The sequence below is a fragment of the Onychostruthus taczanowskii genome, unplaced genomic scaffold (assembly GCF_017590055.1).
Source record: "Onychostruthus taczanowskii isolate IOZ18803 unplaced genomic scaffold, ASM1759005v1 scaffold30, whole genome shotgun sequence".
In the NCBI taxonomy this organism is placed as follows: Eukaryota; Metazoa; Chordata; class Aves; order Passeriformes; family Passeridae; genus Onychostruthus; species Onychostruthus taczanowskii.
Genome location: NW_024500350.1, coordinates 1876686 through 2151245, shown reverse-complemented (window position 1 = coordinate 2151245; position 274560 = coordinate 1876686). Strand labels below are relative to the sequence as shown.

The following is a 274560-nucleotide window of genomic DNA, read 5'->3' as shown; positions in this document are numbered from 1 at the left end:
GGAGGGTTTGCAGCAAGGCTGGAAGGTGAAGTGTGGGTGGGAAAGTGTCTTGGCACCCCAGCATACAAGCACGGGAAAGGAGAGGAATGGAGGGATGGAGGGGAAGCAGAGCACAGCCAGGCAACTGGGACCCCTCCACCAGTGCCATCCTGCTGCACAGCCTCAAACTCCAGGGACCTGGTGACAGGAAGGCAGCTGATGGGACATTTCCCTGTATTCCCCATCCCCATTCCATCCATGTGCTCCTTTTGACCAATTCCCCAGGTTTTCCCTACATTGCTTCAGCCCCTTCTCTCCCCATCGGTGCCCAGGCTACCCATCCTTTTCCACACAGATGTTCTGGAGCTCAGCAGAGGCTGGGCCTAGCTGCTCCCAATCCCACAGCCCTCCCAGACTGGCCCGTTCAGCTTTGGCCAGGGGGCTGCAGAGCTGGGCTGGGAAAGGGCTGCAGGGTTAACCCAGCTACAGCACTGGGATGGTGTGGCCAGATCCTTCCCAGCCACATCATCACCCCGCTGGGTTTGCACTGGGGCAGGGGCACTCTCAGGCCTGACCCGCAACCCCCCATTCCCCACCAGGAGCACACTCATATCCCAGGAGAATGAACCCAGCACAGGGACCCAGCACAGGGACCCAGCGCTGAAATACAAGAGACCCTGAAGGGGTTATTTATTTCCAGGGAAAAACCAGCTTGGTGCACCCCAAGGGTTAACTCCTGCCGCGGATTCCCCCCGCCTGGCCCTGCTCCCCAGCACGACCCCTTGTGAGGGGTCCCGCCAGGCTCCCCGCCCCGGCCCGCCGCGCTCCCCGGCGCCTGCCCGGACAGGACGAGGCTCCGCAGCGCAGGGCCGGGCCTGAGCGAGGCCTCGAGGGAGCCGGCGAGCTTCTGTGCGGCGTCTGGCTGCCAAGCGGCAGCGGCAAGCACCTCCGGAACGCTCCGGCAAATTGCTTACAAATGTCGGGCCGGCCGCCGGCCGTGGCGAAAGAAGCGCGGCCGCCCAGCACCAGACGGGACCGGGTCCCTCAACCCTGGCACAGCCTGGCTCCGGCCCTTGGCCTCTGGATCCCCACTGAGGCACAGCCCCGCACGGCACATTCCCAAGCAGCCCCCTTCGCCTGTGCCTCAGTTTCCCCGCGGGATGCACTCCTATGGCGGGGATGGCAGTCTGGGCTGGGCTCCTCGTGGGGTGCGGGGGGCACCAGGGGAGCGGCCGGCCGGGGCGGGCACCTCACCCGCCGCGCTGGCAGCCGGCCCGGCACAAACCCGTATTTACCCCCCTGAGGCACTCGCCTGGCGCCGGCTGTGCCGGCTGAGTGGAGCCAGGCAAGCCCTCGCCCGGCCCAGCACCCCTGTGCCAGCGGACCGGGCACCCTGAGTCACCCGCTGCCCTCCAACGGAGAGCTCGTTGCTGCGGGGACACCCGTGAGCTTCATCCCGAGCTCTTGGAGACCGACACAATTCCTCCGAAGCACTCCTTGGGAAGCAGTGCCACGTGCTCGCCTGGGTTTGGCTGGGGAAGGAAATGCCCGAATATCCTGTGGAGTCCTGCCCTTTGGAGGCTCCTGCCCTGGCTCTCACACGGGAGTCAGGCTCCAGAAGGCAGGTTTCTGTGCTGTGAACCCCTGCCGGTTTTGTTCACCCAGGGCAGCCAGAGCAGAGCTCCACCGCTTGCAAGGCTTTGTTGCTGACCATGACAACACACAAATCTGTAACTGGAGATCCACCTTCTTGCCAGAAAAACAACCCTTTCTGCTGGTCCTGCGTCACAGACTCTCATCCCATCCTCTCGTCCTGGGAAATCACATCTCCACACTGCTGGCTGCAAGTACCCCTGTGCTATGAGGCTCTCTGTGCTGCAGGGATGAGCATCCCAGTGTCATGAACATCCCTGTATTGCCAGCCACAGCATCAGCCCTGAGTGTCCCTGTACCATGAGCATCCCTGAACATCCAGTCCTGAGCACCCCTACACTGCTTGCTACAAGTACCCTCCATGCAGGAAAGCCCTGCAAGAGCACTGCAGGAACACCATTCTGCTTCCCTGGGCAGTGGGAGAGGGACAGTGTGCTTTGAACACCAAATACATGCACATACCCTCTTGGGAAAATGAAATCCAGCTGGGGACTGTCACCAGGTAAGCCAATAAACCAGCTGGAGGAGCTAATCAGCTGCTATCCTGCAGAGCAGCAGCCATCTCCAGTGGCAGTGGCAGCCTCTGGAGCTGGAGGTGGCAGGAGGTGGCAGCTTCACCCAACCTGCCCTGTGATGGCCCGGGGTGGCCCTGCCTCAGCATATGATGGGTTCATGCCAGGGCTCAGGACAGACTCACCATCTTGGCCAAAACCAAGACCCAAAGAGGTGATGTCCATCCCTCTTCCGCAGGAATCACCCTTCCCTGTCACCTCTCTGTCCACAGGCATGTCTGCTGTGGTCACCCACAGCCGGCTCCTCCCGGCGCAGCCTCCCAGCAGACCGGCTGCTTCAGCAGCAGTTTCCCAATACATTCAGAAGATTCACCCACCTCGATAGGGAAGGAGCTCAGCCACAGAGATGTTAAGAAACTCAACCAAAGCTGCCCAGCCAGCTCAGAACAGAGGCTGGGCGAGAGCCAAGGGCTCCTGACCCCAGCTCTCTGCTACAACCACCAGCTGCACCCCAAACACTGAGCCCAGTGCTGTGCCCAGCTCCCCAGACAGGGGCTCCCCTAATTCCCCCATGGTGATGGTTAGTGAATTTGGCTGCTAAGATGCTGCTGCCTGGGAAACCTGGCTGAGCACCCATCCCTGTGCCCAAATGCCATGGCTGTCCAAATGCCTCAGGTGTCCAAAGGCCAGGAATGCCTTCCTGCCCACAAAGAGCCTGTGCCAGGTTTGAGGCTCTGCAGCATCACTGAGGATGGGCTCCCCACCAACGCTGACAAACAGGCCCCTCGCCAAGCCAGGCACTATGGGGTTGGTGTGACTGGGGCAAAGCCACTGCGTTAACTGGCAGGGATGTGGAGGCTGCAATCAAGGAGGTGGAATCCCATCAGCAGAGGGCAAATGGCAGTGATACGAGAGCAGCTGGGAGCCCCTTACTGTCCCTACACCAACATCTGGCAACTCCTCAAGAGTAATTGGCATTTTCACCCCTTGAGAAACCTACCAAGCCCTGGACCAGACCAGGGCCCTGCCTGCTCTGACACTGCACAGACTGCAGGATGGCTGTCACACCAAGCCCTACTCCTGATTTCAGCAGCCTGGAATAACCCTAGCAAGTGCAATAACCTTCCAGGAGCTGAGCTCAGGGCAGCTTCTCACAACATCCTGAGGCTGGACACAGCATCCCTGTGCTAGGTGCACCTAATGCTCATTTCTAACCTCAACACAAGTCACTATTTACCCCTGGCTGAAGCCCCAAATCTTAGGGCTTACAGCCACGCAGAGCCCAAGCTGTTCCTGTCACCAACTTGTCTCTGCTGATGACATGTCTGAGTCTCCTCTGGCAGCTTGGCTCCTTCCTTCCTTGAGCAGTACTGTCCTGCAACACGTTCAGATACGATGGTGAATGACGGTGAAGGCGGGTGATGGCAAAGGCAGGGGAGTTTGAGAGGTTGAGGGATCTGCCTTCCATCCTGGGCTGGGCTGGAGGTCCACCACAGGCAAAGAGGGATAGGACAACAGGACCATGGAATCAACTGGGAGCCTTTTTCCTTCTTTAGAGAAGGCTGGGAATATGTTTTCCAGGGTAAATCAGACTTTTAAGGTTTTTTAAGAGGCTGGCAGCAGGTGAGACATTGGGCAGCATCCCCACACAGCACAGACATTGATTACTCACTCCCAGCCCAGCTACTCCAGGACCCCCATCCAAAGCCCCAATTCCCCCTTGCTGCTTCCCCTCACAAGCAAAGCAGGAAAAAACAGGCAGTTTGTTCAAAGTGAAGCCTCCCAGAACAATGAAAGGAAAAGCAGAATCGGAAACCCTGTCTCCATCCACACAGCTGGGAAGAAGGTGCAGCTCTCAGCTCCCGACCCCAAGGTTTGATGGCCACAGGGGACAGAGGGGACAAACGCCAAGCAGGGAAAAGAGCATCACAGGAATCCTTTGGGGCTGGATTGAACCCTTGCAAAAGCCAAACACATGCTCCTGCTCTGAGTTTCAGAAGGATTTCAGATGGGGTGAGATGGATGGTGCTTGCTTCTCTTCTCCACAGTAATTTGTGAGTTTATAGTGGCTGCCTACCCCGAAGTGATGCAGCCCAGCCCAGCTCCCCTGGCCAGGAGAAGTGGTAACACCCCTTCAACAGAGTGCTGAAATTGCATCCCCCAGCCCCAGCCAGGATGGAAACAGCTGGGAAAGGCTTCGGGTGGGGAAGCCAGGCAGCTCCTTCGGAGATACAAGGGCTCCTTTCCCAGCTGGCCGGGGAAACGCGTTACCGGGAGGTGAAGTCACCGTCCCTGCTGGGACCTGGCTATTCCGCTCTCCAGGATATGAACTCAGAGGAGCTGTATTTGCCCAGGGAAGAGGTGGAGCCTTTTCCATTTCCCCCATCCTTCCGAAAGGACAGGACGCCTCCTGAGCGGGAAGAGATGGGCCGATAGCGGTGGGGGCCAACGGCCAAGTGCCAGCACTGCCTGAACCTGCAGCGGGCACGCCGTGGGGCCAACAGCTATCCCAGGCTAAGGGACATGGGGACCAGCAGAGCATCAGCTCCAGCATCAACAATGCACTTTAGCTCATGTCCAGCTGGTTCCCTGGAAGTCAAGGAAGGGCTATCTCAGATACCCTGGCTGCACCTACAGACACTCTGAGTGTTGTCATAATGCCTTACCCAGTAAATGGTGCATTAACATAATCTGTGGTGGATGTGCTACAGATTGACATGGGCAGAAATAACACAAAAAGGACTTAGAGAGATTAAGAGAACAAACCCAGGCAGATTCAACCTGGGAAAAATGCAGATTGCAGCATCTGGGGAGAAATAATCCAACCGGCAGCAGGTCAATGGGAGGAAGAGGGGAAGCAGGATGTGGGGGGACGGTGAGAGGAGCAGTGTGAGCGTGGGCACAGAGGGACCTGCTGGTCAGGAAAGCAACCTCGGCAGCCTGCGAGGGGGGATGCTGCTTCCCAGGGTACCATCTCCCACTATGTATTCTGTTGCTTCCTGGGGTACCATTGCCCATCACATACCCAGGGCTGTGAACATGAGAGAGGCTCACAGGGAACATGAGAGATGAATGACAGGAGCCAGCAGTGAAGGACTGGCCTTGCATGGGAAGATTAGGGCAGGTCAGTAAGTCTGGATTAGCTGAGCAACACTTAATTAGGGAGGGCGAGCAGGGACGCAGCAACCCAGCAACCCACCTACACCTGGAGGGGTTTGACGCTCCAGAGCAGCACGTACCTATTTATTTTATGGTTCTAACAATGAGCCCCAGATAAAAATTAGAGCAGCCAACAGTGGCCAGCAAAACCCTGTGGGCTCAAGGGAGCGAAACAGGGATCCAGCCCTTACATAGCTTGGAGGTTGCAGCAACCATGCAGCTTCCAGGGGAAGCAGGGCAAGGCTGAGGCTGGAGGACTGGGCTGCCACAGCCCTATGGCACCATGTTGCCATCAGTGCCAGCCCCGTGCCCGCACATGGCAGCTTGGCACCCAGGAGCTGCTCCAGCCGGTGGAGCCAGTACTCAAAGCACACAGCGATGCGGAGGCTGGAAATCCTGTGACATCCTCCTCCTTTGGCCCCAGGGAAGCTGCCGTGCACCTGGAGCAGGCGCTGCCAGGGCGGACGGAGCGGCTGTCCCCACCCTGGCTGCGCTAATCTGGGCAAGGCACACACAGGATGGGAGGGGAGGCAGCGGGAGGTGAAGCTGTTCGCTCGAGGTCACCCAGAAGGTCGATGGTTCAAGTGCCGCCACTCCTTCCCAAGGCTGCGACACGGCTGGGAACTGAATTTTACCCAAAACTCCCCCCTCTCGCCAGCAGCCCGTGGGCAATCAGCTGTCGGCAGCCCGGGACTAACCTCCGACGGCTGCTGGCGGCCAGTTTGCAGTCACACGGTTAAAAATACCTTGCGGATGCCTTTCCTCAACTCTGACCCCGCGAGCCGGTGCTGCCGCCAGCCCCGCTCAGGGGCGTGCCGGAGGGGTCCTCTGGGACAGTCACAGCCTGGGCTGTGCAGGGACATGGCAGCTGCCGCCTGGGGACTGGGTTTTCCTGAGAACCAAGGATTTCCACTTCTGGGGCGCTGCTGACTATATTCTCTATTGCCAAACTGAAATAAGGGGCTCAGCTTCCTAAAGCTTCCTTCCAGCAAGTGATGCCTGCACTGTCCAGCTCCCTCTGAACTGCAGCCTGGATTTCAGCAGCTTCAGCAAAATGTCTCCTTCCCTCCAGGACAGAGCAAAAATGTGGCCTCTGGTTCCTGCAGTCTTAAGGGATGCTGGTTGAGTGACTGCTCCTGCAGATTCCATGGTGCTGCAGCCGTTTGTGGCATCTGCATTGGGAAAGAGCATAAGGATCTCACTCAGCAGTGGCCACTCAGCTCCCAAGCCATGATGGATGGGAGGGATCCCTCTCCAAATCCCTTCTGCAGTGATGGTGAGGGCACACAGGGCACCTTGCTGTTCCCATTCCCCGTGCAAAGGTCACCTGCCAAAACTCATGAGAACTGACTGGCTGCTCCGTGCTGCTGGCAAGTGGGAATGAGAGAGGAATGGGTCCATCACTAGCAGGCACAGGCCAAGCTCTCTCCAGTCTCAGACAAGCAACCTGAGAGAGATGGTCCTGTTGCCACTCTCTCCCTTCCCTCTCAAGGCAGGGAAAAGTGTTGTCCTTTCAACAGCATCCCGTGGCATGATGTTGTCCATGCCCAGAGTGAGAGCTTCTTTGCCAGATGGATCAGACCCTCCGACTGCCCGCCTGCATTTCTGGCTGGACCATTCCAAAGTGGGAGATATCATTGCCAAAATCTTGCCCACTGCCTTAGCTGGATTGGGGTATTTTCATGCAGCTGTGGCAGTGAAGGATTTGCCTGGGATCCTGGTCTACAACGGGGTTCCATATGCAGTGGACAGGAGAGGGACATGACAGCTACATGACCAAGCTGTCGTGCACCACCCTGCATGTCCCCACATGGAAGCAGCAATCACTTAGCAGTTAGGGACAGTCTGTGTCCTGGGGAGAGGCATCACCCTGTTCTGGAAGCAGGAACCTGCCCCAGGACCCCACACCCACCCTCCCATCCCTTTGGGGCCCTTGGTGACTGCTGAGTTATTCTGGGCACACTGCGTTCCTGACCCCCTCCCCTCATCCCAGCTGCTCCAGGGCCGGCAGGGAGGGCAGCGGGTTCCTCCCATTGCCCAGCCCGGACGCCAGAGCCGGGCAGCAGCTGCTTGGGGACCAGCTGGGGACAAAGGCAACACGGAGCAGCCCCATCCCCCCATATGCCTTGGAAGGGACAAGGGCTGAGTTAGTTACAGCAAGGTCAAAGGCATCACAATACAACTCCAATAGAAAAGAAGGAGCTGGATCTGAGGAATCACAATACAACTTAAACAGAAAAGGAGCTGGATCTGAAGACCACGGGCTGAGCTCTGGTCAGCTGCTCCCCATAAAGGGATCAGGAAAGGGTTTGGGGGCAGTACATCAACACCTCCCACCCCCCAAAGAACAGGCCCACCTCAGCACCAGAGGTAAACAGAGGCAGAGGCAACATCCTTGGCTCCTTGTCAGACCAATGTTGTGCCCAGCTTCCCACAGGGACTCCACTGCCCACAGGGACCCCTCTGCCAGATCAGCCCCCTCCACCCCAGCCCTGCCTGGGTGCTCCCCACGCCCCATCCCGATGGAGCAGTGGTGGGACACAAGCCAAGGCCTGCCTGCTCCCTGGACCCCTGCCGGGAACCCGATCTGTTTACGCCTTCCTAGCACGGCGGGTGCGTGTCGGGAACGGCCCCGGCAAGCCCGACTTGGCGGCGCAGGCAGGACGTGGGAGCAAGCCCTGAAACCCCACCTGCTGCCCCGCAGCATCCTGGAGCGGGTGTGGGGAGAAAGTGGAGGAGCACAGGGAAAAATGGGACCCTCCTGCCTCCATCTGCTCCTTTTTGTAGGAAAAGGCACCACTTCTTGCTCTGTACTACCCCTCCTGTGGCATCCAATGCCCCCTATGCCATGAGATCATGGCGGGTTGCTCCATCTCCAGACTTGGCAGGGAACAGCTTTCTGAGCAGTGGCAATCCTGGGAAAGCACTGGGAGAGCCAACTAGCCCTGGAAGCCTCGTCCCTTCCTGGAAAACGAGGTACTGTTTTTGCAAACATAGCCAGCAACATGTGTGGGCACAGGGGGCTGATGGCCACACGCTGGTCCCTGTTCCAGGGTCTGGGCTGTACCCAGCTGGCTCAGAGAAGAGGCACCCACCTGCACTGCTCCTGGGAGTAGATGTTCATCCAGGACTGCTCATCTGGTGTGAATTCAGTCTCGCAAAGCTACAGGCATTTGGAGCAGGCTGCAGTGGGACAGAGTCATGACTTTAGGGACTCAGAGCTGGACACCTGCTCATCCACACCAGGTTTGGGTTGAAAGGAACAGAGAAGCAGCTCCAGGATATCCATGTGCTGCTAAATATAACTAGTGGGACAAATGCTCCAAGACAGGGAGTTGCCTGCATCTTAACACTGTTGAGCAGGAAACTGAGGGCTCTCCCAATGCTTAAGTAGCTCTTGAGGTTTGGAGACACAGAGCAGGGTCAGAGGCAGCACCTCATTCTGTGCAGGAACCTCCTTCCCTCTAAGGAGTGTCTCGCTTCTTTTTAAGCCAGCAGGATTAGCAGGTACTGATTCAGGGAAGCCAGGAGGGCTCATGAAGCCCTTCCCATCTGTGTCAGCCCCACAAAACCAAACCAGAGCTGCTTCAGACCAATCAGAGCAGCCTGGGTTGCAGCCCAAAGCAATCCCTGGACCATGGCTGTGCTGGACGCCACACTGCTGGCCAGACTGACCGTGTCCCCATGTTTCCTGTGTAGGCAATGATTAGCCATCAGGAAGGACTCTGGCCCCCTTTGGAGGCCACTGAGGCCAGTGGTTCACACGTGGCCTTGCCATGTTAGGCACATCCCAGATCCCTGAGGGGCTGCACAGGCTGTGAGTTGGGTGTCCTGCCCAGGGAGACAGAACAGCCATGGAAGGGGAAGACTGGTGGGGCTCCCAATCCCCAGTCTCCATACTGCTATTTGCATCCAGTTCACCTCCAGCTGGAAATCCCCTTCAGGCTTATCCACGCCTGTCCTGGCAAAGAAACAAGGCAATGCCCCACAAGGGGCTGCTGGAGGGGAAGAGTGAGGCAGGCAGCCCCTGGGATAGATGTTCTGTGGGTGCAAGAGGAACCTGCAGAGTGGGTGACAGAGCCTGAGCCAACCTCGCTGCTGGGGACACCTCAGTGACAGGCACCAGATGTCCTCGCCGTGCTCACCAACTCCCTTCCAAGCAGACAGGGCCTTACACAACCAGCCGTGCCCAGCATTACGAAATCCCAGGAGTTTTCACCCCTCCCAGCACAGCCGCCCACCTCAGGTGGCCGAGCCAGACCCAGCTCCTGGGATGGCACCAGGGAGGACGGGGCAGGGGGTCTGGGCATGGCATCAGTGCTGGGGGCTGTGCTCCCTGCACAGCCTTGGCTGGGGCCCGCGGGGAGCGGCGCTGGCAGGGCTTGGCGGAAGCACAGCCGGACGTGTTGCACCAGGCCTGGGACGCTGCGGGAGCCGCATACCTGCCTCACGCAGGTTCCCCCTGCTCCCTTATCTCGCCATCGCAGCCCTGCTCGCTTGCAGCTCCGGCCTTTCTCCCTGGGGTTGCAAACGGCTCGGCGTGGCTGTACACCTATCCTGGGCAGCATCCCGCAGGAGCGAGGGATGGGCCAGAGTATCCAGCCCTTCCTTCCCTGGGAGGGTAGAAATCATACCAACAGAGCCATTTCCAAGCAGTTTGGGCATCTCCAGACAGGTCTGTGACTCACCATGACACCTCGGCAAAGCTTGGGTGATATTACAGCCCCAAGGTTCAAACAGATCCCTCCCTCTCCATCCCAGGCATGATTTTTTAGGGAAAGCCAGGATGGGATTTAGGGGGAGCCAGAATGCTTGCAGCTCCTCCCCACCCTCTAACTTACCAGAGCAGCCGGAAAAAAAAAAAAAGGTGGTTTATTGTTATTTAGTTTCTTGCCCCTTTCATACTCCTTTGCCGGAGTTTTTGCCAGCGGCAGGCCCCGGGTCTGGCGGGGATCCAGGACAGCCGAGGCGCTTTTAAAAACAAAGCAGGGCGCGTGCATGCACACATACACGCACGGCATCCAACCCCGCTTTTAACTCTTGCCGGAGCAATGCTGGTGGAAGCATCCATTTCCAGCAGGAAACCATCTTACACGCAGTCCATCACCACTGAGATCCAACAATTCACCTCCCATCTTCCCAGAAAAACCTCTTTGCGGCACTGGGATCCTGACAGAGAGGTGGCAGAAAGTGATGCTGGTCATTTTCATGGTCCACCAGCTCCCTCCTGGACCCAGCCAAGCCAGAGGATGGAATGCTGGTGCTGGCAGTGTCCTTGCCACGTCCCCTTCTCTGCAGCCCTGGGGAGCACTGTCCTGGTTACCGCGCCCGTGTGCTGCTGGCAGCCGGGCACACGGTGTCCCAGGGCTCGGGGCTGCCCTCCCTGTCTGCCTTCGAGCTGTTATCATTGTGTGTTTCTGGGTCAGACAGCCAAAACGGCCTCTGCAGCCCTTGGAAAGAGGCAGCTGAGCCCCCTGGTCTGGTCTGAGTCACCAGGAAATGCCCAAGGGATGGAAATTCCCCTCCTGTCCCAAACCTCAGCCTCCTGCCTGTGACACTGGGGATGGCTGCCTGCCTGGCTCCATCCATGGCCCTAAGGGACCTCCACATTTCCAGGAGATCCCCTATTCCCTGGCATATCCCAGTGCTGTCTGGCCATCTCCAAAGGATGGCAGAATGGCCTGGAGCAGGCTCAAAAGTCTCCACATTCATCCCCTTCCCCATAAAGGTTAGCCTGGTTTTCCCCTCACTCTTTTGCAGAGACAAGAAAAAGTCAGCTGCAGTGGCCCAGGCTGACAGCAGGAACCACAGGCTGCCCTGCCAGTGGGTGTCCAAAGGCTGAGGACAGAAACACAGACCTGGGACAGGGGGAGATGGGGAGCTGTGAACACAGGGAAATGGGAGGCAGAGGGGCAGGGGCTGGGTCAGACGATGCCCAGCACAGGCTCCTCCATCCCCCTGTGTGATAACGTTTGCTCATGCCTTATCTCCTGCACTGGCACAGCGACTCTTTCCCTGGCTCCGGGCGCTCCAGTGGCAGCCGGGCCCCTTTCCAAACACAACACCCGTTGGAGCCCAGCTTTGAAAACCAACTGTCCCTTCACTCCTTCCGCTGCCTGTGTGGGGCTTTTGCTTCCCAGCTAGAGAGGTGGGAACACCAGGATGTGGATGGAAAAACCCACCCAGCAAACATCAGGCTAGCAGAGGAGATCCTCCCCTTCCAGGGAGGTCGGGAGCCACAGGAGGAAGAAGAAAGGATTGTCCCCACCTTGCCATGGAGCTGCAGCCCCACCACCATCCAGCCCCATGGCTGCTGCACTCTCCAGAGCCTCTGAAGGCTCTTTTCTCCCGCTCCCACCACCCACCCACCGCAGGCTGGTTCAGGAGCAGGTGTGGGCATGCTGTGGGGTGGTGGGGTCCCCGGCACAAGGCCACCGCCAGCCCGGCTCCCCAGGCACGGTGCCTCGCCCCGCTCCTGGCTCAGTCCCGGAGGAAGAGGGAGTTTTGCCCGTTTCGGCAGAGTTTCTCAGCGTCTCTCCGCAGGCGTGCCCACAGCCTTTCCAAGTCAGAGCGCGGCTGCGGAGCCGGTCCAGCCCGTCAGACCTACAGCATGCGGGGAGAGGAGGGGAGGACACAGCCAAGGACGCTTTGGGAACTCATCCTCACAACCTGGGCTTCAGGGGATGTGGCCAGAGCCACACTTGTGCTCGGTGGCAGGGCTGGGTCCAGCCGCCTGCACTGCCCAGGGCAGAAGTGGAGCAGGAAAGGTGCCCAGGCACCCCTGCACCACTGCCACCAGGGAAAGCCATCGGGTGTAACAGAGCCTGACACGATAAGGATCCTGCCCAAGGCCAGTCTGAGCTTTGCCTCCTGCCAGACCAGGAATAGCACCTGGAGTACCCGAGGGTTTGGAACAAGCCTCGCTCAGTAGCAGCAGCGAAGAAGAGGAGAGAGGATAGTCCTCCTCTGTAAGGGGGGATGGCACACTGGGCTTGCTGCCTGGCACAAAGGCACATCCAACACCATTACAAAATAACTCCTAGATTGCAAAAAAGGAGCAACTTCTTCCCCAAACAACTACAGACCTGCTGCTGTTGAGAGAAGCAGGAATCCCAGCAGGTCATAAAAGGAGGGCAGATGTTTCTGCAGAGGACTGGGACACAGAGCGCCGGTGGCAAAGGCTAACAAATCACAGGAGAGATATTAAACCTCATGCTTTGAGGCTTAAGCTGATACAGCTACTAGGGATTAGGAGGAAATTCAAGGGGGAGAGGAGTGAGTTATCCCACATCTGCCTGCTACAGTCTCACAGCACGCGGAGCAACATTGCCTTTCTCCTGCCAAACTGGATGGTGGCAGCAGCATCTGAGGGCTGGCACAGCTCTTGAGAAAACCTTAACATGCTTTGTGCTGCTGGGGCGCAGTGGTGAGAGGTTCCAACACAGGCGTGGAGATAAAGCCAAGACCCCTCTGCAAGCTTTGCTAGCATTTAACGACTTGCTAGATCATGGCCCAAACACAGCCATGTCCCATGAGCCCAACCCATTCCTTAATACCTAAAGTCTGGAAAGCACCAACATGGCTGGTGAAATGGGGCAAGTGGCTGACTGAATCTCCTCAAGGCAGCAGCTGAACCCAGGCAGGGCTTTGCTCCCTGTCCTTGAGAGCTTCACACCAGTTTGCTCAGCTGCTGCCCTTTCTTTGTACTTTGCATACGTTTAAACAAAAACCTTCACCACTCCCATGAGGAAGGCAAACAGTGAGCCCAGCTTCCATTGCCTTTCACAGCTCCTCAAGCCCCCCACTATCACAGGGGCTCTCCCTCTCCCAGCATCACCCTGGCATCCCCCCCATCCCCTGTCCCTGGATCCTGCATTCAGGGATGGGGACACCCAAACTTTGCCGGGCACCGTCCAGCTCCAGAAGCTGTTGCCCCAGAGATCCCTGGCCAGAGGGGCTCTGCCTCTCATGTCCTCTGGGAGCCCCAACTCCTCTGTGCTGGCCCTGGCCGGGCCAACTGGTGCATTGTTGGCGAGGGCAGCAGCCCAGGGACGTGATTGATCGAGGGGGAGAGAGGCCAAAGCTGTGATGGGTCGTTTAACAATTTCAATTAAACTCTGCAATGCTCCCGAGGCAGAGGGGAGGGGAGAGGGAGAAGGAAAATAAAAAGTGGGATGTTTCCATTGCCAGGGAACCTCAGCAAAGCACGGCTGGCCCGGCAGGAGCAGCTTGGCTCTCCCAAACCAGAACCCCCTCCCTGGCTGCAGGAGTGACCACGGTGTCGCGCCGACGTCCCCTTCCCACAGGCAGGACAACTGCCCTTGCCTGCCCTTTCCCTCCTGGCTCCTGCCCCCAAAAAAATCTTGTCCCTGCCTGCCCCACCACCTTGGAATGAGAGGTGCTGTGACCCACTTGTGCGGCGGCGCTTGCGCGGGGAGGAGGCTGCGCACGGAGAATATTAAACGTGTCCCTGAAGTTCCCGCTGCCGGGACTGGCGCTTGGATTTTGCTTACGTGCGGTGACTTTTTTAGGCACAGGAAGCCCCAGAGGGCTGATCACAGCGATCGAGCTCCCAATCCACTGAGACAGCAGAAGGACTCTTAGAGGGATTTAAAAAAATATATAATAAAAAATAAAAATCAGCATCTCAGCCTGTCATATGGAAAAGGCACTTTAATGAGGAGCAAAGGCAGCAAATGCTTGGTTCACATGGCATCGGTGAGAAGAGGGCGAGGGAACCATAAGGGATGGGGAGCAGTGGTGCCCTCCGTGCTAGGGATGAGCCTCCAGGACCAGGCAAGCCCCACAGCAGGTCAAGCACAGGAGCCCCATGAAGACTTGCAGCAGTGGTCTTAGAGGGGTCAGGGTTTTTGGCCCCTCCTTATAAAGGAATAAAAGGAAAATAAGCCGAGGGAGCTGCTGATGCCGCTGCAGCGGGGGAGTTAAACACACATGTTCACGTGGGTGCCCCACGGCTGCAGGGAGGGGAAGACTCCAGAGAGAAAACAGACAGGATTGAACTGTGAGAGTTACTGGAGAGTGCAGGAGAAAACAAGTGTGACTTCACCCCTCTGGGTGAGCAGGAGGAGGAGAGCCATGAGCACCCCAGCCTGCACACACTGCCCAGCCATGGCACACCAGCTTAGGGCATGGGGCTGCATCAGCCACCAAAACACTCATGTCCTGACGTTATTTATTGCCTTGGGGGTGTCCTTCAACCCATCCACATGGACAGATTGCTCTTGTTCAGCTCAGGGACCCTGTACAGGCACAGACCCTGAGCAGCAGAGGCAATAACACCCAGTACCTTCATCCAGGGAAGGAGCACCAGATCCCCCTGCTCTGGAGAGGAGGTGGCTTCTGAAAGCCCAGCAGTTGAGATTTGCAAACTTCTGGCCCAGTCAAAGCTTTCCAGTAGATGACCCAGAGGAGCTGATCCCCTCCTCACGTTTATAATCCTCAGCCTAACTCGGGTTTCTCCACGCCAGTCTCTCCGCTCTGAGCTGCTCCTAAGAAGCCTTAAAGCTTCTCCTGCCGGAGTTTCCTCTCTCCCTCCTCCAGACAGCTTATTCCCCTTCAGCTTTCCCACCCACCCCCATGAGACCCCCCATGATGAGCCACCTTGGCAGAGGTATCCACACTCCCACAGCCTGCGCAGCCAGGGTGCACCTTCCCCCAGCCAGACATGGCATCCAGAGCCCTTTTATTTACTTTTCCCAGTTTCCTTCTCTTGGTCTGTCAGGAGAAACAACCAGGAGCTCAGCTCCATACACGGACTCCGTGGCACTGGCCATGATCTCACCCACCTTTCCACCCTCCCCATCTCCTCCAGACACCATGCAGCGTCTGCAGCACCCCGGTGCCCTTGGGGACCTCCCCGAGCCCTCTGTTCACTTCAAGCTCTGCTTGCTGCTGACCTTTCTGAGAGCACAAGCAAGAAAACAGCCCTGCGGAAGGGTTAAACATTACCAGACTGAAATTCAAGGCTTGACGATTGGTTCCAGTCGACTGGCTGGGACGATAATTTTTCACAAGATAAACACGGCTGGGAGTGAGCAGCAACCGCTAAAGACCCTTTGTAGCAGCGTCCCCCCCAAAGTGGTTCACTTCCCCCCACCACGGCTGCTTCCCTTCATCCATCCCTGCTCAGTGGCCCACACTCCAGGGCCCCTGGCCCCGAGCCCAAGGGGAACCCCAGCTCAGCTGTAGGATTGCTTACAGCCCAGTCATTCATCCGCACGGGCTGTGCTTGCACTCCCGCCTCCAGCCGCAGCATAACTCATGCGCCGGGGGTCAGAGCCAGCACTTGCACCCCGGCTTGGCCAGCACTGAGACTCGCACCCCGGGACTGGCAGGAGTGCCAAGCCACGGGGAGGGAGCCCACTCTCTGCCCAGGTACTCACTGCTCTTGGACGCCTTGATCTTGGCCACCAGTTTCTGCACGCCAGGTACGTCCCCGTTCTTCACGGCCTGGATCAGCTCCTGCTCACGCCCCATCGCAGGCAGGTGAGAGCAGTGGCAATGTAGAAACCCTCAGATCCCAGAGGTTTATAAAGCCATGGGAATAAGCCCCTAATTCCTCAAAACACACTTTGATGAGAGGGGAAATCCAGGAAGAAAGACACTTTACAATCCCACAGGGCATAAAAACCAGAAGGAAGAAGTCTTTCTGTTAAGGGTAGAAGTCCCTTTGTGCATCAGGAGGAGCAGGACCCAGATGGGGTTTGGTTGGAGAACATACAATCAGTTAAAACAAAAATTACTTCAGTGCTCGGGGACAGGCTCCCAGCAGCACCAGAGCTCTGTGAGACAAAGCCAAGCAGCAAGGGGCAGGATGTCCAGCGCAGGCAGCATTGGGATGCCCTCAGCCTCTCACAGCATTCCTGGAGCCAGAGGTGGTGTGCTTTGCTCCCTTCAGCAGGCTCTGCTGCGTTGACGAGTCCCTAATTCATCCCAAAGGGATTACGGGCTCGTTGCCATCTGGAAGTTATAGATCCTCCCTCTCTGGTGCTCATTAGCCCCTTCGTTTCGGCATTCCTCTCGGTGACGGCACTGTAGGCACGCTGGGGAGCCCCGTGCACGGCCGAGCCCCGGCACGGCAGCCCGGGACCTGCGGAGGGAAGAGCAGAGTCAGCCCCCAAAGGCCATTTACCTCCCGGCTCCGTCGCGACAGCTTTTGTATCCGTGCTGAAGAACGAATACTTTGACTATATTTAGCCCTGGAGGGACTTGGCTCATCCTTATGTTAAATGGAGAGGGAAGAACCTGTGAAGGAAACCTCCCGAGGATGCTGCCCCCGGAGCAGGACAGGGCACAGCTCCTTCCCTGCCCTCCCGGGGCCAGACACACCACGTCCTCCCAAAGGGCAGCACTCAGGGCTTGGGGCACACGACGTCTCCCCCTCTCCTTTCCCGGTGGCAGCACACAAGGAATGGAGCTGGGAAGGTTTAGCCAAAGCTCTCTGCAGCCCACGGGAGTGGGTCAGCCTGCCTCACACTCTTCTCGTCCTGTGCAAGGATAAACCCTCACTCTCCCAACCTCCAGGGATGCTCAGTGCCCTGCGACCCGAGACACTACTTCACAGTTCAGGAGCTCTCTCTGGCCCCAGTGAGGAGCTGGGTGTAATTCAGCAAGACAACTGTGCTCACAACAGGATCAAGGCCATATCCTGGCCAGCCAGGGTACCTGGAGAGGGCATGGGGTCCTGCAGAAGCACTACACATGTCCCAGCCTGTGCTCCCACACTGCACCCGGGCTGCCCAAACTGTGTGGCAAGAAAATCCCTCCTAGTTCAGGGCCGTGCATCTGGCAAGCTGCTCCGACACCAGGGAGGAGCGTGCGTGCAGGAGAGCAGGGAGCACACACCGTGCCAGCTGCAAGGCTATTGCCAGATCACCCCACAACTTCCCTTCTGCCCATCCAGAAGGCATCAGAACCAGCTGATGGCTCAGTGGAGTCTCCCTTCCTAGAGTGCTCGCCCTCCACGGTTTATGTAACAGCGGGTGTTGCTTCCTCCGAGCAATCGAGGTCACTGTTCGGAGCATGGAAATCACAGGCGAGACAAGGCAACAATGACAGGTCCTGTCGGGGTGGGGGCAAAACCAGAAGGAGAATCCCATGGCATAGCACTGCTCAGCCGGGAGCTGCAGCTCCCCATAAACCTCATGGCTTCCCCGCGTTCCTGCGCTCCCCAGGGTGCAGCAGCACAGGGCAGATGAAAATATGATCCTCAGGTACTGGCTTAGCTTCTGGGACAAGGGGGAGTGTGATTCCCACACCAGGCTGGGGGGCTCTCCCCCCACCCACAGCTCATTTAGCTGATGAATCCCTCAGCACCGAAGCTGCCCATCGGGGTCAGCTGTCACCTCCCCTCGTCCTGGGGCACCTGCACAACCTTATCTACCTTACAACAAAGTTTCAGCCACTTGACTCAGACTAACCTCTCGTTGCAAACAAATCCCCTCCCGAAACCTCCTGTGTCGCACCGTCTCCAGAACTATTTCGTTTAACCCTCTGCACTGCATCCAACTCTGCGCTGCCCCTCAAGGGCGCTCTCAAGAAGCGAACGTGAGGCGGTGAGACGACTTTATATTTGAAAAGTCTGCCCGCTCTCTCGGAAAACGGCCCCGGTGCTGCTGCCTCGGCTCCCGGAACACGCGGGGCTCAGCGGGCAACTCGGAGGGACCGAGAGCTCCGAAAGCCGACCTGCACCTCCTCAGCCTCCCCGGAGAGGAGCAGCGAAGGTAAAATTCCAGAAACGCTCAAAGCTGGAAAAGCAACAGCAAAACATCCCTCCCACACGAGCAGAGCTGAGCCTCCAGCCCAGGAATCCACCTGGAGAACCAAAGTATCCCAAACATTCCCGCAGCCAACGGCAACGCCGGGGGAAAAAAAGGAGGGAGAAGAGGGGGGGAAAAAACCCCAAACAAACCCAAACCAGTTACGTAAGTGGCGGAGGAAAGATGCAAAGGAGCTGCAAGCACCCAGCCGGGTCCCGAGGGGCGGTGGGGGCAGCTCGGCTCCCCCGGGAGGCTCCAGCCCCGCTGCGGGCGCGCCCGGGCCCCCCTCGCCGCCCGCCCGGCCGCGCCTCCGCCTCCCGCGCCCCGAGACCCCCGGGCGGGGCGGCTCCTTCCTCCGGGCGCGCTCGGGGGGATTTTTGCCCCCCACCGAGGCGAGTTGTTCCGCGGCTCCTGGGGCGAGTTGCTCCGCCGGCCCCACTCACCTGGCGGCGTTCCCAGCCCGCCGCACCGGGGCGAACCGAACCGCGCCGGAGCGAACCGACGGCACCGGACCGGACCCGCCCGCGCCGTGCGGAGCCGCTCCGGACCGCGGCGCACCGAGCAGTGCCGAGCCCGGCCCGGCCCGGCCGCAACTTCTCGAGGCGCGCGGAGCGGGAGCGGGGCCGGTACCGGAGCGCAGCCGCGGGTCCCGGCGAGCAGGCGGCGCGGCACTCGGCAAAGTCCCGCTCGGGCCGGCCCCGTCCCGGCAGGAAATCCCTCCCCGGCCCGGCCTGATTGGAAAAGCCCGGCGGGTTGTGCGGCGGGGCCGGGCCGGGGCGGCTGTCACTCACCGTGATGCGGCGTGCAGCGGGGCAGGGGCCGGGCCGCCCATCCCGCCGCACCGGCACCGCTCCGCCCCCGGTCGGGGCTGCCCCGGGCTCCCGGGCATCGGCTCGCTTGGAAGGGGGTCCGGCTGGACGCACAGCGCGGTCCGGTACCGGCGATGAGGAGCGGGACCGGCGTGGTACGCGACCGACCCGATGCTCCGGGACCGGCGGGGTTCGGGACCGGACTGGTGGGAGGTTCCCCATTCTCCATCCAGGACCGAGCCAGTGGATCGGGGCCGGCTCCCTTGGGAATCCTCCATCCTCCTCAATCCAGCTCCGAGCCGGTGGTCTGGGACGGCATCGTACGGGACCGACCTGGTGCTTGATCCGGGCTTGGTCCGGTGCTACAGGACGGGCCTCGGGGCGAGGCCCCCCCATCACCGATCCAGGAGCAGCACGGTGCTCTGGGAACCAGCCCTGCCTCCCTTTCAGCCCCCCAGCCCTTTGCCCACTCCGCCCCCAGCCCCTTTGGCAGAGGGGCTGCATAATGCCACTGATAGCACCCATGGGACCAAAATCCAGCAATCCCCAGCTGTCCAAGCCCCAAATTAATCCTACTCTCACAAAGCACTAAAACCACCAAAAATCACCCAATTCTGCCAATCTTCATCAGAAGCAGCAGAGACAAGTGCTCCTTCGAGCACAGTTATTTTAAACCAAGAGATTGCCTAATAAAGCTGGACAGTTTTTGTTGCATGATACTGCTGGATTATCATCAACTAATCAGATTAAAAACACACGGAGGCTTTGGTTTTATTCACTAAACCGCCAGCCCATGGCTCCCTGGGGGAGTTGCAAAGATCCCACACCTCTTCAAACCAGGCCCCCGAGACATTTCACTAAATGATGGTTTCATGAGCAGCCCCAGTGAGGGGGATCCTTGGCAAGGAGGAGGGACTGATGTCTCCAGACACACCCTGTCTTTTCAACTCGGGAATAAAGAGATTATTATGCACATCTAATTATAAATGTCAACATTTTATGGCTGCTGTGCTGAAGCATGAAGCTCTAAGTAGCCCTGCTAGAAAGGGCTGTGAAGTGAAAGGTCTTGTTATTCCTCCTCTGAGTTTTTCCAGAGCTTGTAAAGCGCAGTGACATTTATAATAATCCCCTGAATTTATGTGGCACCTTTGGTCCTTCTAAGGATCTTAATTGAGCTTTGCAGCTCCCTGAGCACAGACTAAATCCACTTTGCAAAAGAGGAGCCCAGGTCCTGTTTGGTACAAAATGTGTGTCCCATTTCAGGCAGGGGAAGGACTTTTTCACCCCAACGACGTCCAGCACATGCTGTTACACCACAGTAAGGGCACAGCACCCTGACATCCCCAGCCTAAGGTTGTGCTGCTGCAGCCACACTCGAGTGGCTAAAGCTGGGTAATTCAAACTTTAATCTCTGGTGTCACACCAGCCTTTTGAATGGAGGGTGCCACTGGAGGGGTTAACTAGAAATCAACAATTTCTAGTGCAACCTTCAAACAATTAACCACATATTGCCAGTCCTGACATTGCACCAAAGCCCAGCACCTTCCCTCTATGCAGGGAGTGGAGCTGAGAGGAGCAAGCAGCAGCCCCCATTTCCCCCCTGAATCCCAATTTTCCAGCCACTCTTGAAGGTTGAACAGCTAGTTGGTGACACCAGCACAAAGAGCTGCCAGTGGCTTCAGCCGTGTCCGCCTTGCAGAGCTGACAGACCCCCCCCCCCCCCCCCCCATGACATTTATTCCCCTGTGCCTGCAGAGCAGGTGCTGACAGCATCGACTGAGTTTTCACTGCAGAGAAAGTCCTTTAACAATTCCCCCCCTTCTATGCACTGCTACGAGATGTTTTAGAGTCTAGGGGGTTTCAAGATGCAGGCACAGTTGTGTGGGCAGCTCTGCCCTCAGCCTCTGCAGAAAGGTGCCCAAGGCAGCACTGACTTGTGTTCCCCACTTTGGCTGAGGGGCCCGGGGGCTCCAGCAGGGTCGGGCTGCTCAGTTCTGCGGGGCCCCGGATCCTGCTTGCAGCTCCTCAGGTCGATGTTGCCATCTAGAGGTCCCTGCTACGGCGATCGTCTCCTTGTAAAGTATTGGCAAGGAGGTTGTTGGTTTTTGTTGTTTTTTTTTTTTTTTTTTTTAAAGGAGGTTGTTGGTTTTTGTTGTTGTTGTTTTTTTTTTTTTTTTAAATTCAATGCAACAATTCAGAGCAGTTTTATTAAGTTAGCCCATGTCTTGGGTGGCTGCAGCTCATCCTGGCTTGTCTCACAGCTCCTGCACCTGTGCAAACCCCTGCTTTCTACTCTGACATTATTTTGGGATGGGGTAAAACACTCAAAGCTATGCATTTGCTGCCCGGCATGGAAGCAGCCACACTGGCAGAAGCAACACACACAGTGGTATCCACAGAAGCTTCATGGCCAGTGCTGGCTCCAAGTGAGGCTGTGACAGACATGGCTCCAAATTTTGGAGTGCAAGACTCCCAGTCCCAAATCTCACCCATGAAAACCAAACTTGGAAGTTCATGGCCATTTCATCCTCACTGAGGGGGAAGGAAGGCCCATACCAGACATCCAAAACATTTAAAGTATGTTATGAACCAGCTGGATGGATGAACGAGCTGGATGGAAATTCACTTCCCCCCTTTCAGCAGTGGCTCAGGCTTCTCTTTCAGTGCTAGTTTTTTAAAGTGTGCCCATCTTGACCCCAGGCCTTGCTGCAATCCCAGGGCTGCATCTCAGACAAGGGAGCAATGGCAGTTTGATGCCCACGGCAAGGGTCGATTCCCTGGATGGGTGTGCAGACACCACTGTCCAAACACTCCCAGTTCAGGGTCAGCACAGGGCTGGTGTCTGGCACCTGCACAAGGGCAGCACCACCACGGCAGAGGCTGTGTTGGACCACAGGATCTGTGCTGCAGGGAGGAGAGTGCAGGCTGAGGATGAAGCAGGGCGAGGAAGGGCCTCTCCTGCACCGAATCAGGCCACGCCAGAAAGCAGGTTATTGCCCAGATTTAAAGCCACCCACAGGAGCCCTTCCTGCAGCTCCTGACATTTATTCACACATCACCTGGCTCCCTGAGCATTGAGGGGTGATGGGTGCCCCACTGCTGGGCTTTGCTCATGTCCTTAAGCATCCCAGCAAGTTTCAGTCTCATTCCTAATCCTCTGAAGTCACATCCTGTCCCCATGGAGCCTTTTCTGTAGCGGAATCCATCTCCTCCCACATTATATCCAGGCCAGGCATTTCCCACCCTGCTCAGCACTCCACCTTGTAGGCACCAGTGTCGAGGGCAAAGTGAGAGCAGGACGGAGGATCTGGACACAAAGGTGCTTACGTGGGTATTTACTCCATTGCTTCTTACACACCCTCCTGGCAATAGCTACTGCTGGAAGCAGTCCAAGGAGATGAATTAGGGAGCTTGATCAAGAGAGAGATGCACTGCCCACAAGGAGGAGGAAGAGGATCACAGCTCCCTCCCAGAGACCAGGCTCTGGCAGACAAAGATTTGGGCTGGTTTGGCCCCAGACATCCCCTGCCACACCACAGCACAGCTGCTGCCTGCAGCTGGCCACTGCCACCAGGAGGGCTTCAATGCCAGGACACATCCCAGACCCAAGCCAGAACTCTGGCACAGCTCCATGAACTCATGCCCTGTGAAGCTGAACATCAGCCTTGGTGTGAAATGCAGCAGTGACTGCCCTTAGCAGAGCTGGTGGGACCTGCTGGTGGCAAAGAGCTACAGAAACCCACCAGAGCCAGCTCCCAGACAGGTAGTGGGGCTTGGTGGTTTAGGAAGCTCTGCTCTGGTAGTATCGTTTGCAACAAATAGTTTCCCCCCACAGAAGTAATCAGGTAAGCAGCCCCTTGCTGCATCATTCCGGGCTGGCAGTCCAGCTCTGAGCTCCCTCAAAAAGCAACTCCAGAGCCCTGGCTGGAACACGTGCAAATCACAGCCCGCACCGGCCCCTGCCCTGGCACAGCAAACCCAAATCCTTCCCCTGAATCCCTGTGGGAACTTGGGCAGGTGCTGGCATGGGGCTCCTTCCCACGTGCCAGTTCCTGGCTCCCTCCGGACTCACCCCTCCAGGTCCACGTGAGCTGCTGTTCACACTGTCCTCCTCACTCTGCCTTCCTCTTCTTCGTCCCCCTCCAGCCTCCCTGTGCTGACAGTCACTTCTTTCTGGTCTTGTGCTTTTCTTTTCCCTCCGTCTCCCTTGCTCAGTCCCTCACTCAGGAAATTAAAGATAATCCTCCCTTTTTTTCTGCAGCCGGATTCCCTGTTTAACATTCGCTGCATGTGCTTGCACTGATTCAAAATGGGATTAGACTTTCTGTTGCTTTGATGTCATTTGGGCTTTGCACTTAAGGCAGAAGGGGGGAAAGAAAATGTCTGTTAACAAACCTCTTGGATTCCACCCCACCCACTTGCATCCATCCTGGAAATTAAGGTCAGGCACATTTACCTGCAGAAACTGAGCCCCCATCTAGGATTGATGTGGGGGGAATAAACCAACTCACAACTGCAGCACCACGCTTCTCTGCATGTGGACCTTATTCTCTGGAAACACCCAAAATATCACTCTGGCTCCGTTATCATCCAGCTGCGTGGAGGCTGAATGGCTCCCATGAGGAGGGAGGTGTCATTAATCATCAGAAAACCACAACTCGTTGGCTGTCAGTGGATATTGCAACCTCCAGCTGCTGTGCAGCAGGGAGCGCGTGGGCCACCGGCATCGCTCCAGCAGACCGGGGCTCAGGGCTGCCCGACGGGAATACCCCGAGCTGCTCATTCCTAAGGGGGAAGCAGGTGCTGGAAATCCACATCCTGGGGCATGACATTTGTGCAGTGGCACAGTCCATAACTTTCCAGGGCATTTCCCTCTGCTTCCTCAGGCTTGAACTTCTCCACCTTTGGAAGACAAGGATTTGGGGTTGTTCTTACTGCTGGTCCTTCCAACAGCAGTACGAAGCAGATGAAGAACTTTTTTCTCTTGTTGCCTGAAAACATTTTGCTTTGCTTCCAAGACACCACTCCTCAAATCTGTGATGTCCAAAGTGGCACAGTTCACAGCTGGAACAGGATCTCACACCAGAAAAGAGCTTTTCACAAGGGATTCTGCAGAGCCATGGCCAGGGCTGGGATGTGACAGTGGATCCTAATCCTGCTTATCCAGGACAGTCCATGGTCTCCAGAGACTCATAGATAGCTTCTGCTGCCTGATGCTCCTTTCTCCATTCCCACCAGAGCTTCTCTTCACAGGCGGTCTCCAGAGACCCACTGATGGCTTCTGCTGCCTGATGCTCCTTCTCCATTCCCACCAGAGCTTCTCTTCACAGGCAGATGTGTCTCCTCTGGGTAACAGGCAGATCTGGGGGCTGCATAACTGGAGATGTTCCAATGTCCCTGAAACCATCCCAGGACCTTCTGCACATTGTTTAGAAGAGCAGCTCCATGGATGAGCACAATCCAGCCATGACCAGAACCCACCTCACAGCCCTGAGCCCCTGGGGAGGCACAGCCAACACCAGCAGAGCAGAAGTGGGGACACACCTGGGCAATCCTGGGGCTCTGGCAGCTGTAATCCCTGTCACCCACACCACATGGCTGTGCCGCAGCCCTGACTGGCACTGCCACCACGTTGGGCTTCCTTCAGGACTGCCCAGGGACTCAGGACGTGCCTCTGCCAACAGCACAGCGTCTAATCCATTTTGCCTGGTGAACACACTCACAGACTTGATTAATGTCTGCAATGAGCTCCATCCATCATCAGGGAGTAAAGGAGATTAACTCTGCAGCATGCCTGCCTCGCGTTGATCCCATTCTCCAGGCCTCCTGATTAACGGCGAGGCCGCCTTATCTGCCAGGTCAGGAAACACGAGGATCCGGGTTGCCTGTGGATGGAGGGAAGCTGTGGAGCTCGGGAGCAGACGGGGCAGTGCTGGCTGCACCTCTGCTCCCCACGCTGCCAGCTCTGCTCTCCATTCCTACTGATCCCCCCGTTCCCCCTGCTCCCAGGGCAGTGCTGGCACAGCCACAGCACGCTGTCATCGGGGCCATGCTGCTGCACCTCTGCTCCCCACGCTGTCAGCTCTGCTCTCCATTCCTACTGATCCCCCCGTTCCCCCTGCTCCCTCTCTTCCTTCCTCCTGGTCCTTCCCAGCCATGCTGACAGGAAGGAGAGCAGCAATTGGAGCGCTGATGCATCCATGCAGGAATGCATGGAAACCAAAGTCCGGGGCTCCATTTTCCCTGGATGGGTCAGCAGGGAAGACGTCATTCCCCATCCATAGAGGGAATTCGGATAAGTTGATTTGGAGGCCTGGAATAACCCAGGCAAATCCCCTCCTGGGGGTGGGGGTGAGGCTGGAGTTGACCTGGGCTGTGGAGAGCGGCCGTTCGCCGAGCCCTTCCCGGGAGGACACGCGTGTTCAGAGGATGCAGGGAATTAGCGGTGCCATCTGGATGGGCTCCAGCTCCCGCCCCTGGCTCGCTGCTGATGCTTCATTAACAGCTTCCTTCTTTCAGCTCTGTCTCCTCGGCTTTTGCTGCGATCAGCTGGGCTGGAGTTTGGTTGTCTTGGGTTTTTTCCAAGTGGAAATTATTTCTCATTTCTTTTAACAATCAGGACAGAGAGAAAGAGACAGGAGAGGAAGGAATTTCTAGGAGATGAAAGGGCAGGATTAAGGACACGGCTTTCACTTTGTTATCCCTCTAGTGTGGCTAAGAAATTCCTTTCAGAAGAAGGCTTTAATTAACTATGATTTCTGATGGGAATAAATCCTGGACCTAGAGATAGGTCTGGCTTCTTGGGTCTGCTGACAACCCCAGCTGCAACCTCAGCAGCCCAGATTCGTACACACACACATAGTCTTACACAAAACATAGCACATTTAAAATGACTTTGCAAAGGCACTGACTGTCACCCCATTCTGGAAAATAAGGATCAGAGGAAAAAACCCCAGGCATTAGCAGGCCACTGTGCACGATGCCAGTGGAAAGATGATCTGAGTGCACTGAACCATGGGGCTATGGTGGCTCAAGATGTGGGAAGGGGCCTTTTGCACAGAGTAATAACCCAGGGCAGGAGGCAATAGAAATATCTCTGTTGCCTTCTGGACCAGCAGCCCTTCTCAAACAGCAGGAAAAATCAGGGGGAGAGGAGAGAAAGACACCCAGTGGCAAACTGGGACATTTAGAAAGCATTGCAATGATGTATTTGCATCTTCCACTGCCGCAAAACCTCCAGGAACTGAGTCAATCAAAAATAACATTTGGGGCTGATTTTAATCCAGATGAACTCTCTCCAAATATTTTAAGGCAACCAGCAAAATGGCCAACTTCTGCTTGTTTAACCCTTCTCCTGGAAGCTGCAGTGATTCTGAAAGAAAGCACCATTGGAGAAAGCATCTTTTCTGTGAGCTTGACCTGCAGAACTGGATGTGGTACCAGGCCTGTTCATCCCCAGCATCACCCTGGTCACCTCCCTGTGCCCTAACTCTGTCCTGACTCACTCAGTGGTTCTGCAGCTCAACCTTCTCTGCAGATCTGGACATGAAAGATGAAGAATTCCTACAGGTTTCCAGAGGAAGCCTCGCCCCCAGTTTGCACAACAACAGTAACTCCTGCCAGGGAAACATCTCAGCAAGTCCCTCTGTGAACCACATTTACCTTTTTCTGAGCCACGTTAAACAGGGAGCTCACACTCAATGCACATCTCGCTCCTCTCCCATCTTTCCAACTAATGAACTCCCAGCTGATAACAAATGCTGGCTGTTGCTGCTGGAGCATCTGCCTCTGCCCTGTGTTTAACAGCCCAAGAGGCAAAGCACTTTACTGATTATTGTTTTCGTAAGTGAGCATCATTTTATTTTTTCATTATCATTTTAAAAGGTTCCCACCTCTTCCACTGCCCTGAGCTACTGCCTCCAACCCCAGCAGATGCCTCTGTGCCCTGTGGTGGCACAGGGCCCATATGGTTGGTTTTCCTGGGGGGAAGTGGAGAGGAAAGGAACATCTGGCTGCTCCAGCAACCCAGCTGCTGAGGTGAGCAGAGCTTTTCCTGCAGGGGCCTGCAGGTTTGTGTCAGGAGGGTTTCCCATCCCATGCTACCACTGCTAACAGCCCCCTTGACGCAAGGCTTTGGTCTCACTTGGGATTTAATGCCTTATTAATTTTACAGATTTTGTGCTTGTTCACATCTTCTGCAAACTAAAAATTTCCTCTGACGTGCTGTATCAAATGTTTTACTGGACTTCAGGTAGATTTAAAAAATCAACTGTTACTGCTTTCTTCACCCCCACCACCCCTTCTGAGGACTAGGCAGCAGGATTGCAGTCTCTGGTTATAAAACACCACTTTTTTTTATTAGCCCCCACCACCACCCCTAGTTTGAGGCAGTAGGATTGCAGTCTCTGGTTATAAAACACCACTTTTTTTATTAGCTCTGTCATAAATCCTTACACTTGGATTTGCAATTTCATGTGACAGCTCTTTCCAGACTTTGAATGGAGTTTATCTCATTTCCCTGACTTGAACCTCTCAAGATTTTCCCTTTTGCTTCATCTTGGATCTGTAATTTCCATTTCCATTTCCAAGCTTAACAACATCCTAATTCTCATTGAAAAGAAGGATGGCATAGCGCTCATTTTGGGTTGGGCAGACACCAATTCTTGATCATCAACCCTCCACATCAATTCTCCTGTTCTGTCTCCTCTTGAGCTCCATGAACAGTTATCCACAAGCCACAGATCCAAGCCAAAACTTTCTTCCCCTCAGTTCAGACTCAGGAGGAATTCAGGTTACAGCTGCCTTCTCCTTGTGCTAATGCCTGTTCTTATAAAAGGGAATCAGTGACTAACAACAAATACATACCCCGAGGCAGGATTTGTCTCCCTGAGGGCTCCTGGCTGCTCCTGTCCAACATCAAGATGTGCTGGCAGCTTCTTATCTCCGACAAGGACACCGGGATCTGCCCATTTCACCAAGCACACATCCACATCCCTGACCTCAGCACATCGGCTGACCCAGCCCGACAGCCTCTCACAGGGCAAGTCCTGCTTAGCCCCTTGTTATTTTTGGCTGTGCCTTTGTCTCTGGGATCCTCTAACCTTTAGCAATGAAAACAAAACCACAGAAGGTGCTGCCCTGGCCTTTGGCTCGCTGGGAGCAGTGGGATGGGCAAAGGCTGAGGGCTTAAACCTCAAATTAGCAGTGTGGGACTGGAATGAGCCAGGCAGCTTGGACCTGTCATTTCAAGGGCAGGTGCCAGTAGGGAGAGAGGCGGTCATCATCTGGTTTCAGATAAATGCTCACTTTGTGTTAATTAATTAGAAATCCAGCACAGGTAACAGAAGAGCTTAGATGACCATTTAGCTGAAGAATTCCTGTAAAGCCACATGTAGCTATTGAGCAGCTGAGAAAGGGAATTCACCTGCTGCTTTCATTAGAGATCTCATGTCTAAGGGAAAGCAGAACCTGGGAGTTGGGAAATCAGGAGTTTGCTCATGGCTCAGCCTCCTTGTTCGTTAATAGCAGCTCAGGGCAGAACTGCATCACACACTAGCACTGACCTGAATCAAGTCAGGCACCAATGCAACATCAGCTCCTTTCCAACCTGCCAGACCATACATACTGCTGTGCACATCTGGATCAATGACAGCAGCATGTGAGTCACCACCAAGTTGCCTTCACAAACCTACCCCTCAAAAAGTTTGAGTTTTCTGTGTTTAGTTTTTTAATCAGATCATTACATTCAGTACACATCCCTCTGTGACATACAAAAGTTGTGCTGAGATAGACATTGTAGGAGGATGGATAAGATGCTGCCTAAACCAGGGCTGTTGTAGAGAGAATTGCTGTCAATTTTTGACCTCAAGCTCAGCCTGTGGCTTTAGGGAGATTGTTTAAGTTTGCTATCACTTCTTATCTACAGGGAAGGAAAATGTTATGTGGCAAAGACCCACTTTCCAGAATCAAAGGAGATAAAATGGAACAGCAGTTGGAAACTGCTTTACCAATCTTGCCTGGAAAGAAGGGAGACTGATGTGCAGCTATCAGACAAAGACAGCACTCAGCCAGCACGGAGGGTTGATGCACCATGTCTAACACATCCTGAATGAGATCATCCCTATCCCTAAGGCCACTACAAGAAAAAAACTTCACCACTAGGCTACTTGATCAATATAATCACAGTCAAAGAGCTAAGCAATAAAAATGCAGAGGCCCATTCAGTAAGTCTGGAGTCGTGAGTAAGGAGAGCAGTGAGTTCAAGGGGAGGATTTGCAACTTGGCTCTTAGCGAAGGCTTCTCTCTCCAGAGTGCAAATCAGAGCAGCAGCCAGGTGCTAAATAAATATTTAGCAAATGAGAAAGTCTCCCATTTAATGAGAAATTATTTGGTGAAACCAGCTGGGGAAATGGTTTCAGTAGCACGGTAACAGAAGCCGGCGCTGCTCTCTGCCCCACGGGATGCTGCGGTTCCACTCGTGTTGCGTAAGTCAGGATCTCCAGCTGGGACAGGCACAGGAAATATAACTCATTACTGAAATGCAAGAGCCTTTCAGGGTTAAACCGCTGTTAGACCAGCCAGATTCATTCCCTAGTTGCAGAATTTGCCTAGCAGCAGCTTTGGATGATTACTATCTTTCTTCATAACAGCGACGTTGCAGACAGGATGGTCTAAGTGTAGTGGTGATGCCAAGTTTGTAGGAAGAAGTAATTTTTCTTTCTTTTATGTTCAAGGGCTGAGCTCCATTTCCTCACTTTTATCTACATCATTAGGCTGTCGAGATGGCAGTTCCCTGTCTAAATGTTAATTACTATATCTCTCTCTTAAGAGGTGTTTTCAAGGGGTTAGTGCCTCAATCTTCCTTGTAATTACATGCAGTGGTTAGCACAACTCATCGGCTATATCCCAAGGTCCCCTGAGAGCTCATCCCTGCTGCAGTTTCCAGTAGATGAGCACTCACAGAACCAGTCCTTCAGAGAGCTGCTGTCTCCAAGTGTTCAGGCAGATAATGAGCCGATTGCTGTGCCTGCTGCTGCTGCCGACGGCGAGCTCTGTGCACAGGCAGGCTGCGCATCACCCGTTGCTGCAGTTCCAATTCCTCCCTTCTCTCTACCCCTCCAAACTCGGCAAAACTCTGCACAACCAGGGGCAAGAACTTCCAGATTATTGACAAAGCAAAAAAGGGAAAAGCAAACGTTGTCAAAGCCTGAATATAAAAGCCCAGTAATGAAACAGGGACACAGAAATGGTGGTGAGGCAGATCTCAGATGCTGAGCGTGGCTTTGTCATGTCAGGGACAGAGCTGCTGTGGGTTTTTATGCCTCTACAGCTGAGAAGAAGGAATTACAGTTTCCTCATGTGTGAGGCTTTTCTAAATGAATAGCAATAGCTGAGACTGCAAAATAAAACTAAAGTTGTGCTTTGGAACAACTGCTATATTTAAATGTCAGATTCTTTCTTTGAAAGCTATAAGATACCACATTCCTCTCCAGGGAAAGTGAGTAGGAGTCTGTCTTTGCAGGGAAAATGTTTGCAATAGCAACTCCCTACCAGTTTCCTATGCAAACACTCCTAATCCATACTTCAAGCCTGCATAAAATTAAATTATCTGAAGGCACTCTGCAGAGGACAGCACCCTGTTCACGACACTCCAACACCCACACACAAACCACTGCTTGCTTTGCAGCAGTAACCCCATAGAGATGAACACTATCATTTATCCAAGATGTGAAGGAAACAGTTTTTAAAGAAATATTAACTGAGAAACATCACTTTTCAACAAGTTGTGTATGTTCAAAACTTAGATACCACAGATACCTGCCGTGGAAAAAAACTCACAGGCAAATCACTGACTGAGGCAACTCCAGAGACTCAAAAAAAACTTACAGCAGAGCAGACAAATTGGCCTCAGCCTGTCTCTGATTTCTAAGAGCTTCAATGCCAGGGCAAAATGTGCACCAGATTTGTCTGCTGCTGGTCCACTAGAGGACAACCTAATAATGATGAACTCCTTTGGGTTACACAAAAATGGCCCATACTGAAACTGCTGCTGCCAAATCTGGCTGGGGGGCCATGCTGTGATTGTTGGTCTGTGTGTGCTGGGCCTCTCTTTTACAGGTACAGATTGATTCCTACAGAATTATGAAGTTCCAAAAAATGTCTTCTGCAGTTGATGCCAGCCTTTACAACTACAGAAAGAAAGATACAGAAGCAGGGGAGATTTCCAGACAGACATATGTCATTTTTATAAAGCAAACCATATCCACTGCACTGTGCTCTGCCACAGAGAAAACCCTGCCTGTTGCTGCTGGATTTCTCACAGGCTTCTGACATGATATCATGGGTTTTTTTCAGTCCAGGAAGTGCTCCGAGGTACAGAACGATCTGTTTGCCTTGGTAACGAGTGATTTATCAAACCGTAATGGAGGAATCCATCTCATGTATAAACAGCGGCCAGGAGCACAAGACAATCATCAGCTCAAAGCCACAGAAAAGCACAGGATACAGCTCTGGCAAGGTAAAGAAAAGGAATAAAACAGCTTCTCAAAACCCAAGGGAGTCCTTGCCTAGTATTTTTAAAGCAAATAGAAGACAAATAAAATCTGAGCTAGCAACAGAGCTAATTTCTTGAGCTAGGAAGCAAATGAGCTGTGGCAAGCAGCAGAACAGCAGAAAACAGCAGAGAATTAATTACAAGCGAAGTATCTCAGGTTAGAATTGGAGTTAGAGGCGGCGGAGGGTGAAAGCAACAGTTTTCAGTGGGTAATTTGCTTCCTTAACATCCTTCAGCCCCACTGGGGCTGTGCCTATGACTCGGGGATGAAAACTTCGTGTGTCTGTAAAGAGAAAAATACACACCGAAGGCAGACCAGAGCTACTTAAAAGAAGAAGAAAAAAAAAAATTGACAGTCCTGACGCCGGCGAGCGCAGACTGGCTGTGACCAGGAGGGCACAGATGCCAGCCATCCCTGGGGTGTGATGAGAAGGGGTGTGATGAGAAGGGGCACTGCCCAGCCCCCGTGTCCGCACTCGCCTTCCCTCCCACCGGCGGCGCCGAGGGATGCTCGCCCCCGGCGCGTCTGCCCGAGTCAGCTGCTCCTTGATGTCAGAACCCGCCCGGGCTCGGCGGGCGGCAGCGGAACCGAGCGCAGCCGAGCCTCAGCCGCTGCCGGCCGGCTCTGGGAGGGCTCCTTCCTCCTCCTCTTCTCCCGCCGGGAGGGCGCGGGGGAGCGGCGCGTCCCTCCGCGGAGCCGCCGGGGGAACTTGCCCAACTTTCCCCGCCCCGCTCCGGCGCTCGCTGCCATGGCCCCCGGCAACTCCTCCCGCAACTTCTCGGTGCCGGAGGCTCGGAACGGCTCAGGTGAGCGCGGACGGCGGCTCGGAGGGGCTGGGGGTGACGGGGGCTGGGGTGGGACCCCCCGCGCCCCGCCCGGGCCGTGCCGCCTTCAGCACCCGCGGGCGGACAGCGCCGGGGGCACGGGCGGGGAGCCGGGGCTGCGGGACCCCGGCCCCGCTCCGGAACGCCGCACCGCTCGGGGCCAGCCGCTACCTGTTGGCTGCCGGGCAGCAAACTCCAGCAGCCCGCAGGTCCTGGCTGCTGGGAAGGGAGGAACCAGGCTAGACAGGGAGGGAGGCATGGAAAAGATGAGACAGCGCTGGAGAGGGATGTAGAGAGCCTTGCTGGTTTTCTCCATACGACCCTGTTTTCAAATCAATAGTTTAGGGTAATGCAATAGAGTTCTCAATGATTCAAGCTGATGAAGCTCTTCAACAGAAGGTGGTTTATATGTGGTTTTTGACTCTTTCTGCACCAGCACAATTCTTTAGAAACCAAAAGTGTGGTTTTCTGAAAGTGTGGTTTTCTGAAAGTGTGGTTTTCTGAAAGTGTGGTTTCCTTCCAAAAAGCAGTGAAGACGAAGTCTCTTACACATCAGGGTATGGCTTAGAACGACAAGTACCTTAGAGAAAAAAAATTAGCCCAGTCCTCATTCAGTTCACATAGTGCAGCCCCTTTGGGACTTTAAGAAAAAAATATCAGGGCAGCCACAGACCTACAAACAAGGACAAATCAATGCCTGAAGTAGCTACTTAAATACAAAATGTGTTCACTTGGATATGCACAAAAGCAGTACTGAAAATTCAGATTCAATGATGTCTCAAGATGAAAGAGTCTTTAGAAAAGACAGAACTTTTGAGTATTTGATATATGTGCTCTTCTGACTCCAGCCTATAAAACACATGAACTTCAGCTTCAAATTAGTGCAGCTAATAATTCATGCAAGTCCTGCTGGTACAGACAGCATCAGCAGGACGGGTGCTACAGCACTGCACAGCCCACCTCTCACACAAAGCCTTTGGGCCTGCACACATCCTGCTTTGAGGCTGGTGAGCTCATTCCAAATGTTATGGAATTGCCATGAGCACTGTATCGATTGTGCAGCAGGAAAGGGACATTTTGTCCCCATTTCCAGCTAACCATGTGGCATTTATGTTTCGCTCCAAGAATCCTTTCCAACCACACTCATAGAGTTTGTGGTTAAAAGAAAGGAAATCAGAATTCATAACAGTTCTATGCAGAACTGCAGGACCAGAATCATCATCTTCCAGTTTCTAGTCCTCCATCTTCCAGCATTAAGGAGGCTTGAGATATCTTTGGATGCTCAAGGGTCTCAGATTTCAAGAGGGTGCTGATGGCTGTAGGTTATCTACTAAAAATCTCATAGCAGGGTACATTTCCTTGCATTAATGGGCCACCAGGAGGAACAGGGACCACTTAAACCCCCCACAAATGGTCTGGACAAGGCTTTTTTTGTCTTATCAGCCAAGCCTGGCTTCCACCTTCAGGCCCCTGCTAGTTCTCCTGTGCCTCACTGGCTGCTTTCCAACACCTGCAGAGAGGCTTCCCAATAAAATGGTGCAGGAACTGCTTTATTGGGTTCTGGCATTGGCCTTGTTCATGCCTAAGCTCGCTGCTACCTAATGCCAAAAGGACTGAGCCAGTGGCAGCTCATCATGGCCACTTCTAAGAGCACTGATTTATGGCACACACATTTCCAGCCACAGGCCAGCAGTGTAGCCCCAGTTATCTTGCTAATTCCGTCAAACTTCTCTGTCACACCAAAGTAAATGTGGGGAAGTTTGTACTCAAGAATTCCAGAGGTCAAAGTCAGCAAATACCACTTCAGCAAACAGACACCACTTTGGCAAAGACTACACCTGAAGTATCTGTTTTTCCACTTAATCTAATTGTCAAGATTTCCCTAGGTTCTTTTGGAGGAGGCTTCCCCACTTCTGCTGCTAGGGAGATGGAACAGCTCAGTGACTGAAAACATTTCCAATTAGCAGCACATTGAATCATCTGCAATTCAATGAAAGGCAGCCTAGGCTGAGGGGCTGTCACGCACAGTCCTTGTAACATAAATAACTCACACAAAACCATTTCCTAGAAAAAAAACCCACCAGGTCTCATAGGAAAGGAATAATGAGATGAAAGGAGATTTTCCTCAGCTAAGAAAGGCTGTTTTAGACTTCAGCACACAGGAATCCTGCAGAACAGAGAACACCACCAGCATTGCCTTCGACACCACCTCCTGTGCCCAAGAGCTTGTGGCTTCAAAATGTGATTTTACACCCAAGTGAGGGACAAGGCCAATGATTATGTTTGGGGGTCCCACCCCAAAGAGCAACAGTCAAGCATTGGTGTGGATAAGCTAAGTGTTATCAGGCAAGAATTTTGCCTTGGAAATCCACCCACATCCAGAACTCAAAGACAGCTTTAAGCTGTTTTTCTCCTAGACAATCCCTGTTGAAGGGCTCCTCTGAAACATACTCCCAATCCTTGTCTGGCTACATACTTAGATTTCTTTGTAGGAAAGACACTAGAGAAAGGGAGAGAGGCAGGGAAGCAAGATGGAAAGAAGAATGTTCTCTGACCTAACCTTGGTAGGAGAACAGGGACACAGCCAGGGTACAGTCCCAGATCTCACAATACAGATAAGCATGAGGTGTCTGCCTGCATGGCCAATGAACTCTGTGTCTCATACCATACAACAGATAAACTGAAGCATTCTGACAGTAGCTTGAGCATTGACTTTATCCAGATTTTGGCACCCACAGAAAGACTTTACTTCTCCAGTGTGGGAAGCACAAGCTGCCTCATCCACTCCCCTCAAAAACAGCTAAAGCCATTTCACTCCGTGGAATAAAAGTTACTCTCAACACTGTCAGGTGCTGGTGAATGCAGAGGCATGCCAGCCAGAGGTCAGTCCCTCAAAAAAGGGCTGGGGAGTTGCAGAGCAGGACAGAAGAACATCGGGAGAGCTGAGGAAAGATGCCTGCACATAGCCAGGTTTGGACATGCTGCACGTACTGAGAGGCAGAGAAGGAAGTGCCAAATCCCCAGCTTAGCCTCTCCAAGTGCTGGAAAGGGTATTAAAAATCATTCCAATCTATGTTTTTGATGGGGATGGGTCCATTTGCAGGACAGGGCAAGCACACTGAATTGTAAAGAGGTTGTCTCTGGGTTGCACTCACTGCTTTGGTTTGTTTTGGCAGTAGCAGAGAAGCCAGCACCACACACCAATGTGATCATGCCCAGTCTCTTCAGCATCATCTGCTTCCTGGGCATCATGGGGAACCTCATTGTGATCTTCACTATCGTCAAGAAGAAGAAGCTGAGGTGCAAGCAGACCGTGCCTGATATTTTCATCTTCAACCTCTCCATTGTGGACCTCCTCTTCCTCCTGGGCATGCCCTTCCTCATCCACCAGCTCTTAGGCAACGGCTCGTGGTACTTTGGAGCTCCCCTGTGCACCATCATCACCGCCCTGGACACAAACAGCCAGATCACCAGCACCAACATCCTCACGGTGATGACACTGGACCGCTACCTGGCCACCGTCTACCCCCTCAAGTCCACCTACGTTCGGACGCCGTGCGTTGCGGCTCTCGTCATCTGCCTGGTGTGGCTCCTGTCCTTCCTGACCATCATTCCCGTGTGGATGTACGCAGGCCTCATGCCCCTGGAGGACGGGACTGTGCGCTGTGCTCTCCTGCTCCCCAACCCAGAGACCGACATCTACTGGTTCACCCTCTACCAGTTCATGCTGGCCTTTGCTGTGCCCTTGGTCATCATCTGCGTGGTCTATTTCAAGATCCTCCAGCACATGGCCACCACCGTGGTCCCGCTGCCCCAGAGGAGTCTCCGGGTGCGTACGAAGAAGGTCACCCGAATGGCAGTCGCCATCTGTTCCGCCTTTTTTATTTGCTGGGCTCCCTTCTACATCCTCCAGCTTGTTCACCTGGGCATCGACACCCCATCCATGGCCTTCTTTTACGCCTACGACTTTGCCATTAGCTTGGGCTACGCCAACAGCTGCCTCAACCCCTTCCTCTACATCGCCCTCAGCGAGACCTTCAAGCGCCAGTTCCTGGTGGCCATTCGCCCCACCAAAGAGCCCTGTCGCAACAGCAGCTCTGCCAACAACAACAGCATGACAGAGGCCAGCGTGTGCCTGAAGCTGGCGTCAGAATCCACCCAGCAGACTCAGTTTCAGGAGGACTTTTCCCCACGCTCGCTGCCGGTGACTGTGGCTGTTCACTAGGGCACTCTGAAGGGAGGGCAGAAGAAAGCCTCTGGATCTGGGATTTGATGGAGGAGCAGCAGCTTCAGGCAAGTCTAGGAGATGCCTATGGACTACAAACTTCCACCTCCAAAATGCAGGTGCCTATCTTTTCCATTACTCTGTTCCTGCACTGTTCCCAGCCTGTGAGATTCTGTGTGCTGCCGTTTTTCACCCTGCACAGGAGGACTCCGCCACCACTGGGCCCCCAAAGAGGATGAATGGAAAAGAGAGGAAAGGACAGAAAGGATTTCTGGGGGGAATATTCACCCTACAAGAGTAAAACCTCTAACAACACTGCCCAATGATTCCTCATCTCTTGGCCCAACCAGGGTTCCTAAGCAGCTTGTCAACATAGAGCTTCTTCATTCAAACTTGAACCTTTGAACCACAATGTCTTTTTTTTTTTTTTTTTTTTTTTTTAAGTAATCTGCGGACTTTGCTGGCTGTGCCGATATTCTAGAAGCACACAGCAGAGAGATCTTGGGGACAGAAGTCTCACGCAACCCTGTTGCTTGGCTTTTCAGTCCAGCCCCATCTGCCTCCAGTGGGCTTTATTGTTTGGCAACCAAAACACTTCAAGAACTGGCTCATTTTGATGCTAATCCCAAATATTTCAAGCAAAATAAGACACATAATAATCACACTGCTTCAAGGGACTCCAAAGAATTCTCAAAACTGCTGCTGCTAACACCAGCTTTGTGGTTTTTCATGCCAATGAGCAGATTTTCACAGTGCTAGTTCTTCATGCTGCTCCTGTGCCTCACAGTCTGCACGGCCATTGGGGAACCCCCGGCAGAGGGTTTTAAGGAGGACTAAAAATCACAATCTGTGGAGCGAGAAGCTGTGAAAAAGCAGCTCAGGGGAAGCAGAGTTGCTTATGCAGCTTCCTCAAAAATAACAAATGCTTTACACTAAGTTAAAAGAGGGAAAATTAAATGTCTGTGTGTTGCATATGCAGCTTTAACAGTCGGAGGTTAGGAAGTAACTCTGCTCATTATAAAGTAGAGAAAAGACAGCAGAGATCAGCTCAAAGCAGGGATTACACCGACAGCCTGTGCTGGGCTCCACAGGGACCACGCAGGCATTGTTCACCACTTTGTCAGACATGGAGGGACGGGTTACTGTAGATGGATTTAATTTAAAGAATTAAAAAGATCAAACAGTCCAAAGGAATTTGTTATACCACACTTAGGGTTTCACGCCACCAGCCACCCACGATATGCTGAGAACAGAATTTCACCCTTACTCAGCTCCAAAGCAAAACTGGTCACCTGCACAGGGTGTCCTAAGCCACACACACACTCTCACAGGTGTAAGTGCATTCAAGTACACACATCACACTTGTAAGTGCATTCAAGTACAGTCAATATTTCAGGCTACACCCTGCAGAGAGCACACAGCCATTCGCTCACCTCTGGCGATCAAAGCAGTCAGGTGTGCAGCACCAGCACCTCTGACACCATCAGATGCAGCACGTTGCCTTCTGAGTCATTGGACAAACCTCAGGACAGGGTCTCTCTGTATTTTCTTCCAGGCTCTGTCAAAACCAGCACATCAGACTGTGACTGAGATGATCTTGTGGATTTTTCGCCTGCGTTTCCCCAGCCAACAAAGCCAGACACCTGCAGAACTTTCAAGCTTTATGGCTCAAAAGTCTTTGCTCCGTTTTAACTGCCAGGAATTTTCACCTGCTGTTTTTCACGGAGCTGCTTTGCTCTTTGGTCAGTACTCTCCCTGAAGGGCTCGGATGGAGCGAAGGTCGAGGAGGATGTGTGCTGTGCCAGCCAGACTTGCCCTCGGGACAAGGGAAGCTATTGTGTTACCTTTCTCCCAAGAGGCAGGGAAGGGAAGAACTGGCACACTTTTCTGGGAAAGGAGGTGGTAATGACTGGGTGGGTGTTTCTTCCTCTAGTGCCAGCCATAAGGAAAGTATGAGAGGTGAAAACAGCCTGAGATATCAGGGCTCTGGCAGAGAGCAGTACATTGAAGATATTATCTTGCTTACACAGTAAAGGTGTTTATGGTCGAACGAGTCTGTTCCCATCTGAAGTGAGTCGATCTGAACGGCATGGCCAAGCCATGAGCTAAAAACCACAGGGGCAAGTGGGCTAACCAAGAAGGGAGGCCACCCCAGCACCGACTGGTGCAGCACTCAGGAGGGGTTTGTGGGGCAGACCTTTCCCAGATCTCATCACACTGAAGTCAACACACCAGTCCAACCAACACTGACCACAACACAGGCACCTTCCCAGCTTGAAGTCCTGTAGATCTCATCTGTGTGAGGTGGAAAGCTGTACTGGAGAGACTGGTCCCAACACCACGGAGAAAGCTTCCAGTCAGCCAGTGTCCCAGGAGAAGCATGTGCCCCTTCCCACTACCCTGCAAAGGCTCATGGTTTCGTTCACTCATGTTTCTCCTGCCTGTCCTGAAGGGGTTTCCTAGTCCAAATGCTAAAATACTGACTGTGGGGTCCTTCCCTTCCCATGTACATCCATAAAAGTGTGACAAATACTCCCTGAGAGGACAAGGATATGGACACCTGTGTATGTATGGAGAGGCTAGGAAGAAAGGCACAGATAGGAAGCAAAGTAGCAAAGAACACAGCCAGCATATAACTTTTGTCAGCTTCCCAAAATCACCCCAAAGCACAGGGCAAGGTGAACAAAAGCCTGTCCTTAGGAGCAAACCTGATGATCAAATGCCTTCAGAGGTGTCACTCTACCTGGACAATAAGGCAAGGCCTTCCAGGAGCTACACACTCTGTGCACCTTGGTGTAACCTCCTCCAAACATCCTATCCCTTTCCCAACTTTTTCAGAGCTGGCTTTATTCACTCAGAGAGTCCATTGACATTCTGGTTTGTGTTCAGCTTTACCCCTTTGTCCCTCTGCTCTTTGTATTTATTATGTGATCTCCTGTCTCAGTGCCTTGGTTACCAAGGGCAGAGCCTGAATAAAGGGAATTGCAAAGTAGGGAAGGGCCCAGCTACTCGTGCAAGGATGGAGAGGCCGGAGTGCTGCGAGGGCTGCCCGAGAGGCACCGTGAGAAGGGCAGAGATAAGGCAGCTCATTTCCCAGCAGTGCTGCTTCCCATACACAGCGATAGATACACATTTCTATCCTGGGAGAAATCAAAGGGAAATCCAGCTGAAAAAACAGGGGAAAAACACCCTCAAAACCAAAGGGTGGTAGAAAAACTATTCAATCTGGTTTTTCAGATCAACAGCCTGCTATGCTTGAGGAGACAAATTTCCTCTGCTCATTTTGCCAGCACTTCTCCCATGTGTTTGTGAGCTGCCTTGTCAGACAGCAGGGCGACAGATGGGTTCACTCTCCAGCCCCTCCTCTTCCCCTCATTGTCCTCAGAGGTGCAAGTGAAGCCACATGTCACAGCTCTGCTCTTGATAAACTCTCACAAAAGGGCAGATGGTCCAGTTACTTTTACTCCTACTTTCCCTCCTAGTGACAAACCCATCCTTGGCTGCTTGTGGCAGGATTCAGTCCCCAGCTCACCCTTCTCTGTTACCTCTACTCCACTCTCCACCTCCTTGTGTCCCCACAGGCAGTAAAACAAAGTCCTGCCTTCCCCCAGTCACAGCTCTGCCAAGCCATCCCTGGAGCTGAGCTCCCCGGGGCACAGCTGGTGACATCCTGGACACCCCTCTCCACCTGAAGTCTGTGCACAGCCAAACCTGCCCAGGAGAAAACTGCCGTGATGGAGCACACGGATGGAGGCTGCAGGGTGGGGAGAAGGGAAAGGTGGGGTGACTCACTGGCCCCTGGGACACAGCCAGAGCCTGACTAATCCTGTTTCTCAGCCCTCCTGGGCTGCTAATTGAATGCATTTCATTCAGCAGACTCACCGGTGGGAGAGGAGCCACGTGGCAGGTACAGATACGTACCCAGCCCTAAACTCACTTCTCCTAAATCCTCCTGCCAGATGCAGGGACCACACAACAATGCCCTGCCCTGCTCACCCCCTGTTAGCAAAGCAGCACAGCCAAACCCCCACAGCCTTTCCACTGGCTCCATCCCTGCTGTGAGGATGGGGAGAGGCAGCAAAAACGAAACACAGCCACAGGGGAGAAGTAAAGGGGGAAGGATGTCTCATCTTCAGCCCCATTCTCCCAGTGACAGGCTCCTCCAGTCTCCAGAATCTGCATTGAACAGGGAACTCACTGAACTGGGGGAAAAACTTTGCTAAGAGATGTGGACCACAACTGCAGAAGGGCATGGGAGAGAGAGGATACCAGCTCGGAGCTTTTATCCCTATCCACATCCTCTTTGGGAAACAGCTCCTGTGATCTTATAGGACACAATAATCGTTCCTGTCACATCTTTCTACCAGGAGGGCTGCCTTGCTATGGAAAGCACCACTCCTGCTGTCCCAGTCTGGCTCAGGGACAGCAGCAGCACTGGTTCCTCCCAAAGGGTAGAGCTGGGCTCCAACAACTGCAGAGCCACCCGTGAGAAGCGGCCTCAGCGTGGCCGTGCACGGAGCAGTGCTTCCAGAGGCACTTCAGGAGTGCTGAGGACAAACACACCAGAGAAGCCCTCAGGGTGTCACCTCAGGACCTCTCACCATCCCTAGACACTGCTGGAGTCAGGTCCATGCTCCCTGGGTCCCTGCTCTGCTCCTCCAAAGCCAAGTCACTGCGTCAGCCTCGCCCTGCCCACGCACTGCAGCTGAGCAGCACAAGCACCACCGAGGGCTCAAGGCCTCGTCCTGCAGGTCCACACAGGGTCAGTCCTTTGGAAATGAGAGCCAGGTTCTGCCCAAAACACCAGGGGTGAATTGGCACCACAGCACTGAGGGGGTTTTTAGCACCCCAGGGAGCAGATCCCACTCCAGGCACCAACTGTTCATCATCCAGCACGGCATTGCAATGGGATCTGGATCCACAGAAATGCATTTGGGGCAATGATTTTCCCAAGCTTTAGTTAAACCAAAACTGGAGTGTGTCCCTGTTTAAGCTTTAAACCTCTTTTCTTCCACTTGGAATTGAGTTAACAAATGAGTCAGCCCTTCCCTCCAACCTGTGCTCTTGTGTCCCCTGCAGGTCTCCACTCACAGAGTAGGCAGCCTGAGAGTCAGTGGCATCAATTTAATTATTCTGTGTTTAGTTACTACTCGGTTGCCTTTGCTAAGTCTGGAGGAGCTCTTACAATTATCTTCCTACAAATGCTCAGAAACACTGGTCTGCCATTCCCTGCCCCACCAGACCCTTCAGGGCAGAGAGCAGAGCTCTCCTTAGGCAGCCACAGCAAGGAAGGCTCCTGCCTCATCCAGGAGCAGGATGTCTCACACCCACATCCTACTCCAGCCTCCAATCCTCTACCCCCTTCTCCCATGGGGCTTGAACACAGAAAGGCAAATTCTAACATTTTCATGCACATTTTGGCACAGAGGACTCAATAGGGATAAGCAGAGGGATGGAAACAGTGGGTGAAGTTATCATTGATGAGAGTTTCTAAAAGTTCTTATTGACTTACTCCTTTAGGAACTTTGCTCTTGGAGGTGCACCTTCTCCAGCAGCCAGGTCCCTCCCACCATGATATTGAAAGAGATTGTGAAAGGAGCAGACTGTTCACATCAGGGCTCCCTGTCCTCCTTCCTCTCAGCTTGTGAATTAAGACTAAATTTCAATTTGCACTAAACCTTTTGGGGACTTAACTCCCGCCCACTTTTGTTCTCCTTAAAGGTCAACTGGTTACAACCACCTAGATTCCAGCTAGGATTTCATCTTAGACCTTCAAGTGCTCTGGACTTGTACATTTGTTATGTTATCAACACAGAAACTATTTGAGAAGAAAAAAGAAAAGAGTAAAATGTCACCTCTGAGAGTTAGAACAAGCCCTTTGCTTTCATTCAGATCCAGATATTTTTCCTCAGCCAACTGCTGCCACTGAAGAAAGCACATGAACATTTGCTCTCAGGCTGTGCCAGCCACAGCCCCCAGTCAGTACTGGGGGGCTCAGGTCTAAGAACAAACACTGGCAGCTCAATGAGAAAGGGCTCATTTGCTGTAATTAATATTCAGCCTTTCTGCAGCATGGGAAACATCGATTGTTCCGTGAGAAATAAATCATGTGTCTTTCTTGGGAGGATTTTAATGAACTGCACCCCCTCCCCCCCCTTTTCCTGACACTTTCAGACTCAGAGTAAAAGGAAAAAAAAAGAAAAACAACATGCCAGCATCTCCCCATCAACCATGTAGTGGCCCAATCAGGCTAATTAAGATGTCTCCTGTGTGCTGAGGGAGGCTTTACCCAGCAAATCCAGCCCCACTGTTCATTATATTGCCACAGCACAGCTAATTACTCCTGGCTTTAGTGGGGAGAGGAGCAGACCAGCTTTGTGTGCAGCTGGGAAAAGGGCTGTGCTGGATACAGTCAGGTTCTGCCTTTCTCTCTGGCCCTACCAGCTCTCCTGGAGCTCTGAAGGCTACAGGATGGAAGAAGAGGCTGAGCTGGGCAGTTGTCTCTCATAAGAAGAACATCATAAAGACCTAAACACGCCTTTATTTTGTCTCCAGACTCACCCTGACACCTTCAACAACAGTTAACCAGGGAACCTGCCTGGAACATGCTCTGGGACCAAAGCAGCCAAACCTCCCAAGGGGTGTGGGTACCAAAGGATGGCACCCTACACAAGGGCACCCAGCAGGCACTGCCAGCACTGCCCAGCTCCCAGGGGCACAGGCAGCCTCAGATCCCTCGGCCACAGGGAAATCCAGAGCCTCCTCTCACTCACCACTGCTTCCCCTGAGATTAATGATTTGGGATTAGAGAAAAGCCAAGACAAACAAGGTCTGAGTCATGCCAAAAGCTTCTTCTGGCTGCCTAAGACTCAGGGCTCTGATTTCACTACCAAAATGAGCTGCTAAGAAGGCAAGATGACGTGTTGCTGTCCTCTAGTTCCCGAGTCTAAAAATTTCAGATGTTTTACAAGTATTTATGACCCAAACCTCAGATGAAGGCTGGAGACAGGAGAATAAGGAGGATCATTTTATCCTTGGAAAGTGTGGGCTGTTGTCTCAGATAAAATCTTCAGTACTGCTGAGAAAAGCAACTGCTTATCCTGACTGTCCTTAAGTAGAGGAAAGGAAAACAGGAGAGAGCAGTGGGTGGCTCAAGGAAAGACAAAGCCACCAGTGACAGACCAAAGCTGCTGAGGAGCTGCAGCACCAGGGGCCAGGCAGAGCAGCTGAGCCTTGGTGTGTTAAACACAGCACAACCTCCATTCCTCTAATCTCCCCAAATCACCTCATGGTCCTAATCCTTTAAAATGTGCTTATTTAAAAGCCTCAAAGATCTCAGATACATCCCTTGGGCTGGGGGAGATGGCCCAGCAGTGAGTGTTGCTTCAGATGAGTACAAGACAGGGTGACTTACAGCTAATGTACAGAATTGCTCACAGAAAACAGATTCCAGGAGCCAGGAAGGAGCTGGGATACCTAGATCTGCCAGCTGTGTTCTCCAGGAGTGTTTAATCCCTTCTTTAAAGAGGAATGGGATAACTTTGGAGGATGGAAGATGGATCAAGTTCTAAATTCCATAGTTTCTTTAATCTACTCCTTCCTCGCCTTGATGATGAGCTAGAAATGGGCTGTGTTACTCAAACTGGGTTTGACTTGGAAATCCTGCACAGGAGGAATCTGGGATAGCACTGACAGCAATGAGGTGGCTCCTGGCTGTGTCATCTGGAAAAGGCTGGACAGTTTTTACCAAGTAACAGGGAGTGAGATACCTTTAAACAAGATCCATGGCCAAGGGTGATGATACAGGCAGTGGGAAGGAAAAGACAGGGAAGAGCTAAGGACTTGGCAAAGAGAGGAGTCAGCACTGTTTGTGCCACCTGGGGAGTGGAAATAGTCAAGAGAAGTGAGCAGCACCCCTGGGAGGATTGTTCTAAGCTCCAGAAGGAGCAATGGGGACTGGACATTCAGAGAGCAAGACATTCAGCACTGAGGGAAGGGTAGCCAAAGGGAAACAATCTCCTTGTTCTTTATGAAAGAAAGAATTTGTGGGGTTTCTTCTTTTTAAATATACCATCTCCAGAAGTTAGCTCCTGCTGCTTTCTCTTAGGGAATAAAATTAAAAAACCCTCACAGTCAATTCCAAGCTCTTCAAACACACTCTGAGAATAGAATTATTGAGCTGTTTAAAACCAGAAGCAAGTTTTACCAAAATCTATTGCACTCTGTTTGCCTTGTTAGTGGCTCTGCAGGACAGTTGATTTTGGCTGTTTACAATTTTTCAGTCCAACTGGCACAGGGGTTTCAGCACCTGTCCAGGCTCCCCCACCAGGCATTCCCTGGCCATGCTGCTGCCAAAACACCCCACACAGCAAAGCAAACCCAACAAAGCACAACATGTCAGCAAGGGGATGCTGGCAACACAACCATCTAGCATAGGAATGGAACATCCTTCCTGGGCCTGTAAGAGTTTCTGGTCTGCACATTTTCATTTCCTCCCTGACAGACAAAAACACTTTAACTGGTCAGAGTGAAGCTGGTGCTTAGAGCATCCCTGCTGAGGTACTGCAGAAGTTGGGTGCTTGAACTGAATGAACACTTCATGCTGTGTCCTGGGTTTAGGAAAGGCCCCTGCCCTCATACACCTCTACCTAAAAGCAGTTGCCAGCCTTTTTTGGGCTGCACTTGAAAGGGACATCTGCATCCCCTGAGCATCCCCTGAGGGCTGGCACACACCTGAACCTGAAAGGGACATCTGCATCCCCTGAGGGCTGGCACACACCTGGCTGTGACTCCAGCTTCCCACAGGTTTGTTTCCATAAGCATCTTTCAGGGTCAAGCAGGGACACTGTTTCACCAAAGTTGCCTTTTCTTCTGGGGATTTATTATTGATGTTTCTATGGTTCCCATCTTTTCCCATTTGCACTGCAGTGTGCAAATTGAGGGAACTTTCCAATTGCAAACCTGTATCATGAAGGAACTCTATATATAAAAACACACTTTGTTTTTATTTATTACATTTGTGTGGAGGGACAAATTCTCATTGTGCTACACAGTCCTCAAATCATCAGCACTTAAAACACACCAGTCAATAAACCTTTTCTAATTTAAAAGATGAGTGAATTTCTGCTGAACAAATTACTTGTACAGCTTTTTTTTTTTTCCTTATTGCAACATTATTTTTAAAAAAATCAACTCCCACATTTGATTTCCTGTGAAGCCAGAAACAGATTTCAGCCTGCTGAGTGAATTTCTGCTGAACAAATTACCTGTACAGCTTTTTTTTTTCCTTATTGCAACATTATTTTTAAAAAAATCAACTCCCACATTTGATTTCCTGTGAAGTCAGAAACAGATTTCAGCCTGTTGTGGTGTACACTAACAGATCCAGAATGGAGCAAATCAATACCTTTTGAATGGATTTGCCTGCAGCTGTGCTCACACCTTTATTTACTTCCTCCACAATTCTGGGTTTATTTACTTTGCTTGGATAAGCTGAAGCCTGGCCTTATTCTTCTAGGTGTGTATGTAAGAACTGTCCCTGCTGTTCATGCACGGTTGAGTCAATACAAGAGAAGGATTAAACATGATGTTTTATTATGGGCACAACTGTGCACACACACGCTGGCATGGAGCATTTAACAAACCTGAAATGCATGTGAAACTCCTCTAAATGAGTGATTATTCAGATAGTCACATAGAGGGTGTCCACACAGGGGAGGCAGATCTGAATAGCTACAGCACAATTACAACCCTACCATTACTCTGGATAATTTCCTAGCAGACACGCCAGACTCCCCCAGCACACAACACAGCCTCAGAGCCAGAGATCCATAAGCCAATTTACATGGAAAATTAGGAGGTGTCAGAAGAGGCAGAACTAGACAGGTCTCAAGGATATTAATTCCTGCTGCCTTAGCCTTGAGCTTTCAACATATCATTAATTAGAGATCGTTGATGTTATGCTGTCATTGATGCTGTGAAAAGAGGGAATACTCCACTCATGCTAGGCTTGTGCTGGGTGAAGATAAAACCAGCTCCAGAAGCAGCCTGCACGTGCAGGACAGAGCACTTCCAGCCCAGGCACAGTGAGACTCTCAGTCCCACAGGGAACAGGGATCAATCCCAGCTCCCAGGGCACCCCAGTCCCCCATGCAGAAGAAAGAGATGACAAAGGACACCACGATACTTCCACAAAGAGCTGCTCATTTCAAAGCTTAGCCAGAGCCACCCTCTTCCTATTTTTACTTCCTCTCAGGTTCCCTGAGCAAGGCTGTTGGCACTCAGGGCTGGGATAACTTTGCTCTGGAGCACACCACCCTCCCTCCCTCCCAGCACTGCCAATCACTTTGATGCAGAGTGGTGTAAAGCACACCCAGCACCACCCCAGTCTAGTTCACTGTCTTCAAATTTATGATACATCTGCAAGCAATTTGCTCTGGGACAATGAAGTCCCAATTAATTTGCAGCTGGGTGCAGTTACACCAATAACAAAGTGGGTAAGGGATGCAAACTAGTGGTGCCTGCACAGAGCATATTAACCATCCTTTTAGGCAGAGCAGCAGGCAGCAAGGAGCCCATGACTGCACCAGTGAGTCATTACAGAAGAGAATAGATCTCCCTTTGGATGCTGTTATCAGTTGTTATCTCTTCCCAGAAGCTGGGGTTTCACACAAAGCCAGGGCAGCAAACACAGCTGTGAGGTGCTGGGGTTTGGTCACGCTGCCTCCCACACCTCCAGCCCACAGCTGAAGTGTTCCCCAGCCTGGATCCCCTGCCAGTGACACCCTCTGTGCATCCACACAGCTCTTCCTCCCTGACTGGGAGGCAGCTCAGCTCCACAAGAAGGGCTGAGCAAGCTCATCTCAGTGCCAAGTGCCCCCACCCTGCCCAAGAAGCAGCCCCTGCACATTTGCTGCTTTAATACAGACTCCTGGGGTTTGTTTTTTCCCTCCTCTCCTCTTCCTGAACAGCAAAGGCTGGCAGCCCAGAGGATCATTATACCTTATTGGTGTGTCAGACACAATTCCCATCCTGCATCCCTTTTCTGGCTTTTGGGCATGATTACAGCATTAATACATGACTTGTTCCAGTTAATGCCTGCAGTGTTGCAGACCCCAAGGATTCAGCAGCATCAGCCTTGACACCAGATATAACCCAAGAGCACAGGCAGTATCCTTCCTCCTCCACAGCTCTCCTCAGCCTTTCAGGGGCTACAAGGACAAACATCAGCAGGTTCCCAGCTCTCCAAATCCCTGGACGGTGCCTGTGGGGTCTCTTCCACCCACTCACCACCCTACAACCACCAGTCATTCTGGGTTCTTTTCCTTGACTCTTGGTCAAGGTGTGATGGGATTTTAACCCTCTGGCAATTAGCTCTGCCATAACAGGTTCAGCATTGGTGGGGTATGTGCTGGGCATGACAAATCTCTCCCCTGGATCTCATATAATTTCCTCCACCTCGAGAGGGAAGCTGCCTCTGAAGAACAAGGCAGGAGCAGCTAAAAATCAAACCAGACAGCTAGACCAGGACTAGAACCACATGGCCAGGCACGCTGCTGCTGGAGGCAGTGCTGCTCGAGTGCCTTCACACTGAATTCACACCCACCTTGTTAATAAGACCTTTTGAGACAGGCCATGAAATTGCATTAAATTAAATACCAAGACAGACTATCACAGCAGAGGCTCTTCCTCCCAGGAGCCTGAATGCATTTGAACTCAAAATTAAGAGGACAGGTGAGGGGAAATGTTGTATTTTCCCATTAGCATTTTACCACTTCTCAGAAGAAACAGCAAGAAACAGCTCCAGAAACTAATTTCTCTCGTGAGTTAAAGTGGGGGAAGAGAAGCAGCCTGGCAGTGCTGCTGCAGACAGTGGAGGAAGGAGATGGCCTCAGCAGCTATTTCCACCTTCCAGCCAAAATAAAGACCCTGCCCAGCTGTAGCTCCTCAGCCAATTTTAACCTTGCAAGGCAACAAGCTCTGATCTCTCTGTAGAAACCCCAAGCACCAGCCTGCCAAACCAGCTGTCCCTGCAGCAAGGCACTTCATCCTCCCAAGTCTCTACTTCAACCTGCATCTTTTTCAAGAGACTTAAATGCACAATTAAAGCTCAGCCTTTCATGTTCTTTATCCTTAAAGAGCTGCAAAACTGGAAAGTCCTTCACAGCTGAACAGGACCGGGTCATCCTGCATTAAAGATTGGGCAACAGAGCTGCATTTGTGTAGTGGTTAAAGCTAAACATTAATTAGCACATGCTGAACCCAACCCAGGCCAGTCCCTAGTTTGCTGAGCAGCCGCACAAGAAGGATATTGGATACACCTCAGCAGCCCCTGCTGAGACCTCTGTGGAAGGACACCCAAATGATTGAAAATTTCAAGTTCAGTTCAGCCCTCTGCCCCTGCTTGCCCCTGCTCCAGGTGGGGGGGACATTTCCCCACAGCCAGGAGCCCCGTGGCTCAGGTGTGAGCCAGCAGCCACCCACCCTTGCCCACGGACCAGCGCTGATGCTCGGTCACTCGGGCAGCCTGCTGCCCCTGCAGCCCACAGCTCCTCCCTCCACCCCTGGCTCACAGGGACAGGGGTGTTTTTAGTGCAGCTGGTGTTTTCTAAACAAGAAATGGCACTTTCCCCCGATGTGCTGACCAGGGCTGCAGAGCAGGGGGCTGTTGCCTTAAGCAGGGGTGAGAGATGCAGAGTCCAAAGGGATGAATTAGGCAGAGCAGTGAGGCTTGGAGGAGCTTTAGCCTCCAGCTGGCAGAGCAATGCACAACTCCAGGGATGCCTTTTTCTGCTGGGGCCAGCCCAGGCCCATTGCTGCAGCCTCCAGAGGGGACCCTGCTCTGGCTGCTCACAACAGCTCACTTCAGCATGCAGATCGAGCTGGACACTCTCACTTCTGCCTATGGAGAACTCCAGTGGCAAAAAGCAAACCCAGGAAGTTTTGACTAAGGAAAAAGCCAGCAGTGCTCTTTGCAGCAGCTGTGCAGGCAGGCAGTGGCTCATGACCCCTTGGGGGTCACAGTGGCTCTGTCACCGTGGAGTGGTGACTCTCCAGCACGTCACTGACAGCGAGGTGGGACAGGCTTCTGGAGGTCTTCCCTCTCTGGCACTGTGATAGACAAATTGTTCCCAGGCTGGCAGGCAAAATTATCCACTTTTCCAAGCACACTGGAGGATGAAGGCAGTGACAGACTGCCAGCACTGGGTAACAGGATCCCTTATCCTATTAGGCAAGCTACATCCTAGGGAAGTAACAGCACTGTTTCACTTGGACTGGATGAGGGTAAAATCCAAAGCAAAGACTCCTGAGCTCACTTTGCAAGATTTAATTCACTATATTGCCCTCCAGAAACTGATACTAACTAAACCCTGTCAGTCACACAGTAAACAATTCCAGCTTTGTAGGTGGATCAAGAGCAGTTTTGTGAGCACATGACATGTGAGATGGAGTATGTTTTAGTTATTTTTGCTAAGTGCAAGATATCATTTGGCTTCCAGGCCAAAAGCATTTTTATTTCAAAAGGCAGATAAGCAGTGTCCAGAGTTCATTACTCTCACAAGCTCTTCTTTCAGGAAATGTAGCCTATTCAATATGGAAAAGAAATTCCTTGTATGAGACAGGGAGAAGCCATTCAAGGATCTGCTCACTTTAAACTGAGGCACTTAGAAGGCAGAAACCACTTCCAGAGCACCTCAACATCTCTGTAAATTGGGAAACTTACATTTTAAGGATACTTAATGGTCTGCAGGAGCTAAATAGCTTGTTCACATCCAACCTGAGCAGACTTATTCCATTCCACTTCTGCAACAGAATCATTCCACTTTCTGTGAGGAAATAAAAAAAATCAGCCTCCACTCACACACAACAAAGCAAGTTCCCCAAACCTTATGCCAGGAGCCTGACTCAGGGTCCCTTTCCCCCAGGGAGCCATGTCCCCACACAGAGCAGGAGCTTTGGGCTCACAGTCATCCTTGCTCAGGTCACAGCAGCTCAGCTGCTCAGGAAAACCCTGTTGAGCCACAGATACACACTGGGCCTGTGATGGGGAGCTGGGCAGGCTGAGCTCCAGGGCCTCTTTTGCTTGGAATTAAGTCTGCTCTTCCAGCAAAGTTACAGGCAAAGCTTGTGACTTGCACAAGGACAAGTGGAAGAGAAGGGATCAGATTGAATGAGGCAGCAGATAGAGAGATGCCACTGCCACCTTCTCCTCCCAAGAATCCAAGGAGCCTCTCCCATGCCTCTAGGAGGGGAGCAGCTTCTTGGGTTTGGATCCTGGCCCCTCCAGAGCTGTCAGAGCTCCCACAGAGTCAGGAAAAGAGTCATTGTCCTGGCAGGCAGATTTGCAATAACATGGACCCACAGCTCAGCAGCTCCCCTGAGCACAGGCTGGAACAAACATCACTGGCAGGAGCCACACAATACCTTGCCAACCTTCAAAAAAACCCAAACTAATCAGCAAATCTCTCTGCTTTAATCATGTGCACCAGAGGCCAGAGCAGCACAGAGGTGTCTCATTAAAAGTGACCCATCTGCCCTGGAAAATACATCTCATCCCCTTCAGCACGGGAGGCACAGGGACAGAGATGCAAAAGGAGGAGGGATGGGGTCCCTGCTTTGTCCCTGCCCAGCACTGAGGCTTCCACTCCATTACAGGAGACCTCAGCCTCATCTGCACACAGGCAAACCTCAAAGAGAACAAAGCACTTAAATGGACCAGATTTTATTTCCAAAGAGAAGATGAATTCCTATTTGTTTTCAGGATTGCAATTTTCTCCCCACGCTGCAGAGGATGTGAACAAATGAGCAGGGAATGAAAAGGATTAATGAGTGGATGGGTGGGAGCTGGCTCCCAGCTGCAGGGAGAAGGGGGGCACACACACACTGGGACTGCCAGGGGCAGAGAACCAGTGTGGCCAGTGCTCAGCGGCACAGACAGCCCTGGGACCCCCTGCTCAAATGTGGACAGATTAACAATCATCTCTGAAAGGATTCACTTAAGGGAAAATCAAGCAAAAGGAAAGGCAGGAAGGGTTTAAAGCCTAGATCAATCACAGATGTCATTGGAAGGGCTGTTTTTACAGAAACACAACTTCCAGCTGCTGACACCACTCAGTTCCCAGCAGCTTTTGTCCTCTTTAAATGACGGACCCACCCACATGACAGTAGTTTCCTCCCCCACTCTTAAAAGATTCAGAAAACCAAAAAGGCATTTGGTGTTCACTGAGGAATTGAGACCAAGCATTGCTCATTTGAGACCTATTGACTCTCCCAGCTGGATCAGAGAGATGCAGCCCTCTGGAAACTGCAAAACAAGGAAAAATTAAATCTTCTTTTTCCCATATTCTCAAGCTATTTTAAGTCAAGTCCAGCATCAGGGGATTAGAGGCAAAGTTTGGGATTATGATTAGGTGCATGAGCTGCCCTGCCTCACATGGCAAGTTGGTTTCTGGTGCTGATGGCTCCCAGTAATTGAATGAACTCACCCTTTGCTCTCAGTGCTCCAAGATTAATTTTTGCTTTGGCTTCCCAGTGTTTGGGGATGATGTGACACAGGAAAGCCACATTAAAGCCACCATAGTTTGTTTTGGTGGGAGAAGTGACACTGCCTTCTAAATCCAAAGACCTGGCATTTACCCATGGTGCTACTATAATGTATGGCTTAATTTAAAGGCAAGCTCAATTTGCAGATTAATTACTATAGCCTGTGACTGGTTCAGCTTGTAATAAATCACCTAGGTGAGAAATTGCACAGCAATTAACTGATTGTACATAGAGCATGTAAATGTTGGTAAAGAGGTGTCACCTAATGGAGACTGATGCTGGGGAACTGCAGGCTGCAGCCAGCAGAAGAAAGTCACAGTGCAAAGCAGGTCAGGGGAGTGGGTGGCAAACAAAACCAGAGGCCAAAACACTTAAAAACATTCAAATCAGCCTTTGGGAACAACATGCTAAACCAACACAAGAGTTTCAGGGAGCAGCAAATGATGGCGGGAGCTGCTGGGGTTTCTTGCAGGTAGTGCTGGGACAGCAGATCTGGGGGATGGGGCAGTGGCCAGGACAGCCCCAGCCCCTGGGTGAGGATCAGCATGGACAGAGCTCAGGGTGACCGACCTTCCAACCACAGGCAGGCTGCAGCAGATGAAGCTCTCTGGCTGCCACAAGCCTGGATTTCAGAAGCATCACTTCTCACCCCATCCTGCCAAGTATTCCCTTCTGGCAGCCCTTGCCTTGCAGCCTGCTTGGGATGCAGCAGACCTCACTGACCTGCTGATCCCAGGCCTGGGGCAGGGTGAGGGCCCCTGGGACCTTGGGGCACACGAGCAGTGATTCCCCAGCTGTGTCCCACCCCTGGCCAGGGAGCAGCTGGGCTCTCTCAGGAGCACTGACACACAGTGCCCCTCCACCCTCCCCAGGGAAGCTCTGAACCAGCCTCCTGCCACCACAGTGGCTCCTTTCTGACAGAGGCAGAGCAGTAACAGGTGAGTTTCTGACTTCAGTGTAATTCTCACAAACCCACGGAGAAACTCCCCTTGGCTTTTGGAAGCTTCACTGCCCAGCAGTGCCAGGCTTTGGTTCTGTTTGGGAACCTCCCTTCAGGGGAACCAGATTTTCAGCTTTAGTAATTAAAGTCCAAAGCTGTGGGGCACCCAAGGCTAGAAATGGTTTAGAATAGCAAGCCCAAGTGTGTTATCTTTCCTGAGACAGGACAAATGGGAAACAAGGCAAGTTTAGAAGTTCTCTCTTCACTGTAGAAGGGCTCAGGCCTTGGAGAGCAGTTTGTCATCCTTGGGGTCACCCGTGGGATGTCCCCCTCCACAGCACCACCAATCCCACCCCAGGACACTTCCTTGGAGCCCCAGGACTCCCTGTGAGCACAGCAGCAGCACTGCTGGGACAGGCAGTCCAAGAGGCAGAGCTCCTCACCTCCTTGGGCATGATCCCAAAATGGGCTGGGGAAAGGCGGCACCATCCTGCAGAGCTGGAGGAAGCTGAGAGACAGCAGAGCACCTCAGCCCATCACTGTTAACAGCTCTCACAGGCCCCCAGGTGAGATCAAATTTGCCAAAGGATCTGGGATTTATTACCATGCAAACACTGTTGGATGGAATCTGAACACTTACAGCACCATGAGCACTCATCCAGAGCTCGAGTTAAGACAAGTGGCCAAACCAGGCTGCAGTCTGCACCCAGGGCCAGGACCTTGATCAGAGCCAGCAGATGTGGATCCTTCCCCAATTCACAGCCCCCTCCTTCACTGCCAGCTGCCCCAGAGTTGCTCAGCAACATGAGGGCTGGCACTGCCAATTTATCCAGAGTGAGCCTTCGGGCTCCCAGGAGGAGATGCTCTTACCTGACACTGTGTTCCCTGTGCTCTCAGCCATGGAGAGCTGCCAGGGAAAACCAGCAGCCTCTGGCACCCTAATGTAAGGGAGGGATCCCCCACAGGACTGCACCCCTGCCTGCATGGGATGCACCAAGAAAAAGCAGCACAGTTGCCTGGCACAGGTGCCTGCAGCCCCCATGCACACATCCCATCCTGTCACCATGATATTTCATGAAAAATCCTTTGCTAGGATTTTTCCCTCCTGAGGAGCTGAGGGCTCAGGAAAGAAATGTAATCAATAACTATCTGCTGCTGTGGAATGCAACAGGTGCATCTGTGATTGGTGCATCTTGGTTGTTTCTAATTAAGAGCCAATCACAGATGCAGCTGCATCGGACTCTGAGAGTCACAAGATTTTGTTATGCATTTCTATTCTTGTTCTTTCAAGCCTTCTGATGATCTTTTTCTCTCTATTCTTTTGGTATAGTTTTAATGTAGTATTTTAATATAATATATATATTGATATAATAAACCAGCCTTGTGAAAATGGAGTCAAGCCTTGCATCTCCACACACGGGGAGTTCACAACACCATCCCAGCAAACAGGGCCCTGGCAGCAAGCCTCACTTTTCTGAAGTTGCAGTAGGGTTAGGTCCATCACTCTCCACTGTTTCCCAGTAAATTCTTGTCCTGAGGCAGATCCCAGAGGCAGAGGAAGCACAGAGCTGCAGCTGCCTTTGACAACACGTTCAGAGGCACATCAGGATCACCAGGATCCTTCTCCAGGATGAAAACAGGCCAACATTAAAGTCCTGCAGCCATTGCAGCCCACAACTGCAGGGTTTCCATCACATTCTTCCCCTTTAACTCCCAAATGCAGCTTTTTGGCAGCAGGTCTCTGATGGACTGGACACTCCTGGAAAAGGATTTGCTGTGTACATGGTCTCTCCTCCAGAGAATCAGGATTTGTCCAAAACCTCACAGCTGCCCCTGACAGCAGCCAGTGGTCACAACCCAAAGGGCCCTCTCCCAGCAAACCAGCAAGAGCCCCAAATGTAGCTCTGCCTACAAAAACCAAAAAGGAAGTTTGGGAAGCTCAAATTCATATTTATGCTTCTTGATTATCTGCATTATCAGGAATTTAGCAATGCAGGTGGGGTGGGGGACACAGAGATAAACTGTTCCTCCAGCCCCAGAAAGCCCCACAACCCACACCTGGAAGGACTGAAGGCAGAATGAACTTTTTTCATTCTTCACTGAGAAAGAAAACTTTCCTGAGGAATGAAAAGATGACAAAATCTCCTTTGCTGTGGCAGAGCTTCCAGGGAAACGGGGCCAATTACAAAACCTGCTTGGGATTTAGCAGGCAGCTGCTGGGAAACGTGTTGGTTTGTCTGGAGGAAGAGAAATTAGGTTGGAGAATTATTAGCAATGAAAGAGAGGAGCTTTCCAAGCTCCACACCCGAAGTCAATGTGAGTGTCTGTGGCACTTAATCCTTATCAACATCAGGTTGCACAGCTGGATCTACAGGCCCATCACCCTGGGGACCACAGAAACTGCCCAGGGTTCCAGCCAGGCTCTCCATCCTGCTGTGGGGAGTTTCAGCCTCACCTCGCCACACTGGAGCCTTTGGCTCTTCCCCCTGTGAGGTTTCTTGCTCTTTAACACCACCTGCAGTGGGTGGGTATGTTCAGATTTTCAGTTTTACACAAGTAGGATGAAGACAGTCACCCATGTTGGGCAGAGGAGCAGATCTGCAGCAGGACCCAGCAACACTCAAAGCTGAGCACATGGTGAGGTCCCAGAGCTGCAATCCTGCTCCTGGGCCTCCAACATCTCTTGGAGACCTCTCCACTCTCCCCCAGGAATTATTTACCCTTTGGGCTGACACATCCAGTTTATGGACCTGGTTGCTTTGCTACCAGATGGCCTGCTCCCCACAAAAACCAATTGCATCTTTGGTGTCCCTAAGCAGCAGGGGCACCTCTGGAAGGGTCTGGGCCTTCATTAGTCTCCAGACAATTTTCCATGCACCACAGAAGGGAGAGGTTTCATTAATTACAAGGTGAGCCATTCCCCAAGCAAGGCAGCAGCTAACAAAGGAAATTACTCACTGGCCTCCCAACAGTTACAACTTAATTAAACCAGGATCCTTCCTCAAAGGCACCATCAGATTTCTGGAGCCTTCCTAGAGCTGAAAGAGGAACCAAGCAGCCTTCAGCCCCAGGGCTGCAATTGCAGGTGGAATTTCCAATGCCAGAGAGAGGCACTCTATTTTCTTGCAAATGGATCTCATCAAGAGCAATATTTCCCTGGAGGTTTTCCATCCCAGAGTGGTGCTGCACCGTCCCATTTCTCTCCTATGCACAGGGCTCAGAGCTGGTGTCTCTCCAGCAGCGGGGCAGGCACAGGGTGAGCAGCATGGTAGGTGGACTCTTCCACACTCCTGTATCCTCTTTGGAATCCCTGGTACCTCCTTGCAGCAGGAGAGCTGCTTGACCCACAAAACTTTCATCTCCAGTCCATAAAGAAAAGACAAAAACTTATATTACCAGGTGTTCTCAGCCTGGTGCTCCATTTCTCTCTACACCAGTAGGCAGATCCACCAGCAGCTTTTCCATCTGCAGATATATAATTTAAATGGAATTATACCAGCAGCAGGGATCACGCTGTTCCTGCTCTATAGCCATGCTTTGGAAACGGGTGCAGATTTATTTAATATCAAATTCTGACTTTTCTCAGATCTGTCAGCACAGCTCCCTTGGCTTCAGCATAGCTGAGGTGCTGGGTGCAACTGACAGCAAGATCCAGCACACAGCAGCCTGGAGTTATTAACAGTGCATGAATAATCTGGATACAATGCCCCTCTAATGCCAACAGCAGTACTAAAAGTGCAAAAACAGAGCCAGCAGAAGCAATTTCTCTGGTCTCATATGGGCACAGGCTGCTTTCCACCCACCACCTCCAGCAAGCTCAGGAGCACCAGGTCTGCCTCTGGCCCACTGAACAGGCTCTGGACGCCAGTTTGTGGATGCTGAGACCAAGGCAGGACCTTCATCCCACTTACCTGCACAGCTGCTTCGTCACAGCCAGTACAAAGGTGTTGGCCAGATGTCCAAAACCCCAGAACTTGGATCCTGCAGCCTCACAGTGCTGAAAACAGAGCCCACTGCCCTCATTCCATGGTGGGAAACACCTCCCTTCCCACCTGGCAGCTCCCATGGCTGTCTTTCCCAGCCAAGTGAGGTGCTTGGTTTAGTCAATATGCAAGACAAATCTGGCCAATTCTTGCCATCCCACCAGGAGACAGAATTCCCCCTTTGGGGTGGAAGTCATTAGCAGATTGCACAGTATTTCTAGCTGCAATTGGTCTGATTTTATCCTGCAGACAAGCTCTCATTGTGCCTTTTTTTTGTAGGATTGAAGTGCTCTTTGTTATCTGGCAAAGTACTTAAGTGTAATTAAGTCACCCAGTCCTTCATTTGATAAGCACTAAGCCGACCGAGTTCTTGCATTCCTTCCCTCCACATGCCTTCCAAGCTTTCAGTATCCTTTTAAAAACCCCAGATACCAAAGTTGTAGCAGCCACTTTAGCATTTCTGGCCCAAAGAGGGGAACGGATCACCTCCCTGCCCTTGCCTCCCACCCTGACACCAACCCTCCTTCCCAACCAGCAGGAAAGGCAGGGAGGCTTTTCCCAATCCTCCCCCCCCGGAGGCTCCTGCCTTTCACCCATCGATAGCAGAGCTGCACTCTGGCACTATCAGCCAGGGCAGGGATCCTGTTACAGCTCTGCACACTGATAACAGAAGGGTTTCTGTATCCAGCCTTACCTCTGGATGTGGAGGTGTAGCCAGGGGGTTTAACCTTGCCTGTTCCCAGCCCAAATCCTGCTGGGCTGGTGGGATCATTGCTCACACACACTGCAGATCAATTCCAGCTAAACTCCATCCTCATGCTGTCCCCTGCATGCAGGGCAGCTTGTTGCCAGCTATTTCAGCATAAATTCCATCTCCTTTCAGGAGTCTACCAAGGAAAAATAAAAAAAAAAAGTCTCTCCAGTTGCATTAGGATAAAGTTATACCTGGCTCAAGTTGACACTGTGCAGCCATTTCTGCTGGAACAGCTTCTTGATTAAATCTACCCATCCCTACAGCTCCTGACAGCTCCCAGCAACGCCTGAAAAAGGAAAATGAGGCTTTCAGGAGAAAGGAGCGTGGCTGTTCACTTCAGTGGCTTCACCCTCACTTTTCCAAATTGTTCAGAGGACTACATACAAAGACTGCATCCCAGCCTGTCCCACAAGCTCAGCCTGAACACACCTTTTAAAACCTCATAGATGGACACTGAGAGATTCCTGACACCAGTTCTCTGTGCTCCCAGCTGAAATAACTAAAGCATTAATTTGGCTTCACACCAATGAGAGCTGCTCTGGAACCACATGTGAAGCACAGCTCAGGTGTGCAGGGGTTTGCAAGGAGAGGCACAGCCCTTGCACCCAAGTGCTCTTGCGAAGCTCAGTGCCCCCAGGGTGACCAACAGCAGCACTGTCAGGACATAAACTACTCCCCAAAACAGCCAGGAGCTCTACCAACCTCTCTGAGGCAAGCACAGGCAGTAGGGCCCAGCATAGATGCAGGTTTTCAAATTAGTTCAATTTTTAGCAACAAATTTATGGGAGAAGAGGGGGAAAGCAGCTTGGTTATTGGGAAAGATTTATGGGGCAGTCCCTGCACATGTGGCAGGAGCTGCCACACGCGATATTTATCCAAATATTTATCCAAATGTCCCAGGGCTTCTGCACACACAGACTGGACTCCATACCTCCCCCAAGTGCTCCATCGAACACATCAGCTCCCAGTGTGGTTTCAGAGGACTTAAAAAAAATACCTTTGCTGTGTCAGGTGAAAATTACTCTATCCTTCAGCATAAAGCCTTGTTGAAAAGCAAAAAGCAGACAACTGCCTTTACAATCTGCACCCAGACCCACACGTGACTGGCAGAAAGATAACAGCCCTCAGGCACTGAGTGCTTTTCAATTTACACAGTTCTTCCAGAGCAGAAATGCACCACTCCTGCAAACCTGCCTTTTTACTCCAGATGGAATCCAATCACACAAAATACCATGTAGACATCTGAGAGAAAATTCTCTTGTTATAAGTTTAAAGCAAAAGGGAGTTACAGCCACAAAATGGTCTTGGTGTAGGCTCTGGAAGTCGTGTACAGCTTCAAATGCAAGAAGCAGCACTTGGCTGGGAAGTGTCCAGTCAAGGCCAGCTCTGTGCAGGGGTCAGAGTCTTTAACATCTATTTAATGGCCCCAAAGACAGGGCACTCTGCAGGATCCCACAGCCAGTGGGACACTTGGGATCAAAGACCATCACATCAACCCCACCAGGCTCCCAGCTTGACTCCTGAAGCCACACACCCAGGAGGGAGGGAGACCACCAAAGAGGATATTAAGGGGGTTGCAAGTGTCACAGAGTGGCAAACCTTCTCCCAGCATTGGAGAGCTGCTGCGGAGTCAAAGCTGGTGGAGAAAGAGCAGAAGGATCAGACAAAAGACTGGAGTCAGCAATCATCACATGAAGCCTCCTTGCACCTTCCTCCTCAGACCAGGGCATGCCAGCTCACCCAACAAGTGTTGCCATGGGCCAGCTTTAAGCAGCAGCCCCGTTTTCAAAGAGCACAAAGCATAACCACAACCAGCCTTACTTCCCACCCCTCAGTGCCTGCTTCACACCATCCAATAACTCTTCTGGCAGAGAAGAGAATCCCTTCTCACTCCATCCAATAACTCTGCTGGCAGTTTGCTTTCCGTAAGAAAAGGAAGTAAGCAACATCCTCTTTAGCCTTGTGTACCAAGAACGAATCAACCTGCTCTAGTGCTGCAACTGAAGCTGTCTCAACCTGTCACAGAGCTGTAGATGGCACTCGGTGTTCACAAGGCTGGTTTGTGTGTTGGAGCTGTTAAAACACCATCATTATTCTAAAGTCTTGCTGTAGCACTTGAATTAAACTCAAGAGCTCAGAGAGGTGCACACCAGCATTACAAATAAACTAAGCAGAGACCTTTGAAACGCAGACAAAGAAGAAGAGTTCAGTGGTCCTGGGACTGCTGGTGCAGACACTGAACAGCTCCCCACCCCTTCTGAGCACACCATCACCTGCTGCTCCACATCTCCTTCTGCTTATGGACTCAGCCATGCAAGCAGCACGGCAGGAATTGTTCATTCCATTTGGTGAATTGTTCATTTGGTGAATTGTTCATTCCATTTGGTTTAAAGCCTGGCTGCACAGAACAGGTAAGGAATAGCCTGAAGCTTCACAAGCTAATGAGACACTGCAGAGCAGATCCTTAATCTCCCAATTCCTTGCCTTAAACAATATATCCTCCCTCTCAGTCTCCAGCACAAGCCAAAGGCACCCTGGGTGTCCTGACTCAGTCACTTGTCTCCCACCTGAAGGCATTTTCCTGCCAGGCATCTCCTTTCATGGAATACTCAGCACGAAGCAGCAGGATTTTGAATGCTTCTCCAGACCAAAGCCAGGGAAGACATTTCCAACTACCTGGTGAGCACAAACACATTGCAGAAGTTATGAAACTCGAGCAAGGAGCATAATCTGTAGCCTCAAACTCTGCACAGTGAGGCTCCTTTGCCCCAGGCAGGCACTCCAGTGTCAGTCTGTCCAGCTGAACCATGAGCAGGGTGCCAAGGCAAATTGGGGAAATAAGGAAAGCTTTAGCCATTCTCTCCAGACAGAAATAACTCAGCATTTCTCCCAACCCAGCCCAGCCCATCACTGAGGCAAGAAAGGCTCCTGACCATTTCAATTTTGCTGCACTCGGTCCATTGTTTCCTTGGTTTTCACATACAATTAGCAAAGTGCAGTTTCCAGCAAGTGATTGCAAATAAATCCTTAGGTGCCTAACAGACAGCAGCTCCAGAAAGTCACACAGTGGCATTTGAAAGCCCAGATTCTGATCAGTACTGGGGTTTCCAGTAGCTGATTGTGTACCACAGCTTTGCATAACAACACTAACTCTGTTTTCCTGCTCCCAAGCAGAGCCCCAAGTATTGTCCTGCAGTATGGAGAGTCAAGAAACAAAGGCAGTTTCTACCACAGATTTAGAAGACAGGGTGAAATTTAAGCTCTTTCCATTTCTCAGCCATCAGGAGGCAGTGGTAGCTGTCAGCAAACCAGAGCACATAGTGGTTATGGAGAGGTATTAACTGCTTAATCCCCAAAGTCCTGTTCTCAAAGACATGTTTGTTTGGTTTTTTCCTTAAAAATCTCCTATCTTCCAAGCCCAGTCCTGATGAGTGACAAGAGAGGTTTAGCCCAGAAACCCTCCTCAGTAACCTCCTGTTTGGACAAAAGTCTCTTTCCATTGCCCTGCCCAAACTCCCAGCTGTGACATGCTATGGGAATGATTACAGGCATCCTAAAGCAATAAGGAATTTGCCAAAAGACTCCCAGGTGAGGCTAGAAAACAGATCCCACACCTCCCAGACAAGCTGTAACACCTGACACCATTACCTGCTCTGCATCCAAACCCAAATACTTCAGTGTATGCTCAAGGTCTGCCAGATCCTGCTGGAACAGACTGCCAAACCAGCCCTTCTCATGGTCTACTGTAAGAAGTTAAAGTTGTCTAAATGATGCCCTGGAAGCTCAGAGTTGAGATGTTTTCACTAGAACATAATTAAGTATAATAAAAATCAGACAACTGATTGCTGAACTACAGCTAATCCATGATTACAGCTTTGTTGGGCAGTCATGATGTGGGCTTAGCTCACAGCAACTGTGAGAACACCACAGGTATTGCAAGACACAAGAATTGAAGCACTCAACAGTTTTAGGAGCTTCATAGAATGGTTTGGGCTGGGAGGGACCTTAAAGCTCATCCCTTTCCACACTCCTGCTTTCAGCAGGGACACTTTCCACTAGACCAGGCTGCTCAAAGCCCCATCCAACTTGGTTTTCAACATCTGTAACATTCTTTTCTGTCCCAAGTCACACAAAGCATCTGCACACAAATCCTCCCGGTGTCAAAACAAACTCTGTGGGTTGCAATGAAGGCAAAAGGATGGGCAATGTTATCCATCTCAGACACTGTTTTCCAAGTGTTACCATTTGTAAAGTCTGAGGCACAGCTGGTTTTTGCAGAATTACTAAAATATTTCCAAACACCCTGCCAGGAACTGCAGGAGTTGTTAACACAGGGATTAAAGCAGGTAGCTGTACCTGGCAGAGCTGCTCTGCTCCAGCACAGAGCATGCAATTCCCACCTGGCTGTGCTACATGAAACTAGAAAAACAATCCTAAGGCCAAACCTTCTCCTGCTTTTTCAAAAAACACTGAGTCTATTTACATCAAGTTCATCCAGGAGTTAACCACAACGAACTTGTGAGTACAGGGACTGCACAAACACGACTTCAGCACAACAGAAAAGGACTGGAAGGACTCAAACCCATCCTCACACACCACAGCTCTGCTCCCCCCTGGAGAAGGGTCAGAAGCAGGAGGGAGAACCAGGGACAGGCTGTTCCATTCAGAAAAGGCAGCCAGCTCCCACTTTTCTTAGACTTTATTAACATTTTTCCCAATCAGAAAAAAAAACCCACCACAGCAAAGTGGGCAAATGCACCACACTCACCTGCTCCAAGAGCCCACATGCACTGCTCTGGTTTATTCAGTGTGGTGTCTCTCCAGGCAAATCAAGCCCTTTGTCACTTGGGATGATGGCAGTGCCCCACAGGGGAGTCAGGTGCAGCTCTGGTCCCCACCATCATCTTCCTCCATGGCTTCCCCTGCCAGCCAGCCAGCGAGGGCTGGATCCTACTCTGCTCCCTGGTGCCACACACCCACAGTCTTCCTGTGAGACCTCACAGTGCCACATCCATCATTATCTGAGCTCCCAGGACCCCCCGAGCAAACCATTCACTCACAGGGCCAGGTTTCACCACTGCCCAGCTCAGTGACCCTTAGTTCAGCTCCTTTCCACGACCAGAACCCAGGACAGTCATGCTCTACTCAAAATACATTCAGGTTCCACCCTGAACAAAGGCAAAAAGACCCCAAATTTAAGGAAAAAAAAAACATTAAAAACCCCACCACAAGCAGCACAGTTATAATTTCAAGCAGCTGGACAAAAACCTAATACTAAAAATCTTAGCTCAAACCCGGAATATATAAAGGGGAAAAAGAGAGCCACCTCACCCTGCATTTGTGAGTGGAGAATAGGAAGTGCAGCCCCCAGGACCACCCACACCCAGCTGGTGACACTCAGAATTAGGGCTGATAAGAGGATTCAGCTGGGGAGAACACGAGACCCATCCCACCAAGGCTCTGCTGGTGCCCCTGAGAGGAACAGGACGTCTCCCCCCACCACATGACAGCCAAAATCCCAGTATTGAAAAGAAACATGAATTGAGATTAGTCTTGACATTTCTGGGTCTTGTAATCACAGTGGGTGACAAAAGCAAATTCTGGATCAGAGCTTTTTCCCTGAGCAATTTAAACATGGTTATTTTAAGAAGACTGAGCTAAACAAAGGGGTGACAGCCCAAAAGTTGAAAGCCACAGGATGTGGGGTCCTGGGATTATCTGATAGCCAGGCAGTCCAAGCAGTCTCCAAACTACATGTGCTTTTTGGAATTCAGGGTGAAAAAGCACTGCCCAGCCTTCTGCCCCTGGCCCCATCTGTGGGTTCTTGTCCCCGTGGAGAGGCACTGCTGGCCAAAATCACCTGACCCCCTCACAAGGTGAAGGCTCAGTTCAGGAGGAGGAAATAATGAGGCAGGAAGCAAAAATTAAATCATTTCAGTGGAAAATGGAAGGGAATGGTTTTCACATTAATCTCCCTTTGCTGGCATCTCGTCAAAGGGCTTTTATTGGGAAACCACAGCCGGACCCAGGGACTCTGGCGGGGAGAAAAGCTGCGTTTTTCCTCCTTGAGCCTCAGTGCCTCCTGTGAGATATCCCACAGCAACAGGAGACGGGTTTGAGGCGAAACCTGAACTTTTGGTGCGTTTCCCCGTCAGAGCTGTCCGTGCCTTCCCTGGCAGCCATGCTGGCATGGGTGTGAGGCCTCACTGCACGGGTGTGAGGCCTCACTGCATGGCTGCACTCTCCAGGCAGCCAAAGCCACCAGACACTGCTGCAGCCTGAGCCAGGAGAAGCAGTGACACCACCGAAGGGACAATCCCCCTGCCCCGGTGGGCAGGACACAGCTTCTTCCCACCTGGCCTGGCTGGTCCCACAAGGTTCTGACAGCCCCAGGGCAGGGCACTGACATCACAGTCAGTGATGCTGGGGAAATGTGCTGAAGAGTTCATTTACCGAGCTGATAAGATTTTTAAGAATTTGTGAGAATTATTTATATTATAATTACGAAGAATTTATTATTTCAGAAAGTATTTTCCTTTGGGGAAATGTATTTAAGAAAGGGCAAAATGCAGTGAGGAGAGAGAGGGAAAACATGATAGAAGGTCCTGTGAGCAGCGTGGTTGGGGGAAAGGGGAGGGACAGGTGGTCCAGGTGCTGCACTGCTCCTCAGAGCCTTGGACAGAGCAGATATCCAAGCCTGGGACTAATATTAATTAGGAATTTTTACTTAAACCCAGCCTGTCTACCCGTATCATTTACGGGTGCATGATCTTCCTGCCCTTTACTCCAGCCCATGATTCGTTTCACCTCCCTTCTTGCAGAGGGGGTTAATGGGGGGCACCTTAGCACGGCGGACCTGGGCCAGATCCCGGGGCAAAACCCGGTGCCCGGCCCCCGGTGCTCCGTGCCCTGCCCGGTGCCCGGCCCCGGCTGCTCCGTCCCTTCCCCGCCCCGTCCCCGATGCCCGGTGCCCGCCGTTGTGCAGTCCTCCAAGCCGCCAGGAGTCGCGTTGACGCAGCCCGCCCCTCTTGGCGGCGCTCGTGCCCGGCGGCGGAAGGACGCTGGTCCGGCACGTGCCCATGGAGGCCGGCGGGTCCCGCAGCCTCAGGTGGGGGGAAAGCGGGGAGGCACCGGGGGAACCCGCGGTGAGGGGGGCGAGGAGGTGCCGTTGGGAACCTCAGGCTCCCGAGCTACGGGAAACCGCGGGAGCCTGCGCTGTTGGGGACCCGGGAGGCACCGGCGGAACCCGCTGTACCCGGGAAAAGGAAGCACAGGCGGGAGCCACCGATGATGGGGCCGGAGAGGTACCGGGTGACCCGCGGTACGGGGCCTGGGGAAATACCGCGGGAACCCCCGGTACGGGGATCCGGAGGGGCTGCCGAAGCACGGGACGACCGGGGAGGCCCCGGGGGCACTGCAGTCCGGGGCTGCCCGCGGTCCCGGGGGCTGCCCGCGGTCCGGGGTCCCGGGGCTGGGCGGCTGCATGGGGCTGTCGGCCGCTCTCCCGTCCCTCACCACCCCGCTGTGGGCCGCTCTCTCCGTCCCTCACCACCCCGCTGTCGGCCGCTCTCCCGTCCGTCACCACCCCGCTGTCGGCCGCTCTCCGTCCCTCACCACCCCGCTGTCGGCCGCTCTCCCGTCCCTCACCACCCCGCTGTCGCCCGCAGCACGGCGGAGCAGCCGGAGGGTCGGCAGGCCCCGCGGAGCCCCGGCGGGCAGAAGGATTTCCTCCCCGACGGCTCGGCCCGGCAGGCCGAGAGGCTGCGGCGCTGCTGCGAGGAGCAGTGGCGGCTGCTCTGCGAGGAGCTCCCGGAGCGGCCGTAAGTCCATCCCTGGGAGCAATGGCTTTCCCCGGGCAAGGGCTGGTGCCGGCGGGCAGAGCGCAGCTCGGGGGTTACGGGTGAGATCGAGCTGGTGGCAGCAGGAGCTGTTGGTCAGCGCAGTAAGCCCCGCACAGTTCGCTTGCACTCGGTGCCCGTGCTGGAGCAGCGGCAGTGTGACAGCCTGGCTGTCCCTGAAGGAGCACAGGGACATGCTGGCACACCTGTGTCTTCAGAGAGTCCCTCACAGGGCTTTTGGTTTTTACAGGTGCGTGTATTATCCTGTAGCATTTGCAGGTAGCAGCCACTGCCTTCTTGGGCATGATCCAAGTTACAGAATGTCTTGTTGATGCTCCTGTGTGGCCTTGTGCAGACTTGGCCAGGTGTCAATGTCCCTGATTTATCAGTTTTAGTGGTTTCAATAGTGCTGCCAGACTTTGGTGCTTATCACTTGGGAGGCATTCACACCCACCTCTCAACACACACCTTCTCTGCTTGGCCTGCAGCTATTAATTTTTCCCTGTGAGTCCCCGTGGGTGGGGTACAATGATTTGAGGATGTCTTGGCAGCAGCTGAGTTCTGTATGATACAGAATCACTGAATGGTTTGCGTTGGAAGGAACCTTAAAGATCACCCCACTGGACTCCCTGCAGTAGGCAAGGACACCTTCCACTAGACCAGGGTGCTCAGAGCCCCATCCAACCTGGCTGTGGATGCTTACAGGAATGTGGCAGCCACAGCTTCTCTGGGCAACCTGTGTTAGTTCCTCAATATGCACTTATCCTGGCTTAGGCCATGCATCTCCAGCAAGCTGCTGTAGCCTGTGGATGTGTCTCTGTGGTGCTGACTGAAGGCATTTTTAACTGGTTGGTGTTGATAAAGGGGTGCTGCTAGATTCAGGGGATGATGGCTTTCTAATACCTTTTGTAAATGCCACCTGGAAACTTCTTGCCCTTTGACACCTTCCTGAGCTTGTTTTGTGTTGCTGCACCAGGAGCTGATTGTAGGCCATGCCAGCAGTAACAAACGAATCTTTATTCTTCTCAGGGGGCACCTGGTGAAGGCTGAGTGGAAACCAGAACAGGGCATCGTGGAGCTGAAGTCCCCTGCGGTGAGTGCTACAGTGTGCTCTGTGCCATCATCTCCTGCTGCCTCACAGATTCCTTAATTTGCTTCTTGAAATGGAAGGGAGCCTGACTGTCAGCAGGGAACAGCCAGAACCAATCAGGGATTTGTGCTCCTGTTCCAGGGAAAGTTCTGGCACACCATGGGGTTCTCAGAACGAGGCAAACAATGTCTGCTGCCTGAGGAAGCTCTGTACCTGCTGGAGTGTGTAAGTAGGAGGAGGGCACTGGGTCCTCACTGATTGGAGGAGCTGTAACAACTGATAAACAGCTGGTTCTCAAGGAATTGTCTCTTTTAGTGTGTTGCTGGTGGACCTGTTTGTTGCCAGGCTGTAGGTTCATTCCATGCACTCTCAAAGCAGCCTCTGTCACTGACACAGTGTGTTAGTTGGATCTGTGGCCAGTTCATTCAGCTTAAGCAGAGATCTTTGGGGTTGCTGCTTGGGATTTCTTCCCAGTATATATGTCAGAAAGAAATTTAAATATGGCAAACAGAGTAGTGAGACCACATTGTGTTCAGTGGTCCTCTGCTTGCAGAAATGCTTCTTAGGGCTCGACTGGATTTCTTTGCTGTAGAGAGGGGTTTTTTTTCATCTCTCCACCAAAACCTGCTATCAGTAGAATTGGTGCATTGATCTAAAGGGAACTTTTACCCCTCAGCAAAACAGATTGTGAGTGTCTGGTGCCATCTCTTAATCCTGGCAGCAAAGGTGAGGCTTTTTCTCCCCTGGCATTCTGAGAAATAGTTTGTAAACAAATTGATGGCAATAAAATGATTTAGTCAGATGCTGAGTACAAAATCCCCCCAAAAGCACAAAAGACCAGTGAAATGCCTTCAGCCTATGTCATGGAAAAGGTGTAGTTCCTAGGGCTTTATTTTCTTTATGAGGAAACACCATTTAAAAAGGAGGGAAAAGAGGTGTAGCTTAAAACAGCCTCCTGGAGGTCATTTTTTATTCCCAGGGGAAGTTACCTGTGGGATCTCTGGGTCTGTAAAGGAAATAAATGCTTCTGAGGAGGCACCAATTGATGCCACCTGAAGCTGCTGTTCATTCCTCTGCTCCAGTTCTCAGTTATGCTGGTCATAAGTTGTGCTGTATCCTGAATTGCTCAGATCATCAAAGTTAATTTATCTCTCCAAGCAGTGGTTATTTTATCAGCTGAGCATTTTGCTTCCAGCTGCATCTTCTGAAGAGATGCAGGAGCTGAGAGCTGTGGGGTGGGAACTTCTTACCTGGCTGATCAAACCAGGGTATGGGGGAGCTGGGTATGGGAAAGGGACTGTAAGTAGTCCAGGTGGCACAGGGGGAGAGATGGATATCCTGTCAGGGAGGGTGCTGGGACCAGCTGTGAGGACCAGTGGGAAAGGACAGGGTGTGAGCTTGCATAGATTTGTTCCTGTGACTCACACCAAGCTTCTGCCCTGCAGGGCTCTGTCCAGCTCTTTTACAGGGATGTGCCCCTGTCAATCCAGGAAGCCTACGAGACCCTGTTGTGCCAGGAGGCAATGAGCCTGTCACATTACCAGGTGTGTTGGGACCTCCAGCTGTTGGAGGAGGATGAAGGCAGAAAGCCCAGCCACACAAGCTCTTCCAGTGGCTGGAAGGAGGGTAGGATGACTGGGGAGGGAAGTCATCCTCAGCTGTTCCCCCTCACCTTCTTCCAGATGTTCAGTTCCTGTTTCCCCACCTTTGCTTTGGGTCCTAACCCTGCCTGGCATTTGCTCCTCTGCCAGTGCCACGCTGTGTTCACTGTCCTGGTTTAGGGCAATTTTGGGAGAAAAACCTAGAGGTTTCCTCTAGAAAGCAAATTCAAGCAGCCCGTCCCCAGCTGGTTTGGGAAAAGATTTCCTTGAAGAAAAGTTGAAAAAACTATTTGTTTAACAGGCAAAGCATTCACCAGCACATTTGTGGGTCCCCTCCATGGGGGAGTAGCTGGGCTCACTCAGTCTCTCATCATTCCCTCTGGCACTGGAAATGCTGCGGCCCAGGCCTGGCCCGGTGGGCCACACGTGTGAGCTGACGGTGCTCTTCTGGGTGTTCAGGCCAGAGCAGGTTTAAACAGGTCCAAAGAAAAAAAAAAACACAGTCCAGGGAACTTCTCTGCCTCAGCTAGCTAAAAACTAACTAAAAGCAAAGGAGAGCTCTCTCCTGCTGTCTGTCCATCTGCAGACAACACAGTCCAGGAGCAGGAATGTGGAGGAGTGAGTGCAGTTTCTGAAACAAACTGCACACTTCTTTCCCCACCTTCGCTCTCAGAACCAATCTTAAAGGTGCAAAACTTATTTCTGGGCTAAACAGATGAATGGGGATATGAGCATCATAAAGTCACCCCAGGATATCACTCAGTCATAGTGGAACTGAAGTAAATAGTTTGTGTTTAGAGCTGTCATTCAACCTTCTTGCTTTCCTTTGCTCTAAGGTGTTCAGCCACTTGAAGCAGCTGGGTTATATTGTACTGAGATTCGACTCCAGGTAACCAACTTTTCCTTCCCGTGCTGCTTTCTCCTTCTTGAAGACCCTGAGACTCCCTGTACCCACTACCTGGCCCCAGGGAATGGGACCAGAGAAGAGGACTTTGGCCCTGCATTCCATGGGAGGATTAAAGGCTAAAAGTGGCATTCTGCCCTTCCTTGCTCCTGCCTCCTGAGGAGTTGATTTGGAACATGAAATGGGGCATGAACTGAGGGCCATCCTGGTCCCACTTGGGCATTTTCTGTGTCTTTGGTTGCTGTATCCTGGGGGCTGAGCAGAAGGTAGTTCCTCTACATCACCCTGCTCTCAGCCTCTGTGTTGGTCTCTCCTTCCAGCACTGTCCCGTCTCCCTATGAGAGGCAGTTGAACTTGGAAAGCTGCTGCAAGAGCTCTGGGAAACACCATCGTAAGAGGAGGAGAAGTTCCAGCCCCTGGTAAGGATGTGGTCCAAAACCTTCTCCCATCCTCTTCAGGCCACCCTGGCTCAGGAGCTGCTGCTTTGCTGCAGTGTCCCCAGGCCCTCCTGCTGGAAGTGACCTTGTATGGCACCTTGCTCTTGGCTGTTCCCAGGCAATGCAGCACTTTTCCTGAATGCTTTGCAGTGTTCCCTTTTGTCACATGTGTGTGTCATGCCAGGGCTAAGAGGGGCAAATTGCCCCCAAGTCCTCTACCTGTGGTGCTGAGATGTCAAAACAGAAGGGTGGAGAGGTCGGTGCAAAAGGAACATGTGTCATGTGCCTCCTCCTACTCTTTTTTAGCAGGAGCACAGCTACCACAGCGCACATCTTGCATTTATCCACCTCCTCAGTCCAGCTTACCCACCAAGACTCGACAGTAGAGAGCAGAGTTGTGTCCTAGGGCTTGCACATGTCTGAAACATCACCACAACCTGATAATGAGCAATTCTTCTCATAATTCTGACAGTTCCCAGGAGGTGGCGTCAGCCTTTCAGAAAAGGGGAGGATCAGGCTGGAGAGTCTCTGTTGACAGTAAATCAGTGCCCAAGGAGTTGTGGAATTGTAGGAGATCAAACTGCTGGTCCAAGAACTGCCCCATCTTCTCTGGAATCAGGGTCTGAATCTCGCACCAATAAGAGGTGCTGGCAGGCAGGTTTCTGCCTGGCCTGTGCTGCTTTGGCTGAAGTCCATAGTGTTTGCATGGAGGTGTTTGGGTCAGTGTCTGGGGTGTGGACCTGGCATGGCAGGTTGGGAACATTGTCTATACAAATCAAGGCTGAGATTCTCTTGGGTGTTGAAGTCAAACCTTGTGCAGGTTTGACTTCTCAGAAGTTTAATCTGCCTTTGGCATTCACCGTTTAGTTTTCCCTGCCTTTTTCTTTTCTCATTTGTCTCACAAAGAAGTTGTTGTGAAGGGTTTGCAGACCTGTCTGGGGATTCCTGCCACCTTTGCTGTCCTTCCTGCAGGTTCAGGCTTGGCAGACTGCATTCTTCCTGTTAGCAGGGAGCAGGCAGAATTTAAAGGAAAGTAAGCTCTACCACATGCTCTCCCTGAATTTTTTACTGTTCTTTTTTCTTTAGGTTGCATGAGAAGAAACACAGAGTGTATGAGGATCTTCCAGAAGCTGAAGGGACCTCTAGCAAAGATGGAGATGACTATGGAGACTCCATTCCAGTGAATGAAAAGCCCTTGTCAGTACAGCCAAAGGAACCAGATGCTGGCAGTGCAGAGGGGGAGTCAGTGCCAGTTCCTCTTGATACAGGACAAAAGGACTCTCTGAACTTCTCCAGCAGTCAGGCTGGAGACCACAAGGAGAGCAGCACTGGCACCAATGCATCCCGCTGGGATTTTACCACCATCACCTTTCCTAACGTGGCCTCAGACCAGCCATGCACACATCTGCCCTCCCCTGACAGCAGGCTCCTGCCAGAGAACGTGCCAGGCAGGGAGGTGGATGCAGCTTCCTGGTGCACACAGATCAACCAGAAACAGGAGAAGCTGTCGCGGAAGGAGAGGAAGCAGCGGGAGAGGGAGAGCAGGTACAAGAGCAGTGTCAATGCCGACCAGGAGGTGAGGTGCTGCTCCAACTGGCAGGAGTACAAAGCCCTCTTGGAGCAGAGGAGACAGCAGAGGGTTTGGAAGCGACCGTCACACCTCTGGGACCAAGCTGTCACACCGCTGCTGCGGCCAGAAGAAGTGACCTCGCCAGGTAGTGGCTCTGGGAGCTTGACAGGGACCAGTCTCCCCCCCAGCTCTGAGAAAGAGTGTCTGATATGCAGTAGCAAAAGGGGTGACATGGAGAAGCTGAACATCAGTTTTGGGGACAGTACTTTGAGCAGGAGAATCTTTGTATAGCCCACTCAAGTGCCAGGATAAACAGGGCCTTGGGAGGGCTTCTAATCCATTCCCCATGTCCTGCTGTATTGCAGTCCTTCCTGCTGGGCTGTTAGGCATGTGCAGTCAGGGCCAGCAAGATGCAAAGCAACTGCAGAGTGTCTGGGCTGTGTGCTGGGAGGAGATGAGGAAGTTGAGGTCTTTGAAGTAGCCAGTGGTGACTGTGGAGCTGCCAGCCATTGTCAGAGGAGGAAGGCTCGTGGGTGGTGTGGAGTGCTTGGAGTGCCCTGGGAGGGAAATTGCTGGTCTGATCCTTTCCCGTTCCTTCTCCCTCCAGCTGCGCTCCTCCAGCAGATCAGTGTGCTGCAGCCCTCCCACATCCTGGATGGAGCCTCCTGGTTAGTATCCAGCCAGTCAGCTTGGAGCTGTTGGGGAGTGGGAGTGTCTTGTGACTGTCCCTGCTTGTGAGGTCTGTGAGGTGCTCCCAGCAGCAGTTTGGGAGCTACCACACATCCAGGGTGCCTTGAGAACCCAGTGCTCCATGACCCCTAGCATCTCTAGTGAGGGGGTGGCATTTCCATGAAGTAGCAGGTTCTGCAGCAACAGAGCCAGGGCTTTCCAGGCCAATGAAAACAGCAGGGTTCCTCTCTTAGCTTGCCCTTCCCTCTCTGCACCCCAGCCAGAGGTTTGATTGGGTTTCACCTGTGCCTCATCCCTGGAATGTGCTGCCATGCCTGCTTCAGTGGTTATGAAACCTTGGCTTTGGGACTTTGGGTGCTGCTCCTGCCTCAGAGTCTGCGTGGTGCTTGTGAGCAGTTCCTGCAGTGCTTTGGTCCTGTCTTTGTTAGTGCTGCTTCTTGTGAGGGCGTGGGGTAGTTGTGAGCCAGGATCTTGCTCTGGTCTGACCACAGGAAAGCTCTGGAAAGTAATTAGTACAGTTGCAGGGTCAGTCCTTTGAGGAGTGAAGCCTTTCAAGGGACTCAGACTAGTCAAAACTAGACCCAAACTAAAGGGAATTTTTGCTCCCTCTTTTCTCTGCTGTACCCCTACCCTGCAGTGTTCTGATCCCATACCTGTGTGGGTGTGTTCCCCTGCAGGCTGCAGGAGGACCCAGAGGCCATGAAGATAGACTTCAACGTGTATCAAGCTGACGCTGTGTCCAAGTTTAAGAAGACAAACCCTGGGAAGCCCCATGTCAGGATGTGTGTTCGGAGGTACCTTCGAGTCTTGTGCTGTTTGTGAAACTTTGCAGTTGTTGTGGAAACGAAGTCGTAATGATCTGTAAATGGCCCAGCATCTTGTGAGCTTTACAGATCATCAGAGTGTCTCCCTTAGAGGGTGGTCCTGCCCAGGAAGGTTTTTTCTTTCAGTTCCTCATCCTTTGTTGGAGGCTGTGGCCGACAGTTCCCCAGCTTCCCCCTGCCCTTGCATTCAACCCACACTATTTGGTCATCTGCTCATGTCTGACTATCACTGGGAGTCAGGAGAAAGAAGCCACAACTTTTATGCAATGCTTGTGGAATTCAGGTAGAACCCAATGCTACAGGAGCTGAATCCTCAGTCAGTGCAGATCACTGTGGATTTCTGCAGAGATTAACCTCCCCAGAAGGGGAGGGTTCAGTATTTTTGTCAAGTGTAATGTTAAAATCACTAAGAACAGAGGGTAGGTGTCCCCTTTCTTGCGGATCCAGAATCTGAAACTCTGTAGCTAGGTACAAAGTTCAGTTTCTGCCTTTTCTCATTTTGCTTTACTAAAACTGTCCCTCTGCTCTCTGCAGCTGTAGTAGACAGAGCAAGGAAGGTGGTAATGCAGTTTTACCAAGGTATGTCATGAGTCAGTAGGATGACCCTTGTTGCCTAAATATTTTCATTGATGAGCAAAAAGACTGCAGAATTAAAAGGAGGGAAAAGCAGGTCAGATGTTGATCCCAGCAACCTAAAGATCTTCCCAGCACAAAGGTATTAAGATTGCAGTGGATTGACCATTTGCCAATATCTCTGTGAGCTGCATCTAACGGGCACAGCGTGGAGCAGTCTGCAGTTACCCTTGTTTTTGGCAAAGGATTCAACAGCTCCCAGTTCCAGGCATGCTGGGTGCTCACTCTCAGGGCTGGCAGCCTCCTGGTGGACTGCAGTGGGTGGGGAGAATCACTACCAGCATCTCGGGCCAAAGGGAGCTGTTGTGATGGCTGGCCAGGACAGATTTGCCTCTGTGTTCCTCTTGCTTGGAGAACAAACAGGATGTTTTTTTCTCTTTGTAGCTTTGATGAGCAGATCCCCTCCCTGCGGGCTTTGAAGCAGGTGACGTATCTGAGTGGGGACGTCCCGCTGGTCTTTGCCCTGGTGGAGCATGGAGAAATCACCTTCTATTCACTGAAGGAGTTCAAGCTGCCCGTTGATGTTAATCAGTGAAGTTGCTGTCACTTGCAGAAATGGGATGGGATAAAGGGAAGAGCTTTACTCAGGAGTTGTTTTCCTGATTAATGAAATGTTACAGAAAACAGCCTGTGATAATTGGAACTTTGGGAAGTTGGCCACTTTATTGGATGTTACAGATTTCACCCACCCAGATGGCTCAGGCATAATATGTAATTTACAGCACACAAGTCTGTTGGCTTAGCTGGGCTTTTCTGGGCTGCAGTACACACTGCTTTGTTCTTGAAGCCACTGGCTCTCCAGCTTTCTCACCTCATGGACCACCAGCCTGCCTTTCCTGAGTCATCTTTGGCTGACTGTGGACCGTTAGAAGACACTTTGCTGGTGATCCTTTTGTCACATGTAAAGAACCACTATGCTACACCAATGGAATGGCTGGAGTGTCACTGAGGTCAATCAGGGACAGAATAAGCTGATCAGTGCTGGTGGCCTGAGCCTCTGTCATTCATCTGTGCCAGCAACCATCAGATCAGATTCTGGTCTGAAAAGGGCACAGCCATAAACTCAGTCACCTGGAGGAAAGTTTCCAGACACTCGAGAGCAAGAAACTGTGCCTTGAACACAATTTCATCAGGCAGAGACCGCAGAAAGCCCCAGAGCATTGCAGATGGCAGCTTGGCCTCCTGCAGCAGCTGTGCTGAGATGCATTTTGGCCACACGGTGTTAAGCCATGCTAAAATTTGACCACCACTATCAGCACACTGCATCTGGCATCTCATCAGGGCTGAGCTACAGCCCCTTTCTTTCAGCCCAACATCCTCTTTCCTGGCTGTGGATCTTTGTTATTTCTCTTGCACGTGGGAGGTCCCTGAGTAAAGAAAAAAGCTACGGATTCCACATGAGCTTTCCAATCTGCTCTCCACCAGGATATCTAGGTACTAAATTTGCTTTAGCCTCTATGCCAGAAGTCCCAGGTGCCAGAAGGTCTGCTCAGTGGGTGGAAGTGAGCTAAGCATGGCTGTGTTTGATATCAAAAGTTTTCAGAACTGTAACAGCAACTGGTTTAGATGTGTTTTATTTTGTATTTTTTAAAAATTTCTTTTGGAGATGTGGAGAAGGCTAAGCAATTAAAAAAATCCTTTTCCAAGCATGCAGGCTCCTTGGTGTGTTTCTTAATTCCCCTAGAAATGTTAAGTTGTACAGAGGGAGACTGTGGAGGCTACTGGGACCGGAGCAGCAGCAGCAGCTGGTGAATGCCTGCTCAAGGTCATGCAGCCCTGTGGCTGCGTAGCCCTGGTAACCCTGCTCCTACGCCGGCTGTGCTTGCTGCCTGTTCCCGGGGAGGGCAGCGTGACTCAGAGCCTGGAGCTGTCCCTACATCCGCGTGCAGTTCCTGGCGGCACACGACACCTCTTCCTCGTTCATCTTCCTCCTGCGTGGTCGGGTATCGTAGCCCAGGGTGCCGGGGCCGGCTCCTGTTTCACACACGCGCCCCAGTTATCCCATGCTGGAAGTCGGCGGGGCTCTCCTGAGGTGAGGGGTCTGGCGGCTCCTCCCACGCTCCCTCCCCTTCCTCTTCCTCCTTCCAGCACGGCTTTGGCTCTGATAGTTTTCGCTAAAGCCGGGGTTGGCAGCCCCAGCTGCCCTCAGCGTTCTCCCAGACTGTTTTACAGATTAAGGCAGTGGGAAGGGAGTTTCTAAGAACAGGCACAGCCAGGAGAACTCCGGCCTGGCCCGCAAGGCTCGTGTTTGTCCTGGAATTGGGTCAAACTCACTCCTGTTGATTTCAATCAGTCTCACCTCTTTATGCCAAGGTGGAATTGTATCGATGAACTCTACGAGAGCCACCCAGTGAGTTTCACTGGGGCAGAGACTCCCTGATTCAGCACAAGACAATTACAATTTAATAACCACTGCAGGGAGGATTGAGAAACTGTGGCTGCCTTGCTCAGCACTGTAACATCTGATGGTGCCTTTACCCACCCCAGAACAGGAGCGTGATCCAGACTGATACCACTGCTCCATTTTGGCCTGTGATGCAGATCGGCTGAGCATTGCAAGAAGATGAGAGAACCGAATATTTAATTGAAAAACATCACTTTTGGAAACGTGGGTGAAATACTGTTAGTGGACCCTTGTCAGAGCTAATTTCAAGCTTTTGCGTGGGTGCAGAGTGGGCAGACCTTCACCTGCCGTTGCCCTTTACATCTTCCTTGTCCATCTGCTGTTCCCTGCAGCAGGACACGGGGTGGCTGTACGGTGGGACTTTGTATTCCTCTCCCCAGCGAAGGCTTCGACTTTTTGCAAAGTCTGCCTATTTTCACAAGCAAGGCTGTTAAAGTTGCGAGCTCCCTCGCGGGGCTGGAGCCGGGAGGAAGGGCCCTGAACTCCGGCCCCGGCTTTCCCCGCCGCCCTTTCCTGGGCCGCCTTTCCCGGCCTTTTCCCGGTGCCGGGCGCCCGCGCTCCCCGAGCCGTGCGGTGCCGCTCCCTGATTGGCTACAGCGAGCGCGCTGCTGAATTATTCATGAGTGCGCTGGCCGAAAGGGAGGCGGAGCAGCCACCAGACCTCATTTGCATGCGGGGCCACGCCCGCACATGATATTTGGATACCATGGCCCCGCCCATGGGGTGGTCCCGCCCCAGGCCCCGCCCCGCCGCGCCCCGCCTGGAGGTGCCCGCGGAGCGAGGCCGCCGCCGCCGCGCAGCTGAGGGGGAGTGCGCGGCGGGGCCGGCAGGTGCTCGCCGGTGCCCTCGCCCCCGAAGGGGTTCACTTCGCCGGTGCCCGGGCTCCGCGCTGCCTGAGCCGGCCGTGTCGTGGCTGCTCACACCTGAAGCCCCGGCGCACCCGGGGACTCCGGCGGTGTCTCCCCGTGGAACTTGCAGCCGCGGCGCTGAGGGCTCTTGGGGTTTTGTTTGCTGTTGTGTCCGCTGCCGGGCTCGCTGCGCTGCGCCTGTCCCGGCCGGAGCGCGCAGCCCCGCGGGTACCGCATCCCGGGATTCCCCGGGGGAGGTGGCGGCACTGGCCGCTCCGGGACTTCCTGCCGGGCCCTCCAGCGGGTCCGGGCCGGGGCCGCTCCCGGGGCGCGGAGCCCCCGCGGGGGCTGCGGGAAGCGCTCCTGCCGGAGATGCCCCTGCCCGCAGCCCGGCCCGCCACTCTCCAGTGCTGCGCTGGCTCCAAGCAGCGGGTCTTGGAGAAGACAAGAACAGGAACTGCAGTGACTTTGACTCACTTGGGATATTCTGTTAGCATTTTCTCTCTCTCTCTCTCTCTCTCTTTTTCTTTTTTTTTTTTTCCTATGCTTGGCACAAATGCATCTTGTCACTATTAGTGGTTTTTCTTTCCCCTCCCCAAAGTTGTGAGAACTTGCTGAATGAAGGAGCGTGTTACTTCCAGCAGGCAGCAAACAGGTGTAATAAACCGGTGAAGGAAGTTGTTCAGCCTTTGTCTGAGGTCGCCCTTCGTGTGGCATGGGAACAGGCTCTTGCTGGTATCTCCCCTCCTGGAGTTGAGGCTTAACTTTGGTGTTGGAGAAAGCTTTGCCTGTTTGCGTTTACTTTTGTTGATGGTGTAGAGCAGTTGAATCGGGCTCCTGGGTCTGTGTTTCTCCAGCCAGTGGCACAAAGCCGTGTGTTGGTGTGGGGATAGTGACAGGACAGGGGGACAACTCCACTGAGGTGGTGGAAGTAAAAGTTGTCCATTGTCATGTCTTACTTGATGGTGAATGCTGCTCTTTGTAGTCATCTGAGAGCATTTCAGTCAACTGGAATATCTGGCTTTACCAAGTCCCAGCTGAAGCTGTGTGCCCAGAGCAGCTGCCTGGTGATCTTAGCTTTGAATCGGGAAGCTGGTGCTTCTGGGCAAGTGGAATGCAAAGTGCTGGTACGTCCCAAGGCTCCTCCATGCATCCTGGCACGTTCCTTGTAGGGATAGGCTGGCCCGTGGAGATGAGGATGATCCCTGCTGGTAGTGAGCAGTCCCTAATCCTGCTCAGTGCTGCTTGTAACCTGTCAAGGGGCTCTATACACTTCGTGGTATTGGAGAGGGAGAAGAATTCTCAAACATCTTCATAGGATTGTGCTGAGGAATGTCTTTTATTTGGTTTTGAACAAATTGTATCTGCTATAACAGCTGACCGAAGAGAAGTACTGGAGGAGTTAAACCAGTTGAGAGCCCTTTATCTTCCAGTGGCCTTCTGGTATGGTAACATAATTATTCCTGGGAATTGCTTATGGAAGAGGTGTGTCTTTTCTTGGCTGACACAGAAGCTTGAGAAATGTCAAAGAGCAAGGGAGGTTTTAAACGTATGTCTTGCAGTTCATACTTGGCAATAAGAGTATGTGATACTCCCAGTACATTCATCTTTCTTTAAAATACCAAAGGAGGCACTGGTTTGGTTTCTATGCAGAAATTGTGTGAAACTCCAATTCTTATATAAACACTTCTCATAGCTGGATCTCTTTGTGTTGCTTTATGAAGCAAATGCTTTAGTGATTTGTTCCATCAACCCACTGTTTGTAAAGTGCTGCTCCAAAGTTACAAGCCACTTTTCTGTTTGATTCACACTCCTTAGCAAAGCCTACAAAAGGTTTTGCATCATGGGCAATAATGTTGTTCAATGCAAAGACTTTGTTCTGCTGTAGCATTTTGAAACTTTGTGTTGCCATGCCCCCATGACAAGGAGAACACAATAGGAGTCCTAATGACACACAAGGTTTGCACAATTCCCAAATTCATTGCAGGTGGGCGGTTCCTGGTAAATCCAAGTACAAGGCTGTTGGCAGTACATGAACTTGCCTGAGTTGTGTGATTAGTTCTCAATTATTTTCAAAGTGTTCCTGGATAATCGATGTCTGATACTTTATTTAATATTGTTTGTGTTTTGGGAGGGCAGCCACCTGCACATAGTGTTGCCACGGTCTGTTCAGTTGTTCATTTCACTGTCTGCCTCTCCAGGTTCACTGGAATAAATTCTTTTAAGAGAATCTTTTGGTTTTCCTCTCTGACTGCTGTATGGAGGTACACCTGAACGCTGCTGTTTATGAAACTGCAAGTGGTGGGGGGGTAGCACTGGCTCAGCAGTTGTGTAAGGGAGATCTCTGCGTGGTCTCATTAAACTGAGATTAATGTTAGAGCCTCTTCCTTCTCCTGGGAAAAGAAGGTGGTGTCTTACACATCTCTGTGTACTGCCACTGCTCCTTCCCTTGCTTTAGCTGTTCTGCTTGGCTTGTGCTCTCTTCTTCAGTATCTGCCTTGACAGTGTGTCACGGCCAAGCAGGGTGGTAGAGATGAACAGTTAAAGAATAGCTCAGGCTTGTTTCATTGATTTCAAGCTAAAATTGTTCTTAAATTTCTCCTTTCACAGTGAGTCACGGCACCTGTAATCGATTAATGTGATAAAAAATGTGTTTAAGTGATACTTTGCTCAGTTCTGTTGGTGTGAGATCACTGGTGCTAAGGAAGCCTTTTTTAAGGGAGCTTTTTGCTGTGCAGCTGACCCAGCCTCTGTTGTCTTGCTGCTGTGTTGGTAACAGCAGCAAGGCAAACTCCTGGGTGCAGGAGAGAGCCTGGTTCAGACAAGGCCATGGGAGTGACGGTTTGTTACAGCAGCACCAACTGCCTGGAGTTCAAACAAAGCTGCTCGATAAGGCCTTTTTTATTTTAGCAGGGTTGATAAAGTGTTATCAGCTGCATAGGTAGATGTTCTCCCTTTAAGGACCTGTAAGCAGGAAGGAGTGCTGAGGAAGGAATGAGAAGGAAACCTAAATCAAGGCAGGATTTAAGAGTTCTTGAGATACTTGCTGGCATTTTGAAAAGAAAGCTCTTGGACTGTATCCCATTGAAAACCTGTTCAAGCTGAGTAAAGATTGCCAAGGAAGCATACAGATGGTACCTTGCAACTCTGCTACGTGAGCAAAATAAACTCATTATGGGTATGTTTTTGTTGTGGGGTTCACTCGAGTCTGCATCCACACTTAATACTGTCTACGTAATAAAAACTTCTGACCTGGGCTTCCTCTTCTTGCAAGACTGGATTAACTTGTGTGATTGGGACTTACAACATTTTGGCTGGAAATTCCACTCTCATGAGAGGACATAAGGAAAAATTGCAACAAATTTCTGCACATGATAATTCCCTGCCAGCCTGTGCCAAGCTGATGGAGAAAATGATGGAGAGTGTCTCAGCAAGCTGTGCACAGGCATCAAGATGCATTGCTGTGTGCACAAGCAAGGAAGCCAAAGGAAAACGTGGAGCTCTGGATTGGTGACACTCAGCAGTGAGGAACAATTAATGCTGCTCCTGGGAAGGAGCATTTGTGTTTCTGTTGAATATGGGTTCACATGCCAGGTCTCACGGCATCTGAAATTAATAGAGCTGAGCAAGGAGGACAGAGTGAAATCTGGTTGTGATGTTAAACTGCTCCTTAGCGTCTGATTGGAAACAGGATTGCCTTGCCTCTCATGCTTTCATTGCCTTTCCATAGCGAGGAGATTTTACTTTGTGTCTGGATCTAATCCAATGAGGTGAAAAAGGGGACTTTACTGTGTTTAGCTGAGCATTCAGGTAAGGAAGGAAGGAGCAGTTTGATGTTCAGGGCACTCTGAGCTCTGCTGTCAGGTGTCCATGTCTTGAGTACCAGCAAAACTTGGGTTGGCTCAGCCTTGGGCTATTGTTGCCTCTAAACAGCTGCCCTCAGTGCATCTTAAAAGAAGAGAATGTTGCACATAGTTTCTGGTAAAAGACTTGTCTTTGAAAGCCTAAAGAATTGTTTCCCTGGAAAATAAGAACATTAGATACATGCAGACCTGGCATAGCTTCAGAGGCTACTGGAGAATTCCTCTCTGGCTACTGGTAGCCACAACTGTTACCAGATGGTTGTAAATGCTGACTGGCAGACAACTGCAGAGCACATGGGGCTGGAGTTTTATGTAAGACTCCAAAGGTGTGTGGGAGAGAAACTAAACTGCTAAAATGTAAATGTGCATCTGGAAGATAAGATTATACAGATTGTGGAATCTATTTCTAGAATTGGAAGAGATACTTGCTTATTGTACTAAAACCAAAATTCTTCTCTTTGATAAGATTCTTGTAAACTTGAGATAATAACTCTTGGACAACCTGTGCTGCAGTGGATGCTATTCCTTCTTTGCCTTTGTTCAAAACTGCTTGTCCTCTCATCCTCTCCCATACTGTGACACTCAAAGGTTCTTTGGTCAGAAAGAAACTCTGGTACCAGTCTATGAGAGGTGACTTTTGTAGTTTGCCTTCTCTCATCCTCTCAGCCCTTTAGGGTGATGGTTCTTCAAGTGAGTTACTGCTCAGTTCAGAACTACTACACTTCTTAGCCTGTTGAACAAGTTGTTGTGGGCTGGAGTGTGAATGTTGGAGCTCTTGCATAAGCAGGCTCAGAGAGCTTCAGGATGCCATTAATATTTTAGGATAAAACATTCTAGCAAGTTTTAAAATGTAAAGTTATGTCTCTCTCAAAACAAGCCCCCTCTTCTTTGCTCCTAACACTGAGTGTGTCTCTGCTGGCACAGCTGAGGTCTTTTGTTCCAAAGTGGGGAGGGTAATTAGTAGAGTTTCTCTGTGGGTTTGCCTCGTTTAACAGGTCCAGGATATTGATTGACAGTGGGAAAGGGTGCGTCCTTGGCACTTTCCTTTCCTTGTCTGGCTCAGGGCAAGTTGTGTGTTATACATGGGCATGGTGTGCTGTCCTTTCATTGCACAGCACCTCGTTACTGCTCTGTAACTTCTGCTAACTTAAAGTGAATGTAGCTTTGTGAAAATATGTCAGGAATATCTCATAAAAGAAGTCTTACAATCTGACACTATTTTTGAAATTTCAGTTGAGGTGGTAAATCATTGCAGAAGAATTTACATTGCAAGTAAACTACACATTTATTCTCTCTCTCTTTTCTGAGGTCCTCATGTGTTTGTTTCTGTGCACATTCTTCACCCCTGCATGTGCTGGTGGCCCACCAACACCGACAGCTGTGGCTGCCCTGCTCAGAGCCGGCTTTTCTGTGGAAGTTTGTGCTGCCAGTGATTCTAGGTGACTGGAATGTCACGTAGGTGACACATTCCAGTCACGTAGATCCTAGTAATTCTAGGGACTTCGTGACTCAGGTGATTGATCCTCCTGTGATCCTCTGGTCCTCTGAACCAGGGCTGCGTTGCAGGCCTTTGGTGAGCTCAGGCCAGTGCTGCACAGGTGGCTGGAGATGTTGGAGTGTGAGCAGGAAAGGTAAAAGGGCAGTAGTGCAACAAAGAGGTACAAGTTCAAGCTCAGGGAGTTTCTAAAGGGAGCTCTCAAAATATGCCTGTGGAGCATCCTGTTTATCACACCATTTCCTTCTTTTGGACTTTCACAGCTGGTGCAAGGCCTTGCTTGGAACTGTTTGAAAAACAGCTCAAGCTCTTCAGGAATGGCTGCTTTAGGTCATTATCCAAAGGCCATTGTTGCTGTCAGGAGCACAGAGGCAGCCACTCTGTTTCCAGCTGTGCTATTCCTATCTCTACAGGTGTGAAAGCTTGTCCCCTCCGTCACTCATCTCCAGCTCCACTGTTTGAAGGATTCAGGCCCCTCTGTTCACTTGCCAGGTTCTTTGGTCTTCCTGGTCCTTCTCTTTCTCATGCAACGTCGGCCCCCTGCTCCCCACCTTGCTGTAGGTGTGTATGAACATCTTCTGACCATGTATAATATCCATTCTGAGCCGTCATTGCACCTCAGACATTCTGGCCCCCACTGCACATATGTGTCATGTACAAAGTAGCTGGCAAATTGCTCCCTGTCCAGCAAGTTAAAATAAAATAAAATACTGAGTGAAGTGTCTGTAAACTGCAGCCTCTGAGAGGTGGCCAGGGTAGGCAGGAGCACTAAAACCAGAATAAGTTGTCAGGATGTGAATTCAAGCCTTTGCTCTTGAGTTGGCAGGGTTTACTTGTCACTTAGTACCTGTGCAGAGGGGAGATGTGACAGCCTCCTGAGCTGTAGCCGGTAGGAAGCTGGAGCCTGGGATCCCCCGTGTCACTGCTGGCTGGCAGTCAGGTCTGATTTGTCCTGCCTGGATCCTCCTGTCCCTGTGAGAGACCAGGCACTGGGACACTGCTTTGTGCTTCGGCTGCGCAGTGAATTGCAGGTGCGAAATTCCCTTCCCTACCCCCACCTCGAGCAGGGAATTCGGCTTGATATTTTACAAAAGCAAGTTAATAATTAATGCAGCTCCCCTGCAGGCAGCACAGCGCCCTTTCTGCTGCGCCCATGGAGAGACCTGAAAATGGGATTCTTTCTCTCTTTGGCTCAATAGCTGGAGGGTTACCTGGGGTGAAAACTGATGCTAGTCAATAATGCCTGAGCCTGGGAGTTGGCCTTTAGGTTGGGTTTGTCTGAATGTTTATGCAAATTGTGCAGTTTTGCCTTTTCTTTGGATGCGGTCAACTCCAGGGATTGCAAAGTGGCCAAGTGCAAAATCCTTTTTAGAATCCTCTTGTTTTATCTGTACTAGTTTGCTTTATCAATGTGAAAATAAATTGTGAAGTGCTGCACCAGAGAGCTGTGCTAGACTGGTATCAGGTTTTAGTCACTCGATAGTGATGTTGTCTCAGTCTGCTCTGGCTGATTTGTTACCTGCTAAACCAAAACAAATAACCTACTTCTGCCTGCTTTCTGCTCAGGCTGCTTTTGTTTATATGTTCTTTTCTATTTTGTTAGGATTTTTGTTGCCAAGATACTACAGCAAGGAAGATGAGAAGGTTCTTAAGACCCGGACACGATCCAGTGCGAGAGAGGCTCAAGCGCGACCTTTTCCAGTTCAACAAGGTACGGGGCTTTCCTCAGACTTCAAGGCAAATCTGTCCTGAGCCACTGCATCCTCCAAAAGGAGGGAAAAACCACTTGAGTGTGGGTGGAAAAGTTAAATTTAGGGGAGGTGCTGGTTTGTTCTCTTTTTCAGTTCTGCCTTTTTCTCCCCCAGTGTGCCTGAGTAGTTTCCTTTAAGGTCTTGGGCATGTTCTCAATTCTGTCTCCTTTTTTAGGAGGAAGGATATTGTAATGCTGTTGAGTGGCACTTGCTGAAAGAAGAGGTCTTCACAGATCTTTTCTATCTTCTGATTGGTCTGTCACTTGTCCTGCTATGTGCTGGGACTGTTTCGGTTATAGGTAGTCCTTGTTAGGAAAATAAACATTTTTCTAAAGATACACATAAGCCACAGCTTGTGATGCAGCTGAAGCCAGAGTTCTTTGTTCCTGATTATCCTTTGAATTTACAAATGTACCCCTGCTTTTAAATGTGCATTTAAAAGGCTGTGCTAGCACCTAGGCAGCACAATGGCCATTAATAATGAATTTACTCTTATCTTAGTCTGAATCTGTTTCTAGATTTTTTCCTTCCCCCTGTGAAGAAGAAATTGCAATGGCTGTGCTATCTATCCAACACTCTGGGCATTTTTCTTTTGAGCTCTGGCCAGGAGCATGATGCTTTTATCTTTGAAAATGTCTGGTATTAAATCATGGCTAGGCTAATGGATACTTACACTTTCTTTGGGGAGCAGAAATATATTTGTAGGTTTTGTGTTTCCAAGGTTTAAATGGAATTTTGCTGAAAAGTGTAATGGATAAATGAAATCAGCCTAGGAAATAACCTCCTTGATTCATTGTAATTGTACTGTAGATGGATACTTGAAGTGGAACTGTGGATGTTTGAGATAAATGATTTAATGTAATTGGTACTAAGCACACCAATTCCATGCATACCTCCCTGCCACTGGGGAGACAAAGGAACTCAAGAGTGCTTCGGGTCTGTTTTCTGCCTGCTGCCACCAGGAAATCCTAGTGCAGATGCAGTAGAAAAATCAGTGAATGCAGACCAGGTTTGAGTTGTTTGCATCTGGCTAAATGAAATGTCAGCTTGAGAAAAGATGTCCCAGGGATGGGTCCCAGTTGCTTATAAGCATTTAAAATTATATATACCTTGGAAAAACTCTGCTATTTTAGGGATGGCTCTTCCTTGAATATGCCTTTCTCTTAGGAGAATGTTTGGCTAAGGTTTACCTGCTAGAGACACACTAATTTGGATAATGCAAAACAGGGATTGAAAGAGGTAGCTTTTGCAGCAGAGGGAAACTTCCAAATATAGTAGAAGCTGACATTAGGATTTGTGACTCCATTTGATTCAGTCCTGAAGGTAAATATGACATCTTGTTTCTAGGGAGACAACTACTTTGGACACTTCCTAATGTTTACTCTCATTAACAGCTTGGTAATTAAAGGCCTTGTAAAATTCATTTGCACCTTTAAGCCACAGTAACTTGTTCTTTTCTAATAAGAATCAGAAGGGAATGAACATTATACTAGAATCTTTTACACTACTTTTTTCTTGCATAAAAGTGAGGTTTGTTTTTTTTGTTTTTTTTTTTTCCCCAAGACTTGTGTCTCCCATTCCAGTATTTCTAGAGATAATGGGTCATTTGAAAGCTTCTACCCTTTGATCCAATAAACATCTACTCACAGCTGGGTAGACTCAGAAAATCTGGGAAAGTCAGACCTTAATTCTGAGCTGTTGGAGGTTGTGGCTTCAAGGAGCCAAGAATCATAGTGCTTTGTGTGCCAAGGCTGTCCTGGTCTAATGTGCTATTAGAGCAAGCACATTAGTGCTGGTAAGCAGGTTTTTAAACACTTGTTATTTGAGGTCTTTGAAAGACTTCTGGTTAAGAACCTGCTTGGGAAATATTTTGTGGGCCTGTAAAGTTGCTGATCAGAGAAACTGCACGGTGGATTTGCACCTCTTCAGTGTGTGATGCAGGCCATGACTAAAGCAAGGTCTGCACCTTAAAGATGCTGGGGATTCCTGCCCTCATTTTTACTCTGAAGTTGAATATAAATGCATGATGCCTCACAGATTTAGTGTTAGTGTAGTGGAATGTATTTGATGACGCTGACCTAGAATGGACTTCAGTTTAGAAAGTCTGTTGAATTGGTGGTGATGGATTTTTGTTTGTTTGTTTACTCTGTCAGGTAAATAGGCTGTGATCTTCTTACTGCTTCTCTCTTGCATTTCTGTTTTGCCTAAGAGGTGGTCCAGATGGTTTTAAAGGACTGATTGATGACTGGACTAGAGCTTCAAACTGTCTTCAAAGTTGTGTTTGTTTCAAAAAACACCTTCCTAAATTCTGCTAGCCACTTAGCTTTGCATATCTGTTTCTCTGTATGAGTAAGAACTTCCCATACTTGTGTGTACCTGTTGCAAGAATCTGTTTTTAGCTCAGTGGATAGAATGAAGGATAAGGTATGTGGACTTGGCAGTCTACTTCTTTGAGTTTATCCTGCTTTTGGAAGTAGTATTTGGATGCCTTTGGCTCAGTCCAAGCCCTGCAGAGGAAACATGTTCAGGCTGGCATTGTCAGACTAGATGATGGGTAACACACAGGTGAACCAGCCTGTCTTACAGCTGAATGTTACCCAACTGGGAGCATTGCATTTAATTTATGGCTTCATGATTTTTCCCCTGTTTTCAGCCTTCCTGCCCCTTTGCTGATGGGTGTGATGGAGACCTTACCTGAAATCTGAATTAGTGCCTAAGCAAGGTGGAGTTAGCACATACAGACTTCATTGTTTCTTCAAAAGATGAATTAACAAAGGGACAGGGCTTGTATTGCCTGTGGTTGGGTTTGTCTCTGCTCTGTCATAAAACAATCTGAGGGGAGAAGCCGAGACAAGTGAAAGGAGGAAGACAGAGCTGAATTTCATCGGCACAGCTTTAGTGTGGGCTGGGAACAACTGTTCAGTTTGGCCACATTTTTCCTGCAGTAAATACGACTGACACGAAGCATTTTTGTCGGTGCTGCTGACACCAGGCTTGCTTGAGTCTGACAAATCTGTGGAGAAGGAGAAAAAGCTCCTACCTTTCCCCATAGAAACAAAGGCCCTTTTGAGAAGGAGGGCACATTGTGGGCACTGCAGTTTCTTATTTCAGCTCGGCTGAAAGGCTCCATTGTAACCTCTGCTGCCTCCTGCCCCCCTCTGTCCCCCTTGCTGCGTTTACCTGCTGGGCAGGTGAAAGGACTGGCTGATGAAAGCTGCCGAGGGGAGGGAGGGCAGCCCAAAGCTGGCTTGATGTGATTTAACAACTGGGTGCAAATAAGTACACGGAAAAGATCTGGGTAATCAGGACAGTGAATGTGAATGCCTGACCCTGGTGGTGTCAAATGCAGCAAAAGCCACCCTGAAGCCTTTACTGCCCAGCTGTGGAAACAAATGACATAAGAGAGACTTATCTTTGTTGCATCTTAGGGGCATCTTGGTTGAAGATTCAGAGCTACCAGAAACCTTTAGAACGTTTACTGGTCTCCATGAGCAGTTGTGTAGCACACTGTGGTTGTTACTGATACTTCTCTTTTGCAAATTTGTCTGTGGAATGGGGGGTGCTTCACATTTTTGGTTGAATGAAAACCTGGAGGAGAAAAAAATCACCCTCCTTTATTATGACTGAATCATACACACTTGGTTGTGCAGTTCATAGGTCTCATACTTGAAAATTAAAGCTTTTATTGACTTGTCTAATGTGTTTACAAATTAACACATCAAGCCCAGGATATAATTAGGCCAGTATTAAGGCTGGTGTTGACAGCTTCCTAACTGGAAGTACAGTATTGTATAAGTCATGGTTTTCTGAGAGTTGTGGCTAAAGCTTTATCTTTTGGGCTGGATGAAATCTTAGAATAATCACAGTTTCTAATTGATGTGTCACTGAAAATTGCACCTGGTTGTGCTGATAACATGACAGTGCAGTGACTGTGAACAAGTTGAAACTGAAACCATCAGGGGGAGTTACACTGGTGTCTCCCTAACAAGTTCCTCACTTTTGTTTTGGGTGAGAGTGGAATGGTGTTTATTGCCTGTGCTACACCTGATTCATTTAAATGTCTGATTTATTGTTAAGATAACGCTACCTTGGATCTTCTTCCCAGAATTTTGCACCATAGCTTAATACTCCCACAACTTTGACAATTAGGAAGCTTTTCTGTGTTGCCTCAGTAGCTATCACAGTGCAGAGGAATTCCTCTTTGCCTATGCTGTGTTAGGAAACTGCCCTGTTTCAATTCTGAGTCCATTGATAAATTCATAAATTCATAACTTCATAGCCATCTCTAGGAAGTTTTATATATGTAGCTATGTAGAAAATTAGCTGCAACTTCAAGGGTGACAGTAAAAAGATTGACTTCTCAAAGTTTGTTTTTAATAATGCAAACCTAACACTTAAATTACCTTCTTAGAATATAAAGAGCTAAGGCTGGAGATTAAGGTATCAAAAATGAAAGTAAACTCCGTGGTCTTGGAGCTTGTAGTATTAATCTTGGCTTACTACCTATAAAAGGTAAAAAAATTACTATCTACTCTTTTGCCCAGCCTAATGAGTTGGCAGGCAGAAAATTGGGAAATGCTCCAATATTTTCAGTTTCATCTTCTAAAGAGACTCATCTTCCCTTAAGAGAACCTCAGGCTGGGGTACCCAGTATTTAGAGGAGGGAGATCTTTTCTTGCTTAGGAATTGTGATCAAACAGGTAAAACCCAAGCAAACTGGCAGACTCTGGAGTCAGCTGGATCCTCCTGTGCTGTGTCTTTGAGCAGGACATTAAAGTGCTTTGCAGCAGCTGGGGCACCTCGGGCTATGGCCTGACCACGGAAATGAAACCAGCTCCATTTGATTCTCGTGCAGGGGATTAAGTTGGGAAATCACTATGCAGGAAATAAAGTCCAGGTGTTACTTTTAGGCTGAATAAAGCATAAAACTTAAGTGATGTGGTAGCTTTGCTTCAGACATGATGGAAATGAGGATGGGAGTGAGGTTCAGGTGCTGCAGATGGAGAGTTCTCTGCTTTTTATTTTTTTTTTTTCAGTAGTGAGTTCCTATTCTGTAGCTGGCCAGCTTGCCTTAGAAGAAGGTATTTTCCAGAAGTTGGGCCTTTAAAGATCAGTGTTTTCCAGGAAGCATCCCTCTTAATCTTCCTGGTTAATCTGTGGGCACACCAGTCCTCTTTACCTGTGCGTTGGTGCATCCTGGTTTTGCCTAAACCAGGATAAGAGCTGTGCATTAGCACTTCTGAAAACCTCACTGAACTGTTTTCCAAGCAGCTTGGTGGCATCCTGTAAGTATGGCAGGATATTATTCCCTGGTGTGTAAATGCATCAGTGTGGTGTATACAGATGCTCCAAATCTCTCCTGGGCAGTTGTATGTTGTACTTTAGGGAAGCCACCAAGGCCAAGCCACACTCCTCCCTGTGACAGTGACATCTTTTTAGTCCCAAATGGCTTTGGATTACTCTGAGGTGGCCTAGCAGGCTCCTGCTCTCATTAAATTCCAGTGTTCCTCCTGTTCCCTCTGGAAAATGGATATGGATTACATTAGTTTTCCTGGCTGCTCATAGGAAATCTGTTTTGCTTGCTTGATGAGCGCTGATGTTCGCTCATAGCTCTGCATTGCTTTGCACCATTTCTTCATGTCAGTCACCAAAAAGAGGTCAGGAAGGCTGACCTGTGTGGAATTTGGCAGATAAAGCTGGTCTTACAGCGCACAGTATTTGTGTCAGGCTTTGAAATTGTGCTGAGCAGTTGGTTTACAGCAGTGCAGCTGATGTGGAGTGATGGAGTGTGTTGTATTGACAGACTAAGCTGTGCTTATGCAGAGTTATTTATAATCTTAACATCAAGAGCTGCTCAGGCTACTGTTTCCAGAATATTTCTCTTTCATTTCTGTTACACTTCTGGATATCCTGGCTGTGGAGCCAGGGATTCTTGGCACACATTCATCATTAGGCTGTTGTTCAGCAAATCAAAAAGGTTCGAACACCTTTCAGCAGAAAAAGCTGCCATTAAGTGCTGTATCTCAGACTGCCATGCCATGTTGAATTTCTGCCCAACGATGCCCATGAAAGAAGCTGCTGATCATGATGTTTCCTTCTCTTCCCCAGACTGTGGAGCATGGATTTCCCCACCAGCCCAGTGCCCTGGGCTACAGCCCGTTTCTCCGTCTCATGGCCATTGGGACACGATCAGGAGCCATCAAGTTGTATCCTTTGAACACCCTGGGAGAGTTCTCTAACCTCAGCAGAATTACTGCAGCTTTGAAGACACTTCAAAAGTTAGATTAAGTATGAATTTGCAAGCAAGGATTACTGGAACACTGGAACAGTTTGCGAGGGTTTGGAGTGATTTTGGTCTGGTTAGTGTGGGGTTATCTTCCAAGAGCTGAGCTACAGCTCCAACAGAAGCTGAGCTGATGATGATATTAAACAAGACTCTGCTACTCTGCTCTTGCTATGCAGAAGGTCAGACTAGATCTAGCCTAAGTTTAGCAATCCTTCACATTGTAAATTCCAGGGTTGTTTAAATATTTGGGGCAGGGTTCCTTTTTCTTTTTTTTTTTTTTTTCCTAAAGCAATACTATTTCAAAGGTTAAAGCTGAAGTCAGAAATGCTTTCTACTTCCTGAGTTTTTGACCATCCAGGAATTAAAAACCTAAACATTGAAGGTGGTGATTTATTTTTTGTAGCTAATGCCATCCAGTCTGATTTTTGTGTGTGTGAGATGATTCTCATGGCAGAGACCAGTTAGATGAGCTGTAAAACAGGCATGTCACCCAGCCCAGAAAGGAAAAGTTGGTGCTGTCTCTGCCAGCTTAATCATTCACTGCTGGTGTTGTTTGTGCTCAGAGGTTGGACTCCACATGCAGGCAGTAGCCATCTGTCTCCTGGTTACAAATTAGTTAAGCAGGATTGTAATGTCTGGGAAAGCACTGAACATCCCTGAGAAAAAACCGGGTCCAGGCACCTCTTCTGCATATACTGAAGGAAGAAGTGAACTTCCCTGTTCTCCACAGTGAGCTCAGCCTGCAAATTTTACAAGCAAAGTAGATTTGCATTGATTCTTTGCAGTCCAGCTCACCAACAGTAAAACGTGGTTTCAAACTAATCTCTTTTTGTCTTGCTTGCTAGCAAGCTTCTTATCAATTAATTGTAGCTGTGGGTCACCTTAAATACTGTAGATCCTCAACAAACTCATCAGATATGGTGCTCCTGGGGTGGAGTTCATGGGTTTACATGAAGAAAACAACACTGTAATGCAGATTCACTTTATACCTGATCAGGTAAGTGCATTTTCAGTACCTCTGTGACTTAGGTGGATCTCTCCTAAACAGGTGTTGATTTTATTCCGGGGATCTGGGCTCCTATTACCAAGTATATTCAAATAGTGTTTGGTTGGGAATGTTTATCCCAGTGTATTTTGTGCTCTCAGCAGTCCTTGTTGCTGTGGAGATGCTCAGTAAAACTAGAAGAGAAGCTTTAAACTAAAGAGTAGCTTTATTGTTCATAACTGTTACTCATTTATCTCCAGTAACATCCTGGGAATGGTAATAAGGCCATGACAGTTCAGGCAATTTGCTGCAGTAGCAAATATTTCCTTTTCCTTTTGCAGCCCCTATTTTTTTCAGTATGACTGAGTAGTCTTTTCTCTGCACAACAGATAGAACAGGAGCTGCTGCTGAGCTGATTTAATTATTTTCAGGAGCTCAGCACAGCACTGCTAACCTCATCTGCTGTTAAGTTTGTTGCCTTTGTGATTGGGGGTATTGACTGTTGCTCCTGGGGATTGCTGAACAGTTATTGCCACACTCTAAAAATAGGAAAGCAGAATTTTCCAAATGTCTGGTGGCTGTCTAACCACTTTCCCTTGACAGTCCAGACTGGTGTCTTAGTTGCAGACGTTGTTCTCTGATGCCCCCAGTGTAGCACAAGTGGCCTCTTTATGAGAGGGATTTAATTCTTGAGGCGGTTTTGGGTGTCTGTTTGCTTAACTAATGGTATAAACTGAAACTCCCATGGGGAGTGTTGCACCAGGTGTGGCTGCAGCAGGTAAAATGCTTCAATTTGAACATCCAGCCAGCAGGGCTGGGCTCATAAAAGGATTCTGACACAACCCTCAGAATGAGGTTGGACATGAAGAATGTGAGGAGTGTGGTGTAGCAGAGTATATCAGCCCCACCCAAAGCTGGGGTGTGTTCAGCAAACCTGTGCTGAGCCAGGAGGAGGTGAGATACAGCCTGCAGCTGCATGGCTGGGCTTTACAGCACAGGCTGATCTTCTTTGGGAGCCTAAATCCTTGTCATCCCCCTCAGTGATAACCTGTGCCTTTATAACAGGGTTTTTAGCCTCTAGGCTACTTCTTGCCTCCCTCCACCCCCCAAATCCCATTGCTGCAGTGTTTGTCCACTGCCATAAAAAACTGAACCAGCTCCCCAGTCCTGTTTTAGCAGGGAATTATGAACAGCAGCAAATCTACTGCTAAATTTACTGGGTTATATTTAATACTGGCATTCTGAAAAAAGCAAGTTGTGTGATTTTTGCAGTGCCAGCTGGTGACACTGCTGGATGATAACAGCTTGCACCTCTGGAGCCTGAAGCAGCACGGAGGAACGTCCGAGCTGCGGGAGGAGCATCGCTTCACCCTCAAAGGGCCACCTGGGTAAGGCACAGCAGGGGGCTTGGAGCTGCTCTGGGCATAAGCAGCCAGAAAATTCTGCTGTTGTTTAAGCTAGAGCCTGTCCAGTTCTTACAGCCTGTCACTCCTCTGAATCCATTGAAAAGACATCCATGGAAACAAAGCAAGAGCTGGCTAGGGCATGGGAGATCAGCTTTTAAATGTGCTCAACCAGTGCAAAGGGTGACATATTTTAAAATATTGTGCATTCACTGCTGTGAGTACAGGAGCTGTTAAGGTTAGGTAAATCTAACCATGACTTAAGTCAGACTTTGAAATGCTGTTGTGGTTTTAGTTTGACTTCATCTTGCCAGTTTTAGGTGAGCTATTTTTAGGAGCACTTAGAGAGGGTTCTGTAAAAAAGGTGTCTGGTTCTTTCTCCATGCACTTGTCAAAAATTTCTGACATAATTTGTCTTAAAGCTGATTGAAGACGCGAAGAGGAAAATCAAGGAGCGTCAGCTGATGTTTTTTCCTTAAAAAAAAATCATGCCTCCAAAACAAATGACAGTGATAAATGTCCCTGTTACGTTGTGAACTCTCCCAAATTCAGTAACAAGAGTCTCTTTGCATCCCCAGCTCTCCACCAAGTGCCACCCAGGTAACAGCTGTGCTTCCCCATTCCTCACGGGAAGTGCTGTACCTGGGCACAGAGAGTGGCAACATCTTTGTGGTGGAGCTGCCCTCGTTCCGAGTGCTGGAGGACAGGACCATCACCCCCGAGGCCGTGCTGCAGCGGTGAGTGAGTGAGCAAACAAGATGTGGAATCCCATTACCAGACACATCCTTTGTTAAAATGTCACCCCAGATCATGTGCTGGGGCCTCGCTGTTGTGTTAAGCATTGTCCATATCTGCCTGACTCTCATGAAAGTAACTTTTGGTCCTGGTGTGTTGAGTAACAATTTCTGTCCTGGTCCAGCCTGGTGTTGTCACTGTGGAGGACAGAGCATGTTCACTTGGGCTGAATCTGCAAACCTTGTGCCCTAGCCTTTGTGTTTAGTTTTAGAAAAAAAAAAAAATTAGCTGTAATTACCCATTTATTTTTTCAACCACTGGCAGGACATCTGGTGCTGCTTTGTTCAAATGAAGTTCTTATCACTCTGCTGAGTGCTGCTGAAAACTGTCCTACTTCACTTCTACTGACATTTCCATCTTACCATTATTCCTTAAGAGAATAGGGTGGGTGGTTCAAACGGTCTTTACAGTCCTGGGATGCAGTCCTGGAATTCATTGCCTTTCCTTGAAGAAATGGGACTAGGTGCATGTCCATGTGGTAGGCCTGATGTGATGTCTCCCATAAGATATTTCTGCTGCTTGAAGGATTTGTGGGATCAACTGTTTCAACTTTCTTGCTTAATTTCTCATTCTTACACCTTTTATTACAGTCCTTTCAGGTTGTACCTGGAATCAGCTTCTCTTGGTTTTCTCTTCTGCTCCTGCAGGATACCAGAAGATAACTGCAACAGACGATCCTGTGAACTGGTGGAAGCCCTTCGGGAGCATCCTAAGAACCCTGACCAGATCCTAATTGGATACAGCAGGGGCTTGATTGTCCTCTGGGACCTGCAGAATAACCAAGCAACACACCATTTCCTGGGCAGCCAGGTATTGATTCAATCCAGAGTCAGTTCAGTAGGGCAGGAAGGGCTCTCACTGACACTCTGAAGACAAATCAGGTGCAGGGAGACCCTGACAAAGCTGCTTTTTTAGTAAGAACAGGTTGTTTTGGGGAGATAAGAGCTCTCTGGAGAGCAGTCATTTGTATGGCTTTCTTTTCAGCAACTGGAGAACCTCTACTGGCAGAGGGATGGCAGTAAATTCATTAGTTGTCACTACGATGGAAGTTACAGCCAGTGGCCAGTATCCAGTGACAACAGGCAGTCAGAGCCTCTGGAAAACACTGTGCCTTATGGTCAGTAAGTGAGATTTAACTGTTGTGTATTTGTCCAAACCCAAACTAATTCTGAGCTTGTGTAGGATATTCAAGTCACAATTCTCCCTAGTGTTTAATGGCAAAATGCAGAAGTGCCTCTTGAATGGCTTGTAAGCCTCGACTAAGGGATTTCAGCCCAGATTTTCTCTTGGATTTGAAACTTCTTTGCATTGTTGAAATCTGTACTCAACATGGAGAGCAAGTCTTGACAATATTAGTGCCCCTTTTGAAGAAGGGTGTTGGTGATTCAGCTCTTTGTTTTAGCTGGTGTCCTGTTCAGCAGGAGTTGCTTGGATCCTGTGTAATTAATAGTGAGCTGAGTGTATTTTTTGTTGACCTGAGCAGTGATTAAATGAAGCTTCTGATTTTCTGGAAACCATCAAATGGGAATGACCTCACCTTTTGAGTGCAAAGAAGTTTCTGAAGCTCTATCACTTAATATTAGTTTCAGGAATGGCTGTGATTTTAGCAATCCTTTCTATTAAATCAGCTCCTCCAGCAGCACTTCTGCTCCCTGGTAGCCATCAGCAGCATGGCTTAGAGCTGCTTCTGAACCTAAGCTGTGTTTTGCTGTGGAGTTCTGTGGTCAGTATGTCCCAGAAGACTTGTCTGATGTGGCTTGGTCTGGGGAGGTGGTGCTGGCTCCTACTAATTTAGGTGGCTCTCCTTGGGGTGGAGGATAAAGTGACCTGGCTGGAGCAGAATCAGCAACTTCTGATGTAAAGATGCAGTTCTTGAACTGCAGCAAATAACTCTGTTTTCTCAGGTCCTTTTCCTTGCAAGGCCATCTCCAAGATCTACTGGCAGACAACAAAAAATGGGTGAGTTTTTGGTGCATCCCTTCCATCTCAGCTATTGGAAGGGTGCAGTGTGCAATGCCATATGAACCCTTTAGAGTAACATTATAATAACTTGTTGTCAAACTTTCTTTGGCATTTCTTTAAATTTTTTCTTGCTCCTTACTTCAGCACAGACCACTTCAACCCTTTCTTTCTCTTAAGGCTTCCTTACATAATATTCCAAGGAGGAATGCCCCGGGCTAGCTATGGAGACCGGCACAGTATCTCTGTTATCCACGGCAGCCAGCAAACAGCCTTTGACTTTACCTCACGGGTGATAGACTTCTTTATAATCTTCAGTTCAGCTCCTGCTGCAGGTATGTGATGGAAGGGCATTACTGAGGAATTAGGGTAGCTGTGGACGTGTGTGGGAATCTGCCTGGTATAAATAGCATAATGAAATGTGATAAGGAGGTCAGTTGTTTGGGGAGTTTCTGAGACTTCAGCAGAGAATCAAAAAATCATTTCGTTTGGCAAAGACCCTTAAGATTGAGTCTAGCTGTGAAAGACTCCCATTTAAAAGTGAAATGTAAAATACTGCTGTAAATAAAGGGCTGGTTACAAATGCCATACATTCTTCAAAAAAATTAAGCTACTCTGTTAATGAGAAAAGATCTTTTAAGCCTATATCTGTTTAAGCTGGACATTGGACGTAACCAGGTCGTGAAATGAGGAGCTGAATATTGTTGTTTGGAAATAGCACTTCAAAGGAGGCTAATAATTAAAACCAGAATTTACTCCCACTGAGACATTGCTTCTTTTAATTAGTACCTGGATTTGTGTCTGGAGCTTTGGGTAACAAATCAGCAAAGGGTGATGTAGAACCAAGGGTCAGTATATGGAGAACTTAATTTCCTTACTGCTGGTGAACATGAATGTAAACTGAATAGTTCTCATTCCTGGAATTGTGTAGAGCTTGTCAGATTCTTGTTTCTGTTGAAGAGCTTTCTTACTCTTACTTCTGCAGTAACTTTACATTCTTCATTTTCAGGAAACTGTAAAGCTTTTCCCCAAGAACTGTTTGTTTAATGCTAGTGTAGTTCTTGCTTCTGGTTAACCTGGAGTAACTGAGTATAAAATGCTATTTCAAGCTCCAAAAATGTGCAGGATCAGACTAAACTGCAAATTGTTTAGGAGCTTGTAAGTAAATCTTCTGTTACTGGATCTTCTTAGGCTTTCTAGTCTCTGATTTGCCTGCTGGACTGGTTTCCAACCAATTTGTCCTGTGTCCTGCCAGGGAGGGTGGTGACAGCCACAGCTGCACATCCTGGTCTGTTGGTGCCGGTTGATCCCTCCGGCCTGTTCTGGGAAGCAGAGCACGGATCCAGGGGAGGAATGTCTTGGGAAAAGAGGCAGAAAGAAACAGCTTTTGGATTCCCTCTTGCCTCTCTTCTTAGATCTTAACAGGCCCTCTCAGGTCACTGAAAAGAGAGCAGAGAAATAAAAGTGTAACTGAGCAGAAGTGCCTGTATGTGTCTGTTACTGATTTTCCCTGCACAACGCTGCCCTTTCTAAGCATCTTCCAAGTGTGCAGAACCTACAGGTCTAAATCTTCTAGCTCACTGTGCTGATAAACTTGAGCTACTGTTTCATACTTCGAGTTCAATACCTTTTGGTGTTAAGGAAGGAGACCCTTTTACTTTCTATGAAACTGTCAGAGTGGAGATTCTGGATGATGGAACAAAAGCATTAAAGATGAAAGAAATCTGAGTTTTTTAGGTCAGAGTTGGACTGCTTAGAGTTCAGGTTCTGGATATGATTAGAAATCCTTTAGGATGAAATAACTCAACAAACAGGCTTTATATTTCTACTTCCCAGGAATTGAATTATCCAGTTAACACTGCTGCCGGTGGGTTCAGACAGGAGCTGCTACAGGAAACTGAAACTGTTGCACTCAGATGAGGAAGTTTTTTACAATAAAATAAGGTTTCTGTGGTTGACAAACTTCCTTGTGGCTGATTGCCTCAGCTTAGTGGATCTACATAGCTTGCCTTGTTTGCCCTTAAGCAGTCTTCCCTGCAATGACAATACCAGGGTATTAATTGTATACCAAAGCCAATTAATTTAATAAGCACAAAGCTTATGCATTGCAGCATGGTCGTAGCTGGTGACTTTTCACTACCCTGAATATGCTATGGAAACAGTTTTTAAAAAGGTCAGCCCTTCCTGTTACTATTTTCTTTTTAGTTAGGTGGGTGAGTGTGTGGCAATTGTGACAAATTTTACTGTGCCTTAAAATAGATTCTTGCCACAAGAAATGGTGTGTGTTTTTGCAGGGAAAAAAATTGTTCAAACAGAGCACTTTTGGCTAAGGTTGGCAACAATAAACTGCAGGGCTGTTACAGTACAGGGATGATATTATTAGTTTTATAGTGAAGTCCTCTGGGCAACTGCAAATGATGGTACATAGGAAAGCAAAGTAAAAGTGACTACAAAACATTTTTTTCATTATGAAACAGAACTAATTAGTGATGTGTTGTGGCTGGGCCTAGTCAGAGGTGAAACTTGGGGTGCCTCACTAGTGATGCCCAGTACTAATTACTTGAATTTAGTTTTGCTGAGTGAACAGAGTTGGTATGTGCCTTCTTGCAAGTGTATACCAGGTAATCAACCAAGTAAAGGAGGGAAGTAAAAGTACAGTTTAGGAGGGAAGGTTGGGGAAAAGCTGTTAGGTAGTTTGCTAATGGCTCACTGTTCATCAGCCCCAATCCAGCTTTAGATTCACTCAGATTTCTCTAGCTGTGTTAGTTGTCACTGCTGTGAACTGGTCTGTGGTTTTGGTTTTCCCCACCAGTTTGCTGCTGTGGCTGACTCGTCAACCTTGCTGCAATAATGTCCTTGTAGACTAAATTTTTTCCACTCAAGATTTTCCATTATAACTTGAGTTATAATTCTTGTTTGTGTCAGATGTCACCAGAAGTTACATGATCATATTTCCTGTGTAGTTGTTCCTAATACACATAAGAATTATTAGATGATGTACTGTCTTTAAAAATAAAGTCTAGAGGATGTGTCACAACATATGAGAAGAAGAAAAAATGAAAAGACCTGAATTGTAAATACTTGTCAGTTCAAACAGAGAAGCATTCTGCAGAACCCAAGGCATTAGCATGTTTAAGCAGCTTAGCCTGGATGGACTGTGGTCCTAACACAGCACTAAATGGGTCACTGCTGGGATGTATACATGTCTTTCCACCCAGTGCTGTTAATTATCTGCAGGTAAAATCTTTGGAATTCTGGCTGTTACAGTAGTAAGAGTGAACATTGTATTATTCAGTCATTGTTGTTAAAAAATTTTATGCTCTGCAATGGAATCTATTAAAAGTCACTGTCACAGCCCAGGAGTAATGCAAAGAAACCCAAATTTGCAGTAAATCTTGTACATTTTGTAAGTCTTGTAAAATTTGCAGTGTCTTCAGATCCATTCATACTCCCAGTTAACACAGAAGCATTTAAGGCCCAGTTAACACAGAAGCATTTAAGATTTTTTCCAATAAAAAATGTTGATGTGGAGGTGCGTGATTACGGTTTTCAAAGAGCCTTACAGGAAGCTTGTTTGCACTGACCTTGGCTGGTCAGTTTTGTCAGCCTCAATGAATGTTGTTTCTGCAGAGTTTGATGACCCCTCTGCCCTGGTGGTGCTGGCAGAAGAAGAGCTCGTGGTCATAGACTTGAAAAGTGCAGGCTGGCCAGCAGTGCACCCTCCATACCTGGCCTCCCTGCACTGCTCAGCCATCACCTGCTCTCACCACGTCTCCAACATCCCACTGAAGCTCTGGGAGCGGATTATCAGCGCTGGGAGCAAGCAGAACATTCACTACTCCAGTATGGTATGGCAGCTGTGTGTCCCCCCTGTGTCCCCCTGTGTTCCTACGTGTTCAGGCCAGTGTGACTGCCCAGGGTGTGGGTGGTCTGTGTTGCTGATGATCTGCAGAGGGTTCAGCCCCAGCAGACACTGTCCTGCTTCTTAACAGGGTCGAGAGAGGCCTTTTCCCAAAGCAGTACAGTTACACTGGGGAATTAAAATGTGCTATTTTTTAAGCTTTGACAAGCCAGAGGGGAAGTCTGAGTGTTCCCAGCTGGCTGTGGTAACAAAGTTCTCATGTAAAAGCATGAAGCTTGTCCGGGAAATGTGTAGAATGCCTTCTAAAAGGCACAGTTGGTGTCAGAATGGGAACATCTAATCCCAACAAAAGCTGACAGCGTGGACTGTTTCACTGCTACTTGCACTGGAGTTCATGCCCTCCTGCTGACTGTTCTCTGCACACTGTCACTGCCCAGGCAGTCACATTTCTCTTTCTGTATTTGTAGCCGTGGCCGATTGATGGTGGCACCAACATCGCTCCAGATCCTCCGCAGAGGGACTTGCTGCTAACAGGGTAGGTGCTGACCTGGGAACCAGCAGGGAGCCAGTTCCAGTTCCCCTTTTCCAGCTGACTGAGATTTTCCCATGGAGTTAAAAGTCTGCTCATCTTTTGGGGCAGAGACTGCAGCTTTACAGTGCAGCTTCTCAAAGCTGTACTGCTGGCTTTGTAAAGTCAATTTATTTTGCTGCTTCTGAACAAACAGGTCATGATGTCCACAGATAACCCAGAAAGTGGCTGATTTTTAGTTTTGATGTGTTATCCATTGCCCCTACTCCCAAAGTGTGTAGGAGTGCAGGCGCTAATCCAGCCTGCTTCAAAGGCAGCAGTGTTAAAGTGAAGCTTAATCTTCCATGTTTTGAAGCATTTTCCCTCTACCTTACACTCTGAATCTTAAAATAGAGGTTAGCTTGGACTCCTGTCTGCTTTGATCAGCATGAACAGATCTAGCTAAGAGTTGAAAGTAGCTAGCAAGAGGTTGTCTCATTGCATAAAAATGTGCCATTTTCTTTTCAAAGCACTTTTGAGAGTTTCAGTGGTCTGTTCCTCAGATTGCATTCTTGATGGAGCACGTTAGAAGCTTCTACCCTTGTGTTGGAAGACTGTTGCAAATTTTCACCTGGAGAACTGAGATTAAAGCTTGATTTTTTTTAAAGTTTATTTTTTCTCTTCCCTCGCAGTAACAGTATTTTTGCCTGGATGAGTTTTTCCTTCCATATGCTAAGCTTTTTGCCTTTTCCATGTCTTTTTTGGCATAATCTTAAATTAGTGTAATGGTGTCAGATCACCAAGAACACCTGAATTAAAAAAAAACCCAACAACCACCCCAACAACCAAAACCCACAAAAAATACACAAGAAGCCAAAAATCTTCCTCCTTGTGGTTTTTTGTTTTGATTCTTTATTTTCCCCTCTGTTTTACCCTCCATGTGCTGTCCTCCTGTGTGATGTGTGCTCCTGTATCCTCTCCCCCAGGCATGAGGATGGCACAGTGAGGTTTTGGGATGCCTCTGGTGTCTGCTTGCACCTCCTTTATAAGCTGAGCACAGTGAGAGTGTTCCTCACGGATGCTGATCCCAATGACAACATGAACACCCTGGGGGAGGACGAATGGCCTCCCCTCCGCAAGGTAAGAGAGCTGCTGCTGGTAGAAACTTCCTGAAAACCTGGGGAGTTCTGATTCCTGCCCCATTTACAGACCAGCCCCTCTCTGTTCTCTTGCCTAGGTTGGTACCTTTGATCCTTACAGTGATGATCCAAGACTTGGGATCCAGAAGATCTACCTGTGTAAATACAGTGGATACTTGGCTGTAGCTGGTACAGCAGGACAGGTATTGGAATATGAACAGTCAACATAAACTTTGTTTTTTGGGGAGATTTCAGTGTAATCTGGAGATCTGCTAAAATTCAAAGTGCTCATTTCTGTCATGGTAAATTGATCTGTTTTCTGGAAATGATTAATGGAACACTGCTTTGGTGAGGCCCTGCTTTGAGCACTGCATCCAGTGCAGGAAGGACATGGAGATGGTGGAGTGAGTCCAGAGGAGGCCACCAAGTTCATTAGAGGGATAGAGCAGCTCTGCTGCAAGGAAAAGCTGAGAGAATTGGGATTGTTCAGCCTGGAGAAGGGAAGGTTTGGGGTCACTTAATTTCACCCTGGTACCTGAAAGAGCCTACAAGAAACATGGATAGAGACTACTTACAAGGTCCTGGAGTGACAGAACAAGGGGGAGTAGCTTCAAACTGTAGGTTTGGGTTAGATATTAGATGGGAAGAACTTCTTTACTATGAGGGTGGTAAGGCACTGTAGCAGGTTGCCTGGAGAAGTTGTGGATGCCCTGTCCCTGAAAGTGTTTAAGGTCAGGTTGGATGGAGCTTTGACCAGAAAAGGTGTTCCTGTGCATGGCAGGGGCTAGAACTAGGTGATCTTTAAGGTGCCTTCCAACCCAAACCGTTCTGGCATTTTCTACTTTCTCTAGTTGGTTTTAGACATTATCTGCTGTTATTTATCTGTCCTGAGACGTGCTGTAGTTTAGCAGCTGTAGGGAAGGGCTGCAGCTTGGGGATCTGCCTGCACAGCCAAAGCTGCAGCAAAGATTGTTCTCTTCCTTTCAGGTGCTGGTGATGGAGCTGAATGACGAGGATGCAGAACACGTGGTGGACCATGCTGAAGCAGATCTCCTGCAGGACCAAGAGGGCTATCGGTGGAAAGGTCATGAGAAGCTAAAAACTCGAGATGGGCCTGTTCGATTTGAAGCTGGTTTTCAGCCATTTGTCCTTGTCCAATGTCAGCCACCAGCTGTGGTCACCTCTTTGGCCCTGCACTCGGAGTGGAAGCTTGTGGCCTTTGGTACCAGTCATGGGTTTGGGCTTTTTGACCATCAGCAGAAGCGACTGGTCTTTGTCAAGTAAGTGTCATCTTTCCAGGGGGTCTGTGGTAATCCTTATGTTAATGATGACCTGGAATTACTAACAAAGCAAGGTGTGATAAGTGATTTCTCAAGAACTGTCACTGTAGCAAAAAGCTCTGCTTCTTTTTTCTCCACCCTTGAAGATCTTTCAGAATATACAAGCATGTTCCAACATTTGTGTGCATCCTGTTGGACTCTTGAGAGTGATTGCCACCCAGTAGAAAGTGACCATGTGGCTACTGTGTCCCTCTTCCAGGTGCACGCTGCATCCCAGTGACCAGCTGGCCTTAGAAGGTCCCCTGTCTCGGGTGAAATCCTTGAAGAAGTCCCTCCGTCAGTCGTTCCGGCGGATCAGAAGAAGCCGCGTGTCCAGTAGGAAGCGGAGAGGAGGTGGTGGGAATGCCTCAGAGGTGAGGGGTTCACCTTTTTGGGGTCTGTTTGCAGCTTGGAGCCTGCTAAGACTGCCTAGAGCAGGAGGTGGTCTCAGCCCTGCTATCAAATCAATAGCTGTTGGTATGAGGGAAAAATGGCAATTTGTGTTAGATAAAAACAGGCACATTTTTAGAAAAGATCAGTTCAGAGGACAAGTTCACTGGTGTGCCTTTCTATTGCTGCCACGCTCCCTCTCTTCCCTGCTGTGTCTATCCCTGACTGACAGAGTGTCTCCTCACCTGTGAAGGTGCAAGAAGCAAATGCCAAGTTTGACCAGGACGTGTTGCAGGAGATGGAACTGGCTCCAGTCCAGCGCAAGATCGAAGCGCGCTCCGCAGAAGATTCTTTCACTGGCTTTGTGCGAACCCTGTATTTTGCTGATACCTTCCTGAGAGACAGTGAGTAGGAAAAACATCTCTCTCTTCTTCCAAATGGGTTTTTACTGCTTCTGCCAAGGAGTGTATTAGGATTTACTGCCAGGAAAATTCGGCACCTCCTGTGTCCTACTTTGTGCTGTGCTGAAAAACTGGTATAGAACAAGAGCATATGTTGTCATGTAGAATTGCTGTTTAGCCATTCTCTGCTGGCTAATCCGAGGCAAGTGGCCATTCATCTTTGAATCAAGTCTTTATGTATGATTTTCAAACATGCTGTATTGGCATCTGACTTTCTAGTATAAACTTTCCCTTCTCTCATTCCTCTGAAGTTCACCCCTGTCTCCAGCAAAGCCTTTTAATTTTAGTGAAGGTGGTGGCTGGTTGTGCATCAGAGCCCAAACTGATAGCATGCACAAGTTTATTCTGCTCATCTGTGATATAAATGTGTGAAAACTTGACACAGCAATTGTGGTGGCGCATGTGGTGGTACTTTTGCCTTTGCTCAGGTGCAGTGCCTTTTTAAGGGCTGCTGCTGGACGTGTATTGGGACAAGAATGTTAAAAACTTTCAGTCTGTGCCTGGCAGGTCTCCCCTAATATAAAGATATTTAGGGTGCAAACAGAGAGAGCTTTTGTATAGCCAGGGAAAGCTGTTATGTCATGGATGGTGCCTTGCTCATGGGCTTTTTTGTCACTCCAGGCTCCCGGCACTGCCCGTCCCTGTGGGCTGGCACCAATGGAGGGACAGTCTACGCTTTCTGTTTACGTGTTCCTCCAGCTGAGAGGAGGATGGATGAGCCTGTGAGGGCAGAGCAGGGTAAGTGCCTTGTGCAAGCAGGGTTCTGTTGAGTCTGAGCCATGGCTCACAGGGGTTATGGCCAGAAAAAAAGGGTCGCTCAATTAGTGCTGCTTATCAGTGATTGGAGCCAAGTGTGGCAGTGTCTGAGTTAAGCAATGCTCACTGCAGCAGCTGAGCTGGAGCTCCAGCACTGCTTGATGTGCCTCAGCCTCATTTCCTACTCACTTCAGAAATACAGATTTGTGTCAGCTGTCACTGAAGTTTGCCATCAACCCTCGCTGCACATGTCCCTTGTTCTGACAGCTGGGCCTGTTGTCTTTATGTAACAATGGTTTCTGTTCAACACACATCAGTCCAGTCAGAATGCCCTACTGCCCTTCAACTACTAAATATTTTTAGGCAGCATTTCTATAACCACAGTATATAGGTCTCCAGTGCTGAGAGGGTGTGAAGGAGTTTCTAACAATGTTTCTGACTAGACTCCTGTTTGTTTTTCCTCCTTATCTCGCCTGTCTAGCCAAAGAGATTCAGCTGATGCACAGGGCTCCTGTTGTGGGGATACTTGTGTTGGATGGACGCAGCACTCCCCTCCCAGAACCTCTAGAAGTAGCACATGACCTTTCCAAGAGTCCTGATATGCAAGGCAGCCACCAGCTGCTGGTGGTATCTGAAGAGCAATTTAAGGTGAGTGTCACCTATTGAGGGAGGGAGGTGCCTGTGAATTGTGCGTGAAATCTGCTAAAGCACTGGGCACTGCTCAGTGGAGAGAGAACTCTTGGGAGTGCTTGCTCTCCTGTACCTCAAGAACAGCCCTGGCACAGCACTTCTGTTTGGTACAGTCCATAAATCAGGTGTGTGCTGGAAAACTGGTGTTCAGCATAGCACTGCACATGCTGAATATAGAAATTCTCTGCCTATATTACATTATACTCTTTGGACATGGCTGCTTCTGCTTTTGGGTAAGAGCGTTTCTGTTGTTAGTGCAGAAGCAGGAATTTGTAGGTATTTTTGTGAAGTAGCTTAAAAGTTTATTGTTTTGCACGCTAACTCAAACCCTGTTCTATTTCTGTATTAATTTGTAGCCAAATAGGGAAGAATTTTGAAAAAAATGAGGGAGAAGTGTGGTTACAGCCTGAAGGGTAAAACTGATGTCAGAACAGAAAGGTTTTTCACAGTGCCTGTGGCTGATTCATTCTTGTGCCATGAGCAGGGGATTGGCTCTGGTTACACCTGTGTGTATTCCCTGTGGATGGAAACATTATCCAGGGAGGGAGCAGCAGATGTCCTGGGGAGCTGCTGCTGCCTTTGTGCAGGAAGAGGTGTCAGTCTCTCATTTCTGTGACAGGTCTTCACATTGCCCAAGGTCAGCTCCAAACTGAAGCTCAAGCTGACAGCCCTGGAGGGCTGCAGGGTTCGGAAGGTGACAGTTGCCAACTTTGGCAGCTGCAAGACTGACGATTACAGCGAGAACGACCTGGCAGTGCTGACCAACCTGGGAGACATCCAGATCATCTCCCTGCCCTTCCTCAAGCTGCAGATCCGCTACCCCTGCATCCGCAAGGAGGATGTGAGCGGCATTGCATCCTGTGTCTTCACCAAATATGGCCAAGGTGAGGTGGGCTTCTCCCACATCATCCCTCTTGTTGTGTGTTTGAGACAATGGGAAACGGCTCAGTGGTTTTTAGCTGGCTGTGTACACGTGTGAGACTGTTTCAGAAATGTGTTCATTGTATGTTTCTGGGCAGTACCAGCTGCCAACAGGTACCAACACGAGTTGGAAGAAGCAGGAGTGAGTTTGTTCCATTACTGTTAATGAATACAGGAGTGAATAGTGGTTTTTAGCTTGGATGTGCCCCTTAGATAACTTCCACCTGGCCACCCTCCTCTTCTCTGGTGTGGGGTGAATGGCTCTTTAAGCAGCAGGCTCTGGGCAATGACTCCACTGTGCCTCCTGTACTGCCTGTGTCTGAGCACTCACATTGCAAAACTGGGATTCTGTGGCTGCTGAGGAGAGATCACTGCTTTCCAGTTGATTTTTTGCATCTTTCTGTGCTCTTTTCCCCAAGTGTCAGCACAGGACAACAGAATTATGTCTCAGCATAACCTTCAATTGTACAGTCTCTAGGCTGACCAGAGGGGAGCTGGGGTAATATCTTCCTCAATGATCCCTCCTTGCTTAGATAGAAAGAAAAGCAAACCCTTTCTGCCAGACACAGATCATACCTAGATCTGTTCTTTTTTAGGATCACCTTTGGTTCTGGAACTGTTTGCTGAGAATTGCCCTTATAAATTCCCAATCCCCTGTAGGTTTCTATCTGATCTCGCCCTCGGAGTTTGAGAGGTTTTCCCTTTCCACCAAATGGTTGGTGGAGCCCCGGTGCATCGTGGACGTGCCAGAAGTGACAAGCAACAACCACGTGCACAAGTCTGGCACAGAGAATGCTGCAAGGAAATCCAGGTAATGTCTGTAACACTCTTGCACACTGACTGTGTCTGAGTAGGGAGGAAAGAAAACCTCTTTGAAGTTAACATCCATAGAGGGGCTGGCATCAGGAAATGTAACCTTCCCTCTGATAATTTTCCTACTTGGAGAACATTTGGTAGGACAAAGCAGGAAGCTTTGGAACTGGTATTCCTAAGCTGGAGTCACAAATGTAGAGAAAGCCCTGACTTGCTTTGCTTGCTCCCAAGTGCTGAAGCTGAGCTGTTGCTCTGTGAAAGGAAATTCAGTGTTCCTCCTCTCCTCTTGGAACATCAGTGAGTAACAGCAGATCTGGCACTCACAAAGATCCTACAGGAATTTTATTCCAAGAATTTAGAGTGTTTTGTGGTGCCTGCAGACTTCTGCATCACCAGCATGTGGTGAAGCCCTTCCCACACTCAGCAAACCATCTAGTTGATGTGCACTGGAGCCTCTTGTAGCTCTAGCCTCTTGCCAAGAACACACAGTTCTGCACCCCTGTTCTTCAGTAATTGTTTTTTGTCTCCTTTCCTTTTTTAGGGGACCAGGAATGAGTCCAGGTGACTGTGGAGAAGATGGTAAGTGAAAAAAAATAAGTGTACTGAGGGTAGCATGATGTGTGTAAACTTCAAAATGTCTTTCCTCTTGCTACAGTTGATATTTTCTACCTAAGAATGGGAAAAATAAGGAAGTATGTGGGGGAAACATTGTGACCTGCCTGGACTCTATTTTAGTTGATAGCTCTGAAGTAAGTTGCATGTGGAAGATTCCCTTAAAGGATAGAACAGAGTTTTTGCTGGAGGAAAGGTCTGAACTTTTTCAGATCTTCTGTTATCCAAACTAGTATTGCTGAAAGAAACAGTTCAGTGTGTGAGGGAATTTAAGGATTAGATGTGAAGCATTCAGTGAAGTCCAAAAGTACTTAAGGTGGGGAAAAAATCCAGTTCCATTGTGCATTTCTCCAAAACTGCACTTATTTCAGGAAGAGGGGAAAATAGTGTTAGCTAAAACAAGTTTTCTTACTCTTTTTTAGAAAGGAAGTCTGGGAGGCTGATGGAACATGCCTTACTCAATGATGAAAGTGAGTGAGATGAAGTCTTGCTGCTGAGGGGGAAGGTGCCTTTCTGGGTGGGAAAAGAAGAAAGCTGCTGGGAATTTTGTGGATTCCAGTTCCCAGGGATCTGTAATTACTGGTAGAAATGCTGGGTTTTCTTGAATCCCTGGAAATGAGGGGTTGGACAGATAGCCATGCCCTCGGGCAGGGGCTGTTCTGCAGAGCTGCATTCCCTGCTGAGATAAGAGAAGGATCTTTATTTCCAATAGGACTTGTGTAAGATGACAGCTGGAACAGACAGTTCCTTTGGGGCTCTGGTAGGCAGGGATTGGCAACATTTCCTCTGGCAAATGACTGCTTCAGTCCTGTGTGCCAGCCTGCCCAGTAAAAACCTGGTTGAAGAGGCAGTGATGATCTAAGGACTGACCTCTGAGCTGTGGGAGGCAGGTTCTGGAGGCTGTTCAGTGGGGAGGTGGAATGTGGTCAGGCAGCTGCCTGAAAGCAGATTCCCGCTGGTTTGGCTCACTGCTTTAACCCTCTGCTTTCCAGAAGTGCTGAAGGAGATCCAGAGTACTCTGGAGGGGGGCAGAGGGTGAGTGTCAACCAACTTCTCTTCCTGATGGCTGGGGCTGGCAGGGGAGGGCAGCTTGAGGTGACAGCAGGGGGATGCCCACTTGATGGCAGGGATCCTTCTGCCGGAATCTGGTCACATGTGCATCCCACAAGCTACCAAAGGGCAGTAATGAGAGGCAGGTTCTCTTTCACGTGCTGTCCCTTGACATTTTTTATGAATAATGCTTTGTCTCTTTCTCTCCGAAAAGCAGGAGAGATCACATTCCCACATCCCCAAGGAACAGGACTCTGAGTATTCGCATACAGGTTTCTATTTGTGTCAACCCATACTGATCTAAGGGCAGGCCACACGGGCTAAGTTGGTCAAGGATGGGACTCTGGAGTTTTAATCCTGGCTTGACACTGTCCCTTGGATGTGTTCAGTGTCTCTGCTCCCATTCTGTCTGTACAAGAGCTGAGCTACCACCACGGCTGCGGGGCTTTATCTCATCTCCCTAGAGTGGTCAGGGGCTACCAAGTGTAGGCAAAGGACTACTGTCTGCAGGATGCAGGAAGCTTGGTGGGATTGGTAACTGCTGGTGTGGAAGGATCAGTGACTGCCTGACATGCTCTGCTCTGTGCACTTCTCTGGACACTACCTCATCCTGGTCTTCTGTCGGCGTCTGGGAGTGGATGGGATGAGACTGCACTGCAATAAGGAATCTCTTCTTGTGTCATTGCAGGAGCTATGCAGAAAAAAATTCTGCAAGAAGTCCACTAGGACATGGACTAAGTAATGGAGGAGGTAGGTGAGGCTAAAGATACCTGAAGTAGCCAAAGGAAGCAGAAAGTAGAATGATATTTCTTAATAAGCTTCATCTTATTTCAGTGCTTTGTGCAGAACTCTGACCTGAATTTTCAGGGTGGCAGTCTGCTGGCTGAGTGGTGTGTGAGCACTGTTCAGCACCTTATGTGCTACACCAGTGGTAAAGGAAGAGCTAAAAATCCTTTGAAGGCTCCTGACTCTGACCCTTATCACAGAGTGAGCTGGTGAGGTGGCCAGAGCTCCCAGCAGCAATCTCAGTGTATCAGCTCATTAGCTCTGATTAGCTTTCACTGCCTGCCTTTTCAAACGGCTTTTGCACTCTTCCCTCCTCCAGCAGATTGACCAGAACTCACGGAGGACACCATGGCATTGGATCGAGTGCCATAACACTACTGAGTGGGCAAACCGTCCCTGGGGAGAAGGCACCAGTGCTGCCAGCAGCCAGACTGGGGAGCTGCAGCCCAGTGCTGTGCTTCTGCCTCTGCCTCCCTCTAGTGCCTCTTGGAGACCTCTCCTGCTGGAGCCCACCTTGCTTTAGGACAGCGATGGATGCCAGGTCTGATGCACCACAAGCCTCTGAGTACATCTAACATTCAAATGTTTGCACATTTCTCTTTTCTACTGGGCTGGGTTTTAAATTATAAATGTTTTACTGCCTTGGTGCAGGATTTTAATAAACGCACACTGTTACCTCCAACAATTATTTTTTGTACATTTTTTAAAAAAATCTTATGGGTATTTCAGTTTTAACAGAAACATTTAGAAATTTACTTTAAGGAAAAAAAAACCATTAAGTAATATATGCTAGATTCCTGTGACTGCTGTATGTGGTATCTGAATGAGTAATTTTGGGGTTTGTTTGTTATGGTACTGTTAACTGGCTTTATGGATTTGGGTAGAATCTATTTTTGTAGCCATTCAAATCGGAGGAAAACTAATTGAATTTGATTTTTGTTTCAACACTACATTGCTTTTTTTTTTTTTTCCAATAAAACTCTGAATTCCCTTTTGTGATCCTTGTCTCCTCTCATATATATTCTGTCCTTCAACAGCTTCTTTTATATCGCCCATAGATCCTTGGGAGAAGGTGGAGCTGCCTGAGCTGAGGGGGGCAAAGAGCACTCCTGGAGGCAAGCAAGGTGGTGGGTGGGAGGAGCAAAGAGATTGTGTCACCATCCTGCAATCCATACGGGATGGGGATGCCAGGAAAGGGCACTGCTTCAGATTATAGTCCCTGGAAGGTCATTGCTGGTTTGTCCTGAATAAAAATGCATGGCAACACTGAAGGATTGATCTGGCAGTGCTGCTGTGCTGTCTGCCAGTGGATTTGGAATTGAAGCTGGTGAAGCTCTGCAGAGAGCAGTTTGGTCCTCTTTAAAATTTCTTTCCTTTATCCCTCATCTAACAGCACTATTTTTTTACAGCTAAGAAAAAGAACAAAGTATTCTGGAATTTCTCTACTGTAACTTGTTTGTAGCACTGTGATAGCCAGTGAGGAAGAACTAAATCCTCCTGGAATGGAGCTGAGTTGCTGTCCTTGGCACACTTTGGAAACCTCTCCTTGGAAGCCCTTTTGTTTCAGCCTCTCCTTGGGAGCCCTCTTGATCTTCCCAAGCAAGGCTGAGGAATCCTTTCTTCCCTACAGCACTAGGATGGCACATTTTGTTCTGCAGGAAAAAATGCTTGTAGAGTTGCTCTGCTGGTGCTTCAGGCACCCTTCCTTCTGAAATTATTAATGCCTCCTTTGAGACCTAATTTATTGCTAATGAGGTTTTAGAGAGCCTTCTCTTTCAGTTTCCATTTGCAAAGTAGTTTTCACTTCCTTATTTCTGTTTGCTTCATTATTTCCTTGTCTCTTGCTGCAGGACTGAAGCTGGCAGGGAGGTGTCCTGCTGTTTCCACCTCTTGTGCCAAGCATTGATGCTGCAAATTTACAGGAAATTATGGTTTAATCAGCAGCTTCTGAGCTGCTGTGACCCTGTGCATGTGCATCATCCTGGTGCACCCAGCTGCTTCTTTCTGCTCCTCACAGATGGAGTGATTCTAAAGCCTTTTCTGAGTATTTATTTGTTGGCAGGCTTGGGGGAAGAGATGTGACAGTCCTACTCAGAAAGGGCAGAAGCAATTTATTATCTTCTCCCTATTTTCACCCACACAACTTGACAACTCCTGTAGGTCCACTGGAAGAGTGAGAGAGTCACAAAAATGCTACCATTTTTTTGGTAAACCCTAAAGTGCATTTAGATTCAAAATCACAAAAATGCTGCAATTTTTTTGGTAAACCCTAAAGTGCATTTAGATTCAAAACCGACAGCAAAAAAAAAAAAAAAAAAAAGAAAAAAGAAAAAAAGTCTAGGCTTCTTATTTTCTTCAGAGCACAAGCCAGACTACAAATGGGATTGAGTAGTTTAGGATATGTGCTATGGCAGATTTTTTTTTTCTAGCAGAGCTTTGGAACTGAAGGATTCACTGCAATGAGATCCCTGACTTGTGGGCGGAGATCTTAAGAATCCTTTTAGAGCTCGTGTGCCTAAAATACAGGAGAAATTGCAAAGGGACAAAAGAGGGCAAGGCTGGAACTCGTGAATTGTGCTTTCAGTTGTGTTCTGAGTTGAGCAGGAGGGGATGAAAAGGCTTGTGACAGAATTAGGGTGTATTTTTTGTGCTGTCAGAAAATGAGCAGCAAGTAAAATCGGTGATGGGATGAGATGATCATGAGAGGTGGAGCCTTCAATGAATGAATGTAAGCAGCTTTTGAATGTAGTGGGGGGAAAAAAAAATCCCTTTTCATCTCTCCCTTTCAGGAACTGCCTTCTGAGCCTTGTGGTTACTCTCAGCCTGCCCCTCAGCTGACACTAAAAAATAATGGCCTGCTTCTGATCAGAGGATTCAGCTGCTGCCAAACCCTCAAATTTTGTGCCTACCTCGACTTTTCACTTGAACTCCTTGTCTGGGATCTGATAGAAGTTTGCTGGCCCCCTCCAAGAGCTAATGCTTTAATGCTTGGAAGCACTCCGAGGGCTCATTGGCCCTCATTAAGGTTATTGCCAGTCAGGCTTTGGCAGTGCTTCCCCCTTCTCCTGCTTTGTGCAGCCTCACAGGGCTCTGGCACTGGGAAGTGGCCCTTGGCTGCAGGACCAGAGTTGCTGTTAACACTGACTTGAAAAAAATTCTTGCAGCAATGCTGGCACAGTGTTCCCTAACCCCCACAGACCTGCTGCTCTGCAGAGGGGACAGTCTTGGATCACAACTAAAGAACAAATATTCCACATCTGAGTACACATTGGGTCCCTAATATGGGATGTTGTTTTATAGTGGCCTGAGTTTTAGGTCAAATGCTTTCTGGTAACTTGAGCTCTTTTGTAGGGTGGTGTGTTTGCTGCCAAAATTCTCTACTCCTAGAAAAGCTTGGCCTGGAGCCTTTTGCTTTTCAATAGGAATACACACTTTCCTCAGATGTTTAGGAGTTGAATATTTGCAGAATTTGTCTAACAGTTCTATTAGAAGAACATAATGTTGGAAGGAGAAGTACTTTTCATCTTGGTAATGAAGCCTGAGGCCTGTCTGGTTAGTGAGAGAATGAATTTTTTTTACAGTTTGATTGGTCTGTTTCTTAGAATATAGTTTGTGTCTATGGCAGCTCAAAGGATTTCATGCCTAGACTGCGGTCCTGAATTCAGCCTCCAAACCACTGCCTATGTGGCCTCATGGATTGGGATGTCTTTAATAGGAGCAGGAATTGGTTATGGCTGAAAGATGAGACAGACTTTAGTGTGAAATTGCTTCTAAAACCCACCAGTCCTTGCTAAGCCATGTTAAACTTTGTTATCTCTTTCAAGCAAAGCCCAAGGTTGTGTTGCAGCTGTAGCTGATTCCCTGGGGTAAACCAGGTGGAAAAATTCCTTCGATATCTGCCACAAGCCCTTGGACACAGGAAACTCAATGCCTGCACTTACAGCCACAAGCCCCAAGTGCTTGGGTTATTCCTCAACCTCTTTCTCCAGCATGGTGATGATGGGGGTGTCTGGGAAGCTTTCTGGGGTAGATGCAGCTTCCCAGAGGACCTGCAAATCCCCGTGTGAAAAGGCTGCTGCAGCAGTAGGGTGGTCCTTGAGATCATCCTGGTGCTAATTTGTTCCTGCTGTTGCCCAGGTAGAACTGGCCTTTCCCAAGTGTGATTTTCTTGTAATGAAACTGATGTATGACCAAACTCCTCATTTCCATCGTGCCTTTTAGGCGTGTTGGCTGATCCATGGGGATGGAGGGATGAGTGTGCTGGGAACACAACCAAGACAGGAGAGCTGAAAGGCTCCTTGCACTTGTGGCCTGTTTCAGTAGGGAGGAAAACAGATTAAAAGGTACTTTGAGGCTCTTCCCTCTGCTCACCTCTTCCCCCGCTAAATGAGTAGAAACTGATTTCTCCAGCTCTCTGTGACACAGCTCTTGTATGCAGAGCTAAGTTATATTTTAAGAGAGCTTTCTGGCAAGGGAGCCTCTTTAAGATGGATGGTCCTGAGCACATGCTGACAGCATCAGGCAGTCACCCAGGGTTGGAAGGACCTGTATTTCCAAGGGCAGAGCCCAGCCTGTCCCTGACTCTTGCCCTTCAAAAGACAAGGATCTCTTCCTCCTGTTGGCTCCTCTGGCAGATGAGTCTGTGCATTGTGTGCTTATTCCTGCAGACTCTGCATATTGTTCATTTGTTTAAAGCCAATCTCTTCTGCTTATGCTTAAGGCAGGGTCTTCAAGAAATGAAGCTTGGATTCTGCTCACACTCTCCTTCCTTAAAGGGAACTTGCCTGTGTCAGATTGCTGTGCTGAGCCCTTGAAAAGCAGGCTGAGCTCCTACAAAACCCTAAGAAAAACCACAAGGACATCTCTGAGCTGCTGAACATCACCCCAAAAGTCAGAAATTGCAGCTCAAGCCCTGATGGGGTAAGAGTCCAAGGAAGCAGAGACTATGGCAGGATAAGAAAAGGCTTGGTGTTACTCCTTAGGCAGTACATTGAGACAAAAGTGGCTTCAGCTATAGCTGGGGGAACTTTATTCTAAACTGCAAGTGAGCCACAGGAGTGGAATTTGGGAGAGGTGTTTTTCAAGGGTGTGATTGTTCTGCAGACAAACCCATCCTCCTGACTTTATTCTGACATAGATAAGAGCAGATAAAATGCAGGCTGTGACCAAAGTAGGTATCACAGTCCTTAATCAGTTTGATTACCTGTGATCTTGTCAGTGCTGTGACAGTTTGCTCACAGTTCAGAGCTGGTGATATTTGCTTGTACTTTCATTACAGGAAGATGTTTTAAATGTAAATTAACAGTGGATGTGAAAAAAATCCATCTCAAGGAAATTCAGTTCTGTCAAGGTAGATCCATGAGGCACCATTTATGGAAATAATAAAATTTAAGCATTAAGTGATAGTTACTTACTATGGATTTAATCTTTAAAAAAGATTGGTTTAATTTTATATTTAACTTACTGAAGCTTCAGAGCAGGTGGCAATACCTCAGCCCTAAAGGATCCTAAAGCCCTTTGCTAAGAGCAGTGTCAGTCCAGGCACTGGGATTCCTGTTGTGCAGCATCCAGGGTCCTCCTTAAAACACCCTGTTTTGAAACTGTGGTGATACATGAGAATTTCAAAGTGAAATAATATCATGTCATCTCTCTGAAGTGTTTTGCCCTTTTAAAGCCTCAGACCTTTAATTGGATAGAAACCACTCCTGCTCCAATTCATCTCTGTTAACTGATGTTGCACAGGCAGATTCCTCCTGACAGTTCTCTGCCCATTGAACTATTCCTTAGAGGTTTGTTTAAACCACTAAAAAATCCTGTTTGAGGGTAAGATGTTCAACTAGTAATTTTTAGTGCACAAGAAAAGTGCCCATTTCTCAGTAACTCAATTCACAGGTATGAATTAATGTATCAGAACTCCACGTGCCTCATTAATTAATAACATGGGATGCAGGTACCATTAACCTGGTAGATTTTCTTTGAGGAGAAGGAACTGTGGTCACTTCTTCTTCAGAAGACTGACCAGGCTTGATTCTGCAGGTGAACTTGCTCACTGCTGTCTAGATTTCCTTTGAGGAGAAGGAACAGAAAGTAGCTGTGATCACTTCTTGTTCAGAAGACTGACCAGGCTTGATTCTGCAGGTGAACTTGCTCACTGCTGTACTCGTTCTGGATCTGCTTGTGCACAGAAAGAGCTTTCCTTTGGAATGTGTCATGCATGGAAGTAACTCATTCTGTAAACCATTTCCTTGTCACAGTGATATCTGGAGAGAGAGATTTAGAGCTTTGAGAGCTTTCCATTGGAATGTGTCCTGCATGGAAGTGACTCAAATTCTGTAAACCATTTCCTTGTCACAGTGATATCTGGAGAGAGAGATTTATGTGAGGGTCTCTCCTGTGCACAGGGAGAGGTGAGACCTCTCATAAAATAGAGAAGGATTTATCTATGGAAGATTAAGGGAGTTAAATATCTGCAGTGGAACAGAGCATAAGATACAGGGTAGTTAATATTAAATGAGAGAAAATGTTTGTCATCCTATAAAATAAATGTCATGTTTTGGAAACAATCACCTTGAGAAGAGTCTTTGAGTGTCTTCAAATGCCTGGCTCAGCAAACAACTCCCAGTTTGTTTCAGATCTTCAGTAACAGCATCACAGCAGTGCCTGTGCCTCAAAACTGTGACAATATCACAGGGCATAAAAAATGTGAGTGGCCCAATATCTCATGAAAGTTTGTTATTCCACTATAGGATAATATGCTTTATACTTCTGTCCAAGTTTCCAAACCAAACTTTCTTCCAGGTATAGTGGCCTTCCTGTACCCTCCTCCTCTTTCCCCACCCAGAGTTCAGGAGCTCCAGAAGAGTTTCACATTTGTGCCTAAGGTCTGTTCTGCCCTCCTGTGTTGCTTGTTCCTGCTCCCTTTCTTCTCTTGGTGCACATGTGTGCTTTTAAATTTAATTTTTAACTAACTAATGCCTTATGATCCTGAATAAGGGCATAACCAGCAAGAGCAGTTCCAGGCAAGCAGGCCTCTCTCATTTAGGAGGAAGCTCAGCATGAGGAAGCTCACTTTACCTGTAAGATCAAATTGCACCGAGGTGACCACCAGCACTGGTGCAAAGGAAACAGCTGGGGAATACAGAAGACACTGGAAGGAAGGAGTGGCCCCACAAAGTCAGTTTGGCTGTAACATGAGACCTCACCCTTAGCTGCATGATTCCTTCTACCTTTATCTCTGCAAGTTTATTGGAATCTGCTGGGGATTTTCAGCTACCTGGGTGTAATCATTTCAGTCTGCACAATTCCGCTTTGAGCCTTTGATTTGTGCTTTGAGGGCTCTCTGCAGAGCACTCATTTCCCACAGGAGAACAGCCCTGGGGCTGTAGCCCACCCCCCACAATTAAAAAGCCTCTTGCTTTCATGTATAATTGGGTTGAAACCTGGTTTAAATCCAGAGGATTTCACTGACTTGGAGGAATTCTCTCTCAAACCCATGGCTCCCAGCTATGCAGAAACAGGGAAGGAGAGCAAGGACAGCTCATTTGAGGCCACCCAGGGTCCTCAGTGTGCCCAGTGAAACAAAAATCACATCCTGAGTCCCAGAGCAGCCCAGGGCACAGCAGCAGTGAAGGAGCAGTGGGATGAGCCTTGGGCTTGTTTCTGCTGCTGCTGCTCTCCAGGAGCTCACTGGTGCTACCAAACCAGGACTGGATTTGGTGTGGCCTTGCCTGGCCTTGCCTCCTCGGTTTGCTCCTCTTAGACACAACCACAGAGGTCACTCAGGGGATTAGAAGGGAGAAGTCTGAGCCCTGTCTTAGCACAGAGTCCTTCAGCTCACCCAGCTCGGGTCCATCCCTGGGGCTGTCCCTGACCCCGGGGATGGGGCCACAGGACACTGCCTTGCAGTGTAACAGGATCATCCAGCCCTGCTGAACGGCAGAAAATTGGGCAACAAAGTGCTCCTGAAATATTTAAGGGGGCTGTTTTCAAACCTGTGTGACTTAATTGTTTTGGTTTCTACTTGCAATGAATATTTTATTTGGCTTCCTCGGGTTATGGCTGGGGAAGAGGCCCTTGGAGACCTTTTGGCTTGTCCTAAAATAGCTGGAAGAAAGCAGCAGAGCCCAGTTTGAAACAGCCAGAGGTCAGGAATTCTCCCTCAGTAACCTGGGGTACAGGCCCAAAGGAGAATATTTTCTGTCAATATGAGGCAGCATGTGATATGCAAGCAAGAGTGGAGATATTTTATATTAATGCAACGGGGGTGGTGGGAAGGAGGGGAGATACATTAAAAATATATATTTTTAAACAATTCTTCCAGGCTTCAGTGTCCTGACTGGGTTGTCGATTCTACTTGCTGTGGAGTCAAGCCAAGAGGAGACCCTATTTATATGTTTAGGGGGTTTGTCTTAAAAACTTGTTCTTGAGAAAGCTTTGACCAATCTCTTTACCTGAGCTATTACCAAGCAAACGAGGTGGTTGGGAATTTATGCAAAGTGTTCTTTGCATAAATTTTTCTCTGATCAATCACAGCTAGTTCCTAGCTGTGATTTTTATTTGTGTGATTTAGTAATTTTTAAAAATTGAGTTACTTTTCGTGTCTCTTTTATGCAATAGCATCAAAAGCTTTTCTTTTATGTAATTGACTTAAGAATTTGCAGTGAAAAGGGATTCTGATGTTTTATCACTCACTAATAAGTTTTCAAAATCATGGTGGCTGAATTCTGCCTGAAAAGACCTGGTATTTTGCATAAATGAAGAAATCTTTAGGAAACTCCACTATCCAGTCTACCTGGGGATCTGGAGCTGAAATCTGGAAGGGTTTCATCTTTCCTGGTGCTTATCTGCCTCTCCCTTAACAAGATATGAACCAACTGCCAGCATCTTGCCAGGAGCACTTTAAAAGGCAAACAAATGTGTTCACTCTGTGCACAGAATTCAGGTTAGAGGTGCTGGGACAGCCAGGCTGGAGACTGGGCTGGGGAGGGAATATCTGCACAGCACCAGTTCAGCCTTTCTCATCTCAGGTAGCTCAGAGCAGACAGGAGTCTGAAGTGAATGTGATCAGTGGCTTCATCTCAGCCCTCCCAGGGTGAAACCCAAACGTCTGAGGCTTCTGACAAAGCACAGAAATCAAAGCAGCAGCTCCGGTGCTGCCTGGGCTGTGCAGAGCCTTGAAGAGGCTCCGGCTGATGCTGATGGAGTTTGTTAGAGCCATTTCCTCCTCAAGAGTTGAATTTTTCAGAGCAGCTTCTCCTCTCTGCCACACACATTAGAAGCTTAGAGCTAAGAGCCCCGGGGCTTTTCTCCAAGACTCATTAAGGAATTGATGCTTCACATGCCATCAGTCATTCTGGCCTTTACAGGAGAGAGTTCTCTTTTCTGCAGAGGGGGATAGAGAGTGATTTGTGGACAGTTAATAAAAGAAAGTGATGAAATAATTAACTATACTGTTGCTCATTACAGTCTCATTCTTGTGAACTAAGAGAAGTGGAGCATCCAGGGACAGAAAGCTCAGGTAAAATTCTTGAGTTCTTCAGCTCAACCCCCGGGTTTTATCTTTGCTTCTTAATTGAGGAGTCCTCAAGTCACAGAACAGCCAGGGGCTCTTGGAAGGAGGTGGACAAACAGGTCCCACCCAAACTAATGCTGCAAAACATCTAAAATCTTATCACGTTTCATGTTTGGGTCACTTGTTCTGGTGGCTGGCCAGACCTGAGTTCATTTGGTTTAATCTCCAGCTCCTCTGGAAAGGCTTTTTGGGAGGGGGCAGGAAACCTTACAGAGCCAGTGACGCCCTCAGAGCTGTTAAATCCTGGTGTCCCTGTGCTGTCCCTTTGCAGCCTGGGGAGAGCAGGGCCAGGCTCACTCTGAGCATTTGTGCCTGCTCTCTTACCTGATTTCCTGAGAACAGCTGAGACAGGGCAAAACTGAGTTAAACAGAGTTTCATGGACACAAACTCTGGCTGTGAGTAACCTCAGCCTGTCTGCAAGAGGAGAACAACTTTATCTGGAAATTCGAGTTGAAAGGAGATTTAGTCGTTCTGCTTGATTTGGACTGAGATTTAGGCATAATGAGGGCAAAAATTGTGCCAGTTTTGCTGTCTTTTTCAGTGCTGAGCTGGAAACTGCTTTCCTGTTTCAGCAGAGAGCTTGGTATTGGCGAGGAGAGAGCAGAGGCTGAGCTATCCGTGCTTGGCTCCCTGGAATAAAACTCCAGGGCTGCAAAAGAAAGGGGCCTATGATTTCATTCTTTTCACTGGCCTAAGCTTTTTATTTTAGGTAGTTTTTGCTGTGCCTTGTCTGGCAGCCTCTTGCATTGTAGTGGATGCGTTTTGGTTTTGGAATTGACCCTTTCAGTCTTTTTTGGGGGGTGCTCCTAATCATACCACATCTGACCCTGACCTAGGTGAAATCCCACCTCTTCTTTTATCCCAAACTCTGCAAGCCAGCTGCTGATATTACTGGTTGAAAAGTTCAAAAGATACCATGAGAAAGCTTGAGTTATTGATGCCACTCTCCTTCCATACACGTGTAATTATCTGCTCCTGGGGCACAGCCCAGTCAGAATCCCTGTTAGACTGCACAGCTGGGCAGCCTTGCAAGAACTCTGGAACAGACACTGGGCTGCATGGAAACAAGGCATGGGAGAGGGAATATGCTGCCATTGCATGGATGTGACTTGTGATCCAGGTAAGGGGCAGCTAGCTGGAATCCGTGTAGGTATGTTACAAAAAATTACTGAGCAGAGTGATAAAAGAAGGGGTTGGAGCAATTTGTACAGTGAATGAAAATAGAAACTTAAGAATTAAGTTCCAGGCAGGTCTCTTTAATATTAATGATTGTACTTTCCTCTGTATGAGTTGGGAGAATCCAGGGAAGACAGACAATTCCCTATTGGTCTTAAAATAGCAGCGTGAGCCTTCTGCTCTCCTTTTTATCTGTAGGTTCATGCTGTGATTCTTGACAGCACTGAGGATCTCCTTTCTCTGATTTCTCTCATTTCTTCTAAAAAGGGAGAATGCCATCAAATTGTTCTTTTTCCTGTAGTGATTTAGGTGAAGTTGGTGTGGTGAGGGGAGCTGAAAAACTGATGAGCAGCATCTTTCACCTGCTGCAGAGTGTCCAGCAGGCAGATGGTCCAGGGCAGTTAATCAGAGCAGGTCTGATGTCAAAGGAGCTGTTTATATAAGCAGTGATTCAGCTTCCCATTCCCAGTAATAACAGTGGTGCTACAAACCAATCTGCTCTAAAGCCCTGTCTCTGAAGAATTGTCAACTCTGGTTTTTCACTTTCTAACCCAGATTCACTCTGGGGTCCTGTCTTTACAGTGAGTCAAGCCAAACTCCTGTGTCTAAGCTCCCTACAAATTTGGGCAGTGTTCCTGACCTTCCACCTCATCCAAGAATTTCAGCATTTTTGTTTTATGGAAGGCTTTAGACACATGACTAACCAGTGACAGCACATAAAAGCAGACCTTTATTTATTATTTTCTCCTGCATTTGGCACTGTAGAGAAGCTGAATCAACTTTAAGCCCCCAGGAGGACAGAATATTAACAACTATTCTGTGCTGAGGATTTAGGGTCTAATTCAGCTGCCATTAATCTCGGTAACAAAAGTCTTGTTGCAGGATTTAGAGATCTAGGCCAGGAGTATTGGGGTATTAAGTGGGGAGGGGGGGCTGAAATGAGGTGACCAGACACCTGTGTATGACAGTCCTGTTCAGAGAGAGGGAGGGAAGAGGACTGGTGTTCAGAGATGAACTCTGCACTGGGCAGAGTGTCCAGGAGAGTTTGAACAGGGTCAGCTCTAGACCAGAACAAAAAAAGCAAGTTTAGAGGGAACCCTAAGGACACATTGTTGGGTATGTAACTGCTGTCAGGGCAGCAGCTTTTTGGTTTAGTATCAGAGTTGCAGCTGGAGGAAAGGGAGATGCTGTTTTTCCCCATTGCAGATTGTTCTGTGGTGCAGAAGAGCACAAAATAGGTGGTACAGAAAAGGAACCAACATTTGCAATAAACCCCTGTGCTTTACACACACCAAATGTGCTTTTCTTAGAGCATCATCCTTCCCTAGCTGTGGAAATCTCAAATGTGGTTTTGCTGCCCTCCTTGGAGTGACTGAGGTGAGACAAACTTTTTGATTCACTGAGTCGTTTCTTACAGAGTTGCTCCCAGAGTACTGGAATGTACTTTTTAATGGCCTTTTTTTCAAAATTTACTTTACTAACTTGTAAACACGCTTGGACAATTTTCAGTCTGCAGCCAGGTCATAAGATATTATGGAGAGTGGCTGGATTTCCATCTTTGCTGAGGTACTAAGTGCTAAAAATTCTCATTCCTTGTCAGACTTTATAGCAGCTGTAAAGGTTTAAAGCTTTTAAAGCTTGCTGAATTACAATCTTGACTGTGTTTTCCCCCATCCCCTTCCCTGGGGCAGGGAGATGTCTGTGGATGGAAGTTCCAGGAAGCCTCGGCCAAAACCCTTTTGGGCTTGTAGCTTGTGTACAGACATTGCACCCACAGCCACTGGGGTGCAGGGTCAGTGTCAGACAGGTAAATATATTGCCAGCATCCCATAATAGTCTAACAAGTGACTGGAGGTTTCCAGATGCTGGATTTCAGCCTTTAAATAAGTTAATGCTTGGTGAAGTTGGGAGAAATCAGTAACAAAATCTTGACTGCTCCATCCTCTGTTACCCACTGGCAGAATTTGTAAATTTGTGATGGCTGGGAGTTTCTCTTCTGACTGTGGAGAATCCACAGAATTGGCTGAAGAACAAAGAGAAAGAAAAAGGAGAAAATGGAGAGAAAACTTTACAGAGAAAGAGATGAGGGGACAAAATATATAATGGAATTTCCCTGTCCTGTGCTGGTTTGTTCCCTGCCCATCACTGGGTAAAACAATTTCCAAGTTAGTCCCAAACAGCCCCAACAAGAGCCTTTTTATCTGTTTTCTTTGGGAAGATGTTGCAGACTGATGGGTTTCCTTGCTGTAAGATTTTTCCCTTAGTCTCATTCTCCTCATCCACTCACCTCCAAGTTTTCCTTTCTCTGATCCATCCTTTCCTTCCAGTTGTGCTCTTACTCTTTTGTGGTTTGGAGCTTTTCCTTGCAGTGTTTGGTGCTGGGGACCCAAAGCCAGGCTCTGCCAGCAGCACTTCATTCACTCCCAGGGGCCCCAGTGGGATGCCTGAAGCAGCAAAGGGCTGACTCATAAAATAAAGAGTCTGGAGAGCTGGAAAGGGTAGAAGTGATATTTTGCATCTGCCTGAAAGATCAGGACCAATCCTTTGGGCACTTTTACATCTTTTATTCCATGTGTATGATTAGAGGAAAGATAAAGAGGTGAAGAGCTGGGATACTGACCATTTCCCACCCTGCCAGGGAATGCCAGAGCACTCAGGGGCAGTCGAGTGGAGATGTGATGACACACTGGAGCAGTGTTTGCTTCTGATGTTTATTTCACATACACTCTTCTTCAGCACAAAGAAGGATAGTGGAAAAGCAGAAACTGAAATAAAAGAATCATTCTATCTTAAGCTACAGTGTGTCCAAAGCTTTGTCAGCTGTAGAAAATCAGGGACACGTGGCCTAATGATGGGATTCTTGTGGTGTCCTGTGCAGGCCCAGGAGTCAGACTGGGATGATCCTGGTGGGTCCCTTCCAGGTCATCATATTCTATGATGGTATGATTCTAATAAAAGAAGAAAATCAGGGTGATTTGTGACAAACTGAGCCAGAGATGAACCTGGAACAGGGCAGTCAGTTTGGCACATGCAAGGCTCTGCAAACATTTATTTGGCTCCACAGAAACAAGGCAAATTAGTGCTCAGGAGCATCTGCCTTCCCTTTGTAGCTTATTTCACAGCAAAATGCACAATATTTCCTTTCACAGGTGAGTCAAGGTGAGCCCTCACATATTCCTGAACACTGAGGAAATGCCTCCTTCCCAATCCAAGACTCAGCAGAAAAAGGCTGGGAAAGAGAAGATGTTCAATTGTGAAAAACATTCTTCAGGAGACTCAAAGATGTGCTGTGGGAAGAGGAGGGAAGGTAAGAGCAGAGGCCAAGGGAAGGGCAAAGAGTCACTTCCTGGGCAAGGTGACAGCCTTGGAGAAGAGCCCTTAAAAATCCAGAGGCTGGGGAGGCCTCAGGAATGCAAAGAGAACGACCACAAGAAGTTATTCCGGAGAAAAAGAGCCTGCAGGAGAAATTATAAAAGTGAATCTGGTCTGGGGAGAAAACACAGAGAGTCCAGGTTGGAGAGGAAAAAAGGAAAAGCCTGCAAGCAGTGGGAAATGACATCAGGGCAGGAGAGTGAGGATAGCAGTGACAAGAAGGGAAAAGCCACCACAAACAGGAAGAAATGGAGTTTTAAAAAGAGATGTGGAAAGAGACTCTCCCATGGTGAGAGAAACTACCCCGTGTTTTACGAGCTGCTGGCAGGGCTGCCCGCGGAGCAGAAAGAGGAGATGCTTGCAGGAGGCAGAGTGCTGCTGTTACCTGAACCAGGTGAGTGAGCCGAGGGTGCTCTGCAGCAGCTGGCACTGAGAAATGGACCAGGCATCCCTTCTGTGTGGTTAGAGAGGCACCAAAGCACTTTTCTCCACTGCAAAGGATTCTCAGGACTCTGCTAAAGTCAGCTCTGCTCCTTCTCATACCTGATTTAAGAATCAACATCTTTATCTCTGGTGATAATTTTCTCACTTTTCAGGCCCCTTCTGCCCTGAGAGACTCTAACGAGGAGTTGTGTAAACTTATGGCTCCATCGTGTGGTGTAAAACCCCTTTTCTCATTGCCTTTCCTTGCATTTGCAATTTACTGTGGGACTGCAAAAAGCAGAGAGGATTTCTTTCTATCTTCTGCAAAACACTTCCTTTATTGTCAATGAGTGCAGATTTTAAACCACTGAAATACACTGCTGATTGCAATTATTTAAATTGTATTTGTTTGTCAGACTTACATCAAGTCACAATCTTGGAACACACTTTTTTTTTCCTTTTTTTTTTTCTGGTCGGTGTGCGTTTTGTTTTGTTTGAGTTTTTTAAAGATTGTTTTCATAATCAAGCAGGTCACAACAATAGCAATAAATCTTTCCTATTTCAGCGAGAGTCAGCTTTCCCAGGTGGCAAATTCGAATTCTTTACAGCAGCTGCGGTCAGGAGGAATCCTCGATAGTGATTGCTATCACCTCGCCTTCAGGCGAGGAATGGACAAGCACCATTAATGGCTCTAGGATGGAGGGCAATTAAGGGCCCAGCCCTTAATGGGTGATTAATGTTACCTGGCTGGCAAAGCATTGTAAAGCAGAGTCTTCAAGGTGATAATTAACAGGAATAACCCAGCCTGCTGCAGAGAAGGAAAGGGAAAAATACCAGATTATGCACAGAAGAGTTCGCAGAAACTGACAAAATCTTATCTTGGATCTTGGCAAGAAGAAGCCCAAGGGCTGCCTGGACCTCACCCTTGCCTCCCAGACCCAAGGTGCCACCATCAGCAGCTGTGGCTGGTTTGACAGTGCCAAGTGCCTCCTGCAGACTGACATCAGGAGCCTGCCCTGGTGAGTTTTGTTTGCCAGGGAAAAGGGCCGGCGTTCGTGTTCAGGTGTGGATGGTTGGAACGTAGGAAAATAGCGATAGTGATGAAGGTAGCCTCACCCCTAAGGAGTTACATCTGTGGGAATTATCAAGAATTCAGAACAGGCCAGCCCTTAATAGGCCACAGCTAGATCCAATGAGGATGGCTAATGTAAGAGTCGGTTGGATGCTTGAGAAGTTAGATGGAGTTTGTGGGCTGTGCTGAGAAGAAGAAAGAGTCAGTGCTGCGAGGAGCTACTCCTGAGAAGTCCCAAAGAAGGTAGAAAACCTTTGCAATAAGATCTCAACACTGGTGAGTTTTGTTTCCCAGGGAAAAGGACTGGTGTTGGTGTCCAGTGGCCGGAGTGGCCAGCTGCCTGCTGGAATTCCGAGCGTCTCTTTAAGGAGCCAAAATGAGCCTGGTGTTCTGCCCAGGCTGTGACCAGCTCTGCGCAGCTGAGGTTGAGAATATTTATACAAAAGGGACCTTGTATCCCATCCATTGTTCTTATCTATAATATACAGTAATATAGATAGTAATAGATGTGCAGTAATATATGTGAAAAACACGTTCACTCTCCTGTGAAGATTCAAAAAGTTTAATAAAGGACAATAAGAGACAAGGACCACAGAGCAAAGGTCCTTGAGGCTGGGTGCATCTTGGTACTCAGCCAAGAGCACACTTATCTTCAGAGATACCCCTTAAATACCTTTTCCCTTACATCAGCCTGTTGCATATTCACAGACCCTTATGCATACCAAACTTTTTCCCAAACTAGTTTACATGTTCCTACATGGCCCCTCCTTGGGTTTGCCATTTTAGAGCATGTGTAATCCTTGGTTGTGGTTTTAGTCCACTTTTACCATCATCTTCAGTTTTGGCCCTGGCCCACACTGCCTTCAGAAGGTGAGTGCTGATGGTTGGCAGATCTGAACAGGTGCACTGCCTGCTGGAATTCCGAGCGTCTCTTTAAGGAGCCAAAATGAGCCTGGTGTTCTGCCCAGGCTGTGACCAGCTCTGCGCAGCTGAGGTTGAGAATATTTATACAAAAGGGACCTTGTATCCCATCCATTGTTCTTATCTATAAATAGAGTAATATAGATAGTAATATATGTGCCGTAATATATGTGAAAAACACGTTCACTCTCCTGTGAAGATTCAAAAAGTTTAATAAAGGACAATAAGAGACAAGGACCACAGAGCAAAGGTCCTTGAGGCTGGGTGCATCTTGGTATTCAGCCAAGAGCTCACTTATCTTCAGAGATACCCCTTAAATACCTTTTCCCTTACATCAGCCTGTTGCATATTCACAGACCCTTATGCATACCAAACTTTTTCCCAAACTAGTTTATGTATTCCTACATGGCCCCTCCTTGGGTTTGCCATTTTAGAGCATGTGTAATCCTTGGTTGTGGTTTTAGTCCACTTTTACCATCATCTTCAGTTTTGGCCCTGGCCCACACTGCCTTCAGAAGGTGAGTGCTGATGGTTGGCAGATCTGAACAGGTGCACTCATCCTGTGTTCATTGGATGTTATCCCATCCAAGCGGGCATTTTAGCACAAGCAGCTATTTCACCAAGCTTAATTAACAACAGAAATAAAAAACTATATCTTTATAACAAAGTTACTTTAGCGCTACACATATAAAATCCATTTTAATATTTGTGAAAAGCCAATATTATGTATCTATAACATATATAATAAAGAAAACTTTGTTATTTAGAAAGAATCATAGCTACACATATAAAATCCAATTTAATATTTGTGAAAAGCCAATATTATGTATCTATAACATATATAATAAAGAAAACTTTGTTATTTAGAAAGAATCCTTTGAACACAAAGCCATTGCCAGTGAGGCTGAGATTCAGATTGTGGCCAGTCTGTTGTGTGTCTCAGCAGAGCTCCTGCAGAGTGCTGTCACACACCATGTCACTGTGAGTCCCTTTCTGGTGATGTCTCATTCCTCCTGAAGCATGCAATGTCCTGCCCCACTGTACTAAACTTAGAAGGCTCAAAATGTGGGAGGTAAAAGCAGGAATAAAATGGTTGGGGTGGGCTGAGCCCCTCAGGGCAGCTCTGTAAAGATGGCAGAGCTCACATCTAGGAGGGCTCTTTTCTGATATGAGTGGCTTCAGGTTTGTCACTTTGGCCAGGTGACTCTCACCTCTGGTAGTAAAATTCTGGGTTTAGTTTTCCTTTTGATATCTGGGTAAATTCTCAGCCAAATAGAAAAAAATATCCATTTATTATCTTGGTTGACTTCCTTGTGGATTAAAAAAATTTTAAAAAAGGTGGTTTTGAGAGATAATAAGAGTAAATTCTGTCTCTCTCTGTATCCAGGTTACATCTTATGATCAGATCTTCACCCCTCTGTCTGTCAAAGGAGCCATTGATGCCAGGTGACTTCTGCTGTTGTCTGGGTGGGTGAGATGCACCCAGAGGTGCTGTCTTTGCAGTAACTGGTTCTTGTCCCCCCTGCCACTCAGGGACTCCATTGCCAAGGCTCTGTGCTACCTGCTCTTTGAGTGGCTGCTGCTGAGGATCAACGAGTGGTTGGTTCCCTGGGAGTCTGACTGTGCTGTGGGCATTGTGGACATCCATGGCTTTGAGGTTGTTTTTCTTCTTCTTTTGCTATGGTCTGGGCAGTGAGGGCAAGTGCTCACCAAGGCCTTGCAGTATTTTACTTAGGGCTCCCGTTAAAAACCTGTGTGCCAATGAATGCTGAAAACAATGGAATACAGAGGTGGGGCTGTGCATCCAAGAGTAGATCTTTCCTTCTTTATGCTCCTTCACAGCTTGTCTCACCTCTGGCTGCTCAGCCTAGTCAGTAAGCCAGGCTGAGCTTGCAAACCAGACAGAAGATGGTTTGAACTGTTGGGGTCCATCCACACTGGCCAGAACCAGCAACTCAGCTCAGCCTGTGCAGCTGTTACAGGGAGCCACAGCCTCCTGGGCCTTGAAGGGATGAATTTTTATCTTTGCAGGATCTGGGGGTGAACAACTTAGAGCAGCTCTGCATCAACTTTGCTGATGAGCACCTCCAGTGATTCTTCAGCCAGACTGTCATTGCCCATTGAGGTAAGTGGAGCTCAGTGGAATTCACACCACCTTGAGCCAGCACACATGGACTGAGCTGAGGCATCCTCAGAGTATCCCCCAGCAGGGAACAGGAAACTGAATGGTCCTCTTAGGCAATATCCATGGAATCCTCATCCAAAGAGTTGCCATTTAATACCTTTGATTAATTCTACGGTAAATTAAGGGAAGGAGATTTTGTCAGCACCTTGCTCCCTTGTCCAGATTTTATAAGTGAGTTGGTCAGGGTCAAAGCCCAGACCTCGGTGGGCACTTTTAAAGCCTGTTTGGCTGGTTTGTGGCATTTTCCGTACCACTTATGTCCTGGGGATGAAAGTGTATTTATCAGACTTGTTGACTTCTACAGTTCACTTTATGGTGGGCACTTTTAAAGCCTGTTTGACTTGTTTGTAGCATTTTCTGTACCACAACTTATGTCCTGGGGATGAAAGTGTATTTATCAGACTTGTTGACTTCTACAGTTCACTTTATCACTCAGCAGCCTTCTTCTCTCAAATCAAGAAAATCATTAGTGGCTTTAGATGAAGTTTCATGAGACAAATCCAGACAATTCTAGGCAAGTTCCTAACAGCTGTGAAACACTAACTTCCTGATAAAAACCAAATCCCTCTGTTAATTCTCTCCATTTGTCCTTGTTTGCTTGGCTGGATTTGGCCTTTAACATGCAGGAGGAATACAGCCAGGAGCAGTTATCTTGGATTCCTATTTCTAAGATGTGCAGTGAGTCGTGCCTGGATTTCCTTACTGCAAAGCCCCATGGCATCCTGTGCATCCTGGATGACCAGACATCCCTGACTCAGGTGAGAAGCTGTCAGCCTCTCATGGGATCCCTTTCAAAGGGTGAGGCTGTTTTCCAGAATGATTGCACAAGTAGTCAATGTTTTTACCTTCAGTTTAAGGGTGACTTCTCACCTTTGCTTCTTGTCTCAAGTACTAAGGAGGCATTTTTAGCACTTCAGATTAACAGGAGACTCCAGCTCCAGGCTACTGTAGCATGGCCAAGTCCTTTGTATACCCAGCGTTCCTGGGCTTCTACTTTTGCTGCCTGCTAATCTTCATCACTCCCTGATGGCTTGTCCACGGCAATGCATCCATCTCTGCTGCTTGCACCTGTGCCTCCTGCCCTCCCCAGTTTCCTTAGCAAGAACCCTTAAAGGCTACAAAGGGATAAACCAGCAGTTTTTATTATTGATCAGCTCTGGCAGAAGCTGCTGCTTCCCTCGTGGGTCAGCAGCTGCTGCCTTTGCCCGGGTGTTTCTGAAGGAGACGGGCAGGAGAGACGATGGCGGCCGAGGCAGAGCTGGGCCGCGGTCACTCTGCAGAGGAAATTCCGCTGCCTCCTGCAGCGCCGGTGCCTCCGTGTCCTCCAGGAGAAACTCGTGCTCAGCCAGGCCCACTTCTGAGCTTACCAGGCAAGGTCAGGAGCCAAGGGACAGCCAAGGGACAGCCCTTTGGCCTTGCCAAGGGACAGCCAGGTGGGGATGTCCAGGCTCCTCCTCACGTTGGCTCCCGGCCTGCTCCGCGGGTGTTTGGTTTGTGTGGCTGATGTGTCCCTCAGCAGACAATTCTGTTCTCATCCTCTAGGAAGCGTTACAGGAGGCTGAAGAAGACTTTGGTGCAATTTAAAACGATGATTGTAATCTCCAGACCTTTGATTCAAAGGAGGAAGCGCTGCCAGGTAACAACAGAGCAAGGTGTACAGGAGGGGCTGTTTCTGCCCTAAGCAGAGCGAGCTGGGGACTGGGTGAGGCCAGGGCAGAGATGCCTTTGGAAGGTTTGCTGGGAGTGAGGTGAGGTGTCCTTGCCCAGTGAGGTGTCCTTCACCCTCTGTCTGACATAAATGGAGTCAAATGAAGGAACCAGAGAGGCTGGAGCCTTCTCTCTCTAAGTGACATGCACAATTGGCACAGGTATTGCAAACACAGCTGATTCATGGGTCTGGCTGTGTGAGCCAGGGTGGGGATGATGCCTTAAGTTTTATGTTTTTCAGATCCTGTACTGCATTAGGGTATAACTCTGAACTCCATATATAGTGTTAGTTAGCTCTCTTCACATTTTGGTCGGACAAAACAATCCTTCCAGGCCTGAGAACCAAGGTCGCCATCACAGCTTCAGGCCTGAAAAGTATAAACAAAAGTGAATTGAGGGAAGCAAAGTGGGGCAATGTGACTTCATTACCTGAAGCTGTAATTGGACAATTATCCTCTGATATGTCAATGACCAAACTTACATCTGTCTGAAAAGCTCATGACCATCATCCATCTTGGGTGAAGCCTCTGCCAGGCCCCTGCACTGCCCTTTAATAAATGCCTACTTTATTCTCTAACTCTGTCTAGCCTCCCCTGCACTGCCCAAGGTGTATCTGTTGAAGGCCTTTAATAAATGCCTACTTTATTCTCTAACTCTGTCTAGCCTCTGTTCTAGGCAGCCTCTCCAGGCATCACTCCAGGCTGCCCTGTGTGAGACAAGAGCTAATTCCATCTGTGGTTTTCAGAGCTGCTGCTCTGCTCAAGCTGTAACGAGTCATTCATCTTGCTTTTTTTGTTGCCCAGTTCCATTACTGATGGTGACTGAATTGCAAGATTCTTTCAGTCTACGATGATCCTCCCCTGATCCCTTACAGCTGCCTCAGGCTTCTCAAGCCCTTGGCCTCTTGGAAATCAGCTGGGGTGAGAGCAGGATGGCAGGTTTTTTGAGAAGATGGAAAATAGTGTACAGGGGAGAGCCATGGTTCTGTCCTATGGGTATAATGTATTCTGCACAAACTATTAAAATAAAATTGGGAAATTAAAATATTGCACCTGAAGGGTAAGGGTCATTTCCTTATTATTAAAGGGTCGCTTCCTTACTATTAAAATAAATCTGGAAAGAGGAAATCAGCTTCACTCTTAGAGAAGCAGCAACATCTCATAGCTGTCAGCTTTACAAGGGAAGGACCCAGCACAGCTCCTGGCATGGCTGAGGGCATGGTGGGGCAGAGGGTTAAGGACAGTGGTGTTGATACAGACCTGCAGAGGTGCCTCCTCTCTTGCCATGTCCTGCACAGCATGAGTTTCTATTCTGTTTCTTGCCCTTCCCACTTGGACAAGATCCAGATTTTCTTTCTCCCAGGTAACCACAACGGTGCAGCTCTTCTGAATCTGTTTCTGCTCCTTCAGTGTTTGTTTGCTGAGGTCTCTTTACATGCAGTACCAGCAGCAAAGGTCTCAAAGTTCACCTGCTGCAAAGTTCCTCCTTTCCCCCACCCCGCGGCCCTGCCCTTTAGACTTTAGTTTGTCACTGTCTTTGTCAGCCCAGCCCTCATAAGCTCCCATGTAGTCACAGTGCTCTGCACCACTGACAGGCAGGAGAGAGGCAGAGAAGGAGACAGAGACCCTCCTTCCCCATCTCAGGTGAGTGATGAGGATGGGGAGCAATAGAATGGATGGGAAAGGGCAGAGCTGCGAGGGAGTTTAGCTTTTGGTATCCCTCCCACCTTTCTAAAGGAATTCCTCTCCATGGACAAGTCCATCTGTCCTGTTCAGGCTGTTATCAGGTGCTTTGATGCTGAAGGAGATGGGTGAATATTTCTGGCAGCTGCTGGGTGCCTTTGTCCTGAGCCACATCAAATGCCCAGCAGGGGAAGGTGTGCCAGGATGCTGGGCAGGTGCTGGAGGCTCTTGCTGTTGAATTGTGTTATGAAGGGCAGGAGGTGTTTCAGCAAAGCTTAGGTGTTTGCCTGTGCAGCCCCTTCTCAACACAGTGTTGGGGTCCCAGGAAGACTCTGTAGCTGTTCTGTGATTTTATCTGCTGGAGCAGGACACCATCTCCTGGCCACCCTCAGCATCTGCCCCCAGAATAGCTGGAATTTAATTCATACACATCTTCCCAACCTCTATCCCCTTTTCATCTCCTAACAGCAAGGTTTAGAGGAAAGGAAACAAAGAAGGAGGTCCCTGGCCTGTGGTGACCCAGAGAATAGTCCCAGCCAAGGAATGGTGAGTTGTCAAATGGTCTGGGAGGGTCTGTGATTAAAAAAAATCAGGTTCTCCAGGTGTTCTCCCTCCCTTGTGCCTCCTCAGGCCAGGTTTGCTGGGGAACAACAGAACATCTAGAGGGGGCACACGTGTCTGGAACCTGGTACAGAATGCAGGGTAGATGGTGTCAAGGGCCTTCTAATACAGAAGTATCTCATTAGTTCAGAGTTTCCCATGCTCTGGGCACAGCCAGGCACCATCAACCAGTCCTGAGCCAGAGCACTGTGTTTGCTCACAGCACTGGACCTGGTCTGCAGAGGTGGAAGGAAGATTGTTTTTGGTGATCATCTTCTGTTGTGAGGGGTGGGAATGAGACACTTCTGCATAAATGTATTGACAGAAGCTGATGTAGAGGAAGGGATGTATTAAAGGCTTCATAACACTTTTAGCCTGTATCAACACTTGTAACTGATGCCTTTATTGATGTGTCTAGACTGGACACACATTTGCTGCAGTGTCTATCGAGGGAATGTGAATTGATATTATCCACAATTCTGTATAGATCTGTCAGTAACAACAATAAAAATTAGCCCTGGGTGCTCTTGTGTCACCTGCTTCCTCAGGTGTGGATCCAGAACTGTGGAATTTCACAGTCCACTTCCTGAATGCAGCATTGAAAAGCCAGACTTGAAGTCAAGTATCTTATGAACAAAATCAAACTGATCAAAAATGCTGCAAATATCTCTTTAAGTTTTATGTGGAGAGAGATGTCAGAATAATGTGCTGGTGACAAGAGGCTTTACTATGCAGATCAAAAAATACCCCAAAAAAACAAGAAACCAAAAAAAACCCAAAAGCTCCTGTTTTATGACTTTGGCTTGGTTTTATAGTGCCTTAATCTGAGTAGTTCTGTCTGAAATGCCCTGAGCTAACTCTACATGCACTGATGGTGACACACTGTGTTGTATTGGCCCATCTGCTTCCTACCCTGCAGCAGTGAAAAACCAAGACTCATTGGTCAGATTCTCCTCTGGATTACCCTGGTAGAGCTCTGAGCTTTCTTAGGAACCTCCAGCATATATCAAAGATCAGAAACAGGTCTCATTTTATGCTGCAGCACTTTTGGATTCTGAAAAATCAAAAGAAAACTGTCAGGAAAGTGCAAGAGGAAATGGCCCTTACCCTTCAGGTGCAATCTCTACAGTGCAATATGCCACACTTGATAGGAATGAGAGATGAGTCAAAGAAAGCCAGCTTCCCTGTCCTTCCCCTTGTGGCAGTTGATATTTTATTTAGGAATTGCTCCCCTTCCCCTCCTGTGCTGACCCATGTCACAGCTGTGCTCATGCAATCCCTCCCTGTCTGCAATGGCTCCGAGTGTTGTGGAGGCAGAAGTCCCTGCTTTGGCTCAGATGCTCCATCCCTGTCCTGGCAGCTTTTCCAAGGCAGCTTCACCCAGTCTCAGCTCAGGGGTTTTATGTGCTTTTTTCTCTGCTGGCAGCCAGTGACTGGTTTGTTTTTCTCTCCAGGACGTGGGGCTGCTGGAGATCCCTGCAGAACTTGCAGCCCTCCTGCACTCTTTTGAAGGTGAGAAATCCTCCTCCTTCTCTCCCTTTCCTGCACTGTTTCACTGAGTATTTCCTTGTTTATATCAAAGTATGTCTTTGTTCTCCTTGCTGCCTGTCACTGGGCTGGATTTGATTCATTATCATTGCAGTGTAAACATGATCAAATGGTACCGTGGATGTTGTTTCCTGACACGGTGGGGAGGAAAAGCAACTTGGGCCAAGGGGCAGAACACCAGCTTGAAAATCAATATCTTTGTTAATTTTTCGGCTCTTCTTTTGAGCTGGGCTGGTAGAACTGATGGCAGGGATGGTGCAAAATTCTTTGGTCAAAGTTATGTGACAGCAAACTGCTTAATGAACCCAGGTCTCTGGCAGAGATGAATATCTGGGGTGGAAAAACTTAAACCCATCTTTTACCTACTCTAAAATCTTTAAGGAAATCGAAGGGGAAGAAAATGACAGTTTTGACAATTTCAAATAAATATTTTTAGGTTTCATTAAAAACTATTTCCTCAAAGCGAAGTTTAAAATAGAAGAAAGTAGAAACAGGGGAACAGCTTGATATGGAACAATGTAATAACTTGAGATATAACAGTTTGTCAGTCCAAGGATGTATTAATATAACAAATTGAGTATGTGTTAATTTATCAATTTAGGGATGCACCAATTGGTTTTCAAATCACCAAAATACCACAAAATGCAATAATTTCACAAGCTGTTGATCTGACCCTGAGCATTGTTTTGTGCAGTTGTGTTTCCTCTGTAGCTCTCTGTACAATGTGAATATTCAAGCTGCAAATTGGTTGAGGCAGGATTTGCCTCTCTCTGTCTGTGTGGTGTCAAAGCCAAAGCCAGCTGTGCTTGTGGCCTTCTGTGGGGGACAGTGAGGGAGACAACCAGGCAGAAGAGTCTGGTGAATTGGAGCAGACTGGGCTGGATTCCCAAATAGCTCACATTTCGTGGCAGAGCCCTCCAGGGACTATGAGCTGGTCTAGTGAGCAATGTAAGCCAGAGGGGCTCAGGGAACAGTGAAACTGCTGGAAATGAAAGCTGATGGGATGTAAATGGGGAGGATTGGAGAGCATCGGGGATACAGCTGGAGAGAGGAATGCACAGGAGCTGTGCTGCATTGAGAAATCCCTTCATTTAGTGATGTTTGCTCCTCTCTTATCTGTGAGAAATCCCTCATTACAAAGACCTCTCATTTCCTTGTGGACTGGGCTGTTGTCAGCAGTATCTCTGGATGGGCTCAGCATTTCCTGCCTGCAAAGGCTGCAGAGCAGCCTTGAATCTCCAGGTGTTCCCTGGGGAGAAGAGTCTGAAAGATCAGAGCTGTAAAATCCCCCCCCTGAAGGGAGTTCTTGTGGTCTCAGGGAGGTGAGGCTGTGCCTGCTGTGGCTCTGAGGCAGCAGGGCTGGGCTGGCTGTCCCTGGAGCCAGGGCTGGGTCAGGGGCTCGGCAGGGTGAGGTGCAGCTCAGCCAGGAGCTGCTGTGTGACTTGTTTGTGTTCTGCCACCTCACCACACCTCCTTCCCTTGCAGGTCGACACCAAGCACAGGCCAACCAGATAACTGAGACACAGCCCCCAGAAGTCAAGGTCAAGGATAACCTTTCCCTCCCACCCACCATCAACAGCCATCCCTTCTCCTCCTTTGTCAAATCACACTTCCAGGTGGGAACTCTTTTTATCTCTCTTCACTGCCTCCCCTGTGGGCAAACACACTGGTTTTAGCAACACCAGGAGCAAATATTTCTACCCTTTTTGTTTCTTTGTAGAAGCCAGAATTTGTAGAATTCCCTACCCCTGGTCAGCCTCTGAAGCACCCCTTAACCCGCCTGGATGCTGCACACCAGGAGAGTGCACTTGAGATAAACAAACTGGTAAGAGACATTGTTCTTGACCTTGCTGAGGAACAGGTGGGCACAGACCATGTTTTGATGCCTTTATACAACAAGTTGCTGGTGGTGGATACTGTTCTTAAAATACATGGAGGGCTGGAAAAGCAGAATAAATTGCTCCTTCTAGGAGCAGCCTGACAGAGATTACACACAGCCCCTTAAGGTTGCTGTTTTTGGGGATGCACAGACCAGCCACATCCTACTGGGGTCAAAGTGAATTGCCTGGTGATGGAGCCTCAGAATTTGGCAGGACATATAGGAATAGGACTGCTAAACATTAATATCCCAATATTCCAGACTCAGTGGCAATGATAAGGGAAGTCTGTCTTCTCAACCACTTGCTCATCTATCAGTCATAAAAAAAGTGTCATTTAACCCAGATCTTTTCCATGATGTGGTTTACAGCAGACATCTCGATTGCACCTCGGGCTCACAGATGTGTCAGTACCCAACAGGGGACAGTGAACTGTTGTCTAAAGGCTGGAAAAGGGCAGGGACTTTGTCATCAGGAAAAGTACACCTGGAGCCACACCCTCACTCTGTCGTGTTTGTGTGAAGGGGATGGTGCTGTTTCATCTCTGTGGATGTGAAACATATATTTCTTTGTATTTCTTGTTTAAAATGGTTGAAAATAGAAAGTATCTGGAGTTTCATTCTAAGTAAATCTGGTCATCTTTTTGGACATTACATGGAATTAAAATAAGCCCATTAAGAAAGTTAATACCTAAAAACAGTCTCTTGTTTTGTCCTTGTGATCCCAATTATAGAAGAGCATAAGCTTCAACAAAATCTTGTGAATAGGATTGTGTTTAAGCAGAACATTATTATTTTTCTAAAGATCAAAGGCAGTTTTTCTTCCTTGCTAATGAAGGAGGAATTTGCTACAAAGAATTCCATGAGAACTAAACAATGACCATTCCCTGTTTTTCTCAGTGAATCTCTGACACACTTGGTACCATTAAGTGTTTTCAGAAGTATTGTTATGCTTAAATACTCTTTCCAAAGCTGTCCATTTTAGGAAAAAAAAATTGTGATATATTGAAGTATAGACGATGAAAGAAATAATTCTGTACCTAAGGGTGATAAATACAAACTAAAGAAGCATTGAAGATGTTGATATGCATAGTCTTAAATGCTTAAGTTATGCTTAAATGCTCTTTCCAAAGCTGTCCATTTTAGAAAAAAAGAATAAATTTGTGATATATTGAAGTATAGACGATGAAAGAAATAATTCTGTACCTAAGGGTGATAAATACAAACTAAAGAAGCATTGAAGATGTTGATATGCATAGTCAAGAAGCTGAATCATTTCTTCAGTGACTGTGTTGAGACACCACATCCCATAGTACTTGGTATAATATTAACTGTACCAAAGGCTTTTAAGCACTCAGTGGGCTTAGTAAGAAGTATCCTGTGGAAATTTACTTGTGTGTCTAAGCCCTGCCCAAGGGAAAATATTTTGCCCTAGACCAAATTCTGAGTCATACCTCAGAAGAGACTGAAGTCACCCTGACTTTTAGTCAGGATCCAATCTCTCTAAACGTTGCCTCCCAAATTGCCCAGCACTTTGGTAGTGCACAAAAACCTGAGGACAGGCCCCAGTCTGATTGTTGGCTACGGAGGGTCCTGGTGTCTCCAAGTCCTTCCACCACAGGCTGGGACAGAGGGTTACAGCTCCATTCTCTCTCTCTTGCCCCCAATGCTTCCAGATTTTGCGCTTCATCGGTGACCAGAGCCTCCGTGGCTGGCAGGAGGTCCTGCTGGGCAACTACATTGCTGGGAGAGGTTTGAGTGATGCTGCTCTGCGCAATGAAATCTTCAGCCAGGTGGTCGCCCAGACCTGGAGGAACCCGGACACGGAGCGCAGCCAGCGAGGCTGGGTCCTGATGGCCACTCTGCTGAGCTGCTTTGGGCCCTCACCAGCCCTGGAGAAGCCACTGCTGAAGTAAGAGGAGAAAAGGCCAAGGCAGGCTTACAGAGGGGTTGAGAGGGATGAGCAGTGCTACATGCAGTTCCTCCTCCTAGGTTTGTGTCAGACTATGGCATGGAGGGCTACAGCGCTGTCTGCCAGCGCAAGATGCTGACGGCAGCTCAGTGCACAGAGACGGAGCCTGCGCCCTCTCGGGCTTACCCTCCCACCCAGCTGGAGTGGACAGCAAACCAGAGGAGAGGGAAGATGGTGCTGGATGTTCATACCTTTAATGGTAACTCAGTCTTCTGCCCTCCTGCTGTCTTTTAGTCTCTAAGGACTTTTCCAGTGCAGAAATCAGCATTTGGGAAACAATCCCCTCAACTAATTAATGCTGTTTGCTGGTACAGCCATGGAGGAAACAAGCATCTGAATTTAGACCCAAAACTTGCAAAGTCTGGGCTTGGTGGGACCTGCTTCTCAGGCTGAGGGATGAGATTGTCCTGGGTTTGGGCCCTGCTCCTCAGAGGGTTGTTCAGGCTGTGCATCTCTACAGGGCTGCTATCCATTACAGCCAATGCAGCAGGATTTTGTTGCAGAGAATTTATGCCCTTCTCAAATATTACCTGAAGCTGCCTCTTGAGCAGCCAGAAGCTCTATGAATTGAACACAGAATGTCCCTACTCTGGCTCCTTGTGAGTGGAGTGATCCCCAAGCAAACCAGGACACCGCAGGTTTTTACCTGTCAGGTTGGAAATGCCAGCCTGTGCCATCAAACAGATATTTTGGATGTGAATGTGTCCATGTGGAGCCTTCCATGAGCTTTCAGTCCTCCTTTGGCCCTGCTCAGGAGTGTGTGAGACTTTCCAGCTGGGCTCTGCCTGTGTCCCATGTGGGTGTTGCTTTGGGTCCTGCCAGGGAGGCTGTGGGTACTGACTTTGCTCTCTGTGCCAGAGGAGAAGTTCTCAACTGAGGTGGAGTCCTGGATGACTGGGGAGCAGTTTGCAGCCTGCATCCTGAGTGCAAGGTACTGCCAGAGGATGGGATCAGGTCTGGGGGTGTGTGAGGGGCTGTCACCAGCTCTAAGGTTCAGCCTGGTTTGGTCTGCAGGCTGGGGTTTATATGGTCATGTGTAGAATACTCATTTCTTGCCCACTCCAGCCTATGCTCCCTTCTTCACCCTTAACATAACCCTCAACCATAAACAATGGGCTTTTTTAAGAAGAGAGGAACCACTGATGTGATCTCTGAGAGCAGCTTCAGAGAAAAAAAAATTGATAAAAAGGACAAATCTTGAATGATTCTAGTTTTTTTTCTAACCCTGGGCACTTAATAGTTGATTCACACCCTAAATCGAAAGGATTTAAGCCAGGATAGACAAGGCAAGAAGAAACTGAATATAATGTTTTCCTTCCTCTCCCTTTCCCCTGCCTGCCTGGACACCTTTCCTGTCCCAGGGGCTGTGACAAGAGCACTCGAGGGTGGTCTATCTCCATGTTCACTGGCAACACATGGCAGGACCTGCTGGGCTGTGACTTTGTGCTGGACCTCATTGGAGAGATGGAGGAGACCAGCAACTTCATTAGCTCCTCCCGGGCCCCCACTGAGTACCCCATCACTCCAGAAAGGGACAGGAGCATCCTGCAGTCCTCTGACCTGGACATGTGAGCCACCAATTCCTCCTGCCTCACCACTTGTGGCCCTGTCACCCACCTTCCAGCACTCTGATCCTTATCTCATTTTCCTCTTCAACAGGATCCCTCCTGCTCCAGGTATCCAGGCCCCTGCCTTCCCCCCACCCAGCCTGCCTCCAGAATTTACTGGTCTCCATCCAGGTGAGCTTTAGCCCAGGACTGTGGCTGACACTGGGAAGGGCCAGATGGGCCCCAGCCGGGGCATCAGGGCAGAGGGGGAGTCAGGTGATTCTTCTTGTTGTAGAGCTCCCCTCTGAACCATGACTAATAGGGACTGGAGGCAGGGGAAGGTTTCTTACCTGCCTTGTCACCAGACTTCTCTCTGCTCCCAGATCCAAGATTTAGAGATGACCTGAGGAACCCTGTGGGCTTGGATCACTATGTGGATGATCTCTTCAACCCTGTGCTGCATCAGAGCTCCAGAGGATCTGTAAGTGCCCTGATGTTCCCTCCTGCCTTCTCTCTGCAGCTCTCCAGTCCCTGTGAATCCTGCAAGTTTTTCCTGCCTATTCACTGTCCCTGCTCGGCTCAGACACGCCTTTGAATGTCTTTCCCTCTGGGAAGTCTGTCTCTCTGAGCTCAAATAACTGTTTTGGTCTTCTTTTGATGCAGGATATGGAGAACAGGGAGAATCTCACCAGACGCATGAAAGGAGGTGGGAAGATCGGCCCCACACAGAGAGGAATCTTTCCTTCTACAGGTCTGTAAGGGCATGGGGACACCTGGGACTACATGACCTTCAGTGAGCACAAGTCAGGGAGCCCCTTAAATGCTAATTATTGCGTGTTCAGCTGGTTCATGCAGAGCACTGGGCTTTAGCACAGGCTGCACTCCTCACTCCCAGGTGAGACAGATGCCTTGCAGAGGTGTTAGATAAGGGAATTGCTTTGTTGTGCTTGTAGTTTCTCTTTCGAGCTGGCCTTGGGGTCAAGGCAGCAGGTAGCTTGCTTCTGACCCAGGCCACCTCTTCCATAGACAAATATTTGTAAGCCATGTATTCACCTGCTATTGACCCTACGCTTTCACAGAACAGTTGGTGCCTTTATCAGGGGCGGTTTTAATCTTTTTTACTTCCTTACAGAATTTCCCATAATCTGTAGCTATTCCTTGGTTTAGTAACTCTGAACCCTGAAGAGGTTCTGCTTTGTGTGTTTGGTTTCTTTGCTTTTCCTCATTTCTGTGGAGCTGAGACTCTGGCATTTGCAGCAGGGTGGAGTCAAACACCAATCTATTAACGGCACTGACAAATCTGAATTTGCATGGGTAGGAACACACCCAGCAGTCTCAGAAAGGTGGGGAATGTCCAGTTCAGTCATTCCTGAGACAGGGACTACTGGCTATTGGAGAGGCTCTGGAGCATGACAAGCCCTGTTACAGATCACTGGCCTGAGGCCAGTTTGTCACTTGCGTGGCTTCTTGGATGAATGAGGTGTATGATGGTCATCCCAGGGCCATTCTCACTGGTGAGGACATAATGATTCAGTAGATTTGTGCTGTGTGCTGACTCCTCAGCTGAGTCTGACTCCCACACCCTTTGCTCTGCTGGCTTCACACTCAGTGGGGTTTGTTTGTGACCCCATATGGGACTTGACTGCTGGGAGCAGAGGAATTCCTTTCTCCCCACAGCTCCTCCCCATGACACACAATGCCATCCAGGCCAGGGCTCCTTGTTCATCCAGCCTTGCCACCCACTGCAAACACACCAATGTGACAGTCCCAGCCCCAGAGATCTTTGTCCAGTCCCCAAGAGAAAACCTCTGTAATCATACACAGGCAGGAATTATTTACAAGCTTAATCATGAGGAATGGTGGTGTCCAAAGCTAGGCTGCAGAAACAGAGTCTGGATACTTCTGTTTAAAATCTGGCAGGCCACACATTTTTCTTAGTTTTCCTTTTTCCACCTGAGTTTTGCTGTGTCCTGCTGTGGTTGGTGCATGTGGAGAGCACCAGAAGTGCTCTCTGGGGCTGCTCAGGATATCCTCATTTGGGATTCTCCAAAGCACTGTGCACTTGGTCTTTTGCCTCTAGGCTTGTCTGGAATGACTCAAGCACCAGTTTACCAGCCCATGCCCTCCATGATGGGGATGCCAGCAGCCATGCCCATGATGCCAGGGGTTGGTGGGGTTGCACCTATGCCAGGTAATAGCAGTTTCTGAAACTGCAGGGGGTGGAAGGGGGCTGTCAGTGAAGCCTGTGCATTTCAGTGTCAGGTTGTTGGTGGGGTTGCGCCTATGCCAGGTAATAGCAGCGTTTCTGAAACTGCAGAGGGCAGGGGGTGGAAGGGGGCTGTCAGTGAAGCCTGTGCATTTCAGTGTCAGGTGAGGGGCTCAGTGGGGAATGTTCACCTCTAGGATTTTGAAGATGTGTGTGTTGTCTTCCACAGCCATGGTGATGCCCCAGCCCATGGTTCCAGCTGTAGATCCCAGCCAGCTGGCAGCACAGCAGCAAGCCTTTATCAACCAGCAGGCCATGCTCATGGTGAGTGGAAGGGCCCCAGGAACTGGGGAAGAGCCACACGTTGGTGTGTGTGCCTTGGAGGGGGAGCCCAGCTCTCCTCCTGTTTGGGCCTGCTCTGTGTCATTCTCTGCTCACGTGCTGGGGTGAACTCTATTTTAATCCCCACTATAAAGTGGGCATTATTTAAGACTGGAAAACTGAGAACCCTCTTTTTGCCCCTTTGTGTCCATGGGGACACTGAGGCATCATCAGTGAGTGAAGAGCAGAGACAGGAGCAGGCTCTGAGAAGATTCAGCTGTAGATCCCATGGGGTTTTAAGCTGGGATTTGCTACAAATACAGGTCTGCAGTGTTCTGCTTTCTGTGCAAAGCTCTGTGAGTGCATGGCAGTCCCAGGCTGGCAGCTGAGCCTTTGGGGGGTGTTAGGAGCTCTGCATCCTTGGCCAGGTGGGAGAAGACTCCCTGGGCATGCCTTGTCCACACACTGTGAAATTTGCCATGCACTATGTGGATGTTTTGGGACTGATTAACAGTGAAAAAACAGGACAGGCTGTGACTCAGGTGGGAGAAGACTCCCTAGGCATGCCTTGTCCACACCATGCACTATGTGGATGTTTTGGGATTGATTAACAGTGAAAAAACAGGACAGGCTGTGACTCTTGGCTGGGTTTGTGTAGCCTAGAGCTCATGGACATTGCAATTCCTTCCCCAGGCCCAGCAGATGACCCTTCAAGCCATGAGCATTTCCCAGCAGCAGCAGCAGCAGGAGCTGCAAAAGCAGCAAAAGGCCCTTGAGAACTCAAGGCAAAGAGTCTCCAGCCCAGCACAAGCCTCAGCCCCAGCCACTCTCCCAAAACCCAAGAAGCCTTCCAGCAGCCAGGCTGCTGCAACACCATCAAGGTCTCCAGAGCCACCAGCCAAGGCAAAAGAGCCGGTATGAGAAACAAGCAGGGGTGGATTTGGTTTGAATTTCGTGTTTGGTGTTTGCTCTGCATCCATCCGTGTGTGGCAGAGGAGAGCAGAGATTTGTGCTTCCTGATGGTACTGAGGCCTTTCAAATTCTGCTTGCTCAGTCTTTAAGGATCAAACCTCAGTGGCTTTTGCTCTGTGGAGGTTTGGCTGCAGGGTTGGCCAATTCATTTCCAGTGAAGCTGAATTTTTCCACAGAAGAATTAATTACTCTGAGTTCTTTATCTTCCAGCAAGCTGTGTTGGGCCTCTAACATAATCCCCCTTCTCTGTGCTTGGCTGAGGGTTCCTTGTGTTAGAAATTGACCTATTGGGCCACTCCTGGATGTGGACAGGTTCTAGATCAGATTGAGACAAAATCGCTCCTGAGCTGAAGGAGACTGCAGAGGTACTGCTGGCTGGTACTAACTTAAACAAGTAGTGCACTGTCTGCAGGATTATGACTACGTGGAAGAGGAGTTCTCCAGCAGTGAGGATGATGACTGTCCTCGGGAAACCTTCCAGCAGAAGAAAGAGTACTTCCAGAAGATGGGTGAGTGTCTGCCACTTTGGGAATTTCACTCATCACAACACCTTGCTCTGCAGCCTTCCTGGCATGCCCAGCTGTTCTTGTCTCCCTGTCTGGAATCCAGCTAATCCCTGCAGGAGCTGCTGGTGATGTGTGTACAGGAGTTTGGGGTTCTTGCAATTCAGATTGTGAGCTGTACTGGGGCCAGTTTTCTAGAAATCTCTGGGCATGTGACTGCCACATCCTCCCTCACTCTAGAAAAGAAGTTTTTGCTGACTGAGGCAAGAGTGAGAGCTGTGCCATCTGTGCCAGGTTTTGGTGTGGCTTAGACTAGCTCAAGTTCCCCTTTCTATGCAGGAGAGCAGCGCATTCGAGTGAAGAAAGTCAGACCTAGCAAAACTTGGACTCCTCCAGCAAAACCCCAGCCAACAGAGGAGGAGGAGGAGAAAAGAGAGGAGCTGGAGAAGAGGAAAAAAGAAGAGCTGGAGAAGAGGAAAAAAGAGGAGCTGCAGAAAAGGAAAGAAGAGGAGCTGGAGAAGAGGAAAGAAGAGAAGCCTGTCCCTAAACCAGAGCCAGGTAAGATGTTGTGCAGTGGACACTCCAGCAGGTTGACAAGGAAGACCTTTCTAGGAACATTAGGCCAAGATTTAGGCAGAGGAGGAAAGGATCTGGCTCTTTTGGGAGTCTGCATCTTGATGGGAGAGGAAAGAGGAATGTCGGGCCATTGCCAGTCGGCATCAGAGGGAAAGAAAGGGAAAGTCAAGTGAGATAAAGGGATTTCTCTTGTGTCTTTGTTGGTCTGTTGATTAAAACTCAATAGCTCCTGCCTCCCCTCTGCCACCTCCTGAGCCAAAGCCAAAAAAGGAAACACCAAAACCAAAGAAGGAGCCGCCTGTAGTGAAGCCTTCAGGCCCCGAGAAGCGTCCTGCACCCAGCCGCGAGATCGGGAACATCATCAAAATGTACCAGAGCAGACCAGCCCCCGAGCCCCAGCCCGTCCAGCCCGCCAGGTGAGAGTGTGGGATCCCCCCTGTGGGCAGGAGGGACATGGGGGTTCTCTATCTCGGCTCTGCCAGTGGCTCCATTGTGCCCAAACCACATAACGCTGTTCCATGTTCCCTTGCAGGAGAGTATCCAAGCCATTTTTAAAGAAGAATGACCCCAAAAATGAAGCTCTGGCCAAGCTGGGAATGATGAACCCCTCACCTCAGCGATCAGTGAGTTCTTTGCTCTCTGGTTACTTCAGGAGCTCAGCAGAGAGAGCCTGTCCATCCCATATCCAGCAGGTTGGGATCTCCCTGGTGCTGCAGTAGCAGCCAGGTGATTTCTGGTTGGGTTGTGAGCTGGGAGCTCACACCATGGTCCTGCCCACCCTAGACTGGTTCCAGTGTGTAAAGTCATCTGAGGTCCTGAAGAAAAGGCTTTGGAGCAGCAAGTCCTATTGTCAGATGCTAAAGTCTGATCTGGAAGCAAGCAACTCATGTTCTCCATGTTTGGCACCAAAGCTTTGGCTTGTTAACATCCTTTTTTCCTTTCCAAACTGGAGGCTTTGATGCCAAATGCTTAGTCGTCTGGGTTGGGTTGATCACCTCTTTGTCTGGGTTGGGTTGATCTAAAGGCAGTGGTGGGCTGTTCACACAGATCTTGCTCCAGGGGTGGGCTGCTGCCCCAGGATGATTTAGAACAGCAGTGTCAGGACAGAACCCAGGGAAAGACTGGCTCAAATGGTTTTGTTGTCTTGTAGCCATCTCCTGTGCCACAGGAGAAGAAAGCACCTCCACCTGTCAAGCCCAAGCCAGGCCCAGCTTCCAGCTCTATCAAGGAAAAGCAGCTGCCTCTCCTGTCCATCTTCAAACCAGAGGGTGCCCCACCAGCTGCCCAGGCCCCTCCTGCTCCCCCTCTTCCCCCACCAACGCCTGAGGACCAAGGCAGGCAGGAGCCCACAGGGAAGGGTGAGTATTGGTTTCACCCATGTGGGATTTGGTAGCAGGGCAGGGAAGGGATGGGGCTGGAATCAGCTCAGGAGAGTCATGGCACAGATCCTGGCATTAGGCAGTGCCAGGGACTGAGTGACTGTGTGAGACCAGGGAGATGGTGCAATCTCACCTGTGAGCAATCAGAGATGTCACAGTTCCAGCCTGGCCCAGAAACCAGCGTGGCACTTCCCAGATCTTAACTCTTCCCTTCTGAAAAATGCAGCTAAAAATAGAAACGTCCTTTGGGCTACGGCTTTATCAAGGTCCAGCCCACAATACTTTTATTGTTTACCTGCAGCATTATTATCTAAGTGGCAATTAGTGGATGGACTTTAGACCAGGGAGCAATGGGAAGCAAGGTCTTTTACCTTACAAACCTCTGGAGGGATCTTGGAGACAGGCTGAGGGATAGGGAATGTTTCTCAGAGGGAGGCTGAGCCTGGGAGACCTTGGACACATAAAGAGTGTTTGGATGCTGCCCATTTTAAAAAAGTAGAGCAAATGCTTACCAGCAGTAGTTTGGAAGTGTTATTCAGTCTTAGTTTTGCCTCTGAATTTCAGTGTGAGCCTGAATTCATTTTATGCATTGGATACCTGTACCAATGTATTTCTAGCTGTTTAAAATTCTCATCATCACGTTCCATAACCTGCAAGGAACAATCAGTCAAAGACATTACTGAAGGACTCCATCCTGCAGCAACTTTCCTGCTATAAAAGAATTTCCTTGTTAGCTCCTCCTCTCTTAAAATATTATTCTTTGGGAAGTCCTGTGAAAGTAAATCAAAGTAACTGGATTAGCCTGAAAAATTCCTTCATGCTTTGGAATAGGGCTATAGAAACAGCTGAAGTATGGAAATTACTACATTATTTGCCTATGAACTCTGAAGTTTTGAAGTGCTTAAATGAAGACATTCTTACCTCATAAATTAGGAACTTTGAGCAGCTGCCTTCAGACTGAGCCTGTCTTTAATACATCTGCAGAGAGAGAGTCTGGTGCTAGTTTTGGGTGTCCTGAACCAGAACCTTGCAGCCTCCAAGCTCAGGGGAGAACTTTTATGTCCCTCTGAAATCTTTAGCAGCCTGTTTATAATGACAGAGTGACACAAAATGAAACCTGTCTCCAACTAAAGCACCGGGAGAGTGTTTTGTGTGGGAGGCTCCGTGCTCCCCATGCCTAGAGTGTTTCTGTTCTTAGCAATGAACTTTGTGGCTAGACAGTGGAAGTGTAAATGCTACCAGAAATTCTGGGAATGACTGGTTTGTGCTCACATGAGCTGGTCAGGAGATTCCGGTCAGGAGATTCCCTGTCAGGAACTGTCCCCTTTCTCCTGGCAGATCTTTGATGGGTGGAAAGGACCTTGTAACCCTCAGAGCCCATCTTCACTGCTTTTTCTCCCCATGCAGACTCTGCTGTGATAGTGGCAGGTGATGATGGAATCAAGACCCAGCTGTACAAGCTCACCACCAGTGTCAGCTTTTCCTATGTCGACCCTGCCTGGAAAATTTTTCTGCGCAAAGAGGTTCAGTTCCTTAGCTGAGGGTTGGCTGGGGGGGAGCTCATCCCATCTTTGGTTAAAATGGGTTTTTTTGGTCATAGGCACTCAATGTAAGATAAGAGCACAAAGATAACTTTGGGAGCACAGACCCAGGAGTTGGGGGCAGGGGATCATGTCACGGGGAATCTGGGTGATGCTCTGCCTTACTGACACTTGTGTCTCAGTTTCTCTACCTGCCCTTTCCTCCCTCTGTAGACCACTGAGAAATCTAGAACTGAATTTGTCGTTGCCTGGTGCTTTCCTGTTAAAATAGTACAAATGTGTTTAAAATCAAGTATTGGAGAGTGTGCTAAACTCACCAGGGTTCCTTCCTTGGTCTGACCACTCAGGTTTTGGTCTTTCACTCCTGGTCCTTCTGTTTACACTCACAGTGTCTCCACCCTGCCTGTGCCTGGAGATGAACTCACTCCTCCCTGGCAACATGGCATGTGGATTGCAAAACATCCCTGGGGAGCTACTTCTGCAATATCTGTAACACCACTATTGCCCTCCTCTTGCAGGTGTTTTACCCCAAAGAAAATTTCAGCCACCCTTATTGTCTGAACTTGCTGTGTGAGCAGGTAAGCACTGGAGTGTGGCTCAAGGCCAGTTGTCTCTCTGGGGACAAAACACTGCATAATTACATTGCATGAGTTACCTTCGCTTCTCCATCCCCAGCAGTGCAAGTCTCTTCCCCAGATCCATCCAGTCCCTGTTCACTCCTCTCTGAGACTCAGTTTAACAGCCTCAGATGCTCCAACACAGCCAGGTGTGGCCCTTGCAATGGAAGCCTGTCTGTTCCCTTCCTCTGCAGATCATCCGTGACACCTTTTCTGAGTCCAGCTTTCGGATCTCCAGGGAGGAGAAGCGCAAGATGAAAGACCTGCTGAGTAATTAACAGCCCCATCACCCCTTCCCCTCTGTGCCCATCCCAGCTTCTGCTCTGAAATGAAAAACTGGCCTCCAACCCTTTCAGTCAGTACTCAGGGCAGAGGAGAAATGTTTGTCACTGCAGCAGGAAAGCACATTTGTAGAGTGCAGTGTAGGAATGCTTGTTTATTCCAAATGGCCCTGAAATTTCTGTGAGTAGAAAAACTTAGTTCTGAAATGTTTATTGTGGGGAGAGGAAACTGAAGCCCATGGATAGGATTTTGATTTGTTTCAACTTCCAAGTGTCATCTCTAATATGATCTTCATGGAGAGAGGGATGGAAACCAGTAGTAGACTGGCATGTGCAAGTGTCCTTTCCCCTGTGTGTGTGGTTTGCTGTGCTGTGAACACAGAGGGACTGCTGGGAATGAATCCCTGGGAAGAGGGAGACTTGGCCACCTTGGTCTTTCTAAGCAAGTAACTGTTTTGTCACCCTGCTAGTGGAGTTCCGAGTTGGCAACAATGCCCAGTCCATTCAGGAGGAGGGGATCAAGAAGAGGATTGTAGTGGCTGCTCGGGACAACTGGGCCAACTATTTCTCCCGCCTTTTCCCAGTTCAGGTGAGCCTTAATTCTCTCACCATACCCTGGGCTTGCTTTAGTTGTGGCTCCAGTTCATTCCTTCTGTCCCCCTGCCTGGCCACACTGCAGTGATTCTGTACCTTCCATACTTTGCAGAGTTTCACACCTCTTGTGTGGCATCTCCTTTCCCTGCTGCCACCTGTGCAGGTGGGATGGAGCCTTCGATTCTCTGTGCTGCACTTCCCTTACAGGGTGAAAAGGGAAGTGATGTGCAGCTCCTGGGTGTTTCTCACCGGGGCATGAGGCTGCTGAAGGTGGAGAAAGCAGCTGGATACCGTCCTGAGCACCTCAAGATCCTATGCAGCTACTGGTGAGCAAAGGGGCCCTGGCTGCTGCAGGAGGACAGTTTGTGTCTGGCAGGGTGCTGGAGGCAATCTGAAAGGGGGAGCTGAAAATTCCGAGCTGTGCTGTGCTCTCTAGGATTATCCTAGGCACCTGTGATTCACTGACCCTCCTTTTAATGAGTCTGGCTTCTCCTTTTCCTTCCTACCTTGAGCTTTGCTTACAACAAGTGAGGGCTGGGAGTGAATCAGCTCCGTGTGCCACCACAGGGAGCTCCTCAGGGTGAAAGCCATGAGCAGCTGGAGGAAGGCCAACATGGAGAATGTTGAGGCATGTCTCCATTCCCAGTCCTTGGAATGGGCTGCCATCCCTATGTTCTGCATCCCAACCTCTGGCAGAAGGAGCCTGAGCATGCTGACTTGTGTTCCCAGCTTTGCAGATGTACTGGCAGTGGAGATGAAAGGCAGCAATTCCCTGGAGTTCTCCCTGAAGACCGAGCAGCTCATCCTGCACTCTCCGAAGGCTCCGTGCATCAAGGCCATGGTGGAACTCTTCATGCAGGAGCTGAGGCAGGTGAGGCAGCAGCTGGAGTGCAGTAGTCCCAGATGAAACTGAGAGTGCCCATGGGATGCCACGGTCCAAGCCCTTCACATCCCTGGGATGAGATCTGACCTGGCCACGGCCTTTCCCCAGGACACCAACTACGTCGTGGCTCTGCGCAGCTACATCGTGGATGACAAGAGCATGCTCAGCTTCAAGAAGGGTGACCTCATCGAGCTGCTGCCCGTGCAGGGCGTGGAGCCAGGTGAGGGGGTGTGCTGGGATTGGCAGGACCAGGATCAAAGGTCTGCTGGACCCACGGTGCCCAAAACCAGAGGAATACAGGGTGGGCTGGCATCATCAGCCTCCAGCTCTGCCAGACAAGCCTTGTCCCAGTTGCCTCAGTTATAGGAATATATGTTATATATATTCTGAGCTTCAGTGCTCGTTTCTCTTGGCAGCTGCCCTGGTTCCTGACCCTTTCTCTGTTCCTTTTCCAGGGTGGCAGTTTGGCTCCACTGGTGGCCGCTGTGGTCTCTTCCCCACCAGCCTGGTGCAGCTGGCTCCTGCCATTGACTACCTCAGCAGCAGCATGGACAGACGGGGAGAGCAGAGGAAGAGCACGAGAGCTCGCCCAGACAGCAGGAACACCAGCAGGGAGGTGAGCAGTCCTTGGGGAGGGACACCGAGGGGACATGGCTGGGTTCAGCAGGAGCTGCCAGGGTGGATCCATGGCTCTGGGGGTGTCTGACCTCTGAGGGCAGAGGGAAGAGGATGAGTGCTTAGTCTTTGCAGATGAGGCACTCAAATCCATCACCGTGTTGGAGGGGAGGCACCACACACAGATGAGGCCTGGCAGCTGAGAATACACACTGCAGTTCCTCAGCTGATGTTTTAGGGTGGGTTTGGTGGTGTTCCTGCAGAGTTCTGTTCTCAGCCTGACACCAGAAGCCACCAGCACCATGTTAGTCCCTGCTGGTGACCATTACACCATGATTGACTTTGCCACCACCTACTTCCGAGAGGCTCAGTCCATGTGAGTAGCCTGTGCTCCTTCCCAAACAGGACCTGGGTAGCCTGACCCACCCCAGGCTGTTTCTGGGGCTATTTCTTGGACTGCATGTTCCCTCTCCTCTGTCTAGGCAGGGCCTGAAGGGGATGTCTGCTGAGAAGAAGAATGTGGCTGAGCTGGTGCGGCACACCAAGGTGAGCTCAGCCTCTGCCCCTGGCCACAGCCAGAATCCCAGCTCCAGCACTGCCTCTGGCTTTGTCCCCACATGGCCAAGGAACAGACCCTTGGCTGCAGTCTCTGGACAAGTTTAGGTGTCCCCTACTCTTTGGTGCTGAATCCTGGCAGCTCAAGTGTCTGGTGCAGCCTGCAGAGCACAGCTCTGTGTGACCCACAGCCCTGGGTTATCCCTCTGCTCTGGCCCTGCAGGTCCCAATCCAGGCGTCTTTGCTCCGGTACTCTGACAGTGAGCTGAACGAGCTGGCCACAAAGAACTTCCGGAGTAAGGATCTTCCTGGGACACAGCACTGCAGAGGGGGGAGTGGGGTGGCCAGGGTGGGCATGCACAGACATTGTGGGGCTCAGTGGGAGTGGAAACTGGGTGAGGAGGGCCCCTTCTAAGGCATTTCTGCAGTTCATAATCCCCTGTGTGCTTGCTGAGAGCTTCCAGCAAAAAGGGATTTTGCCTTGAGTGCCAAGTGTCCCAGAACACTCTGCCTGGGCTTTGGGCTGCCTCCACATGTCCAGTGCAAGCCTTGTAACAGCAGAGAAGTTTTCAGGACATTTGTTTGCCCACTGCCAGCCCCATGGCAGAGCCACCCCAGCTCAGACTAAAGGCCAGGCTTTGCCTTGCAGCACTGATGAGGTTCATGGGAGATCAGCCAAAACACAAGCACCAGACTGAGGTCCAATGCATCTATGAAATTCTTCAGGTTTGTGAGCTTCCCCTGGGCAAAGTGCAGAAGCACCAATGGGAATGGAGGGCCAAGACCTTGCTGGAAAGGAAAAGAGCAGGGAGAGCCATAATGTCACCTCCTACATGAGGAAGGGACGTGAAACAGACTGTGGGGAGGGTGTGCATGTAAATGGTTTCCCTGGATATCACTGTCTGGATGAGAGCACAACCTGCCTCTGCTCTCTCCTCCTTTGATCCTAATAGCACTAGAGACCAGAGGCTGCAAAGCCCAAACTTTAAGCCAAACTTGCAGAGCTCTGAGGCTGGGAGAGGTAGGGCACAGAGACGACCTACAGATGTCTCTGATGCTCTCATCCCCTCTCTGATGCTGTTTTCTCCTCTCTGGATGCAGCTGTGCAAGGAGAAGGAGAATTTACACGATGAGATCTACTGCCAGGTCATCAAACAGGTCACCCACAACCCTCAGCAGTGAGTACCAGCACTGCCAGCTCCTGTGTGTGCACAGCTGGAGAGGAACCATGTGCTGCAGGGACACCAGGGCCAGGGGGGAGGGTGTCCCCTCAGGATGGGTTGTCCCCAGCTGCTCCAGTGCTGAAGCTCCTACTGAGCACTCTGGAAATTTTGCCAGTCCCTGGGTCTGGCATTTTCACTTTAGTGGATATTTTTCCTTATATTTCTGGCTGCTGATCTATCCGGGCACAGTAAACATTCCTGGTGGCTCCTGCTTGTGGTGCTGCTCAGGGCCCTGATTTCCTCCTCCCAGCCTTAGGAATTGATAAACACCAGTCAAGGACTGGCTTGGCCCCATGCTGCCCTGGGAGGTGGCAGCAGTGCTGTGCCTTTATTGTTCCTTTTCTTTGCTGGCTGTTGGAATAACTGAATCAATCTCTTACTCAGCACAAGAAACCTCTGACCAAGGGCTGACACCTCCTTTTCTGCCAGCTGCCAGAGGTGTTCAGAAGAGCACAAGCTCACTTTGAGCTGCTCAGAGCAGGAATTGTCTTGTCCCAAGGTGCCCACAATCCTTTCTGATCCGCAGGGGGAGTGAGCTGCGGGGCTGGCTGCTCTTAAACTTGCTCACTGGATACTTCCTGCCTTCCAAAATCCTGATGCCCTATGCCACCAAGTTCCTGCAGCTGGCCAGCAGTGATCCATCCAGCACCCACCACGGTAAGACTGCTTGTGTCCTGTAAAGCAAATATTCCAGATCTAATCTCCCTATCCTGTCATTCCTCTGTCCTGGACACTGTTATGTTTGGATGTGTCCTGGCAGGGTGGGAGGTGAGGTCAAGGCTCTTTGCTCCCCTAGCAGTGACCAGGGGTGTATTGGTTTGAACAGACAGGTGTCTGCTAAGGAAGGCAGGAGCCTCCCTTGAAATGGAAAATGTAAGCCCCCTCCCTCTGAATTATTATAATTTTGAAATTAAGGGGCTCCCACGCAAAGATATGTGAATAGGAATAATAGCTCTTTACTAGGAAACTAAAAATAAAAATGCAGTAATACAAAACAACACTGCCAGAGTCAGAGCAGGAGCTGAGCCCTGTGGGTCAGGGTGGTGGCACAGTCCCATCCCATGGGGGCTCAGCCCTCCTGCAGGGCCAGCTGTGCTTCTGCTGGAGCAGGGATCCTGCACAAGGCTGCAGTTTTCCTCTGAAGCTCCAGGGCTGCTGGAGATGGGCCTGCTCTTCCTCTGGGAATGCAGGGCAGGAGAAAGCTGCTCCTCTGGGAATGCAGTGGGCAAAGGCTGCTGTGCTGTCCCAGGCTCAGATTGTATCCAGGCAGGAATGCTTGGCTCCTGCCCTGGGCAGAGCATCTCCCCATGGGATGCTGGAATTTGATCAGCCCTGCAGGGACACTCTCTGGCCATGGACAGCAGAGATCTGCTGGAGGGAGGATTGGCTGTGGGAGAGAAAAAGAGAAAAGCTGCCCAATGAACAGCAGAGAACTGCCCCAGCTCTAACAGATAGGAATGGAATACACACAGCCAGCCACATCTTGCAACCTAAGACAAGGGATAAACTCAACCCAGCCAGGATGCCCCAACACCACAGGACACTGTGTTTAGTTCTTTGTTTGGCTCAGCACATGGAGCTTTTTCCTCTTCCTGCAGATATAGCCAAGATCTGCCAGAGCAACCTGCGCAAAAACTTCCTGTACGGGGGCCGTCGGCACCTGCCCTTCCCTGTGGAGATGGAGGCACTGCTGGTATGGAGGGGCAGGGAGGTGGGGTGGGTGCTGGAAGGGGGACACAGAGGAGGCTTTGGAGGTGCCACGTGCAGTGTGACAGGGGCAGTTGGTGTTTCAGGAGAGGAAATGGAGCGTGTGCATGGAGGGAGCTTGGGAAGTGCCGTGCCATGGAGTGGGCAGGGAAGAGGCACGTGCTGTGGGCAAGCAGTGGCAGCAGGGATGAGGAAGGAGAGGGACAAACGCCTGGGGCTGATGGGACCCTGCATGTCTTGCTGCCTGAACTTTGTCCTTTCAGAAGGGACACGGTGCCCGCCGGCTGGTTGTGCTGATGCCTGGAGGCATGGAGTACCTCACCAGGATCAGGACATTCACTGTGAGTTTCCAGCTGTGAATTCCTTCATTGGTCTGGACTCTGAGCCACACCAGGGAAATCCCTTATCTGAGAAGGAATAATGTGTCTGCCTGCTCTTGGGCTTGCCTGGTCAGGGTATTAATTTCCTTCTTTCCTTATTTCAGGTGGCCAAGGAGCTCCTGCAGGAGATCTGTGAGCAGATGGGAATAGGTGAACAGCAAGAAACACAGGACTTTGTTCTCTTTGCTATCAGGAATGACGACAAAAATCTCGGCAAGTAGAGACCAGCATGGAGCTTCTCTCTTCCAGCAGCCTCTGCAAAGGGAGCATCACAGCTCCTGCTTGGAATAGTTCCTCTACCCTTGCTGCCTCCTAGGTAGTTTCCCTCTGTATTAGGCTTAAGGATTGATCCTTCTCAGGGGCTGTGTTGCTTGTTCCTGGAAGAGGTGTGGGGTTCTGTGTCCCTTTGCAATGGCTGATGGTTGGAGTCTCAGGGCAGGGTGGAACTGAGGTGGGCAGGAAGGCTCCAGTCCCAGCCTCTCCACCAAGAAGGATGGATACCCTCTCTCTGTGTCATGTAGGTAAAATGGTGAGGCCAATAAAACTGGAGGAGTATCTCCATGATTACCTGCTGGAGGACAAGCTGGTCACTGTGACCTTACGCAGGCTCATCTGGAGGACACCTCTGCACTTTGACAACCAAGTTTACACAGATGTCCATTATGGACAGGTAAGCAAGAGCAAGACCCTCCCTAGCAGGGACAGATGTGGTGTCCCAGCCAACAGAAATGTCCCAAGGGGCCTGAAAAAGCAGGTGGGCTGATAGGCTTTGTGTGCTGTTTCTGGGAGTGACTGAACACTGAAGCTGTGGATGCCAGGAAGGCCCTGTGCCTGTGGCCTTAGCCTGGAGCAGTGCTGTTCCACACATTGTGCAGTTCCCCAGGCTCTTCCTGAGCTCAGAGAGCCTTTGTTTTGCATTATCAGCAAGGCAGGATGTGGGTCTGTGCAGCCTGGCACTGCCCAGGCTTGCCTGTACCCTCTGGCAGCTTTAACAAAGGCCTCTTTGCTGTGCTGTCCCTCAGGTGGTGTGGGATTACCTGAATGGGAGGATCCTGCTGAACCACAATAAAGAAATGGAGATGCAGGTGGGCCTTTTGGCAATGTTCCAGCACTGGGCCAAAGTGGAGCAGCAGAACTCTGCTCCCTCCAGGTATGTCTGTGGCAGAGGGGATCTCTCTGTGATGGCCATAGGCACCACAGGGGTTAGGGGCAGGTACCTGGAAGTCCTCTTTGAATAATTAAGAAATGTCCAATTCTGGAGAATACAGAGGGTCATGAGAGTGCCACGGTAATGTCATTTGATTGCCATTTGTGACGCCAAGAAGGAAGGGCATGAGCTCATGGTTTGGGTGAATCCTCCTTTGTTCTCTCTCACAAGTGTCAGAGGTTGCAACCCTGGACACCTGAAATCTGTAGTGAGATGCCCAATGGGAACAAAATTGTCCCTGGATACTGGAAGCCTTCAGTCCTGCAGTTCCAAGCTGTACTTTGCCACTCCTTCCTTTCCTTATGCACTTTGACTTGGAGTTGAGGTAATGCCTCCATCAGATCCCCTTAAAGCACCAGGGAAATGGCACAACCCTGCTGGGCACTGAGGAGCTCTTGCTGTCTCCAGAAAGGAGGGATTTCTCTCCATGCACTGGTCAGTGGTGCACAGCTGAATTCCCTGTGGACAAGGGTGGTCTCACTGTCTCTGATGGTTCCTTCCACCTTACCCAACTCAGGCATCACCTGTTGTGCTCTTCCTCTCCCCCTTCACTCTTGTTCCCAGATACACAGTGGAAAATTGTTGTCCCATCCCCTCCTTCCTCTTAATCCCCTGGCTGATGTTTGATTTTAGCTGGGCAGGGGGTGAATTAGAATCTGTTTTTGGCACAGGGAAGAGCTGAAGGAATACACTCCAAAGAGCCTGCAGTCCTCCATCAGCCTCAAGGCTCTGCACAACCACGTGGCCACACTGCTGAGAAAGAGGCAGCCCCTCCAGCCACGGGATGCAAAAATCCAGTTCATAGGTGAGGAGACATCCAGATCTCCTTCAGTTTCTATGCTGTTTCAGCTTCTGGAAGCTGCTCTGAATGTACTTTTGGGACAATTCATGAGGTTGTTGATGGTTCTTGGAGCCTGGAATGAGCCATGAGAATGGAATTCCCTGACAGCTCCTCACTGTGGATTAGGTCTTGTTCCCAAGCATGGTGATGGTGGTAGAAGTTCCATCTCTTGTAGGAGTCTGCAGTGGACTTTCAGAGCTCTGTACAAGCGGTGTTTTAATTGATATTCTGGCTGCATGTCTGTTTTCCAGTGGATGTCCTGTCCAGAAAAGGACAGGACATCCACTCAGGCCGCTGAGAATTGAGTCTCAGAAGCCAGGGAGGGAGGCAGAAGTTGTCAACGTTACTTTTTAATGTAGAAAATCTTGGGAACACTGGCAACTTTTACCACCCCAGGCTGGTGCAGTAAATTGTTGGCTGAAAGCTGCTGCCCTCAGGCCACTTTTTGCTCTCTTCTAGAGCACGTGATGAAATTGCCTTTCTTTGACTACGTCATCTTCATAGTGGAGAGAATCAGTGATAACACAATCCCTGTGCCCTGTTTCTTTGGTGTGAACAAGGAGGAGATCATTGTGGTGGATGGCACCAGCCAGGTATGCCAGACAATCCCCCCTGCTGTCTGTCAGATATGAGCTGTGACTTTAGAAGAACTTGTGAAGGAAGAGGCTGGACTTCCCTGGAAGCATCACTCTGACAACAGCACTGGCCCAGAGCAAGGGAGTGTGCAACAGGCATTATTGTCATGGGCTCTTTTGTAAGTCCAGTGTTTATGCTAACAAGAACAATCCACACCAAAACTAAATGTAGAACACATTCCTGTTTGTTCCAAACCTGTGGGAGTTTTAGGGCTGTATCCTGCACGCACCACCCTGTGCCCCAGGCCTTCCCTCAGCTTTCCACAGGTTCTTGTGGTGAGAATCAGATGGTTTCAGTTTGGGGACTGCTCCTGAGAGTGGCTGGTGGCTTTCCCCCCGGCAGGTGGTGTTGCGGGTCATTCCCCTGAAGGAGCTGCAGAAGATGCGCACGCTGAGGCCCATCTCCGACGGGGGCCTTCCCGGCCTGGAGCTCCACTATGGCTCCCCTGCCAGCCCCAGGGCCCTGTGGCTGGAACTGTCACAGGTGAGATCAGCCTGGGCCTGCAGCTTCCTCCTGGCACCTCCCAAATTGCCCTTCCCTGCCCAGCTGAGCCTCTGCTGAGGAGTGGTGCTGCTCCTCTCTCGTGTCCCAAAGGAGGAGGGGGACACTGCATTTCCAGGCTCTGAAGTGCAGTGTGGTCCCAGCACATGGCTGATATTTAATTATGGGAAGTGATTTATGAGGATATTTAAGTAGGAGAAGCAGCTCTTTCCGGGGCAGGGTGATTGATGCTGGTTTGTGTTTTGACAGGCCAAAGAACTGTACCACACGATCGTTGTCATCCTGGATAAAACAGAGCTGCACTCCTAGAGCCTAAAAGGAGGAGAATGGCCAAGGAAAACAGCACTGTTTCCCTTTCTCTGAACTTGGTCAGTGCTCCCTGACCTGTCTTTGGGAGAGAACTCTTCCAGAAGACACCCAAGACCTCAGCCAGCTGCTTTCTAAGAATGCCACCACAGCGTTGTTGATGGAGTGACCATAACCCTCGTGACCTGCCATTCAGCCCTCAAGCACTTCCTTGAAACAATCCATGCTGTGGCTAAACAAACCCCAAGGGCCTCTCCACACCACAGCCCGTTCCAACAAAGAGCAGCTGACCCAAAGCAAGCACTTGCCTGCAAGCTTTGCACCATGCAACTCCTCCTTTCTGTTTTGAATTAATTATTATGAGCAAAGCCTGGTGCTTGCTAGAGATTTGTGTATCCCACTGCCCAGCTGAGGCTGTGCAATGCCTGCAGGGGCTGCTGGTTTTTTCCAGGAGCCAGATTTGTCTCTGAATTGATATGCAGAGATCCTGCAGCAGGATTTGTGAAGCAATTTGTAGAAAGCATCCTAACTGAAAAGCTGATCAGTGTTAATCATACAATTAACACATATGCTGGGGCACAGATTGAGCTGCAATGGTAAGGAAGTTTACTGTTAATTAATTTCTCACTGACATAATTATATGCATATGCTTTCCTCTACTATAAAGAAGTCAGTCATGGCCATGCAGCTGTCAGACTTCAATGATGGCTCCATGCCCATGGAGGAAGCTTCTTCAAACAGAACTTGTTTTATACTGAAGTGTTTTGGGTTGTACAAAAATATTTAATTTATTTTTATTGCCACAGCTCTCCTAATGACCTGAGGAGTAACTGCCCTTTAGGAAATTGCAATAAAATAATCAGAGATGTTCTGAAGGTGTATGCTAGTTGTTACATCTAACCTGGGAAAACTTAACTGCAGGCAATGGGCAGAGCTTGTGGAAAATGTCATTGTTGGCAGGGAAGGGGGATGGATCTGAGGGTGCTCAGTGCAAGCCCTGATGCACAATTAGACTTTTGCTGGTGAGCTGATGCCAGTGGAACTACAGCATCTTCCCTAGCAGGTGCTTCTCTTGGAGTGCTGGCTGCCTAATGTACCTCTGACCAGTCTGTGTGACTGAGTTGTAAGGAAAAGCTTCCAGGAACAATCCACAGCAGTTGTAACCTTGCTTTATTGTCACTCCTGCATATACCCTTCAGAACAATTAAAAAAATACATCTGTGGAATGCAGTGATCCAAAGCCCTGGGCAGCCTCTGAGGCTGCACGCTCCTCTGGCAGCACTAGAGCCTGAGGCCACCAGCCCCTGCAGGTATGCAACAGAGGCAGAACCCAGCAAAAATCCAACAGGAAGGACTTGTGCCAGGGAATCAGGATCAGGTTCCATATAAACATAGCAGCAGAGGTACCACAGTGTCAGTCTGAGGGTCACAGCAGAACCGTACCCAGCTGTATTAGCAGCACTGCCCCCTGCACTGCAGACTTTTGGTGAGGCACAGGGAGCAAATATGGCTTTAGGGATTACAAGAAAAGGCTGGCAGTGTTGCAGGGGTTAATACTGAAAGAGTATCACCACTTAAATTAAAGGGCAGACAGAACTGGACAAAGTTAAAGAAGTTCACATTAAAAGAAAATCTGAGTTTCTCCTTTAGAAAGCAAGCACTGCCTCCATGGTAACTACAAAATGCTCCTCCCCTGCCCTTCAAACAAAAATATTCCATCCAGGAACTCAAACACTGAGTTTGTCACTAGCAGCCCTGAGCAAAGCATGAGAACTTGCAGCATATTGGTGACACTGAAATAAGAAACAGGGAGAGGGGGAGCAAGGGGAGGAGCCATTTAGAAAGCAAGGTGCCGTCCCAAAGCAGAGTTCCAACTGGAAAGTCTGAGCCCTGCCCAGACTGCTGCAGGTAGTACAGGTTGGAGACAGTGCAGAACATCCAAGGCAGCAGCTCCTAACAAACCCAGCAGGTACAACTTCCCACCTCTTGGTCCTTGAGGGTTTCAGCACCCCACTTATTGGGGAAACTCACCTTGAGTTCACAAAAACTGGTTCCCTTGAATGTGTGTCACTAAGGACAGAAGTGAGCAAAAATGCAGTGGGGAAAAGAAAAATAAATCTTATTTCTGCAGTCTCATAAGACCCTCTGTGGGTGGGTTCTTCCACATCCCCTGGTGGTGCTGCTGCAGGAAGGAAGAGCCAACAAGCAGCAGGGATCAGCTCTCCAAGCTCTGCAGCTCCTCCCAGTCTGCCTCACTCTCACACCTCAGCCTTGTTTTGAAAAACTCCTTGATGAGTCTCTGTGCTTCCTCCTTCACTGCAAGAGAGGAAATGCCATCTTTTGAGTTGATATTTAAGACATCTGCCCCTCTAAAGCCATGAACCAATCTGGCATTGCAATAACCCCAGACAAACCTGTCTTGCGGGCAGGGCTCTGCTCCTGGGTCAGTAGGTGAGACAGGTGCCTGGCAAAGCCCTTGAAGAGATCCTGCAGCATTGGGGAAGAGCAGAAAGCAAACACCAGTTACCTCACCAGTCTGTTTCCATGTTTGTCTCACCCTTAGCACAGACTGGCTGTAGCACAAACCTCTCCTGGACTGAACACACACAGCTGGCCCTGCAGTGCTGGAGAAGCCCAGGCACATACATCCTGCCTTGCAGGGCACAGCAAGGAAACTACACCAGCACCAAACCTGAGCTGTTCCTGCTCCACAGGTGGGAGTTAAAAACGTGCCAGGGTTTAATGTGAAAATATGAACAATCACAAGGAAGTGTGGAACCAACATACACCAACCCTTTTGTGGGAGAGGTGAGTTGCTGTACCTGGAGTCACTGGAACAGCGCATATCAAAACATAACATGGAAACAAAAGGTGGGATCCAGATCATCTCTGCCTTCTCAGAGCACCAGGGCCCTAGAGAGATGAATTTTCCTTCTGCTAAAGAGGGCCTTGAGCTATACTCTACCTTGGAAGCAAATTTGCCCCCCTTGTAGAACGGGGTCAAATACTTGACAACGATGTCTGCAGTCTCTTTGAGGGACATGCCTTTGGTCACTGGCTGTATGGTCCTGCTGCTTCCTTCTTTATCACACTGTTCTAAGTTTGAGTCAAAAGTCACCTTCTTCTTTGTTGGACCAACACTTTTGCCCTCTGGCTGGGTCAGAATTGAAGATTTTGCCGCTGTCCGGAGCCGCTTTTTTACAGGACTTTCCATATCCTGGAGAGGGGACAGAAGAAAACCAAACCTACCAATTCCTGTGACAGCACTGTCCTTCCAAGAAGCCACCACCTTCCAAGAACGCAAATCTTTGCAGCATCCTGCAGCCTGTGCCTCCAGTGAATACCCAGCAGGAATCTCTGTAACTCCTTTTAACCTGCTGTGCAGACACTACTTCCCACACTAAGGGACTTAGAAAAAAACCCTTTAAAGAATACCACATTTAGAACTACCATGTGGTAGCTAATTGCTACACCCTATCCTACAGAGGAAAACTGACTAGAAAAGATTTCTCAGGGTGTCTGCTGAGAACAGAATACACCCCTCAGCCACAGCAGGAGAACCACACTCCTGCTCGGTTTGAAAGAGAAAGGAGACTGCAGTGTTGCAGAGACAGCTGCCAGGCAGTCTCAGGGGCCAAATGAAAGCAGAAAATTAATGGCAAGGCAGGCTGTGAGCAGGGGTCACTTCCCAGTGGTTCTGTGTGTCTCTGGCCTGTAGTTGTGCCCTTGCCTTGAGAAAGCAGCTCCCTAATTATAGTTAGTGACAGATCTCAGGGGGTGGGGACACTAATTCCAGGCAAGTCACCAGCAAGGGCACAGTCACATGAGTTGCTCAGAGGAGGGAACAAAGCCCAAGGTGCTGGCACAGCCCAGAGGGCAGCAGGGAAACACCAGGAATGCAACACAAGTGGGGCTCTCCTTTCTGCTGCAACTGTAGCTGGGCCTTCCCCAAATAAATGACACTCTCAGAGCAGGAGTGTCACTTCCAGAGAGAAATCTGGCACAAGATGAGCAGAAGAAAGAGAGGAAATCAGCATTCATTGAAATCTTACCTCATCTGATCCCGGCCGCTTCCCACTGTCACCTTCTCCCACAACAGGTAGCTCAGTTTCTGCAACATTTTCAGCAACACTAGTGGGAAGAGTGGAGAGAAGGCCAGTTGTAATCATTCCACAGTGAAAATATTTCTGCATTGACTGTCAGTGGCCATGAGACTGCAGGGTAAAGCAAGAGTCTCCCTCACTCACCCAGAGACCTCATACAGGTTTCCAGGAGAAGGCTGGTGGGGCTCTGGACAACACAAGGAGCAGAGAAATAGAGATTTTACCTGGACTTCACATCCATTTCTTCCTCAAGGAATTCACATTCAGCAGCCTGCTGGGTCTTAGAATTCTCCCCTCTCGGAGTCAGTGTTAATTCTGTTTCTCTCAGTTCTTTATTCTCCTCCTGGAACTGCCCAGTCAGGTCTCCAGAGCCATCTTTATTTTCCTGAGGTGTTGGTTTCTCTTGACACACACTTTGAGAAGAAACCTGAGGTAGTGTGCTTGCAGAACAGCCTTCTCCCTTTGGTACACTGCAGCTTTGGGCTTTAGAGCCAGCTTTGGGGAGGGAGAAGAATTTGGAAATATCCTGTGATTCCTTTTTAGCTGCTTCTGCAAGCATTTGCTGCTTCTTGCTACGTTTGGACTTCTTAGCAGGGCTCTCCCCAAGGGCACTTTTTGTGTCTGGACTGGGTTGCTGCCCCTTCTTTTCTGGGTGTGCTTCTACCCCTGCACTCTCACCCACTGCTTTGGTTGCAGTTTCTTCCCTCTGGAGAAGAGGGTTTCTGGTGTCCAGGTCCAGACTGCAGCTGCTGATGTCCTCCCCACTTGGACAGTCTTTTTTGACAGGCCTTGCATCACTCTCCTCCTGGATCTTCAACAGTTCTGAAGCTGTCTGGAACAAGCTGGATTTCTTTGGAAATCCTGCTCCCACACGCTTGGGTTTGAACTGGGGAGACAGGAAGAAGAAGTAATTTTGGATGTGACAGCTCTGTGTGCAGCACCATGAAAGCAGCTGAATTTCTGCACACAATACACCAATGTGGGCAGCTGTAAACTGGGGGAGGCTCTAAATCTGACTGATCATCAACAGAGACATGAGGGAAATGGATTAGGTGGAAGTCCTAGGACAGCAGTAAGAAAAGAAGACAGCATCCTTGGATAGAGCAAGATGAGAAAGAACTTATTTAAGCTGTGGCCTGCACACAGATTATATTCACTAATAACAATGTGACAGGAAAAAGCAATTACAATAGAAATATGCAGTGGCCACAGAAGGGACTCAAATTTATAAAAAGGCAGACAAAAAAACCACATCACTCTCTCCTGTCTATCCCACCAGTACTCACCGAGGGAACCTGGGATGCAGGGACAAAGTCCTCTTCTGCTAGAGACACAGATTTTGTTTCCAAATTGCTGTTACCACCTGTTCCAGACCCAAAGACTGAGAATAATTCCCCTTGTTTGGAGGCTTTATTGATTTCTGCCACCTGAAAAGAGAACAGAAATATTCTCTAATGGCCAGAAATCTTTATGTATTCCTGCCTTTGTACATACTAAAAGCCATAGCAACAAAACAGATATCTGCCCTGGAGATATCTGCCTCAAGAACAGAAACGTCTTCATTGAGAATGATGGCAACCAGATAACCTAAATCAAGGCTTCTCCAGTGTCAGCAGCAGCCTGAGGAATTCCCAAATCCCTGTATTGCTACAACACATCTGGATAAGCTTGTGCTGCTATGTAGGTTTCCAGAGCCTGTAAAGGCAACAAAGATTTGAACCCGAGGTGATTCTGGGCCCTCCTGGAAACAAAATCAAGAAAAAAGATTTGTAAGATACCCAAGGCAAAACAGAGCTTGTCCTTCACCTTTCCCACACAAACTCTGTCCTGTTTGCTCTGGAGCTCCCACGTACCAGGGAGCAGCAGATGTAGATGTTTGTCCCTACCTTCTTTAGCACAGCTGCCTTGTAGGAATTTGCCATTTTGCTGGTCCGGAAAGCTTCGTATTCCATTTCCACTGCACAGGCACCAGGGTCTGACCTGAAACACAGGCTGGGGTGATTCCTGGCAAGACACACTTCTGTATCTGCAAAGGGAACGCTAATGCTGAAGTATCTCCCAGAAAGTACAAATTCCACTCCCTCCAGTACAAGAATAAGTGATAACTTCCAGTTAAGGGATGTAGTGGTGAGTTGATGGAGAATGGAAAGGGTGATGAAAACGGTTTATAATCAAGATTCTGGCCCACTGCTCCATTTGAGAAGTACACTATCCCCATCTTGTGGGACAGGGAAGAACTGCCACTCCTGGGATCAAGCTGATACCAGCGATCAGCCACGAATCCTCAGGTCTGATCTCCAACATCCCAGCCAGAAAGATGCTGTCAAGTGAAACGACATCCTTGGACAAAATAATTTTTAAAACTTAAAAAAGCATTCCCTGTGTATTAATTGTGTTAACACAGGACCTGATCTTCCCTGAGCACAATTAATACACATTACAATGGTAATTGTGCTCAGGGAAGAGCAGGCCCTGTGTTAAGGGACTCAGTATACACCCCTTTTTCCTCATCTCATACCATCTTCCTTCTGCTGCTGGAGTCTTTTGGTTGTTGCTCAAAGCTTCTTCCAGCATTTTCAGGCAGTGTTCCCGGCCCTAGGAAACATGGGATACTCAGACATGCTTTACAGAAGTCTCACTGCCCCTTGGACTCCCACCCCTGAAGGAGTAAGGACAGGCCAGGCAGAAGCCTTGCTGTTCTTTGCAACATCACTTACCTTCACAGTGAGCTTGGATATCCTCCTGCTGGCAGCCTCCTTCAGGGGACAGTCTGCACCTGCCACAGGAGAGGAATTTGGGAAAGGAGCCATGGCAGGGCTAGGCTGATGGAGAACATCTCAGCTGTCACAGGGAGGTGCAGGTCCAGGACTGCCTGGCTTTCTCCTCCCTGCACTGTCACCCCAAGGAACACTGTGGTCACCCTTTCTACCTGGAGAAGCTGCACACTCCAAAGGAGTAGGCAGAAACCAAAGTGAGAATGTTTTCTCTGATTGAGAACATCTGCTTTGGAGCTTAGGACTAACAGCTTTCCAAAATCTTCCCACCTCAGAAAACCTTTCTTTAAGGCTCTTAGGAAACTCAAATCTTTTCTCCTCCTCACAATATCAACCAAAAAAAAAAAAAAATCAGGCTGGATAGAATAACCTGACCTGTCAAGTGTTCTTTTGTAATAGTGCCAGAGAGGGCCCCAGAAAGCACAGCTACAAGCAGCAAAGGTTTTCAGCAGTTTCCTTATAGTATTATTATTATTATTATTATTATTATTATTATTATTATTATTATTAGTGCACAACCACTGCAGAAACAGCTAACACTACAAAGTCAGGTTAGACAGAGTTTTCTTTCTCTCTTGCTTATTTGGAAATGTTGTTCAGAAAGATGCATTCCATATCTTCACCCTGACCAAAGCTAGGCTGTGGTCCATCTCCTCCAGCCAAGTTTTCACAGCCAAAAGCTTGACCTCTGTGCCTAGGGACTGATACCTCCAGTGGTGATGCTGTACAAATTGCATGCAGCTGCAAAATATAAGACTTTCTTCTCCCAAAGAAAACCTATTATAAATCAAAGAAGATATTTACTTGGAGGAACAAAATCTTCCTTTTCTGGTTCTTTGCCCTGGAAGAAAACAAAGATCAGTCAAACATTTCCATTCCTACTACACACATGCAGATCTAGAAGCACAAAAGACATGTTTTATATCCCTGCTCTAGGGAAAAATAAAGCTGAAGTTATAAAGGCATTGAACACTCGCCAAAACAGGGCCAAGAAGACAAAGAATAAGAATCAAAGCCAAAAGTTCACCTCTGCTATAGGAATATTTAAAAGAAGCTGAATGGGAAAATCTGTTTTTACTACTACCATGGGCATTAAAACCAACAGGCTCCTCTTGCTTAGCCCTGCAGAGAAACCAGCACATGAATAAGCTGCATTTCTTCTTATTATGGGACTGGCCCAGAATGTGGAGAACACAACAAAAGCAGAGGTACAAGAAGTGAAGGACAATAAGCAACACCAAGATGAAATAATTTACTGTGATCAGTGCCAGGAAGCCTTTATGGCTGTCAGACAAGCTCACAGCAAACCCTCTGTGCATCCCTTGAAAACTGACCCCAACTCACTTTGCGCAGACTCATCTGTTTCTTGTAGAAGTTGTCCCACTCCCGTTTCCGGCGCTCCTCATTGTCTTCATCCCAATTCCCACTGCCCTCTTCATCATACCTGGATAAGGCAGGAAAGCAAGAGGAACAAGCATCTCTGTAGCTGCAGCATGAACTGGAGGACAAGTGTGGGAAGCCAGCCCAGCGATGATCCCACATCTTTCTGAACATGTCTTCACTTTGAGTTTCTCCGCCATTGCCCAACCAGGACAGCAGTGAGCGTCCTCCAAAAATGCACAGCACTTCTTAATCCCATAAAGTAGGAGGTAGTGGCATGAACTAAGAGCTTGTAACTAGTGCCCTGAGAATGGAGGGCTCCATTTCAGCAGCTCTGCCAGATGCTCCCAGGGGGTTCAGGAGTCACTGCCTCATGTCATGTACCCCATCTGTCAGTCCCTCCTGCCCTGGGAGCAGAGATGGCAGAAAGGGCACAACATCCATTCCTCAGCCTCACTTGTTCACAGGCTGCTGCAATAAATGAAATCTCCATCTCTACTACACTGAAATGCAGCAGCTGATCCTCACCAGATGTAGCCCAGGAGTTCACTGCCTCCCACAGCTGCCAAACTTACAGGTATCACAAATCTGAGCTTTAGAGCTGCTGACTATTACAACCTCCAAGGCAAAACTACAATCAGATCATGGAAAGGTTCAATAAGCCAAGTAGCAAACACTGTTCTGTACAACAGCATTAGCTGTGGCTTCTCAGGTCCTGAGACCAAACACAGGCTCAGGTCACAAGTCCTGGTTTCCTCTGACTCAGCTGGACTTGGCCAAAGAACAAAGGCACCAATCCCAAGCTTTTTAAGGTAAAGAAGAGGGCCTGGCCTGCCTACAGCACTGTGTATCCTGGCACAGCTTCATGGGCAGTGCCAGCAGAGAAACTTCATCCTGACACAGCTGGACAATCACTGCAACTCTGCCAGAGAACAGGGGGAAAGAGAAATTGTCACCTCCACACTGCCAAGCATTTTACAAATTCATCATGTTTCCCACTGGACATCTTCCTTTTGCTGTCAGCCTCATAGGAAGATGCAGCAATCTGCAGAAGAATCTGACACTGGCACTTCATAACATCCTCTGTGGTGACTAAGTCCTGTCAGTGGCCCCTGGCCTGCTGGCTCACAGACAGTTGTGTTAAATCAGGAATGAACTCTGGACTATGTCATCTTGGTCTCACTTTTAAACATTTCTGATCCTTGTGACTATGAAGAGGCTGAGCCCACTTGCTGCTTTCAAAAATTTCAGGCTAGTTTCTTGAGCCAATTACATTGTGCAGGGCAATTCTTAGCTCTGTCAAAACAGCTTTTGGTTCTCTGGAACACGAATGTGAACGAGGCTGCCAAAGTGTGTGGAAAATGAAATTCCAGCTGCTGCTGCCAAAAAGTTACAGGAGAATACCATCCACACAGAAACATGTGCTGAAAATAGGAGTGTCTGGGCCTGCAGCTGGTGGATGCTCTTTTCTCTGTTAGCTCCTGTGAGATGAGTGTAACCTCTCTGGTACAGACCTGCTGAAGCCTTTGAGGCCTCTCCTCCCGCCCTCGTAGAGCTCTGGGTCAGAGCTATCCCAGGAGGATCCTGTGGGCCCGATGCAGGTTTTGCTCCAGCTGTTGCTGCAGCACTCCAGTGCCTCCAGTTGCCTTTTCACTGCCCCTGGGTTCTTGCAGAAGTCACAGCACTTGTTGCAAGGTGGGGTGACATCGCCGAAGTACTTTGCGATGGCAGCGTGGCGACAGCTTGGAAACACAAGGCAAAAGCATCTGGTCATCACTTTTATCCACAAAAACTCCACCCTCCAAATGCAGGGTGTCTTTAAGAAAAAAAAAAAAGAAATAAAAATAAATATTTGAGTCTTATTTTTTCACAGAGAATGTCTATTCCAGCAGGAATCACAGGGTTTAATCCCTGGAGCAGAATTCGGGCTCAGTTCCTGGCACCTTGCTTAAAGTCTCTCTGCCTCACTTCCCCATATGTAAAAAAAAATATCAATGTTAATCTCTTCTGCTAAACCCTTTCAGATCTTTGAGATCTTCAAAAGGATGAAATACACAGTTATTAATTCTGTATCACTGACTAAATATATTCCATGTCCTATCAGGATGGCTGTAGGTAAAGAGGACCCATTGATCACCACACTTCAGAATATATCTCACACTGAAGAGCTTCTAGGTTTATTATTTGTGATTTGAAGGTGAAGAAATATATTTGAAGACACAGGAATGTAAGGAAAGTCTCAGGAACAGAGTCCAGAGTGAGGTCACAAGAGAGTACCATTCAGATAACACAGCCAGGACCTTGATGGGCTCACACATGCTCCAGATCAGCACCCAAAGTTTGGGTAGAGTCCTACATGCATGAAAACCAGTTCCTTTGCTCACACAGGATTGCACAACCAGTTTACCAAGATTAGCAAACCAGTCGTGAGAAGATTATTAGATTCTTCCAGAAATTTTCAAAATATTTTTGGCAGGCATCAGTGTTTTGGGGTACATAAAAAAGAATTTGGTGACAATATGCTCACGAGTAATACAGGCAGGAAGTAATTTCTCTTCTAAAACACCCCCTAACTTAAACCAGGGAACACACTGATTTTGCCAAAGAATGATCAGGCAGTTACTTTCTGCCCCTTTTTTTTAAGAAAGCAGAATTTAGAGGAGCTTTTTAAAACTAAAGTTTCTCAGCAGAGGTGGCTGGTTGTCTGTTAGTCAAAATGCTGATAATAAATATATGAAAACATTCACTTCACTGGGCATTTAGAGATCAAATCCTATAGCCAAGTGGGAACAAAAGTTATTTTAGAAGAAAATTATTTTACTACAAGGGAGAACAAAGTGGAAATTTTTCTTCTCGACCAAGGTGTGCCCTAGTAGGCTTCCCAACTTCATCTGCAAAAAGTGGGTCACAGAGGGGGAAAGGAAGAGAGCGAGCACCTCATTTACTCTTATTCTAAACCCTTTAAGGCATGTCAGAACTTGCCAGAGATCTAAGAAACACAGTTTTCTTCTTCACTTGTGTCTGTGTGTGTCTGGAGAGAACACAACTGCACGTTACCAAAGCATCAGAAACAAACCCCAGAGGGGCTGCTAGCTCACTCCTTCCCACGGCCTGGGAGGCAGCACAGCAGCAGGGCACAGGTTCCTGTCCCCAGCAGTGACCTGAGTGTGCTGAAGTGGCAGGGAGCTGGCAGTGCTCAGGTAAGGGGCTGCAGCAGGGTGTCTGCACCGTGCAGGGCACCGAAGGCTGCAGAGGCTCCGACAAAGCTGCCATTATATCCCCCTGCAGAGCCACACTGACTCACTCTGCTCCTGCACTCAAAGAGCTCCTTTCACATGGAGGGCAAGGGTGGGGGGACCGAGATGGGGGCAACACATTCGATACCCTTGTCCTGCCTTTCCAAAAGAACCACTGGTGCTGCCTGGCTTGCCAATGCAACGTGACTAGAGAAATGTCAGCGAGCTGCAGTCAGCTTTTTGTTTCCCCCAAAGAAAACAGGCAGGCATTCTCATTAGTCCGTGTCTCTTCCCCTCGTGTGCACTGATCTGTGTTAGAGTTAACTGAGGCATTCAGTGAGGGACAAGCCCTCTGCCACAGCTCACCAGGCTTATGCTGAGGAGGGACAGCCACACACACCTCTGTCCTTCAGATGCCCCACGGGAGGGCTTTGGTGGAAGCAGAGATCAGCTGTGAGCTCACTGGAATTTAGAGTTCCACTTTCTAACCCATCAGGCTTGTAAAGCCAAGCCCTTCCCACCCAGCCTACTGTAATTGCCTTTTTCTTCCTGAAGAATTACCCAGACTGGGGCCACAGCCCCACTTTAGCCAACGGTGTTCAGGAGTTGGGCCATAGCGGAAATTCAGTTGCAAAACTAAAATTGCAATCCAAATAATTAAGGTCAAAAGGCAAAAAACAAAGTTACTAACAGGGATGCTGGGGTTAATCACTGGATTAATACTTAACACAAGAGTTCCTGAAAGACATTTGGTTATGCATTAACATGCGAGGGGAAAGCTTCCCCTGTCACACCAACACCTGACTAAAGCCCACGAGATGGAGATGATTTACATAAATTAATGGTAGTTTGTATTATTATACATGTCCTAAAATTATTGCATCTTTTAAATAAGCAACTGTATTATTTGTCTCCCTTTGCTCTTCAAAAAGAGTATGTATGAGCTGACCATTGGTCTCTGAAATGTCTAAACAAAATCATTATGTCATTTCAGACATCCCCTCCCCCACTCATTAACATTATGGAATGGGATGAAGAGCAAATAACAAAGAGGTTTATCAACACATTTTTGTCTGTGGCAATGCATTTCAGGCAAGTGCTAAATGACCACAAAGCTGCCTGCACCTGTGTCGTTTTGGCACACAGGTTTTTATACACCACATAAAACAGGAGCCCTATTCCTGCAATTAGGAGAAGCAGATGGACAGCCAGAGAAGCAAAGTCACATATCCCAGAAGAAGCTCTGCCTCCCCCAAAAACCACCAGAATAAAGCATTCTCCTGTATAAGCTAAAGGGTACAGAGCCTCATCAGAAACGCCCCCTGAAATAAAGAACCCAGGAAGTCTTGGAATAATGTGAAGTGAAAGGGTTAAAAAAATAAAAATCACATAAGGGCAAATTAGTTATGCATTTGTCAGGCGAAAGCCACTTAATGAGCTTTATCAAATAGAAGAGCGAGTCATGAGGTTGATGAGAACTTCTAATTTTACACCTGTCTGACGGACTGTGTCCTTTCACCATCACCCGAGCTTCACCCTCTGAGACAAGACAGTGACAGTCAGCTGTCCCAGAATCCAAGAAGCGAAAAGCTCAGCATCAAGAGATGAGCTCTTGGCCAAGGGCACGGAGCAAATTCACCATCCCAGCATCAAATTCACTGCCCCAGCATTGTCCCCGCTGCTCGCTCACAGCGCTGCACTGTCCTTGCGAGCACTTGCTCTGCCCTTTCAATGAGCACAGGAGAAAAGCTCCTTCTCCGGGAGCCGGAAGGAAACCGGCAGCAGAAAGAAAAGTTATTGGCTTTAACATCGCCCCAAACTGTCGCAGGCAGGGAATCGATTCGAGTCTCACGCCAGAAAAAGGCGTCATTAAAAGGTGAAGAAGGAACTCCTCTCTCGGAGGAGATGCACAGAGGAAGCCAGCAACAAGTGCCGGCCCTCGGGCGCCCCGGGGAGCTGGCACCGGCTCTGGCTCAGCCTGCGGTGGCTCCTCTCCCTCCCTCTTTGGCACACATGTAACACGAAACTTCGCATCTCCACGACAACCACCAACAAAAAAAAAAAAAAAAAGAAAGGCAGAGACAACAGCTGGCTGTCAGCAGCGGAGCAGAGAGGAGCAGAGCGAGCAGCGAGCCGCAAGCCAGGATGAGGGGAGAGATGACGTGAAAGTTTAAGAAGACGAAAGAAAAACAAGAGGAGAAGCAGAGCCCGCGGTCGGGGTAAGGCTGAGCTATCGCTGCTGTTCGGTCGAGCGGGCACCGCCTGGGGAGCTCCCCATGTTCGGTCAGCCATGGAGCAGAGCTTGGGAGGCGGAATTTGCTTGCCAGGGACACCGAGGAGCGAAGGTGGCAGGAGAAAAGCTTTTAATGGGATTGCGGAGAGCTGCGCCGCAGCCGCTCTGCAACACAAGGAGCTCCGAGCCCGAGAGGGACTCTGCAACTCCTCTGCCGGTGACAAAGGCAGGCTGCTCGGGTTTCTGTGCTCGTACACAATGAATGTCCTGATAAGCTGGGGACCTGATACAGAAATAGGCGGCGTGGACAAGGCAGCTGGGTCCGAGGCTGTGCGTGCCCTTAGCGGGGAGCACAGGGGTATGAAACCCGACGGGTGCCAGCCACAGCTTTTCCCGGAGCTCCTCCCAGCTGCAGCTAAGTTTTATCCCCCAAATCCTGAAGCAGGGAGCTTAGAAAACAAGCTGTGGTCGGGGAACTAACACGCTGTGCAAGTTAAGCATCTGTGTCCAATAGAAATGAACGGAAAGATTTTACAGGGTTGCTAATGAGAACATTTGAAAAAAGAAGAAGAATTCAGCCAGCGTATCAGGCACAGATGCTGGTTTAGCGTTCAAAGCAGCACGAGAACGCACTGCTCTGAGGGGCACGTTCACACACATACACAGCTCATGGCTTACGGTAACCAGACCGTCAAGTTTGAATGCAGTGAGAAGGGAAGGAAGAGTAAAAGGATCACCTAAATACATTAAATTATACAACACAGAATCATTTAAGTTGAAAAAGACATTTTAGGCCATTGTGTCCAAGCTTTGGTTTTACAGAGGTGTCCCACCTGTGCTCCCATCTCCACTATTGGCTACGGGAAGAGGGGCTGGTAATGGAGACTGGCCTTATAAATCCCCATTTTCTGCTATCTGAAGCTGACTTTTCTGTTTGGAAGCTGCTGCAGCTCCCAGCACTGAGCTGGGACCCCTCAGCCTCTGCCAGGAGGCGCATGGGCAGTCAGCTGTTTACAAACCGCAGCAGAAAGCCAATTCTCACAGAAAAAGGTCTTCCCAATCCTACACATGCCTGTAGGGAGGAATGTTAAGGATCAGGTATTTCCACTTCTCTCCATTTCCATTAACAAGGAATGGAGGGCAGGTCTTTCTGACCCAGTGTTGTACAAACATGGAATTGGAACTGCCTGAGTGAGGAGAGGCAGTAGTTCAGACCCACACGCCTCCAGCCTGGCCCTAAGGCTCAAGGGGATGGAGGGAAGTTTCCACCCTGCTAATGGAGAGTCTCTGTAGGTTGGTTGTTGCAGTTAAGAGAGTTTCTTAAATAAAGCATGTGAAAAAAACCAAAGTTTAGCAAAGCAACAAAGAAAAAAATAAGGAGGGAGGAGGGAGAAGGGTAGGGGAGGGAAGGAGGTGGAGAAACATGCCAAGTTTTCCTGGCCAAAAGAAAATCTTAATGGGTTTGGCTGGGGGCTTGTCCAGCTGCAGCCATGCTGTTCATGTGTGGGGGGAGAGGCACAGCAATGTGAAACACATGTCTGGATAAAAGCAGCAGGACATGGCTAGTGTTACAGCTGTCACACTGCACGGGCCTCAGCATGACTGCAACCAACAGTGGGTGTGGGAATTGAAGGTACAAAATAATCCAGGTTTGACAGAGCGGCTCCTCTGTGTTAGACAAGCCCCTGAGCACAGAGCCTGCAGTGGGCCAGAGGCACCCAGGGGTCAGCAGGGACTGGGAGCAGCACCCACCCCACTGCCCCATGCAGCCACAGCTGATGGGCTTCCAAAAAATTCCTCCTGAGGCAGCAGCTGCTGCAGATTTTGATTTTTCAGCTCCTACATCCCAGTGGCACCTTGACTAGGATTAGTCCAGAATATTTCAAAAAGCTCAAAAATGCGTGTAATTTAGGAGGCTTGTAGATGTGAGATCAAGGACAGGGCACAGAGGTGGCTGTTAAAAGGTGGAGGAGTTTCCAGCACTCTCAGGGCCTCCAGATGCCAGACCTCAAGCACCAACTACTGATAGATCCCACTGTGTTTGTGCAGTCACTAAAAGGCTTTCACAGGCACACAGCTCCCTCTCAGTCAGCTTCATGGGAAATGGATATTTTGCTAATATTAGAATAGACTTTCAGACTAGATTCAAGCATCACCAACCCTAAAAAAAGTTCTCTTGTACAAGAGCTACAGGTTTATTTTTAAAATTGACCTTTTCCTTTCATTGGATGGCTCAGTGTTTTGGTTTCCCCACTTAAAAATTTTCTAGTAGTGAGGAATTATCTCTTGGGGTTTTGTGGACGTGTTTGTGGGATGGACTGGAGAAAACCAGGGTGATCTGCAGAGGTGTAAAGACTTCCAGCTCAGTGCCCCAGTGGGTACCTCTGCTACTGAAACTGAGAATTCAGTGCCTTTTTACATTAATCTAATATTAGGTTGTAGGGAAGAGAAGGCACATTTACAGGGCTGCCTCAAAACCCATCTCCAAATAGTGGATGGTGGAGATGACAGGGTATTCCAGCCAAAGGGTGACCCAGGCAGGGCAGCTTTAAAATCTCAGGAATTTGTGGCCTTCTGTTCCAAGCCAACTGACAAAGTCCCAGCTTTTCTCCCATGGCATTGAGCTACAATTTACCAGTTTGGGTGTGTGCTGTTCAAGGGCTGAATTCTCTTGATACTGGAAACTATTTTCATCTGCTTGGGAATGAATTATAGGTCTGTCTGGCTCTGTGCACTCCTGTTTTAAGAAAAATAGGCTTGTCTGAACTATAGCTAAGATTCACATGGCTGGTCAACTACAGTCATGGCAGCAAACACTGCATGAACAATGATGAGGGAAAACCATGCACTGATAATACAACTGCATTTCTATGGCCCTTTTCATCTCAGCAGTACACTAAAAGCTTAGAACAATAAACAATCATGCAGGAATTATGACACGTTAAGCCAAAATGCATCCACGCTGTAGGCACACCTAGCAACCCAGCATTGTTTGAGAACAGGAAGCACTGCAGGCCTTATCCATATAAAATCAGAAGGACATTTCAGGGACCAAGAACAAAGCTGGTACGTTTTGAAACTGGCCAAGCCTTCATGTTCTTTAAAAAGTGGCCAAGTACAGTCAGAGCTTATTTTAGAGTTTTAGACCAGAATAAAAAGCATCCCCTCCCCTTTGGCTGCTCAGCACCCTCCTTCCATGAGGTTGGGCTTGCCTTGTAAGGTCTCCTACCAGATAAGTCCCACAATCCATACAGGCTTCCCATCCCTGTACAGATCCAATTTCAACCAATTTATTGGACTAGTCTGAGTAAGAACAACACAACATTTGCTTCTTCAGAGCCCCAGTCTAAAGGAAAAGCCAAGGTTGCAATGAAAATGTTGCCCTGGCATTGCATTTGATGGGAACATCAGGAAGGTTCTGCTTGGTAAGGTCTCCTGAGCCATGCTGCTGTGGGCAGTGAAGGAGAGCCAACTCACCATCACTGGGACTTGCTGCATTAGGACTAGAGGCATTGGCAGCTTCTTGTTCCCCCCAAAATTCCCCCTTTCAAAGATTTATCTCCACTTGTAGGTTACTAGAGCAACAAACACATGCAAGCACAATAAAACCAATGGATAAGGATTATGGCAAGAACAATATGAGGAATATGGTTGGGTTAGGAGCAAACAAGAGTGGAAACCACACTTTCATCTACATCCATCCTAAACAGGCTCAGTGAACAAAGTGTACAAAGTACTGAGCAAAACAATGGCCAGTTTCCTAAACATCATCATCTACATCATCATCCTCAGTGAACAAAGTGTACAAAGTACTGAGCAAAACAATGGCCAGTTCAGTTTGTAACTGCAGCAAAACAAGGGACTTGCTGCCTTTCTATCTAAAGATTCCCAAGCATGCTGGAAACTTGGACACACAACAATTACAAACAAAGCTCTGATGTGGTTCCATGTTCTGCTGTCTTGCAGAGATGAAGTCACCCAACAGTGGGATGTGATGACTTACCCAAAGTCACACAACCAGGGAGCATCACTGTCAGGCCAGGGAGACTGCCTGTATTTACAAACTTCCAGTCCTGGGGCTAAACCACAAACTTAAATTTGTGCTTTTTGCACTAAAAAAGGCTGCTCAAATACCCCCAGGGCTATGTGTAAACAAGTGTCTCATTCTCAGCAGTAAATTTCAGCTCACCCACTCCCTACAATTCACCTTTGGATGCAGCTGTGTCCACACAGAGATCAGGACAGACCAAAAAACCCAAATGTAGAACAAAAATGCAAAACCAAAATGTACAGCAATTCCAAGAGTCTCACAGCAGCCTCACCAGCTTCAGGCAGACACAGGGATGTGAGACCCTAGTGTACATGGTCATCTCAAAGCTCTTTTTCTTGGAAAAAGAAGCCTCCATGTGCAGCCAGCTCACAGCAAAAAGGAACCTTGATGGAGGCTTTTCTCTTGAATGTCTAGATTGAGGCTTTTTAATGGCTTTATTCTCCAAGGGGCTGAGCAGCCAACTTCTTTGAGTGCTTCAGCATGGCATGAGTCCATTAAAACAACTCAGAAAGATAATTTCAGTGCTATTATGGCAATTTTCACAGCTTTCTTCAGTGGGCACAGCAAGATGAATCTGCATTAGTGCTTTCTGGGAATCTAAGTCTATGTAAGTCCTAAACACAGGACATGCACTTGGGTTTTCCAGGGTCATGTAATCCTTGCAGCTGAGCAGCACACCTGCAGCTGTTTGCCATTCCCATGCATCATTTCTGTGCTCGGTCCTTTCAACCAAGGCTAATAACTCATGGCACATGGCAGAAGGGGCCTTTTTTTTTCATCAAAACCAAATAAACCCAAATTAAATGATTTGTTTTATTCTCTCCCCCTGCTGGGCCTTGCACTATTAGAGGAGGGCAGAAAGGTTTGATGATCTAGTTCCACTGGCATCACTGATTGGATGAGTTCTTTCTTAAGTCAAAACCATGAATTTCAGGCTACCACCCCATCCCAGCAGGATGTCACAAACTGCCTGTAACAAGACATTCTGTGACTTTCTTTTCTGTGTGAGATTCTTGTCTTGCCTCTCCTCATCTGATTTTCACTTCATTTGAGCTCTGACTGCAGCTGTAGCAGAATTTCCTGACATCACTCTGACAGTGTGTTATGAAGACCACATTGCACTGTGGTCATTCAGGGTTTTTTCTATAACATGGATGAGTTAGATCAGCTCTGCTGCCCTACAGCCAAGACTCCTCTGCTCTGCAAGGCTCCCATCCTCAGTGGGTGAAGTTTTGAGGAAGGACAGTGAGAGCAGGAAGAAATTCCCAATTGAGGAAAACACTGGCAGACAATTATGTTTGCTGCAAACCCCTGAGAATCTCTGAGGTACTAACTTGAGTGGCTCTTCCAGGCTCTAAAACAGCACTCCAGGCCTAGAAAGTAAACTGTCAGTTAAGGCCCACAACCTTAACTTTCAAACCTCTTAAGACCTCCCTGTTGAATAATAATCATCATACTTACTGCTTCAACTTAATATCCTGCACCACCTGGCCTTTGCCACTGTTGGTGACTGGAAGATTATTTCCACACAATATAATAAAACAAAAGGAATTAATTCTCACAGCTCCACTCTGTTATTGTAATTAATGTCATCACCTTTGTGTTGTAAATGAGGCAGATGCATAAGACAACTCGTTTAAATCACACTATCCTTACCCTTGTGTAAATCTCAAGGGTAAAATCTTGGTTCCACTGAAATCAATTGGGAAAAGGTCACATCAAAACTAGTCCTGAACAAAAACTTTACAACACAAGTAGAATGGAACATACAGAAGTCCATTAATGTAACTGGCTTTCTTGGAGGAGTTTTACTTTTTTCCTTTAGGAATTATTTTATTCTTCACCCTTTCACCTTGCTGCAGAAGCAGAAATCCCAAAGCAGAAAGTGCAGTCAATCAGAAAAACACTTGCTTCCTCACGGGTAGGTTGGAGACTGCACCACCACCATCAAACTTTGTCCCTGATGTAATTCAGACCAAGGTAAACAAGCAGCATTCCTTGCAAGTTTTAGAATAAAAACTCCTTCACTTAGCTCCAGATCAGGTACCATGGGCAGAGTGGAATGTCCATTACAGAGACAGACTTTATCATTTTTGACCAAGCACTTTGCTAATCCACACGTAGTTCTACAATCCTGATCAGTAATTTTACCCTGTATAACCAAATTTCGCAAGCCAGGCTTTTAAACCTGTTGCTTGTGGTGCAACCCAAAGTATGGCATGCAAGTTTACAGCAAATTCGTTATGAGGAGAGCTTCTGGACAGGCAGAAACACCTCCAAAGGGAACAAACATTTTCACAATGTTAATTCCAGAAATTTTATTTTCTGAATTTTTTTCTTCTAGAGTCAAGAACAGAAAACACAAATCATTTCACCTCTGCCTCTTCCACCATCTCTTAGAATGGAAACAAAATTGAAAACCTGTTGACACAGAATCCTGCAGCACTAAGGATAAAGCAGCCGTTCTGGAGAAGCTCACTTGGGGTATGCAATCATCTGGAAAGAAGTATTTAACCCTAGTCTAAAAAAGTGACCTTTTCAGGTCAAAAGACAACAGCTCTGCCTCTTTCCTGAATTGCACAGCAATCTTTCTGTGAATGCAGATTTTCCATCCACCCCCAATTCTAAGAAACCAGCTGGTTCAGATTTTTATTCCTTAGCTTGGATTTAAAAGAACAAAGAAAACCCTTTTTGAATTGCATAAACATACAAAACTAATTTAACTTGGCACTGTAGTACTTAAGCCCAGCATGCAAAGAAACAGCCAAGGTCTCTCTGTCCTCAGTGTGTTTAGAAAAACTGAACTCCAAGCATCCATTTGTTTGAGTAACCAAGCCAGATGTGCAATAAAGAACTAGCTGGTTTGTTCTGGAAGTGCTGTCTTGGTCACTTGGCTTTGTGTTATCACCAAGATCAGGATATTAAATTGCAATGTTCAAGTCCCAAAACACAGTGTTGCCTGTTACAACACACACAAACCAGTAGATTTTGATAGAATAATGAAATAAGAGTTATAACCCATTCAAGTGTTGACCTGTCCAAACACTTGTTTTAGGTGGAACTATGGCTCTTTCTCAAAAATATCCAATCCCAGCTCCTGACTGGAGCAAAATTTGAAGATCCATAAGTCTCACGCCAGCTAGTTTGTTGCAATGCCTCCTAAAATCTTGCTCATGGGGTAAAAGAACAGCAAATATTGGTGACAAAACTGAGGCATTTAACTTTAACTAGACTAATAATATTTTCAGTGATACCTCCTGATGATCCTGGGAATAAAGAAAGCCTAAGATTACTGAGCAGGGCAGGAGGGATTAGCTCCACATGGGAGATATCTCCATGACAGATCCAGGGGCTTTTGCTTTGGTCATCATCAGCAGTCACAGGTGGAATCCACTGTTCAATTCATATATTGCTCTGTGGCTTAAAACAAAAAAAAACCAAAACCCTAAATTTAGCTTTCTTTATAAAATTGCATTCATCTGTAAGAACTTGAAAAGCTTCCAGCTGTCCCTAGTGAATGCAGACTTTAACTTTTAATATCACATACAATAAAATTGGTTAATAAAACATTATTAATGCTATTGTATTGAGGTGTTGAGGTAAATGCCTTTGTTTTTGAAGGGGGTTCTGTAGCTCAAAGTGCAAGAAGCCTTCAAGGGAGTCTACTTGGTGTTACTCAGTAACAGACAACTGAAGACTATGTTCAGTGGAGTTCAGCGTTCAAGTTGGGTTAGAATTGCTTTTGTTTCTGGAAGAACAAGTTAGCACAACTGGAAAAAAGTGCTTTGATTGGGTGAGAGCCAAGGGCAGGCACTGTCCAGCCCAACTCAGTGCCTGCTGGAAGAAGTGTCCTTGCAGAAGAAACACCGTTTGGACTTTGCTTAACAGTGTAGTTGACAAAAACATCCTCAAAGCTGGATTTTGAAATTAAAACAGTGCCAGAACACGTAGACAATTAATAGTCCTCCACCTTAGCTACTGGGAACAAGGACTGAGACCAGATAAACTTGTTTTCCTTGTGATCACCGGCTGTATAAGAAGGCTGGCAGCTCCCTAGCATTAGTCAGTGAAAAGGTTTATTCTCTGTTTGGTTCTCCTGCAGCATAAAGCCTGGAGAGGTTGTGACAGAATGTCTTCTGAAGGCTTTCTGAAGGAAGTTCAAGCCATTGCTGAGAAGTTTCTCCTTAAGCTCCAGAAACTGCCCAAGGCTGAGCCAGTGGAGATTGTCAGCTTTTCTGTGGTTCTTCTGTTTATTGGTGAGTTTGTGGGTGGAGGCAAAGGGGTGTCAGAATTTCTCTCCTCCACGATGGGGGCAACTTGCTCCACAGGCTGTGTAGGTGGGTTGGTGGTGTTGGCTGTTGTTTTCTAGGCTGTGCTCTAAGGCCCTGGTTAATTCCTAGGTAATTTTTTAACGCTCAACACATACCTCTACATGGTTGCAGGGCATGACAGGAAACAGTACAGCTTTCCCTAAACCTCCTAAAGCTCCCATTTTAAACATCAGTTAAATCAGCAATAATTTTAACAAGAGCTGCTGTAAGGTTTGGATGCACAGGAGATAGTTTATGACAAATAGTATTAGAGCATCTCCCTGCCACAGAAGACACTTAAGAGGGGCTCTGAGTGTCATTCCTGTATTGGCTCAGTGGAAGTCAGTATGCTTCAGATAGTCTGTTTATTCTCCTCTGGTAATGGCAAGATCCCTCCTGCTCTATGTGGGGATGGCATAGAAAGAATAACAGCTGGATCAAGAACTGTTGGGTCAAGGAGGATGAAGTTTGTTTATACAATGGGGAAATAAGCAGGAAGGAAGACAGGCCCTGCTCCTCAAAGACAGGGCTTGCTCCTGGCCAAAAGGAAGGGTGTGTATTCAATTGGACACTCCTCCCTGGGCTGGAATTCACACTGTCACACCTGCTGCTTTATTTGGTTCATCCCTACAGTTGGTTCCCCACAGGTCAGGTTACCTGGCAGCCCAGGTCCAGGCTTTAAAGGAACACATCCACACAGAGGCATGCTCACACTCTTACATGCTCTGCAGGATGGAACATGCCATCCTTTTCTTCTCCAGATAGATAAACTAACACATCCCTGCCAACACCAGCCATCCTGACTAGAGTAGAGGACAGTCAGCTAGCCCACTGTTCTGTGAAATTAACCTCTGCATTTGGAGTATCTTATTTTTTCAAGCTAAATGCAGAAGAGTAAAGCCAACCCAGTCATGAGTTTCTATGCTTAAAGAGTACGCTGAACTCACTCTTCAGAAATACAACTGCCACTTGGAGTAACCAAACTCCCTCGAGCTTGGTTACTCAAAAATGCAAAGCTGGATTTTCTTCCTTTCCAGACACATAGCTGTGCTTTAGGTACTGCATGTCAGCTTTCAAACAACAGCTCATTAAGTGGGTAAAAAAACCCTCACATGGTTTGGAATGTAGCTCTTAAGGTCTTGAAATGCCCGGTAATGACTGTACAGATTAAACAGAAAACCAATACAAAGGAGCAGGAACTTAGGAGGAGGAAGATGGGGATATAGGGGAAAAAAATTCTCAAGAAACCAGGGTTTGCTAATTTTGCTGCTCACCAAATAACTTAGAGGAGACATAGGGTTACTCTGCAGGGACTGTACCTATGCTATGAAGCAATATCCTTTGTTTCTCTTTGCAGTTACTGTGCTGGTGCTCACGATCATTGCCTGCAGTTGCTGCTGCTACAGCTGCTGTGGCTGTGATGGACGCCCTGATCCCAGACGCAAGAGCCAAGTCAGCCCAGCTGCCCATATATGAAGTGACACAAGGACATGCTATCGAGGACATGCATGGACATCATGATTCAGTGCTATGGGAATGACTTTCCACACTAGCCCACTGAAAATGGCAATAAGAATATTAACTAACATGACTCAAAGGACCAGAAATCACAGCGTGGAATTCCGTCTCTCTGTGACAGCTACTACTGTGACCAGAAAGGTAAAGCTCCTTTACCATCACTGTGTCCTTCTTCTGGGCCAGGATGGGGTGGGAGGGCATGGACACAGATTGCTGAGAAAAGAGAGAGCTTTCCCAAAGACAGCCCTGCAGCTGGGCCAGCTGAGGATCCCCCCTGGGACACAGAACCACGGAGCAAAGCAGAGGCCACGCACACAGCCACACATGAGGCACTGCCTGCTCTCCTCACCAGAAGAATGCTACTGGGCATTAGCAAAACCCACTGACACCACTGTGAGGTCCAATTGCTCAGGTCATCATGGATCAAGGCCAAATCTGCTGCAGGAGACACGTTTAGCTGAGATACCTGCTGGAAAGAACAAATGGTGGACCCTCTCATCCAGATGTGCCAGCTGAGGCTCTGAGTACAGCTGGTAACAGCTGCCCCCAGTGTCATTTCATTGGTGATATGATGATGGGAAATTGCCAAAGAAAAAAACAGGTCACGTGAAATATTCTTTGTAAATAGAAAAATGAAGGCAAAAGGGAAAAACTCATCAATCCTATGGCTTATTTTGATCATTCTCTGCTCAATATGCTCCCTCTCCACCCCTTGTGGTTCCTATTCTTCTGCTTATTGCAGATGAAAGGTTCTTGCAGAGCATGGGAGCTCCAGGAGATGAACAAATCCCAATCCTTACTTGAGGGATCTGTGTGCTTGACTCCCTGCACTGTGTGCAGTTTATTTCAGTAGACATGAACATGATGCCAAGGGTGTGTTTATGAGCAAGCACAGAGGCATTTCAGAGGAGTGACACATGATGGGAGCCATCACTTCAGGGTATGTGTGCAGCAGCTGACAGCGGGCACTGTGACAGAGCAGAGCCAAGAATGGGCTGTTGGGCTGGAGTTACCAAGTGCAAATAAATCCCTTTTCCATGCTGCAGCCACTGTGTATGTTTGGTTTACACTCCGGTGAACTTCCGAAAGGGATTTACCGATGTACAAGGCTGTGGCGCAGGCCACGACTTCCACAGCACAAGAAGGCCACAAGTCTGCACTAAACTCTGAACCACTGGTGTTTCAGCCCCAAATGGGAGACCAACCATCTTTGTGAGAAGGTATAAACAATTACATGAATACAGAGAAGTCATCTTTTGCCTCTGTATCCCAACTAAGTGTGTGTACCAAAGTCAACATCGAGCTAGGGAGAACAGAACCATCAAGGTTTTAACAGTGGGCTTTAAAATACTCTTTACACTTCAGGAAGTACAGAAGATAAAGAAAACTCTGTAAAGAAATGTATTTTCTCTGTTGCCTGCACCTATATTACTAAAAGGCACATTACATCAGCTTCTTATGTATTTAATGCACTTTATTTTTTGCCAACAAACTGGATCAAGGTATTTGGTATTTTTGTACTGCTGCACATTGGAATGTATCTGCAGCCAGAGACATAGTAAATAGTCTAAGAATTATAAGAAAAATTAAATTCCTGAAACTACCAGTGTTACTTTTAAATTAATAAAAAGAAAAACTTTCCAGTGGAAAATGAGGATGTTCTTTAGAAATAAATATTTGAGACACAACATGACAACTGCCAAGAGCAGACAGCACTAGCATGAGCTACTGCATGCAGTGACACTGAGACAACAAAGAGTAAAAAAAAAAAAAAAAAACCAAGGAAAAAGATACACTGAGACAACAAAGTGTAAAAAAAAAACCAAAAAACAAGGAAAAAGAGAAATAGAAATAAAAGTTTTATTAGGCTGTCCCAAAGCTTTCACTGCCAACCAGCATGTTAGGAGGAAATCTCAAGCACGGCATCAATTTAAACATTCAGAGGTGCATCACACCAACCTCCTGTCATGTAAGTCTTGGCTCTTTTCACTCACAAACGAGTGCCAAACTGACATCAGGAGCCTCAGAAGCTCTTTTGCAAAGACAGACTCAACAGATGTTTTTGTATCTAGATTAAGTCACGAGACCCAGGGAAGAACAGAGCTCACTTTCTTTCCAGGCTTGTGCTAGACAGTGCCAGCTGCAGACATTAACAGCATCCCATTGAGGGCTGCTCCAGCAGCACGGAGCCAGCCTGTGCAAAGGCAGGGGGAAGCTTGGCAGGCTGGACACACACCACGGGCTGACAGGTTGCTGTCATTGGGAACAAGCTGCCAGGCCTTATCTCAACAGGAAAAGCCACAAATGCATGTTTTCCAGTGGTGGTACAAGTTAAACCACTGACAGATACCAGGCAGAGGAACAAGAGAAATGGCTCCTGTCTTATCTCGACCACTGCGAGTTCCTGAATTAGAATAAACACAGCACTGTCAAAGAAAGGGAAGGAAAGAAAAACAGGCAATCCTCTAAAGGATTCAGGTGGCTTTCTGGAGCAGAGGACCAGCTACCATGTAGAGGGGGTCAATTTCTACACACTTGTCTGGACCTCACAGGCTTGATGTTCTGCTTTGGATTATTTTGTACCACTGCACTCAGCTGGACTATTCCTGCAGCTGGGATTCAGACATGCCAGTTGTTTGCCTGATCTGCTGCTTTCTTGCATACATTTAGGGTAGCCTGAAAGATGCCAGCAAGTGGCCAGCTTCCTGCAGCTCTCCAGCTTCTGCTGACTACAAACCTGCTGGTCCCTGGGTCCCTGCTCAGCACTCACACAAGCTTTTGTGTTTTGGCTTCGTTCAGTACTCAAATTCAGGCACCTACAGGGAGCAGCAGTGAGGATGGATCCTCTTGTTTCAACCTGCAGAGGGAAATTCAGAAAAGCACAGAATAAGGCAAGGCTGCTGCTAACACAGCAACTGCCATTCATATTGTGAAAGCCTAGGAGGAACTGCACTGGAATACTGTTACTTTAGTCATTATGATAAAAAGTGTTGAAATTGTTTCTTTCCCTGAGGAACCTCAAAGAGCCAGCAAGGCCAACCCTTCCAGCAGAAGTGGTTGAAGTTCTACTGATGACTTAATGGAATAGCTTCTGTTCTGTAACATTATCCCTGTGGTTTGCTTGACTTGTGAAAAATAAGTTTGCTTTTACACACAGGCAGTGTCACACACCACACTCCTCATTCTCCCCTCCCTTCTCTCTCCAGCACCATCCCTCTGGTCTTCCCCAGTCAGGAGAGTGATAGTTTTACTGCAGCTCACAGCAGTGCAATGCTCTGGAATGGGTTCATTCACCTAAACTATCACAATGAATTTTGGACTGCAGGGCAGTCCTGTTCAGTCTCATTCCAGTCTCCTACTGGAGCTTGCAACACAGACCCAGCTGGGATGCAGGAAACACAGCCCTCTTCTCTCCACCACATCCTGCAGCCTGCCCCAGACAGAGGCCACAGTGGGCCTTTACAAGCCCTGCAGCAGCTGTAGGAGTGGATAAAGCCATGAAGAGGAAGAAATGTCTGAGTAACAGCTGAATTAGGACTTTTTAGTTGGGTTCAAGGCCTTTGATTTGATTAGATTAGCCACACCTTTGCAGGAATTAATCAGCTGTTAATCATTTACTGCAGCCCAAAGAGGCAACTTCCAGGCTACCTCTACAAGTCTCCAGGTACAGCAAGGGATCCCCTCACCACAGGCCAAGATCTCTTGGAGGAGTGAAGAGGAGGCAACAGAGGAAATACCTACTACAAACCACAGCAGCTTCAGGTATTTATAAAATGTCATACAGCTCTCCTGTTCTGGGAGGAGAACTGTACTTAGAAAAAGAGACAGGAACTTCCTGGGTGTGCAGTACCACAGGATTTCTGCCTTTGGGTCTAAGGAACTTGTATCTAGACTGCCTCCTTTTTGAAGGCAAAGGAATCCAGAACAGCTTTGATGTCCCATGTGCTGGTTGGTTAAAGGCTGAGCACAGAGATTTGCCATCTACCCAGAAAACAAACCATGAACTGAATAAATCTGGCTGTTGAGAAAGAAACAAAAACTTCAGCAAATGTGACTTGTTCTTCAAGTTAAATCCAACCTGCTGAGGATGAGACACTTTACAGGAGTAATTCTTTTTCTTAGAGTATTTATGATACAGACATAAGAGGCAGCAAGTCAAGCCAATTTTCAAAAATGACCTGTATCTCTTCCTGTATTACATCTACATACTCACATTTGCAAGAAAGTGTGAGTAATATTCCATCCTTTCCCTTGAAAAGCAAGGAAGCTTTAGTAAAACCACAAGATGCTCAGGGAGAGATGCTGGATGTTCTTTAGGAAGCTGACAGTGAAGTCATTATTCAAAGTATCAGTGAAAGAGCAAGTGAGTAAAACCCACTGAGATCCCAGTTTAAATTATTACTGGACCTCCTTGTGAGAGGAAAATGTATGCTTCTATTGCAGAGTAACAGAAATCATTACTGAAGCAAACTTAATTAGCAAGAGTTTAACATAAAATTAGGGCACCCTTTTTAACATCTTTGGACTATTCTAAGCCCTATGGAAGAGGGCTGGAAGTTGTACATGATCCTTGCTTATTATTGCTGGGGTTTTTTTTTTGCTTGATTGTTTTTAAAACAAGGTGTACATGATCCTTGCTTATTATTGCTGGGGTTTTTTTTTTGCTTGATTGTTTTTAAATAAGTGTTCCTTTAATCTCCATTGTGTCCTCAGAGTTTAAGCCCCCAATTCTCCCTTTTACAGATCCTTCCAATGGTATCAAGGAATTTCTCTCACTGAATACTTGTCTTTCATGTATAGGCTGTACAGCTGACAAAGAGTTCATACTGAAATGCTGGAGAGACACTGTATTATGGAAAATATTGATAAGCTGTGATTAAAATAAATCTCAACTGCCAGAATGCTGTAGAGCGAGCAGCTTTTCCTCTTTACATCTCTATAGATCTGATTGTTAAACCAGTCTGAGCTGTATTCCCCCTGGTTTATGCTCTCATTTCTGTGAAGGGTGACCCTCCTTTTGGAGGGGGATGCCTGCAGGCACAGACACCATGCATACCTGCACTGGTTTTGGGGCTGTGGCTGAGGGCATGGAGAGAATACAACACCTGACCTGTTGTTGTCTGCCTCCAGCAGGGTGGAAGCCAGCATGTCACTAGAGCAAGAGGCATCCTCAGATCTGCAAGACCTAAAGAGACTGATTGCAACAAGTGATTGGGCTCTTGGAGGGCTGGTGGTGATTGCCATCTTCTGTTTTGTTTTCATTGCTCTCATTTTATTTGCTGTTATCTTTGGGTGCTGCACATCTCCAAGGCACAGACATCGTGGCTCATAGACAGCAAAGCGGGGACACAGAACTTGATACAGCTGAGTGAGAACCAGCCTGGGTACAACCTGATTGTTGTTCACAGAAAACTCCCATCTCACTCCCTGGGTGGTTATTTCTCTCCATGCAACTTCCCTGCATCAAGAGCAACGTCCCAATGCAGGAAGTTGTTCTGCAGGCCACAGCAAACTCAGTACATGAGGCTGTCTGGATTCAGGAACTGCAACACTTGGCAAATATCAAAGTAAACTCATCTCTGACTTTCATCTTTCAAGCAAAACCACCAGCTAGAGGTGGCAAATGGTGCCACCACCTAAAGTTGATAAAGATGTGTTCTGCTGCTGCAGCTATGTGTGTTGGGGTTTTTTTTCATCTTGCAAAAGGGCAGTAGGAAACTCTGGCCACTGAAAGCTTTGTCTGAACCCACTCTCTAAAAGCTTAGACCATTGTTCTCCTGTCATACTCAGGCCTAAATACACTATGCAAAAACTTATTGCCAATACACAGTCTGTCTTTATTTGTTCTTATTTATAACCTTGCAAGGTCAGAGTTTGAGGTTTGCTTTCACTGTTTGGATAGTGAGTAGAACTGTATTAATTCAATACATAAAAAAGAAATGCTATGTGGCTTTCTTTGCACAGCACCTCAGTCTCCTGTAGAGTTATGAGCAGGGAAGCCAGGCAGGGGTGCTGCAGTATGTGACTCTGGGATGCACACCCCATGATATACAGTTGGAAGAATGGATCAAGCTGAGTAAGGGAAGAAAAAGTCTGGGAGGCGTGATTTCTGATTAAGTCAGTGATATTCCCTTACTCAGATTATTATTTTGGGGGCGGTTTGATACTGGGACAGGTTGCCCAGAGAAGTTATAGATGCTCCATCCCTTGGAAGGCCAGGTAGGATGGGGCTTGGAGCAACCTGGCCTAGGGGAAAGTGTCCCTGCCCATGGCAGGGGGTTGAACTAGGTAATCTTAAAAGTCTCTTCCAACCCAAACCATTCTATGATTATACAAACCTAGCCACAACAGCCATTTGTGATCTGGGAACACATCCCAGAAGAGGGAGAGCTCCTCAGACAAAGTGGATCAAATTCTTAGGAAAAGAAATCTCCCAGCAGCTGCTTCACAGCATCACCTTGACTTTGGGCAAAGAAGTGCCCCTTTAAGTGCCCCAGGGCTCAGTGTTGTGCCACACTTCAGTACAAGCAAGACTATCCCATAAACCCAGGATTTGTTTGCCAAACACGACGAGGAGAGAACACTCTCACCAAGGCACCAGAAAAGCAGCACGTGTTACATTCATGTTGAAAAAGCTGTCCTAGACCCACATGTGAAAAATGAAACAAAATGAAGGACTTGTAAGCATGACACACAAAGATCATTTTCAGTTAGTGGACATATACTGCTCTCTTCCTGGCAAAATTACAGCTTTGATGTCTGATCCAGCATAGAACAGCAATTAGTACAATTACAGCATACAAGGCATGAACTAAACCTGAACAAAGCATGTTGTGGTTGCTAGTCTGCATTTAGATTGGGCACATCCATAATTTGAGCCTGTTTTTGAAACATTCTAAGCACCATCACGTCCTTCTAAGGTCAGTGAGGATCACAGATACTTTGCAGAGTAAAGATGCTGAGATTTACAGAAACATTAAATCTAAATGCTTCCATCCCTTGGCTCTCTTCCCCATTAGGAGAGGAGTGATGTACTGAAGGAGGAGAGTCAAAACAAAAGCAAATGCACAAAGTCAACCCGTGATGAAAGATGGAATATTGTAAAATGTACCACCAGAGAAGTTAAACATCCCCCTGACTTGGTCAGACTCCAAGACCAACATCTCAGTTAACTCAGAGGTGGGAGTGATAAGAGATTTCTCAGGGACACATGCAGGATCTCAGCCATAACAGTTTCTTGGGAGAACAGGGCATGTTTTCCCCAGCATTTACAGTGGTATGTGAAAGAAATGCACTCACCCCAGCTCCTCACAGAAGTTCACAATGGCATCAAAAGCTGTCATCACAGCTTTGTCAGACTCTTTTAAGGTGCCTTTTTTTTCCTGAAAGTAGATGGGACAAGGAACTGTAATCTTCAATTTAAATTTACACAGATAGAGTAACTCTAGCAATGATCAAATCTAACCCTTCTGAGCTACATGGCAAACAGCTACAGACACCTCCTTGTCTCTGCTCTTTTTCTCTCTACTAGAGCTGGCTCTGGCAGCCTTTTCCTTCCCTGCTTCCCTTCCTTCTGCTGTCCCTTGAAATGGGGCTCCACACAGCTCTAGACTCAGAACATTTCATCTCATCTTTTGATATTCAGAGGTTACTGCAGGCACACCAGACCAGAGCCAAGGCAGTGTGATCCAGGCAGGTGGGTACTGTTCTGCAGCTCTCACCTGGATGTTAGAGAGCTCCTTCTTGATCAGGAAGCTGACTTGATCCCTGTCATTCCTTGAGTAATAGAGGCGGCAGCAGGATGGTTTTCCATCTCTCCCAGCTCTGCCAGACTCCTGGTAATATCCAGCCATTGACTTGGCAATATTCCAGTGGACAACAAATCTGCATGTGGTAAAACAAACAGGGAACATGAGGCTGCAGGTTTCTCAGAGCACTGCACACACCAGTGTGGTGTCTGTGGGCATCAACAACAGCAAAAAACAGGGCAGCAAAACTTAAAGGACAATGGAACACAGCAAGAGAATTTGCACACTGAAGTTTTAGTCCTCTTAACACACAAGACACAGAAAGCAGCAGAGCTGTAAGAAAACAAATGCACCTGGGCAGCATGAGCAGTATGCCACTCCACATGGATAGAAAAGAATGAGCACATGAGTATCCTAAACATGCATACAACTGTGCAGCTAGGAAGACTGAGAATAAGAACATTGAATTAAGTAGTTTGGGAGATTTTACCATAAAATACAGCATTAATAAAAAAGTTGTATTTGTTTTGTGGGACATAACTGCACCACTATGAAACACATTCTTAAATTTTTTTTTTAAAGACATTTAGCCAAAATCTCCATGGGAAATTCCACCTCACCGTGCTTCTCAGATGAAGGCAACTTTCCTAACCAGCAAATATGATTATAGAATCATTACTAAATTTTATGTAATCTCTGCAGGAAGGTTTTCAACACAGCACTGCAAGACTGCTTTAAACCTGCTTGTACCTGACTATTCAGCAATTCAGCTTATACCTGTTTTGAGAGGGTTGCACAGTAATGCTGCCAATGTTTTCAAATCTGCCTCAAAGCCAGCATGACCCAAGGGCAGGTATGATGCATATGGGTGTAGCTAAAGATTAAATGACAAAAGCAAGCAAATGTGTTTCTTCAAACACAAACAGCCCAGGAACAGGCCAAGCAGGAAGCATCAGAGCCCTGCACATTTAAACCCCATCAGGAAGTTTGCTGAAGAACTGATAAATAATTTTAAGCAGAACTGAATTAACAGTGAAGAGAGAGGAGCAGATTCCATCAGAATGAAAAGGGACAGCACCTCTATTTTCCCTTTTGTCCAGAAAAGTCACCTCCAGAAGTTGTCAGACCTGATCTTATTTGATAACATATGCATGAATCTGCCAGCAAGAGCAAAGGCTAAGCAGCAATGCCTTGTTAACTAGGCTTGGGTATAATGTTCTTTATTTTTCAAAATGCCTGTAAAGAGTAATTTCAACTCCATTCCTTCTAAACTAACCAGATTACAAGCATATCTCAGCTATAATTCACTTTCAGTCAGCACTGTGCATTTCAGTTACTCTCTGCCTTTTTTAATGACTACTGGATAGGGCAGAGTTCTTCAGCAGGTCATTAATTCATGTCCTAGGAGACTCCTCACTTCTCTGTTTGGAAAGATGCATCAAGGAAGAAAACTGTTTCCTGGCAGCACAGTGACACAGGCAGAGGGATGGCACAGCTGTGAACTGATGGGATTGGCTCAGTGATATCCTGCCTTTCTCTCACAGTATTCAGAGCAGCTTCTGTATGTGGATTTTAGAGATCAGGTCTGTTGTGGGTGTTGTCTGAGCTGCACCTGAATTATCCCTCTAGTAAGTGATCACAATAACTCAGCACAGCCATATTGTAGGGCAGGAATTCTAACCCAGAGCCCTTATGGGGATGGCAATCTCAGAGGAGCAGCAATGGCAAACCATGTGCAAAGTTTCTGTCCTTGGACTGGAGCTGTATTTTTATATGGTTATTGCCATTTATGAAGGGCTATTTTTTCCCTGTTGCACTGCAGAGATCTCCAAGAAAAGCTGGCTCTGACTATTTTAATAGAGGGTGGGTGAATTATTTTAGGTGCAGATTTTCTTTCCACTGCTTTTAGACAGCAACTATTGCACTAAGACAAGTGAAAGAGACAGCTGTGATTGCACTGAGATGGCTCTTTCTGAAACCTTGGAGGGTGTGGCAGAAAAGCATTCCTCCCATTTTCTTGATTTTAAGGATGACTGGCAAAGAGGAGCTCTGCTGCCTTGTATTTAATGTTTTTACAAAGCCCTCCCAGGTTTGGTTTTGCTGCTTTCAAGATAAAAAACTTCCAGCATTGGTTTTGTTGGTTTGAGCAAGTGTTCATCAGGCAGTTGAGTCAGGTGGATTAGGTAACAGAGCCTGAGACTTTTCCTTCCCCCTGCTCAGGTTTCAGTCTCTGATGGTGCTCAACACTCAGCCTCGCACCTGACATTTCCTTTGTCTACTCCCATTCCAAAACTGATGGTTGCAACAATGACAGGGATCTTCTCCTCCATCCATTCATTCTGGACAGAAGTCCTATCAGCTGCCTTGAGTCCTGGGAAGGAAAAGAGAAGAAACAAAACAAAACCCCCAAAAAACAAGAAGGAAAGAAAATCCTCTTGTTTCTTTCTCATCCATTCCCCCATTGCAGGCAAACTCCCTCACTAAAACTGTCTGATGTACACACTCCTCTCTTCCCAGTCTTTCAACTGGCCTGGGGCCAAGCAGAAGTCAGCAGCAGCTGTTTTTATTCCAGAGGAAAAAATCTAGCTCCCCACCCAGGATAAAAGGAGCTGTTATATTCAGGCCACGAAAGATCCAACAAAACCAACAGTTCTGGAGACAAGGGAATGCCATTGTGGTGAAGGGCCTGCACTTACCTCACAGACCTGATGTGTGAGCAACACAGAGTGCAGAGTGCAGAGCATGCCTAGAAAGCTCTTTTCTAGGTAGCCCCAACCCAGATGGCAGAGTTCAGTTCTCCCAGCTAGTGAGAGATGCAGACTCCAGTACCTGCATGGTAGGCCTTGGCTTTCAGCCCTCGATAGCTCAGCTCAATGGCCAGCTGGTCACACACATCCCTCATCCTGCAGTACACGATGCCACAGCCGGAGTACACCTGGGAGCCAGGAGACAAAGGCCAGGACACTGCCTGAAGTCAAACAACAAAGCTGCAAATACAGCTCCTCATCCTCTCCTAGTAGATACAATGCAAGAAGCATCTCACAAACACACCCAGGTGTAGAGGTTATAGCTGAGCTGCAGGGAGTTATTTTGAGAATTAGAGTTAGAGCAGGAAATTCAACACTTCAGATGCTTCTGCTCACCCTCACAACACTAAAAGAACAGAACACACACAATGGTCACAGAAGATGCAACAAACCAAGTGGAAATGCTTGTTCTGTATTTCTAATCAAATTTCTTTTAGACTGAATCCCTTCTGAGGATACCTCTGACAGGACCACAGCCTTCACATTCTACCTGTTTTAGAGGAACTAAAAAACATATGTGTGCACTTTTAGAGGACTTACAAAATACACACAAGCACTCTCCTTCCTGGGACCTCCTCATCTCCTGCCAAAGACCTGTCAGGGCCCCACCAACCCCTGGAAGGTCAGGGACCATTAAGGCAGATTTTGTCCAGTTTAGTTTTCTTCCCTAAAGGTAAAACCTACCCCAGCGGCGCCCTTCACTTCAAGCGCCTTCAGACAGAAATCCTTCAAGTCGGCGTACGGATCAGTAAGGAGCTCTTTGAACTGCACGTCATAGAACAAGTTAGATCTGAAACAAGGAGTCTTAAAGGTGGCAAGTGGCTGCTTGAGCTTGAGCGCTGCCACCACGTCCTCCTGGACCTGCTTGGTGGCAGTGGCAGTCAGGGCAACGCAGGGGGTGCGGGGGACGCGGCTGCGCAGGGCGCCCAGGCGCAGGTAGTCGGGGCGGAAGTCGTGTCCCCACTGGGAAACACAGTGAGCTTCATCAACGACCAGGTAGGACAGCAGGTGTCTGGACACCAGGGAGTTCAGTGTTGGCTGGAAGGAAGAGGCAGCTGCCATCTCTGGGGTGATGTACAGGAGCTTTACTTGAGGCTTGTCGCTTGCCAAGTCAGCCAGGATGGTTTTCTTCTCCTGGGCAGAGAGCTTGGAGTTCAGAGAGCAGGCTTTGATCTTCAGAGCCAGCAGGTGATCCACTTGATCCTAGAGTAAATACAGAATAGAAATTAAAATGAAATGAGAATAAAGAAAGTCACCAGCACCAAGAAAGCTTAGTAGGGAGACCCAGGTGAGGCCCCAGCTTCCACCTCCAGGATCAAATCCCAGGACAATGCACACCTACAGCCCTGTTATTTACAATTTCAATTCTAGATGCCTTTTCCTTCACCTGTGAGCTCCATCCAGCTCTTACATTCAACTGCATTTTGGTGCATCCATTCACTTTAAGACAGTCTTTTTGCTGCTAGGGAATACCAGCAGGGATCTGTGCAGAGCAACTCATCACAGGCTCAGTGACCCGAACACATCTCAGTATTTACAATACAGAGTTGTCACAGATGGAAAATGAACATTCCCACCCTGCAAGAACAGGGAGCAGCTCACTCCCAAATAACTGAAGGATGTCCTAACACAACTGAGACAGGACAAAGTGCAAGGATCATGCAAATCACCACTGCAGCAGAACCAGAAGCATGGATGAGAGTTGTGTCATGAAAACCAAGAAGAAAACATGGCATCACATCCAGATGAACACTGGCCATACAAATGCACTTCCCTGTCCTCTGCTCACTTGCACTTGACTAGCACCTGACATTTCAGGATATGAAGAGTCCTGAAAAACAGGTATCTCATTATTTTACTCAATATCTGGCTTCAGTAACTGATTTAATGTCTGTTTCTGCTTGCTGTTCACAGTCACCCCTCAGCCTTCCCTGTAATGAACTGCACAGGCTGAACTCTTGAAGTTTGGCTACACTGAAATACATCATGATCATTCCAGGCACAGCAATCCCTTCTCAGGGCTGGATGAGCAGACTCTGGGGGTTTACTTCAGCTCTTTCCTCTAAGACTCATCAAGCCCATCTTAACCTATTTGTAACTCTCTTACCAAGGAGATCTTAAACTCCATTTCACTAATATTGGCCATGCTGGCGTTTCATCAGTAATCCTCACACTTGGAACAAATTCACTCTTTATAGTATCTTTCTGAGAAGTATCACCAAGCCTGCTATTGTTTTTAACAGTGAGACTATTGTTTACAGTGAGACTGTAAAGGAGTTAAAATAATTCCACAAATAACAAATCCCAAACCAGCAGCCTGCAGCAGCAGATGTCACACAGTGCTAATGGCCTGCACAAGTCTAAGCAATGCTACAGCTGCTCTTACAGGAAATTGTTTTTCCCAACAGGTGATGAAACAGTAGAAAAGGCAAAACAGAGGAAAAAAAGTCTCACAGATGAAAGTGCTCATGGAGCAGCTCTACCAAACCAGCTTTTTCCCATCACAGATTGACTGCAACGAAAAGACATTTTGATGCAGAATGAATTGTGCCTTCAAAGGCAATTTCATCACTCCTGGAGTTATTACTTTATAGGTAAAGTGGCAGATCCATCTTTTGGTGCATTTGAGCTCTGCTTTGCTGCTAATGTCTGGAGAAAATGGAGAAAGGCTCAGTTATAAAAACCACCAGGTTATTATTAAAGGCAAAACCATCCTTTTAAAGAAATGCAAAATATCACACCAGAGATACTCTGCTGTCCTCACCTATCCCAGGGTAAGGAAAGCACACTGAGACATCAAGAGAATCCAGAGGCAGGTCATCAGCAGAGACTTGTGGGCAGAAAGACAAGAGGGCAGCTGCTGTGCCTCCAGAGCCTCCCCTTCCCTGGCTGCTGTTCCCCAGCTAACAGGAGACAGTTACCTGAATCAGTGCAATCAGAGGTGAAATGACAATGGTGATGCCCACTGCCAGAACTGCAGGAAGCTGGTAGCACAAGGATTTCCCTGCCCCTGTGGGCATGCACACAAAGACATCCTTCTCTCCTGCAAAAACAACAGAAGAAAGCTCAAGGCCTCTGAGTGGTGTTGAATTCCTGGGGCTCAGGCAGGGGGAGTGGGCAGAAACAGCACCTGTGTGCATGTACCAGGTGGCACAGCAACAAAACCCTTCAGTTTGGGTTCTAAAAGCACAGCAATACTTTGCATGCCAGCAGTGGTTTCCTTCAAAGGACCTCAGATTGCTTTGTAAACATTTAGAGGCAGCTGTACAAAACTACCAGAAGATACACAGAAACCCAGATAAAGAGAAGTTATTCATGCTGAATCTCCTCCAGAAAAGCTGCTTTCACTCATTTTACAGACCTCCACTTACCACATTACCAGCCCCATAACAGAACTTCACCACATCCTCTTAAAGCTTATCCCAGAAAGGCCCCTCACATGAAACAGGAGTTGGAAAATCTCAACCACACTGATAACATCCTGCAGAGTGACTGCTCCTGCACTAACCAAGACCCACCTGAAGCCAGGAAGGTGCCAGTGACACCAGGTTAACAGGCAGAGACACCTTGCACACAGAATCCCACTTCTGACAGGTCTGTTGTCAACAGTGAGTGGTGACAGATGGAAACTGAACTGGGCACTGTTGTGATTCACACTGAGAGAGCTGCTGGGGGAGCTGGCAGCTTGTTTGTGTGAGCTGCCCGTCCACCCCCAGCTGGCTGTTGGGGCGTGTGTCAACATCAGCACAAGAATGTTTCTGATAAGGGCCCCGTGATTCTGAGGATCTCAGCTATGCCAAGAAATCAAGCTCTCTACTGCTATTGTCCTTAACACAAGGCCAGCTTTACTCTGAAAAAGCCCGAATGTTAACAGCTCTGATGTCATCTGACCACAAACACACTGGCAGGTATGAGGAGACAACTAGAAAAGACACCAACAATGCTGCACTTTCCCCATTTCCCATTTCCACGGCTGATGCAACGGCGGCGTTACAAAACAAACGAGAGGAAAAGATGCAGAGCTCGTGTGCAGCACGTGCTCCTGGGCCACCAGAACCACCTCAGAGCAGAGGAGGGCGTGGAGGGCTGGGCGCTGCTGCTCAGTCCGGGTGAGGTCTGCTCACAGCAGGCACAAGAGCCACTCGTGCAGTGTCACCCCCGCGGGGATGGACGCGGACACCCGGCCGTGCTCCACGCGTCTCCCGTGCCCAGCCTCACCTCTCGCCACAGCCATGGTCGCACTTTCCTGCAGGGAAGTCTTGAAGGACTCGAACCCGAAGACCTTCTGCAGTGTTTTGCGGACCCTGCCCTCCAGGCCCGGGGGAGCCTTCCCGCTCATCATAAGGATGCTGCGAACGGCGACAGGAACCTGAGCAAGCCCCGGACGCTGCCACCCTGCTCTGCCCGAGGCCTGCCCCCACCCCCGGCCACCTGCACGGCCTCCCCCGGGGCTTCCCTGCCACACTCCCCCTTTTGTCGGGTCCCTCAGGGATACTTATCCAGACCCTCTCACTGGAGAGGGCCGCACTGTGTTTACTCTGGGTCAGCCCCTCCCCATGGGGCACAGCACAGGGGGCTCATACCGGGGCCGGGGGGGGTCAGTGCCCGCCAAACCCGCCCGCACCCGCCATGGAGGGGGTGTGAGGGCAGGCGGCTCCTTCTCACCCACCCCCCTTCCTTCCTCCCTCCCTCCCTCGGGCCCTGTGTCCCTGCACCCCCACATGCCCGCTCCCACCTCCGCCCTGTCCCGGCCCCCACCCTCCGCGCTCGCTCCGGACCCGGCAGGTGCTGTCGCGGCGCCACAAAATGACGTCAAAAGCTTCACTTAAAGGGCCAGCTCGCGCAATTTTCATTCCCTCTCCTCCCCCGAGACGCTGCGCTCCGCTTGGCTGAGGGTTTTGCCCTCCGGCCGTGAGTTCCCCGAGCAGCTTCTGCCCCGGCCGTGAGGGCGAGACTCCCCCGCTGCGCCGGGAGCCCGCTGAGGGCGGAAGAAGGGCAGCGTTGCCATGGTGACAGCGCCGTGTCGTCATCGCCGCGCGCCGGAAGTGCGCCGCGGCCGAGGCGGAAGATGGCGGCGGCGAAGCGCAGCGTTCTCTCCTCGCTGGCGGTTTACGCTGAGGACTCGGACCCGGAGTCGGACAGCGAGGCCGGCACGGCGGGGAGCGACGGGGGAGCGCCCACGGGTGAGGGCGGGCAGGGAGCCGGGACAGGCGGCGGGCTGGAGCGCCGCGGTTCCCCCGCGCGGCCCGCGCCGGCCTGGCGCTTTCCCCTGTGTGAAGGGAAAGCCCCGCACGCTGCCACCTCCCCTTTCCCTCACCGTTTTCCTTTTCTCTTTCTCCTTAGGAGAGAAAGGAGGTCTGGTATCAGTTGGGTACGGAGAGGATGACTTTACCCGCCTGGATGGGGACGAGGAAGGCTACGAAGAGGAGGACGATGAGAACAGCAGGCAGTCAGTAAGTACCTCCCTGCGCCGGGAGCTTGTCTTGACCTCTTACCCAGGCTGTAGAGACTTTTCTCTTTCAAATAAAAACCCCAAATAGCAACCCGTGGTGGAACCCGGAATATCTGACTCCTGGTGTGGGTTTCAGCACTTTCCACCTCCTCCTTTCCACTTTGTTTTCAAGCAGAAAGCATTTGCCCTGAAACCCATCAGCTGCTTGGCACAGCTCGTGTTGCTCGTTACTGTGTTGGTGTCGTTGGACTCTTTTATGGGACAAAGGCTGTTACAGCCACTCCAAATAAAAGATATTCTTTAAACATAGTTGACCCATAAGAACCTTGTAAGAGGACCACACTGGTGGTGGATTAAAAAGAATAAACTTCTGTGCTGTCTTAAATTATTCTTTTGTGTGTAGCTCAATGCACTCCCTGCATCAAGTCACCTTGATGTAGCAGTGTCCTGTCTACATGTGGGTGGCTTTTGTGTGTCACAGGAGCATGGCACGTGTCTGATATCACCTGAATTCTGAGATCCCAACAGTGTGGGGGGACAGGGCACGGAGCTCACAGTCTGTGAGGGCAGCTGCATCACACAGAAGGATGTGTAGTTCTGCCCTGGGTCTGAGGGAGTGGAACAATAAGTTTGGAGAGGAAAAGGGAAAGTTCTCATCTCCTTTCTTTATTGTCACCCTTTTTCTGATCTTCTCCCTGTTCCAGTTCTTTCTTCTACCACATAGCCAAAAACCCAGGGCTACTTCCATAACTTTTCCTCACTGAAATCTGCTCTGTAGGTGTTGGATCAGTCTCTCAGGAGACACTTTTTTCTGCCATTTGTCTGCCCAAGAAGCAGCCAAGAAATTCCTCAGTCTCTTGTTCCTGTTTTAAGTTCTGTTCTGTTGCCCCTGGTGTCTCCCTTAGCAAAGCAATGAACCTTTTTACTGCTCCAGTGATTCTTCTTTGTATATCCAGCACTTCTAGACTCTGCTTCTGTGAGGTCTGTCTGGTGCAAAGGAAGCCCTGTGAGTGATGCAGGTGCTTGCCAAGGTCAGCTGTGTTTAGTTGGTATTGTAAAGGGCTTGTAGATGGAGTGGCTTTATTGCATGCACAGCTTTTGGTGCAGGCTGCAGCTCTCCATCTTCAGCTGCTGTTCAGGAAAGGGCAATCACTCAGTCACTGCTCTCAGCCAGTGGATCTTGCTTAGGTTTGTGGTTACAGTGCACAAGTTACTTCCCTTTTTTTTTCCCATTAAATATTCTCTGAGCAGACTTGAAAACTTCCTTGGCATTGCTTGTGCTGTTAGCTCGTGGGGGTTATGAGTTGTTTTCTAAAAACAGGGTGAGGTGCACTCAGGCTCTCCTGTGCTTTGCTCTGTACAGCTCAGTGAGTGTTTTAACTACTTTCACAGTGACTGAAAAGCCTCTGTTTTTATTCAAATCCACTTCTCAGTAATGCTGCTTTGTTTGTTAATGTTCTTACTCCCTGCTAGATCAGCAGTTTTGGAGAGCTGTTTCAGTTACTGTCTGCAACATGGATAATTCAACCCATTATTGCTTTGATGAAAATCACTTTTATCTATATAATAGAGACTGTAGAGGGGAGAGCAGTCTCATTTGTGGTAAACACCAAGTTAGTTGGTTCTTTGCTAATTGCAAACTCACTGTAATTAACCTTTGACAGTCTGGACTTATTGTCATGTGTGCATCTTTGAGAAAGGGAAGCTGGAGAGTAGCTGAGGTGAAGGAGCTTGTGTCTCTAATCTGTAAGAGAGGCATCTGAATTCAGTCAGTTAAAACTTCCTGCCATTATTGTGTGGTCAGCTCTAGCCTTGTCAGAACTGGCTCATGTGCCAATGCTTTGAGGTGGGCAGTTCCTTGTAAACTCTTCCTTTCAGTTGCACCTCTCATTTCACTTTTTCTTTTGTTGCCCCTTTTGAAGCTGAAACACCAAGTTCTTGTCTTGGGGCCAACATTGAAATTTGTGGGAAAGTTTGGAAGAAAAAACATTTTGCTGAGTTATGTGAGCATGAAAAACACTTTTTGCTCCTCAGACTTGTTTTGAACCCAGAGTATGTGTTTATGTCTAGAAATAGGGGTACTGGGAGGATGCCCAGTGAGGGGACAGCAGGTTTACTGCCACTGGGGACCAGCCTGGAGCTTCCTGCTCACCTGGTGTGGATTTTCACACAATGCTGTGTTCAGTATTTTAAGCTCTCACAGGGCAGAAGTTCCCCCAGTTCTTTGGTTTATTTCTGGTTCGTAAAAGAAATGTTTAAAAAATGGAGACTGTCACCTGAAATTTGTCAGTGTTCCCTTCTGTGGAGGTTCACAGCATCTGCAAGCAAGGCACAAGAGCTCTGCACCAGCAAGGAGGTTGTGTCTGCTGGATCCCTGGATCCCTGGAACTTGCTGCTAGGCCAGACCCTCTCCAAGCCTGCATGTTTGGTTTGGTGGCAGGCCAGCTGTGTGTCCTGTGTGTGTTGCTGATGCTTGGGACTATCACAGGTCTTGCAAATGCTGCTTTTTCTGTGGGTACTGCTGAACAGAGGCTCGTCAGTCACCATCTGCCAGCTGGAGGGGACAGAATTAGCAAAGGACAAATGCTTTTTTCCCCCAGTTCTGCTGCTTCTTGTTGTCTAATTCTGAGCATTCCAGAGCTGCATGAGTTTTCTAGGGAAAACTGCTGCTGAGTGATGCTTTTGCCTACAAAAACCCCCAAAACCAAACAAACACTTCTTCCCCTGACTGTAGGACTTGTTTTCTGGTTATGAGTGGGTGGGGCAAAACTACTCTCCATGGTCTTGGACTGCTGCTGGGCTGCTGAATGCCCTTTGCTGTAAGTTCAGTTACTTGCCAGGCCTGCTCTTTAAGCTTAATCCTGTAAATTCTTGTCTTGTAGGAAGATGACGATTCAGAGACTGAAAAACCTGAGGCTGGTGACCTAAAGGTATTTGAAAGTGTGGTCTGGTGGTGGTGGGGAAGCTCAGTACGAGAGGAGTAAGTTTTAACAGCATGGCTTGGTGTTCATTTGTGATCTGTAGTTAGTTCCACACCTTTTGTAGCTTTAACCTGTGTTTCTGGCTTTAGTTCTGGCTCCTGCCAAAGGCAGTTAACAGATCACAGGCTGAGTCACAGTGAAGGTTGGCCTTCATGAGTTTGGTCATGTTGTGCATTAGATCTGAAGTTTGCTGACAGCATCTCACCTGTTTTGCAGTGATGTGGCAGGTGCAGCATCCAGTACAGAATTCTGTATGACCAGTGTTAGTTGGAATAATTTCTTCATGTAGAACTTAATGAATAAATGATCCTGTGCTCTTACAGGCCATGGAAGGTGTCAGAATCAATTCAGTTCTCTCCAGCTCTGTCATTCTGAATGAAGCAGTTTTGTAAAGGTCATAGATAAATTTAAAAAGTGAACTAAGATCCCCAGATAATAGCTATTATCATAAATACTTGAAATCATCTTTATCTTGGGAGTTCACCTTGTTTCTGCTGCACAGCAGGTGTTTGACAGCACACAGGACATGGATCAGGCTGAAAGCTGGAGGACAGAAGACCAAATCCATTTGAAGCTATAGACAACTGTGTTTAAATTTTTTGTGTTAGTTCAGTAGAAGCAATCCTGTTCATCAGGGATGCTGAGTGACAAACAATTGCAAGTGCATTCATTTTATCCAGCAGCTTCCTCAAGGATGCAGGCAGTCCCTAAACTCTGCTACAAAAACCAGAGGACTGTGCTGCAAAGCAGAATTTTGTAGAGAATTTGATTTGCCACAGGGCTTTGATAGGCTAGGATGAAGGCAAATAGATGTGTTTAGCTGTTCTATTTGAATTAGTTTTATAGCAGCACCTTCTTCCAGGCCCCACAATATTTTTATGGCTTTACAGTGATACACAGCTGGAAATCTTGGCAGCTGTACTGCAGCTGGTAAAGTCTCAGTGTGTTAAATGGCTCCCAGGCACTTGGAAATGGAATGCATTTTCTCCTTTCCTTGTTGCAAGAAATAATTTTTTTTTAAAGAAAGTAAAAGGGAATCTCTCACTCTTATCCTTTTTCTACTTCTACATTTTTGCCCTGGTAAATATGCTAGTGAGATATTTCTGTAAAAACTGCTGGATTCAAATATGTACTATGAAGTAAAAATATGGGATTTCCTTAGAAGATAAATTTGTTGTAAATCAAGTTTTTGAAGTTGTGTAGTAGGGCCCTGTTGGAAATGTGTGCATTTCTGCCTTCTGTGAAAGGGCTGTAGGACTTCAGGGCAGTGGAGAATAGGTCTGGCAGAGAGAAAAAACAGAATTAGACTGTGGCTGCTCTTACCTGAGTAATCATACATGACAGAAATCTCACCACTGAATTGTGTGGGTGCTGCTTTAACGTGTCACTGACATTTCATGTTGGCTTGTTTGAAAAGCCTCTTGCTTTCAGTGGGTTTTGTGTGCTGCTGTCCAGGTGCATTTTGTGCTTCTGAAGAAGAGCCACGCGTGGCCACAGAGCAGCATTTCAGCTTCAGTGAGGAAGCAAAGAAATAATGAATGTATTCAAAATAAAAAGCATTTTGTATCTTGGTAGACTGCAGTAGCAACTCTGCAAGAACTGAAAATGTGAAATAAAGGAAATAAATAAAATAATGGTAAAATGTAATTCCTGCCATCCCAGTGTGGCGTGAAAAGTGAGGATTTGAGAAGATTGGGAGGGAGGCAAAGCTAAACTGAGTCTGAAACTCAGCAGTTTCAGACTTCCATGTTATCCTTAATAGATGCCTTCAAACACAGGTGAAAAAGGGAATTGTGTCCATTGGCCTTTTGGTTTTTTTTGAGTATTAAGTGATAGCTGTGGAGCCAGCTGGCACTGGGCAGGCTGGGGCTGTGGAGGCAGCCCAGTGCCCTGCTGGGGTGTGGCTCTGGGGGCACTGGTGCAGCTGCACCAGCCATGCTGACTGGAAATTCACTTGGGATGGGGAGAGATGGAAATCCCTGCGGAATTAATTGTACTTGGAGCAGTTGCAAATGTTTCCTTTCTCCTTTTTCCACCAAGTGGCAGTGTTCTCCTCCATCCCCACTGCTTGGAGCTTGTAATGTCTGTGACAGCTAACAAGTGGTGCAGTTACTGTAAGTCCAAAGTACAGCAAAATAGGAGGCCTTTGATTATAACTTGCTAACACTTTTGGGTAATTTAGTTTTGTTTTGAACCTGCAGAGTGCTGTAGTTGTGCCTGTTCAGTTTCATGGAGACATAAGAGACCTGGGAACATGTTTAAATAGATTCCTCATGCTCTTTATATATGGCTAGGGGCTTTCCAAGGTCTGAATCTGACCATATGCAGAAAGTAAATAATTTAAAATGCATGAATGAGAAAAAAAAAATGCAATTCATCAGTCAATTATAGTCATTTCAAGCTCTGAGTATATATATATATATATGTTTGGTTGGGGTTTTTTTGGCTGGTGTTTTGCCTCTTTGTACATATTGGGAATGAACTACCTAGAGCTTATACCTTGAATAATGGAGCCAGGTTGTGTGGCTCCATTATGTTCCCTTGCTGCTCGTGCATCCTGTGATTTGGCCTCATTGTGCACTTGGATAGTGCCAGAACCAAAACCTTCAGAAGGGTCAGTTGTGGGTGGAATCAGAGTAGACAGAAAGTGGGGAATGACATAAAAATTCTTTGGTCAAGTGATGATGGGGAGAGTGGAATTTGGAGCCTGCCTCAAGTAGCCCCACTGGAAAGATATTTATTTTATATTTGCCTCAGGTTTTTCTCTTGATTCCAGGGAATCTGCCCTTGTTGGTTTTGATGGAGGGGCACCTCTCTGGCTGTTCAGCCCTAGTTCCTCACTGGAGGGGAAGCCAGTACAAAGTTCTGGTTGGCACTGCAGCTTTCCTGTGGGTTATTTTTGTGCCAAGGAGCAAGTCACAATAAGCTTTCCAAGTTCTAACATTGTGATGTCAAACTCCTGCTTGGCGAGATAGAGAAGTTTTTATGCACCTGTTTGCAGGAAAAGGTGTGCCAGGAGGAGGAGAATATTTAAGCCTCATCAGTCACCTGGAAGCATTCTTCCAGAGAAGACTTCTGGCCCATGGAGTTCCTTTTACTGAGCATCTGTGAGTTAGTCAAAAACACTGTGCTTGCAGCAAAAAGCAGAATCCTTCTCTTTAAGCAGCAGATCAGATATATTCAGATATATTCAGTTGCATCCTGTAACTGTATTTTGAAGTGCTTCAGGCATTCATGGGAAACTGGAGATTCAAACCTGGGTAGAACTAACTGCTCTTCCAGAAATCAAAGCTAGATGGATGCTCAGGCTCTGGAACAGGACAGGTTTGTGAATGGCCACAATCCCTTTTACCTGAGCAGTCACAAATTGGAAACAAGCATCTGCCTTAAAGGCAGATGAAACAAAACCTTCTGCTTTGAAGGGAGAAGAAATAGGCAACAAAATCTGATGTTTAACAGTGATGTTAAAACCATGAAATCCATAGCCTGGAGGAGTTCTTTGTGCCCTTTCCTCAGCTGATGGAGCTCTGGCTACAAACTGAAGGAGGTTTGGGCTTGGGTGTGAAATGTGGCGTTGTGCTGGTTGGGAAGGACAGGGTTAACAGGGTGCAGGTCGCTGGGGCTCTGGCCAGCAGCTGGCTCTGGTTACAGCCTTGATGCAGTAACAAGACACAAGCTTTCAGAGCTCACTAAATGGACCAGCCCTGCTGGAAAATGAAAAATGAACCTTAAAATATTGACCTCGTGCTCCAAGCCTCACCTGAGGGGTTCTGTGCTTCATACTGGAGGGCTGGATGAATTACAGGTTGCAAGTGTTGATCAAGGACAGAGCCCAGCCCTGCAGCTTGGCTCCTGGAGCTTTCCCAGAGGGAAATCATTAACTCTTGAGCCTTGATTGTTTTGTCAGGACCAGCCAGTGTAGGAAAGCAAAGAAATTTGCCACTCCCTTGGCAGGTGAATGCCTGACACATGGTAGCAGTTTTTCAGAACAGGTGGCTATTTGGATGTTTTCCTTTCCTGGTTTTGTTTTTAAGGGTCCCCTCTGCCTCCTCGAGGTGTTGTATGGAGAAGCAGCCAAACTGGGATGTCTCAGGAGGCTGTCAGATTTTCAGAGGAATACTGTGCCCTCTAAGCATGTCTAAGTACCTCTTCCTGATAATCATCAGCTCTTTATTATGTTTAGCTTTTATTGATCCAGCATACCTGTAAAGTAATTCTACTGTGTTATGATGTGTAGGTGTGTACTAATACTTAGAGGCTTTTGACTGTGGTGGTTTTTTTATCTTGCCTACCCATTGACCTGTTTGTTTAAATACCAAAATTATCTTGATTTAAAGTAAAAGTGGTAAGTGCTGAGAACCAGTAAATGGGTGTGTGTGCAGTAATGTAATCCCTGAAATTAACTCTTACTTTGATATGGCATATTAATTTTTCTGAATTCAGCATACATTCATTGAGCCAGCTTCTTAAAAAATGCTTGAACCTACTCATTAACTTTCATCTCGGGTCTAATTATTTTGCTCCAAAGAAGAGGAAAAGTATGTTTGGGAAAAGTTCTATCCTTAAGTTAATATCCTTGCATTATGCATGGCTGTGAGCATACCTCTGTAAACACTTTGGAAGCATGAACTGTGCAGTTCCCAGGGTCGGGGTCAAGGTTAGAACTGCAGTGGTTTGGTTTATTTCCTCACTCATTGCTTTGCCTGGAAGCACAGCCTGAAGGTGCCAGTGATAAGCACTGCAGTCTCAGATTCTTTTTCTGTGTTTTAGCTTCCTTTTAATACAATTGTGTAAAATGCTGTCTGTGCTTCCAACTCTGTGTGTTTTTCCCTTGTTTTAGGTTTGACAGATGTTTTTTCAGAGCTCTATAGAGAGAACCAGAGAATTTTGAAGAGAGTTTAGAGGGGAGCAGAGGTAACTCAGCTGCAAATGCTGTCTCTGCACTGCTACAGTGAGTGCCCAGATATGAAACCAGCTGATACCTGGTTTCCATTTTATCTGGGTGAACCTTGGTTATTGCCAGAGAATATCACAAGCAGCCAAAGCTGTTCTGCATGCAGGAAGCAAAACAACATTTGGCATCTGGGATTATTTTGCCCCTTGCCACACGTACTCCTGTCTCCAGCTCTGTCTGAGAGGGAGACAGATCACAGCCTCGTGGGGCTCTAAAGCTGGAATACCTCCTGGAGAGCTCCTGGCTTCCATCCAGCTCTGGAGCTGTTTGGAAGATGAGACATGTCCGTGGACATGCTCGTTCCTTCCTCCCCGCCGGGCATACATGTTGCAGCAGACTCTTCACTCCCTGCAGTACTGAATACCAGGGATTATTGACACAGGTGTGGCTTGCCTTCTTGCAAAGAAGAGCCAGGCTTGTTCTGTTTGTCTTTAAACTTGAAGAAAAGTCCTTTCTGGAGCTGCTTCCCCTTGCATATTTCACCTGATAAAGGTCTGAGTTCTTCAAGTCCAGCTCTGTAGCTGCAATTATTTCTGGCTGCTGTTCTCAAATAGGCTGTTCTGAGTGTGCAGGTCTGTGCATGTCACAGTGAGAGGCTGAGCAGTCAGCACAGATGGAGCATTGCCTCAAATACCAGCAAATAGCTGAAAATAGCTCCTTCCAGCTGCCTTGTTCTGGGTACAGAAGGAGCAAAATCTGGATAAACTCCGTGGGATCTATTCATGAAGAAGTGAATTTCTCACTGAGGATACTTGCTATTACACCTTGCTCCTACTCCAAAGCATGAAGAATTTTTAGTACTATGTGCTAGGGGAGAAAGCCTGTGCAAGAAGTTAATTTTGTCAGCTCTCCTGAGCCTTGCCTTTGCTGCTGCGAGGCTTCAGAATTTTCACAGACCACCTTCACCTTCTACTTGATTCTGCACTGCAACAGGCTGTAAAAAATAAAATCATCGAAGTACCTTGACATCTCCAGCCTTGTCATGTCTTGCTGGTACTTTACCAGTGAATTTCTATTTCATTGTAGTAAGCAGAAATGACTTGAAAGAATTTTAGGGCTGTACAGATCAGGGGCAGCTGCTGGGAGCTGTTGTGCTCCTGGGGCTGTGAAGGAAAGCAGGTAGCTTTGGGACCAGGCTCCACTGGGAAGCAGGTGTTATTAATTGTACCTCCACATGGAAAGCAAAAGTTCTGGCACACAGATCCTTAACTGGAAATTACTCCTAACAAATAATCTTTGTCAAATACTCAGATAGCATATGTCAGGTGAATGGAGTCAAGTTTCAAAGAAGCTATTTAAAGGCTTTATGCTATGAATGCTTCCTTTCTAAAGCACTTTCTCGCTGAAATGTTTTGCCAGGTTTTGGTTGGGATTTTTTCAGTGGGCTTTTTTTTTTTTTTTTCATTTCATTAATGAATGTGTATTTTTAAATGTAATTTATCTGGAAAAGTAAAAGGCATTGTCAGCTGTGCACATTTTGATAGGGAATGTCTCAGGAGTTGACTCTGATTTGTTCTTCCTTCCCTTTCTGTCTGTGACTGTATCTCCAAACAGATTTGTAAAGCCTGTATATAAGTGCCACTGAAGGGTGGATGTATCAGGCTTTTGTCCTATGGTGACTTATTTCTGAGCTGCTGGATTTCTCTTGGTGTCTAGATCATGATCCCTTCAGGTTTTTCTTAGTTAAATTTCTTATGCTGTACTGGGCACTTTGCCTGGAGTTATGTAGCAGAGCTGGCAAACAGGATATGGCTGTAGGAAATGTGCTTGTTTCAAGCTTTCTCTTGGGATTCTCCTCTCTCACAATACAAGAAAAAAAAAAAAAAGGGGTGGCAGGGGGGAGGAATAAAAGCATTGTACTCCTGTTGCCTGGCTTTCTCTTCCCCAGACTCTAAATGCACTTGACATGCACTCTGTTTGCTGCCTTTAGCCTGGGTGCACACCAGCATCAGGCAGATCTGGGGAGCAAGAAATGAATCATGTCATGCACTTTTCTTATTAAATGAGACATTTCTGGTGTTCTATTCCCATGAGCACTTCTGATCTTTGTAGAGGTAAAACAAGAACATAACTGCTACCATGTTCCTTTAAAAAAGAGAAAAAGGGGAGGAAAAAAAGCACGATGCAGGGTTTGGGGTTGTCTTTCTCCTGCTGCCTGCATCATGTAGACATTTCACCTGCTTGCTCTGGCAAGGCCATCATCACTTGGCTTAGACAACTCTTCTAACACTTTCTGCTAAGTTATAGTTTCTTTCCATCATACTCAGCCAAGTGAGGCTGTTTGTATTTTGGGACTACAGGAGATATTCTGAATTGTAGAGAGGAGGGAAAATTACAAAAGCTTTTGCTGGCACTTGCTCAGATTCAAGAAACCCACTGTAACAGCTGTTACAGCAGCAGATACCCTGGCTACTGTACTGAAAAATTCTCTGCAGTATCTTCAAACTAATACACTGCTTGACAATGGTGTGACTGGTCTGTACTTTTTGTGGCCCAAAGTTTAAATTTGCAATACGTTTATGCAAACAATCAGGTGAAGTAGTTGGAAGAGCGAAGAAATTCTGCAACACAAGAGCATTCACTGAAAAAAGAAAATGTTCAGGGGGAGGTATTGTCTAAGCTAGTTGCTTTTAATATTACCTAGAAGAGTGTTTTTAATATTACCTATTTGAAGAGTGAAGCTGCAGGATTCAGTTCTCTGTAAGTCTAGGGATGCAACTGAGCAGTGGCAAACCTGGCATCAACTTCACCATTTCTTAAAATTTGCATTTTTGTTAAAGCCATCAGGGTCTGGTTTTTGTCTTCTGCCTCCCTTTTGCACCATTTCTCCTGGTAGCTTGAAGTGCACCTGCACTGACATGTGCACCTGCTTCTGCAAGAATTGCTTGAATTTGTACCTTGTGGTGACAGTTAATGCCAGCAGTTATGTTGGATGTGAGCATTGAGCTGGATTTATGGATCTTGTTTCAGCAAGGATTTAGTGAGCATTGTTTTAAGTCAGTCCATTCTTTCCATTAAATAAAGCTGTTCTGGGCAAGCCTGTCCAAACTGGAATTCATCAGTCTCAGATTCATATTGTTTTGCTTCCTTCCTTTAATCTCTGTTCCATGCTGTGAGGGTTGTGTTGGGTTGTTTTTGTTTTCCTTGGAGCTTGAGCAGACACTGTTTTTTTATGTAACTGGATGGAGACACTGCAGGACTGAAAAGATGGTCTATATGTCACCCCAGTGAGGTGAAAGCTTCAGGCAAAATGCAGCACTTCCCTTATGTGTGTGGACACACACTCCCTTCATCTTGCACCCCTTTAACTGATGATGATACCTGAAAACTGAGCCAGCACTCATGAGCCAGGCTCTTACAGGCACTCATCTTGTCCAGGACTTGAAAAAAAACAACATTTGTCTTGGGAAAGTGGAAAAAATGAAAAACCTTTTCCTATACTCAAACAGGATTAGTGACAGCATAAGTGTTGCCTGCTATCAGTGAGCTGATGTGCACAATTGTTCTTGGAAGCACAGAAATCTATGAAAAATATGCAATTTGGGGTTTTTTTAATACTTTGTCCATAGCAGCTTGTGCTCTTCAGAGTCTGCTCTTTATTAATCTCCAGATCAGGGGGAAGGAATCTCCCTCCTGCTTGTTTTTGTGTTTCCAGTCTTCTTCCAGCTTGGCTCTGGAGCACCATGGCATCCTTTGACCTCCTTTCAGTGGCTCTGTTGGAGTGAGGCTGGCTGGCTTTGGGCCCTTAAACCATTGATCTTGTGAGATCAAGGCTGCAGAGTAGATGGCAGCCAGAAAACCAGCTTGCTGAGTGCATGATAAAACACAGTGCTGCTTGTTTTTTTTTTTTTGTTTTTTTTTTTTTTAACTCAGTCAAACGATAAGTGAATTTAGGGTTGCTTCTGCACAGATTTTCAGTGGTTTGGTTTGTGAAAATTCTATGGTACAGGTGTCACTAGCAAAGTCTTAACATTGTTTTTTGAAAGGTCTCAGAATTCAAATGGAAATGAACTCTTTAAGTGATGCCTTTAGCTCTGGGATGCTTGAAATCTCTAATAATTTCATATATTTACTTTGATGGGAAGTTTTGACATAAAATCCCTCCTGCTGGAAGTGCTCACCTGCTTGATTTTATGCTCCATGTGAGATACTGATACAAATACATAGCACAGTGGGTATTGTAATCTACAGAGATCACCTTTGCCTAAGTGGATTTAGGTAACTTCCCTATATAACATTCAGTTACCTTCAAATTTTCCATTGTTTAAATGCTTTGGAATTCCTTTAGAAATCTCTCATCCACGCATAAATATTTCTTCTCTTTCATAACCAAAAGGTAGCAACTTTCCAGTATTTATTGTACCTTATTTTTCCACTTGGTGATTCTCCATTTCATTCCACTTAATGTATTAGATAAGATCTGCAGATTTGTGGGTTTTATTCTGTCTTTCCTAATCAGTTCATTGTACTCATCTGTGTCTCCAACTTAAATTAGCCTAAGGGAGTGTAGAACAGTTCTTGTGTGATTGCTCCACTGCAAGTCTTTAGAATGTTCTGGATCTTCAGCAGATACTCAGAGGTTTGAACAAGACTACTTAAACCCTGCATCTGCCAAACTCTGGTCAAGTTGTTGATGCTTGCCTTGTAGTTTTCAACAGCAAGCTGAACAAATATGAACAAGCACTGGAGGAGAAGTTGGTCATCCATTTGTATTTTGAAGGCATTTAAGAGGTTTGAAAGCAGCCCAAGTTAATGAAAAGCTGTGTTGATGTCTCCAGCTCGTTCAGGATGGAGCAGTGGGTGGAGGTATGGAGGAACTCATCACTAAGCAAAATTCCTGTCCCTGGGCAGTGAGGTGTGGCTGCAATCCAGGGCTCAACATGTTTGCTTTTGTTTGGTGTAGCTCTGGGCTCTCTGATGTCTTGGCTGAGGCCTGTGGCCGTGGGGACTGGACTTGTTGGAGTGGCTGTGGAGGGAAGGTGTGGGCCAGGGCAAAACAGTGGAGCCTGATTGGACTGGCTTGATTTAGCCTGTTCTAAATGGGACAGACTCAAAGGATGAAAATTAAAAAAGAAAATTCTGGTTAAAGCAAACTTACTGATGATTCTGGACGTTCATAGAACATAGTGTTTAACACAGCTGACATTTCAGAGATCTGTGTCTAATATAAGGTACATGGCAGGAGAGGGTTTGGCCATCAGATTCTCTCTCACCACATTAGTTCATGTTTCCTGAGAGCTGTGTACTTATGCTTGGTACTAACTCCAGGCATACAGGGAGACTTGAAAATGAGAAGTCAGAAATGCAGCACAGCCCCTTGCAAGGCTGTTAGGGCCCAAATAAGAGGACAGCATTTTTTGGGGCCTGTGTCTGAGGCACCTGAATTTGGCTGTGCCACTGGGTTGCTTAAGTGCCTGCTTGACAATATTGCTGTTTTGGGGGGGGTTATTTCTCTTGCCTTTGAGGACAAGTGGGCAGAAGGAGATGGGAAGCCTCATGGAATAATAAATGCAGTGCTGGGTATGAAGAAGGATCAAGAGCTGCTCAGGGACATAGCCTCTCTCTTCCACTTCCTTCTCAGTTCCACTGAAAACTTTCAAGAGATAAGAGTAGCAGGATGTAGTTTAGTCAAGGATGGAGCTAAAGCAATTCCCTCCTTTGACCTCAACAAACATTTGCTTGTTGTCTCAAACCAAGGTGAGAAATAGTTTTAATTACCCATCTAGCTAGCTCCCCCCTGAGAGGGATTGAGCAGCCTCCTGACACACTGTTTACTGCTGCTGAGTCACTGTATGTGCCTGGGCAGGTGTTACCTTGCATCTGCAGCTCTGTGAGCTTCTCCAGCCTCTGGATTTGTCCTCACAGCCCATCAGTTACCACAGAATTGCTCCCACTTCTCCAGTGGTGACCTGAAGCTCAGTCTGTGACCTCCCCATCCACGAAGGTTTGTGGAGAACACAGTCTGGATTCCCTGGATTCCTGTCCAGTGCTCTCACCAAAGAGAGCTATTGCTTTGGCATAAATTTTTTGCTTTGAAATGTCACGTTCCTGTTTAAATTGTGCTCTGTGATGCTGGGAGAAGAGCTGCTGATGCACACACCAAAGCCATTGTCTCAGAGGGGTTGGAGCTGTGACACTTCAGCCCATCTCAGAGGGGCCTGGGGCCAGCTGGCCAGGGAGAAGATGCGTGTTCCTCTGTGTACTTCTTTCTTTTTCTAAAATAGCTTTAGCCTTGTATTTTTTTGATCCAAGTGTACTAATGCAGAAATAGTGCTTTCTTTTTCTTTTTTGTGTCTTCCATGAATGGCTATAAAAAAAAAAATGCCCTGTAGCAGTTAGTGCCTCACAAAGAATTTGTTTTTCTGCTTCCAGAGGGCTTTGGCTTCTCTGAAAATGGGTCATTTTCAGAGTGAGTTTGGCACAGGCTCTTCCCACATCTGGCTTGGTGACCTCACTGCTCTCTCCTCACCTGATGCACCTCTCACCTGACTGGAAATGGAGAAAAGGAGGGGATCAGGGAGCTGTTACCAAGCAGCAAGGAGGCAGCATTCTGTCAGTGTCAGGTTCAATGAATGGCCTCAGTGTTTGGAGGCACTGAGGAATTTTGGACAAACAGTCCAGTGAGTCACAAAAGGTCTTTGGGAGGGAGGCAGAGGGCAATGTTGGGATGCAGCTGGTACTGTTTCAGAAACTTTATTTGTGCTGAATTTGATATCGCTTGTGACTCTCCTGGGATCTCCCAGAAGCACCAGAATATTTGGGTGTTGGTCTCCCACACCAAGTATGGTGAAACCATATTTAGGAGTGTCTTATCCTACATAATGCCTCCTGCTCAGCACACTGTGCTGCAAACATCTGCAAATGAGGTGTCCTTAATTTCTTTAACCAGGCAAGGATTAGCTGTGTGGCCATCTCCAAACAGAGCACTGCAAGCCAGTGCAGGTTGCTTTTGAGTCCCTGGTTGAGCAAGTTGGTTGTATCACTCCTGGAAAGCAGCAGCAAGAGAACTGACAGTGGGATCATCCTGCTAAAATAGGATCTCCCTGGCAGTTTGGTTTGGAGAGGGTTTGTCAGCCAAAGCCCTGCATGGCACAGTGGCAGGGATGAATTTAGCATCACACACACACATCTGGCAAAGCTCTGCAGCCTGGGACCCTGCAGAGCTCTGGGAGCTTCCCAGAGCCTGGAGAGGCTGATCAGGAGCTGCCCCCAAGTCCCTGAGCTCTGGCTCTGGGAGCACCTGGGCCGTTGTCACATTCTCTGGGGAATGGACCAGGCTGATCCTGCTCAGAGCACTGGGAGCTGCACAGAGCTGTGGTTGGCATTCCCAGGACTAAAGGAGTCTCCTGGATCCAGCCTGTGCTCACCTAACTGTGCTGTAAAGCACTGACTCCTGGTTGGTGCCCAGGGCCAGTCACCAAAAATGGAGCATCTGTGGTTTGATCTGTTTTGAGGAAAGGCTTTGTGTACAGCAGTTTCTGTGGAATTCCAGAGGAGTTCAGTGTCCAAGACCTGGTGAAACAAAGCCTTAATTGTTTAATGAAATTTGCAAAGAAATGGAGCATCCTGTTAGACTTCGACTTGCCATGGTCCAAACATTGTCCTCTTACCTAATAAATTGGATTTCATTCTTAATTTTTATTCTCTTGTCTCAGAAAGAAGTTGTACATTTCTAAATAAACAGTGTAGCTTTTTAGGTTGGAGGCATAACTTGACTAAAATCTGTTTCTTCCTCCTTTTTTTCAGGAATTCTCAGAAGTGGAGAAAAGAGATCCTCAGGAGCTAGTTGGTAAGTTCACTCAAAGGTATTTATTCACAGGTTTTGATTCATGCTAGACCTTGTAAGTCCCACTTCATAAAAAAGATCTTCCATCTTCCCTGGCAATGCTGTAATTTCAATTACTGCCTGAATATTTTCCATGAACTTTTCTTCTGAGAGAAAGGCTTCATGCCTAAAAATAGGAAAATAATTTCATGTTTAAAACATGTATGTAAAGGGCAGTGTTGGTGTTTTTCTAGATGAGCTTAAAACCAATAGTGTAGCTTTGTCTAGCCAGTGGAAGCAGGAGTGAAGACTTTGTTCTGTGGCTTCCAAAAGTCACTAAAAGTATCCCCATTTAAATGTGAGCCACTTACAGATTTACAGCTGCTGTGCTGACATAGTACTCTATATTTTCTAATAGTTACTAAAACTTGATTTTTTGTGACATCTCATTTATTCATTGCACCATTATTAGATTTGGAAAGTCCAGGGTTGTCAGCTTGAAATACAATAATCTGCTTGGTCTCTTTGGAGCTGCACAGAAACTGCATTTTATATTGCATTTCTGGCTGTCTTGCACTGATCCTCTGTTCCTGAGGTTACTCCTGCAGTTGTGTGGTATCATTTAATAACATCAGTAAAAACGAATGAGTTTGGAAGTTGCTTCATCTCTCAAATCAGTTTGATATTTCAGCCTTAAAATGTGGTTAAGTGTAAATTAAGATGGTAAATACTCAGGTGCTCAGCTGTGACTCCTGCAGCAGCCATCACTGAAGTGTAGGATTTATAAATCCTTTGTAGTTGGCTTGCACAGTCTTTGCCACTGCTCTATTGGATTTTCTGCCTTTAGAGGGCAAAACTGCTTCAACCAATCTCATCACTAAATGCAACAGAAATCTTTCTCCCATCTACTCATCCTCCTCAAAATGCACCCTGGGAACACAGATGAGACAACAGCATTTGGGGTAAAAAGTACAGCAAAATCTCTGGAAGCAACTGCTCTTTTCCTCTGTTTTCCATATGGGTGAAGCTGTGCAGTTGTGAAGCAATGTAGGAAGTCCTTTCTTAATGAAGGTGTAAGGCTCAGGTTACAATTCTGTTAGTCCCCTTTTCACACAGTGACTGCCCAGACTGGATTCTTTCTCTCACCATGGCCCAGACTTGCACATGGGTTTAAAAGCAGCACAGGGAGCACTTGGTAGTGTCACAGGTCATGGGTGAGCAGTGTTGGACAGTCTGAGACCTGGACTGAGGTCTCTGCAATCTTATCTTTAATATCCTTTCCCAACAGCAGTGTGCAGGCTGGCTTTGTGCAGAACCAGGTTATTAGAGGTCAGCATACTTGCCATACTGGATTCTGTAGGTCTGTTCCATTAGACCATATCTTATCTAGTTAAAAGGAACTGTTGCAAGAGACTTACAGTTGGAGTAATGTAGGAACCACTCCCTTTCTGGAAACTTGGACTTTCACAGTTAAAATTCTTTAATGGAAAAAGGTGCAAGATTTTCTCACACAAAGTGAGTAACTGCTCCAATCTGGACACCTCAAGTTTTGTCTATCAGTCTATGGAAATCAAGGTCCTCCTTGGATAGTTTTCTACATCTGCTTTTTGCATTAAAAGAGGGCAGGCCTGCCCTTCTCAGAAGATAACCCTACATTTTTCAGCATCACCTTTATTAAAGCCTGTGATTGTTCAGTTGCTTAAGTATTAAATAAATGTAGGCTCCTGCCAAAAGCACTGTTTGTGTTTTACCTCCCCGGATGCACAATAATGTTGGAGCACTCTGGGAGTGGGAGCCAGCTGGGATCCATCTTCACTGCTCTTTTTTTGTTGTTTCTTTTTTTTTTTTTTTGTTCTTTCCCGTGAGGTTTCCAGCTGGATCCATTCCCTGATGTTCTTAGTGCAAGTTAGGTGAGCACTGGAGTTGGCACAAAGAAAACAGTAGGGATGAGCTGCTGGGAAGGGGAAGGGCACAGTTGTCCTGACTTATGCCAAAGTAGTGATCACATAATCAGTGGCTGGCAGAATGAGAGGGAAGGTTTCAGCCCCATGGTTGAGAAGGAAATATGTGTGAAACTTACTTTCACAGATTTCTACATCAGCATTGTCCTTTGGGGCTTTTTGTACCACTCTGAATCACAGTTCATGGTGCTGTCACGACATTGCATTTGCTGTTTCCTGCAGCCCTGCAAAATAATACTTTAAGGATGTAGGGTGTTTTGCCCTGAAGTTCTTTGCAGCATGGTTGTTTACCTTTTGGATTGTAAGAAATGTTCTCTCCAGCCCTTGGGACATCTAAGCACAAAGTCAGTGCTCATAAGAGCAGAAAGGATGGCTGAGTTGCAGGTCTCCATCTGCATTTCTCAGCCCACGGAGCAGAAAGGGACCTGGTGTCCTTCCATGGATGGGTGACTCACTGGCATGTTATTGTCTCCAGTTCTTCCCTCTGATTTGGCTGTTCTGGTGCCAGGAAATCAGAACCCCCCCCCCCCCCCCGGTTTATGCCAAGCAGCTTTGACTGGAGTGCCAGGGAATGCAGTTGTAGAGGGCAGGCACCACCGGTTTGCGTGTCTCCAGGGGAAGCCCTTGTTGCTCTGATCACCCTTTCCTTGTTTTTATTTTTTTTTTTTTTTTTTTTTTTTGTATAGTGTGACCTTTAAAAAGAAACTGGCACCTGAACTGCCTCTGATCCCTTGTGGCTGCTTCAAACACAGCATATAAGTGACCCCTGAAAGGGACAGGAGTTCTTCATCCCACCTGGAGCAGCGTTAATCCAAGAGCCATGATCCACACTGTGCCTGTCCTATACAGCCAGCTCTTGTGCTCTCTGTTCTTTTGGTTTTCTCTGCACTAGGAAAACATTCCTACCCATCTGCACGAAAACAAATTCCTGTGTGCTCTCTGACAGTGTCTCCAGCACAGCCTTTGGACTGGGAGCAGTCATTTCCTTCTGGAAGTGGAGCTCACAGTTTGCACTGTGCCACTTTCTCTCTTTGCAGATTTGTCTCCTGCTATTGGGTAGAGGTCACATAATCCATCTATCTCAAACTGAAGCACATTAAATGTAGCATTTCCATTTAGTTTTCTGCCTTACCAAGATCTGGTGAGCAAATCCTTGAAATCTGTGAAATACTCTTCACTGAATGCTGAGGTGCTGAGTCTTTGCAAAATTGCTTTGGCCTGCTCTGCATGGCCTGGGAGCAGAGGAGTGGCTCTCCTTTACCACAGTGCATGTGCTGACTGCACAAAAAGCTACAAACGCCTATTGCTTGTGCTGAAGGCTTTAATTTTTAGGTCAGCTTGTGGAAGGAGAATGCACAGACTAAGCACCAGCAGCAGTGTCCTTTAGCAGCAGGAAGCTTTCAGGGGCAGTGGCCCCTGCTTTCTTGAACCCCCATCTGACTCATGGGATCTGCTTCACAGCCCTAGTTCTTTGTCAGCACTGAGAATCTGATTGGGGAAGATATTTACTTACTGTGAGCCAGAATCTGGGTGTGCCTGGAGTGATTAATTGTGCCAACAGCCACTTCCTGAGGTCCACACTTGGAGATCCTCTAGGCTGTGAGCCTGCAAATCACAGGGCAAATTAGGGGCTGAAGCCAATGTCACTACCTGTGACTCATGTCAAAGTAAAACTTTGGTCTTGACAGGAATAACAGGATGCACAGAGCAGTTGGATGTATCCTGTGAGGACACACCTTGTTGTGAGCTGTTCATCTGCAGTTATTGCTGTGGACATGGTGGAAAGCTGCCCTTGGGACATGGAAAACACAAAATGTTTTATACAGGAGTGTGTGGCCATACATGCAAGTGCCAGGATTCTAATCCCAGCTGCCCTTTCCTCTAGGGAAAGAGCTGGTGGGAAGGTGCTGTGGAATCAGCCATTCTGTGTGGGGAGCAAGTCTGAGGACTGCTGGAGGGCATGGATAATTTGTATTTCCTTACTGTAAATAAGCCCAAAGGGGTTAAACTCACCCTGTTCTTCCCAATGATGTGGCACCTCAGTCTGCCTGCAAAGTGATGAAATAACTGAGTAATGCTGCAAGTTTGTGCTCAGTTTGTCAGGTGCCTGTCCTGCCTTGCTGCTGGCATTGCTCAGCTGCCTCCAGCCCTGGTGGGATTGCAGGAGGCAAAGATGCCTTAGTTCCAGCTCCTTGTAAACCATTAAAAGATGCTTTCCACCATAATGTTGACAAAGGATTATTTTCACAAGGCTCAAACAAAAGAGGAAATGAGCACCAAACCTGAAAAATCATGCATCAAAATATATTGTCTCATTGGGAGCTCTTGTTCTGCTTCCAAAGTGGTTTATTTTTCAAGGGGGCTTTGAGTGGATTGCTGAAGATATTCTTATGACTTTGACTTTTTTTGAAGGTAAAACAGAGGTCCTGCCCAGAGTTTCTGAGTTTATATGAGCATACAGTTCCCCTTCCCATAAATGTTTTGTTTCTCTGTGGCTCATCTCCAAACACAAGGGAGCCTGTATGTGGAGCTAGGCTTGATTTTTTTTTTAAAAGGTGCTTTCTTTGCCTTATGAAATCTGGATTTAATGGTCTTCTTTTTAATGCTTATGCTGTGAACTTCTTAAGCCACTAATCAGCTTTTACCTTTCCCAGCAAGCCTTGTGTGCTGTGTATTACCCACACTTGTGTGTCTTTGCCACTGTCTTTCTGGGTTTCCTGAAGCTCTAATTAACCCAGAGGCCTCCCCATCCCACCAGCAGCTGTAACCTGTAACAAATGTGTGCCTTGTTGTCAGGGAGCTCCCTTTGCCTGCCTTTCTTTGGGGACTCTGGCAAGCTTTCCTCCTTCCATAAAGGCTCCCACTTGGTAAATGCCAAAGGACACTTTTTGTTCGTTACTGGCAACTGCTGAAGAATTTAACCCTCAGCAACATCTTGATCAAATAGAATGAGTGGTCGCCTGCCAGCTTTTCCTCTCCAGAGGATATTGTCCTTAGTGCTTCACATTTTCACAAAGGACATGGAAACTGTAGCAGCAGTGATGGTGTGTGGTGTTGTTTATCTGTGGCCTCAGCTCTCCAGGGTTCCAGCAGCCCTCTCTGGCCTTTGGGCCCTCCTGGCCTTTTTCCAGAGGAGCTGAACTCTGGGTGCTGGAGTTGTAGCCCAGGCAGCTTTGCTGAGGAATGTGTAACTGAGGAGCTGCACATGTGAACAGCTTGGTCGATGTGACTTGTGTGCTGCTCTCAGGTCTCTTATCCACTACAGAGCAACTCTGGGATGTGTTCCCTGGGCAAATTATGCTTGAGAACAATCCCAGCTGCTTAAATGGGGCACAAATCTCTGCTCCAAGGCTTGGCCAGAGAACTGCCTGGATTTCCCATAATAGTGGGAAAGTAGCAAGCAATAGGGGGAAATGTGGCCATTTCTTTTGCTGATAACTCTGTAAACTAATCTTTATAGGGCAGTCAGGTATTTTAGTAGTATATCCCAGTACAAACAGCTATGGAAATTTGGCAATCTGGACTGGGCTGCTCCCAGTCCTGCAGGACGAGTTGTTCTTTCTAGCAATATTCTGTCTCTGTAAGCAAAGATCAAAGTGCCTGTTAAGGAAGTATTAACTTAAGGATGAAATGTAATTTCTTGTGGTTAACTCTTGACAGCCTTGGGGAGCGTTGTTCTCTCTTTGAGCCATTTTGGTTCATCCAGGTATGCCCTGAACTAAATACTCACCAAGTGATCATCTCCCCCAAAATGGCAAAGAGCCAGACTGCATAAAATTGATCCTGTGCTCCTCCACATGCATGGTCCCATTCTCTCTCCAAGAGTGTAGGTATCAGTAAAACAAGCATCACATCCCCTCTTCTAATGACCCAACCTTCAGGTTCTTTATTTGCTTCTTGCTCAGCACCTTGAAAACACCACAAGTACCAGCTGTCAGCATTCTCATCACCTTTGCCCTGGGTTCCCAATGAGGGAGTAGTGCTGACAAAGACATAAAACAAGTTTAATGACTTGTATGGCTGAAATTTCCATCAGTAGTTCCCAAACTCATCCCAGTTTGCTCTCTCCAGCTTCTTTTTCAGAGAGAGTGCGGAACATGTCTCCAGATGAGATCAAAATCCCTCCTGAGCCTCCTGGCAGATGTTCTAACCAATTGCAGGTTGGTATACAAGTCCACTTTTTTTTTTTTCTTTTTTTCTTTTTTTTTTTTTTAAGATTTGCCAGTCAGGGCATATTTGGGAACCCTGCTCAGTAATTATACACAAGGTAAAGCTCCAGTATTAAAGCTGGGTTTTACCATGCTGAGTTTATGAATGCACTGTGCTAATGCTTTAGGCTTTACAGCAGTTCTAGTTTAGGAATCTCAAAGTAGCTTTAAGCTGCTTTCCAGCCCCTGTGGGTTAATTATGCTTTAAAACAGCTCTTGATCCCAGCAGTGACACAGAAGCAATGTTTACTGTCAGGGCTGCTTTCCTCTTACCTCAGCAAATTCAGCTCCCTAGCAAAGAACAAATTGTTTTTCTATACAGGCCCGAAATCCCCTAAACTGGAATAGTTGAGGCAGCAATGCCTGGATTCCTTTTCCACCTACATGTCTCTGGATGGTAAACATTTAGAGGGAAGGCTGGTAGCTTAGAGGCAACAAAAGAACACAAGCACATGTTTTCTCTGGTGCATACCCAAATAACAGCAGTGACCAAGTTTGCAATAACCTTCTGTGTTCTCCTCATGGAGTGCAAATGAAAGAGCAGGGACTGCTGTCTGCTAACACACACTGGAGTTTTAACTCTGGTTTTCTACCCAGCAGAAATTAACATAAAGAATCACTCCTGGACTGCTCTGTAAAGTAGCCCCTAAAATGCAGTGGTGATTCAGGGTGACTCACCATCCAGATGATGCTTTCTTCACACACTGTACCTGGGCACACCCAAACCTCCTCTAGTGCTGTAGCAGGATTTTACTGCTCTGACATCAGTGAACTGGAGTGTGTTAGACCTGAGGAATGCACAGAGCTTGACAGGGCAGACAGAATAAAGCAGAATTTTTCCCCTTTGACAGAAGTTTAGTGTGTTACATCAAAGAGAGCTTGTCCTCTCTTGGCAGGTCAGACCACATCTTAGAGTACTTTGAGCAAAGAGATGGGATTGTTCCTTAGAAATGCAAAATGTTCTGGGCTTTTCACTTGGTGGTTTGCTCTTTTGTCAAATTTTTCCTCTGATAAACTGTATTTTGAACTCTGCCAAAGGGAGGACTTCTTATTATAAAGTTGACTGAGTAGTTGCCCATCTGTGGACTTGGGGAACCTCATTGCTACTCCATGGGGAGGGGATGAAAGGGAACACCTATTCAGTCATTTCTACTCCCCAGATTCACCTTTTTGTAGTTTGGTCCTTCAAACCTCACAATGTATTGCTGGACGTGGGGATGGTGTCATTTCCTCTTGCTGATTTTGTGACAACCTGATGAAAACTTACCTTATAAAAGTTTTTTTAAGGTTGTTGAGTTTCATATCAGCTCTTAACAATCCTCCTTTATTCAGGCTGCAGCAAGCCCTCAGACAATAGTCAGCTCTGTGTTTGACTGTCCAGGGAGGGAGACATGAAGTGACTTATCCAGAAGCAACAAAGGAAAATTGACTCAGCTTCTCCCATCCTGAAAGACTGAAGGCCCAGCTCTGGTCTTGTTTTATGTGCCTCTTGTACATGAGAAATTTCTGTCATAAAGAAAAGATTATGGAAATTACTGAGGATATTTTAGCAGTACCACTTAACTCTCTGATCTGTCTGAAAGCTCCTGCCTCTGCTGTCCCTTCACCATCACCACAGTAGGAATTCTTTTATGTACTTTCATCCACCTTACTGAGGAAGGAAAAAAATCATGTTTGATTTCAAATATTTTTGCCTTTTTGGAGAGTAGCCTGCTTAACATCTGCAACCTGGGTCAGTTAAGTTGCCTTTGGCACGGGCTTGTGCCTTGTGGGTGATGTGCAGAGAGCAGCTGATTCCATCTGACTGCTACCAAAGCAGGGATTTATGAGCACATTGTTCCTAAGAGCATTTGGCTGCAGTGGGCACCCCCAGCAATACCTGATGATCACACTGGGTTTAGTTCTCCAGCAGAACTTGGCTCTGCTCTGGGTAACAATGAGCAGGAACTTTGCCCTGTGGGCAGTGTAGCCCAGCTGCTGTTTCTCAGGTGCTCACCTGAGGCTGCAGGTGGGTGTTGGTGGTTGCTGAGAGTTGTGGGGGAACTTCTGGATTTCAGAATTGGCTTTTCTGTGTCGTGGCTGTAAAGGGAAACAACAGCCTGGGAAGGAGTCTGTGCCTTGTATGCAGATCTTTAATCACTAAAGCCTTCAGTAAGTGCAAAGAGAATTCCTTTACCAGTCAGACAGTTCATGAAGGTACTTCAGACACTCAAGGAAGAAGTGTCTCATGAGCAGCCTGGCCCTGGTGTAAAGGTGAAATCCTAGCTCTGTTCAAGGAGGTCACTGGTTCAGTTGGCTTCTTTCCACATGTACAGGAATCAGCTGGTGTGCTGCTCCTTTTCATCCTGGCTCACCCTATAATCTTCCTCCTGTAGGATAAAATTCAAAAGCTGTATGAGAGGAAAGTGAAAGAGGGCATGGATATGAACTACATTATCCAGAGGAAAAAGGAATTTCGCAATCCCAGGTGAGCCACCATCTTTTCATGTGACCACAGCACCACAGAGCTAATTTGAAGAATTTTCTTCTTTGTTGGAGTTGTTGCAAAGGATCCTGAACAGGAAGGACTACTGCTTACAAATTGTCTTTCTCAATTTTGTGACTGAAACAGTAAAACTCCTCTTTGTGTTTGGTAAAGCAGCAGCTGGAATTGGTGTGTTGGTTAGATTCCCAATGTGAAGGCTTGGGATGAAGTACTTTAGAAGATGTGACTGTTCTGGGAGCTGGGAGATGTTTTGGGGAATGGGAAATACTGTGCATAATGGGGTGCCACATCCATCATAGCAGGTGTAGCTTCCCAGGTTCTCATTTCACTTTGTAGTGTGAAGAGGTGACAACCTCTCTCTGTTGGCACATCTGAAACACTTCTGTTCCCTTCTACCTCCCTGCTTCTGTTCTGACCTCTTGCTTTTCCTTTGCAGCATCTATGAAAAGCTGATCCAGTTTTGTTCCATTGATGAACTTGGAACAAATTATCCAAAGGTGAGAGGCAGTGCTTTTGATGAAAAAGAAGTGGGTAAAGGTAACACAGAGATGTAAAGTCTCACCTCAGGCTTTCCTGAGGTGTTGTAATGCAACCTCAGTCTGAGCCTCTGCAGTGAAGTGAACATTTTTGTGTAGCACTGAGCCTCAGTGCCTCAACCTTTGCTACAATGATTCTGCACAAAACCACTGAAGTGTGGAGCTCTGAATGGAACTCCTTGAGGGGGGAAAGAAGCTGAGTAACAGAAAAATGCATGACTTACCCCAACATCCTTTTTGCTCCAAAGCTGTTTCTTCATTCACAGCAGAACATGGTCCCATAAAAGAAGGTCTGATGGGACCTTTGTGTCACTGGGATAGAGGAAGAAATCAGTGGTGATTCTCATTGTCACCTCTGATTATCATCAGAGAACAGAAATACGTAAAGCATTTTTGCACTGGGTTTTGTGTTTCTGTGGGAATAGCCCTAATCTGGTTTATTTCTTTTTTTTCAGGACATGTTTGATCCTCATGGCTGGTCAGAGGATTCATATTACGAGGCACTAGGTAATTCCAGGAAGTCTCTTTTTTGTCCTGGCTTAGGTCTTTGTGTTTTGTACTTAATTAACTGCACTGGAGTCTTCACTTTATGTATAAATGAGAAGTCATCACATGCTGCTCTTTAATGATTCCATTCTGGTTGGATGTGCCTGAATGTTACTGATGCTTCATCAGCTTGGAAAGACTTTTTTAAATTGGTTCTGCAATGTTTTCATCTCTGAAATGACTAAATTAGTGCTGCAATGCTTTGATTAAAAAGCAGCAGTTGCTTTCATGGAAGTTTAATTTTTCTATATAGAATCTGAATCTATTTTTTTTTTTTTAATCATGGGAAGTGTGTGAATGAGAACTGCTGAATTTTACATTTCTTAGTGCTTCACATCTTCTGCTCTTTCTCAGCTAAAGCCCAGAAGATCGAGATGGACAAACTGGAGAAGGCCAAGAAGGAACGCACAAAGGTACCTGCTCAAAACCTAAAGAGATGCAGGTGCAGGGCTTTTCTTTCTTTCCCTGCTGGATTTAATTCTATTTCTTTGCTATTTCTGTGCTAAATCTGCTTGTTTTATCCCAGATCTCTCCTTTCTTGCATGTCCTTTCCCATACTTCACAGATCAAGTTATTTGTCCTTCCTTATAGGTCCATTTATAGGTTGTTTATTCTGCTGGATTTCCTCCTGTTTTGTCAGTATTTTTAAACCAGGGCTCTAAAAATGGCATTCAGTAAGTCAGGTACAGGCAAGATAATGAATAAAAAACAGCTTTTTCCTTAATTTATGACATTTTGCCTGGTGCCTAGCCTAGTTAAAGCTTAATTTCCTCACTATGTCTCAGTGTGACAGAATACCTGCTTTCTGTTCTCTGTGATATTAACTTGTTGCATCCAATTTCCCAAAAAACTGGGCCTGTTTTAACTTTGTGCATTTTGTGACAAGCCCAGTTATTCTTAGATATGCCCCAAAAAGAACACAGACAGACTTTGGAAGAGATTTCATTCCTGTCCTGTGTTTCCTTTAAGCCAGTGGCTGGCATTAAAACATGTTTAATGTTAGAGATTTGCCACCTAAGCTGCAGAAGGCTCTTTCCATCTCCAGTACATGGAGGGTTTTTGTGCAGTGCATGCTGTGTCTTGCTGCCTGTTTTGGTTTTCTGCACAGTAACCCAGGTATCTGATCATGCCCTTGCCCACATCTGCAGTTCTGAGGCTGCAGTGCTGTTGGAACTCTTGTTGCCAGGTTTCCTGCTGTGGTGCAGCCGCAGTAAATTCTACAAGCAGGGACTTGCCTTGCATGTTCCTTAAAGGAAAATGAATATGAGCTTCTAACTGTTTAAAGACAGAGTTAAGTGACCAGGATCTATCCTGTCTGAGCTGTATCAGATCTTGTGCTTGTACCAGTAGATGAACACATTTTCATTGTATCAGGCTTAGGAGCTGGGTTGCAGCTTAATTAATCCTTAATTCTCATGGCCTGAGGTCTGTGTCTTCCTTCCCACATGATGGGCAGCTCAGAGGCCAGTCCAGTGTCTTACATCACACTAAAGCTGTTTTAGAAAAAAAACTTAGAGAGGTGCTGTGGGTTAAAAAAAGGCTGTTTATCTTAACACTTCATTTTTTATCTTCTCTTTCTCCCATGTGTCTCTCCCTTCCCAGATTGAATTTGTGACTGGCACTAAAAAGGGTACAACAACAACTGCTGCTTCCACAACCACCACAACATCCAGCACCACTGGGGGAGGTAAAGAATAGCTGTGAATGTACCCTTTAAGCTGCAGTAATGCTGGGATTAGTGCTTCCTGAAGCCTGAAGGCTCCTTACTAATCCTGTAGATAATGCAAGGGAGTGTTTCTGCTGAGGGGTGTTGGACTAGCTCTCCTCTAGTTCCCTGTAGCCCATGGCTGTCCTTCTGGAATGGAAGACTGGGGCCAGGTGGGATAGTGAAGAGACTTACTAGTGGGTCAAGGAGCCTGCTGCTGTCTGTGGTTGAAGAGTATTCCCAGGACTCATAGATTTTGAGATTTGGAAACACAGGAAATCATTCTCCTGCCTTGGAATCTGAGGGGAGGGGACAAAAACCACTGGAGGCTGATGAGTGTGTCCAGTGCCTGTAGCTGAGCAAGTGGGATACATGAGCTCTGTTGAAATTAAATCTACTTTGGGGCAGGGAGTGATCCTGTCTCCCCTTTTGCTGGAGTTCAGGTGTGGAGTTCTACTCTGACTCCTGGTACCCCAAGAGAAAAGTTGCCTTTCCTCCTCACTGCTTACTGCCAGTGTATCCTGAAATTAGTGTAAGGGGAAGCTGTCTAGTCAAGCAGTGGGATATTAGGGGTTGACAAGACAGGGTGTTAAGAGGGGATTGGTGACCTCTAATGTAATGCTAATCCTTGTGTGCTTGGTTTAATGAAATTCACAGATGCCCAGAAGAGGAAGAGCAAGTGGGACTCTGCCATCCCCGTGACAACGATAGCTCAGCCCACCATCCTCACCACCACTGCAACACTGCCAGGTGTTGTCACAGTGACAACCAGTGCCAGTGGCTCCAAAACCACGGTGATCTCAGCTGTAGGCACCATTGTGAAAAAGGCCAAGCAGTGACTGCTGTGCTGGGCCTGGAGTCTTGGACTTGTTTGTCACCAAAGCCATTGTCCTTGGAAGGGAGGGGTGGATTTCTCCTTTGGGAAAAGATGACAAGATTCTTTGAAGCAGCCCACAGTTCCCCTTTGGAAGGCTGGGGGCAGGAGCAGGATGCCAGCTGTGTGCCCACAGGAATGGACCTCTGCCCACCATGCCTGTGGCTTTGCTTGCTGGGGGAAGACCCAGGCTGCCTGTGTTGTGCTGGAAGAAGATGGCATCTGGAATCAGCTTGTAAAAGTTTGCTTATTAATTACTGCATTGAGGTCTTACCTACCTGCAGGTTTGTTTTGGGGGGGAAAAAAAGAAACTCAATTAAAAGGGCAAGAAGTGAAAGACTGTCAGTGTTACCCCTGTGTGTTGCAGGTGGTGCTCCAGGGCTGCCTGCAGCCTGTGTAGGTGCCTCCCTCCAGAGTCAGCTCAGCTCTGAGGGAGTTGAAGCAGAGACAACCACTCAGTGTCCACGTCCAGATGTGTAGCAGAGACTTGAAGCAAACTCTGTGAGTGTAGGCTCACTCTTTGTTTTAGCACTGACAGCTGTACCCTGTGCTCTCTGTGTAGGTCTTTGTGACCACATGTGAAACTGTGCAACTCTTGAGGAAACTGTGCTGGAACATCCTGTTACCATCTCACAAGGATGGAGATGTCTATGCAGAACCCTCAAGCTCTAGAGGTTTGATTTGTGAGCTCACTTGCAAAGACCTGTGCAGAAACACTTCCATGGCCACGGAATGAGGTTGGACAGAAGCAGAGGAGAGTGTCTGATCCTGTTTGTGACGTTGTCCATCTTTGTTTTAGCTCATGATGTTCTGTGAATGCACACATGGCAGTTACTGCTTGCTCCACTGTTGTGAAAAAGTATTTTCAGTTGAAAATTTTGTTGAATAAAAATTGAAAAGTCTTTTTAAAAAGCCCCTGATGTCATTGATGTGTCTGCATTTCTTTAGAGTTAAATTTCTACTCAGAGCCTCTTTGTCCTAGTGTATAAAGCAGTGATAGGGGAGATGGTTGCCAGATCAGCAAAAGTGTAAGTTTGTGAGAATTCAGTGGTTTGGGGTTGCTTTTTCTTTTTTCTTTTTTTTTTTTTTTTTTTATTTTTTTTTTTTTTTTTTTATTTTTTTTTTTTTTTTTTTATTTTTTTTTTTTTTTTTTTATTTTTTTTTTTTTTTTTTTGGTTTGGGGGGTTTTTTTGTTTTGTTTTGTTTTTTTGTTTTTTATTTCAGTTTTTTCTGTAGCTTGTGTCAGTCCTGATCAAAACTTTGCATTTATGGAGACTTAAGGTAGAAACAACAAGTTGATATCCTGGCTTTAGATAATTTTAAAACATGTTAAACACGTTGTCCTGGTAGTCATTTAAGCTTTAAAAAAAAAAAAAACAAAAAAAAAAACCATCTGTGTATCCAGGACCCCTGGAGCAGCAGTTTCCAGACTCCTGCAGTAACAGCTTCTGCAAGAGATGTGCAGGACTGGGCTGTACTCTGGCAGTTCCCTCCTGAGCTCCCAGAAGTCAGTGTTTGCTTTCTGCAGAGAAAGCAGCTTGAACCAGGCATGATTTAGGTTTGGGTTTGGGGTTTTTCCACCAAAAAAGGTGGAGTGAGGATGCCAACCCCTGTATAACAAACTTGCAGCCAATAACTCACTGCTCTTGTTAGTCTTGCATGCTGTATCAAAGGTAATAAATGGATGGATACTCAGGTTGGAAACTGCAGTTCTGAGGGAAATGCCTTTTTCCCAGCTCTGAAAATGGCGTTGGACAGGTTGATGGCTTGCACTGGGCTGTGTCAGTCAGTGCCAGAGGAGCTGGAGGGAACACCAGGCACACAAGGGTGATGTCCTGAGGGAAAAGGATCCTTCCTGACCTGGGAACCATGCCCTGAAGCCCCAAAGAGGAGTTTGGGCTGGTTTGCTTTGGAGCTCTGGCTGTGAGCCCTGCTGAGTGTGTCAGGACTGCAGCTGTGCCCCGAGGCAAACCCAGAGCTGACACTGAGAAAAGGTTCCTTGTGCTGCTGCAGCAGTGACTGCTCAGGCTGCACTTGTGACTCAAAGCTGTAGATATTTGTTCTTACCTCTAATTCCAAAGGGATGCTAACCATAGCCAGGAGAGTAAAACCAGTCCCATTTTCATAATTCCACAGTCCAAGAGTTACAGTCTCTGCTCCTTGAACACCACAGGGCTTCTCTCTGCCTGTCTCCTTCCTAAGCAGGGATGTCTCGTAGCTCGAGGAGCTTTGTCTCAGCTGAAACTCCACGTTCAAGTCTGTGTGTCTGCCCCAGCAGAGGCAGGAGAGCTGCAGTAATGAACTCATCCTTGGCAGAGTCGCTTCTGCTCTCCCTCTCCCTTCTCAAGTCTTTTCTTCCACCTCCATGCCCCGAGGTGTTGATTTTCTCTCCTGTTTGCTTGCTGTACTTTAGAGACCTGCCCTCCTTTGATGCTGGTGTGGGAAGGGATTTTGTGTGTTCAGGACTCGCTTTTATTTTCTGTCTCACTGGGCGCTGCCGGGCCGAGGGAGCAGGTGGGGAGGGCAGCCCTTGCCAGCCCCACCTCAAACCGTGCAATGGGAGCACCTGAAGCTATGTTTTCCTTGGACTGCTGCTGCACTGTCTGGTTTATTGGGGAGTTATGCACTGAGATGAACAAAAAATGAAAGAAAGAGTCTCCCTTGCCAAGGCTTTGGGCCATGCCAAGGCTTTGCTGATGACAGCTCCCGCAGTGAGGGAGGTGGTGGCTGCAGCCAACACCTGCACAAGCTCCTTTCCAGCTCTTCTCCGTTGCAGGGGTGAAGTTAGCTCCTGTGAAGCCCCTCAAACAGGTGGGCTTTGTAATGTGCCCAGAGAGTCATCAAAGGAATGAGCTGCTCATTCCTGGGGAGTGGTGTGAGCCTGGGAAAGCCCAGAGTTGGTACCTGCAGGGAATCACAGGATGGGTGAGGCTGGAAGGGCTGCAGTGCCCCAATCTCCCTGCTCAGGCAGTTTTTCCTGGAGCACTTGGCACAGGGTTGTGTCCAGACAGTTCTGGAATATCTCCAGAGAGGCAGTGAGAAACGCAGATCTTCTCAGCAGGGCTCCCCAAAGCTCTCTAGTGTTAAAAGTTCAGGTAAATAAATTGCTGTGGAGGCTCAAGGCCCCCTGAAAGGGCAACAAAGTTCCACCAAAGTCTCCTCTTCCCTTTGAGGGGAACATTTACCTCAGCACATTCCTGCGTGGCTTTCACAGAGCAGGTTTCCACCTCTGAGCCTTCCCTGCACTGCTGTTCCTCTGTTTATATTCCACTTCCTTCCTTTTGTTCTGAGCGAGAGCCATGGACACCAATGACTTCCAGTCGCTGGTCTCTGTTTATTTGGAGCTTGGGCTGGGCTCGTGCTCTGTGCTGCCGGTAAACAGCAGAGCTCTGGGATCTCACAGGGAAAGGTTTTGCCTTTTGCATAGAAGACAGGGGTGTGCTCAGCCTCTGGCAGCTGGGTGAGGAGCTGATGGATCCCTGGAAGGCCCTGCTGTCCCCAGGTGGGTGACAGGAGTGTCCCAGGCTGAGGTTTTGTCCTGGATCCTTTACTGATGTTTTCCTCTGGTGCTGTCTCTGTGTCCCTCTTCCCTCTTGCTGCCAGTCTGTCCCAGAGGCAAATGTTCATCAGGGATGTTCATCAGAGAGATCTTCCTTTAGGAACCTGTTCATGACAAGGAACATCTACTGGAAAACAGGAGGCACTTGTAGCTAGTGCTGCCTTGGGGGAAAGGCTGAGGGAGAAAGTATGGCAGGATTTCATCTGGCACTTCTAATTGAACAGGGAATTATATTAAGCATCATTTAGTGCAATAAATTATGTGCACATTAATGTACATTCATAATACATTATTACACGTTCCCTTTATTTAAGCCACATAGCAGGGTATTGTCACTGCAGTGTACAGTGCAGTGATGGGATTAAGTGTTTATTTTTCTTTTAGTAATGTGTGTTGTTACAGAACTCAAAAAGGAGATGAATGTGCTCCAGCAGCAGGATTTTGGCTGTAACTGCACAATAAAGACCTAGAAAAAGCCCCAAAGCTGTCTCCAGGCATGCTGTGGTGGCAGGACAGAAAGAAGAAACGCTCTGTTGCAAGCTGGCATGGCATTAAAAAAAAAAGAAAATAATTAACCCTGAAATCACTTATAATTATCAGTAATTGGCACTCGGACTGGTAGTCAGCAGAGAGAGCAATAATTTCATGTGAGCTATAAAACTACATGTTTTCCCTCCTAGGGCAAAAATTTCTAGGCCACGTTGCCACCACAGAAAATCACTGATTTATGAATGCAAGATTCACCACAGATGTGGCTGTGAGCTGTGGTGGAGCCATCTGCACTGAAATCTGCTCACCCTGCATCTGAAATCCCTGTCCTCTGTTCTTAAAAACAGCAAATTAGTGTGACAAAAGCCTGATCCAGCAGGCAGGGAGAGCAAGGTATGGAACCAAGGCAAGAACTTGAGTTCACCTGGTGTTCTTCCCTGGTGGAAGTAATTTGGAGTTGCCTGAAAGACAACTCACTAACCAACCTTTCAATTTTTTTTAAAGACGTGATGAAGTTAAAACCTTTTATATTCTCGTGAGTATTTACAGAAAATTTCTAATTCCTCTCTGATTTTTTGCCCTAAACATTTGATGGTGAAGTTGCGTTTATATTAGAAAAGTGCCTTTATCAGCACTGCAAATGTAAAAGCAGCCTAGCTACAGCTCTGGAAAAACTCAGGTTCTGTGGGCTTGGCACTTCTTAGGTGCTGGGGGGACATGCTTCAAAGAAAGGTGCAGAATTGGTATCTTGAGCTCTTCTGGCAACACCCAGAGGGAGCAACTGGGCTCCTCCTCACAGCTGGAAAGGCTGGAGGGAGCTGGTCCCTCCTTGCTGCTCCAGGCTGCCGGGGTGAAGGGGAGGCAGAGGGTGTCAGGAAGCCCTGGGGCTGTCAGGGTCTGCAGGTGACACCAGAGATCCTTTACAGGGGGCAGCATAAACATTCTCCATCTCAGGAGGGGAAAGGAGGACACCCAGAAAGTCAGGGCTCCGAGTATTGTGGTGCAAGGTGGGTTCTCATGAGCTTTTCTGCTTGGCTTCAGGGTTCCTGTTAGGGATCCATCGCTAAAATAACTGGGTTTGTTTTTTGTTTTTTTGTTTTTTTTTTTTTTTTTACTACAATGTCTCTTGCAGCCTAAATTGGCTTTTCCAACTGCGGTGGTAGCATTGCTTACCTCAAAGAGGAAAATTGCAGCAGCAGGAGGTGGGGTGGGGCCGGTGGAAGCTGCTGGTGGACAGGACCAGGTGAGGTGACCAGACAGGTCTGTGAGCACCAGCACAAGCTCCCCTCCTGTCTTGGGGACTGAAGCCCAGTTTTAATTTATCTGCGGTGTTCAACATCTGCTGCAGCTGTGGCTCCTGAGGCAGAGCAGGACCCTCTCCCTTCATCCCCTCCATGGGAGCAATCTGCTCTTCACCAGCAGCTCAAGCATCAGCACTCACAGCCTGGTCCTGCTCTACCTTTATTTTGTCTCATGTCCCAGCTCTCATGTTGCAGTGTCTTGATATGTTAAACAAACAAACCACCAAAAAACCCAAAAACCCAAAACCCCAGCAAACCCCTTCATTTTTAGAACCATTTTTTTTAACTCTAGGAAATCACCAAAAGGACTGGAGTTGCCAAGATATGTGTTGGGAAACTCAGAAATGCCAGATTTAAACTGCCCGGGCCATCTTCCCCTGCACCCCTGCCTGTTTCCCATTTGCTGCAGTTTTTAATGGCACAGGCACATCCTCCTTTATCCTGGGGCTAAGGCAGTTTGCATATATTAACTTGAGCTTCCTAATTTCTTGTAGCAAAAGGAATCCTGCACCTCACCTTTCAATCAGTTCTGGAGAGCAGCAGCCTCTGTAATGCCACATTGAGGCGAGGAGGGCAAAATTGCCCTGCTCATAGTCAGGCAGGAAATGTGCCATTTTTCCCTCTGGCTGTTGCTATTGTTTGCGTTGAAGCTCAGGGGATGCAGTTTTCCTTGTGAGGATCTATCAGGGAGCCAAAATCCAGCCTTTGCCATTGCATCTGCTCCAGAACGTGTGTGCTCCGCTCTGTGAAAAGCGTGAGTGGTTCTGAGCTGTGACCAGCCCCAGGCTCTAAAGCAAAAGGGTGTTGTGGACAGAAAAACAGCCTCACCTGAACTCTAAACCCTCCTCTGCTGCTCTTTGCACTGGGGAAGGGATTTTTGGATCCAGCTCAGCAGAAGGACTGGAATCAGCTGTGGGATTGCAGCCGTGGACCATGGTGGGGTGCAGGTATGGATGGGAATCGTTCATGGTGCTGCGAGGGCACGCCTGGGGAAGGAGGGGGAACGGACGGGGAAGGCAAACAAAACAAAACCAGTAGGATTTTGTGTGTAAGAGATTATTTGATTTGTGGGCTGAGTTTTTGGTAGTTTTGGGGAGTCTGGCTTGATAATTTCCAAGTTTTGGAGCATGGTCCCAGCAGCTCTGTGCCACCAGATGTGCAGGGGAGGGAACATGAGCTGTGTCCCTGATCCCTGGGCTGTGGCTGCACTGCCCATCCTCAGCACACACTGACATTTGGATGATGCCATGGACCAGGGTCAGTCCCCTGCACAGCCCCACACATCCCCCCCCATGGCTGCAGCCATGCAAAGAACAATTCCCCCTCAAGAGAGGAAAGGCTGTGCTTGGCAGCTCAATCCTTGAGCATCTCCCTCACTTTCCTACTCCTGTGTCCCAACCTGCCGGGTGTCCCCCACGTGCCCATCCATCCTCTCTGCACGCAAAGCACCGAGGCTGGGCTCGGCATCTGCCGGTTGTCGGGGCAGGAATTTCCCTGGCATTTCAGCAAGGAGTTACCTGAACTCTGTCGGTGACACCTCCCAGTCGTGCCAGGGGGGGAAACTGGGAGGAGAAACCCCTGTCCCGGGAGGTGGGGGAGCTCCCTCAGCTCTGCCCTGATGAAGCCGAGCAGCCTCTCCGGGCTCCCTGCCCACGGCAGCACCTTCCTTTTCCTGTGGGATGGTGCCGGAGCGGAGGGAGGGTCCAGAGGGCTGTGCCCGCCCGGCCAGGTGTGCAGGGAGCAGTGAGTGCCAGCCCTGCGTCACGGGCACCCCCTCCTCCCTCCCAGCCGGGATAAAACTTCTCCTCACCTGGGATCCAATCTCATTTATCGCAGCTCCCACCTTTCCTGCCTGCCAGCCCCTCGGGAGGGCGAGGCGGCAGCGCGGGGAGGGAGAACAAAGTGGATTTTTGGCTGAGGGGCCGGGGAGCCGCCGGGAGTTATGTGGGATCGCGGGCTGGCTGCGCTCCCCGCCGGACCGGGACCTGACGTTTAACCGGAGAGAGAAAAGGGACACAAAATAGAGAGGAGGGAGAAAAAGAATTAAAAAAAAAAAAAAGGAAAGAAAAGCCCAAAGCTGGAAATAAGTGGCAGCGGCGAAGCAGCACGTTCTCCCTCTGCCTTCGGAGGAATTTCTTGGCTTGGTGTGTGGGTGCCTGTTATTCGGGCTGCGGCAGAGGATTTGGACTGAGTCAGACCCAGCGCTAATGAGGTTTGTGGAATTAATTCATCTGTGCTCTGCAGCGTCCAGCCCGCTTGAACTTTGCTGCGCTGATGAACCGGGCAGGGAATTAATGCGCGGGCAGGTGGGCAGGACACGGAGCGGGGGCTCAGCCCCTGCCCGCCCGTTCCCTCTGCTTTCCCCTGGGTTTTGGCTGCCGGACACTGTCCCGTGCCTCTGGGCTGGCTGGGAAAGGCAACGCTCGGGACCGGGCAGGGCTTTGGGGGCTGCACGGGTCCGGGTTTGTGTCCGCAGGTATTTGGGTGGGGGTCCGGGAGAGGTGCGGGGATGGGATGGCAGAGCAGAGCCCTTTGGGGAGAGCTGTTGGAGTTCCAGAGGCTGCCCTGTCCCTCAGCCCAGTTCCAGGGGGAAAGGCTGTCGTGCCTCGGAGCTGGCACCCCAGGAAAGCTTTCACGGGTGAAAGTGGGCAAGGTCAGCGGGGCTGTGGGTGCCTCCCACCCTGGGCTTGTTTTCCAGACCTGGTGGCTGCCCCTGCAAGGGGGGAGCAAGGGAAGAGGGGTTCCTGGAGGAAAAGAGAGTGGGGGGTTCAGGGTGGGCTTTGCTGAACTGCAGGTGTTGGGGTATTTGCAAATTGGTGGGTCTGACAGGGACAGGGGACAGGAGGGTTGGTGTGAGGGGGCTGACAGGCCTGGGTTAGCTGGGGAAAAGAGAGATGAGGAGCACCCACGGAGGGGAAGGAGGGGAAAAGTGTCTTGTGGGGCCGAAGGAGCAGAGAAAGTTGCAGGAAGAGCACATGGAGGGAACGGGAGTGTTCAGGGGCTGTGCTGGCATTTGGGCAGAGCCCAGGCAGGGTCCTGCCGTTCCTGCCTCTGCTCCTGGGGGTTCCCCCCTGCCCGAGCCTGGGGGGCACCAGGAGGAGATGGAAGCAGAGCCACCAGCCCTTCACAGCACAGGGGTGTTGGCCACAAAGCAGCTCCATGTGGGTGCCTGGGCTGGGTCCTGCTGCGTTTTGTCCCTGGCTGGAGAGTGCTGGGGGCTATATCTGGGGTCTGGAACTCAACCTGGGACCTGAAAACAACAAACGGAGACACTCACGTGGAGCCTGCCAGCTGCAGGAGCACGCCTGGGGAAGGAGGGGGAACGGACGGGGAAGGCAAACAAAACAAAACCAGTAGGATTTTGTGTGTAAGAGATTATTTGATTTGTGGGCTGAGTTTTTGGTAGTTTTGGGGAGTCTGGCTTGATAATTTCCAAGTTTTGGAGCATGGTCCCAGCAGCTCTGTGCCACCACACATGAGCTGTGTCCCTGATCCCTGGGCTGTGGCTGCACTGCCCATCCTCAGCACACACTGACATTTGGATGATGCCATGGACCAGGGTCAGTCCCCTGCACAGCCCCACACATCCCCCCATGGCTGCAGCCATGAAAAGAGCAATTCCCCCTCAAGAGAGGAAAGGCTGTGCTTGGCAGCTCAATCCTTGAGCATCTCCCTCACTTTCCTGCTCCTGTGTCCCAACCTGCTGGGTGTCCCCCACGTGCCAGCTGGGACCAGGCTCCTGCTGCTGCTTTGTGGCTCATCACAACCTTCTCCTTGCTCCCCCATCTGCCATTCCAGCCCTGTCCCCTGTCCCATTGCACCAGCTGCTTGTTTGGAGCGTTGCCTGGATTTTTGGGGATGAGGTAGCTGGCCCCAGCTTCTCCAGACTCAGGTTCTTGGCATATTCCTGGGGCAGGTTTGTTGCTGTGCTGAGGGGCAGGGCAAAGGCTGGGGGAGCAAGAGGAGATGAGGAGGAAATGCTGGAGCAAGTCTGGGAAATGGTAGGAAGTTTATGTGCAGCCAGGAGCTGCTCTTTCTCCTTGTTTTTGCACAACTGAACAGATTTATTTGTTGTTGTTGTCATGAAAACCCAACCAAATCCTGCAGCTTTCCTGAACTGGAAGTGCATTTTCCCTTCCAGAGGAGACTTCTGAAAGTGAGGGGTGGCTGCTCCCACATTTTTGCAGGAATATTGCAGGCTGCATTCCTCAGTGGCCATGCTCTGTGCTCAGCACCCAGCAGGCTGGCATCTGCCCAGCAAAATCCTTGAAGATTGGTGGCTCACAGGGCAACAGGACGTTAATATTGAGCAGGATTTTATGGCCTTTTATCTCAGCACTTGAAAAGATGTGATGGCAATTTATGTGCCTGAGGCCCAGGGTGTGTCCATCCGTTCCTTGGTGACTTTTTCCTAGCTGGTGATTAAGGGAAGAGCCATTAGATCCTTGTGAGCTGGGCAGTCTGGTCCCATACTCAATCCTTTCCTTGTGGCCCATGCCATGGTGGGAGATGGGATTTGCTGAGTGCTCAGATGATGTTTTTACCTGTGTTGTCCTTCCACGGGCTCTGAGGGTTTCTTCCCTACCCTTTCATCCCACCCCACATCTCCATAGCCCTCTGCTGGGCTGGGCCAGAGCAAGAGAAAAAGGGATTTTCCTGGCTTCAAAACCCACCTGTGTTGGTAGCAAGGGGCACAATATTTGCCAGCGAGTGCTGGAGTGAGGATTGTCCCTAAGGAGGTCATGGGCATGTCCTGGGTGAGGAATGCTGGCCTCAGAGCCAGCGCTGCAGCTAGGCTTGGGGGACAGGGGCCACCTGAAGCCAAACCTGCAAAGGGCCCCACTGGGGACATGGCCTGATGGTCAGTGTGGCAGGGAGGGAAGCAGAGGGGTTCCCTTGCTCAGCTGGTACCTTTTACCCATAAGAATGGCAGCTCACTGGTAGCACAGCATATTGGCTACAGGTCCTGAGGAGCAGCAAAGCTTCCCGGGGTTTCCCTGCAGAGATGCTGCCCTGAGGCTCCCGTGTTTCACTTTTAGCCACCGGGCATTAATGGCTGTGGCAAATCCCTCTGGGCACAGCTGACAGGATGAGCGAGGTGCCAGTGTCCTGCCAGCTGCTGCCTGTGCACCCAGTGACTCTCACATGGAGCCAAGTGCAGCCACCAAGAGCGGTGTCTTGTGGTGTCTTTGCTGGCTTGGTTGAGCCCTGTGTCACGACAATTGCTGCATTCAATGTATTCCCCTGGCTGCAGAGGCCAAGGGTGATCTGGTGCTGCTGAGACCAGGCTGGGCTTTTCCAGGGGTTTCCCTGCAGCCCAGGCTGGGCTGTGAGTGGCTGAGTCTCCATGTGACTGCTCTGTGTGCTGGATGTCCCCCAGGGAACTTGGACATCCTTACTGCATGCAACAACTTTTCCTGTTTCCTTTCTGTTTTAAACGGTTTTCACATTCTTTTCATTTCAGAGTCAGGGCTGACACAGCAAGAAGCTATAGCACAATTCATCCACGTTTCATATTTCACAATTGGTTACTGCACGCAACAACTTTTCCTGTTTCCTTTCCCTGTTTTAAGCGGTTTTCACATTCTTTTCATTTCAGAGTCAGGGCTGACACAGCAAGAAGCTATAGCACAATTCATCCACGTTTCATATTTCACAATTGTATCTACCAGGAAGGAGATGTTTTAATGATATCTTTACACTGTTGATTTTCTCCTTGACTGCTCTTACTTGCCCTGCTGGGTGTGAGGACGAGCCTCTGGCACAGCAGCTGCAGAACTTGAGTTCCAGCTTTGTGCCTTCTGTTTACCACATCCAAATGCTGACTTCTGGATGGCACTGAGTTTTCTCAGTCACGTGTGGTGCAGGGAGAATGGTTCACTCTGTTTAGGAATTGCCCTCTGTGTCCATCAAGGGGTCCTGCTGCCCTGGACAGGACAAAGGGGATCTGCCAGGCTCTCAAAACCACAGATTCATTCAACAACTCCAAAGCTCCAAGCCTGGCATTTCCCAAGACCTCACCCTCTCTTTATTGTTGGCTTGACCATCCTGGAAACTCTTAGTGTGATAGGAAATAGCTGAAGGGAGGGGTCAGTGTTGCTTTTGAGGAGAGATGTGGACAGTCACTTTGTTTTCCTTTTTTTTTTTCTTTTTTCTTTCTTTTTTTTTTTTTTTTTCCCTAACCTGCCAGGAAAAGCAATGTCTTGGCCTGGTCAGTGCTCTCATGTTTGGATGGTGCTGGGCTCTGTCTGGGAGCCTCCTGTGCTCCAGCTGTCTGCACCAACCCCTGATGTCAAGCTGTGCACCCCAGCTCCAGGCACAGGGGTGGCATTGCTGGGAATTTTGAGCCTTTTGCAGATGCCTGAGCAGAGGACAAGCCACCCTTGGCTTTGCTTTTGTGCCCTGCCCTGCAGAGCTCAGCAATTGTTTCCAGCCCGGGATGTGAGGGCTGTCCCACCCCGACGGGGCTGGGAAGGGGCTCTGTGGGAGCTGCCCTGGTGATATCCAAGTGCATTCCCACCTCTTGGCTCTCGGCAATGCAACAATCCCTTTATTTCAGGAGGAAGAGGATGGATGTGCCGCCACGGGCGTGTGCCAGGCTGCTCCTCCTGTCCCTGCTCTGCGCCACCGGCCTCTGCCAATGGAGCAAAAGTGAGTGGAGCTGTGGTAGCCCTGTCTGCCTCTCCCCTTGGGGGCTGTGTGTACCTGTCCTGTCTCCAGAAACGCCAGTCTTCACGTGGAGAACACCTGCTGTGTGATTTTCCTGCTGTTTTCCATCTCCAATTTTTGGAGACCCTCCCATGCTACCCTGCTGCTGTTTTGCAGCCAGTTTCCACTAACCAGGCAAAACCTCCATTTTTCCACGGGATCAGCCTTTCTCACAGCCTCCCACAGCTCCCTTTGTTTTGCCCACACCTGATGCCCTGATCTTTCCTGGCAGACAACCGCTGTGTGCTGTCCCGAGCAAAGAGCTGCACCGAGTGCATCCGGGTGGATAAGGACTGCTCCTTCTGCACCGACGAGGTGAGACCTTGCAGGGCAGCCTGGGGCTCCTCTTCCCACCCTGCTGATGGGGGGATCCCACCACCCTCAGTGGGAGAGGGACACAAGAGCAGGGGCAGCTTCTGCATCCAGCTTCTCTTCTGGATGGGAAAGGCTGCAATGGGGATTTCCTTTTGGTGTGGAACATGGGGAGGGAGGGGAATCCAGGGCAGAATTGCAGCAATACAGGGGTTTGTCAGAAAATGGCAGTGCACCAGAAGCAGTGTGTGCAAGGGATGGAGGGAGAGTTTTATCTCACACAAGCCAGTAACTCACTGGTGGTCACATTTCAGCTGGTGACTGTGTGAGAGCATCTCTCACAGAACCCACCTCTCTGCCCCTCTCCTGCTCTCCAAGGCTCACAGTGCTCTAGGCACAGGACCTTCCTTCCTGCCCTGTGTATTTCCGCCTTTCCCAGTGGATCTGGTGCTTTCTGTGGCTCTGATGCTGCTCTTGCTCCCTGGCAGAGCTTCGAGGAGCCGCGCTGTGACCTGCGGGAGAACCTGCTGCGCTCCGGCTGCGGCGAGGCCAGCCTCGTGTACACCCAGGGGGAGATGAGGACGCTGAAGGTGCGTGCTGGGGACAGAGCTCGTGCCCAGCCTCTCCTGAGGGGTCCTTCCTCCTTCTCTAGGCTCCTCAGCAGGAAGAATACAAAGCTCAGGTTGCTATTTGTGTAGGGTCTGCTCAAAAGCAATGCCTTGGCTAGCTGGTGGACCTGTGGGCCACTGGCCCTGATGTGGGCTGGGGTGCCTTTGCAGACAAAGCAGATGGAAGCAAAATGCTCACGTTCCTCTGGAGGAGGTGCCTGGCTGGACACGAGTGGCTGTGGGGGAGGCTGTTGGACAGTACATGAGGGAGGGGGACGTGCCCATCCCTGCCTTTGTACTTCCCACACATCTCCCTGCTCCTCCTCGTTGCACCAGTGCTGGAGATGGAGTCCATCCCCTTCATGTCACTCTCCTTCACAGAATTCCAGTATCAACATGTCCCTGCAGAGGACCCAGGTGTCCCCCCAGGCCATGTACATGCGGCTGCGGGCTGGCGAGGAGATGAGCTTCAACATGGATGTCTTCCAGCCCAAGGAGAGTCCTGTGGATCTCTACATCCTCATGGACTTCTCCTACTCCATGTCAGATGATCTGGACAACCTCAAAAGCATGGGGCATAACCTAGGTGAGGGCAGAGCTGGGAGAAGAGGGGAGCTGCTCCTAGGCTGATGAAGGCAGGCAGCTCGTCCCTGCCTGTGGCTGTGAGTCCTCTGCCAGCACCAGAGAGGGGGATGCAGCTGGCAATGGGCTGAGAGGTGTCTGTTTTCCTTGGAGCTTCTCATTATCTCTGTGCAGCCCTGTGTGGGGATGTCCCTCTGGTCCTGCAGTGATCCTCACATGATCTCCCCTTCCAGCCCAGCTGGTGACCCCCAGAGCTGCTCTGTGCAGGGCCTTTGGCATCCTGAACCTGCTGGGTGCTATTGCAGGAGCTCCAGCTTTGGGGCTCCAAAGGGGTGTAGGTTTCTGCCCTATAAAAGCCCAAAGATCTTACAAGATGATGGTTTGGGAACCTTATCTAAGAACTGACCAGCAGAGAGGATGCCCACAAAAGGACTTCTTTCCCTGGAGCAGGGAGCTCACAGGCATCTCTTTATTTATGTGTGTCCCCCTTCCTTTCCTCTCCCCCCAGCGGACTTCCTGCAAGCCCTGACTTCCAATTACACCATTGGATTTGGCAAGTTTGTGGACAAAGTCTCATCCCCTCAGACAGACATGAGACCCGAAAAGTGAGTGAGCCCCATGGGTCCCTGAGGTGGGAGTAGAGGGAGTGGAAAGTGCCTTCTGTTCCTCCGTGGCTTCAGTGTCAGCAGTGCAAGAGCCTCCATCCATCTCTGTTCCTTCACTGCCAGTGTCCTCCCTCAGGGCTTGCTGTAGCACTGTGACAATGCCAGCAGTGTCATCCTCTGCTTTCACACCTTCCCTGCTCTGCCACAACTTGCACATCTTGTCTTCTCCTCTATCTCTGCCCTCATCCCTTCTCCCTCTCTGTGCTGCTCAGCTCCATGACTTCCCCTGAGGGATTCTCCCCACATTTCCTCTCCTTGCACCCTGGCATCCCTTGGTTCCTGCCCCACACGAGACCCCTGGTTCCATCTCTCCTAGGCTGCGTGAGCCCTGGCACAACGCCGACTCCCCGTTCTCCTTCAAGAACGTCATCCGCCTGACCAGCAACATCAACCACTTCAGCCAGGAGCTCAGCAAGGAGCGCATCTCTGGCAACCTGGATGCCCCCGAGGGCGGCTTTGATGCCATCCTGCAGACAGCTGTTTGCAAGGTCAGGGTGGCCAGGGCTGTGTTTTTAGTGAGTGGATCTTCCTGCAGAGCCATGCACTGACAGGGCAGCCAGGGAGCCCTGGTTCAGCTACAGCTGGCTCTTGCCCTCCCAGCCACACACTCCCAGTGCCAAGCTGTTTTGCATTCCCAGTTTTCCCTAAGCCTTAGAATATGTGTCCTGGTGTTTGATGCCTATCAAGGAGCTCCTTGCTGGGAATCCTGTGTGTGCTCTTTGCTCTGTCCCCCTCCACGCCTGTGGTGATGAAACTCTGCTCCCTGGAAAAGAGCCCACCTGGGCTTGGCCACTTGGCTGAGGGATGAGCACAGCTCCAGACACGTCCAGGGAGGTGTGGGCTTGCCCCCTGTACACACATGTGCCTGGCACTGAGCTGCTGGGTGGGAGACACCCCGTGCTTTGGGGGTGCGGGTGGATGCTGGGATTCCTGGGGACACGTGGCTGGTTGTGTTTGCTGCCAGGTGCAGGTGGTGCCTTGTCCCTTGGGTATTCCAGCTCCTGGGTATTCCTAGTCAGTGCTGGCTTGCCAAGGGCTGCAAGTGCTGTGCAGGGCTTTGGGAAGCACAGAGATAAAAGTTCCTTCTCCCCCTCCCCGGCTGCAGGATAAGATTGGCTGGAGAAAGGACAGCACTCACCTGCTCGTGTTCTCCACCGAGTCTGCCTTTCACTATGAAGCTGATGGCACAAACGTCCTGGCAGGGATCCTGGCGAGGAACGATGAGCAGTGCCACCTGGACAGCCACGGCACCTACGTGTATGACACCAAGCAGGACTATCCTTCAGTGCCCACCCTCGTGCGCCTCTTGGGCCAGCACAACATCATCCCCATCTTTGCTGTCACCAACCACTCCTACAGCTACTATGAGGTGAGGAGAGCACGGCAGTGTGACACGAGGGATTGCCTTTCCTCCCGGACCTCTGCCTCAGCTCAGACCTGAGGAGAGACTTTCTCTGAGGAGAGAGTGTTCTCCCATGCTTGTCCCCAAGTGCTAAACCATGACCTTGATATTTGGGGGGGTGGCACTCTGTGTTGCCAGGCTGCTCTAGGCTGTCTCAGGGTGTATAACTGGGTGCAGGAATCCAGGCTCCTGGAGGTCTCTCTGTGTTGGTTTCTGCTTCTTGTAAAGCAGTGGAGGTACAGAGCTGAAGAGTAATTTAGGTTGGAAGGGATATTTGGAGGTCTCAAAGCAGAGCCCACTCCCGTGATGGAGGAGGATTCTCAAGGCCTTGGCTGAGGGAGCTCCTGTCTCTCTGCAGAAGCTGCACAAGTATTTCCCCATCTCTGAGATCGGGGTGCTCCAGGAAGACTCTTCCAACATCGTGGAGTTGCTTCGCACAGCCTTTGAGGTAACGGTGCTCTCTGGAGCTTCACTCTGGCTCACAGGGAGGGCAGAGGGTTGGCACCTCTGGGGCAGGAGAGTGGGCAGAGGGCAGGATGTGGCCACCCTGGAGCAGGCCATGGGGTGGTCACAGGTACTGCTGAAAATTAACGTTGTGTTTATCCTCTGGCGCCCAGCGCATCCGCTCCAAGATGGACATCCGGGCTGACTTCACCCCCAAAGCCCTGAAGACAGAGTTCACCTCCCCAGAATTTGAAAAGACAGAATCTGGCTCCTTCCACATCACCCGTGGAAAAGTGGTAAGTCCTCGGATGGCAGCGAAGGGAAGGCACGTGTGAGGGGATGAGCTCTCCGTGTCCAGCTGGGATGTGGTCCAGCAGAGCTGGCTCATCCCTGCAGTGTGTCCCTTCCTTCAGAGCAAGTTCCGCATGCACGTGAAGGCTCTGGAGTACGTTGGTGGGCAGCATGTCTGCAGCCTCCCCGAGAAGGACCGGCACGGAGTCATCCACGTGAAGCCCACGTCCCTGAGCGACAGCCTCACGGTGTCAGCTGCTGTGGTCTGCGACGTGTGTCCCTGTGAACAGGTGGGGTCATGCAGAAGGGTGTCCTCCTCCTGCCAGCCTGGGGTGGGAATGTGTTGGCCAATGCACGTGGCTTCTGTTGGACCCCTCAGTGATGCTCAGCCTGGCCTAGGTCTCCATCACTGCCTGTTCCCAGCCCGGTGTGATGTCCTGTGGTAGAGCTTGGTCTTCAGGGCAAAACTTTGCCCTTCTGATTCCTGAAACGGTCTTGGGGGCAGCTGGGCCCATTCAGCAACGCCTCTTCTCTGTTCACTTCCAGCAACAAGAGTTGGACTCACCCAAGTGTAGTTTCCATGGGAACTTTGTGTGTGGACAGTGCATCTGCCACCCGGGCTGGTAAGGACTGTGTCCAGAGCCACACCCCTGCCAGGGACGTCCGTGCCGCGGGCACCCTGCCCAGGACCCTGCTGTGCTGTGCTCTGCTCCTGCCTCTCTCAGCACCATCTCTGTCCCCAGGCGAGGGGACACGTGCGACTGCTCCCCGGCGTCGTCGCCCAACAACGAGGCCTGCGTGCGGCCCGGGGACGCGGAGCCGTGCTCGGGCCGGGGCGAGTGCCTGTGCGGCAAGTGCCAGTGCTACTCCGAGGAGCAGAGCCTGCGCTTCGACGGCGCCTTCTGCGAGTTCGACGTCCTGCAGTGCCCGCGCACCTCCGGCTTCCTCTGCAACGGTGAGAGCAGCCCAGAGCCCCCAGTGGGGGTGGTACACACAGGGTGTCCCGGGCTGGTGGCACTGGCACTGGGGCTTGGGCTGCAGGGACTCTGCGCTTGCAGGGGTGCAGGGAGGATGCTGCGTGTTGAGGTGAATTCTCTGTGTGTGGAGTCACAAGCCTTGATTCTATTTCAGAAGGCTGATTTGTTATCTTATATATTATATTAAAATGCTACATTAAAACTATACAGGCTGATTTGTTATCTTATATATTATGTTAAAATGCTACATTAAAACTATACTAAAAGAATAGAGAGAAAAGAAAGATCAGAAGGCTACAAAGAAAAATAATAGAATAGAATGCATAACAAAATCTTGTGACTGCTCATAGTCTCGACACAGGTGGCTGTGGTTGGTCATCAATTGAAATCAATCTACGTGGACTAATGGAAGGTGCACCTGTTGCATTCCACAGCAGCAGATAGTTATTTTTACATTTCTTTCCTGAGGCCCTCAGCTCTCAGGAGGGAAAAAAATCCTAAAAAAGGATTTTTAATAAAATATCATAACTACAGCTGTGGGGTCTGTTTGCAACCCCTTTGCACTTCAAAAAGCCCCTTTGCAGCCCCTGTGCACCCCGAGGAAAGCGGGGGAGCCGCAGACAGGGCTGGGGGAATGGCCCTGCCCTGGAGCCCAGGCCATCCCTGCTGTCCCCACAGATCGTGGCCGCTGCTCCAGGGGCGCCTGCGTGTGCGAGAGCGGCTGGGAGGGCCCGGGCTGTGAATGCCCCACCAGCAACGACACCTGCATCGACAGCCGAGGGGTAGGTCCTGCCCTGCCCTCCCCAGGGACCGCTGCTCCCGGCAGGGCTGCGGAGAGTTTTCCCAGTGCTGGAATCTCTGGGCTGCTGAGGTGCCTTCTGACGCCCAGAGCCGCTCTCAGGCTGTCACCTCTCCTCTCGCAGGGCATTTGCAATAACCACGGGAGGTGTGAATGTGGCAGATGCATCTGTGACATGGCTTCGCTGTACACCAGCTCCACCTGTGAAATCAGCTACTCCCTGGTGAGTCCCTCTGGGCTCATCATTTATCCCCGTGCAGAGCTCCCAAGGAAGAAAGGCAAAGCAGAGGTGAAGGCACATCTCAGGCAGGAACAAAATTTTGAGCAAGGGTTTGTCTCACCTGTCCTGTGGCCAGAAGGGGTCTGGCATGGGAGCTGCTTTGCAGCCACAGGCTTTCTTTGGCTTCCTGTTCACCAACAGCAACTGTTGAGAGTCTGTCTGTGTTTATCTGCACACGGGTTTGAGGCTCAGCTTGTGGCTTGTTCTGATTTGCCTCAAGATTGGGAAAAAACTAATTTCACAGAATTGCAGACTGGTTTGGATTGGAAGGGACCTTAAAGCTTATCTCATTTCAACTCTCCTGCCATGGGCAGGGACACCTTCCACTAGATCGAGTTGCTCAGGGCCCCACCCAACCTGGCCTTGAACACATTTGATTTCCCCATTGACAAACATGGGCTAATCCCACAGTAGGGATGGAGAAAGCTGGCTTGATCACGTTTTGGAAAGGCCATTGAAACCCTTGGAGAAGATCTAATTGCTGCCCAAATGCAGGCTGTTTGTATAAGAGATTTTGGAGTCAACTGGGCTTATAAATCCTTCATGAGCTGCTTGTTCTCAGTAACTTCTCTTTTTGACCTGGACCTTGCCCTGGCTCTGGGATGAGGAGCTGCCTCTCCAGCTCTGCCTTTCAGAGGCTGCATCCCCCTCGCTCCTGGGGGTGTCCCTGACCATCCCACCCCCTCTCCCAGGGCTTCCAGGCTGTGTGTGAGAGCATCCGGGACTGTGTCCGCTGCCAGACCTGGGGGTCAGGCAACCTGAAAGGGAACTGCAGCTCCTGCCACCTCCAGATCCAGATGGTGGAGGAGCTGAAGAAAGGTAATGTGAGAAGCAGAGCTGGGCACAGCTCTGCTGTGTGGGTGTGTGCATGTAGGGCTGCTCCCCAAGCCTTTCCTGGCCCTGTGACTCCACAGCCATGTCCCCTCTCCCCACAGAGGAGGCTGGTGAGTACTGCTCCTTCCAGGATGAGGATGATGACTGCACCTACCACTACACCCTGGAGGGAGACCCCAGTGTCCTCCCCAACACCACCGTCCGTGTGCAGAAGAATAAAGGTGAGCAGGGCGCTGGGGGGAGCAGGGGATGTCCAGCCTGGGATCTGGACCAGTGACCAACTCCAGGGTGCCCCCAATCCCTGCTTTGTCCCTTTGCTGTGCCCCTGCTACAGGCAGCACCTTCCTGCCCACCTTGCTGTGTGCACAGGAGGGTGACCCTGTCTGTGCCATGAACTGCAAGGGGTGGAACGTGGCACCCTCAGAGAGACCTTTAGAGATCAGATCCTTTCCCCTGCTACCATGGGCAGGGATTGCTGCAAGGTGCTGCAGCCCTTTGGTGTGGCTGGGTGTGAGCAGAGGTGTGACAGCCCTCCCTGAACAGCATTTCTCATTGTGAGGCACTGCCAAGGTTAGCTGGGCTGCTGCATCCCTCAGAGAGCTGTGGTCCAGCCTTTCCCCTCTGTCCCTGCTTCCCTGCTCCTCCCTCCCTGCACACCCCACAGGGGGCTGATGCCTGGCAGTGACATTGCTGTCACTTGCAGAGTGCCCGCCTGGGAGCTTCCTCTGGCTCATCCCACTGCTCATCTTCCTCATCCTGCTCCTGGGGCTGCTGCTCCTGCTCTGCTGGAAGTTCTGTGCCTGCTGCAAGGTGAGTGTCTCAGCTGGCTTCCCCAGCCCAGGGAGAGAACCAGATATGGCCAAAAACATGACAAATTTCCAGAATTCACCCAGCCTCAGCATGGCCAGCTTTGCTGGGGATGTCCCCGTGGTATCCAAGCCTCTGCTGTTGCCAACATGAGCTGCTGGTGAAATTTTAGCCAGATTTCCCCCATCTAGCTAAAATCAGCTTGAGAGCCCCATCCACCTGCTGCCCACACATCCCTGCTGGTGTGGACCCTCCCTGATGGAGACTTGGAGGGGTTTTGTGCTTGGCCACAAAGTGATTGTGTCTCTGGCCGTTTGTTTTCTAGGCTTGCCTGGCCCTGCTGCCCTGCTGCGCACGAGGTACCAGCCCTGGGTCCTGGGGGAAGGGCTCTGGGGTTCACAGCCTTCCTGGGTTTGGGGGGTGCTGGGGTGAGCATCCCTCCTCTCTGAGAGGTGGGCTGGGGAGAAGGCTTCTAGCACAGAGCCTGAGCCAAGGAGTCCTGGAGCTGCTGCTCCACTCTTCTTCCCTGCCCCACACCCTGCTGTGAGAAATGGATTTGTAAAGGATTTTCAAAATATATCTATATGCAAATACTGAGAGATAAGGTGTGTTGAGTTAGGAAGGCTACGGAATAGAGGTGACATTGTTGAGAGAGAGATTGAACTACAAATAAGTTTCAAAATATGGCTTTATAAAAAGATGAAACATTTTAGAAAATTAGAACTGTGAAAGATACATTGTAGCAAGATTACATGGGGTAAAAATCTAAGTGATCGGTGTTAGATGTAATAGCAACATTGTGTAGTAAAAGTTAATAGGTTGAAAAACATTTATAAAGTATTATAACTAAGTTTGGTTCTGATAGAATGGTGTTGAGTTTTATATCTCTTATGTCTCACCCTTCATCGAGACTGATAATAGAATAAAATCTTTTCAAACGCCTCTCAGCCACCCCATCTCTATAAAAGCTAAAAAAACAAACACCTGGGCATCCCACTGCTGGCTCTCCCTGACCTTGTGATGCTCAGCTGCTGAGATGTGTTCTCCCCGCTCACGAGCACCCCTTTCTCCTGCATCCCCCTCCCCTGCTGCCATCCCAACACCCTCAGCGTGGTGGAAACCCTCAGCATCCCCCCGGACAGAATCTGTGGCGCTGTCCCGGTGTGCCCAGGCTCTGACCCAGCCCTGGCTCTGCAGGTCGCACCGTTGGCTTCAAGGAGGACCACTACATGCTCCGCCACAGCCTCATGTCCTCCGACCACCTGGACACGCCCCTGGTGCGCAGCGGCTCCCTGCAGGGCCGGGACACGGTCCGCTGGAAGATCCACAACAACGTCCACAAGCAGGGCGTCGCCTCCCCCGCTGCCACCAGCCCCAAGGACCTCGGTGAGCGTCCCTGTGCCTCCAGCTCCCGGGTGGGTTATTCCTCTGAGCAAGAAGGATGGAGCTGGATTTGGGAATTTCTCTTTCCAGTTGCCTACGGGCTGTCCCTGAGGCTGGCGCGGCTTTTCACGCAGAACCTGACGAAAGCGGACACGCGGGAGTTCGAGCAGCTGCGCAAGGAAGTGGAGGAGAACGTAGGAGCCTGGGCACAAGGGGGGCTCGGGGTGGCCTTGGGGACAGCCACACAGGGGGCTGGGCAGTGCCCCTTCCCTGGGAACCCACAGCTGTTGAGAGGAAGGAGCAGTTTTTCTTCTTTTGTGAGAAAGCACAGTTTTTAAGGTCCCAGTTGTAAGAATTGGCGAAGCATCTTGTTGAGGTTCTGGATTTGCTTTGGGGCGTGTGATCTGAAGCTCCTGTTTGGCTTCAATTTGCAGCCTCTTGCCATGTCCTGGGATGAAACCTGGTGTGGGAGGGTGAGGGAGGAGGGCCTGGGGTGGGCAGAGTGCTCCCAGGTTTTGTGGCAGCAGCAGCATCTGCTCACTGAGCACATACTGTTCAGTGAGGGATATGCTGCCAAAGTCCCTCTTGCTCCTCGCAGCTGAACGAGGTTTTCAAGCACATTCCTGGCTGCCACAAGGTCCAGCAAACCAAGTTCAGGTGAGTCAGTGGGGGAGAGACTCCTGCAGGACAGGGTTTCCCCAGGGCAGAGCTGCTGATGGGGTGGACCAGAGAGCTGGGGTGTGAAATCTGCAATGCTGGGAGGGAGTGTGGTCTGTGAGACAAGCCTGGTGTGGTGCTTCACCCGCCCAGGGCTGCAGAGCAGAGCCCACCCAGCTGTGGAGGAGATCTCAGCTGAGTTTGGCTCTGGAGCAGCAGGAACAAATCCTGGTCTCATGGTGCTCGATGGGAGAATTCCCACTGGCTTCAAAAGTTTCAGCCTGGTGCAAACTTAGGAGTGCCTGGTGCAGGCTGGGAGGAATTTGGGGATGCCAGTGCTGAGCAGGGAGTGGTATCTCCTCCCCACAGCCTGATCCAGATGTGGTTTCCCCCATGGGCACGTTCCTTGCTGCGTTGGGAAACCCAGGGCAGGAGAGAGCAGCTGGGCAGGAGGGAACATGTGCTGGGGCCCTGTGGGATGGGTTGGCACCCGCAGGGCAGTGCTGCAGCTCAGACCTGCACAGCCTGTGATTCACACAGCACTTTGTCTCTCCAAAGGTGTTAGTCACTCTGATTTGGGTTTGGCTTTTTTTTATTCCCCCAGGTTACAGCCTAATTCTGGGAAAAGGTAAGAGGAATTTGCAGCTCTCTGGTGCAGCTTCTCCCTCTTTGTACAGACACGTGTGGGGTGACTGAGTGCCCCACACACTCACTGGCCCCCCAGCTGCTGTGTGAGATGAGTTTGCCTGGTCCCAGCTCTCACCTACCCTTCCCTCCCCGCTCCCAGGCAGGATCACACCATTGTGGACACAGTGCTCACTGCCCCTTACTCAGCCAAGCCAGACATCATCAAAGCGGTGGAAAAACATGTTTCCCATGAGGCCTTCAATGACCTGAAGGTTGCACCGGGTTATTACACTGTGACCTCAGACCAAGGTAGGGAGCAGAGCCTGGCACCGGCTCCTGGCTGGGCACAGGGGTTATTTCCCAGCTCTCACTCTTGTCTTTTCCCCCAGATGCTCAGGGAATGGTGGAGTTCCAAGAGGCCGTGGAGCTGGTGGACGTCCGTGTCCCACTCTTCATCAGGGATGATGATGATGATGAGAAGCAGCTGCAGGTGGAGGCCATCGAGGTCCCCAACGGCATCGCGAAGATTGGGCGCAGGGTTGTCAACATCACCATCATCAAAGAGCAAGGTGAGGGGCTGTGACTGTGTGAGCTGCTGGTGTCTGAGTGTCCCGTGTGAGCTGCTGGTGTCTGAGTGTCCCGTGTGAGCTGCTGGTGTCTGAGTGTCCAGTGTCCTGACTGATGTGGTCTGTAAGGCACAGTCTGCATACCTGAGCACCCCTGGACCACAGAGCAGAGATTTGCTTGGTGACTCCTTCCTGAAGTCACCTGGATCTAAACTAGAGCATCCTTTAATGCATCCAAAGGAGGGTGATCTTCCTTGCTGACAGAAACCTTTGACCATCACAAGTTTAGATGCCAATTCCATGACAGAACATCCTTTAATGCATCCAAAGGACGGCCATCTTCCCTGCTGACAGAAACCTTTGACCATCACAAGTTTAGATGCCAATTCCATGACAGATTAAGGGCTGACCACATTCCTCTGCTGCTCCAGTTCATCAAGTGCTGGCATGAGGCAGAACTTCTTTGATGTTATTGTGCTAACATCCCCAGCACTTTCCCTCTGCTTCCCACCTGGTATTATGATCAGGGAGCACAAATGGCAAGTGGGGAAGTCTCCAGCCCATGCAATGATATTTCATGCACAGTTCACACCCATGGGTGACTGGAGCTCTGTTTGGGGAGGATACTTGTTTGGGATGTGATTCTTCTACACATTCCTTCTCTCCTGCCCTTTCCAGCCAGCAGCCTCATCACCTTCCTGCAGCCAGCCTATTCCCACAGCCGCTTTGATAAGCTGGCCAAGATCCCTGTCCTCAGGGAGATCATAGACAACGGGAAATCCCAAGTCACCTACAGGACCCGGGATCTCACCGCCAAGAATGGCAGGGTAAGCGTGGTGCTCCTGGCCTTGGCAGGCAGGAAGGAGGGGGAATGTAGGGCTGGGAAAAGGCCAGCCCTGGGGGTGCACAAGAGGAGTTATCAGCACGTGGCTGGGACAGGGGGAACCCAAGGCTTGAGGTGAGCACAAGGGTAAACTTTCTTCTCCATCCCTTGCTCCCTCGGGGAGGGAGGACCTGAGAGCATGTCTGTGCCTGAGGCAGAGGGTACCACCTGTCCCTGGAGCTGTGGGCACTGGGAGGCAAATGAGAGGGGATTGACGGGGGGGAGGCTCTTTGGGAATCTCCTTGTGGATACTGCAGGCTGTAATCATAGAATCATAGAACAGTTTGGGTTGGAAGGGGCTTTACAGACCATCTCATTCCAACCCCCTGCCTCTGAGCAACCTGGTCGTCCACAAGACCAGGTTGCTCAGAGCCCCATCCAGCCTCACCCTGAACACACCTCTTCCTTCTCCTCCAGGACTACATCTTCACGGAGGGTGAGCTGGTCTTCCAGCCTGGGGAGACCCGAAAGGAGGTGCAGGTGCCCTTGCTGGAGCTGACAGAGATAGACACCCTTCTCAACAACTGCCAGCTCAAGCAATTTGCTGTCGACCTCCTCCACCCCAAGTACGGCGCCAAGATTGGTCGCTACCCCCAGACCACGGTGACCATTGCTGACCCAGGTAGGGGCTGGCAGCGGCTGCAGGGGCTGTGGGACCTCCTCCCCAGACCATCCCGTCCCGATGCCGTGCACAGGGTTCCACCCTCGCCCAAAAAGCCGCAGCGAGGTTCCTCCCATTGGTAGATTTGGGTCCCCCTCTAGAGGCACGAGTGGGAATAGTCACTGGGTGGGAGAAGATGGATCGTCTCCCTCAGTAAAGAAATGGAATGGATCCTTAAGTCCTTTTCCTTGGAAATTTGAGTGAAAAGCCATAAAAATAAGGGAGAGGTAGGATTTGCCATGAATGGTGTGTGGTGGTTCCTGTGGCTGGACAAGCAAAACTGTCATCAAGTGGGTCAATAACAATAATAATGTCTTTATCACAGCATGGCAGGGCAGTGCTGAGAGAGGCATGCTTCCTTCTTTTTTATCCAAGGGGAGGACTGGCACTGATGTAAACTTTCTTGTCTGCAGAGCTGGTGGATGGTGTCCCCTCGATGACTGGCCTGGCCCAGGTCCCCCAGTCCCCCAAAGGCCGCCTGAGTGCACCACTTAATCCCGATGCCCGTGCCCTCAGCTCCAGGGAAATCAGCTTCAACTGGTTTCCTCCACCAGGAAAACCCCTGGGGTACAAGGTAAGGGGTGAGTGGATCCCAGGGAAGAGTGTGGGTCCCTTCCTGCAGGTGTTTCACACAGACATTTGTACCAAAAGTGTCCAAGTACACACCCAAAAGAGGGAGCAAGTTCACCCCTTGAACCCTCCATCCTTGAGGGACCATTGCTGGTGGATGAGGGATATGCAAGAAAGATTCCTGGTGGGTTCATCTCCAGTTCCATCACTTATCATGAAGAGCCCAGACTGTCCTGGCCTCCCATTTCAGAGGAATGGCACACCACCATTCCAAGAGCTGATTTAGTAAGAGACAAGGAATTTCTCTCTCATCATGTGAGGTTCTGAAGGAATCATGGCTTGCACTTGCTTTGCCAGGTGAAATACTGGATGCAGGGAGACCCTGAGTCAGAAGCCCATCTCATTGATGTCAAAACCCCATCAGCAGAGCTGACCAACCTTTACCCCTTCTCTGACTATGAGATGCAAGTCTGTGCCTACAATGCCATGGGAGAAGGGACTTACTCGGACATCGTCCGCTGCCGCACGCTGGAGGAGGGTGAGTGACCCCACACCTTCCTGCCCTCCACATGGGAGCAGCTTTGTCCCTCTGCACCCAGCCCTGAGCTTCTGGTGCTCTCGGGGTCACGTACTGAGTGATCTGGGGTCACTGAGTGATCACAGCAGCCCAGCTGTGATCTGGGGATCCCTGGGCATCCTCTGGCTCCTGGCTCGCAGTGACGGGCGCCCTTTGCTTTTGCCTTCCCAGTGCCCAGCGAGCCCGGGCGCTTGGCTTTCAACGTCGTGTCCTCCACCGTGACCCAGCTGAGCTGGGCTGAGCCTGCAGAAACCAACGGGGTGATCACAGCCTACGAAGTCAGCTACGGGCTTGTCAACGAGGACAATGGTAAGAGCTCGGTTTGGATGGGACAGTCCAGCTAGGCTGAGGGGCTGGAGGATACTTCCTGCAGGCTGGGCCGGTCCCAAACAGCAGCAGCAGAGCCAGAACAGCTCCAGGCATGTTTCTTTTGAGAACCGGGGTTTGGATGGTTAACTTCTTGATGGAAACAGCACAGAAAATCACCAGTAAAGATTTAACCCTGCAAATGCCAAAAATCTCTGTTCCCATTCACTTCCATAGTTTTATGTTGTTTTTCATCCCAAAAACTTAGTTAATAGGTCTAGATAGAGGGGTGGGGTGCCAGGAAGGAAGTTATTTGTGACACACCAGCAACAGAAAACTTCTCCTGTAGGTTGACTTCAGCATTGGGTTTGGGAATTCCCCTGAGGTGATGCTGCCTGTTGTGAGCAGCCCAAAGAGCTGCTGCACTTATTCCCAGAGCCAGGCTGTATCCTGACACCAAAATGTGGGGTGTTGTGGGGTCCTCTGTGCCTGCTGGGTGACAGGCATGCCCGTGCCTTGCAGTACCCTATGGGGCCATGAAGAAGGTGCTGGTTGAAGACCCCAAGAAGCGCATGGTGCTGATCGAGAACCTGCGGGAGTCGCAGCCCTACCGCTACACGGTGAAGGCCAGGAACGGCGCGGGCTGGGGGCCCGAGAGAGAAGCCACCATCAACCTCGCCACGCAGCCCAAGCGCCCCATGTCCAGTGAGTGCCAGCCTGGGCAAGGGGCAGAGGGACAGGGGCAGTGCTGGGGAGAGCCCCCCATCACCCCCACTGCTTCCCCACCTCCTGTTTGCTCTGCTGCTCCAGCCATCCTGGGAATGCTGAGGGCCAGCCTGAGCGTCGTACGGCTTTTTGCTGCTTGTGTGGTTTTTTGCTGCTTGTCTAATGGCACTTTCCACCTCTCCTGCAGTCCCCATCATCCCTGATACCCCCATCATTGATGCAGACGGAGGTGAGGACTATGACAGCTACCTGATGTACAGCACAGACGTGCTCCGCTCTCCAGCCGGCAGCAAGAGGCCCAGTGTCTCTGATGATTCAGGTTCGTGTCTCTGAGCTTGAAAAGGTCATTTCTAACATTCATTTTCCTTAACAGCAGCTTTCAGCAATGAGCTTCACTGCTGCTTTCCATCTCTCAGGGATGGGGAGATCCAGGTTGTGGAGGTGGTGGAAATCAGCCTTTGCAAAGCTCAGTAGCTGCATCCTTGGGAACACTTGGCTGGTCACAGTGTAAACAAGGCCAGTGCCTCCTTGTTGTAGCCATGGGGCAAAGAGAAATCTCAGTGTGGGATGGGAGAGGAGCTTTTCATGCTCATCTTCCCTTTGTGTTGCCATTTGGCTGGACCATGAGATGTCAGCAAACAAGCACCAGCCAAGGCACAAACCTCTGAGTCCCCTGGACGCTCAGGGCCTAGACCAAGCCAAGAGGAGGGAAGGCAGCAGTGCTGGGAAGGCACTGGCCTCTCTTCCTCCATCCCTTCACTTTCTGAATAACTCCCTGGTCTTGTGCTGGGACATGAACCACAAGTGAAATGATGAGGTGTGTCTGTAGGATCTTCTCTGGAGGGTTCTCCAGGGCCTGGGACCCAAGAGTGAGTCCCCTGGTCTTCTCAGAGAGCAAGGTGATGGGAAGATCAGGAGTCCAACCACCCCGAGTGCACACCAAGGAGTGATGAAACCTCTCCTGAGCAGAGGACAATTGTTGCAGACTCTTCATGCAGGGACAGGCGTGTGGTGGGACTTTGTCTCTCACCTTCTGTGATGAGGGACACAGGGCTGGAAAACAGTCTGGGGGTTGAGGAACCCCCTGCATGTCACGCTCCCACCACTCTCCATCTACCAGATGGTTGCACCACCTGAACTCCTCAGCTCACGCTTGGAACACGGGCTGTGAACAGGCATCGTCCCCGCCGGTGCTTGTCCCTTCCTCTCCCCAGCAAGCAGCACGGTGGGTGGCCCACCCTGACCCCTGCAGACCATGCCAACACCAGTGCTTGCCTTGTCCCAAAAGGCTCCAGGTGGAAATTTGTGCCGTTGCTGGGAGAAGACCTGGATCTTCGCCGCATCACCTGGAGGCTCCCACCCGAAACCATTCCCCGCCTGTCTGGCAGCAGCCACCTCTCCTCAGACACCGAGGGGCTCCTCCATGAGGAGGACAGCGCTGTGGCTCCTGGCACTGCGAGGAGGAGCGGCACGCCCCGGCCCCAAGCAGGTGAAGGACGGCTCTGTTACGGCACTGAGTGTCCTGTCTCGTCCTGCTTTGAGCCGAGGGGCCCGAGGATGGGCTCTGTGCCCCCTGCCTCCCCCTGTGTGCCACCCTCGTGTTGGTGTGATCTGCTTCAAAACCTTGTCCTGGTGTGTCTGCTCACACGGGTGTCAAGGTAACCCCCATCTCGGCACGGACTTGGGAGCCTGCTAGCAAGTTGCTTCTACCAAAGGCTGGATCTTCAAGGCAGGAGCAAACTCAGATGATGCCTGCTAAGTGCCACCTCCAAGGCAGCTCTTCACCTTAATTAAGTGCCCTGAGCTTCTGGGGCAGGTCTGCTGGACTGTTAAACAGAAATCACTCTCTTGCAGGTGGCTGATCTCTCCTGGCCTGCTGGGAGGGGATGGGGATTTGTTTTTCACAGACCAGAACAACAAAGTGGAGTTTGCTTTTCAGATCCAGCTGAGATGGGATCCAGAATGAGATCTGGAGAAACCTCCTCCATAAAGGGCCACTTTCCTTCTTCCAACTTCTTTCAAAATTCGAAATTATAGACCAGTGCTTGCGTCTAAGGGGAGATGTGAGAGAATGTGGCGAGAACCACAAGGCAGTGCCCCAGCAAGGCCGAGGTCTGGAGTTACCTTGGGCACCATGGGTGTGTCTGGTGCAGGGAGAAGTCTTTGTTTATCTCTTTGTTTCTGCGTCCAGTGTTGGGTGTTGTGGCTTGTTCTAGATATAGCATTCCAGAATCACATTCCAGAGTGGCTGAACCTGGGATTCAGCCGAGGCAGGGGGGCACCATGATGCCTCGTGCTTCCTCCCCGTGGAAAGTGGAGCAGCAGCTTTGTCCACAGCCACATTCCTCACGGTGTGCCCTCTTCCACAGAGCACTTGATGAATGGCCGAGTGGACTTCTCCTTCCCCGGCAGTGGCAGTGGCACCCTGACCAGGACAGCCAACACCAGCTACCACCAGCTGAGCTCCCACGTGCACCAGGAGCACAGGGTGATGGGCAGCTCCTCGCTGACAAGGGACTACTCCACAATGCTGATGGGGCACGGTGAGTACCACAGGGATGGGACCTGCCCTTCCCTTCCATCCCCGTGACTTTCTTTGGACCTGCACCCTAAAGCCCTCGTGGGGTGAGGACTGTGCTCACAGCTAAGGTGGCCTATGACCCGCAGGTCTAGAGGGTCATGTCCCCACCACTGGTGTCTTGGTGCTTTGCTAAGGCCTCTCTGCTTCCAGACAGTTTGGAAAGGGGTCCCACCCCTCACAGGGTGCTCAGGGAAGGGAGCTCCAGCCTTATCCTCACACCACGAAGCTCTCCAGGGAGAGCACATGTCTCTTCTCCTCACTCTGTCCAGCAGTGTTGTTGCCTTTCAGCTCCACGTGTGTCAATCAGCCGGTGCTGACAGAAGGTGGCTTAAAGATTCTTCAAACCTGAGCCTTAAAAAGTCACCTGTGCAGGAGCCTGGGCTGAACCTGCTCTGAAATATCCAATGGTGTTTTTCTCTTTCTTCTTGCACCATTTCTGTAGATTACCAGGGAACACTCCTCCCTCCCATCCATGAAGATGCTGGGAGGACACTCCTCCGGCCCCAGGACGTGGGTTTCAGGAGCAGGGCAAAGGTGAAGGGTTACTACCCCAGCATTGGCTGTCGGGACTCTATAATCATGACTGATGGGCCCACAGGGATGTGCAAGTACATAGGTACAGCTTGTCCAGTGCTTCCTGCCAGCCACACATCCCATAACAGCCCAGCCACCGTCCACCCATGAGCTGCTGCATCCACTGCTCACCCCCAACCTCCTCTCCATGGCTTGCTGTGTGCTGTGCTGATCTTCCTTCTGGCCCAGCCTGCACCTCCATCACATCACCTTTCCATTTGCAGGTGAATTGCAGGTTTCAGCCCATCTGGACTGATTAATTCACCACCACTGCTGCCACTGTGCTCTGATCAACCCATTGTCCCCATTCTCTTCATTCCTAACGAGCTTCTTGTTCTCAGTCTTACTCCACAGGCCTTTGAAGAGCTCTTGGGGAGAACGTGTGCTCCTTTTGAGATGTCCCTCTGCAAGCTCCTTGTCAGCGAGGGGCTTCAGTCCCTGGGTGTCACCTGGGAGGCTGCTGTGCTCTCTGTGAGCCTTGTGTCCCAGTGGGATGAGCTGAGGAGCACCCTGATGTGGTTCCAGGCCTCGTGAACATGAGGCCTGAATCATGAAGCCTGATTTAGCTGTAGATTAGGGCCAGTCTTAATTGACCTACACCTGATGAAGTCTATGAAGCTTCTGGCAGACTGCACAGGGTACTTAGGGGTGAGGAAGGTCACAGCCAGCACCAGGCCCCTTCTCTGGGCTCTCTGCCACAGGGGCATGTTGCCTACATTAACCCACCCAAGCTTGGCACCCTGAGGCCATGGGACATCCCCGTGGCTGTGCAGAGCCAGCCAGTCCCCCTCATGACAGATCAGCTTGCAGAGGTGACATCTCGCCACGTCCTCCCCGAACCATCAGGACCATCCCATGTTTGCCTGTGCCACCCTCTCCTCTCCCCCAGCCCCCTTAGCCCCCCTCCCCAGAATCAGCAGCCTGATGTTCCCTTTCTGCCTCAGACTCCAGGAAGCCACCGGGCATCCCCGACACCCCCACCCGCCTGGTGTTCTCTGCCCTGGGCCCCACGTCCCTGAAGGTGAGCTGGCAGGAGCCGCGCTGCGAGAAGGAGGTGCAGGGCTACAGCGTGCAGTACCAGCTCCTCAACGGAGGTCAGTGAGCACCGCTGGGCCTGGGGGGAGTTCTGAGTGTGGAGAGTCTGCTCTGGGGCTTCTGGCTCTGGATGACCCTGCTCTGAGCCAGGGGGATTGGAACAGATGATCTCCAGAGGTGCCTCCCAGCCTCAACCATTCTGGGATTCAGGGTCCTAAATCTGCTTCTTGTGTAGATTTTTTTTTTTTTTTGGTGAGGAAGTGTTGCAGCTATCTCACAACTTTCATTCCCTGTTTCTCCTAGAGGGAGAGCAAGTCCTGGTATTGTTTGTAGAATCATCTCTCCTCCAAAAAAACAAACCTCTTTTGATAGATTCTCTCCATCAGCACAAACATCTTACATGAATTTTTTTCAACACATGGGTGGGACTTGGAAGAAGGATTGAAGTGAAAATATCTTATTTTTACATTAAACTCAGGACAGTATTAGTGAAAATATAATTCCTTTGTCTGAAACTCCTTGAGCTTTCAAGAAGCCGTTGTTTGTCCCAAGCCTTTTTTGGAAAGACATCTCATCCTGCACTACCCATTATTGGTAGCAAGGTGTGATGCAGGTGCTTGGGGAGGGACCCTGGATGGCTTTTGCAGGCAGTTTGAGACACAGTTTAGGTGAAAGTTGCAGCTCTTTGTGCCTGCAACATGGCGTTGACATCCTCTTCCCTGTGTGTCCCAGGAGAGGTGCACAGGATCACCATCCCCAACCCCAGCCAGAACTCGGTGGTGGTGGAGGACCTGCTGCCCAACCACTCCTACATCTTCAAGGTGAAGGCACAGAGCGAGGAGGGCTGGGGCCCCGAGAGGGAGGGAGTCATCACCATCGAGTCCCAGGTGGACCCGCAGAGCCCGCTCAGTCCCGTGCCAGGTGAGGTGCTGGGAACAGAAGGGTGGCACTGATGTCTGTGCTGCTCTCTGCACTGCTGCCTGGCTCTTTGCTGTCCCCTTGCCACATCCTCTCCTCTCCTTTCTTTCCTCTCTGTTTGGAACAGGACCCTCTTCCCCACACATTTACTTCACGCTTGTTGTCCAGGAAGCTGAGCCCTTCCAGCTCATTCCATAAATGCTCTGTGCAGGTCCCTCCCAGGCTCTCTTTGCTGTGATTCTGACGTGTCCCCCGTGCCCTTGCAGGTACCCCCTTCACCCTGAGCACCCCCTGTGCCCCTGGACCCCTGGTTTTCACTGCCCTCAGCCCGGACTCTCTGCACCTCAGCTGGGAGAGGCCCCGTGAGCCCAACGGGCCCATCCTGGGCTACAGGATCACCTGTGAGATGCTGCATGGAGGAGGTACAGCATCAGGCTGAGGCAGCACAGGTCCCTCGTGTAGAGCACCAGATACCTCCAGCTAAGGCAGCAGTCTGCTACATTTTGGCTGGGACCAGTAAAAGAGTTGTTTGCTTGCATCAGGGCAGACAAAGTGGGGGCATGAGGCTGGTTCCAGGCCTGGGAGCTGATGGCTCCTGACACTTTGTGCCGTCGTGTGGTCTGGGCTAATAAATGTGGTGGGAAGAGGAAGGAGCTCAGCCAAAACCCCACGGAGGTTGGTTGTTGAGGCTCCCCACAGTAGTGAAATGAGGTTGTTTTAACCCCTAGTAGAAGTGGGTGCAGTCCTACAGGCGTTGGTTGTAAAGCTCAGGGACAGACAAGGCAGCAGAGTTGAGGGGGAGTTTGAATGTTTGGAGGGACCATCACTCTGCTCTGTCTTCACCACTCTGTATCTCCATGGATTAGGGGAGCCTAGGACAATCTATGTTGAAGGAGACAACCTGGAAACCACCCTGACTGTGCCCCACCTGAGTGAGAATGTCCCATACAAGTTCAAAGTGCAAGCCAACACCACCCAAGGCTTCGGGCCAGAGAGAGAAGGCCTCATCACCATTGAATCTCAGGACAGAGGTACAGTACCCTTGTCTTTGTGGAGGTGCAAAGAGAAAACTCTCAGAGGAGGGAACACAACTCCTGCAGTCACTTTCCAGCTCTGGTGGTGACTCCATGCTCCATTAAAGACCTGGAGACAGTTTTCCATGAGGGTAGTGCTGTGCCTGGTGAGCAGAATGAGGGAACACCTGCCAGTGTTTAACTTGTGGTGAAACTTCTGCCTGTTTGTACAAATACCTGGAGGCAGCTTCTTACTGCCCGGTGTGAGACCTTTCCAGTTCTCCCAGTTCCTCCTGAACCTGGCTCTGATATCAGCAAGGGAAAATTCCTGAGCTTGCTGGTGCTCACTGTGCAGGGTTGAGCAGTTGGAAGCTCTTTGTTATTTCTTGACTTGTTATTTCTTTTCTTTCTCCCCAGGTGCTTTCTCCCAGTTTGGAGGACAGCAGTACATGAGAGAAGTTTACAAATTCCCCACTGAATACACCACCAAAACCAGCATCAGCCATTCCTCTCTGGATCCCCACTTCACAGGTAGGGACTCATTGTTGCTTTACAGCCCTCAGAAAACAAAGGGTAATTCTGCTTGTCCTAAGGTCTGAGGCTGCTTTTACCTCAAGTGCCAAAGGCAGGGGAGGAGGGTCCGTCAGGTGGGATTGAAGGGGGTCAGCTCTTTTCCTACACTGTGTCCCTGCTTTGCCCCAGGGAGAGCTGCAGTCATTTCCACACGTGCTGCCCAGTCCTGGAGGGAATGCTGTATTTGAGAGTCCTCCAGCACTATCACTAGGGACCAAATCATAGCTCTTCCTGCAAGGTTCAGTCTCTTCAGAGCAGGGGGACAAACATCTTTATTCACATCAATGCAGCTGTCCCATGTTATCCCCCTTGAGCTCGTGGGTTCGTGCTGTAACATGAGAGTTTGGGAGCTGTTGGGAGATCCATCCTCTTGAGTGACACAGCAAAGCACTGGATCACTTGGTGTGGAGAGGTCCCTAAATACCACTTCCTATGCTGGAAAACAAACTGCCTGGAGTCACAGGGCAGAGCAGAGCCTGTTCCCTGTGACCCCACGCTTGGTGCCTTCCCCTTGCAGACGGGATGCTGGTGACCACCCAGCGCGTGGAGAACTCCAGCAGCACCCTGACCCAGGAGTTTGTGAGCCACACGGTGATGGCCAGCGGGACCCTCACCCAGCAGGTGGAGAGGCAGTTCTACGAGGCCTGAGCCGGGCAGGCCGAGCACCAGCAGGACTTTTGGGATCAGGTGCCAGGATTTTATGGAACAACACAAAGGTGCTTCATGCAGGTGGTGCTTGGGCAGCTCCTCCTGCAGGCACAGATCTCTGTGGCACTCCTGGACTCCTCCTTTGGAGCCCAGCACACTCAGCTCTGGCACAGCTGGGTGTGTAAGCTCATCCTTCAGGGCAGAAATTGGGGGCCTCCTTCAGCCTCCCCAGGTAAATGGAATGGAATGATTTAATTGTCAGGGCCACAGTTTTGAGAGGATCTCAGATGTCAAAACCATGATTTATAGAGGGTCACCATTTCCATTTTTGCTCCAGGCTCTCTGGCAACTAGCCTGTTCACTGGAGTTTTTTTGTTCAGTATGGGGGTTTTTATGACAGCTGCAAAGGTAGGGTTTTTGGGTAACCTGTGCTTTCTTATTGCACCTATTTGTGTCTGTCCTTTGCTGCTGACATTTGGTACACAATAGCAAAGACTAACCTTTCATTTGTGTTGCATTACTTGATGGCCTCAGATGCTTTTTTTTTTTTTTTTTGCATACAACATTGTACAGTTTTCATAGTATATATATAAATATATATAAATGTATTTTATTATTTTATAAAAAAATGGAGGTGGATGAGACCTATGCTGAATGTGGAGGCTACACTGGGATTGTGGCTGCTGGGAAACATGAATAACTGGAAGAAATGAGTTAAGGGCTTGATCCAAAGGCCACTTGAACCCTGTGATGAGGCTGGTGGGCTCTGTCTTGGACCTTGTATCCTTCAGCACCAGAGGCTCCAGTAGAAGGCTACAAGGTGCCAGATCCACTCACTCCAGAACATCTCCCAGGTGGAGCCCTTGGACACAGAAGGGCTGGGAACTTCCTGGAAGTGAGGGATGGGAACTGTGCTGGGTTTCCTCACACAGCTGATGTGGAGACTGAGATTTCGGGGAGAAGTTGGGTATCTTTTAAAAGACTTTTTGCTCAGCAGTGACATCCATAAAGGGACCTGTGATCTATCAGTAAACATCAAAGAAGAGCAGCCAGGCACTCCCACCATCCTGAACAAGTCTGGGACTCTTGCAGCCCCAGCTTCAGCTCCCCTCACACAGGGCTGGGCTGAGCTGAGCCCCTGCTGGGTTTGATGTCCCAGTGCTGGGCAGGATCCCTGGAGGCTCCCTGCCCTCTGCCAGGGAAAACAAGCAGTGTAAGCTTTCTCTGGTGTGTTCCAGCTGCATGAGAGCAGGCAAGGAGCAGCCACTGCTGTGGGTTAGAGCTTCCAACCAAAGCAGCAGCTGCCTGGGCCCCTGGCAGCATCACCAGCCTGCTTTGATCTCACAATGAACCTTGGCTTTTTTTGTGGTTTTCTTTAATTTTTTTTTTCATTTTTCTTTTGGACACTAAAGAAGAGCTCACCACCAACAGCTCCCTCTTATCTTCAGGCTTTGTATTTCACTGGGGGCAGGGCTGTACATCTTTCAGCCAAAGATGGATGTGGGTGAATCAAGTCTACAGGAATCTCCGTGTCTGGGTCAGTTTTGAATTTGGCTCAAGGGATCCTTCACCAACCCTGAGGTTTTACTGTGCCTTCAAGAAGCACTTATTTCTCTTGAGCAGGTGCCAGTGGCATGAGGCTGCCTCCTTCCCTGCCCCCTTCTTGCCTGGGGTTGGGATTTTCTTTCCTCCTGCTCAAGGACTCTGTGACCCTGTCCCTGGGCTTTGTGGTCCAGGGTCAAACACTGAGAACTGCCTAAAAAGGGAGTTTCCCAAGCATTTTAACCAAAGATGATCCTGTTCTCCAAGAGCAGAGCATGGCCCACAGCTGCTCTCCAGGGACTCTGGCCTTCCCCATGCACATGCACTAACCCAGGCCTGTCTTTTTAAATTCCATCTGGTTGTTGGAGCTGATGCTGTTTCAGCCTTTCCAAGATGGATACAGAGCAGGTCTTTGATCAGATGGCTTCCTCTTGCACTCAATAAATATTTTCTCTATATTCTGCCTCTTTATTGTTATTTTTTTTTCTTTTTAGAGTAAAATAAAAAATCCCTCCCCGCTTCCTGCTGTCCTCCATCTGCAGCAGATGCAGGGCAGGGGCCAGAGGCAGATTCCCAAGCAGGAACTTCTGCTGCTCCTGCATTGCCATCCCCTCCTGTGAGTGCAGCTCTGCTGGCCTCCACAGCTCTGGTAATGGCTCCTTACACCAATGCAAGCTGGAGTTAAACCAGTATCCTCTGAGGAACAGTCCCAAGGAATTTTGGCTCACAGGGGCACAGAACTACTTGCAAATGTTTTGCTTTATTAGGCAAATGGTGCAGATGGACAAACTGATCCCCTTGGGAAAGCCTTGGGGAGGGAAGCAATGCCAGCCCAAGGTTCCAGGGGTGGTGGTCACTCCTCTACAGGGGCAGAGCCTTTGCCCCTCCCGAGGGCTTGGTGAGGTAGAAGGTGGCCGTGCCACTGTATTTCTCCTGAAAAACAAGAGGAGCAGTTGAGTCTGGGGTTCTGGGGCTGGGGGAGGCCAGAGCTGGGGGGAAAGGCCCTGCTGGTCAGTTCCACACTCACTCTACCTCCTCTCTTCACTGTACTGTAACTCCTGGTCATGTTTCCCCTCTCCCACCTGGCAGAGGCCAAAGCTCTTTTGGTCTCCTCTCATTTCAGACCCTCCTCTACCCCTTCTTTCCCCCTCCCCCAGCTATTTTCAGAGCACACCATGATCTCATAGAGCAGCAAAATATGCTCTGCCTTGTTCACACCCCCATTCTGCTGGCATTTCCAGCTACCTGTGCACAGCAAGGTGCTGAGTTAGGGAACACTGGTGATGGCACTGAGATCTTTCCCAGGCTATAATGGCCAGTGTTCAGCACAGGAGTACCCAAGCTCAGCTCAGATCACTCTTTTGTGGATGGATTTGGCCTTCCTGAAGCTCCCCCAGCACCTTGTCACTCCCTTTCTCAGTGCAAAGGGGTCCTGGGGCAGGGCTCTGTGACTGGCACAGTACTGAACTGTCTGCAAGAGCTTAGTGACACCAAGAGACTCTGGGCCGTGGTTGGGCTCCACCAACCCCAAACGGCTCAGGAGCGACAGTTCAACAGCATCCCTGTGCTGTGCCCCTGAGAGGTCCCTTGGGATCTTTCAGTCAGTCTCCTGGGGTTTTTCCACCACCTACCTTGATGTGCTGCTGGGCTTTGTCTGCAGCCCCAGCTTCCAGCAGTGTCACCGTGCAGCCTCCAAAGCCTCCCCCGGTCATCCTGCTGCCATAAACCCCTTTGACTTCCAGGGCTGCTGCCACCAGCTGGTCCAGCTCTGGGCAGCTCACTTCAAAGTCATCCCTGGAGAGAGGAGAGCCGTGCTCTGCCGTGTCCTGCACCCTGGGCACAACACTGCAGCCCTGGCAGCTCCAGCTCGTGTCCTGGTGCAGCCACCGCCGTGGCAGCGATGCTGGTGCTGCAGAGCCCAGCTCTGCCTAGAAGGGCTGTCAGCATCCCTGGTCACCCTCACCTGAGGGAGTTGTGGCTCTCCACCATCAGCTTCCCGAAGGTCTTGTAGTCCTTGTGCTGCAGCGCCTGCGCTGCCTGTTCTGTCCGTGCTATCTCGCCGATGACGTGCCTGGCCCGCCGGAACACCTCATTCCCCAGGCGGCTCCTGGCCTCTGCAGAGACATTTGTGTCCCTGCAGCAAAGCCTCACAGCCCGCAGGATGCTGCAGGGCTACGTCCTGCAACCATCCTGTGCCAAAGCTTCTCTGCCTGCACCACGGGCTGTGCGCCCACCCGCCTGCCCCAGGGCTCAGCCCACGGGGCACCAAGCTCTCGACGGCCCAAGGAGTGACCAGAGATAAGGAGAGGGCTGTCCCCACCTTCCAGCTCGGCCAGGGTGGCATCCCTGAGGCTGGACTTGCCGAGGGCTGCTGCTGCCTCCTCGCACTGCCGCCGGCGCGTGGGGTACTCGCTGCCCGTCAGCGTGTGCCGCACGTTGGAGTTGGTGATGAGCACGGCCAGGCTGGCATCGCTCAGCGGGACAAGCACGGTCCCCAGGGACCTGCAGGGAGAGCTCAGCCATGTGCATGCCCCCCTGCCCCCCCGGCTCTCAGACACCTGAGGCCACGTAGCAGGCAGAGCCTGAACTACAGAGGCAAAGTCCAGGTGGTTTGGGACTTCACTCGAGCACTTCACTCCCTCCAAATATTAGTTTCATAATAGACCTTAAGGACGGCAGGAAAGACAGCCCGGGCAAGCAGCAGAAAGGTTGCAGGAGGAGGAATCAAGACCAGGAGGAATTAAAGTGCAGGTTGCCCCACCCCTATGATGAGGTTTGGGCTGGGTTCAAGGGTTAACCTCTCCCTGCACTCCTGCCTTCAGTTCATGGCCACAGGGCCAGCTCACCCCCAGCTGCCCAAGGAGGTGGGCACAGCACAGCGAGTTTGACCCTGACCTGCAGTCGATGAGCAGCGCGTGGCCCTCCTGGCCCATCACGGATATGAACTGGTCCATGATCCCACAGGGCATCCCAGCAAACGTGTGCTCCGCTTTCTGGCACGCCAGGGCCTTGGCTACCAAATCCCCATCGTCTGTGCCACAGCAGAGACACACAGGTTAGCAGCTCCTGCAACTTTGTCCCTTCCCTGGGAGCAGGGGAAGCAAACATGGAGGCAAAGGGTTGTTTTCCCATGGAATGGGGTTTTGCAGCTGCAGGAGCTTGCTGCTGCACCACTGCATGGCATCTATGGCAGCCTGGAGCCCAGATCCAGCTGGATGTGATAATTGACAGTGGTGTTTCAGTATCTTGATTTTTGGGGCTATTAGGGTGGAGAGAGGATGCTCCCAAGGGAACTTCCTCTCATCCCCCTGGCCAGCCCCAGGAGTGGTCCATGGATTTAAGAGGTCTAGGCAGGTCAGGCTGGATGAGCCAGAGGAACCACACAGGCAGGGCAGTGCCAGCTGGGGAGCTGTTACCCACTCACAGCAGCATTTTCCCAAGGGCTGTGTGATCTAGCTAAGGGCACCCCCCTCATCCCAGCTCCCACCTGGAAGCAGATGCCAGGGCTCAGGACGGGCTGTTGCCTTACCAGGGCAGAGCTGCTGCAGGAAGGTGTAGGTAGCCACCTCCAGAGAAGCCGAGCTGGAGAGGCCCCCGCCCAGGGGGACGTTACTGGCCACAACAGCACAGAAGCCTGACACAAGACCACCTGCAGGAAGAGAAGGGAGGAGGGGGGCCATGAGCCCCTGCCGGGCTGTGTGTGCCCCACAGCTCACAGGGAATAGCACAAGGAGCCCCTGTGCAACATTTCAGAACACAGGGTGACCCACAGCAGAGTGTGACCCTGCAGCCCCCCAAGCACAGGAACCTTGGTGCTGAGATCGAGTTTTCTGGAGCCTGGTCCTGGCAGAGCTGCAGGACTTCACAGACACTAGAAGAGCCCCTGGAGCACTCCCAAAGCTGGATCTCAACACCAGTTCCCTGCAAGGGGGGCTCTGACCCAGCCCTCAGCCCAGGCCTTACCCCGGTAGTGCTGGATGACGCCCTTGATGTAGTTGGCCCAGCGAGGCATCCCCGGGCTCAGGGAGCTGTTGGAACGGGGAGCCGGGAACTGCACCTTGTGAGGCTCATCTGCCTCTGCCGAGGTGGTGACGATGGAGATGGTGTCGTCCTGCGTGGGGCATCCCACCAGCACCGTGCCCAGCTGCAGGGCCTGGGGGTGGGGAAAGTGGGCTCAGACCCGGCAGCACCCCTTGGAGCATCCCCACAGGTGGCAGGTGACAGCTGTGGCTGCTTCAGCCCACGGCTGGAGCATCCAAGTGTTCTCTTTAACCCTCCAGAGCCCCCACGGCACCCTCTGGTTTGGCACAGAATTAAACTTCCTATTTACTGACCCACGGGGTCAGTCTTCCCCCTGAATGTGCCTGACCCCCCAGCTCGGTGCCGGGTGCTGCTTGTTGGGCTCCGGGGGAGTGGTAACCACACCAAGAAACTTCGGGAAGTTTCCTTGCCTGCCAGGGAATTTAGCTGACCTGCTCCCACGCTCCTCGGCCTCACAGTAATTAGCTGTAGGTTTGATTTAGGACTGAGTGGGGACTTTGCCGCTGAGCCAAAGCGGCTCGCAAGGAGCAGGAAGCTCCTGCTGTTCTGAACCATCTCTGCTACCAAAACATCGCTCTCTGGGAACGGGAAGTTTGACGGGGCTGCAGAAAAAAGGCTTCAGCCTCTCGGAGAGGTGGCTGGGAAGAGAATCACATCGCCGTGAAGCCGTGAGGAGTCGGTCTGCAGGGGGGGCTGCCGCAGGTCCGGCTCCGAACCCCGCGCTCCCGGGCAGGGGATCCCGGAGGATCCCTCAGGCTCCTGGGTGGGGTATCCTGGAGGGGGCATCCTCACAAGGGGTGGGAAGGCGGTGGCCGAGGACCCCCGGGCGGCTGCCAGGAGGACCCGGAAGGGTGACACGGCGAGAGCCCGGGGCCGGGGCGGCAGAGCACGGCCCTTACCATGGGCAGCACGAAGCCATCGTTGTAGTCGGTGTGCTCTCCGATGAGGTTGACCCGGCCGGGGGCCCACGCCGCTACCACCGCCGCACCCCCGAAAGCCTCTTCGTACGCCCGGCGAGCGGCCGCCAGCAGCGAGGACGAACCGGGCTCCTGCGGCTCCGCCATGGCCGGACTGCACCGCCCCCGATGGTCCCGCACCGCCCCTGATGGTTCCCGAACCGCCCCTGGTGGTTCCCGAACCGCCCCGGCAGCCCCGCGCCGCCCCCGAGCGCCCCGCACCGCCTCGAGCAGCCCGCACTGCCCCGAGCGTACCGAACCGCCCCGAGCGCACCGAACCGCCCCCGAGCGCACCGAACCGCCCCCGAGCGCCCCGAACCGCCCCGAGCGCCCCGCACCGCCCCCGAGCGCACCGAACCGCCCCTGAGCAGCCCGCACTACCCCGAGCGCACGGAACCGCCCCGAGCGCTCCGCACCGCCCCTGATGGGTCCCGCACCGCCCTGAGCAGCCCGCACTGCCCCGAGCGCCCCGCACCTCCCTGGGAGCCCCGAACTGCCCCTGATGGGTCCCGCACCGCCCCGAGCGCCCCGCGCCGCCTCTTCTCACGGTCCTGGGAATCGCTGTTCGTGCACATCCCTACGGACAGGGCGAGCGCTCGCCCACACACGCCCCGCGTGTACCTGCGGCGGGGCCGGCACCGAAGATTTATGACACGTATATCCATATCCCAAAGCCTGTCCTAATACACGTACAGATAAATGCGTGTTTGTTTTGCACGTGTGTCTCATATATGCGGGTTCTGCCTATGCAATGCATGGAATTTATATGTCTGTACAGACCAATAGGTACATGTGTCACGGTGTTACACCTATGTACATCGGCGCCTGTGCTTTCCATTGCAGTACACGTACACCTGTGTGTGTGTGAGGTTCCCCCCGCCCGTGGGGCCGGGCTGCTCCGCTCCGCTCCTGGGGCGGGGCCCGTTCCCTATTCCTGGTTCCCGGTTCCCCGTTCCTGGTTCCCGGTTCCTGGCTCCCATCCAGCCGCCTTCGCGGGATCACCTGGCCCTGGGGGACGACGAACCCATGGCCAGGAAGGAGCCGCTGCTCAGCGCCCTTAAAGGTGAGCGTGGGGCCCCCCGGCACCTGTGCGAGCTTCTCCTGGCCGCGCACGGTACCGGTCCGACCGGACCGACGGCGGGGCCTCGCTGGGGCTCCCCGGACCAGCCCGGCCGCCTGACCTTGGCTTTGAAGAACTTTACCCGAATTCCTGCCCAGCGCAGCGGCGGCAGCCCGGGAAGGTCGGGCCGTGCCGTGCCGGGGTGCCGGACCCCCCCGCGGGGCCGTGCAGAGCTATCCCCCCGGTACCTCTCCCCTTTCCCCGGGTGTCGGACCCCCCCGCGGGGCCGTGCAGAGCTATCCCCCCGGTACCTCTCCCCTTTCCCCGGCTGGGCACCCACGGGCGCCGCCGCTCTCTCTCCGCCCCGCAGGAGGGGTGCTGCGGCTGCGGGAGGGCGGGGGTCCCTGCACGGACACCTCGCCGCACCTCGTGTCCCTCTGCCAGCTGCTGGAGAGCATCCTGCGCAAGGGGCTCCGACGTGAGTGACCCTTCGTGCCCGGGCGGGCGGTGGCAGCGTCCCCGGGCCGGCGGCGAGGGGTCTGGCGCTCCCTTTCTCCCGCAGAACCGGCCTGGGGCTTCCGCAGGCGGGATTACTGGCACTGGCTGGAGCAGCTCCCCGCGGGGACCAGCGGCGGGTGAGCGCCCCCGAGCCAGACTGGGGTGAAAATCCGAGCTGTGCTGGAGCCTGTCGCGACATGCTCATGCCAAAGACCCCAGGTGCAGGGAGTCACACGCTCCGGTGTGCTGCCAAAGCTGCTTCCCCTGTCCCCGAACAGGCCTGTCCCTCTGTCCGCCAGCATCCGGAGAGCCGCGGGCTGCGGGCGGACGCGGACGGCGCAGGGCCGCGGGCGATGCTTTCTGCGCTCTGCCCTGCAGGGCAAGGTGCTGGCGGTGGCCGTGGGGCAGCTGGCACAGAGCCCCCGACTCCTGGAGGTGGGCACGTTGGGGGGGAGATGCTACCCACGGGCGGTGGGCTGCGAAACGCAGGCGTAACCCGGGCTATTTCACTGGCTTTCAGTTTTATGATCCAGGGAGCTCCATCCTCGGCAGTGAAGATCTCCGGGGTAAGATGGTGGTTCGCCCGAGGCAGGATGCAGCCTGTGTTATGGCACTGCACTGCTGTAGGGGACGGGGAAGGGTCCACTGTGATTTTTCTAATCCAAACTTAGCACTGGAATCTAAATACATTGCTGCAGTGATGGGGGGAAAAAACAAAAACAAAACCAAAAAAAACTAAAAAACCGTGTAAATATTTAAACATGATTTGACTCCATCTAAGGTTTGCTTTAGTGGCATGGGATAGGAAAATTTCTTCTGAAGTATCTTCTATGTTATTCATTTGTACCAAGGATTCTGGCTTAAGCAGAGCCAGTCTGGCTTTGAGGGGAGGCCGTGGTGGATCAACCTGGGCTAAGGGGTGGCACAGGGGTTTAAATGACCTTTACATTGCCTTGACAGGCTGCAGCACTCCATCCATCCACAGCCAGGCTCTTTGGGGGGCCAGACCAGGGTGGAAGCCTTTAATCTTTTGGTTATGATAAATAACCCCATGTTAAACCTGTACATCAATGGTTTATAAATCACCCGTGCTGCTGGTGCATGAGCAGATTGCAGACCTGGCACTGTCATTGCAAGGCTTGTGTAGGAGAGCCTGGGCAGCTTTGCTGGGCTTCTAAGGGGAGGAATAGTCAGTGGCATTTGCAAGTCTTCATCTGAATTTTGGGAAAAAAGGTACCAAGCTGCACCTGTGCCGGCAGCAGGAGCCTGGGATGAGCCTCCAGCAGCACTTGTGTGCATGGTGCTGGGATGTTCTCAAGGCCTCTCTCCCAGGACTCATTAGTTACACTGCAAATGGCTTTATTCTGTCCTCTGCCGTGCCCCTGTGAGGCTGTGGCTGCCAGGAGTCCAGCAGTGACACTGCCTCTCTCTCCATCCCCATCCCTCTGCAGAGCCTTTCCTCTCGCTGCTGCTGGTGCTGACAGAGATAGATTTCTCCCTGGACCTGCAGGTGCAGTGGTGAATCAATGGGGTGGTGACCAGCACAGGGCTGCCAGCGTGGGGCCCTGGCCCCTTCCCTGCCGGGACTGATGGTGCTGACACTCCTTTGTTTGCAGAATTGCAGCTTCTTGGACGAGAGCTGGCTGCTGCCGGTAAGAGCCCATCGCTCCCGGGAGCCGCTTCCGCCACCTGGCCCTCCCTGACAAGTCAAATGAGGAAGATAAGGAACGGTTTGGTGGGGAGGGATTGCCACACACCCCGGGGTGAATTGGCTCAGGTTCACCAGGATGAGCAGAGCTGCCTCTGCTATGGAGGTTGGATCCTGCTGGGTACCTGTGCTGTCACCAGGAGCAGATTCCAGCATTCCCAGGAGTAAAACCAAGCAAGAGAAGTACCCAGGCCTAAATTGCTGATATAAGTGAAGTTTTCCCATGCTCCCGTCCCTGATTTCTTGCCAAAAAAAATCCCCATTTCCCTGGGCTGACACAGATTACGCATCAGTTGGTTTCACTCTTGGTTTGCTCAGTGAAACATCAGTGTGTTATTGAGAGCAGCAGGGACGCCTTCATGTCTTTTAACGATGAAGAGCATCCCTCCACCACCTTTTAAACCCAAAAGAATCCCCAAAAAGCTCGAGGCAGCTTTGGGACTGGTCAAGGCATGCACTGAAGCGTGGTGCTGCTGCAGAGCCTGGGATCCTGCTGGCTTTGGGGCATTTCTGCCAGCCAGTGCCCCCGGCCGAGCTGGCCGCGTCTCGAGCCCCGGCTAATGCGATGTGACAGTAAGTGCTGCTGCAAACAGCAGCGCCTTTGGGGAGGGGCAGCTGCGTCCCCCGGCTGCATGGGGACGTGTAGGGTGAGGCAGGAGGGCTCTTCAATGAGTTAAGGGTTTGCTGTTGCTTTGCCATCCCATCCATAGGGCAGCTTTGTCCCTTCAGGGTCTGGGCACAGCCGAATCCTGAGAGAGGACAGAAACAAGCAGCCACTGATGGTCCCAGCTCAGCCTGGGGCACTGGGACTTGCATCTCCCTGGGCACCCAAAGCCCTGGGTTAGCATCAGTGCCAGAAAGTATTCAGGGCATGGGGTCCCTTGGGTGTCCCACGGCCATTGCCAAGGGCACTGTCACCACCCACTCTCTTTCAGGTGTGCAGTACTTACGAGACAGTCCCGTGCCGAGCACTGGGGATGGTGCTCAGGTAGGAACTCTTGATCCTCCTCTCCACTCTCCAGAGGGATCTGGTCACCACAGCACTGAAAATGCCCCAAAAAGGGAAATAAATATCCGCTGAGAGCATTGGGGCTGTCTCGGGTGCTTTTCTCCCCATCAGCTCAGCCTTACCAGTATCTGCTGTCCATGAGGTGGCTTTTCCCTGCATTCAGTGCATGGGTGAAATGTCAGGGATGGTACAGAAGGGGAGCCAGGCAGGCTCTCTGGGGCTGAGTTGAGGCTTGGCTGCACCCCCAGGTACGTGGACGGCCGAGTCTTTGTCACCAAGGTGCTCCCCGAGAGCCAGGCAGAGGTGGACGAGGTGGTGCTGGCCGGTGACATCCTCGATGAGATCAACGGCTGCTCGCTGAGATACGCCTCCCCCGGGCAGGTGGGTGGGGACAGAGGGCTTCTGTCCCCCTCTTCTGCCCCCTGCTCCCCTCTGCTCCTTCCTCCCTCTAGGCTGGGGCTGTGCTGCAGAGGCTGAAGGGACAACCGCTCACCTTGCGCCTGCTGCGCTGGCGGTGGCACCAGGGGACAGTCTTTGAGCCGCTGCTGCCCTACCTGAAGGCCCTGAAGGAGAAGGAGCCCCAGTTCCAGCTGCAGCACAGCCCCCGGCACAGGGGCGAGGGGGAGCCCCGGCAGCTGCAGGGGGGCAGGTGGGTCTGTGCCATGGGCAGCCCCCGGGCTGGGCTGAGGGTCCTGGCACTGGGGTGGCACTGTGCCCACACTGTCCCTGATCTCTGCTCCAGGCTGTGGGGGCAAGGCTGCCCCCATGGCCTGGAGGTGAGGAGGGGGCTGGGAGCATCTTCCCCTGCAAAGAGCAGCAGGAGGGATGTGTGGGGTCCTTCCTCTGATGCCCCCCGAGCCCTTTTCTCCCCAGGCTGCTCTACAACCTGCTGTTCCTGGGCCAGACCAGCGTTGGGACGGTGAGGCCGTGGGGCAGAGACCTGCCAGGGCGTGAATCATCTCTTCTGGGGTTCTTTTCATGTGTCCAAGGGTTATTCCCTCCTTCCCATTCCATTTCAGTATGGTGGCAAAGAGGTGCTGGAGGGGGCCATCCCTGCCGTGCTGGAGAGGAACTTGGCAGCACGGGTGAGCAGCAGGGCTGGGGACATCCTGGGAAGGGCTCTGTCAGAGGATGCAGGCCATGGATATTTTTTTTCCAGCTCCAGGTTCACTTGGCTTGGCTGAATATTTGCCACCCCATCACCCCTGTGGGGTTTTTTCAGGTCAGAAGCATCTCAGCAGCCAGGATAGGAAAGGGCATTAAGGAAAAAATGCAACAGCATGCAGGAAAGCACTTGGAAAACTCTGGGAAGGCTAAGCCTGATTCTGGGGGTGCTTTAGGGCTCAGGTCACTGCTGTTTGAGCCTCTGGGGATTGTTTGTGAAAAGATTTAAGTGTGGAAGCACTGGGTGGTGGGGAAAAAAGGGCAGCAGAGAGAAAATTTGAAAAAGCTGAGGCTGACTGTGCTTCATCGCCTCTGCATTTGGATAATCTCTGGTGAGTGTCTGATTAAAAACAGAGCTCAGGGCTGTGCTGATCGGGGCTTCTCCCCCCTCATCCCCCCTGCAGGAGGTTTTATTTGATGTGAAGGAGGCAGAAGTCCTTGTGCAGGAGAAGGCTTCTTCCAAGGTGAGTGAGCGACATCCAAGGTCAGGGAACCTGGTGGCATGGGGAGCCCAGCTGGAGGCACCCTGGGGACAGGATAAACCAGGAACGGGGCCGACAGGGCCTGACCACAGCGTCCCCTTCCCGTCCCCTGCACAGCTCCTGCGCCGCCATCCCTACCCCTCCATCTCCTGCGTGGGACGCTGCCCGCGGAGCCCCAGGATCTTCGCCTTCTGCGTGCTGTGAGCGCTGCCCGCGGGCCCTGGCAGGGCCACAGGGGGATGTGGCTCTGGGAAAATGAGCAAGCCAGGTCCAGAGCAGCCACAGGGAGCCTGGTGCAGGGGGAGGCAGGGCTGGGCTCGGAGCTCTGCTGGAGAATGGACGCGTTTCCATTTTTAGCTCTTCCCCCGAGAGCCCTGACGGGAGCACGTTTGACTGCCTGGTGTTTGCATCCAGTTCTGAGCAAGAATGCGAGGAAATCATCGGCAGGATCGGTAAGGGAAGGGTTTATGGCTTCAGCTGCCATCAGTCACACCGTGGAATACCAGGAATTCTGTTCTGGTCCACCACATGCAGGATCTGACTTAATTCCTTCTGTTGAGGTTACTAAGATGAAGAGATATTTCTCTCGTGTGGGTTTTTTTTGTTGTTTTTTTTTTTTTAAGGACCACTAGACAATGATTTTATTTTAAGAAACAGCTTCTAGGCATACCCAGATGCTTCATTGTTTCCAGTAAGGACTTGGAGGAAATACTGTTTTCAAGGGATGTTATTTTAAACATACTTTTCTTGCAGGAGCTGAGGCTGCTACTGCAGCTCAGCACCAAACCAAGCATTCACAAAAAAAAAAAAAAAAATCCTATGACTTGGAATTTTTCATTTTCAATTGGCCTAAATGCAAGCTGCGTGGTTCTTCCTGAATTACTTGGGCCACTGAGGACACTCCGATTTCCCATGGGGACATTCCTGGCAGGCAGGGTCCCTGGAGAGACCTGCCCAGGTGACTGACCTGAGATCACTGAGCCCCACCTGAACTGTGAGCCGGTCTTTGTGTCCGAGTTGTGAACCTAATTACTTTGTATCAAAGGAATCTTTCCCCCTACAGATTTAGCAAGTAAAATAGGACAATACTTGTTTAAAACCTATCCTTTCAGAACAGGACTTTTGCTGCGAGCCAGGGGCTGGAGCAGTGTAGGACGGGGAGGTGAGGAGGAGGAGGAGGCCGTGTGAGAAGGTGGGTGAGCAGTGCCTGTTCCTCCAGCTGCAGGGTTTAAGCACACAGAGTGGTTTGTCTGAGCAAGGAGCACACCAAGGCACCGCCGTCCCAGCAGCAAACGAGGGGTGCAGGCCCTGCCTCCCAGAGGGACTGGGGATGGATTCCATGCTCTTCCTCACCATCGTGGCGGGAGAGCACGGACAGCCAGCTCCAGTTCACTCGAGGCTGGTGGGAACTGCTGCTGCTCTTCCCCCAGAACAGCACAACGCTTCCTTCCACTGGAATAAATCAAGCCAGGCCGGCTCAACCACTTCCCTGTGCTGCTTTCTGTGACAGCTCTAGCCTCACCTGCAGAGCCTGTTCTGTCTCGGTGTTGATCACCCTGGGGCAGCTGCAGCCTGAGCACTCCTCCAGCCCAGCCCAGCCGGGCCTGGCAGCTGAGGAACCCAGAGCAGCCTAAAGCCAAGCCTTGAGTTCCATCACCTTCCATCCAAAATCCTGGATGGGAAATGAGAATCCCAGAGCACCCAGCCGTGTGCTCAGCAGCCCCTGTGCTGCCAGGGTGTAAAATCAGCTGTGCCCCGTGCAGATCCAGGACTGCACAGCCCAATCCCATGGGAACGCTCCCCCCGCTGCTCGGGAACAGCCAGGTGGGTTTGCTTCAGCCAGACCAGTCTTAACTCCAAAATAAACTTTCCCTGCATCCACGGGAAAGGAAGAAAGAACTGCAGAGCTCAGCTTGTGCCCTGATTAGAGAAAAGCCCCCCAAAAAGCCACTGCAGCCTCGGCCAGACCCCCTGGACCCTACACAGCTGTAGGGATCTGCTCCCTCTGGCCACAGCAAGGACTCAAGCAGCTCAAACTCTCCAAAACACTCCAGAAGTTCCCCATTCTGGTGCCAGCAGAGGTTAAGCTGCCCCAGCAGCAGCCCACGATGACAGCAATCTGTAGGAGGCAGAAGCTTCTTCAAGCCCATTCAAACCAAATGACAAAGACTCCTCACATGTGAATGTAAAACATTTAATTTAAAAATGTTGACACTACAATATATAAAATAGCTATTATAAATGCACATAGTGTATTCTATAGCTGCCAGGTTTACGTTTTTTTAGGAAACTGTAAGTTACACTGTGGTTAAGACTTGTAGTTTCACCCTCTGAAGGAAGTCCACATTTGATCACAGTGATGCATGGTCAGACTAACAGCCCCAATTGTTAAACACTTGGATCAAGTCATAACCAGTTTTATTGCAAAAGGACCCTGTACACATTTATATCAATTCTAGTACCTTACAAGTTTATCTACCCAACAAGTCATTAACATACAGAAACATGCATGAGAAGCAAGAAAGAACACCCATCCCTTCTGCATATTAGCAACTTGTCACTCCCGAGCCCGAGGCTCAACATCACTGAGGTTTATGTGAACAGTCACTTTTAGCATTCATCCTGAGTGAAAGATGGAATGACTTAAGTACAAATGCAACATATTATAAACAATTTCTTACAAAAAAAGTCACAAATTAAAACCAAAGTATTTTACAGAATTAACTACAAAACACCATAAAAACAGCCTTCACTTAAGCCCTCTCTCCCCGTATCCTGCGAGCCAACTGGATATCTTTGGGCATGATGGTGACTCTCTTGGCATGGATGGCACACAGGTTTGTGTCTTCAAACAGACCCACCAGATATGCCTCGCTCGCCTCCTGTTTCAAGAGCACAAGAAACGTTGTTAAAAACCCTCAGCGCAGCTCCCCCAGCGCCGCAGCCCAGCCGGCCCTCAGCAGTACCTGCAGAGCCCCGATGGCCGCACTCTGGAACCTCAAATCCGTTTTGAAATCTTGAGCGATTTCCCTGACCAGCCGCTGGAAGGGCAGCTTGCGGATCAGCAGCTCCGTGGATTTCTGATAACGACGGATCTCACGGAGCGCGACGGTTCCCGGCCTGGATGGAAGAGGGAGGAGGGGGCGGTGAGGCGGGGCAGGGGCTGCGGCAGCCGGGGCCGAGCCGAGGGCCTTACCTGTAGCGGTGAGGCTTCTTGACGCCGCCGGTAGAGGGGGCGCTTTTCCGGGCCGCCTTCGTGGCCAGCTGCTTGCGCGGCGCCTTCCCCCCAGTGGACTTGCGGGCGGTCTGCTTTGTACGGGCCATTTTTCCTCACTTACCTACAGAGACACACACGCGTGACGCCGGGGCCCGGCTCTCCCCGGGACACCCAGGCCCGACCACATCAGCGGCCAATTCGCTCACGCTCCAAGCGCCCCCCTCCCCCGCCGCGGGCAGGCGGCCAGCGGCCTCCCCCGGGACGGGGAGGAGGAGTAACGGTTACCCCGCCGCCCCCGCCTCGCGGCCCAGCCGCTCCCCTCCCCGGGGAAAGCGGACTGAGTCACGCCGCCTCCTCCTTCCTCCCGGGCCGCTCCGGCGCTGGGGGGGGGAGGTGCAATGGTGGGGGGATGGGAACCGGCCGTGACTCAGGGCACGTAGGCAAGGCCCGGCCTGTCCGCCGCGCTCCGGGAGAACCCAAGGCCACGAAGGGCCGCGCAACACCACCGCCCGCTTCGAGACGCGCCCGCTGTCCGGTACTTACCGGTAGGAAGAGACGGAAGCGCCGGTGCCGGTAGCGCTGCGCGCCGAAGCCTCTACGCTGTGCTGCTGCCCGAGCCGCTCCTCAGCCGCCGCGCCGCTCACTGCGCCCTCCCCGCCGCGGGGACACGCACTTTATAGTGGGGGCGCGCGCGCGGCGCGGTGACGTCACAATGCCTGTAAGCAACGCGCCGCCTTATTGGCCGGGACCTCCGCCGGCGCCGTCGCGTCACCACACACAAAGGCCGTGCTCCGGTTCCCCCGCGCTGATTGGGCGCGCCGCCGGGCGCTGATTGGTTGTTAAAGTAGGCGTCCGATTGGGTATTGAGGGAGGAGAAGGATCCAATCGGTGGCGGGCGGGCGCTCTGCGCGCTGATTGGACGAAACGGGGCAGGGTTTGGATCCTACCCTTTGTTGCGAAGCTCCACAATGGGAAGTCAATAGGAGCGGGGCGAGCGGCGGCGGCGG

General features: G+C 49.5%; 12 protein-coding genes across 44 annotated transcripts in view; 8 read left to right on the top strand and 4 right to left on the bottom strand.

Moving 5' to 3' along the window:
- The window catches only part of CASKIN2 (CASK interacting protein 2), a 33842-nt gene extending 15057 nt beyond the window's left edge, over positions 1–18785 (bottom strand). Inside the window, exons 1-2 of one of the 3 annotated variants that reach the window (XM_041409362.1) lie at positions 18526–18785; positions 15707–16413 (exon numbers count right to left, since the gene is read on the bottom strand). In XM_041409362.1, the coding sequence (XP_041265296.1) occupies positions 15707–15800 (94 nt within the window). In that variant the 5' untranslated portion in view covers positions 15801–16413; positions 18526–18785. The remainder of the gene's footprint in view (positions 1–15706; positions 16414–18525) is intronic. The other 2 variants (XM_041409364.1, XM_041409363.1) reach the window with 2 other exon arrangements.
- A 13408-nt stretch (positions 18786–32193) lies between these two features.
- On the top strand, positions 32194–36500 carry LOC121338396 (melanin-concentrating hormone receptor 1-like). Its single transcript, XM_041409317.1, has 2 exons — positions 32194–32251; positions 35446–36500. Exons 1-2 carry the CDS (start codon positions 32194–32196, stop codon positions 36492–36494), a joined length of 1107 nt encoding a protein of 368 aa, XP_041265251.1. The 3' UTR covers positions 36495–36500.
- A 28252-nt stretch (positions 36501–64752) lies between these two features.
- On the top strand, positions 64753–74947 carry TSEN54 (tRNA splicing endonuclease subunit 54). Of its 4 annotated transcripts, none has more exons than XM_041409432.1 (11): positions 64753–64822; positions 65382–65534; positions 66582–66645; positions 66784–66867; positions 68088–68186; positions 69080–69132; positions 69468–69566; positions 70671–71299; positions 71762–71822; positions 72522–72638; positions 73686–74947. In XM_041409432.1, the coding sequence occupies exons 1-11, from the start codon at positions 64794–64796 to the stop codon at positions 73834–73836; spliced, it is 1539 nt and encodes a 512-aa protein (XP_041265366.1). In that variant the 5' UTR covers positions 64753–64793; the 3' UTR covers positions 73837–74947. The 4 variants fall into 4 exon arrangements, with proteins under 4 accessions (XP_041265366.1, XP_041265365.1, XP_041265367.1 ...); XM_041409431.1 differs by having other exon boundaries at positions 64788–65035; XM_041409433.1 differs by lacking the exon at positions 64753–64822 and adding an exon at positions 64905–65018.
- An 8571-nt stretch (positions 74948–83518) lies between these two features.
- LLGL2 (LLGL scribble cell polarity complex component 2) lies at positions 83519–109381 on the top strand. Of its 5 annotated transcripts, none has more exons than XM_041409405.1 (25): positions 83519–83622; positions 89771–89868; positions 90864–90945; positions 92206–92321; positions 92915–93073; positions 93779–93941; positions 94116–94248; positions 95036–95090; positions 95271–95425; positions 98721–98938; positions 99420–99487; positions 100447–100600; positions 100698–100802; positions 101587–101879; positions 102139–102292; positions 102562–102712; positions 103391–103507; positions 104007–104173; positions 104835–105099; positions 105797–105947; positions 106491–106528; positions 106984–107031; positions 107554–107596; positions 108300–108361; positions 108720–109381. In XM_041409405.1, the coding sequence occupies exons 1-25, from the start codon at positions 83548–83550 to the stop codon at positions 108722–108724; spliced, it is 3075 nt and encodes a 1024-aa protein (XP_041265339.1). In that variant the 5' UTR covers positions 83519–83547; the 3' UTR covers positions 108725–109381. The 5 variants fall into 5 exon arrangements, with proteins under 5 accessions (XP_041265339.1, XP_041265338.1, XP_041265342.1 ...); XM_041409404.1 differs by having other exon boundaries at positions 108717–109381; XM_041409408.1 differs by lacking the exon at positions 108720–109381 and adding an exon at positions 107829–107883 and having other exon boundaries at positions 108300–108353.
- A 14757-nt stretch (positions 109382–124138) lies between these two features.
- MYO15B (myosin XVB) lies at positions 124139–155897 on the top strand. The gene is made up of 47 exons (XM_041409373.1): positions 124139–124147; positions 124829–124882; positions 125398–125451; positions 126321–126379; positions 126467–126590; positions 132562–132619; positions 134141–134271; positions 134376–134480; positions 136208–136443; positions 136524–136702; positions 137362–137434; positions 137865–138071; positions 138163–138242; positions 138434–138531; positions 138714–138801; positions 140131–140241; positions 140486–140580; positions 141271–141492; positions 141962–142058; positions 142392–142491; positions 142552–142610; positions 142855–143044; positions 143161–143251; positions 143779–143986; positions 145436–145530; positions 146067–146126; positions 146360–146435; positions 146917–147035; positions 147248–147366; positions 147770–147911; positions 148032–148143; positions 148379–148539; positions 148802–148914; positions 149021–149084; positions 149317–149389; positions 149743–149819; positions 150195–150271; positions 150843–150973; positions 151915–152009; positions 152287–152364; positions 152508–152616; positions 152925–153073; positions 153426–153553; positions 154282–154415; positions 154911–155044; positions 155430–155570; positions 155838–155897. The coding sequence occupies exons 1-47, from the start codon at positions 124139–124141 to the stop codon at positions 155895–155897; spliced, it is 5175 nt and encodes a 1724-aa protein (XP_041265307.1).
- A 1159-nt stretch (positions 155898–157056) lies between these two features.
- Positions 157057–195020, bottom strand: RECQL5 (RecQ like helicase 5). Of its 9 annotated transcripts, XM_041409102.1 has the most exons (21): positions 194813–195020; positions 194273–194403; positions 192976–193097; positions 190739–191257; positions 190077–190182; positions 189507–189618; positions 187221–187383; positions 186799–186881; positions 165666–165893; positions 164116–164215; positions 163576–163612; positions 162715–162773; positions 162516–162592; positions 161884–161977; positions 161284–161424; positions 160676–160883; positions 160222–160492; positions 159947–160025; positions 158860–159111; positions 158309–158381; positions 157057–158231 (listed from the first exon to the last, which is right to left on the bottom strand). In XM_041409102.1, the coding sequence occupies exons 1-21, from the start codon at positions 194905–194907 to the stop codon at positions 158110–158112; spliced, it is 3072 nt and encodes a 1023-aa protein (XP_041265036.1). In that variant the 5' UTR covers positions 194908–195020; the 3' UTR covers positions 157057–158109. The 9 variants fall into 9 exon arrangements, with proteins under 9 accessions (XP_041265036.1, XP_041265032.1, XP_041265033.1 ...); XM_041409098.1 differs by having other exon boundaries at positions 160222–160883; XM_041409099.1 differs by having other exon boundaries at positions 157057–158210; positions 160222–160883.
- On the top strand, positions 169176–185285 carry SMIM5 (small integral membrane protein 5). 2 transcript variants are annotated; one of them, XM_041409110.1, is made up of 6 exons: positions 169177–169606; positions 176016–176155; positions 177774–177927; positions 179339–180719; positions 183123–183261; positions 184630–185285. In XM_041409110.1, the coding sequence occupies exons 3-4, from the start codon at positions 177801–177803 to the stop codon at positions 179455–179457; spliced, it is 246 nt and encodes an 81-aa protein (XP_041265044.1). In that variant the 5' UTR covers positions 169177–169606; positions 176016–176155; positions 177774–177800; the 3' UTR covers positions 179458–180719; positions 183123–183261; positions 184630–185285. The 2 variants fall into 2 exon arrangements, with proteins under 2 accessions (XP_041265045.1, XP_041265044.1); XM_041409111.1 differs by lacking the exon at positions 176016–176155 and having other exon boundaries at positions 169176–169606.
- Positions 195021–195105: 85 nt separating the features above from the next.
- LOC121338278 (SAP30 binding protein) lies at positions 195106–224433 on the top strand. Of its 3 annotated transcripts, XR_005953012.1 has the most exons (12): positions 195106–195237; positions 195398–195507; positions 198389–198436; positions 211188–211230; positions 217239–217327; positions 219751–219842; positions 220297–220357; positions 220852–220903; positions 221297–221355; positions 222545–222629; positions 223305–223805; positions 224084–224433. XR_005953012.1 is itself a non-coding variant. In XM_041409108.1 (11 exons), the coding sequence occupies exons 1-11, from the start codon at positions 195123–195125 to the stop codon at positions 223484–223486; spliced, it is 936 nt and encodes a 311-aa protein (XP_041265042.1). In that variant the 5' UTR covers positions 195106–195122; the 3' UTR covers positions 223487–224433. The 3 variants fall into 3 exon arrangements, 2 of the variants coding, with proteins under 2 accessions (XP_041265042.1, XP_041265043.1); XM_041409108.1 differs by having other exon boundaries at positions 223305–224433; XM_041409109.1 differs by lacking the exon at positions 198389–198436 and having other exon boundaries at positions 223305–224433.
- Positions 224434–230886: 6453 nt separating this feature from the next.
- Positions 230887–259857, top strand: ITGB4 (integrin subunit beta 4). Of its 6 annotated transcripts, none has more exons than XM_041409325.1 (40): positions 230887–231082; positions 235430–235521; positions 235811–235893; positions 236379–236480; positions 236880–237084; positions 237589–237685; positions 238062–238233; positions 238851–239114; positions 239506–239595; positions 239765–239887; positions 240005–240172; positions 240429–240505; positions 240626–240837; positions 241538–241641; positions 241783–241881; positions 242631–242757; positions 242874–242993; positions 243476–243582; positions 243905–243938; positions 244777–245156; positions 245561–245619; positions 246224–246247; positions 246407–246555; positions 246636–246815; positions 247491–247639; positions 248113–248317; positions 248770–248930; positions 249284–249464; positions 249675–249812; positions 250332–250514; positions 250723–250854; positions 251824–252024; positions 252905–253078; positions 253559–253732; positions 254634–254783; positions 255457–255645; positions 255909–256064; positions 256509–256673; positions 257073–257186; positions 257746–259857. In XM_041409325.1, exons 1-40 carry the CDS (start codon positions 231078–231080, stop codon positions 257874–257876), a joined length of 5676 nt encoding a protein of 1891 aa, XP_041265259.1. In that variant the 5' UTR covers positions 230887–231077; the 3' UTR covers positions 257877–259857. The 6 variants fall into 6 exon arrangements, with proteins under 6 accessions (XP_041265259.1, XP_041265260.1, XP_041265261.1 ...); XM_041409326.1 differs by lacking the exon at positions 230887–231082 and adding an exon at positions 231309–231346; XM_041409327.1 differs by lacking the exon at positions 230887–231082 and having other exon boundaries at positions 235025–235521; positions 244777–244965; positions 245053–245156.
- A 287-nt stretch (positions 259858–260144) lies between these two features.
- GALK1 (galactokinase 1) lies at positions 260145–264674 on the bottom strand. The gene is made up of 8 exons (XM_041409331.1): positions 264359–264674; positions 263382–263571; positions 262948–263067; positions 262314–262449; positions 261739–261920; positions 261382–261532; positions 261050–261212; positions 260145–260351 (listed from the first exon to the last, which is right to left on the bottom strand). Exons 1-8 carry the CDS (start codon positions 264521–264523, stop codon positions 260280–260282), a joined length of 1179 nt encoding a protein of 392 aa, XP_041265265.1. The 5' UTR covers positions 264524–264674; the 3' UTR covers positions 260145–260279.
- Positions 264675–264887: 213 nt separating this feature from the next.
- On the top strand, positions 264888–272386 carry LOC121338404. Of its 7 annotated transcripts, none has more exons than XR_005953026.1 (11): positions 264888–265478; positions 265846–265953; positions 266038–266110; positions 266252–266408; positions 266494–266539; positions 267425–267483; positions 267590–267625; positions 268617–268669; positions 268939–269775; positions 270259–270318; positions 270454–271022. XR_005953026.1 is itself a non-coding variant. In XM_041409332.1 (9 exons), exons 1-9 carry the CDS (start codon positions 265442–265444, stop codon positions 269165–269167), a joined length of 798 nt encoding a protein of 265 aa, XP_041265266.1. In that variant the 5' UTR covers positions 264888–265441; the 3' UTR covers positions 269168–271022. The 7 variants fall into 7 exon arrangements, 1 of the variants encoding a protein (XP_041265266.1); XR_005953029.1 differs by lacking the exons at positions 270259–270318; positions 270454–271022 and having other exon boundaries at positions 268939–269339; positions 269564–269609; positions 269710–269727; XR_005953024.1 differs by adding an exon at positions 271556–272386 and having other exon boundaries at positions 268939–270788.
- Positions 272387–272514: 128 nt separating this feature from the next.
- LOC121338405 (histone H3.3A) lies at positions 272515–274286 on the bottom strand. Of its 2 annotated transcripts, XM_041409333.1 has the most exons (4): positions 274097–274272; positions 273533–273674; positions 273303–273456; positions 272515–273218 (listed from the first exon to the last, which is right to left on the bottom strand). In XM_041409333.1, exons 2-4 carry the CDS (start codon positions 273658–273660, stop codon positions 273090–273092), a joined length of 411 nt encoding a protein of 136 aa, XP_041265267.1. In that variant the 5' UTR covers positions 273661–273674; positions 274097–274272; the 3' UTR covers positions 272515–273089. The 2 variants fall into 2 exon arrangements, with proteins under 2 accessions (XP_041265267.1, XP_041265268.1); XM_041409334.1 differs by having other exon boundaries at positions 273533–274286.
- Positions 274287–274560: the final 274 nt, after the last annotated feature.

Bases quoted from the DNA above. Each gene is read 5' to 3' on its own strand.
- LOC121338396 (XM_041409317.1), top strand. From the start codon at position 32,194: ATGGCCCCCGGCAACTCCTCCCGCAACTTCTCGGTGCCGGAGGCTCGG. The intron at 32,252-35,445 runs GTGAGCGCGGAC...TTGTTTTGGCAG, and splicing joins GGAGGCTCGGAACGGCTCAG to TAGCAGAGAAGCCAGCACCA.
- TSEN54 (XM_041409431.1), top strand. From the start codon at position 64,794: ATGGAGGCCGGCGGGTCCCGCAGCCTCAGGTGGGGGGAAAGCGGGGAG. The intron at 66,868-68,087 runs GTAAGTAGGAGG...TCTGCCCTGCAG, and splicing joins CTCTGTACCTGCTGGAGTGT to GGCTCTGTCCAGCTCTTTTA. The intron at 71,823-72,521 runs GTTAGTATCCAG...GTTCCCCTGCAG, and splicing joins ATCCTGGATGGAGCCTCCTG to GCTGCAGGAGGACCCAGAGG.
- LLGL2 (XM_041409408.1), top strand. From the start codon at position 83,548: ATGAGAAGGTTCTTAAGACCCGGACACGATCCAGTGCGAGAGAGGCTC. The intron at 95,091-95,270 runs GTGAGTTTTTGG...CTTTCTCTTAAG, and splicing joins TGGCAGACAACAAAAAATGG to GCTTCCTTACATAATATTCC. The intron at 100,601-100,697 runs GTAAGAGAGCTG...TCTCTTGCCTAG, and splicing joins AATGGCCTCCCCTCCGCAAG to GTTGGTACCTTTGATCCTTA.
- MYO15B (XM_041409373.1), top strand. The intron at 148,144-148,378 runs GTGAGGGGGTGT...TTCCTTTTCCAG, and splicing joins CGTGCAGGGCGTGGAGCCAG to GGTGGCAGTTTGGCTCCACT. The intron at 150,974-151,914 runs GTAAGACTGCTT...CTCTTCCTGCAG, and splicing joins TCCATCCAGCACCCACCACG to ATATAGCCAAGATCTGCCAG.
- SMIM5 (XM_041409111.1), top strand. From the start codon at position 177,801: ATGTCTTCTGAAGGCTTTCTGAAGGAAGTTCAAGCCATTGCTGAGAAG. The intron at 177,928-179,338 runs GTGAGTTTGTGG...TTCTCTTTGCAG, and splicing joins TGTGGTTCTTCTGTTTATTG to TTACTGTGCTGGTGCTCACG.
- RECQL5 (XM_041409098.1), bottom strand. From the start codon at position 194,907: ATGAAAATTGCGCGAGCTGGCCCTTTAAGTGAAGCTTTTGACGTCATT. The intron at 164,216-165,665 runs GTCTGTACCAGA...TGCCTTATCCAG, and splicing joins GGCCTCAAAGGCTTCAGCAG to GTATGATGAAGAGGGCAGTG. The intron at 161,425-161,883 runs GTAGGGACAAAC...TTCTCTTTTCAG, and splicing joins AGGCAGCTGTGCTAAAGAAG to GTGGCAGAAATCAATAAAGC.
- LOC121338278 (XM_041409108.1), top strand. From the start codon at position 195,123: ATGGCGGCGGCGAAGCGCAGCGTTCTCTCCTCGCTGGCGGTTTACGCT. The intron at 198,437-211,187 runs GTATTTGAAAGT...CCTTTTTTTCAG, and splicing joins CTGAGGCTGGTGACCTAAAG to GAATTCTCAGAAGTGGAGAA. The intron at 211,231-217,238 runs GTAAGTTCACTC...TGCTCTCTCCAG, and splicing joins AGATCCTCAGGAGCTAGTTG to CTTCTTTTTCAGAGAGAGTG.
- ITGB4 (XM_041409324.1), top strand. From the start codon at position 235,407: ATGCAACAATCCCTTTATTTCAGGAGGAAGAGGATGGATGTGCCGCCA. The intron at 241,882-242,630 runs GTGAGTCCCTCT...CCCCTCTCCCAG, and splicing joins GTGAAATCAGCTACTCCCTG to GGCTTCCAGGCTGTGTGTGA. The intron at 250,855-251,823 runs GTTCGTGTCTCT...TTGTCCCAAAAG, and splicing joins CAGTGTCTCTGATGATTCAG to GCTCCAGGTGGAAATTTGTG.
- GALK1 (XM_041409331.1), bottom strand. From the start codon at position 264,523: ATGGCGGAGCCGCAGGAGCCCGGTTCGTCCTCGCTGCTGGCGGCCGCT. The intron at 263,572-264,358 runs GTAAGGGCCGTG...CCCCACCCCCAG, and splicing joins ATGGCTTCGTGCTGCCCATG to GCCCTGCAGCTGGGCACGGT. The intron at 263,068-263,381 runs GTAAGGCCTGGG...CTCTTCCTGCAG, and splicing joins CGTCATCCAGCACTACCGGG to GTGGTCTTGTGTCAGGCTTC.
- LOC121338404 (XM_041409332.1), top strand. From the start codon at position 265,442: ATGGCCAGGAAGGAGCCGCTGCTCAGCGCCCTTAAAG. The intron at 265,479-265,845 runs GTGAGCGTGGGG...TCCGCCCCGCAG, and splicing joins GCTGCTCAGCGCCCTTAAAG to GAGGGGTGCTGCGGCTGCGG. The intron at 267,626-268,616 runs GTAAGAGCCCAT...ACTCTCTTTCAG, and splicing joins ACGAGAGCTGGCTGCTGCCG to GTGTGCAGTACTTACGAGAC.
- LOC121338405 (XM_041409334.1), bottom strand. From the start codon at position 273,660: ATGGCCCGTACAAAGCAGACCGCCCGCAAGTCCACTGGGGGGAAGGCG. The intron at 273,457-273,532 runs GTAAGGCCCTCG...TCTTCCATCCAG, and splicing joins AAGAAGCCTCACCGCTACAG to GCCGGGAACCGTCGCGCTCC. The intron at 273,219-273,302 runs GTACTGCTGAGG...CTCTTGAAACAG, and splicing joins CGGCCATCGGGGCTCTGCAG to GAGGCGAGCGAGGCATATCT.